At 33.7% G+C, this 228,009-nt stretch overlaps 6 protein-coding genes and 1 long non-coding RNA gene across 10 annotated transcripts; 4 read left to right on the top strand and 3 right to left on the bottom strand.

Annotated features, from left to right (window-relative positions):
• Positions 1-53,339: 53,339 nt before the first annotated feature.
• LOC149489900 (replication factor C subunit 4) lies at positions 53,340-64,971 on the bottom strand. Its single transcript, XM_089714678.1, has 6 exons — positions 64,712-64,971; positions 64,344-64,619; positions 63,918-64,136; positions 55,495-55,654; positions 54,690-54,772; positions 53,340-53,682 (listed from the first exon to the last, which is right to left on the bottom strand). The coding sequence occupies exons 1-6, from the start codon at positions 64,816-64,818 to the stop codon at positions 53,475-53,477; spliced, it is 1,053 nt and encodes a 350-aa protein (XP_089570804.1). The 5' UTR covers positions 64,819-64,971; the 3' UTR covers positions 53,340-53,474.
• A 4,243-nt stretch (positions 64,972-69,214) lies between these two features.
• On the top strand, positions 69,215-70,996 carry LOC149489899 (ribonuclease H2 subunit B). The gene is made up of 5 exons (XM_089714984.1): positions 69,215-69,427; positions 69,505-69,714; positions 69,835-69,962; positions 70,239-70,413; positions 70,620-70,996. Exons 1-5 carry the CDS (start codon positions 69,340-69,342, stop codon positions 70,940-70,942), a joined length of 924 nt encoding a protein of 307 aa, XP_089571110.1. The 5' UTR covers positions 69,215-69,339; the 3' UTR covers positions 70,943-70,996.
• Positions 70,997-79,236: 8,240 nt separating this feature from the next.
• On the top strand, positions 79,237-85,776 carry Ythdf (YTH domain-containing family protein). 3 transcript variants are annotated; one of them, XM_089714669.1, is made up of 6 exons: positions 79,237-79,476; positions 79,584-79,608; positions 82,439-82,570; positions 82,746-82,874; positions 83,113-84,653; positions 84,735-85,776. In XM_089714669.1, exons 1-6 carry the CDS (start codon positions 79,453-79,455, stop codon positions 84,774-84,776), a joined length of 1,893 nt encoding a protein of 630 aa, XP_089570795.1. In that variant the 5' UTR covers positions 79,237-79,452; the 3' UTR covers positions 84,777-85,776. The 3 variants fall into 3 exon arrangements, with proteins under 3 accessions (XP_089570795.1, XP_089570794.1, XP_089570796.1); XM_089714668.1 differs by having other exon boundaries at positions 82,746-82,877; XM_089714670.1 differs by lacking the exon at positions 82,746-82,874.
• A 2,252-nt stretch (positions 85,777-88,028) lies between these two features.
• Positions 88,029-187,605, top strand: Hs6st (heparan sulfate 6-O-sulfotransferase). Of its 2 annotated transcripts, none has more exons than XM_089714675.1 (8): positions 88,029-88,675; positions 101,806-102,042; positions 117,235-117,332; positions 175,197-175,322; positions 175,871-175,953; positions 178,452-178,696; positions 180,687-180,871; positions 186,297-187,605. In XM_089714675.1, the coding sequence occupies exons 1-8, from the start codon at positions 88,487-88,489 to the stop codon at positions 186,439-186,441; spliced, it is 1,308 nt and encodes a 435-aa protein (XP_089570801.1). In that variant the 5' UTR covers positions 88,029-88,486; the 3' UTR covers positions 186,442-187,605. The 2 variants fall into 2 exon arrangements, with proteins under 2 accessions (XP_089570801.1, XP_089570802.1); XM_089714676.1 differs by having other exon boundaries at positions 186,280-187,605.
• Positions 147,671-149,931, bottom strand: LOC149489897 (uncharacterized). Its single transcript, XM_089715031.1, has 4 exons — positions 149,895-149,931; positions 148,095-148,317; positions 147,907-147,968; positions 147,671-147,832 (listed from the first exon to the last, which is right to left on the bottom strand). Exons 1-4 carry the CDS (start codon positions 149,929-149,931, stop codon positions 147,792-147,794), a joined length of 363 nt encoding a protein of 120 aa, XP_089571157.1. The 3' UTR covers positions 147,671-147,791.
• Positions 183,752-185,489, top strand: LOC149489896 (uncharacterized). The gene is made up of 3 exons (XR_016318362.1): positions 183,752-184,338; positions 184,465-184,526; positions 184,601-185,489. It is a non-coding gene; the product is annotated as an uncharacterized LOC149489896 (long non-coding RNA).
• A 33,917-nt stretch (positions 187,606-221,522) lies between the features above and the next one.
• LOC149489894 (carboxylic ester hydrolase-like) lies at positions 221,523-225,290 on the bottom strand. Its single transcript, XM_089714667.1, has 3 exons — positions 225,083-225,290; positions 222,957-224,242; positions 221,523-221,837 (listed from the first exon to the last, which is right to left on the bottom strand). Exons 1-3 carry the CDS (start codon positions 225,260-225,262, stop codon positions 221,627-221,629), a joined length of 1,677 nt encoding a protein of 558 aa, XP_089570793.1. The 5' UTR covers positions 225,263-225,290; the 3' UTR covers positions 221,523-221,626.
• Positions 225,291-228,009: the final 2,719 nt, after the last annotated feature.

Below are 228,009 nucleotides of genomic sequence, written 5' to 3'. Positions count from 1 at the left end.
CAACACGCCTGGTATCTCGTGTTGATAAATCTGCTTTAAATTGCGATGGAATTTTTATTTCTAATAGGCTTGATGGGTTCTATACGATTCTTATAGTGATTAACTCTTTTATCGATACAAATAAATGTAGGTAGTAAATACCCTGTAAGTACCAATAGATATTTAAGAATTATATCATAAATTGTTGCAATAATAAGAGTTAATCGAAAACTAATAGGTACTTTACCTAGTTGTTCTGAAAGAAATTGGTTCAAACATTTTTCACACAATCTCCGTAATCGTATTCAACTTTGTTTTGTAACGGCACAAACTATTAAATTATTATTTTTTCTTTTCTATTTCTCAAGACTATTGTACCTTTTGACTTCTAACAAAGAATGCCACGCCTCCCCCTATACCCGTTCCTTTGTTACTTCCAGAAAGCAATAATTGTTTATCAAGATTGAGGTTTCATGTTTAAACATTAGAGCAAGCAAGGGGAAATTAGTTTTATGTTTATTTCTTTATAGTACTGTAGCTAACCTGGCCCGCGATCTACTCTATTTGCCTTATAAGGAGATGAAGTTTCGCAAAATTACTTATCTGAGATAACTTTTAAAATGATATACAATTTTGAACATCCCAAACCAGTTGTTTCATCTTTGTCTGTTATGTTCTTTAGACATTATCTAATAATTAAATACTTATGTATGTATTGTTAATTGTTATGCATACGCGCTTAATATATACATACTCGTACGTGGTACATACTTAACTACAAGAACTGAAAACAAAAAATCGATTGTGATGTTCTTTGTTTAATTTTAAAACCAGTCAATTCAAAGTCTTAGTAGGTATAACCTGAGAAATCTACACCAACTGGCAGAACCTTATGCTTAGCCGCTTACTATTTCCTTCACGTTTTTACTTATTTATGGCCGCGCGGTCTTCCCCGAGGCGGTATTAACGGTCCTTGTCTACAGACAACAATGCTGAGGATTGTCCATCATCCCAGATTTACTTCTTAATAAATGCGGGAACGGTATTGTAAGGTATGTAAACAGACTCGACAGTTTCCATCGCAAAGTCAGCTTTTACATAGGATATCTCTTTTATATAAAAATGAATCGCAAAATGTGTTGGCAAGCGCATAACTCGAGAACGGCTGAACCGATTTCGATAATTCTTTTTTTATTATATTCCTTGAAGTACGAGGATGGTTTTTATGTAGAGAAAACGTAAATATGTACCACGGGCGAAGCCGGGGCGGACCGCTAGTTATAGATTTATTTATTTTATTTATTTTATTTTTTATTTTTTATTTTGAATTTCCAACAAAGAATACATAGTTTGAAAACTCTTAATTCTAAAATTGCTTACGACAAAAATCATTTATGTATCTTTACTTACAGGAAATTACAACGATCATATTACAAATATTATTTGAACGGATGACAATATTATTTTAAGACATTATAGTGTAATAAGAAAAAGAAAAGATTGTATCTCTTATTATAATAAATTTCTCATAAGTACATGAACTTTTATAAATGTATATATAGTGAAAAAAATGAATAAATGACTAGTGTACGTCTTGCTGAAAATACATTAAAGAATTTGAAAGGTCGTATTTACTAATATGTATTCTAAACTAATATTGGGTTAGAACCTAGGTAGGTACTGATATAAGTTTATAATGTTTTAATTAACATATACTATTAAAATGATTGATAACAATACGTTTGAACACCGCAAGTGAATTGTGAAATATATCGATTTCACGTGACTTTGCTGCGATAACGTTGTATTCATGGGTAAGTCTAACCATTGGGGAATGTTTCCCTAAGTTTGTACGAAATGGAGGAGTTCTGAGTATAGCGCAGGGATAACGAGGGATCCTAGCGGGGACATTGATACATATTCTACTCAATAGTTCAGGAGAAACAATGCTGTGATTGAGTATTTTAAATAAGAAGACAACATCCAACACTGTACGACGAGATTTTAAACTCATTATCCTGAAATAATTGAGCCTGTCCAGGTAACTTGTGCAAGATTTAGCAATTCCAGCTTTGAATGCCGAACGCCGAACCAGTAATTTTTGCAGACGCTCGATACGATTTATATGCGTTTGATAGGTTGGGTTCCAGACTGTACAACAATACTCGAGACGACTACGAACAAAGCTGTTGTATAGCAAAAGTGTTGTGTTGGGATCTTTGAAGTCTTTGGAGCACCGTAGAATGAAGCCAAGCGATCGATATGCTGCAGCCAATATGTTATCGTAATGAGATGTAAAGCGTAATTGTGAATCAAGGTAAACTCCAAGATCTCGAACTACCTTAATTTCTTGCAACAACAATCCGTGAATATTGTACGAAGACTCTATGGTCTTGTGTTTGCGCGTAAATTTTATATGGTAGCATTTGTCACAATTCAGAAGCATCATGTTACAAGAACACCATTCATTTAATTTTTGCAGATCTTATTGGAGCAAATTTGCATCCGTCTCTGAACGAATTACGCGGATTAACTTGAGATCATCTGCAAAAAGGTATGGAATGGAGTGTTTGAATATATCCGGCAGATCGTTTATAAAAACATTAAAGAATAAAGGCCCTAAATTCGAGCCCTGTGGAATACCTGAGGTTGCGATATAACTTTCTGATTGACTACCATTGAGAACAACAGACGACGGCCTGGTATCCAAATATGATTTGCACCAATTCAAGACGGTGGCAGACACTCCGAACAACTCCAATTTCTGTATTAGAATTGAATGGTTTACCTTGTCAAAGGCCTTTGAGAAATCGGTATAAATTGCATCGACTTGGTGACCCTGATCAACTGCCTCGGTTAAATTACTTACATATGTTACAAGATTTGTATTAGTAGACTTTTTAGTCATAAAACCGTGTTGAGATTCAGAAAAATGACAGTAGACATGCTTGTGGAGTACTTCATAAACCATTGACTCAAAGACCTTTGACAAGGTAGAAAGGATGGAGATTGGGCGATAGTTTGATATAAGATCACGATTGCCACCCTTATATACGGGTACAATTCGAGCTTGTTTCCAAACTGATGGAAACAGACCATTATTAAGGGAAGTATTAAAAATTAGCGCCAGGGGAACGGACAGCATGCTTGCACAACGGGTAAGAAATATGGGCGGGACGTTGTCTGGACCTGGTCCTTTACTCAGGTCCAAGGCCAATAATGCCTTTTTAATTGTATGACTCGATATTGAAAATGCACTGAGCATAGGAGCTACGTTGGATACATTAGATAAAGCCATAGATTTGTAGTTCGAATCAACAATAGAAGGATTAAAGACAGAGGAGAAATACTTTGCAAATAAGTCGCAGATATCTTTTGGGTTGCTACAAGATTCATTACCAAGTGACATGGTAGAAGGATAAGAAATATTTCCCTTCCTCAAGTTTTTTACATGTGTCCAAAAATATTTGGGATTAATCTTTATCGAATTTTCAATATTTTTTAAATAATTAGCATAACACTGTTTCGTTAATAACATTGATTCTTTTCTCAAATATTTGAATTCAATAATATCCATAGGGTTATTGTATTTTTTTATTCTTTTATGTAAATTATGCTTTTTATTCAATAATTTGATAAGTCTGAATGAGTACCAAGAAGGATATTTATTTCCACAAGTCTTGACTTCAGGGACACATTGTTTAATTATACTGTGGATAATACTATAAAATTTATCTACCATGACATCGACGTCTTCCATCGGACAGAGCTCTGTATTCCAGTTTATATTTTTGAGCATTTCGATATACAATACATACAATTATCTTCCAAAAATGTTTGATGGTGTCGTAGAATGGTTTTAAAAATATTTTTGTATGTTGATACCAACCTCATAAATAAGCGAAAAAGACATAAAATCATGTTGTAGAGCGAACGGTTAGATACAATGGCAGAGCTACAGATAATATTATGTATAATAATATTATAGTAGGTCTGTAGGTAGAGCTCTATCTGACCGTTTATTCGTAGTCAGTGCACATACAAATATACTGAATGAGGAATTAAATACGTTATATGTATATACCTACACGTCAACGCAAACCCACAACATAATACATATAATAATATTCAAACATGGGAAACAGGCAATTCTATGAAATAAGGCCTCTCACTATGATTGATAGGTAACAACCACAGACATAGATAGACTACGCAAGTACCGCGATCTGTATGAAAACCAAGCGTGTGACCATGGGCGTAGCCACGGTGGGGCAGGGTGGGGCGCTTGCCCCACCCTGGCTCTGACCCGGAAGGTACCTAACCAAATCTAAAAAAAGTAATTATCTAGGTACTGACTACAAAACTTAATATCCGTTAAAAGATTCTCACGCGAAAGTTGTCATACGACACAAAAAATGCGATCTATACAAAAAGCTTACGCTTCTATGTTACATGATTTTAACCTCCTTTGGTGACAGAAAAAGTAGTGTATTGTTACCCCATTAAATAAAGCTGTTTTTATTTAGCTAAATTCGCACTTAATTTCCGATCCAATTTCACTTTTGTTTTAGGTTAAGGGTCACTTATTGACCATAAAAGCACAAAATGCTGACAGATCCAGGTGGAGCTTCGCTCGCAATCTTAAATAAAAGTTTTTGACCGATATCTCGGAAACTATCCACTTTAAGGCAAAAAATATTTGGAATTTTTTGTAGACTATAGAAAAATTTTACATCTTTTATACCTTTTAAACTTTTTTGTAAAACTTTCCGTTTACGATTTATGGCCTATTTAATGAGCCGGTTAATCGTTTTTGGCAAGTAACTCTTTAAATATTGAATTAATCAATGAAATGCATATATATCCAATATCCATTTTTAAAGATAACTTTATTTGAAACTTTTTTTCTAATGCTTTTTGAGTTATTTAACGTTAAATGTTGGATTACCGGACGAAAAATAGAAAATTTGAAGGAATGTATGTTTAGTATACAGGGTGTCCCGCTTTCGGTATACTAAGCGCGAAGGGACTTGTAGTTTTGCATACACTGATCAGTGATCACATAAAATATACTTAAATAACAAAATTACGCGAAAAATTTTTTGCTAAATTTTTCCTTAAAATCCATGTATTCGTCTCTAGCTTCGCGCAGCCGGCATATACCCCTTCGCTAATGTGAGTATTTTGTCTATGAAAACATAATCTTAAACGATAGCTCACATGCGGGTGGCAAAGTTGGGCGGTTTGCTTGTTGGGGGTGTACACATGGAATTTTAAGAATTCCTCTATTTTAAAAAAAAAAATGCGTCTGGAATTTTATAATTATTTTTTACGTACTCAGCGTATGCAAAACTACAAGTCCCTTTGCGCTTAGTATACCGAAAGTGGGACACCCTGTACATATATTTCGTACAAGTTTGAGTAGTTATTTTATATTCGGATGCAAGCATAAAATAAATGAAAATGAAAGGAAAATATTTCAAAAAATGTATAAAAAAATTTCTATAAGTAAAAAAAATTTGCCGTTTCGGAAACGGCGAAAATCCGCTTGCATTGGAAATTTCTTTTTCGTTTTCATTACATCCGTAAAAAAAACTTTTGGCCTGCCACGTCACCCGCCGACGTGGCGGCGGCATTTCTACATTATACCTAGAATAACTCAAAAAATATGGACACTAGAAAAAAAAAATTCAAATAAAAGTTGTAGAGAATAAAAGTGATCTAAAAACTACATACATGCATTTTATTGATTAATCCAAGATTTTACGAGTTATTAGCCAAAAACGATAAATCGGTTCATTAAATAGGCCATAAACCGTAAACAGTAAGTTTTACAAAAAAGTTTACAAAGTATAAAAGATGCGAAATTTTACTTTCTACAAAAAAGTCTTAGTAACTTTTGCCCTAAAGTGGACAGTTTTCGCGATATCGATCAAAAACTATAAGATTGCGAGCAAAGCTCCACCTGGGTCTATCATCATTTTGTGTTTTTATGGTCAATAAGTGACCCTTATTCTAAAACAAAAATGAAATTGGATCGGAAGTGCAAGGTTTTGCGTTATTTACTGAGTTATGTCTAGAATTTGAAATGGTTTATTTTTTCCATTTACATAGACATGTTTAGTACCTATATTTTATGGTAAAAAGGAATCATATTATTGTTTTAGAAAACTGTGAAAAATTCAATCTTATAAGCCAACGCAATCAAAATCGCAAATTTCGACATTCGCAAGGGAATCAAAACCTACATTGTACTTCCCGTGAACACAGTCTTGAAATTTGGTTAAAAGCAATGTCCTATAATAGCACAGATAAAGGAAAAATTGCTAAAACATACATTTTAGAGTTACAACATAATAAAAACTAGGTTTGTTCGGAGCCCTCAGTGCGCGACTCCGACTCGCACTTGGCCGGTTTTTTTTGCCCCACCCTGTGCCCATGGCTAGCTACGCCCATGAGCGTGTCATATTTTTTGTACTGACCTTGACGCGTTATGACGTCACGAGCGCTTTTTAGTGATGGTAATTTCATTTTACGCTAAATCGATTAGGACGCCACTCGCGCGGCGATTCTAGTATCGTCCTATCCCATCGAAGTAAATCGAAAGAAATCAGATCAAACTAGATCTATGTCTAAGAGGTAATTAAATAAATGAATCGTAATCGATTACTAAATCGATTCAAGACAGAAAAATGATAATTACCATAGACAGAGGAATGATAAAATAAATTTATAAACCTTTTAATATTCTAACAAGTAAACTAATGTGTTTTAGCTTTTTCTTACATATGCCCATTGAGTTACCGTGTACTACGTACTAGAGAGGCCATCGAAAGAAAGCAATGAAACTGTCAATCAATCAATCTTTATGTCCCGTTGCATCAATCCATTTTTCTTTTATGTTCGGGTTACTTGGAAAACTGAAAAAACAAACATAGTCTAAGCAATAAGGAGTTTTCTTAAAAAACTCCCAAGATGACACTTTAACTAATGGCGTCCATGTCATAATATTTATTTTTAGTACAGTTGTATTAAAATACTTAAAAGTTCTAGGTCAACTCGTATTAAATGATAAAAAAAATCTATGCCTTTTTTTCTGAAAAATTGCTCCTTCATTATATATAATTATCATTTTTCTGTTCGATTATAAAATCGATTAGAATCGAGAACTGTTGCATCAAATGAACATCACTAACCACAAAATTGGACAGAAAAATGAGAACAGAAAAATGAGAAGACGCTATTCATTGCTTGTTATCATACGACTCGATCTTTACCGTGCCAAGTAAAAGCCGCAATGTATTCCGAATCATTTCGTATGATTTGGTATCCGTGTTTGTCACGATCGTTTTCCACAGATATTCTTTATTTGATTTTAAAATAAATAGTGCATATTCTGATTAGAAAATTACTTACCGGTGGAAGGAAACATCTCTGCTAACTCGGCCACTCACAGCTGTGGAGTTTCTACAGTTTATAACGGCGTAATTCGGCATTTTACTTTATTCAGCTTCACGTCTTTCCTTGGCGAACTGCAAGCGCGGACTGAGTGTAGGCCAGCGTCAAGTAAGTTTCATAAACTTAGTTTGGACACGGGAAGTACATACACTCGCTTAGTCTATCTTGATACATGTCTGTGGTAACAACGTTATGGTGAAAATTTGAGCCATAAACAATTTCAGAGCGAACCCCTGAAGGAAATACAGATTACGGTACAAGTGCAAAGGTTAAAGTTCGCGACTTGTATCTAGTATATCTAACAGGGCTATTGTGCTTTCTCCTAGCCGACCGCACGCTCAGATATTGAGATTGTAATGGAGACCTCTTATCTTCCTTACAATCTGTTTTACTTACGTGAAGTTTAGCAGAAATATAAATAAATACCGTAACATTAGGAATAATTCGCTTTTCCAACTCAGTTGCCTGTAGAAACTAGAAACCTTTAATACCTGCTCAGTAGAGAACGGGCCATCGCCTGTAGTAATATTATATACAAATTTCATGATGTGTTAATTACTTATCATTGCTTTTGCTCTACATTGTCTTTCAATCTGTGTCTTTTTCTTTAATCTTTTCCGAGTTAATTTGAACAAAATAGACAAATAGGACATATAGGAACTCCAAAGTTTCAGACTACCTAGGTTATATTAAATCAGTTAAACGATTAACACGATTTCACCAGACCAAATTCAATAAAATATAGAAAATATAACAAAACAGACTTGTCTACCTATATCTGAATAAAACACGATCATGCTCTTTTCCTTGATAGGCAAAGTTTATAGTACCTAACTACTGCCCAAGCGCAATTATTGTGCCAGATATAATCTAGTTCTGAACATACAATTAAGCTGTCTTCGTAATCTTAGTATGGTATTATTTACTTCCATTCGAAGAAATATTCTTCTATATTCTTTATTTGTACCTACATATACTATTTACTATATTCTAAAGTTGTACATTATATACAATGCTTGAAGTGAGGCTCCATGATCAAAATGTAAATGTAATACAGGTGTTGTAAATGTATCACACTTATCATGATATATTACTATTATTATTGGATAGGGTTGTATTGATCAACTAAAAAGTAGTTAGGTACTTACTTATATTTCACTACAGATCAGAAATAAGCTAATTCAACTTTTGACGAGGTTAAATTTTTTCAGAGAGAAGACAAGCGAGATTCGTCCAACAGAGTTTAAAATGGTACCCTGGCCTAGGCATCAAAATACAGAATATGTATTAGAAAAAAATAGTTTTAATGGATGTTTTTATTCACTTAATCAGATTTCATGCTATTTTTATTCATTGTTGTTGTTTTAAATACCTCTTCAGAGACATGGCATATAAGTAAGTTATAAATAACTAGCAGTCCGCCCCGGCTTCGCCCGTGGTACATATTTCGCAATATAAGGTAGCCTATGTTCTTTCTCAGGGTCTAAAGGTTATCTGTGCCAAATTTCATCAAAATCGCTCCAGTAGTTTATGCGTGAAAACCATACATACATACATACATACAAACAAACCTTTCCTCTTTATAATATTAGTATAGATATGTCGTGATTTGTGTATTGAACCCGGAGGCACACCGCTGCAGGGTAATAAAAAATAAAAAGAATAATATAACCAAATTAAAATGATTACAGAGCCAACAAGTTATAATAGAAAATGACTGTTTCAATGGTTGTAATGATTTCTATTAGTCTGCGTCGAGTAAAACCGTTACGCTCGCGATGACGACGCAACGCCTCCTGCCTTCCGGCTTTTGTATCTAGAGGTAATTAAATATTGTGTATAAAGTGTTATTTTCTATGCTATTTCTGGGAACTTATGATTTATAGCGTAGATGCTGTTTGAACGGCATGAGAATCTTATAATTTCGAAATTTTCATCATGTTTGAAAAAGAGATGTTCAGAAACCATATTACGTATACATAAATAAGTTCTATTGGAACTAGTTTGACATAGGCAAAACTAGTTTTACCGGAAATCAGCTAATAAAAAATTATATTAAAGTTTGCCCCAGGTCTTGTATGCAGTATGTCTTACAATCTAGTTATTATTACAAATAAAATCATATTTTCAGTGACAAATTCAAATTTATCACCTATTAAGAATACTTCAATTTAAGAAAAAAATTCAATATTTGGAGGATATAAAAAAGATAAAGATTTTGGGGACCCGGAACTAATAGAGTATAGAATCTCAAGTCTTTAGAAAGATCTAGAGCCCTAGAGAATAAACGTGTTAAAAATAAGATGTTCAACGCTTATAATATGTAGCTATCACCCACCACAAGCTTGTATAATTTTAGGACTTTAAATAAAATAAAATGTGTACAGCCGTATAATATTATTTACCGATACATTCATAGTTCATACATCAACTGACGTAATCAAATATTATGAAATATTGTACGTTACGAATAGAATACTTATAATGAATATGACAAAGTTTCTTGTTACTATGCAGATAAAAATAAAAAATATATAAAAAAAAGGTTCCGGTCTTGAGAGAACGGGTATTGCTAGCGGCGCCTTTATAATATTTTAATTACGTTATGAACATTACAAGAATCTGTTACTTATAAAGATAATTATATTTTCGATGTTCTAGGTCACAGTAACGTACCCGCATACTACATATCCTGTTACAGTGAAACTTTTAATGTTTATGGTAGAAGTGAAATTTTTTACAGGGTATGAAACTTTTTTATTGCATAAATTTCTTCACTATCTATATCAATGTTAATAGAAATTTCCAATATTTTTACATTATAGCTACATGCACTTTTAAATATTTATATGTATCAGGTACATTATTTGTAAGGTTTTCGAATACAACGATGCGAAGATCTCTTGAAAAGCAAGCGCCAACACTACACTACTTGATAATCTCTTGGCTTTTTAAACTTCTTGACGAACATTTTAATTGATTTTCATACTTTTTGTCATATTACCTGACAGATAAGCTAAAGAACATAATATGCTGATTTATACAGGTTCAAACTGGATCCAAATATCCAGTTTGGACCTGTATACATATTTATTTTGTAAATAATAGTAGAACCTCTTTGGTTTGTAGGCAATTTATCTTCTGGTTATATTGGCACAGATTATATTCAATGCGAAATTATTGACCTTAAATCTTTAGCACACAAACAATACCGTTCCATATCTCTTAAGTAATAGATTGTCTTTGTGTAAAGGTCTTAGATAGGGCTTTAAATGACATTTCCTAATGGCTCGCTAGCCAGGTAAATATTTGTGGTACGCTTTAAATGCGGTAGGAAATAAATAAATTATATAAGTACGCTCATTTGTCATTATTATAAAATATATTCTACAGGGTCTAATTTAAACTCAATTCATACTCATACATAGGTACGTGTTTTATATTTTTTAAAGATATAAAATTATCAATATAAAATACGTCAAAATATTGCCCCATACTGGCCATACAGCAACAAGTAGCATTCAGTAATTACGTGTCAACTTTGAAAATAATCTGCATTCTCGTGTTACCCTTTAAGGTTCAAATTTTATCACATCCTTTTCGACACAAGTGATCTTTACTTGGCATTTGAATATTGTAGAAAACAATATGAATAATAATTGTTTTCATAGACTTTGACTAAACTATATAGGTACCTATCATATTATATACAATTACTCCATTTTTCTATAGTAATAGATATAACAATATGGAACACGATACAATGACGACAGTTTGTAGGAACCTACCCTTTATGTGTCATAGCAATTTCATGAAACTTTTTCTTTTTTTTCTATTCCTTTACTGTTATTTTTTTATTTTTTGGGTGTAAGGGTTAAACTTCCAACAAATGGCTTTTGGACACCTGAGCTAATTTTATTAATATTATATTAAAAATTCACCGAATTTCGTCGCAACTTGATACACGATTCCGGTGGTCGTGGACGTTTAGCGTGGATATTGTGAAATATCAGTGAAATCATTATTATTCATATATTTTTATGTTGAATAAATTAAAAATATCTAAATGAAAAAGCTTAATTACAAATGTAGAGTGATTTCGAACAATTCAATGAAGTTTTCAGAAAATCGTCTGATTACAAGTGTGGTTTAAATATAAAGGATTTATTTTTATAGCAATAATATTAATTATTATAACAATCATATAGACTGAATAAACCCATATCCACTTCGTTCGATTTAACATTATTGGATTTACCCGCCCTCCGTAAATGTGATTAAGCATCTTGATATTATGTGTACATCTTTGTACATATAAATTAAGAAAGATGTACACAAAATATATTTTTAAATAGCACTTTTGAAAAACAGCATGAAGTACGGTATTTTCGCCAGAAGATGGAGACAATATAATGTATGAAAATAAATAGAGAAGCAGTATAAATGAAAAATGAAAAATCTACGACGTTTGTACATAGGTACTAATAAAAATATGTAAGTATGTATATGCATTATATTTTTTTAACATTTATATTCACTTTCAAACCATTAAAAAAATGTAAATTTTTAAATTATTTTTGTAGGTAGGTAACTAATAATACCTAAAACCTATAATATTACATATTACTTAATTATTAAATTCTTCGTTCAACTCTATCATTCGTTTTTAATAATAAGGTAGATAATGTCTAACTCTAACCTATTTAATTTCATGATACCTACTTAATTAATTCTCACTTTATAAAGTGAAAATAACTTTCTTGTGTAAAGTTGAAGTAATAAAAACGCATAGCTTAAAGCTTATTATATTGTTATTTGTTACACTTCATCTTTAATTAAATAAACTCGTGTAGGAAAAGTTTAATGTTTTTAACAGCAGTTTTGTAATCGTAATTTTTTAAGTAGGTACCTAATTAGTTTTTGTTTACTTTTATATTTTGTTGAAAGTGAACGTGACTGTTGCAATTTAACCTACATTAATTGAGTTAAAAGCATTTTACTAATAAACGTAAAATAACATACTAATATGCTATACATGGAATAATACCCATCGATAAACCATGGTGCAATATATCTATTATAGGTAACAATTTGATAATCACTAAAGCCGAATATAAGAATGAGTTTAATTTTTTCTTAGCTAAATTTTGCCTTTGTCTGCATTGTTATGTTAAACCTGAAAAACTAGATACGACCATAGATTTTCAGAACCGTACATTTCTAATCGTGTTTACTACCGTTTTTAATAGAGCTTGAAATCCTGCGGACGTCGATAAATCTAATCCTCCAATTGCATTCCAATATTCGTCTAGACTCTAGAACATAGATAGTTTGTAACATAAAGCCAATTTAGACAGTTCAACATTTTGTTTCCATATTTAAATCCAACCATAAATAATTTTATATCCATTTAAAGCGCTCGCGTGTTGCTAGCAAGCTGTTGGACTGGCCAAGGAAATTTGAGCCCATCACTGGCGTCCATTCGATTCGTATTAACGCTCAAGTAATGTAACAAATAAAGGGGAGGTCGATGGCCGAAGCGAGGCAGGCACGAACACAGCAAAGTCTACTTCTCTCACAAAAGAAGTAGTTAATATTAGAGCTTGCTCCTCCACAAGTGTCATTAGTAGCGGCACAAATCTTCGGAGTCATTCCACGCTCCTTCTATTTGTCAGAAGCAAAAAGTGCCTTGTCCACAATAATTACGAGACCGGCTTTCGAGAGCGCTCATAATTCGTCATGTTCTGGTCGGCCGCGCGTTTCTGTACGCGTTCGTAATTTGACATTTCCCGCCTAGACAGAGCGCGGGAAGCGTTGTGTTTCCCAAATAATGGTTAAGGGTAAATTGCTTGACAATCACAAAGCTCCATTCGAAACCATTATGTAAGTACTGACAATACTTTATGTTTTGGCTACAGTTAAGTTCATTAATAACATCTAATGATCATAATAACTATTTAACACTATCCAACAAGACAAAAGTTTAAAACATTATCTTGGCTACGTAAATTAAAGTATTGACGAAGCGAAGCAAATGCAATGAAGGAGAAAATGTCAGTTCAATGACCACAGAAACATTATATAAAACGATTGATTGATACTTATTATTTCAATTCGACAAACGTTTAATTATAAACTGTGATTAGCTTGAGATAGATATTACCGCAACTTTTACTTTGCAACAACGCAAAATAGTTACTGGCCATTAAAATTTAATTTATGACTTTAAGAAGTGACAATTAATTATTATTGACGAAAACGCACTATCAGTTGGTTATGGACTCATTCGAGTTATATTATAAAGTATCACTACTTCTAGATAATATCTTCTGTATAGCTTTTTTGAAAACATGACAATATACGAAAGAAATGTTAAATTGGTTAAAGGCTAGCAGTAACTTTGTTAGTCAGTGAAAGTGGCCCATAATATTATTAACTGTTTGTATGCCTCATAAACCAACAAGATCCGATCTATCTGAGAGCATAATATGTTTCCTATAATGAACCCCTATAAAGTTAATATAAATAATGGGATAGATGGAGAACGACTTCTAAGGTAGGTACATATAATCAGACAATTTTAACCCTGTTCATTTCTATAATCCCGAATCCGCAGTGGTATATTTTTTTAACAAAATGTAAAATTCCGATTCAAAAAAAGCCTTCAACGTGCTATTTATAGATATCAACGTTCTATTAACTTATAACACTCACAGCAGATGCAGCATACGTTGCAAAACCAAGATCTACACACTATTTTTATCAGCGTGCCTTTTACGGAACGCGTGACTAATAATAGCAAAAAAAATGTGGGAAATCGCGTTTTAAATTAAAATAAGTGGAATCTGGACGTGTGAGAATATAGAATGATGAGGGTACTCGGCCTAATTGCATAGTTTAAGGGTTGATAAGCTAGTGAAATGAGCCCGCAGATCGTAGACCGCCACGTGCCGGGATGCGGGCCCACGCGCTCACTTGATTTAAAACCTTTTGGTTAAATAAAAACGTCAGCACACTGCCTCAACTCTGATTGAAACGTATTAATTTACTAGTGGCTTTTTATGGCGGTAATGATGCAATAGTGTACATAAATCAACTCATAGTTTATTATTACGTCGGAATTTGTAAACATCGATGTCTTAATTGATATAATGTGTTGACAATATTGTTTGGTTCAAAACCTAACGCACTAAGAACTAAATTTATTTATTTGATTGATCAGTTTACATTAATTGTACAATGTACTAACTAAAGCTAAATAATTATACGTGACGTACAAGCGTGGCGTAAAAAAGGAATCCCTCTATACCTACACTTTACAGTTTACACCCTCATCTGAGAAATATGAAGAGATAAGCAGCAAATAGCAATAGGAAACTGTTACATCAAATGTGTAGGTAATTACCAAAGTTCCTGAAGTACATCATACATAAGGCTCAGATTCAATCTAAATTCAAATAAACATAATATTAAGAATTACATATAGGTAGTTAGTTAAGTACTCAGATGTTATTTCATAAGAAAAATATTTTTATCACATCTTGCACAGATATTTAATATTCTTTAGCTATTCAATAAATGTATTAGTTCTTATAAAAATAACTTCTTATAAAAATAACGTCATACAGAAATTCTACAAATGCAGTTATACTTGTACACTAACAAAGCTCGTAGTTAAGTCCAGTTTTGTTTTATGAGCATAAATAATTATATCGGAATTGTCCATACCCAGTAAGGTGTAATAACTCTATGTTATATGAGTATGGCATTTGAAGACAGAATAAAAAATACCATTATTTATCTAGCGTCTTTGACACTGGATAATAGAACTTAGGAGTGAGTTAAAAATGACATCAACCAGTTTTTCCATTGAAGCGCGTAGGAAGGCCAAATCTCTGGCCAAACCAACAAACTTTCGTTATTTTTACGTATCCAAATTACTTACATTTAATAGATATCATACAATTAGATACTTAGGTACATTTTATTTATGGGTGAGTGTTTTCGCGTGGGTGAGTGTTTTCGCGTAAAACATACAAAATAAAATAAAATCGGTTACTTGCTAGGTTAATTACAAAAATTGCAAAAACGTTGGTTCATCGCAATCAATACCTAATTAAAATAGGTTAGTAAGTACTAGTATGAGTAGATATTGACTAAAATTATCTACTGAAAATGACCTTGTAAGTGACCGCCAGTTGTTATCCAATCAGTGTTAAAACACATGAACGACAAGCTCTCGTGCCCGTGAGATTGTAAAACGACTGAGTAGAACTCGTAAACCAATTTATGTATTTGTTTCTACGCTATTCTTACAAAGACATGACCATTTATTCGTGAACCTTGACAGAGAGCAATGTACGTCCACATTTATTAGCTTTAATGGAGTCGTAAGGATGGATCGAGGTCGATCCTGGATGGTTCGAAGCGAGGCAAAATAGACGAAGACGAACGATGCTATCTGCACGTGGAACGTGGTACAATTATCTAAGGAGTTGTTAAGTAGGTTATTTGCTTACAGGAATTTGGAGTTTATAGGTTTGTGATAGGAGTTGTTATTGTGTGTAATTTTAAGGTTTATGATGATTATCTAAGCGGTGCACGGTGCCTGAGGGCCACGCACGTTGAACCGGTTCTGTAGTAACCGGCGCGCGTAGGGCACTAGCCGCCTTACGTTGCTTTGCCATAGTTTCGAACGCACTTTTTATCGAGCATTGTGTTAGGTTCATTGACTAATGTCAATGTGAAAATTATAGAACCATTTAAACAGTCACGTTAGATCGTTAATACGTATGTACAGAAGTCCTCATAAATAATATCTAACAACATATATAAAATAGGAATATTCAAATCCTCCAACGGCTAGAATATTAATTTCAAGGTACCTTTTTTTTTATAGTGGAGAATGCATTTAGGCATACCCAGGGCACTCGGGGGAAGAGCCCTGGGTTATGTCGGACTCACCCTGCTGAGTGCAGGGTCCTACCGACTAAACTCCACTGTGTTCCGCCGTGGCCCGTGCCGCTTTATTGACGGGGCCGCGGGTATTCGGTAGAACCGCGTCCGCAGACAATTTCAAGGTACCTACCTAAAGGTGTTGTTTTAATATTTTCGAAAATGCAGTACCTTCATGTTTTTTAAAGAATTTCATGTGCGTTGGTGTTCATAAATGCTATCACTTTGACTATTTAACGTTTAGGTAAGTATTATTTTTTTAAATCAATAGTATCGATATAAAATGCAACACTAGCTAATGCGCGCTCCACATTCTCGGCAAAACTACACGAGACATAGCGAATACGAGAGTGTGGAGGACATATTCGGCAAGTCTCGCCTATGTTCGTGCAGTCTCCATCCCGTGTCGGTATTTCGTATCCGAATCAAAGGGCTCTCGTGTAGTTTCGCCGAAACAGAAAACACTCCCTCCACATTCCCACACAATATTTTCAAAAAAAAAAAATATTGGTCTCTAATAAATCTATATCGTAGATTTTTCATGTTTAATATAAAATAATGATTTTGGACATATTGATTAACTTCAATTAAATTACAGAAGTTACCTATAAAAATATTTTGTAAACTCTTGGTAAATTACGAAGAGCGCCGATTTCGTCGATTTTATTTCTCCATGATCCTGATTGAACTAGCATGTTGTTATTGTCGTATATCATATATGTCCAATGTCCATGGTAAGTACCTGGAGGTGTATAAACTTGAGACGAGGTTTTACTTTTTCATAAGTAGTTGTGCAATAGTATACATGTCATAGTAATAAGTGTAACTTTTACTGGACACAACTTTTTCTCGAATAAGCGTATAATTTTAGTAAGCCACAGCACATAATGCTCCAGCGACAGCTGTTTCCACGTCCATCTCGTTCGAGTACCGAGCGCACAAATGCGCGAGCGAGAATGTGGAGAGCTGCTCTCGTCTCGTCAATAGTTTTGGCGAGACCCGAGACAAAACCTCTCGTGGAGAATGTGGAGCGCGCTTAACACGACAGGTTATTCGTCCTTAAAACAAAAGAGCTAGCCGGCCGGGCAGAATCCGTCAAGTCACGCCTGCCTGCCCATCCGTCCAACTTTGTAACAACCAAAATCTAATCGAAAACACCCGGAACTAATCATTTTTAAATTATAAAAAATGCGGATAACTTTAAATTCCTCTCGGAATCGTGAATGAAGATTTTTACCATCCTCGGCGTCGTTTTGTGGTTGGTAAATGGGACTAAAATATCAACGCTTTACATTTGCATTATATAATAATGTTTTTATGTCATAATTTGAATAATAATGAGACCGTTAGAGCACGTAGCCGGTGCCTGCCCTGGTACCCGGATCTTTTCCCGCGTTTTTTTCGCGCTCTGTCGAAAACAGTATAATGATAATTTTATAAACATAAATTATTAATTTGCAGGGAGCTTGTTCACAAACTTTTACATATTTTAAGTTTATCATATACATTGTATCAAATTGCTTTTAGTCATGTGAATATTTAATGTTATTTAATGAATAATGAATATGTATTTAAAAACATTAACCAATGTTTAGTTATGCAAAAACAAAAAGAATCACCTAAAGTCTAAACTAAAAGAATTTTAGGTGATTCTTTTTGTTTATTTACACTTAGTTTATGGTACAAAAACTGTACATAATAAAATAAGATCTTATCCTCAAAGGCGGCGTACATAAACTAAAAACCCAAAGAGTACCAGGGTTCCTAAAACATTAATTCATTAAAATGATCATAACGTGCAGGCAACACAAATAAAACTGGTGTTGTTTATATATCGGGTATCGCGATGTACACATTCGAATGTGAGACCATGACGACCTATGTACATACGGAATCGTGTGAATTTCTTTAGCGATATCGACCGGGCCCACAGCATACGGCCCCACGGTTTATTTTATTGACCCCTGTAATTACTTGCGCTTACCATAACGACCATTATAGTTTTTAATGTATTCCCTTCCCAGAATATGTCAGTTAAATTGTGATGTGAGTCATTTTATTAATTCGCTCTTGATAAATCATGTAACTTGACATTTAATAGACCGCTTAGTTTAATAGTCATACTTACTTTTACTTCATACCACTAAATTCCTATTTCCTTTAATTATCCAAGTAAAGTAAAGTTGGCTTATGATTAATTACATACTAGATACATCACGAGTCACGACACACTTTTTTACATGATTACACTTTTTAATCATTGTCACTTGGCAGTGCAATAAAAAATATCAATTCTATCTATTGCAAAGTTTTTCCTTGTAGGTACCTACAAAGCCACTGTTTGCAAAACTATAAAAACTTCTTGAGTCTTGGACCTTACAGTCGTTCGATGTTATTACGTTTCTTGAATTTTAAATAAGCATATTGAAAATGTTTTTATGTTCTATCAAAATAATGACATAATTATATACTTCAAGTAGTAATAATCTTAATATATCTTAATATATAGTATAAATCTCGTGTCACAATGTTTGTCCTCAATGGACTCCTAAACCACTTAACCGATTACAATAAAATTCGCACACCATGGGCAGTTCGATCCAACTTGAGAGATAGGATAGGTTTTATCCCGGAAATCCCACGAGAAAGGGAACTATGCGGGGTTTTCTCTGAAAACGCGGGCGAAGCCGCGGGCGGAAAGATAGTATATTATATAATAGTACATATAATGTAGTTCATAATTACACAAATTCATCTATAAAGATCAAGTTATCGATCATCCTAAAAAGGGAACTTGACATATCTATCAATATTATGTAGGTACATACATGAAAATATTTTACATATCTTTTACATTACAATGATGAAACTAGGGTTTAGGGAGAGGGATAATAATCTCGTTAAAAATAATAATGTCTTACGCTGATAATAGTTGTAATTTTATAAAAAGATATTGATTAAATTTTCAAAAGAAAATCAATGCGAGCAAATAACCTCTACAAAAGATTTCAACGACTCTAGTCATACATAGTATACATATATGTACTTACAAATTAAAATCTATATATGATAAAATTATGAAGCTATGACTCTAAAGTTATGATAAATGAATTATGAAATATAAAATAAATACTTTATAATAATAATAATCAAATATTAGTGATAAAGAAGGCGTCTGTAAGCTTACTTACATTTAGACCTGCCGTAGAAGAAAGTTTGTAACATATAACATAATTCGTGAATTAATAGTAATGTAGATTATAAATAACATGAAACTTAAATACGTAACCATATTAAAATATAAAAATAATAATAAATAATATTTACATAGTACTTATACGATTATATTTTGAAAATAAAACTAGGTAGGTACCTACTTTACAAGTAAATATACTTACATAAAGACAAACAGGCAGTTATAAATAATGAATGTGAATGCAACGTTTCAAATATAATTTATTTAAATTAACAATTGTGCATTCTACTAACATATAACAAAAAATACATTAAATTTATAGAAATTATTCAATTTATTACGCTCTGACATGTACACGAACTTTTAACGGTCATTTTTAATAGCAAGTAAAAAAGCCTTTATGGTAAAACCCAACATGTGACATGCTGGATGTTATAACTTTTTTATTTATGGCTCTGTGCGAAATTGGTGAAGGACCGTGTTTGATTTAACATTTGACAATATCAATTAAAGTGATGTCTAAATAAAAACGGTGGAACATACAAAATTTGAAAAATATAGTAGAAACGCAAAGTAGCACAGTAAAACGTTTTTACTATTTTTTTTTAATACCTAAATGAAGTCCGAGTTATCACGATCGCTATCGGTGTAGCCGTTTGAATAGATGAACCGGATGAAACATATAGACAGACAAGTTACATTTAATATTTTTATGTAAATGTATGGAAAAATATACATTAATGATGGATTCGGAAACGTTTAAATGGCGTACTAAGTAATTTCATAAAATGTGCCTATGCAATAATGTAATATCTCATCATCAATAATGAAATAGTGACATTATTCTGTTTTCTAAGCCCTTATTACAAATAATACGTAACTCCTGCAAGCTTCTGTATGGAAGCGCTTCGCTTGACCACGACCGCGACGTCAAAATGAAATCGTAAATGTATTTTATTTTATTTCGTCTCATTACTATCGTGTTTTTATTCGTTTACAACGTATAATGATACACTGCTATAGCGAATATTCATACATAGTACATACTACATACTTAGTAATGGGACACGAACAAACATCCTGTTATTTTGAATTAGAATATAAACAATTATTGTTTTCTTCCGATACATGAGTCGAATGTTGTTTGTGTCTAGATGTGACTTAATAATAAAGAAATGAGAAGTTTGAAAATATTGACAATTGTATGCTTGAAAGTTGAAACTATTAATAATGTTTTTAACGAGTACCCATGGGCGTAGCTAGCCAAAGGCACAGGGTGGGGCAAAAAAAAACCGGCCAAGTGCGAGTCGGAGTCGCGCACCGAGGGCTCCGAACAAACCTACTTTTTATTATGTTGTAACTCTAAAATGAATGTTTTAGCAATTTTTCCTTTATCTGTGCTATAAGATATTGCTTTTAACCAAATTTCAAGACTCTGTGTTCACGAGAAGTACAATGTAGGTTTTGATTCCCTTGCGAATTTCGAATTTTGCGATAATTTGCAGCATAAAATGGCTGTATCTTTTGATTGCAATGGCTTATAAGTTTGATTTTTTCACAGCTTTAAGAAACCGTATACTTGAGTATTCGATATTTCAGCTTGATAACTTTACGCGTTCCTGAGGAAAAGTGTGTTGACAGACAAACCGACAGGCAGACTTTGTTGTGCGTCTGTCTGTCTATCTAAAAATAGGTACCTTTTTTTTCAAGAACGCGTGGCGGTATCAAGCTGAAATAATAATGAATAAATCAAAACAAACAAAATATACCTACAGCCGTTTATGTTGCAAATTTCATTCCTATATTATATAGTTTATCTGTATAACATACAATAATATGATTCCTTTTTACCATAAAACATAGGTCTATGTAAATAGAAAAATAAACCATTTTAAATAACTCAGTAAATAAAGCAAAACATTGCACTTCCGATTTCATGTTTGTTTTAGGTTAATGGTCACTTATTGACCATAAAAACACAAAATGCAGACAGATCCAGGTGGAGCTTTGCTCGCCATCCTATAGTTTTTGACCGATATCTCGAAAACTATCCACTTTAGGGCAAAAGTTGCTTAAACTTTTTTGTAGAAAGTAAAATTTCGCATATTTTATACCATGTAAAATTTTTTGTAAAACATACTATTTACGATGTATGGCCTATTTGATGAACCGGTTGATCGTTAAAATATTGGATTAATGAATAAAATGCATGTATGTAGGTACTTAGTTTTTAGGTCACTTTATTCTCTACAAGTTTTGTTTGAAATTTTTTTTCTAGTGCCCATATTTTTTGAGTTGTTCCACGTATAATGTAGAAATGCCGCCGCTCGGCGGGTGACGTGGCAGGCCAAAAGTTTTTTTACGGATGTAATAAAAACGAAGAAGAAATTTCCAATGCAAGTGGATTTTCACCGTTTCCGAAACGGCAAAATTTATGATTTTTTTTTACTTGTAGAAAATTTTTAATACCTTTTTTAAAATATTTTCCTTAATTTTATTTTTGCATCCGAATATAAAATAACTACTCAATATTATTTAGTTGTACGAAATATATACGAAACATACATAGGTACCTTGAAATTTACTATTTATCGCCAAACGTTAAATAACTCAAAAAGCATTAGAAAATAATTTGGAAAATCCAAAAGTGCACGCCTCATAATTTTTTTTTAATAATTATTTATTAATTATTATTTTTGTTTATTTAATAACAATTAAACCGCATCGAATCAGACCCTGAAAAATGAAAGGGTTCTATTCCTGAGCATACTCAAGCGTAAGAGAAAAAAAAAGACTCGTTTAGTAAAGTATTTCGGTCGCTATCGTGTTAACAAGAAAATCCTCCGCACATACAGACACACGGACGTCCAAGACAGAACTTTTTTAAACTGTTTTTTAACTAGTTTAAACAGCAAAAATGACATCAAAAATATCATGAATGTTAAAAATAGTGTTTTTTCTTAATATGTGTGTGTATGTATTATCTTACAAGTGCAATGTATGATACATAAAGACATTTTAAGTTTGAAAAATCAGATGTTTTGCGCGAAGTGACAGTAGTACCCACCTCAACGCTTCGCTTATGAGGCGTGCAAAAAAGTTTCAAATAAAGTAATCTTAATAAATGGATAATGCATATATGTATAATATATTAATGCCTATGCATTTCATTGATTAATCCAATATTTAAAGAGTTACTTGCCAAAGATGATTAACCGGCTCATTAAATAGGCCATAAATCGTAAACGGAAAGTTTTATAAAAAGTTTACAAGGTATAAAAGATGTAAAATTTTACTACCTACAAAAAATTCCCAATATTTTTTGCCTTAAAATGGATAGTTTCCGAGATATCGGCCAAAAACTTTTATGTAAGATTGCGAGCATAGCTCCACCTGGATCGTCAGCATTTTGTGCTTTTATGGTCAGTAACTTATCCTAAAACAAAAGTGAAATTGGATGGGAAATTTAGTGCGAATTTGGCTAAATAAAAACAGCTTTGAATGGGGTAACAGTAGGTACTACACTACTTTTTCTGGCACCAAAAGTGGTTTAAATCATGTAACATAGAAGCGCAAGCTTTTTGTTTAGATCGCATTTTTTTTGTGTCGCCTGACAACTTTCGAGTGAGAATTTTTTAACGGATATTAAGTTTTGTAGTCAGTACCTAGATAATTACGTTTTTAGGATTTGGTTAGGTACCTTCCAGGTCAGAGCCAGGGTGGGGCAAGTGCCCCACCCTGCCCCACCGTGGCTACGCCCATGCCGGAGTACCTATTCTTTTATACTACAGCCTACTTTGCCTACAGCTTCTTCAGTGGAAGTAAAGTTATTTCTCTTGTATAACAACGCTTAAAATTGGTTTACTTTAATTTTTAAATAGGACATAATTTAACACAAAATTGAACTTGACAAAAGAAACACGATGTAATAAAAGTCAAAAAGATTAAACATCACGTTGTATGTATTTTAGAAGAACAAATTGAAATCTTCAGTACAAGTTGATTAGAACTCATTTAACCTCATTCTATCAGAGTGCACATGACATTCATCAATATTTCGGACGATGACGCATATGGCATCTTCCGAGAAATGCTCAGTATACCAAATAGATACATTCTTTCACGTAAATCATCATATATCATGGCGAATATAAATGATTTCTTATTCTAATGAATACGTACTTATAATAATAGCTTCATGATTATGTTCGCTTATTGAGAACAGTGCATGAATAGTATCTATGGTTTTATATAATGTGTAATAATTTGGTCAAGACCTATTGGTTTATGTTAACAAAATAATGTTTCGTTATCTCGAAACTTTGTTGATTTTTTAATTAAGTAACATAATAAATAATAATTATTATTTATTAGTCATTCGGATGTATGGTGAATGCCGAATGGCAATAATATTATGTATCAGATAAAATTGGCTCAGGCGGTTTTACTCTATGTAAGTATATTATGTTCTACTTAGAAAGATACTTTAGATTACCTACTAAAAAAAACTACTACAGGCTACACTATAATCTACATAAATAATTTGTATTATTTATTATTTAACAGTCATCGTACGTTTAATGGGGCTTAGATTATGATGGAGCTACATAGCAATATTATAAATGGATGCCAAATTTCCTAGCCAAAAATAAAAATATAGGTAGTTACCTTTTTTTTTTATAGTGGGGAAATCTTCCAAAGATACCCACAGCCCCCGGGGAAGGAGCCGTGGGTTATGTCGGATTCTTACCGACTAAAACCCCACTGTGTTCCGTCGAGCCGCTTACCTACATAGAACCCACAGACATAGATAGACTACGCAAGTACCGCGATCTGTATGAAAACCAAGCGTGTCATATTTTTTGTACTGACCTTGACGCGTTATGACGTCACGAGCGCTTTTTAGTGATGGTAATTTCATTTTACGCTAAATCGATTAGGACGCCACTCGCGCGGCGATTCTAGTATCGTCCTATCCCATCGAAGTAAATCGAAAGAAATCAGATCAAACTAGATCTATGTCTAAGAGGTAATTAAATAAATGAATCGTAATCGATTACTAAATCGATTCAAGACAGAAAAATGATAATTACCATAGACAGAGGAATGATAAAATAAATTTATAAACCTTTTAATATTCTAACAAGTAAACTAATGTGTTTTAGCTTTTTCTTACATATGCCCATTGAGTTACCGTGTACTACGTACTAGAGAGGCCATCGAAAGAAAGTAATGAAACTGTCAATCAATCAATCTTTATGTCCCGTTGCATCAATCCATTTTTCTTTTATGTTCGGGTTACTTGGAAAACTGAAAAAACAAACATAGTCTAAGCAATAAGGAGTTTTCTTAAAAAACTCCCAAGATGACACTTTAACTAATGGCGTCCATGTCATAATATTTATTTTTAGTACCTTTGTATTAAAATACTTAAAAGTTCTAGGTCAAGTCGTATTAAATGACAAAAAAAATCTATGCCTTTTTTTCTGAAAAATTGCTCCTTCAAATTATCATTTTTCTGTTCGATTATAAAATCGATTAGAATCGAGAACTGTTGCATCAAATGAACATCACTAACCACAAAATTGGACAGAAAAATGAGAACAGAAAAATGAGAAGACGCTATTCATTGCTTGTTATCATACGACTCGATCTTTACCGTGCCAAGTAAAAGCCGCAATGTATTCCGAATCATTTCGTATGATTTGGTATCCGTGTTTGTCACGATCGTTTTCCACAGATATTCTTTATTTGATTTTAAAATAAATAGTGCATATTCTGATTAGAAAATTACTTACCGGTGGAAGGAAACATCTCTACTAACTCGGCCACTCACAGCTGTGGAGTTTCTACAGTTTATAACGGCGTAATTCGGCATTTTACTTTATTCAGCTTCACGTCTTTCCTTGGCGAACTGCAAGCGCGGACTGAGTGTAGGCCAGCGTCAAGTAAGTTTCATAATCTTAGTTTGGACACGGGAAGTACATACACTCGCTTAGTCTATCTTGATACATGTCTGTGATAGAACCTCTTTTTGAATTTTTAAAAACAAACCTCCATGTAGTTTATCGTAACATGTTCAAGTGAAACGATGTAGAAACTATTCCATTCCTTAGAATATTATTCTAAGTTCCATTCCTTATTTCGGCCCGTCATGGGCTCATGGCGCGGCCCGGGCGCAAAGCGATTCGTCAAGTTGTTAGCAGGCTTCTAAAAAGTTGAAGAGCAAGAGAAGGGCGGGAGGGAGGCGAGTGAACGTGGCTGTATTACCATTACGTGACGCTCAAGCTCAACGTAATATCGAGAGTATCTTCGTAGTAAATCGGCCGTAACCTAAGAAACCGGGCCGCCTCTCTACTACGAATCTTGAGCGACTATTCCTTACTAAACATTTATGGGTAGAAGGTTCATTAAAAAATAATATGTAAGTTAGTAGGTACTTACTTACTTTTCCACTTTACAGCATCTTTTCATACATATATACATAGATTGATACAGAATGGATAAATAAAGTACGGTAAGTGTCATATCATCACACAGCTCATTTTTCTGATGTCAGAACATACCCGTATAAAAAGTATCCAAAAAATGTAGGTAGCATCCGTATGTATTTTAAACACTTTCACATAATACAATAACATAATTATATTTTTTTATAATTACTTTACCTATTAAATACAAGGAACCAAGAGTTTTTCTTAAATTTATAAATTTTAAATAAATTATACAAAGGTGCTTACATAAAAAATAATCAAAATTAAAATATAACACGTTACATAATTTAACGAATTCGCCGTAGCAAGTTCCAACGATGAGTCACGCGATCGTTGACCCCCCGCCATCTCGCGATGCCTGCGCAGCCCTCGATCAAGTTTTACCATGTTTTACCCTGACCACGATTAAGCAACCCTTTTTTAACCTTGCATCACTTTCTAGAAATTATTTAAGAATCTCAAGACCGACGTTCTTTGAATACAATTTTGTTTGTCATTTTATCCGTTTTATCTTTTTAAAGAAATTGTGTAATTGTACCTATCTTTGTGCTGTGAGAAGGCTGTGAGTGATAAAATAAAATTAAAACCGGCAAACAATTTAAAATTTAATATTTCAGTAGTTAAAATTTCGTATTTCGTATATAGAAGGGACATAAATAATTATTTAATACATTTTGGTAATTTGTAATTCAATACATTATGTTTTTTGAGTAGAAATTATATATAATGTCCTGAATTGAATTCAATAAATATGAGGAAGATAATATAATAAGTGACTAACTGAAGACTTAATCAAAACATTCATTAAAATTGAAAAGAAGATAGGTAAGTAGGTACTTACCTAATACATAAAAAATATTTGAAATTTTGTGTTATTATCCAGTTCTAACAAAATTTAATCTATTATTAATATACAAACGTTACAACTTACAATGGTACCATCAACTTTACTGAAATGTCGATCATTTGCGGTTTACTCAAGTAATAATACTTGTTATAGCATCGTAAACAACAACTATTGTCCGATACAATTCATGGCCTGGGCTTCTATGACGTCACTAAACAATAAAACATGAATTGTATGTTCTTTGCGAGGTAATAACAAGAAAATGATATTATGTATTTGATGTTGGTTATATAGATTTGACAGTGTTGGGCTAATAACTAAAAATCAAATACTAGATTAAGGGCTGATTTTTCAATCCTCGGTTAAATCTTCCGTCCAATAAAGTATTAACACAATAATATACAGATGTCACCTAAATACTGTCAAAAAGTGGGCAAGTAACACATTTTTAAAATGGTTGTTTAATACGATATTCGTTGAATAAGTTTTAACTAAGGATTGAAAAATCGGCCCTTATTCTATTGAATTGGGTAGGAGAAATGTGCCATAATTTTCATAAAAATTTTAAATGAAATGTCTGAAAAAAAATTATTATTTCATAACAATTAATAATGATGGATCTAAAGTTCAGACATAATATTATATGTATGTAGTAAAAAGACGTAAGTTTTAACTTTCCACAAGCTAAAGAGAAGAATAGCTACTAGGTACATAGTGGTAACATACATGTACTTGGAGTTATACTTTTATCGAAAAAGTATATTATACATAATTATAAGTAGAATATTGACTATATACCTATAATTAATGAAATGTTTATTAAATTATACATGAAGATGATGATTATTATTGATTGTTATTCAACTTTAAATACCTAGTTGTAGTAGCAACGCTCGTCGCTCAAAAAAAATGAATTAATTATACTTTTCCTGGTAGGTAGCAATTATTTAATACACAGCTTGAATTCGAAACATATGCGGATAAAAATAACTTGAATGCACCTTGGTTAAATAATTTTATATTATTTACCTGATATTGTACAAATTAAGTTATATTTTATAATTATATTTAACTCATTATAACATGTCTTAGGTGTTTGGAAGTTACTAGATTGCATTATGTAGTTAGGACTTGAAACATAATTATTATGATTATTTCAATCAATCAATTATGATACCTAATAAACCTAATAAATATTAACATGTTTCGCGAAAAGAAGCCTTTTTATCTTTGACCTTTCAAAATATACATTTTTAAAGATAATCTAAATAATTTCACCATAATTTCACTTGAACGGGGGCGCTGTAAGCAAACGTTTGCGAATTATTTTACACAAAATTACGAAACCGTATTCATGCAATGAAGTGCCTTATATAGCAGTAACGAGTGTCAATAATGGCTGGGTTCCCATCGTCATGTTGCCCGTTCTTTCCCTGGAAGTACTAATGATCAACGTGTGGGAACAGCGGGGCTTCCGCGTTTGTGTCGTCCCTCCTCTTGTCTTACATACTTGCTTTACGCTTCTGTGCGCCTGGTAATCAAGAAATGAATGCAATCATAGCTGAGAGATATTTTCTGATATTCAATGAATGGCAAATGGATATTTACAACGGTAGTATGTATTTAAAACGGTTAAAATGCTTAATATTTACTAATTTGTAAATGATTTATGTATTGGGTCAAATATATTTAGAATTTAGATTATAGCCACTTTAATATTGTAAACCAATCAACTAAGCCAATCAATTAATATGGTTATTATTGATTGAATTGTGAATTGTTCATATCGTTAAAGATTTTCGTTTTCGTCTTTTCAAAATCAGACTTTAGATTGGTCCACAAAACTGTCATAAAAATACACACTGCAATATTTGTTATTGGTAAATAACATTATGATTAAAATGTTGCTATTTCTAAATAACCGACTGACACTTTAATTAAATTCTTCGCGGTATAAATTCTTCTTGGAACAGTTTACAGTACACACCTGTTGAGTGATGATTTGAGTAATATTTTTGCAATACATATTGGTCATTTTAAAGATTACATACCTGCATCATGTCATAACGTCCTTATAATTATAATATGATTTTTTTTACTTTGGAAATCTATCCAGATGCATTTTCCATAGTTTTTGCTGCGTCGTGAATTATGGCACACATTGAAATGATTGATTTATAGTGTTCTTTGTGATATGACTAGGTGCTAACTAGATGTTATAATAATAGCAGATAATAATGTCGTCTGAATAGTCGCATTATAAAATAAATAAGTAATGTGTTTCATATGAATTCTTCTTTGTTGGACAAATGCACTGCAACTTGAAAGTTCTTGTTGGGATCACCACTAACTACATTTCTTTTAAAGTTTGCTGAATTCATTGAATCAACGTAATGTAGTAACGATTGAGTATATTCTCTTAAATATGGAGGAATGACAAATATGTTAGTGGTAATAATTGTAAAATCAGCAAGTTCTTCTACCTTTCCTAATTACCTACCTAGTGTAGCCATTTGCGTTGAATACATTTTTCTGTTGGTAATTTTATATAAAATGGAAATCATCCACACTTCCTTCGAGATAAAATCAACATCATTTCACCTTTACTGTTCTTATAACTTTATAGTAAGTAATGGATACATGCCCTTCGTAAATCATGAATCTATGTAAATGAGTAAAAATAAATTATTCACAACACCAGTAGCGAGCGGGGCAGGGTTTATTATTTATAGTCAGCACGTCGCGGCGTCGCCCACTTAGCACCTTCGTATTACGATATAATAATATATTGCATTATTGAAGTATGTACTAGATTTCCGCCCGCGGCTTCGCCCGCGTTTTCAAAGGAAAACCCGCATAGTTCCCGTTCCCGTGGGTTTTCCGGGATAAAACCTATCCTATGTGTTAATCCAAGTTACCCTCTATATATGTGTGCTAAATTTCATTGTAATCGGTTCAGTAGTTTTTACGTGAAAGAGTAACAAACATCCATACATCCATACATCCATACATCCTTACAAACTTTCGCCTTTATAATATGTATAAGTATTAAGATTGCGGTTCAAGGGGGTATTGAGCCACCTATAACATCTTCCCGGTCCTGTGACTGTCCTACCCACTCTGGGTAGTCCATAATGAGGCAGGGAAGCCACGTAGTCTGGCATATAGCTGCGGGAGCTCTGGTGCGTTCTGCGAGAGATCCCGGAGTCCCCGCTATCATGCTTTGGGTTTGGCCGTCGAGGAGGTTTTAGTGGGTAAGAATCCCACATGCTCTCTTTTTCCCCCAAAAGGGAGTATCTTTTGAAGATTTCCTCCCCGTTACCAAAAAAAAAAAAAAGTATTAAGATTAAGATGTATAAAGGTTTTACTCGATTTAAATTACGTAGGTGCTTCAGAGAATATTATGTTGCCAGGAAAGTGTTAATTGAACTTATTCACAGCCAATACTAGAGAGAGAAAATGTATCTATTAAATACTTGTAGGTTAGATTCATACTACGATTTATATATTCTTAGGTTTTAATTTTATAGTCTTTTGACGCTACATTGAATAATATATGTATAGACAATTTAATCCATACTAATATTATAAATGCGAAAGTAACTCTGTCTGTCTGTCTGTTACTCAATCACGCCTAAACTACTGAACCAATTTGCATGAAATTTGATATGGAGATATTTTGATACCCGAGAAAGGACATAGGCTACCTTTTATTGCGAAATATGTACCACGGGCGAGCCGGGGCGGACCTCTAGTTTGATTATAATAATATCATTATGTACCTAAATTGTAAAATGAAACTCAATTAGGTAAACCTGCGCACAGCACGTTATTAAAATTAAAATTCTATACAAAATGTGTAGAATTTTAGCATGTGCTAGGACTTAGGAGGCTTATACACATTACCACAGTACATACCTATTACAATACTGTGACATTGCGCGCTGAAACCTCTGAAGCGATTTTTATGGAACTTGTAAGACGATTTTAATTTGTATTTTTTATGAGACTGAAGATTATTTAGCTAGTAGCAGCACTCTTTATTTCTTTATTCCAACAGAATTAGGATTTTGGTAAGTACCTACCTACATATACGAGAAAACCCGCGTCTTTCTCTTAGAATTTAGAAACTCACAAAGCCGCGGGCACAGCTAGTGAAAAGTAGTCTTACACAATACACATAACAATGACTATCAAAAACGATGACTATCTATTCCCATGAAAGGGTTTGTACCAGAGTAGTTATCAGCGAGTTTGAGCGGAATGTTCCGTCCCTAAATAGCCGGGTCGTTGACCCGAGTGGCCTTGCCCTTCACGCCGGAATCATTCTTCATACTTCAATCCAGTACGTAGCAAGAGATTTATCGGTTGCTAAGTTACAACTCGATTTTCGTGGCTTGGTTTCATTTAAAGGCCCCGTTTTGGAGTTTTATTATTTGCAGGTAGTAAATAGGTCTGTATATAGAATAGTTTTATTATATTTATCACACAACATTATTGTTTAGAAAAAAGTACCTAACTAGTAAGTGAGCACTTGCAGATGATAAAAAAACAGAGTTCAAAAATAATTCTGAAATAAAAATGCAAGAAATGTTTCTACGGATTAATTAGTAGTTAAGTAGGAGGTAAGTAGGTATATATTGATATTATAGATACGTTTTTATTTCGATTTTTATTTTTAAGTAGGTACCATTTAGTTAATGTATGTACTTATGTATCATTAGAGATGTAAATTTATAGAGAAAACACCAACGTAATAGGCGAGGTTTTATTTAATTTATATTACCTATATCATCTTAGTATAATATAATATATAATATATTATATCACACATACTTACCTATCACACCCATCACACCATAAATTTTACAATTAGAGGCTACTGTCGCTTGACCTTGACTTTTACCATATAGTAGCAATTATGTATTTAAGCAATTTGTGTTTAAATTATTATTCTTTACAAATTTATTTATTTTATAATATAATTACCGTATATTTTTCTATTCGTATTCTTTCTATTAGAATGAAAATTAAATTTTCTCTTGATAATTTACAAAAATTCCATACAAAATCATTAAACCTAAGTTAGTCCTAACCTAAGGATTGTAAAGAAAAAACAGGTCCAAGCGTTATTCTACTTAAACGTACGGTCTACCTCTGATATAATATTGTTATGTGGAATTTCACTACGTGATCTCAATGCGTAGTGACTCCATGGGAATTGTACCGAAAATGTTTATTGTCTCTCCTATTAAATTATAAAAGAGCACGACGAAGAATTCCTTACGACTATATTATTCTCGAAATTGTTTAAGTGCCTTAATTAGGATTACGAATTCGGATTTCGGAGGTTCGTGTCTCACGGTAAAATTTTTAAGACGTTATGCTGATTTAGGAGATGATTTTTTTATTATTTTTTGTGAATCCATTTATATTAAATATTTTTGAAATATTATAGGTCATTATGAAAACGTTAAGTAATCGGACCGAATAATTCCACGCTTATAATGTTAAATTGGGGTCTCTATGTCTCTAATATCCCTGAAGTACGAAATGTCACATTATTCATGTGTTATTCATTAGGTTAGAGTAATCATCATTAAGTAGGTAACTTTTTCGTTCACACGGTCTATTGTTGATTGTTACTTAATCATAATTCCAAGTATTTTTTATATTTAAAGCGGTTCACTGTTTTAATAATATTTATACACGACATAACATAATATCGTTAGTGTATATTATATTCTATGATAATATATGTATATAACTGCATACTTAAGTTAACAATAAATAATAAAGATTTTAAAGAAAAAAAAATGCTTATGAATTTAATAATTTAATAACAACGAAATTTTAATTCGTCTGGCTTGTAACTTGTAAGTCTGACTGCTCACAAAATTGGCGCTCAAGGAATCATTTTTTGAATTTCTTGGAAACAATTCCAGAATTATTTCTCTTAGGCGATACACCGCAGACTCAAAAATGTTCCAATTACTAAAGCGATTCGCCACTTATCATAATTACAATATTAAAATGGCTATTTCCTCGTCATCGTTAGTTCTTAGAGAACTGATTTTCTAACAAAATCTTTACGCTATATGTCTACTACACGACTTGATTCCGCAAGCCTCAAAAACAAAGCCGTATAAAGTCACAGAGGCTTGCACACATTACGCCGAGCCTCGGGGTACATGTATAGATTAGTGCGTGTATTCTAGCTTGACCGCTTCTTGTCTTATGATTCTCCACGCTAATGCGGTCGGATGACAGTTGCTACGCTGAGATATGATTGAAAATTCCCTTCCGAGAAATGTGAAATGGGAGGGTTGTGGCGCCGAGTGGCCGGCCGGCTACATTCTTTGTAACCACCGTGCAACCACACTCGCAACCCTATCTTTAGATACTCGCTGCGAGCGTCCGCAGATGGCTTTTTTATGCCAATAGGTAGGTACATGAAATTAATAACTTATCACAGTCGAACGAGAGATTACGATTTTATGATCTATAAACATTTTAAAGCAAAAATGTTTTAGACGCAGTAAAGGTCGGAGTTGTAAAATATTTTTATGTGGCACATGTCTTGGGAGGCTATCTAGATACTGATTTTTGTTGTAAGCTGTTTTTTGCGATTAATGCAAGAGTGATTTATTTGATCAAAACATTTTAGTCGAAAGGGAGAAAATTGATAAAATTGTCTGATTCTTTTTCGGTTGCCGAAATAAAAGACAAAGCATAACTCATCTAATTTCAGAGCAAATATGTGTCTGTGAAATTGAAAGATTGTGAGGATCTTTATTATCGACGATTATAGTTTTGGTACATCACACCATTTATATTGTGACTTGTGGCATAAACTAATTTTACCTGAGTCGGTAGCGGTACCTATTGAGCCAATGAAGCTGCGGACTCTGGCAAGATTATCATAGGTACTGAGACCTACGTCTCTTCATCAAACATCACAATTGCTATCTGACCATTCTGTAAATTATTTTTTATTATATAGATACAGTACTTTAAACAAAGCCATTCTAACCAGGTACTTATTCCGGATAGAACGGTACATAAATGATTAAATACAGATCACAACGGACTGATTACGTAGGACAATGCATAAATAAACGCTGTGCAGGAAACGACACACGCTATTACAATTAGAGAACAGTGACGAACAAGACACCGATAGCCACTGTAATTACTCGCATCACGCAACTTTAAGCGCAATAGATTAGCGGCCTAAATACTGCTTTTATCCAACCACTTGGACGAGTATGTGATGTTTACATGAAACAACTAAACTACGCTTTAATTGACGAAGGAACAACTCTGATGGGAACTACATTTTCCTTTACCTACAAGTTGAGAATACCTACATTTTGGATTTATGTATTAGAAATGTCAGTACAACCCCCTAGACAAGTGGCTTTCTATTAGCGTAAAGTTTAATAGAATTGATTATGAATGTATGAGATAGACGTTTGATTACGACGACGCGAGTGACGACGACGATTGATTACGTCAATCTCATACATTCATTATCTATTCTAATAAACTTTACCATAATAGAAAGCCACTTGTCTAGGGGGGGCTGTACATTACTTTATTTCACTACATACATATACATCGATGAATTCAGCAGCATTTTAAGAAGTACTTTGTTAATTATCAAATGTGGTATAAGCACCAAGTCTCGACATCAACTATGGTTTCGAATAGCTTCAATTTATTTAAAAGCTATATTAGGTATTTGTAATCTCAGCTATGAGCTATTATTCATGTCGTATTATTTTTACAACCTTACCTGTACCTACCACAATTTTAGTTTATCGTCTCCTCATTTGCATATATCGTATTTAAAATTTTTATTGCTCCATTTAATCCGTACAGCTGTCGCTTTGTTACTTTGTCGGATTATTATTGCAACACTGGCCAAGACCCTTCACCCTTGTTCCATTGACAATCCAAATTTTAAGTAATATTATCACCTCATAGTACGTATTTTAAAAAGAACAATGCTCCCCATTTATTAAAAAAAAATATACCGGGTGAATTGATAAACTCCTCCTTTTTTTTAAGTCGTTTAAAAATTAAATGAAAATGCTATTATAAAATATTGTTGTAATCGATTCAAATAGGTAAGAGATGATTGATTAAAAGTACTCTATAGTTACTTGAATGCTAAACTATGTGTATATTCACAGTAATAGCTAATAAATTCTTATGTAATATCTGCTGGAAATGCGCAATTATTGTTTTTCAATAACACAGCGGTTGTGTTCAATCGTATCTCGTGCGATTGATGTGTGAGGAATAAGCGTATGTATCATTTTAATGTTGTAATATTTAAATAGATACAGGTGACATAGGAACCTGCCGATTTCCGCGAAGGCTGTCATTAGTGGGTGGTGTGCGAGCAAGTGGCAATCATTGTGCGTGACGCGTCATACCTCACGGCCGCTGACTGCCCCCTAGGGTCGATGGACATGGGTCTCTGAACTACCAATGCTTTATTGCTTTGAGCAATGTTATGTCATGTTACCATGACAGGAATTGACAATAGCCTGGGAAAGTAATTGGACGATGAAAATTCAATTAGCGATAGCAAGGTACCCAGTTAAATTAGGTAAATAATACAACGTGCAACTCGTCACATTTTATTTATTACAACATATTACACAATTTTTTTTCTTAATTCAATATTAAGCATATTAGTTTTCCACGTGAAGCAGCATTCCGTGCACTGAGCAGTGTACCTACACATTATTTCTGTAAACACACATAGCCATTTCTGTAAAAATGTTAATACTTATGTAAAATAAACGAAGAAAAAGATGCCTAAATAGGTACAAATTACAATGTCACTCTCACTTTTGAATTTAATTTTTCATATCCAGAGCCAGCGAATGCCCTATAAAATTTACGATTAAAAATGTTATGGCAACCCTAACAACCAGCGGGGAAGTGAATGAAACATTGAAACAGCACTTTGATACGCCGACAACGGCGACACGCATCGTGCTTCGCAATTTGTTCCCCGGCCCACGGCCCCGCGGTTACGCAACGATGGAAATGTCGCATTACCCCATCTACGCAATATATTTCACGGCTGCCAGCTATCAAAATGGCTGCTAGAACGGTAAATACCACAGAGTTAGATTCGTGACGAGCAAAAATGACCATAGACAAGTATTGCCATTTTCCAAAATTTGGACATACCTAACCTAATATTTTTACTGTTAAATATTCATGTATAGAAAGTCCGCCCACCTGTTGCTTTGTGTTTAGTGTGGCCATAAATAAATTGACTTTACATACATTTAAAGCTATTTACAAATTTTTAAAGGACAATTTACGATTGTTAAAATTGCTACAATGCTAAGCTGATGATCTTGACTCCCCATTGTGAATATTATGGCTACCATTGAAAACTTAAACGACAGCTTTTGCCTAAATATTCTTGTCGGTATGTTCGTGGTAGGTTGGTAAGTATCGTCTTAGCTTAGCTAATGTTCAATATACAATGACATTATTACAATTGTGTTATTTGAATTCTACGTTGTTCATATTTCTTACTAGCTTTCCACCCGCAGCTTCGCCCGCGCAGTAAAAGAAAAACCCGCATAGTTCCCGTGGGATTTCCGGGATAAAACCTATCTTATTTCCCGGGGTAAAAAGTAGCCTATGTCCTTTCTTGGGAATCAAAATATCTCTATACCAAATTTCATGCAAATTGGTTCAGTAGTTAAGGCGTGATTGAGTAACACACAGACAGACAGAGTTACTTTCGCATTTGTATGGATTAAAATTATTCATAATTAGAAATAGAATATGATAGAATTTTATTATATTTGAAGGCAATAATATGCATTGATTAGAATAATAATATGTTATTAAGTAATTAAGAGCCCCTTGTACTGAAAGTTTAGGCATTTTAGGCACTGAGATGGCTCGCGCCCGCGTTGCGCAGGAGCCGGCGCGGCATGAACTCCGGTGACCTATGAAGGCGGGCGATTATGCCACAGTATAAATAAATCAGTAGTTCGATTTTATTTGCTATCGTAGGAATGTTGTTGATAAATAAATTTACTACTTATCCTATACCATTAAACGAGCAATATTTGCATATTTATATATTTGTTTGTATATATACAGTGTGGAAATTTTCGATGTGCCCTGAATGGAAAGTACTTGAAATACTAGGGATAGCAAATTTTTCTGAAAGGAAACATTCCTTTTTCAAATTTTATTTTATTATTCAAATCGATAGAAACAATATAAAAGATAATTTATTGTTAATTTCTCGTAAAAATTTTTTGGTCTATTTTATACATACATTTAAAGTTTAAAATGAAACTCTCGTTCTGGATACATTAATTTATTTTCTTCTGAAAATATTGGTAATAATAATTAAAAGTAAAACAAATAAAAAAGGCAAAATAATAATTGAATATAAGTATGTAATAAGTAAGTTAGTGTATTCAACCAACTTAAAAAAGTGTGACTATTTTACAACAATTTGAATAATAATCAATTAATGATTTGTATTATTGTATACAATATCGAAGCTTTTTAAGAAATGTATAAAATACTTTTTTATGAATTATTAATTATTATCATACATCATAATATTATGTTACCGGCAATATATTAAACCCTTCTTAGTAAATGTATGTTATTCCGAGAAACGGTCGGAATGAAATAAATTATATTCGTCACATTACCTATGATATCTTTAAATCTGAACTTTTCCTAAGTAGCAAATGTGGGTGGTTTATAGTTTTGACCTCATATTCGTTAATTGCTACCCCAAAAACCATGAAAATGACACCCATCACGAAAAAAGTCAAATTTTCGTCGGCGCCATCTTGGATTGTTGTTTCATAAAAATAATATTTGTCATACTCATTGAATACAGATCAACCAACATCATAATAGTCTTTCTACTAGTACTTCAAAACTTTGCCGCTATTCCTATTCAATAACCCATAAAAAAGAGGATCTCAGGCAAGGTAATTTTTAAAACATAATTTTAAATCACTACATAGTATAAAACAAAGTCGCTTTCACTGTCCCTATGTCCCTTTGTACGCTTAAATCTTTGAAACTACGCAACGGATTTTGATGCGGTTTTAATAGTTCTTTCGATTCCCGGTCGAAGAAAATGAATTTTTGAAAATCTTTGAATGCAGTTCTATTTCTTTTTAAAAATAAAGGATATTTGCTATCTCCAGTATTTCTAGTACTTTCACCCAGGGCCCATCGAAAATTTCCACACTGTATTTACAAACAAATATATTAATATGCAAATATTGTTCGTTTAATAGTATAGAATAAGAAGTTAATTTATATTTACAACAATAATCCTAGGATAACTAACAAAATCAAACTACTGATTTATTTATACCGTGACGTGCTCGCCGTTTTACTCGCCGCTCGGTTCTAATACGCGAGCGGCGACTGCAACGTGGTCGGGAGCAAAACTAGCACAGGTCCTCCTTCGATGACGTCCGGCTGGACTCTGGCGGCACTGACGTGGTGCGCGCGAGTCGCATTTTACGTATTATATTTTATATAGAAAAAAATAAGGGCTAAATTAAAAATCTATCCAAAAATTTCCCTGTAAAACCTGATTAGTAAATGAAATGTCAAATTTTCATAAACATAGCGTTACCCTAATTCTCATAAAACTGATTATGCTTTTAAAATCGATGTTACTTCTGATTTTTTTTTGATCGAGTCAAATGTTTAATATTGTGTTTTTATCCAAAAAAGTCACTAGATCAAACGTTTATCTGTGCTATATATTTTTTTAGGATTTTAAATATGATGATTTCTATCCAAAAACCATGATTTAGAAACATACATTTCGGAGCAGGGCCCCTTAATTATGAAACGAAAACCTAAAAGAGCAATTTCTTGTGATGAGACAATAAGTTGCTTTTACAATAATCGATCTCTTACCACTAGGTACAGTAAAAAGATGTGTGTGGGTGGATCGTGATTGTTTTTATTTGGTGACAATAGCAATATTTCGATAATAGTATATTAGTGCAATATTTCTAATCCTACATTTCTTAAAGCACCAATTGAAGAATCGTAGTTTCATTATTTTCTAAGCCTGCGTTTTAAATGATGAGGTATGTTTGTGAGAAAGCCTGCATTTCACCAAGCACTTATTAGAGAACATAAAATAGGTGCAAACGATTGGATAGTGCGGAATCTCTCATTGAAACCTTGAAAGGAAGCTGGACCAATAAAATTTTATTAGCATTTAAATAGACGTCTAACTAATTGTTAGTTTGTGAGTTATTATCAATCGGCGTAAATGTTTCCGCACCTGGATCTAGGCTGTAGGCACCGGCTAAGTACTAAGTTCAATCTAACGCAGGATTTCCGCTTCCAACCTGAATCTGTTTTATATTGAACCATAATCTATCACAACATCTATCTTGCAGATAATTTATGGTTACGACGTAGATAAAACGTTAAGTTCGACTACTGTTTATAATGCGCTTGTAATAAAATAAACCAGTTCATACTGGTTTTAATATAGGAGCAAAGTAAGGTAATCTTACACCTTGAATGGGAATAAGGTGGTGAATAAACTAATTTATGTTTAATAAAACAAATATTGCCCCCATATCTCCTTTGTATTATTACTTCTCTCCTTCGCTTTCACATGGTTCTGGACTCATCATTTAGGTCAACCTAATCTTAACATAGATACATAAATCTACTAATAAAAGTATAAAGATAATCGATATCCTAATGCTCTAAAAACATTTTTTAGAAATTTAACAAAAAGAAGACTGAATGCAGACTTAACATCCCAGCGCGACGGCCTGAAATTTGGCATGCAGATAGCCATGAAGTTTTATTTATATTTATAGAAATTAATATCAGTGGAATACACCTCTGAATAACTCACACGAGAAACTTTTATCTAAACAAACAGTATTAATAAACAATTCCATGGCGTGTACACAATACATGCGACCATGTAATAACTCTTGAAAGTTTTATTTTTCATTATTGTTTCACTGAGCTTCTTGAGCCATTAAAAACACATTAAATGCAACAAAATAAGCATTCGTGGGCATAGTTCCGAAGCGAATGTCACGATGGGTGGGAATGTACAGAAAACACTCGCATTTGCTTTGTTGCAGAAGAAAGAAAAATATCCACAAAAGGTATCATGATAGAATATAGATAGGGAAACATGCAATGTGTTTTTATTAGGACTACTTACCAGGAATTATCTATGACAGTAGGGGCTGATTTTTCAATCCTCGGTGAAAACTTAGGTATTCGTCGAATAATGTATATAAAACTACCATTTTAAAAACGTATTCTATTTGCCCGTATTTGACAGTTTACGTGACATTTTAATATTATCGTGTTTATACTTTATTGGACGGATAAGTTTTATCCAAGCATTGAAAAATCAGCCCTAAGTCTATCTAGAACTAATTTGTTGTAGATACTCTTATTATAGTGCTTATTTGTTGTTATTACCACTCACAATTTCAAACGTAATGATAATCATTTGAAATTGTCATGACAACTCATCAGGCTATTAATAATTTGTTAAAAAAAACATTTGATATTATTTGGAGCTACTACTAAACATAAGATACAATATAATATGCACATTGTACACACATACAAACTAACACTAACATAAATAAAATACGTGTAAAGAAAATTGTGCATGCTTGAATCTAAAATAATGCAATCGTCCTCATCGGTATCGGAACACGACAAGCGTGCATTTCTATGAACTGACCAATTAATCCGATCAATTGATTCTCTATTGGGTCAGTTTATACCTTACACGAGTCTTCGTCAATATTTTAAGAATAATATTCATAGCAGTATACTAATAATACAAATTTCTTTAGGTTCATATAGTTAATGAGGTTCTTGATTAGGCTGCATTTTTCCAATAATAATTAATTGATGACACTTCAAGTTCTTCTAATTTAAGGCCTCAAACTCTATAATATATAACTATTATAACTACCTATCAATATAAAATAGAAACTTAGTATTACAGTATGGTATTATGTTATCTGTGGTACCTATTGCATAACATACTTATGCCTAACGGTAATGACTAATGTTAGCAATTGATGCATTCGCGAAGCGCCGCCCGCACGTAGTCTTCACAGACCTTTGTAATTTACACCATGATATAGTTGGTATACGATATTTACTAGGCCTTCAACCTCGAGGCATGTTTTGCAATAAAGTTAGTTGCCATACAAAAAGCCAAGAGCTATAAATTATGTGATCTTTGAATATAGTAAGGTCCTCAATTCTATTGTGTTTGAGTGAACCAATTCTTCATATACATTTCGAAACACATCTGAGTCGGAGGTACCTACTACCTACTCCACGTCTCCTTCTTTTACCGATTCGACTTTGTCTTCACCGTTACTGGGATTAAAGGATAAAATTGGAATGAAAATGTGTTACGATGCAGATGATAAAGCATTTTATGTATATAGAATAAGTGTATCCGTATCCATGATTATGTCTTTCTAATTGTGTTTTCGAATATCTGAAAACAATCGGTTTTGGAAGTTACCTAGTTTACCAGTTTGCAGTTTACATTATTTATATGTGGTCAACCCGAGCATTGCCGGGGCAGCCAGCCAGTTCTACAATTCTCAAACAACTTTATGCAATAAATGTCAGCAAATCAGCAATGAATATGCAAACATAAGGCAGTTAGTTGCCAACTCAGTAACATAATGAAATTCCGCAATATTCATAATAACTTCATTGCTCATTATATCGTCAGTTAAGCTCGAATGGTCAGCTGTTGGTGATATGTCACAAATGGTCGATAGACCGGACAAAGATTAATGCGTATTGTCCTACTTAGCTACATTAATTAATTCCACTAGCGTCCTTCAGGTTCAATCCCACGGCACTAGATTTCATTTAGCTTCGATTGTAGTTAATTACACTTAGATATTTAACCTAATTCTTGCTCTTTTCCGTTGTGAATTTGGTTGAATACATGCAACTTTCAAAAATAGTTTATTTATTTCTGCATAGTTAGGTATATGGTCGCTGGAGTGAAAAAATGTTATTTGTCTATAAAATGTGTACAGCTACGTTAACGTGTAACTTAGATCTAATAAAATTAATTATTTAAAAAATCTAAATGTATTGTACGTTATCTCTACTGATTATTTTAAAACTGATGAAATTATGAACTCTTCATCATGTCATCTACAAAATTTCCTTATCTAAAACAATTTGAGTAAAGGTTTATAGTTTATGCTTCGACGCTCTCCTATCTATCTTAAACCGTTTCAAAGCCTTCTGTTTAATTCACCACTAATTTATCTTTCGTTAATCAATAGGCCCATTAATCATTGATCAAAAACACAATAGATAAATGTTTTATTGACAGCTATTAAATAACGATATCAACTAAAACGGTGTCTCGATACGGTCGCATTTAATTAAATGTTCTGAACGAATGTTTCTAGTTTCTGATAAAGTTTGGAGTAAATAGCTGAAATGTTAGATATCGAAACAACAAAATTGACAATCAAATGAAGGCTATACACTAATGAAGCAATATTATTTTATGGAGGCAGTTATATTGCAGTGTAAATTTCCATACCTACTCATTATCATCCGCTTCTATAATTATTATAAAATAGTTAGGTAAGTACTTAGGTATGTGTTTGATGTACCTTAGTATACGTAGATGTTTATTAGACTTTTATGGGTCGTTGAATGCATCCTCTTCCTCTAGGTCTTTATCTAAAAAAATAAAAATAGCTAACATTGATTGTTTTGCAAGAAAACTTTTTTTTCAAAGACTCCAGGTATAGGTACCTATTGTATTCCAAATTCCAACAAGATTGATCACAATTGAATTTTATATAGGTACAATTGGCTACCTCTATGTACACAGAAAAACGCTGTAATTATATTTCGTTTGCTTAGGTAACTAATTAAGTATAAAAAATATTTTACTTTGTATAAATTACAGCCTTTAGTATATTTTTAAGATGCCTATTGATTTATGTTCTGAAACATAATTATTTATCCGATAAATAGTATTTAAACAGAACTCCGGACAAGTTATTCTAAATTTGATTTGATTATGGCTGGTTCACACTTTGATTAGTGCGAGTGCAGGTGATTAGTGCAGGTGTTTAGTAACTACGTGTGGACAGTGACTGTTTAGTGCAAGTGTTTAGTAGGCTGTTTAGTAAAGTGAATAGAAGCGTGTTCTATTTTTTTGCGAGTGGACTGCGAGTAGCCACGTCCCGCGCGCCCTCCCTTCCCCCTCACTCGCAGTGTGCCTGCCTAAACATGTCTGGACACGAGTGTTTAGTGTTTAGTGTTTAGCGTAGTGTGTAGCGTCGCGAATTGCACCATTGAAGGCTGGTTCACACTTTGATTAGTGCGAGTGCAGGTGATTAGTGCGAGTGCAGGTGTGTAGTGCGAGTAGTGTCCAATTCAACTGCGAGTGCAGGTGATTAGTGCGAGTGCAGGTGAGTAGTGCGAGTAGTGTCCAATTCGCGACGCTACACACTACGCTAAACACTAAACACTAAACACTCCTGTCCAGACGTGTTTAGGCAGGCACACTGCGAGTGAGGGGGAAGGGAGGGCGCGCGGGACGTGGCTACTCGCAGTCCACTCGCAAAAAAATAGAACACGCTTCTATTCACTTTACTACACAGCCTACTAAACACTTGCACTAATGGCTGGTTCACACTTTGATTAGTGCGAGAGCAGGTGATTAGTGCAGGTGTTTAGTAACTACGTGTGGACAGCGACTGTTTAGTGCAAGTGTTTAGTAGGCTGTGTAGTAAAGTGAATAGAAGCGTGTTCTATTTTTTTGCGAGTGGACTGCGAGTAGCCACGTCCCGCGCGCCCTCCCTTCCCCCTCACTCGCAGTGTGCCTGCCTAAACACGTCTGGACACGAGTGTTTAGTGTTTAGTGTTTAGCGTAGTGTGTAGCGTCGCGAATTGCACCATTGACCTGCACTCGCACTAATCACCTGCACTCGCAGTTGAATTGGACACTACTCGCACTACACACCTGCACTCGCACTAATCACCTGCACTCACACTAATCAAAGTGTGAACCAGCCATTAGATATTAATATATTGTTGAGTGTGAAAACGAAATTAAATTCACAGGAAGGAAAAGCAACTAACAAGGTGAGTGATCTAATATGTCAGTTTAATCCTCCCAACTCGTTTCCTCTAAAGTTATAGCAATACCATTATACTTTATAGTACCTACCTACCTACTAGAAGGTAACATTTAATATTTATATAATAGATATATTTAATAATAAGTTTAACTTGCTTTTCTTTCATTATATATATGATATAGACGAAAGCTTTTAAAAAATAATAACTATCAAATTATTGATTTAAAAAATTGAAACAAAAGGCATTATTAGCAGTAGGAATCTGATTTCTGTTTCGACAAAGGCTATTAATATCATCCAGAGTGAAGTCGCGGCAAGCTGCTATAGTTTACATAGTTACAAAAATAGTATTGATATTTGGTTTCATAGCATTCAATTGCTTCATAAATGAACAAATTTTTTAAGAATAGAAAAAAGATCAATGCCTATGCGGGATTCGAACCCGCGTCCTTGTAGTCTATTGGGCCTAAAATAATATTGTGAAATAATAATTATTAAAACTGTCAGTCATATCAGTGGCACAGGATATATTTTTAAAGGTATTAAATAACACACACACGTATGCTTTAAATTAACTTTATTAGTAAAATATTTACAATTTATCCTGAAATCATTATCCTCATTAAATGAATATTACTTATACATAATTGACAATACATACTAAGCTTAGCTGTACTGGATACCTACATATATCTGTGTAACAAATTGATATTTAGAAATATTATGTGCATGGCTTATACACTAGTTACCTAGAGGCTATTTTTATTTACGCATACTGCGACTTGATAATCATGTATAAGTAACTATAAATGAAGAAATCATCAAGAAAGCTGTGCATTTCGGTGCCACTATAGTCTGTCCACTATAAGAATTGCTTTTTGACAGCTCGACGGGTGATACCAGAAGTGATGTTCAAAAGATTATCGATTGTGATACCATTTCAATTATAAATTCAAAATATTATCATAAATCGAATCAGGTACGTAAATAATAATTACAACGTAAACGTACTAATAAGATATGTAATAATAAGAACACATATCTATGCATTGTATGTTAAAACTAAACTAAACTAATATTTTATTATTTATTGGTTTCTATCTTACAATTTGGTTGTCTTTACGTTTAAATTATATAACATAATAGAAGAGTTTTTCTGTATCGGATATATTTTACAGAGTATTTCTATCGATTATTTTAATCTATCGACCCATCATTGAATAATTCTGTGTAGGCATCACTAAGTGGGCGGGACCTGTCCATGAAGTACGATAATTATTTGTATGACATTTTAACATAGACAATACAATTATACATAGGCGTGAAGCTGTCAAAAAGCAAATAATATAATGGACAGAGTATAGTTGATAGCACCGCGTTGGAATTACAAGGCTCTATCTATCGAGACTTTCTGACACCGCAATCGCTGTAATGACAGCTCCACCGTCATTACCTCTCATTACCCCGCAGTCACGTACCGCAGGCTGAAATGGATTTGTCTTTGCAAAAATAATGATTCTAGATTGCAGACCGCCTTCGGAGAAAATTAGATTCGTGTAAACAGGATCCAGGATAGATGTGGTCGTTGATCTTCGGGGACGGCGAAATGAAATGCTCAATGTTACCCACTTTTTATTCGCTTGTAAACATTTTATTGAAGCTATTAGACCACCGGCGTTGTTTCTTATGCAGGCTATCTAGAATAAATGTGGTAATGTAACAAGATTTTATGAAGCATTATCTCAAACTGCTCGAGTTTTATCGTCTCATTGCCTATCCTATACATAATTAATTGAAATCAGCAGGTTCTTTTTCAAGGTAACCATAAGCCTGAATCTTGGGAAACCTATTAAGTTTGCTAATTGTTACTTTGAATCTAATTAATGCTATTATTACTTTTAATGATTTTTCAACATTCTACATACTTACACATTTCATTTAAAACTTAACTACTAATAATAATAATATTAATTATTATTAATCAAATCGAAGTAAAATTCATTTTATAATCATTTAGGTACTAGTAACTACCTAATCTCACATTACTGATATTGCAAACATAAATTTAAATTTCAGAGACGTTCCATTGTATTAAAAAAACTCTTAAAAAGCATGAGGTGGATAATATCACTTCAAAATATATGTATATGTCGTGGGTTTTAATATAATCGAATAACTACAATATGACATTTTAAAGTGAATCATGTTTTGATATCCGAATTCCGAGTCGTACACGAGTCTAAATTTTAAGCTGATGGGAAAATTGTTGCAATATCGTCAGACTTACGAATTGCTGAAACATTATAATGAGACATGAGTCACGATTTTGCATAATTATATTACAACATCGATGTCATTGAATTGGGTGGTTATTGTGCTACAATTTACATGTTCATTTCACATGAGAATTACTATGAAAATATATGGTAGTCATGAATTAAATTGAAAGCGAAGATTACAATAGAGAACATACAGTTCTTGAATTACGTGTGCATGGATTTCACGCTATGGATTGCATTGAATGCGATTACGAGTAATGTTGTAATTCTGTAAGTTTTCTAAGTTACGACATGAAGTACAAGAACCAATCTTTTGTAGTCAGGCTTCATTGATTTCATCGCCAAACTTCTTGGTCGTAACTGTTCTCACTGGTTTCTGTTATAAAGATCTTAACTCGCCATTCGTTTTAATGTGTTGCGTTTTACTGTACTCAAAATTAATTAAATGTTTTGCGTTTGCTTTTTTGCACACTTTAATGAAATGGTTTAGGCACAGATTCTAGTTACCACCAATTTAATGCCTATCGTATGTAGGTACAGATTCTATGGGTGATAAGAAACATATTCAATACAAATATATTCAACGAAAGACCTGCCGCGTGCAAAAGCTTATATAGTTGGTATTATACATTGCAATAAATTGCATTTTTATCAACGTTCAACAGCACGAACCTTGAGCAAACAAACTTGTGAACTCGAATACGAATTTTTCTTATCATGAAGGACGCCGATATGAAGCTTTTATTGATAGCGTTCATTCATACTGGTGGTGTGGATGACCGATTGCATATTTGTATATTGGTTCTTATACTGTAAATATAAATAGTTACACATTTTATTAAAATTATTTTAAATAATATTATTTAGACAATTTAATGACATTTTGGAACAAGGACACGAGATTTGTGTCCTAATTATTTACAAATATAAATAATTGTTAAATAAACCACTTTATAAAAATGTTTGCCTACAACATATTTGTCAGCACGCAACCTGTGACCCAACGAAGTAAGTAGCCAAGTACTTAGGCTATTTTATAAATTGCATGTAGTCAGGCCTCCGTCACTCGCTCAAGGTCGCGCTATAAGCGCCTACCGCACAGTAGGTCGGTACCGACCCAAGCGGCAGTTGGTTGGCACACGCGAGACTGCGCACCCGCGTCACGTTTCCCGCCCTCGCTACCAAGATGCCCGGATTTTGCGATGTGGACGGGTGTCGGAGTTCAAGAGTGAATAACAAGGAATTGTCTTTTTTCCAATTGCCTAAACAGGAACAAACCTACCAGGCTACTTTTTATCCAGGAGACACATATAGCGGGTCTACGCGGGTGAAACCGAAGGAAACAACTACTATCAATAAGATTTCATTTTTTTATTGTATAATGTAACAAATATAATTAACAATAAAAAATTAAGTGTTTCAGCAACTCTGTGTTTAATTTACGCGCTCGGTACAACCCTAAAGTTTTCGTTTGATGACGCAATCACGCGGCGTGCGCGGGAAACTCGCTTCTCGATGCGTGTTCGTAGAGTACATTTCTTACTGCAGCCGAGTTGCGGCGCATTTTGTAGGTAAATATAGCGTAGGTATTTTAGCTTTTGTATGGGAGTGATGTATCTGTTACGAAGTAACTATTCTCTAATCTGTGATGTAGTGCTATAAAATAAATGCTATAAAAAGTATTTCATGCTCGATATTTGTAGAATTTAATGTAATGTTGAAAAGTATAATCTATGTACATGGCTAATTTTCTCAATACATACATTGTTTGTGATCTAACATGCAAACGTTAAATGAAATAAATTTCATTGATAGTTCAGAAACTACAGATATGCATGTAACATGAGGATGCCCGTAAGCAGCGGGATGCGAGTGGCACCGGGTATAAATACAATAAATAAAGGCATTGACCTTTTGTATTTCACACATAAATCTTTATGCACTAAGAGCTCATTAATAATTTGCCAACCATTAGATTTGTATTATTTTATAGAAATAATTATTAGTAAGTATTAAAGTAGGAAGTACTAATTCTTTAAATCTACCATGACAAGATGACAAAAATGGAATCTTAGTTAGGTATATTATTTACCGATAAAAACTTGAAATCAATTAATTACTAAGAATAGAATATGTACTTAGTAAATTCAGCATAGTATTAAGATATAAACCAGCAATGCTTTTTAAAAAGGTGTTTATCCATCAGAAGTTATATTCTCATCTTTTAAAAGAAAGAGTAAAGTCGATAAAGGTACACTTAGAAAATACATTTTATCGATTTTATCAAGATAATGGTTTACGAGTTACACACGCTCTTATAGCATACGAGTAGAATAACATACGAGCGTTGTTCACTGACAAATTACATCGCGATACAACGAGGGCCGTTATTACAACTAATTGGCGACAATCAAGCCGACTACTGCATTGTGGTGGAATATTCTCGTCTCGCTTTTTCGTATTTAACTTCAACTAAACGATGACTAGCAAAATGACCACGATAAAAATGGTAATAATATAGAAATTATAACCATTACAATACAAGGTAGCTCATACGTCATTTCCATGTCATTTCAAATAGATTTTGCAATAAAATCCGTCATAAAACCCTGTAGTTAACACAAAGGAGTCACATTAACAATCGAGCTGTAAACAGCGATTCACGACTCCCCTTTGTTTTGAAGTCGAATAGCGGTGCATTCACAGTGCAAGCATTAACGCGTTAAACAAAAGAAACTTACATTAGGTCTGTGCGTTCCCTTGACCCTACGTTCGCACGAACCTTGCGGAAATGATGTGAGAAATATGCACTATGTGCATAATATATCGTGTAAGAAATGACGACTTAGCTTTTTGTTACGTGATTCCAATGCATTAAGCTTACGAAAGGAAATAAGATGTTCATCCTTCAGCGAGTGAGGAATGTACTTACAATCCGTCGAGCTTAGATTTTTCCTTCTTCTTAACTCAATAGTTTTCCATAATTACAATCGACAGCTATGTTAACATGTAACATGTTTGATACGTATATTTAAAATGCACCTTTTAGTTTCATGAAACTTTATTAGTGAATGTACCTGTTATGATACCTACCTTGATAAGCATAAATAAGTTGTTCGAAAGATTCAGAAAAATTAAAATTTTATAATTATTACAATTACGGAATGAATGAAGTGTTCCCATTAATTACATAAAAAATTTAATTAGATCATTAAAATATTAAACGTTGTCTGTAGAGTGCTTTTAAAACTTTTCACATGACGAAAGCACTAGATAGTCACAGAATAAAGAGAAGATGGATTTAAAATATGTAATATTGAAATGAACTCGATTACAATATCTACTTATAATACGTTGAATTGAATAATCTTCTTGAGAATAATAAACTTCTATTCGATAATGATAGCTGGGACGTCGATAACTTACCTTTTACGATTGCTGACAGACTCCATCTGTTAGATGACTTCACCGATGGATATGCAGCTAACACCTTCGTATTGTTGTTATATATCTACCTACCTTATATCACGGCAATCTAAGATTTTATATTCAGCTAGAAATCTAGATAGAAGAAAGACATTTTAAGTTTATATCTCCCTTATAAAACTATAATAGTTTATTACATGTCGATTTAGAATGCAAAAATAAATCAAGCTTTTTCCTTCCTAATTGCACCATTTATTTTTATCAAAAGAATTAATAAAACTTGATATAGCATTGTAACAGAAACAGCTTTAGATAAGGAATCACTTATAAATAATAAACTAATAAGAATTACTTCATAAATAGGAATTTACTTTTAATCAGCTTTGTGATGAGAATAAAATTTGCAAGCGAGTCGTGTCAAAAAACATACAACGATCTTCCGGGAAGCTAGAATTTGTTTTATAAAAAGCCAATAGACTAGCATAAAGACTGTCTTGTCCTTGCCCATTGTATTTGCGACAGATATAAGTTATGAATAACCTTCGTATCTTGTGTAAATCTTGCTCGTGTCATAACGTTTCGAGGAAAAACTAAGTGCTATACGATTTGCGATTACATATTTCCTGTCACAAGGAAACATTTAATAAGGTCAAACCTCTTCCTCGTCCCATTCAAGCGATTTATTATTATAGCTTCAACTATATTCTATAGTTCAATACACTTTAATTACGTGCACTAATTAAGCACTACAAGCTATATACAATGCGTGTTTTAACGGTATAAAGTTGTTATGTATTCAAATTTGCCATTTGCCATTTGCTCATTCTTTGATTTCTCGTTGTATGGTAACTGGTAAGCCACGTATTTACGGGGCCATGCACTAGTTAATTGAGGAAATATAAAATGTATCACCTACTTTATGATTACAAACCACATAAGTACCGTACAAAAATCTCGTTCTTTTATACATAGGTAGTTATTATTTTGCACTTAGTCATACATATTTTGTAGGCTTTTTTGAAAGAATTAAAAAATATTGCAAGCAATATAACAGTTTAAACTTTAAAGTGTAATTACTAGAACAATATTTTAAAAATAATATTTTTATAATTTTAGATTGTTTAAAGTACTTATAGTTTAGGTTTCTCGTTTTATTTTGGAAAATTTCTAAGAAAATCCTACCAACCTAGGTAAGGTTGTGTCTATGTCTGGAAGATTAATGGGCCTCGAGAGATTTTGTTGTACCTATCTCCTGAAAATGTTCTATATAATATTTACAATAGTGTTTCTAAAGTAATAAAATTATAATATCTTTTATTAAAATTATCTCATATTATACTGGATGTCAAAAAGCCAGTTCTACTTCTTTTATTGAAAGAAAATTGTATGCAAGCCTATAAGATTTATTCATAAAAACCGGTTCTTAGCATTATAACCATAAAATAGAAGTGTTCTCTAAAGTAGAAAATTTCGCGGTAATAACAATTCAAATTTCGAAGAATCGTTTAATTTTTTCAACCATTTTAACGACTCGAGCATGTCAGAGCGTTAAAATCTACCAATGCAAAATTGGTCCTTCAAGTTTTTTTAACTCAAATTTTACCTGGTTTAGATACCTGCACTATTGACTAGTCACTACCCAAACGTTGACCGTAGTAGATTGGAATTCATGTAAAAAAAACAATTGCTAAACACAAATATTCGATTTTAACATAGGTAGATAAGAGCTATTGTGTAATAGTTTCAAATTACGTTCAGAGTTCCTACTCTGATATATTGAATTGTCTAACTACCTTTAAAATATATGAATAGTTAAACATTAGATTTTTAAGGTCGTAAGTAATAAACAAAATATTATAAAAAACCTACGCAGACTAAGCGGCCATTGCTTTTTATATTATTAACCTTTATTTACAATAAGCAAGGCTGTATAGACCATTGAGGTATAGACGCCAAGTATCTGTGAGCTCATGACGCGGGAAGTTTACAAATGGGAAAATCCCATGAAACTACGTTATGTGTAAACTGTTTGTAAGCATGAATAAATTTTATATTATACAATAATGCATTTATGGTATTTTATGAGTCAATAAAATGCAATCTTAAAAGTTATTAAGTTTTTCATATTTGAAAATATATTTGCTAAAGATTCGAATGCACAAAAGTAAATTCAACGAACTCGAATGTATAATTTATCACGACCATAAACATGCACAATAAAATGGAGATAAAAATATGATAAAATAACCCATATTTTATGTGTTAAAATTAATTTAAATTATATTTTGAACGTGCATTCCGTCGGATGTATATGGTAATTTGTACGCAATAGAGGGGTGAGGGGACGTTCGTCAGCGTCAGGTTGTCGGCCCCAACCCGTGACGTCAGCTCACTGACCACTGCGGGACCCGCCACAATAGCCTTTCTCAGAAGGAGCAGATGCGCTTGCGCCGCTATTAGCCGCGCCCTTTCCGCTCTTTTATAAACCCCCAAAATCAATTATAAAACTTCAAAAATCCTTCTTTATACAAAAGTAAAATAACACAATGCCTGCAATATAATGAACATTGTTAAATTTGAGAAAAAAAACACCACAAAAACTCACTTTGGGCAAGCAATAGTTAAAACGGGTCGTGTAACGACATTTCGGTTGCCGCGAGAAGCGCGCAGGTAGACGCCGATTACCTCCGCGAGTTGCGTACCTGCGCTCAACGTATCATTAAGTACGGCACCGGTAATGATAGCCGGCCATAATCACCCGCCATCGCGTTCGATCCTCGCCGAGTAGTACATCGCAACTTCCATGGATGAGTGTGGATCTAGTCATGATGTAAAGACATGCACTAAACCTCCACTCATCGAAAGAAATTGACCTTCGACCGGCGCGGCGATATCCCGGGTCAGGTACGTCGCACTGCACGCACTAATCGTTCTCGACGTCACGTCGCACCGAACCGAACAATAACGAGCACGTTGCCGTGTTTTTTAAACAATATTGAAATTTGAACGCGCGTATCCGGTGACGCAACACGACCGCCCGCTACGGACGCTCACCGCGAAATAAACGGTCGAGATTTGAAATCTAAAAATCTAGACGCTGCGCGTGAGGCGGGAAGGGCAGAGCGCCGGGCGCCGGCCAATCGGAGCCGAGCGCGCCGAGCGAGTGGGGGGCGCCGAGCCACCGCTACAGGCTACAGCTCTGCGAATGCCTGATATTATCTTTTCTCAAAGAACGTTATTTTCTTTCTTTCCTACGCCCGCTCGTGCGTTTAACCGACGGCGGAAGTGAAACGAACGTGCGCGTAAACTCAACGTGACGCTAGTACCTCGACCGTTGACGGCCATGTCGACGGCGTCGCAAACACCTGCCGTTTGTTGATCCAGATAGCACTAAAAAATCCATATAAATATTTATTTTACCGAACAAAAACCGCATGTAATTTCATTCAACAATGGAACGCGAGCGATAACTCTGTATACCGTTAGACTGCAAAAAATAAAACAACTGCATCGCAACAAATCGTTATATTACCGAAACAATAGCGCGGTTCTTAGAAAACGAAAAGAATAAGAACCTGACGGGCAAAACAATTTCAATGGCTTGACTCATGCATTTATACTTAGAAAATTGGGAAGGGGTGAGATTTAGGGGTTATTATTGGCCATTATGATAGTGCAGCCCAAGTCTGTGAGTTGCATGACTTCAGCGCCGCCATCTAGCAGCCTGTGGGAGCAAACCGCGAGCTTCTCGCTTATGGAGCACTTCTGTTTGTTCGTCAAATGGCCGCTGTTCACCACTGTCGCACTCAACTGCTCTAACAACTGAGATGCGGAATAGGCGTCCATTAGAAACCTACAACAGAAACACACATATTAATACATAATATTCTTAAAAAGCAGGTCTTTGGTAATTTTCCATTCTATAGAGAATGAAAAATTCCAAAATATCAAAGCAATTATGTAAATGAACACCAAAAAATGTTTATATTTAGTCAAAAAGCATTTTTTGACACGTCCCGTAAGAACAGCTTATCATTTTTTTGGGCAAAACTTGTTTGAGCTAGCACTAAGTCAGCATGTTGCATCCAAATCTGTGATTAATCAGAATTAAAATCCCTTGAATTTCCTAATATTGCACAAGAAAATGATTATGAAAGTTTCCATTATTATGTCTGTATAAAATATTATTTAGAAAAAACAAATTTATTTATATGTATGGTATGTACATAATAATAGTATTATGTAAATAATAATTTGAGTGTATTTTTAATTAAAATAATTGTATACAAAAAATAATGATTGAAATAGTTATATTTGAGCATTGGAATGTAGGAATTTTTCTTAGGACTTCATCATAGTTATATTTATTTTTTTTTGCTTTTTGTTTTTATTATTATTTTATTTATTCAAAAGATAACATTATAATGTGGTATGGTCGTATTTTACTCTGAAATTAGAGTATAAATACTCTAATTTCAGAGAAAGGCATTTGACAAGAATTTTTGATCTTATTTATAAAAATGATATTATGTGATAATGTTGTTGATAATAAATAAAATATACATGTTTATTATTAAAATTACTTAAATGATTCGCAAAACAGTTTGTATTGCAGAAAAATATACTGCAATGAACTTAAGTAGATTTCTTTTATTTACTTCATTGAAGTGAAAGATTAAAAACAATTTTTTTTAATTTAAATATGTAAATAACAAAAATATCGCAATATTTTGCAGAAATAACGTTATATGTAATGAAAAAAATATTCTTTATACCTAGCTAAATTTTTAAATGATGATTGAAGTCGTTGTTTGAGATACTTTATTAAAACAAAATAAAATAATAGTTTTTTTTACTTACTTTTCTACAAATTGCTCCAATTCACTATAGTTTTTGATACTGAGATATTCATTGACTAATTTATCTGGAACCAGCCCTGTCACCTAAAATTAAGAGAAATAGTTAAAAAAAAAACAGTTTTTATTCATAAAATAATAAATGACATGTTCTGAGAAAGCTATAAAATTTTGATATTGCGTATTTCTATGACAACTAGTAAGTATTGGCATAGGCAGCTAAGCATGTAAGAAGTACATGTTGAAATTTTATAATAAACACACATAGTACATGTTAGCATTTATTTAAATTTTTTAGCTTATTTTGTGTACCTTTTGTGTTCTGTTAGAAAGTGGCTTTTTATGCTTCCATCAAGCATCGAATTTAGGACTATGCAAGCTTTGCTTATTTCTTAAAACTTAAGGTATTAAGTACTTAATAATTTGTAAATGAAGAAAGCACTTAATATTGAGTTTTATAGCATTCGATCACAACGCGGGATTATTACCACTTATTATCTAGAAAGACGCAGGTTCGAATCGATTCCGCCTCGTAATTGACTTTTTTCTATTCTTTAGAAAAATCTTATATGAAAACATATTTTCCTTACATATTGTGTCAAATTACGAAACTCCAGATATCACAATGACTTCAGTCCTCAGAGCAAATCCATGTTTTTATTTAGTCAATAGAAAATACGATTCACACGCAAATGAGTTTTATCTATTAAAGTAGTGCCAGTATAAAATTTCACATCGTTGCATGCATTTAATTTTAAAGCTTTTTTTGTCGTTTTCCAGAGACAATACAAGCAAATCAAGCAATATACCTCAATAAGTCCTTCAGCAGTGATCTTGCCGAGCAGTCGCTGGCAGCACTGTAAAGCTGTGAGCGCACGACGAAGGTCCCCGTCACATGTGTCTACCGCCTGGTGTAGAACCTCACCCTCACCCACGTCTACTTCTTCAGAGTCGCATATTTCACGCAATCTATATAACAGACATAATCTATATACAGGGTGTCCCAAAAAGTATGGATGAACTGAAGCCAGGAGGTAGAGGACCTAGAGGGCTATCCGAATCACCCCCATGTATGTTATGCGATTTTTCGTAGTTTCGGAGTTATGACTCTTTTTTCAATTTTTCACTTATCGCCGAGTACGATGAGATTTTGACTCATGGTGACGTCAATTATTGCGGTAGATGCTTGATTTTTTTTGTGTGCTAAGCTGAAAGATAGGCCAATTCAGTATGGTAACATTTACTGTCGTAAGATCTTTGAATGGAATAAAAAAAAAGAATTAAATGCCAAGAAAGATAAAATCACCCAGTAAGTTCACAACTTCAAGGGCCCGTAAAAAATAAAATCACATAAAAAAAGTTTTCTGTTTGGCTTTTAAAAACTTGCTCTATCCATCAGGTAGCTACCCTAAAAATTTAATTTTATTATTCAGAAGGCTTCAATCGAAAAATTGAAATCTAAATGTGGTAAGTGTAAAAATTTAATTAACATGATGATTAATAAAAACAAATTAAAACCAATAACAAGGTGTTTAATTACCAGAATTGTTTAAAATAACCCCGCTGTTGGTCAATGCAAGTGCGATATCACCGTAAAAAGTGGTATTTAAAATGTCTGAATGCCCTTTTATCATTTTTAATGGTTTCTTTTGCTACTATGAATTTCGGGGTTATTTCGTCCAAATTGTGGCTTTCTCTCGTTTTTGTAGTATTCCCTCGGAAAAAAATCAATGGGATTTATGTCTGGCGACCGTGTAGGCCAGGCTAAAGAGCAAAGATACCCTGAAAGATGGATTGGTCGTTGCAGCCTGCGCATGCGTCGGTGACGCCTGCCTTAAAGCCTGGCCTACACGGTCCCCAGACATAAATCCCATAAATCCCATTGATTTTTTTCCGAGGGAATACTACAAAAACGAGAGAAAGCCACAATTTGGACGAAATAACCCCGAAATTCATAGTAGCAAAAGAAACCATTAAAAATGATAAAAGGGCATTCAGACATTTAAAATACCACTTTTTACGGTGATGTCGCACTTGCATTGACCAACAGCGGGGTTATTTTAAAAATTTCTGGTAATTAAACACCTTGTTATTGGTTTTAATTTGTTTTTATTAATCATCATGTTAATTAAATTTTTGCACTTATCACATTTAGATTTCAATTTTTCGATTGAAGCCTTCTGAATAATAAAATAAAATTTTTAGGGTAGCTACCTGATGGATAGAGCAAGTTTTTAAAAGCCAAACGGAAAACTTTTTTTATGTGATTTTATTTTTTTACGGGCCCTTGAAGTTGTGAACTTACTGGGTGATTTTATCTTTCTTGGCATTTAATTCTTTTTTTTATTCCATTCAAAGATCTTACGACAGTAAATGTTACCATACTGAATTGGCCTAGCTTTCAGCTTAGCACACAAAAAAAAATCAAGCATCTACCGCAATAAATGACGTCACCATGAGTCAAAATCTCATCGTACTCGGCGATAAGTGAAAAATTGAAAAAAGAGTCATAACTCCGAAACTACGAAAAATCGCATAACATACATGGGGGTGATTCGGATAGCCCTCTAGGTCCTCTACCTCCTGGCTTCAGTTCATCCATACTTTTTGGGACACCCTGTATATAAAATCTATATAATATACTAGTGGTCCGCCCCGGCTTCGCCCGTGGTACATGTTTACGTTTTCTCTACATAAGAACCATCCTCGTACTTCAAGGAATATAATAAAAAAAGAATTATCGAAATCGGTTCAGCCGTTCTCGAGTTATGCGCTTACCAACACATTTTGCGATTCATTTTTAGGGTTCCGTAGCCAAAATGGCAAAAACGGAACCCTTATAGTTTCGTCATGTCCGTCTGTCCGTCTGTCCGTCTGTCCGTCTGTCACAGCCGATTTACTCGGAAACTATAAGTACTACAGTGATGAAATTTGATGGGAATATGTGTTGTATGAACCGCTACAAAAATATGACACTAAATAGTAAAAAAAAGAATTGGGGGTGGGGCCCCCCATACATGTAACTGAGGGATGAAATTTTTTTTTTCGATGTACATACCCGTGTGGGGTATCAATGGAAAGGTCTTTTAAAATGATATAAAGTTTTCTAAAAAACATTTTTCTTAAAGTGAACGGTTTTTGAGATATCAGCTCTCAAAGTCGTAAAAAGTATGTCCCCCCCCCTCTATTTTTATAACTACGGGGTATAAAATTCTAAAAAAAATAGAGGTGATGCATGCTAATTAACTCTTTCAACGATTTTTGGTTTGATCAAAGTATCTCTTATAGTTTTTGAGATAGGTTGATTTAACTGTAATTTATTATATTTGCTGCTACGGAACCCTTTGTGCGCGAGCCCGACTCGCACTTGGCCGGTTTTATTATATTATGTACATAGAAGATAAAAGAAAGTCGTGTTAGTTACTCCACTTATAACTCAAGACTGGCTGAACCGATTTAGCTGAAAATTGGCAGGGAGGTAGTTTAGAGCCAGGAGAAGACCATAGGATACTAAATATGTAACACGGGCGAAGCCGCTGTATGTAATAGACATATGTTTAAAATAATTGTATGTGTGAAAAATGTTGTATCAGCATTGTTCTAGTAAATAAATATATAAAAATTTGCAAGTGTTTTTTTTAATTAAATCACTACATATAAAACTAAGTCGCTTTTTCTGTCCCTATGTCCCTTTGTATGCTTAAATCTTTAAAACTACACAATGGATTTGATGTGTTTTTTTTATAGATAGAGTGATTCAGAAGGTTTTAGTATATAATTTATTATGTTTTAGACAAAGCGGGCAAAGCCATGGGCGAAAAGATAGTTGCAGCATAAAATCAAAATAGAAAGATTAGAATGTAAGAATTAAATTTTATTATTACTAAGAATGTAGTTATATGCTTTTTACTTTTATTATAGTTGTATAGGTTTTATATTTATAATTAACAAATTAGAGACAATAATAATAATAGCATATAGCAATTATTTAAGGTTTTAAATTGTCTATTATTATACCCTAATTCATAATTCCCATCTATATTTTATTTTTCCTTCATTCATTTTTAAATGTATGTCAGTTCAATCCAATGAACTAGTATACCATAAAAATCTAGAATTTATTTGTACAAGGTACCTCCTTACTACTTGGATTAAAAATAAAATTTAAGAGTATTTATCTATACATATAATAAAATCGTAGGAAAGTCAAAACTGTACATTGAATATTTTTTTAAAAGAATACTTGATCCATGATCTATAATCGATATAGAAGCCAAAAATATAGTTTTTAGAATTTTTGTCTGTTTGTCGGTTTGTCTGTTTGTCTGTTTGTCTGTATGTATTTCCGGGCTAATCTCAGAAAGTACTGCATAGATTTACTTCAAATTTTGCATGAATATTCCTAAGAGGTCGGGTGAGGATAGTTTAAACATATTATCATGATATCACCTTCGCGGGAGGAGCTGTGAACCTTTATTTTTCTTACATATTCCGTGTACTACGACAGCGTACAATCTAAAGACTCATATGTTTAAATGTTGGTTTCGAGTAAGCCATGCTATTATCTAGCTTTACAAAATAAAAACTATGTCATTTACGTAATTTGGGCAGAGAAACAGTTTAATGAATTTAGTAGTATAAAGACAAATTTGAAACAGCGCCATCTATGAGATTTCGTAAAAATCAAATCAATTTACATGTTATCACTACTGAACAACTGTTGAAAATTAATAATTTAAATATAATCATGTTATTTATTTAACTCTTTAACCCATATCTTCCCTTCCCTATAAGGTGCGCTTATATTTCGTGTGAATATATGTACTACATTTTTAAAAGTGAGGGTAGATGTTTATTATTTCAAGTCAAACTAGACACCATTACAATTAATCTAATATTGATTGTGTTCATTGGTTACATTTTTAATCTTCGTGTTTTATAAATTTATAAAGAATAGAAAAAATTCGATCACGAGGCGGGACTCGAACCCACATAATTTCGTGATCGAATGTTTCTATTCTTTATAAGTTTATTATTTATAAATTTATATTTATAAAGCATTTGAATAAATAAATAAATAAAATTAAAATAAATGTCATAAAACCAAAAATATCAAATTCAATCTTCGTGTTTTGTGAATTTTCACCATGCGTTCCCACAAAAGGTAAGTTGTTACTTTTATAGGTATTTATTTTTATAATGATAGCAATTCATGTTTTTTATTGGTTTTATAATGGTTTTATATTACACTTTTAGAATGAAATAATAAAATGATGAATTCTTTTTGACTTTTACAAGATTTTGAGGTGCGTTGGGAACAGTAGTTTGTTGATAAAATTTTATATGTAAGTAGCTTTTTTTATTGATTTACAATTATTAACGTTTGATTTTTTATTTACAGATTCAATGTTCATAAAATTATATCGCCTTTGGAAGACTATTTCTGCTGACAATTTTACAACAACACTTGAAAATTGATGATTTGATGATGAAGATAGTGGCAGCAAGGATTAAGTGGAAATTAGTAATCATCCGCTTCGTCAATTTTTGACTGAAGTTAATGTCCAACGTATGGTTCAATCATTGGAAGTATCTCGGGTAATTTTGGAGGATATTTTTCAGGAAGGAGAGGAGGGGCAGCCAACCACATATCAAACTACTACGTTTTAGTACCGAAAAAAATGTTATTGCCAAATGAAACATAAATTTTGCACTCACAACTGTACAAGTTATGATTTTTATTCTGACTTTGCTGTTATCTGATTATAATATTTATCGTTATGGCTATCGAGGTACCGACCGTACTGGGATGAGAGTACATGATATTATACCTACTCATCATCCAGGATTGCTTAGAGCATTTTCACACTGAAAAAGATGTTTTCTTTGAATCGTAGTTGCTTCATTTATTTATTTTTAATCATTTTACATAATATGTTTTATATTTTCCCATTTTCATTATATTTTATAAATAAAATGGAACCAACATAACTTTGTTGTGTAGGTATCATTTCTCTATTAATAATCCGTAGGCATATTTTCCGAGCACCCCATTTAAGGTGCGGTCCTGAAATTATAAAAAGTTAATGTATACTTTTGCCTAATATAAGCTCAAGATCATTTTTAGATAAAAATAACAAAAAGAACTTATTTATTAAAATTTAGTAGATAAAAGAAATTATGTTACGATTTTATAAGAAAACACAGTATATTTATTAGGCGGCGGTGATCTCTTCCAGGCAAAAGATATTCATCAGCTCAATAAAATTGAATAGTTGTTGTTAGTTATTCTTTAAATTCACTGATTGTAATGAGCATTTCCGCATGCAAGTTGTATCGTAGTTTAGATATATCATAGTTTTGACACATTACAGTTCCAACAAAACCCTCAAATTTTTGAGCAGAGTTGAGCAAGATAATTTAAAAAATGTGCTGTGTTAAGTATTATAGAAAAGGTTAGTTCGTTGATAATTATCATTTCTTCATCATTTACATGGGTGTTGTTAAATGTTAGTAAAAATAAACTTTGACTGTTAATACTTTTGTTCAGTATTTACCTGTATGATTATTGCTTGGTAATTAATCCATCAGTCCTCGGAATCACAGACACAATAGAAAATCTATTGTGTCGCGCCCCGATCGGGGCTTACGGTGGTCAATGGGTTAATATGTATATTTTCATGTCGTATAGCTAATTATAAACATAAGTGTGATGTGAAACTAGCTGGATTTATTTTTACACACTCACAGCCATATATTTTATATTAAAATAGTGTAAATCATAATATTTTTTCACAATTAAAAATATTTCCTTTTTTCTGATGGTGTTGGCATCGAATTAAACCGCGCTGTCGTTTCGTTCACTAAAAGTGATGTTATGAGGACCGAATATGTAGCCGCCTCAACTTACGGAAACGAGAGTAACCTGCGTTTTCTGTTAGTTATTGTATAGTCGAATTTAACGTTACATGGAAATTGGAATCTAAATATATTATGTATACTTAGGTATATTAAATCTGTACATGAAATATATTTCCTAAATAACTATCACGGGGTGATTAGGGATCGACACTGATGCCAAAGAAGCAAACAGTAAAATTTTTGTCCGTATAACCGGTATAGAAACAAAAACTACTCGACGGATTTAAACGAAACTTGGTACAATTATTTTTCATATTCCTGAGCAGAGCAGTAACTCCATTTTTAAGCTTTCGTCGCGTGTGCAACCTTAATGGTTAAAGCTACACAGAAATCATGTATTCAGAAAGAAATGTTCTCCTTATTATATAAAAAATATCTCCCGACATCATAAATGTCTATCTTTTATGGTTGACTCACAATAACACGTGTAACTTCCGATAGCTTAGGAGTTCGAAGCTTTCTGATTATATTTGTCTATAACACTCTCAGTCCGTTTTAACTCAATTTTTATTTTCATGCATCAGTGCCACCTAAAAAATCTTTATCTCGAAATTCGAGCAAAGCTAAGAAAATGAGAAATAAGAGTTCTCAAGAATCGTTACAGGTATACTCTAGGCCGAAAACAACACGTGTTATGCCGAGAACCTGAAACCGCTTCACAACGAGAATTGCGGCTCACAGCTGACCGCGAACGGCATGTACTATCCCGTGAGACCGAAACCTTCACTGAGAGGGTATAACGTCTCACAGCTGATCACGGCCGTCACATTTTATCTCGAGAATCTGAAACTTTTACTCAATATGAAGACCGTTTGACAAATGATAGGGTGCACCATAATATTATTCGATCTCTTGAAGATGAACATGAGCATAAGCAATGACTAGAGTAGGGACGCGAATATTACAATTAATTGAGACAAAAACGATTATTAAGTTTGTTTAATGAAAGATTAAGAATTGAAACTATTCGGTCTCTGGAAACGGACGAATAGCGAGAGGCCCCTCTTACTGCAGACAGATTTCGCATAGTCTTAATGACTTAGAGGTAAACATAGAAGATCAATCTACGAATTCGGTGGTGGGGTCCGACAAATATAAAAGTGGGTTTTCTTATAACCTCACAATTGATTACAGATCATCTTCTGTATAGGCGATATTAACGTAGTATGTTATTTTTGTAATGCTTTAAAGTGGAGTAAGGAGTCGGCTTTCGTTTGAAGATACACCGGAACCTTTGAAATCACTACTTTTAGAGGAACATGACGTGCAATCTAAACAGTTCTTAGACAATATTCGCTCTTATAGTAGTGCGTTTCAAATGATCCTTTGGTGCTCAACAATTATCAGAAGGTCCTTTCATGCTTACTTTTAAGATACAAGGTCAAGTTTACCATTTGATAGGATCCCTTTTGCCTGAAGGCCAACCTAAGTTTCTTTAAATATATTTTGTATTCGACTACAACGAATAGTCGAATACAAGAATTATCAATATTTCTCGAATTTAAAACTGAACTCATTTCACAATTTTAGAACATGTTTCATCAGGTTAATTCGTATGTATGCAGTTTTAAATCGACATTAGAAGCTTTTCCTCAAGATGGTGATATTAATATAAGATTGTTATAAGTGTCTATCGGCACTCAGGAACTCCCTGGGCGTGTATAACGCCCAGGCCACAGTATAACAATTTTTCCTACAGCAGGGCGACGAATGTATTTTCGCATAGCAAAGGAGGGGAACTCGCGGGGGGTCAAGTGACGCGGGCCACGTACCATTAACATGCTTAGTTTGTGGTACCGAGCGCGAAAGAAAGTCATCGTGTTTTTGTTTTGTTACTATGTAAACTAACGTAATTTAATACTTAGGTACATATTCTATAACGGTGCGCTCAAACTGTTAATCTACATTTAAGTTAGATTATTATTTGAAATACTAAGTAATGTAGAATTTAAATCACATTCCTTCATGTTTTCCTCAGATTTTCAATTTTCTCCGATTTTAAGATTTTCAGAGTGTTCAATTTTAATGTAGTTAAATTTTATAAGAGACAATTAAGAACATTCAAAAATAAAGTGTCACGTATTTTTTTTAAACGACGAATGACCTAAAACGACGTAATCGCGGACGAAGTCGCGGGCAACAGCTAGTGTTAAAATAAAAGTACCTATTCTAATTTTTCTCCTAGAGAAAACCAAGAATTATAGTGTTATCTTAGTATTGAATTACAAACACTTGAAATATATTTTTTCATTTTACTATAAAGAATTAATTTTAGTAATAAAATTTTGCTATGTTTGTTAAGGTTGCTTACCTTTTGATCACATTTTCTCTGGCCAACGGCTTAAACCGGAACTTAGAGCATCTACTAGTAATTGGAGGTATAATTCTCGACACATAGTTGCAAATGAGACAGAATCGGGTTGTGCGAGTCTCTCTCTCCATTGTTCTACGGAGAGCTGCTTGTGCTGCGTTCGTCATTGAGTCTGCTTCATCGAGGATCACAAGTTTGTATGCTGGACATGGTCTTCCACTGTTGAAAAGATAGTTATATGAATAATAGGCTAGTCTTTATGGAACAATCAGGATAAACTTGCTTTATTGAATTTTTATTTTAATTCAGACTTGTTGATTGATATTGATATTTAAAGAAAAAAATAGATTACTAGAATATTTTTTGTTAAGTAATATAGTGTACTATTATAAGTTTTAAACAAATTAAATATAATTACATACTTACTCTGGTTTAGTGTTGCTAACAGTTAACTGAGCAAATGATTTCACTTTATCCCTGATAACTTGAATACCGCGTTCATCTGAAGCATTTAGTTCTAAAACACGGTCCCGAGTAATATCACCAAAGAGTTGTCGAGCTGCTGCTAATATCGCACTGGTTTTTCCTGTTCCGGGTGGTCCGTAAAACAAGAGGTGAGGCAAATCACTGCCAGATAAGCATTCCCTTAAAACTTGCACAACCTCTCCTTGATCCACAATATCGTCTATAGTTTTCGGGCGGCTATAAAAGTATAAGAATTCTTATTTACTATAATTGGTTCATTTAATTCGTATTGCGTATGATAAACTGTAATTAATGAAAAGATACTCAACTATTTTTCAACCCATGGTGCTGGAGGTTTCTTCTTAGTGGATTTTACACCCGAAGTGCTTGCTTTATCAGAAGCGGTGATTTTACCTGTCTTTAAAAATGCCTGCATATTTTCAAATTGATATTTTTGAGATGAAAATGTATAATCCTTGAAGTTGTAATTATCCAAAAAATCTAGTTTTTAAACTACAATGTTGAATGAACTTACGCGGCAAAACAATCAAAAACTTCAAAAAGAAAATTCAAGTTTGAACGACAGCGAACGTCTGTGACGATCGTCAATGTCTTTTACACCACAGATTAAACAAAGTACATTTTCTTATGGCGGAGCCACTTAAAATTCAACATTATAAAATCAATACGTATATTTGATATTAATATTATACACTCGTGAACATTAAAGGAGCAAAAAAGAGCTCTAATGCTTATGTGATGCATAATTATCAAGAAGCTTATATCTAATACACTGGAGATTGCACTATGACCATTAACTTGTCACAAGAAAATATAACCTTGAATGACGTCAGTGTTGTTTTTTGTCTCTTTCTATGGGTGACCACACTGGTTTGTATATTCAGGATTTTTCGAAATAAAAAAAACTAAAAATCATGGTCTATAAATAATAACGACATATATTTTTAACAGTATTTATATTATAATATTACTGGTCACCTTACATGAATAATTATCATCTTTATAGGTATAGGTAAACCAGAATCTGATGGCAAATTGGGAAATCAAAATTTTGAGTGTGCAACCCTAGGGAAAATGGACTGAACGATCTTGATACTGCTTATTTTTTATTTTGTCCTCAACATCATTAGGCACATTACATAAGTGAACAATACTGTACTTAATAATGAGATATTCACTTAATATTATGTAGGTACATACTTACATGTATAATATACATATTACTTTTATCTATGTAATACATATTATGTATTATTTACACATACCTATATTTGTATATTCATTATCATTATGCCATGTAAAAATATGGATGTAATGATAATGCAGATCAAAACTAGATTGCTAAAAATTTTTTATAAAATAAAATAAAAATAAAATAAAACTATGTTTATTTTCGTAAGTATTAAAGACACACACATTATAAAATTGACTTGGACAGCTTGGACTTGACGAATAGCCGTATTGGAAACTCCTGTAATAAGTTTTCATAAAATTATATTGTAATCAACAAACAATATTATAATAACCTACTTATAATATTTTTTATTTTAAGTATCAAAACGGGTAAGTCCAATTTACCAATAAAATATTCAAAATTGAAAATTATGATGTGTTTGACGCATCTGCATCGAATGTTTTTCTATACACATTATAAACAACACCTCTTGCTTGTGATCGCAGCGGCTTTTTCGACATTTTCGAAGATTTTTTAGACAAAATCCTAAAAATTATTCATCAATTGCAAAGAAGACAAATAATTTGACAACCAATTTGATAGTTGTCAAATAAAATTGCCATATGAAAATCTTTTATTTCGTAAATATAAATATGCCATCAGATTCTGGTAGACCTATACATACCATTTTAATTGGTAGAGAATGATAGTTTTAAATAACGCTTGATAACTTTTGATCTCATACTACGATTTTTTAATTAAAATGAGTGCTACATACATTAAAACATCGTTTTGGTTACTCAAGCTTCAGTCTAAAACTTTTCAATATTCCAAAGGGAGAGTTGCATCGCTAGTGTTGATGTGTGGTAACGATATTACAGTTCTCAGAAATTCGTATGTCTTTCAGGAGCTGTACTTACGGTTACTAATGGTTTCATGGTGGTTAATTATAATATGTATAATTAAAATTACTTTATCAGTTGAGACGCAGTAACAAGAATGTGGTAAATAAAAAGGTATAGCACTTTTCAAAAGGTATTTTTTTTCTGGACCGTAATCCTCAGGCTTAAAATGCAAACTGCATATTCTGGCATGTTGATAAATTTTACCCTTGATAGGCACTATGGACAGCCATTTATTTCTTTTTATTTCATTTTTGGAAAGCTGAAATACGTAAAACAAAAAAATGTTGTGTGGTTTTATGAAACCACGGTAAAAGTGAAACTGTTTGAACGGTTCCGAACACTGCTTTGTGTAGCGCATGTCGCGTGTCGGTCGGCTGCTGAGTAGGTATACCTACTCGGCAGCCGCGATACACGCGACATGCGCTACACAGACCAAAAAGTTTGAGACGATGTAATAAAAGTTTCACTTTAAAAATATTAGGTTAAAAAGTATAAATTTCAATGTAAAAAAGAACAAACCACAATATGTGAGTGCAATACCGATGTCGTGTGTTGTTTCATTACTAGTATAAAATTTTTTAAATGGTGTTCTAAATATTCATCATAATATTGTTTAGCAATATATTATCGTCGCTATCCGTAAAAACCCATCTTCATGGTTACCTTACTTGTTAAATTTGTTTGTTGAATACTTGTTGAAAAATGATGAAAGTATTAGGAAAAGAACTTATTTAACATGATTGCTTAGTAAAGTGATGATAAATTTGACGATTTTTGCCATTAAAATGATTCTAAACAGGTAAATGCATGAGTATTGAGGAATATTGTAAATAACGTAAATATACACTTGCCTGTGAAATTATAGGCCAGAATTTGGTGTCCAAAAACTTCTGCAATTTTTCACAATGCAATACATTATTAATATTCGGAAAATATTTATTGAATACGCAACAATATTAACTTAAATAATTTGGAAAATCCAAAAGTGCACGCCTCATAATTTTTTTTTAATAAATATTTATTAATTATTATTTTTGTTTATTTAATAACAATTAAACCACATCGAATCAGACCCTGAAAAATGAAAGGGTTCTATTCCTGAGCATACTCAAGCGTAAGAGAAAAAAAAAGACTCGATTAGTAAAGTATTTCGGTCGCTATCGTGTTATCAAGAAAAAGGATCCGCACATACAGACACACGGACGTCCAAGACAGAACTTTTTTAAACTGTTTTTTAACTAGTTTAAATAACAAAAATGACATCAAAAATATCATGAACGTTAAAAATAGTGTTTTTTCTTAATATGTGTGTGTATGTATTATCTTACAAGTGCAATGTATGATACATAAAGACATTTTAAGTTTGAAAAATCAGATGTTTTGCGCGAAGCGACAGTAGTACCCACCTCAACGCTTCGCTTAAGAGGCGTGCAATATTCGAAGCGACGCAATTTTTTTGACACTTATGTCATATTGTCAAAGTGAGAGTTGCTACAATTTTATTATGGTAACTACCCATAATCAGGGAATATCGCATTTTAATAATTGGTTCAGATACTTATTTTATTTAGCATAAATAATAATTGTCTCATTCAACAATGCTTCTGAATGACGTTGTTGGCAATTTATCAACAAACTCATGTACAAAAACTAACCTTTTGCACAGAATATTACAGCATACATAGTAGCCTTGGGAAAACTTCGTATTAACAGTGGCAATACCAAGTTAGGTGTGAAAGTGATAGAACACAACAATTTTCTTGTTACACGTCAAATGTTCATACCGAAATCTCCAGTGTATAAGATATAAGCTTCATAAGATTTAAGAAATAAAAGATTTTTATGTGGCAACTTATTTGACAACTATCAAATTGGATGTCAAATTATTTGTCTTTTTTGCATTTGATGAATAATTTTTAGGATTTTGTCTAAAAAATCTTCGACAATGGCGAAAAAGCCGCTGCGATCACAAGCAAGAGGTGTTGTTTATAATGTGTATAGAAAAACATTCGATGAAGAAGGGTCAAACACATCACAATTTTCAATTTTGAAGATTTTATTGGTAAATTGGACTTACCCGTTTTGATACTATAAATTAAAAAATATTATATGTAGGTAACTATAATATTGTTTGTTGATTAGAATATAATTTTATGAAAACTTATTACAGGAGTTTCCAATACGGCTATTCGTCAAGTCCAAGCTGTCCAAGTCAATTTTATACTTACGAAAATAAACATAATTTTATTTTATTTTTATTTTATTTTATAAAAAATTATAAGGAGTTTTGATCTACATTATCATTATATCGATATTTTCACATGGCATACTGGTAATGAATATATACAAATATAGGTATGTGTAAATAATAATACGTATTAGTTACCTGTATAAAAGTAATTTGTATAATTGTATATTATACATGTAAGTATGTTCCTACACAATATTAAGTGGATATCTCATTATTAAGTACAGTATTGTCCACTTATGTAATGTGAGTAATGATATTGAGGACAAAATAAAAAATAAGCAGTATCAAGATCGTTCAGTCCATTTTCCCTAGGGTTGCACACTCTAAATTTTGATTTCCCTAATTGCCATCAGATTCTGGTTTACCTATAATTATCATAGTCCATAAACCACCGTGAAAAACTGAAATTAAGATTATACTCTGTGGAAGTGACAGTTTTTATGGCGGGAAATTTTGACAGTAAATTCGTATTCGTTCAGTCAACTTCGAATAAACAAGAGTCAATTTTGTTGTTCTATATTTATATAGGATTTATTTAATTAAAGGAAGATACTATTACTTTTATTGTATGCAATATAAGGATTTATGAAAAATTAATATAAAATAATGACTAGACGGTCACAAAAGAACTCCTCACCCGCTACGGGTCCTATAACTAAACGCATAGAAAACTCCTGGGTTATGTTTATAAAAGGTGCACGATTTAATAACATTAAATTGTTTTATTGCTCGTGCCTACTTTGTTGTAATATTACCATTTTGAAATTCCAGATTCATTATTCAAAAACAACAGTTTTACGATGATATCACTCCCACACCCCGCACATGGAAGCCCTACGAGATATTGCCTGGATGAAGAAAATAAAAAAGTATACGAAATTGTAACATTCAATGAACCATACAGATCTTGGTTTATTGATGAGACGGTTAAGTCTGATGGAAGCATAATGCTAGTGACCCCTGTAAATCCTTTATTTTTAGGTAAGATAATAATAATAGAAATTTATATTTCATACATGTTTTGTTCATAATTTTGATTCATATGATAATAACAGTGTATTTTTACCTTTTCAATTGAGCTATACACAATTTTTTTTTCAGTATTGCCTAGGCTAAGGGACCAATGCAACAGCAGAGCTGTACCTTTAGAAGATTTATTATCAGAAAAGGGATTTGATAAATTAATAAACTTTATAGGTAATGTCTTGGATAATGTGGGTGATCTAAAGGTAAAAATATTAGAAATGCAACTAGTAAATGCTAAATAAAACAAGTGTGCACAAAATTAGTACCTAAAAAAGTAAAAAATATTTGTTTATGACTGACCAATGTAATCAATTAGGTGTACTGTTATAATTATACATCAACCATGAGAACAATTATTCTTGTTTGTTGTCTGGAAGTATCTTTTTTTCCTTAATATAAAATTTTTACTACAATTTTTCAATAGGATTAAACTAAGGTAAATTAATTCAATTCATAGCTTATATATATTGCAATTGTAGGGTTCCAGTGAAATGAAAGCCTACAAATACAATGAAGAAAAGACATTAAATTGGCTTAAAAGCAGAGTATTTAAATTATCTACTGTATTAAAGGAAAAAAATCTGCATGTTACATCTGGTGCAACATCTGCGACCTTTGTAGCTAGTACTCTTACAAATGACTCTATTGACGAAGGTGAGAACGATTAAATATATGTTTAAACAAAATTAAAAAATTGATTATAATCTGTCCTATGAGATTGCATACTGTAGAAAATTTTTGACCAAACCAGTTAAAATACAACACATAATTTATAATCTAATATTTTAAAATCTGTCTGTAGTAAAAAAACAAAACTCACAATCTTAGTGCTGTATCTAATTGATTAAACTTCTTTCCAGAATTTTATCTGAAATATGCACATGGGATCATATCAGAATATCTGCAAGACGATTTAGTAGAATTATTAGAGAAGCAATTTAACTTCAAGGCAGAACTAATTGAAACAATTGGGAAGAAAAGAAAATCTGATGCAAGTGAATTGATTCAATCACACAAAAAGATTAAATCTGAACCAAGTGAAGACATGGATGTAAAACCTAGTGATTTGAGCTTTAATGGCAGTGAAATTAAAAAACAAAAGCCACTAACGGCTAAAGAAAAAGCAAGGCAAAAGGCGGCAAGCGGAACAAAAACAATATCAGCGTTTTTTACAAAGAAATAATTTATCTGTATGTGCATTTTTAACATGAATATTATAAATAAAATATGTACTTAATGATTTTTTTTAATAGTGAACATTTTAAGTGTTGTACAAGAGTGTGATGTTGCACCTCTTTTAAAAAGAGATGTAAAATTAAAATAACCGCTTGTTACTAAATGCATGTTTTGTTTGTTTGTTCCGGCCAAGTTCTGGAATGGCTGGACTGATTTTGACGAGACTTTCACTGATAGATGGCCAATGTAAAAAAAACGTTTCATTCGATAAGTAGCTCAAATAATAGTAAAAGGCTAATATTGGAATATTTTATAAAGTGAATTTACACTATACTAGTTACTCCACAGGTTACTCGAAGAAAAATACGAGTTTCATCGCGGACTCGTGGACATTCAAATTCCCTCATTACGTTCGAATAAAGGAAAAACCGATACATACTAGCGAGTGCAATTTTTATATCCATGCAATGGATTTAAATTTTAAAGCATATGTTCGTTAATAGAGCGTTTTCACATTATCCGATCCGATATCGGATATCGGACACCGATAGCCGATATCCGATATCGGATAAAATTTTCCCTTTCACATTGTCCGATAAAATCCTTCCGATATCATCATGAGTGTTGCCAGAAATTTTTAGAGAAAACTACGAGAAAACTAAACTAAATTGCCAGTTGATAATAAAGGTATAATTAAAAAAAAATCAAATGATAGATCATAGTTGTACATACATTAAAAATAACTACGTAAAAAAAAAACAACTTCAAAAAAAGAAAAGTAAAATGTAAAAAGATTTGATATCATTAATTACTGCATATTATGTAGATGTGCTATATGGGGCATTTCACGCCAAGCGGACACAGATTTCAGGGTCAGGTTTCAGATTTCGGTTATATTTTAGTATGTTACACCTGTATATATCCTCGGTATGTATACGATAAATTTTTGCATTTAGAAGCTTAGTTTTCAGAATACAGGTCTTTGAAGATGTCAGTAAGCGCGAGGTATGGGGGACTTCGAATGTAATTATCAGTTCAAGAAAAGTAATTTTTAAATAAATTGATGACTGAATAATATACCCCATGAAATAAACTTTTTATGCTCATATTTCGAATTTTGAATTTATATTTAAATTCCTTAGAAAAATAAAAATATATTTTTCTTTGTCATTTTTTACAAACTTTGCGTATTTTTTATTTTTTTAAAGATCATTAAATAAATAGCTTATATTATGTTTGACCGCCTCCTCGCTACAGTGGTTGACGCGTGAGCGTAGAACCGAGGGGTCCTGGGTTCGATTCTCGGTGGAGACGAAAAAAAAAAAAATGTCTCGGTCTGGCAGGACACAGAAGGCTGATCACCTACTTGTCCCTAAAGAAAAATCGATCAGTGAAACAGATGTATGAATAATACATCTGCCCCCTACCCCACTACGGGGACACGGGACTTCACTTTATATTATGTTTAAACTTCATGCAAAGTTCTAGAGTGGTCATCGCAGAAGTTTAGAAGCTACATGTATTATAATGTCGAAGCGCGGCAATATCCCCATACTAGCGCCTAGCGCGACGCACTGCAATATTCATAGAAACGGGGACAAAAAATAAATTCTAGAAATTTGAATTAAATGAAGTGTCAACAGATAGGTCTTTAAAAATTGATTAGAGGTTTATAAATAGGTTTTATGCTAAAATAAATAATTGACGAGATATACGTATTCAAAGTCGTAAAAATGTCATATTACTTTACTGAATATTTTTTTTTAAGAAAACTAATGTAATATTTTCTTGCTTGTTATTTACCACTATAAAATCTCATTAAAACCTGAAACGGTGTTATTAACTAACTATAATGAGATAAATACTGCAGTACGGTGCGCTAACCAACTAAGCGCTAGTATGGGGATATTGCCGCGCTTCGCCATTATAATACATGTAGATTCTAAAGTCCTGCGATGACCACTCTAGAACTTTGCATGAAGTTTAAACATAATATAAGCTATTTATTTAATGATCTTTAAAAAAATTAAAAATACGCAAAGTTTGTAAAAAATGACAAAGAAAAATATATTTTTATTTTTCTAAGGAATTTAAATATAAATTCAAAATTCGAAATATGAGCATAAAAAGTTTATTTCATGGGGTATATTATTCAGTCATCAATTTATTTAAAAATTACTTTTCTTCAACTGATAATTACATTCGAAGTCCCCCATACCTCGCGCTTACTGACATCTTCAAAGACCTGTATTCTGAAAACTTTTTTTTTTTTTTTTTTTTTTTTGATATTACTGCGACCAGGCAATCTGTTAGGTAACAATTGGCCTTTATATTGTTTCGGAACTCCGTCCGGGAACATTGATATTGTTTCAAGGGGCTCGTCCAACGACTCCACCCTTGTAGTCCAGTGTTATATTTGTTTAATTTTTATTTATTTCAGAATCTTTTAGCAAGGTTTGTAATGTCCTGTCTTTTTAGCCTGATGTATTGTTGGCCTCCCTCTCCACTTAACGCTTGAGCAAGGTCGTTGGTGTGTACTGTTAGCCTTTCCTGATATTTCTGGCTGCTTTCGACAATTTGTTTTCGAACTGTGGCTATACCGAGATCAAGGTACATGTATTTATTTGCAATACATTTGGGGATACCAAGTATTGTTCTGAGAGCCTTAGTCTGGAATCTCTCTAGGATTTCAATGTTGCTATTGCTGGCAGAGCCCCAAAGCTGTATGCCATAGGTCCAGATTGGCTTTAAGATTGTCTTGTAAATTAGAATTTTACTATCGTCTTTCAATTTTGAGTGGTGACCTATCAGCCAATTTAAGCTACGCAGTTTTCCATCAAGTTGTTTTCTCTTTGTCCATATATGTTTTTGCCATGTCAGTCTTCTGTCTAAGTGCATACCCAAATATCGAGCACTATCTTCTTGGGGTATTTCTTTGTTGTTTAATGTTACCGGCGGGCACGTTTCCTTTCTGAGCGTAAATGTCACATGCGTGGACTTACTCTCATTTGCTTTTATCCTCCATCGTTTTAGCCATGTCTCAATTTCATTGAGGTGCTCTTGTATCATGAGAGATGCAGTTCCTGGATCCTTATGGATGGATATCACTGCGGTGTCATCGGCATAAGTCGCAATCATTGTTTTGCTGTTCGCGGGGATGTCAGCTGTATAGATAAGGTACAGTATCGGTCCTAGGATACTGCCCTGTGGGACACCAGCTTTTATCTCGTAGAGTTCGGAGAGATCTTCGTTGCATTTCACCTGGTAGCTTCTTTTGGTGAGGTAAGATTTGAGAGTTAAATAAAAGCAGTGAGGGAGCTTCTCTTTCAATTTATATAGAAGACCTTCATGCCACACCTTGTCAAATGCTTGACTTATATCCAAAAAGACAGCAGAGCAATACAATTTGTTTTCAAGACATTTACTTATTATGTCTACGATTCGGTGGACTTGCTCTATTGTTCCGTGGTTTTCACGAAATCCAAACTGATGGTCGGGCAGTACAGTGAGTAGGTGTTCCTTAATTCTGCTGAGTAGTATTCTCTCGAACAGTTTTCCAATAATTGGCAGCAAGCTAATGGGTCTATATGAGGTCGTCTGATGCGGTGGTTTACCTGGTTTAAGCACCATCACCACTTGTGCTATCTTCCATTGCCCTGGGAAATGTTCGAGTCTTAGAAGAGCGTTGAAGATGTTGACAATTTTCATTATTCCTTTAGGTGGAAGATGTTTTAACAAAGTAGCATCGACCATATCATATCCAGGTGCCTTACCTTCTTTGAGGTATCTGATTTCTCTAGCGACTTCCTTTGGACTAGTGCTTTTAAGAGGAAGACACATCTGTTTTGCCGAGCCTAGGTATGTATTCACCTTTGCCGTATGATCAGGATTACTCTCAGGGTGTGGTTGAAAAACAGTGTTTAAGTGTTTTGCAAATGTTTCAGCCTTTTCTTTGTCCGATCTAGCCCACCCTCCGTTGCTGTTGTGGAGAGGGGACATATGAGCTTTAGGGCGTTTTAGGGCTTTAGTTACTTTCCACAATGAATAATCTGTGTCAGCATTGGGGCTTAGATTTGTAATACGGTTTTGGATGTTTTCATTTTCTAGTTGGCTAATGTAAGTTTTCAATTCCTCCGAAAATTTGTTGAAAGCTGTTTTGTCGCTCGGATACCCGCTCCTGTGCCATATTTTTCTAAGTCTGCGGCGTTCTTTGATTTTCTCTTTGATTTCTAGTGGATAAGAGTTTTGTTTTGGAGGCTTACCTTTCTGTTTTGAAGTGGCAATATTTGCAGCATTATGAATAGTCATATTGAGTTTTTCTATTTCATTTTCTACTTCATCAGAGGTTTTAAGTTTGCATTTCAGATCCACCAGTGTGTTTATTATGTCTTGGTACTTACGCCAGTTCGTATTTTTGCGGTTGTATAACTTAGGTTGTGGTTGCAACAGAGTGATTGTTGAGCTTATGTTTAGGATGACAGGAGTGTGATCTGAAGTGAGGTCGATAGGTGATTCTATGGTGACGTAATTATTATCTATATTTTTTGTAACAAAGAAATCAAGCAAATCAGGTATCCTGTTTCTGTCATTTGGCCAATATGTAGGCTTGCCACCAGATAAGTATTCTAGACTCATTTTTTGTATTGTTTTCATAAGTTGTCTACCTCTTGGGTTATAGACTCTTGAACCCCAGTGAAGATGCTTTGAATTCCAGTCCCCTCCACAGACAAATCTTTTATTCAAAGTCGCAAAGTAGTTGTTGAAGTCTTGTTCAGATATTATATGTCTAGGCGGGCAATAGACGGCTGAAAGTACAGTTTCCAATTTATTGTCTTCGATTATTATAGAGGTTGCTTGAATTTTCTCTGTGGAATAGTTCTCAATTGGGTAGTGCTTAATATTATTTTTAACAATAATGGCACTTCCTCCATGGCTGTTTCCAGATGGGTGATTAGTTGCATACATTTTGTAATTGTCAAAAACGGTGTGCGATTTAGAAGTGAACCTTGTCTCAGATATAAGTGCTACGTCAATATATTCTGTTTTTAAAAATAATTCAAATTCTTGACGTCTCTCCGTCAAGCCGTTGGCGTTCCAAGTGACCACTCGGAGGTTTCGAGTCATTTTTTAACAAGGCTGCTGACTAGCTGGACCATGCGATCCATCATTTTGTCTACCATAGTTTCAACCATGGTCATTATTGTCTTTTGCTGTTTGTCAAGCATAGTTTCCATAAGTTTCATTATGTCGTTAAGGTCTGTTGTTTTTTCAAAATGTGTGTCTGTTAATTTTGACTTGGTAGCCTCTGCATATGTTTTATTGAGATTGGGTACTCTTGGGTACCTGTTATACAAAGTAGGTTGCATATATGTAGAAGTTACGTTTTGTGATGGTGGATTTACTTTTGGCTTTGGTGCACTCTTTAAGATCCGTTCTTTGTATTGCTTGTAGATGCTACAACCTTTGTAGCTAGCCGGGTGTTTCTCCTCACAATTCGCACAAGTAGCTTCGGTGTCTGGTTTTTTAGTACAAGATGAAGTAGGATGATCTTTACCACATTTAACGCAACGGAAAGGTCTATAGCATTGGTTCTTTGAATGGCCAAATCTCTGGCATCTTTTACATTGAAGTATTTCCTTTTTTTTATATGGCGCTTCAATTGTAATTTTCATGTTATTCAAGTATTTTACTTTGAATATATCTTTATTGTTGATTTTTGGTTCCAGGTCAACATAGAAGGTAGGTAGTGGCTCTTTTGTAGCCCGGTGCCTTACATTCACCACTTGTCTGACTTCATGTCCTATATTTGAAAGCTCTTTGGCTATCTGTGCAGTGTCTTCTGATGCATGTAGCCCGCGCACGACAACTCTATATGCTCTCTCGCACTTAAGCTGATAAGTATAGTGAGAGATATTGTTCGCTATAAATTTCTCTCTAATAGTTTTATATACCTGGATGTCTTTGGGCATGATTTTTATAATATGTCCAGATTTCAGGGTGGTCATAGTGTATGAACTATTGTCTACTATTTCATTTAAAACTTCCTTGAGAGATGTAATATTTAGGACACCTGTGACAAAGATAGGCTCAGGTTTAGGAATGTATTCTTTTTCTTCTTTCTTGTTGTCTTCTGAGGTATCTTCATTCAAGATTTCAAAACTATTTTGTGTGGGTACTGCAAAAACGGAAGTATTTTTCAGTTTTTTATTTGTGTCGTTTTGTATTGGACTAGTTTCTTTTCTTTTATTTCTTTTAGTAGGAATTTGGTCTCTTTGCCAGTCAACCTTATTGTTTATTATTTCTGAAAACTAAGCTTCTAAATGCAAAAATTTTTCGTATACATACCGAGGATATATACAGGTGTAACATACTAAAATATAACCGAAATCTGAAACCTGACCCTGAAATCTGTGTCCGCTTGGCGTGAAATGCCCCATTTACTAAATAGTTTTGATATCGGTCATTTGTATAGTATATTAAATAAATTTATATCAATACCTACTACAACCTAGTATTAGTTAATAATTTTAGTAATACATAATATTATGTATCAGTAAATACCTTTCAAAATCTATGAAATGTATTTTTAACAAGACGTACCTAGTCATTTAGTCATTTTTTCACTATATACATTTATAAAAGTTCATGTAGTACCTATGATAAATTTATTAAGTGATACAATCTTTGTTCACATTTTCTATTATTTTTCTTATTACACTGCAAATAATATTGTCACCCGTTCAAATATATATTGCACGCCTCATAAGCGAAGCGTTGAGGTGGGTACTACTGTCACTTCGCGCAAAACATCTGATTTTTCAAACTTAAAATGTCTTTATGTATCATACATTGCACTTGTAAGATAATACATACACACACATATTAAGAAAAAACACTATTTTTAACGTTCATGATATTTTAGATGTCATTTTTGTTATTTAAACTAGTTAAAAAACAGTTTAAAAAAGTTCTGTCTTGGACGTCCGTGTGTCTGTATGTGCGGATCCTTTTTCTTGTTAACACGATAGCGACCGAAATACTTTACTAATCGAGTCTTTTTTTTTCTCTTACGCTTGAGTATGCTCAGGAATAGAACCCTTTCATTTTTCAGGGTCTGATTCGATGTGGTTTAATTGTTATTAAATAAACAAAAATAATAATTAATAAATATTTATTAAAAAAAATTATGAGGCGTGCACTTTTGGATTTTCCAAATTATTTTATAATATGATTGTTGTCATTTCCTGTAAGTAAAGATACATAAATTATTTTATTGTCACAAGCAATTATTTTAGAATTAGGAGTTTTCAAATATTATTTAATCGGTGTGAAATCTCCTCCTTTTTTTGAAGTCAGTTTAAAACAAAGCACTCAATGACAACAATACAATAAACAGCACAACCACAGAGCACAACCAACATCCGAGTAGGAGGAGGAGCGAGGCAGAATGAGTTAAAATAAAGATGATAGACACTAATATTTTCGAAGATAGATATTTGAATTTAAGAACGCAATATATTAATTTTGTTTACTTCAGTTCAGTTCAGTTCAGCCAATTGCCGTATATTTTAATATGGCAATTAAATTAGCTGCCGTATAAATCGTATTTTTAATGCCTATAAATACTTAAATGTGTGTTTTCTTAATAAAAAAAGGTTTCTTTTAATAGAAAGGATTTTAGGTTAAAGCAAAGAATTTTTTTAAAGATTTAGCGCCCTATAAGACTGAAAATACACAAACTAGTGCTTTTTTGCTGTTGGTATACTGCCTTTTCGAAAATTGTGTTGGCAACACTGAACATTATCGTCCGATAGCTCACGGGTATATCGGTGTCGGCTCCGATATCCGATATCGGATCGGACAATGTGAAAGACAGGTACATATTTCATACATTTTACTTCCCTCCGATATCGGATATCGGCTATCGGCTTCCGATATCCGATATCGGATCGGATAATGTGAAAACGCTCTAAGTCTTTATAAATCGTTCTATCGCTATTTAATAATTTTATTTAATTCGTACGAATGTATTTTAATTAAATGCAATGTACAGGCTAGACAGTAGACGCTAGTTTCTATCACAGACTAATAATAATAAACTACGTTTTTATGATACGGTCCCAGTTTAAATTTATCGGCATGGATTCGCAATACCCGGTATAAATTCACGATTTATTTACGGATTTTCGTAAAAACATAGATATTGAAGCGAAAATAAAATAATAAATTCAAATTTTAAAATGTCGCGGTACAGAGGCAGAAATTTCGCGAATAATACTAATGGCAACATTGTGTAGGTCGCGGGTCGCCAATCGCCATTGGGCATTGCGACGTCCATATTCGTTCCTATTACTTTACGGACATTCTGCAAACATTTTTAAGAAATTGACTTTTTAGTTATTTTAGGTGGTTCTTGAACAATTAGGACATTGTGCAGTGAACTAATGTGATATTTATTTTATATCATTGTGATTAAAGACTTGTATAAGTGCATAATAAACAAAAAAATCGCGGCCAATGTCAGCAGGCGTGTCAGATCAGGTATTTCATATTTATGCAATTTTGCGAGTAACATTTGGGTGGTATTAGTGAGAAAACACTATAATTAACACGAACATTTTTTTGTTTCATGGTCCTGGTGCGTGAAGCGGATGAAAGGGCAAGGGAATCAAGGTAATGATGCCATTATGACGTTGCAGGTGTTTTCTCGATAGAAAGAGTAGTACCGGGCGGCTTATGTCCGGTATTTGTGAATGCGCTACACTTCGCTTGATTTTCTCTTTCAAGCTAATTACCCTTTTTATGTTTGTGAAATTCATACGTATTGGACACAGTGTTACTTGCACTTTCATTATGAACAGACAAATTGAGATATCTATCATGTTGTATATTATGTAGATGTAGATTATAGTCACAGATTGTTTATGAATATAATAAGTATTCAACTAACACCATTGGTTGTCAACTTACATAATAAACAGTGTTGCAATTTATAAGTTTGTAGTTAATTTTCCTAGGAAATGAAAACAATCAACTTATTATGCTATAAATACTTGTTATCACATAATGTATTAACAAAGTGAATTGTAGGTATGAAATGTGTTCAAAAACACACACATATATATCTTCCAAGAAGTATGCTTATACCTAATTATTATTATATAAAAAAGTAATATTACTAAATCTTACTTCAATTACATAACTTTCTATGTAACTCTGAATTGATTCATACATAAAAATAAGATACCTATATTAAAGTTAGCCTGATGTGTATCAACAATTTCTTGTGATGAACTTTTTTGCGAGTACACCCACACTTCAGAGTAAACATTGTTTTGGATTTATATAGAGTTGCTTGTTGCTTACCTTACAAATGATTCACAATAAATTGTACTAAGAAGAAATGTTAATTTAATATTTTAAGTGTCGAATAATTGATTTGTGACAGAATCATTCATTCTAGATTCTGTTGAAACACATGATATAATATGTATGACCAGGAATAGGGAAAACATACATAATAGAATAGAGCTATGGAACTGATTAAAGTGGAATATATCAGGTTTTGTGTGTTGGTGGTGTTTTGCACGCCTCATAAGCGAAGCGTTGAGGTGGGTACTACTGTCACTTCGCGCAAAACATCTGATTTTTCAAACTTAAAATGTCTTTATGTATCATACATTGCACTTGTAAGATAATACATACACACACATATTAAGAAAAAACACTATTTTTAACGTTCATGATATTTTTGATGTCATTTTTGTTATTTAAACTAGTTAAGGGGGCGCATAAAGCAAAATAACCAATCTTCTATTAGATGATACGTGTAATATGCAAGACCAAATCTAAAAAATAAAATATATATCAAACTAGATGATATGTTCAACGATTCTGTTTAATCAAAAACATAAAATATTAAAATTTACTCGATAAAAAAAAATCACCAAGTTAGCTCTAATTTTCACACTTTTACGTTTTCTACTTGACATGGTAATACTTATTATGATTTTTTTTTTCATAAACAATTATATTAAAACATTTGCAAGATATTTGTCAGAGCATTTTGTGTAATTACTTTTAGTTTTGGTTTTATCTGCGATAAACCACTTTTATCGTGACAAAATCAAACGTTTATCTCGAGAAAAAAAGAGCGCCAAAAGTGGTTTATCGCAGATAAAACCAAAACTAAAAGTAATTACACAAAATGCTCTGACAAATATCTTGCAAATGTTTTAATATAATTGTTTATGAAAAAAAAAATCATAATAAGTATTGCCATGTCAAGTAGAAAACGTAAAAGTGTGAAAATTAGAGCTAACTTGGTGATTTTTTTTTATCAAGTAAATTTTAATATTTTATGTTTTTGATTAAACAGAATCGTTGAACATATCATCTAGTTTGATACATATTTTATTTTTTAGATTTGGTCTTGCATATTACACGTATCATCTAATAGAAGATTGGTTATTTTGCTTTATGCGCCCCCTTAAAAAACAGTTTAAAAAAGTTCTGTCTTGGACGTCCGTGTGTCTGTATGTGCGGATCCTTTTTCTTGTTAACACGATAGCGACCGAAATACTTTACTAATCGAGTCTTTTTTTTTCTCTTACGCTTGAGTATGCTCAGGAATAGAACCCTTTCATTTTTCAGGGTCTGATTCGATGTGGTTTAATTGTTATTAAATAAACAAAAATAATAATTAATAAATATTTATTAAAAAAAAATTATGAGGCGTGCACTTTTGGATTTTCCAAATTATTTATATTTTATAGTTTGCGACATCATATAAAGTGGACACAACCATCTATAATCTTATGTTATCTGTAATTTGTCAAACTAAAAAGTACTTTTGTAAACAATCCAGTATATGGGGGTCTATTGGCAGTACTCTATAATCCACAGACATAATATCTAGTGTACAACCTTCATAAAAATGTGCCACTGCTACAATAATAATTGTGCTCTGCACAAATACATTGTTTTAATTCCAACTACTTAGTAACTTTCATTTGACTTCATATCTGAATGAAATTTATAATAAAGCATACACTCTCTATTGTGTTATTCAGTTAATTATATTCTACATATACAATGAGGTACAATGTGTACTTATTTCTGTGGCAGAACTACCTATAGCATCTTATCATTAGGTCTTTAATTTGTCGAACTATAATGTGATCATTCGTAAAAACACCCGCACCATAGGCAGCAATATAATAATATGTCAAATTTGTTCAATTCCATAAGTTAATATTTAATGCAATAATATGTGATTGATTATTATTGAAATGTTGCATTGCAGGCCTAGTCATTATTGAATAATTGATACCTAAATTTGACAATTTTAACTAATATTTAGTTTTTAACAACAGCTTTTTGGTATATCAGAACCTTATCATGATTGGCTATTCTATATTGCATGATAAGCTGAAACATTTACATGCTACTGTACTGAGAAAACATATATATGCATTTAATACTGAAACATGATTAATTCCAGTGACAAATGCACCTAAAGAGCATCAGTTAGAGAGTGGTGGTGACGAGTTGGCGGAGGTATCATGGCGTCACCAGCAGCAACCGTCGTACGCGCCACCCATCTCGTCAGCGACAGACCCGTACAGCGCAGCAGGTAGGTACATATGTTTTTGTACACTAATATATTGTAGTACACTAGAATACCATAATACATACTTAGTAAATATTTTTAATCAGAGAATATGCAAAATAAAACAGAGTGAAAACACACACAATTTTATCGCAATCTGCCTAGGACCATTAAGTAACTGTATATAATTTTGTTTCAGGTTATTACGGTACAACAGCAGTTCCTTATCAAGCCTTCGGAGTTGGGGATGGAACATGGTCCACCAATGGCACAGACCCAATGACTTTTCTAGGAGGATACAATCCTCACGATTCATATGGAATGGACGGTAGCTAGTATTTATTCCAGTTGGCAAAGTTTAAATAACATTGCTTGTAAACTTCTATGCCAAATTTGAATAAATAGGCTCTTACGTAGATTCACTGTTCAAGCTACCATTAAATAAAAAAGAAAAGAAAATTGTTGAGATAAATGTTCCATCCACCTGATCAAACTCATTACAATATTATGCTTTGTTTAAATCATCCTTATATACTTTACAAGTAATGTTTACAAATAAATTTCAGGTGTTTTTGGGCCGTCAACGACGCCTTTTTCAACCGCCGCATTCGGACAACCGGCATCAACATTTAATTATTTCCCTGGAAACGGTGATTACTCCACCTGGGGACAATTAGGTCGTGCGAAACAATATGACGATTACTATAGAGCCGATGGACTTTACGTGCCAGATGGGATCAAAGCAGTGGAAACGGGCGTCCAGGCACTATCGCTTGGCGACCACAAGCACGACAAAGATCGCGCCCCCGAACTTAAGGACGTATCGAGTGGATCGCAACCCAAAAAGATGACATGGGCATCTATAGCCAGCCAACCGGCAAAGCCGGCGCCCACCTCGCAGAGCGGCGGCCTAAAGAAGAAAGGTCCCGGCATGCCGCCGCCGCCGATAATACCCGGCAAACACAATATGGACATAAGTACTTGGGACGCTGGGAAGAGTGCGCCAGTAGTGACCGCTCCGCCGCCCCCGCCGCTGCAGCCGCCGCCGGTGCCGGCGCCGCTGCCGATGCCGCAGCCCGCGCCCGCCCCGGCGCCCATGCCGCGCGGGCCGCCGCCGCAGCACCAGCCGCCGCCGGCCTGGGCGCACGCCCCGCGCGCGCCGCCGCCGCTACAACCGCGGCCCCCCATGCCGGCTCCCCCAGCCCCGACTCTGCCTGTCCAACCAACCCCAGCTCCGGTTCCCCATCCGGTGCTCGACGAGCTGCGCGTTAAAAATGACTACAATCCTAAAGACTTTGATCTTACCGCGCCGCTGGCTCGATTCTTCGTCATAAAGTCCTACTCGGAAGACGATATTCATCGCAGTATCAAATACGAGATCTGGTGCAGTACTGAACACGGGAACAAACGTCTCGACTCGGCTTTTCGCGATCGTGAAAGGGAAGGCGGCTGTGTCTATCTGTTCTTCTCTGTTAATGGTAGTGGACATTTTTGTGGAATGGCTCGTATGACGAGTGCCGTAGATTACAACTCCAATTCTAATGTGTGGTCTCAGGACAAGTGGAAAGGACAGTTTCGCGTTAGGTGGATTTACGTCAAAGACGTTCCTAATGGGCAGCTTCGTCACATAAAATTGGAGAACAATGAAAATAAGCCAGTGACGAACTCGCGTGATACGCAGGAGGTGCCGCACGCTAAGGGTCTACAAGTGTTACGTATAATGCATAGTTACTGTCATTCTACGTCTATCTTTGACGATTTCATCCACTACGAACGTCGTCAGGAAGAGGAGGATTCGAGAAAAGTTCCCCATCCGGCTCCTCAGGACAATAATCGCGAAGAGCACGAGGGAGCAGGCCGTGGATACCGCAACTATCGTGATTTTCGTGACCACAGGGACGGGCGAGACGGTCGGGACCACCGGGACGGGAGAGAGCCGCGAGACCACCGCGACGGGCGCGAGCCACGCGACCCGCGGGACCCGCGTGATCCGCGTGATCCGCGCGACATGCGCGATTCACGCGACCATAGAGATGACAGGGACGGCCGCGATAACCGTGATCATGGATATCGCGACCGTGACTCTAACTACAGGCCTCATCATAAGGTATTATTTTTAAAATAAAACATTTCCGGACTTTTTCTTTCCGTTTTTATAATTATTTTAAAAATACTGTTACTTTTTCAGGATCGCGATGGTTCACGTGGACGTGGGCGACTTCGTAACTAAATTTTTACGATGTCGATGAGGACTGGCTTCTCTCCATAGAAAACTAGAGCTCAAGTCAATATTGGTACCGCATTGCAGCATATGTATGTATTTGTTGACATACATAAGTTGAGGAACCTAAAAGCCAATAACGTGATTCGCGTTGTTACGTTGAAACTTGAACAATTGCGTAAAAATAGTATATATATCTTGAACAGTGATTAATTAACTAAAAACATTCAACAAATTTAAAATGTGCTAAATGATATTATCTACTGGAAGAACATTGCTAAAACAAATGACTAGTGAACAGAACATTAATTGATAGTCATGTGTTGGTTTTCATCATACACAGAGAGTGTGGTATTGTGGACATTTTTTCAAATTTGTGGACTGAAACAACAAATATAGTAATTTTATAACTAGGAAAATCTGTGGTGAGAGGAGTTGATCCTCTTAGAGACTGGGTGAAGAATAAATTTAAAGTAATAAAAAACATCAAAATGTACACTGAGTGTAGTGTTAAAATCCATAATAAGTGTTTGAAAAAAATGGAAAATTCTGTTAAATATCAGTGGCTACTTGTATACCTTTTATATTTACATGTAATTGTATTCACATGTGTGGACATTTTATATACGATTTTTAAATCAACGAAATTCTCTCGTACATTGAAATCAGTTTTAATCATATATATTACCTTGAATGTACTATAAATTTGTTCATTGACAATATAAATGAACTAAAATTTCGACAAAACTGTTTTCACATAATATGTACAGAAGACTGTTTGTTGTTGTTTAAATGTGTACATAATAATTGTGTATTTTATAAAAAATGACAAAAATATTTACTTCTAAGTGAAACAACAGTGTAACGAGAGAAGATATTGAGTGTATATTTTAATTTTACTCTCCTTTTATTTTTTTAATTCCCCCACCTTATTTTTAAAGTGCCTTTTCATTTATTATGAATTAAAGTTTTTCAAATCAATATGATTTGTGTTATATGAGCCTCATCACATATTTGTTTTATTTGTCATCAAAAATTTTCATTAAGTACTTTTTAGTACATTTTTCCATTCCTATTTTTATTATTATTGGATGTTATAATAATTGTTGTATGCATCATACAATTGTGCAGTGTTGATTTTAAATAAAACTATGTGAATCATTGATACTGAATTAAAATCAGTCATAGACATTGTTCAGAATTATTTTTAACGTGATAACGTTTTTAAAATCGTTTTAGTCGGGTGACATGTTCAGGAACTTGTGTCACACCAAAACCTCACGAGCGCGATCGCAGGTATAACGAGAGAGAGACGGACCGATCTCCCGTCTCATCTCGAGCGCTGCCACCAATAAGACGTTATCACGTAAACATCTCGATCGTAAACCTACTTTACAAACAATCAATTTTTTTTATTGATGCCTTTAGAGCAACATAATACATTACCGGTTGCTATATTCTTTTATTTAAGTATATGTAATTTCATTGATGAGGAGTAATGATATTAATTTGGAATGCTCTTGTTTTAGCTTCATTATTATCCTCAATATTTCCAGTTATGAAGATGTGTATCAAAATTAAAAGCTTAAAATATTATAATTAATAGCATTTCCGTAAAAACAATTTAAACAAACGAAAATTATACATAAAACACTTAAATGGCTGGACACTGCTTTCGTGAAATTACTGCCCAACAACACAGGATAGTTTTAATCTTTCAGTAGGTATTGATTTATTAATTCTTTTTATAGTGGCTTTAATCAAAACAATTGAAGTGAAGCTACAAGATAATTCTTGATGTTTCAATGTAGGTAATATAGAAAACTTATTTTCAGTGTTACTACCAAAAATTCAACGAGCAAGAAACAGGTACTAGAATTCTACAGAGATAAGCAAGATAAGTACATATTCAAATCGTTAAAAGAAACTAAGAAGCTAGCATTTTCTTAGTAGTAGGGGAGCCCAAAAGGGTAGGTATTTGAGATTTATACTGGGAGTCCTTTATATAAATCTGCACTGCTCTGCCCCCTTAAAGAGACGGTACTTTGCCTTCAATAAAAAATCAAAGTACCTCCAGCCAGTATGAGCAGTTATTATTGGTGGTGCGTTTAGAGCACCCGCCGGAAAATTTGAAACATCCACGCTTAATTAGCGAAATTGGGACCTATATTCTCTTACCTCCCCCAAAGGTAAAGTACCGGGGGCTCCCCTACGACTAGACGACTAGTTTTTAAACAAAAATCCTTCAAAAGGTAAAGCGACTAGTGTATTATATTATTTGTGGTATTAGGTGCAGCCAGCAAACTTACAAAAGAATAGTCAATAATAATTATGCGATATATCTCGGTTAGAACATATCATTAAATTATACCTAACTCACCATAAAAATCATGATGCATGTAATTTACGTGCACTTAAAGCTGGTGGACGTCAGCTTAGTGTTTCGGTGCATACTGCATAATTATATACCTTAAATTTGCTAATAAATATCATATGAGTAGACATCGGATTATATGCACTAACAAAATGCCAAAATATGCATGCAAATATGCACTAAAAAAGGCCGAAATATGCACTAAAAACGACTGATTTGCCTAAAATATGCACAATACAAAATCGAAAAACCTTTATTATTTCTATATATTTTAATCAAAGATTGTACAAAAACAGCGAAATTTTCTTAAAATTAAATATAGTTTGTCACCCGCGAGCCCAGTGTTGTCACCTTAGACCATTACGGGCTAAATTTAGCCCTGTTTTGGAATTTAGCCCGTGTTTTAAATTTTAAGCCCCAAAAGGGTAATCTAGCCCTATTTTGATGGCTCAAAATTAACTTAAAATGGAGCCCATTTTGTAATTTTTTGCCATTTTACCATGCCAAAATAGGGTTTGTTTACTTGCTGAGCGTTCTGATTGGCTAATAAAGGTTAGTCAATCAATCAAAACTCCCGCTACTTAACGAAATATGCACGATTGGGGAAAAAGGCTAAAATATGCACTAACGCCGTAAATAGAGAGTTTTATGCATTTGCATATGCAAACATGCAAATGCATATAATCCGATGTCTACATATGAGGATTAATTTTTAATACATACAGTTAAAAATTGTCAAATTATTCACATAGATAGATTTATAGTATGTATCTAATTTAAATTAACATTATTCTTTGTTCTATGTATTCTGTATTTTTCACTGTACTTATATTTTTTACAGGCAACATAAAAATGTCACTAATGTCAATGTCACACGTCAAGTAATTGTATTTCTGAACGATAGTGCAGCGGTTTGTGTAAATTTTTGTTTATGTATTTTCGCAATGCATTTTTAAACAAATGTTTAAATAATTTTGATATATAAATTAATAATTAAGTGAATGCATGAGATTTAGTGACAAAGAAAAGGTTCCCTTAAGTAAGCATTTGGAATGGATGCAATGTTTATACCCAGTTGGAGCCCTGCGACTTGCTGTTCGGACTTCGGCCACAGTCTCTCGCAAGTCGCATTTTAGTTTTGGTCTCTGAGGTGACACTACGTCTTTCGCTATAATTTAACAAAACAATGTTATCGAATTCGTATCACAGTTTGATTTACGATGGACGATAATAAAATGATTTTGATACGATATCAGACTTTTCGTAAATACTCGACAGACAATAACTGCGATAGACAAATTGAGTGAGAGTGACCAGCTTTAAGATATATTTGTAAAAATGAGACATGCATTCGGTCGAAATGCAAAAAAGTGTATCAGTGCAAGTAAATAGTGATTTCGCGCTTTTCTTACCGAGCGGGGTGTACGAAATTACAAAAATGGAGCCAAGATCAAAACTTCGAAAAGTGATTTTGTTTTGCTTACTACTTTCACTTTTTGGGATGGTTGCATTTGGATATTTTTGCCCTGATCAGGTATGTGCTTTTAGTGTTTTAAATTTAATTATAATAAATATGAAATTAAGATCAGTTGATCGTAATATTTTATGTTATAATATTTTCTTTATTTAATTCAAATTGTTATCCTAAAATCTAATTAATTATATGAAGCAGAAATTAATAAACTTAATAATTTATATAAACTTTTATTGGAATTACCTTGATGCAAATTTATTTTCAAATCTTAACAACTTAATACAATACTCCAGAAAATAACTAACTAAATGTTAATGCATTTTCAATGTATAAATTAATATGCTTTCATAAATTTTGTTTTGGTAATTTCTATGATAAAAAAATATCCAAAAAGCATCACTTCAATTTTAAAATAAAATTTTAAATTTTAGGTAACATCATATAAGATAATTTTATTTAGAATAATTCTGAAATAAAACTTACATGCCTATCACATCTGAATAGCAGTTTGGAAATTTTCAGTAAATTTTATTTTTAAACATGGGTACTTCATATTTCTTATGTTCCGTTACATGTTTTACGAATGAAACTTAAATTCAATGCTTAAATTTACAAAGTATTTTTGCACATAAAGATATGAATATATAACGTATAGGTACATAATATTTCATTCTGCAATATTATAAATATTTTGCTTGAAAGGCAATATTATAATAATATATTGTAAAACATCATATCAGTGAAACAACTTTGAACTTCTGGATTTTCCCAAGAAGATACTGGGGCCTTAGACAAAGTAACAATTAAAAAACGATAACGAAGTGAGAAAAGGCAAAAATGTATGGGATTGACATATGTTAGATCACGTGGTCTATCTAATGTCAATCCCATACATTTTTCCTTTTCTAACTTCGTTATCGTTTTTTAATTGTTACTTTGTCTAAGGCCCCTGGTTGCTTATCTTAAAAGGTGGAATGGTTACTAGTACAAAAATATTAAAAACATTAATTTAATGTGTCTTCCCTAGCCTTTTATTTTAAACTTTTAAATTTGCATATTGTATTTCACATATAAAATTTTGAGCGAATAGAACTTTTATTTTTGTTATAATGTGGGGTACACTCCGTTTAATACAAATATGTATAAGAGAATACTGCATTGTTTTGAAAACTTAAGAAAGAATATAATATTATAATAATTTATACTAAAAATATTTACTATAAAATAAATATTTGAGTGATTGTAATAAAATTGAAGTACACAGTGAAAAAATCTTTTGATTATCAAGTAAAACGCACTGGATATACTACTTGTACAAGTTTTCAATTCATGTAAAGATCTAGTCCATTCTAATGAGATGTGGCAACACTAACAATGACTTCACTAATTAAAGAGGGTGGCAAGTTGTGTTCATTTGTTTAAGCTTAACTAACTGCCAGTGTGGGGATGAAAAGTACGAATAATAGTTATAAAGCTATGTGTAATTTACATCTGTGTTGAGTAGGGCATGCAGAACCGGATCCGGTTCCAAGTTTTTGAAACCCGGTTCCAAATCGAGCTCAGAACCGGGTAGAACCGGGTTACCCGGTTCTTTTATAATACTTCGGAAAAAATACGAAATTAAACAAAAGTAACTGTAAAAGTACCTGATAGGCCTTTATTTTACGCGGCTTGTGTCTTATTTTAAATAAAGAAACAAAATTTCAATACTTCTCTTTATTTATCAGTCTTATAAAAGTACCTTGGCCCTTAGTCAAACGTCAGTATCGCCGAGGAATAGAAATTGCTAACGCTTTATTGACATAAGCTCATGATATTTTGGTAATGGTTCGGTCACACTACCAACGACGATGACGACCACGACCAAAATTCAAATCTTGCCAAAATTTATTCAAAATAAAATATTTAAATCTCCCGTCATTACGGTACTCGGAAAAAATTAATTCGAAGTCAATTAATAAAAAAATAGTTTTTTTTGCGATATTCGCCGAGACGGTAAGTTTATCATACAATCACCTGGAACCAAAATTGTCCATCATAAAATTATCTATAAAAAAGGTTAAAAACATTTTTTTCTAGGAGCTATCGTTTCTACGAAAAACCTATTTTTTTATCCATTGATCTAGAAAAAATTTTTTTAATTGTGTTTTGCACAATTTATTTAATTTCGACTGTATGAAAATTTTGTTCGTGGTCGTCGTCGTAGTTGGTAGTGTGACCGAATCCTTAGGCAAAACATCATACGCTTATGTCAATTTGTATCGATAGCGTATTCTATTCCTTAGCGTTTTGACGGTTGTCTCGGCGCTCTTGTTATCATAATATCACATAAAAACATGAAAAGTACCCAGCTGTAGGTTTTGAGTCCCATGCGAATGTCGAAATTTTCGAAAATTTTCAGCATTTACGGCTGTATCTTTTGATGCGTTGGCTTGTGAGTTCGACTTTTTCACATAAAAGGGACCGAAGACTTGAATATTCGATATAAATTTCAGCTTGATACCAAAAACAAAAACATGACTGGATCATTAAATATGAATCAGTAAAATTAACAGCTTTTCAAATTCACGAGAAATCTAATAAAAATATTTCTGTAGCCTAATTTTTGTCATTTTCGACGCCTAATTTTTTTTGGTAATACAACCGGAGGAAACTTATAGCATCTCTGCCCCCCTAGTCAAGTGGCTTTCTGTTAGCGTAGCGTTCAATAGAATAGACTACGAATGTATGAGATTGACGTAGGCTGTAGATAAACGTATCTACAGCTTACGTCAATCTCATACATTCGTAGTCTATTCTATTGAACGCTACGCTAACAGAAAGCCACTTGGCTAGGGGGGCAGGTTAGACAACCAATCGGAGCCACGTTTGAGGCGTTGCACGAAAATTCGCGATGCACGTGAGTCTGACGTTGCCAGATACAATAAATTTGTTAAAATAATGCAGCAAAATATAAATAATACTTTATATTTTAATATTTTGGTCGGAACCGGGAGAACCGGGTTTCATACTATTCAGACCCGGTTCTCAAGATCATCAAAAAACCCGGGTTTACCCGGGTTTTTCGGAACCGGGTAAACCCGGGTGCATGCCCTAGTGTTGAGTTCTGTTTAGAACCTATTTGTTACAATGTTGTATACAAAATCTTATTGAAATTATTTTTTTTTTACTTAAGTATATACTATATGGAGGGGAAAGATTGTTTGTATAATTTTAGTGCCAAATGAGCTCCAAACATACTGGACTTATTCACCCACCTGGTGCTTTACCTTTCAATACATTTTATTATTACACGCTTTATATTAGCTTCACCTGTATGTTTGTAACCAACTTCTTTGGGCGCGATTTTGACCCACTTTAAACGGCCAGATTTCGTTCAAACTTTGTAGATTTATTGAGGACCGATGACAATACACTAATTTGATAAAATAAATAATAGTTAAAAAAAATAAAAAACACGCTTTTTATAGAAAACCGAACTAAAAGCGTGTTTTTTAGTTTTTTTAAACTATTATTTTTTTTATAATGAAAACGGAAAAAATAGTACAATTACAAACACATATATGATATTTAGCAATAGCATTTATGCTTCGGATAAAATATACGATATAATATAAAGTAGTACTTTATGGAAGTTCAGTGGAAATTGCTATATTTCAAACTAAAAACACTAGCATCCTTTTGAAAATTCGATTAATAAGAATCAAGAATATACTTCAACACCGTTAAGCACCTAATTGAATCTTAAATCGCGATGTTTTGTTGTCCTCGTCCACTAGGGAATAGGCCATATAAGGCAACCTGTCGCGCAACTTCCATATTGGTTTCAACGAGGTGCTGCCCATTAACGACAAACATCACGCCTCTGCCTGCAATCACTGTTTTAAATGTAAGCTCTCCACGCACTCTCCATGTTTTATGGAAATGAGCGATGTGCCTAAGTCGTAACTGGCTATGAGCTTTCAATATGCGCCGTTTGTTAGCGCTGTTGAAGTTTTAATTAAATTGCCGACATTTATTACCCCGTCGCTGTATCATAATAGACGCGGTTGCGAGCTAGCTCACGATACGTAGTCAAAAAGAAATTTAAAAAGTTACGTAACGGTTAGAGTGTTAAATTGAGTAAGTGTCGAGGAGTGCGACACATAAAGTGCAAGCCAGTAACTCGAGACGAGCAATGTTCCAACTTGAAATACCACTTCCAACTTCCCCATTTTGGTCACACGCTTAACATTCGAAATGCGAGACAAAGAATTAAATTGCATCTTATGCGAGTCGTTTGCGCGTATTGTCCAAGTGTTTGATATCCAAAAAAGGAGACAGTGGGCTGTTTTGCCCGTCCCATCGCAAGCAGGATTGCGCAGAGCATATTAATGGGCAGGATAACACCTGGTATATACTTACGCCGACGCATTAACGATATATATACCGTGTAATTAAATTGGCGAGCAATTAAATAATCTATGGTTATCGCAACAGTGATCGTATTCCGCTCGTGCTTTGCAACCCACTAATCTTAGTGTGCTTAAATGTCGATCATTAGATATAAATATACTCTGAAAGCAGTTGACCTTTCTACTAACATAAATCTCGGTAGAGTCGCATTAATTCTGAAAATTATAACACAATCTTTTTAAAAACAGAGTGTAATATAGTAATTTGCTGCAATACTCCAATTATGTATTTAGCTTGGTTGCGAGAGATATTATGCTGTACGATTCTGGTAAATACATAATGAGCGACTTGAGAGAAGTTTTCGTTCCTTACCGGTAAAGTTGAAGTTTTTGGAATTCTATAACGAAGTCGTAAATACTTTAAAATTGTGTGACTTGTGACATGTATTACATAAAAATAATATTAACTACTTAACTTTTTACTGTATGTATATCATTTAAGAGATATTTGAAATTGTTCATTCTACAAATTCCGTACACCCGTATTGCTTATGGTAGAGCTGCTAATAGCCACACTTTAAATAAAATTGGTACTACACCGATCCTTTTCCTGAACCATGTAGGTAATATGTAATACTCTTAGATCTATTAGGTCGATTATTTTGTAAATAAACGATCGTATAGTCTGCAATATTATGTGCTAAAATGAACATGCTACTATATAATTATCGACAGGCTCAATAAGAAATTCCAATAAAGAAAGTAAACACGCTTTCTATGACATATTTTGTGTAAATAGTTCTCAGTGGATTCATTACTTCCACGCAGATTGTATAATGTATTTTGTAGGCGCTAAAACAAATTCAATTGAATGTAACCTATCACGCCGTGGGCAGGTCAGCACCAGGTATTTCAATAAAGACCAGTGAATTAGTTAAATACACGCGAGCATAGCGTTTGCTTAGTTCATTGCCGATTGTAAATCTTGTTGTAACTTTGTTCTAATTAATGACATTATTTAAACGTACATGCACCAACATTACCAAGTTAAATGAAATGCTCGCCACATTACTTAGTAAGATATATTATTATGAGGTTACTTCAGCGAGTAATGTAACAAATTGCGGATCTTATTGAAATTGGGACGGAGTATCGTTGTTTATTAGGAGAGTTTTATTTATTAGGCTTACCTCATTTTGTTCTATGTTTTCTTTATACGTGCCTAATGCTCTTACTGATCTTTAAAATAGTGGTACAAAATATTGAGATCCAATATTTTTAATAATTTTCTCTTCGTACTTAATTGAAATATCTTCAAATTCTTCATACATTTGCTTAGCAATGTTTGTATGCAGTATGCGTTTAAAATTGCATTAAATGCAAGATGGGTGTGTTAAGTAAATACAGTCGGCGCCAGATCTTGTTTCTTCGTATAATATTGCATTGAAGCGGCTGTCGATGTATCTACGTTTGTAATCTGATACAAATAACCGCATGATATATGAACAGATGCGTTTTTACCCGTAAGCATTAATTCAATCGATAATGCAGTAGGTAACATAAATTCAAAAACTTTAAGCAAAATATATGATTACTTGATTTTTTCTTCTATTTGTACCACCCACTGCGTATGATCAAGTGGAACAGTATTTTACTTTATCAGAGGGGATTACTTATCGCTTTTTAAACTGTAAGAAACATATATTTGTTGTTTAACCTAATAAGCTTTTTATTACATTTATTTATAACTACATACATAGTTTTAAACATAATTCAAGTAGTTAAAAGATAGTCCCTAATCTCAAAAAATCTAATAATTAGGCTCTTTGTGTCTGGAGTCAAATGGCTAGAATATGTTAATTACTACAAACTATTGTACCTCACGATGTCACCAGTAAACAATGGGTAGATTGATGAGAGTTCAGGCAACGTCTCGACTAGTGCACTTTAGATTACAATAGAGCAATAATTTTCAAATTTTATTAAATATCCGTATCCGTATATATGAACGTTGGAGCTATTTAACTCGATGCGGACTGCGGTGTGCATTCCTCATTTCTTTTGTTAAAATATCTGATTAAGCTCACGACTCCTAAACGTGCTCCGAATTCTGTAACATTGTCAGGGATAAAACATACAATTTAACCTGGAATTTGAAAAGGATAGTAAAGTATTCTATAATTTAGACCGTATAGAAAAGACTGGATGAGATAGTGATCTCAATGAAATAGTTGTATAATGTATAAGTTACTGACCTTTTGATTGAATGAAACAAAACGCATGGATATTGGATACGTGAAGCGAAAACTCAATGCTGTTGACGGAGCGTTCCACGCGATACGTTGTATTGTATCATGTTAACAAATTAAAAAAAACACGCAATTAAATTGCACGAATTGAAATTACGGTTACGTAAAGGTATAAACGGCTGCATGGTATGGTAAAGTAAAGTAGAAGGAATTTTATCTATGCCAGGGGTCAGCTGAAAAAAGGCCCCCAGCATTGATATGGATATGTTTACATATTGTTGTTTTAAATATGAAATATTCCTTTTATTTATACACAACGGCTCTTAATTCTGAAGAACAAGATAATTGAAACATTTGAGATTTCCTTTATTTTCTTACTGTTAATAAGTTCTACTGCAAAAAACAAACTTTGAAACGTCAAACACATTTTAACTAATAGACCTACCTATTTACCCAATCTTCAATGTATTAAAAAATTCATTACATAAACTGTACAATGTGAGTAGTTTATTATTAGACATAGGTAATATAAAATAATGTCACAATAATTTATGTTTTGACGGAATCCAGCTGTAAAAGTACTCCCTGAAAATCCTTGACACGTTTTTTACGACACAAGCAAGGATAATAAACTTGCAAAGACCGTTCTGGGCAAGTTTACACAGGTCTCCTTAGCTGATATTGAACTTCAGGTGTTACATCAATATGTCACATTATTTTGTTGTAATATTTTACAAAAAAAAGTAGGCGTGGCATTGAAAATTTTAGTCTTCGTAATATATTTGGGTATATTTTTGTATTGTTCACATTAAAATGCTATAAAGGCTAGCAAGGATTTAAACATCATTCAAATTAATTTTAAGTCAGATTAGAATATGAATTATACTTCTGGAATCTGGCATCTCATAAAAAAGCCTCTCGAAAAGCGTTGTAAAAACCTCGAATGCATAGTAAAATGTTTACCAAACCGTGCCTGCGTATTTCTGGTACAGATGGTTAAGATAAAGGACACGTGTCTGGTTGATGGGACAGTAATAGCCTATTGTGGTGATAGGACGAAAATAAATAGCAAGAGTATTGTTCCCGGCCATTGCAGTAGAAATGGAAATAAAACTTTATGCTGTTGTAATTAGGTTTTAAAATGGTTATGAGCACATGTGTTGCTTTGGCCCGGAGCCGCATTGGTTCAACACGAATAGTACAAGGGCAACTTTTATTGCAAACTTGAATTTCATTTTTGATGCGGAAACAGAACAGATAAAATGCGGTTTGTTTTATATTATTTTATCTACATTTACCTATCCATTATCAGTGCGGATGTTTGAGGAATGCTTTCGTTTATTATTTCGACACTTCCGGTCCTTTCGTTTGTTAGGCGTTTTGTGTTTGAATAGTAAATGAGGTGATACATTGGACTTGAAAAATAAATGGAGCGTAAATATTTATAGGCATGTCTTTTTATCGAGCGTAGAAACATGTTATTTCTCAAAAAAATAAAGGATTTTTATTTATCTAATCAAGTCTATTACACAGTTTAAACAACATGAACATTGAAATAATGTCGTGATAAATTCTTTCTCATCTTATCAATAACTGATGCTAATGCAGAAGATTGAATCTTGACATTTTATAAAGCTTTTGTAAACGATAAAGTTTTTCCAGATGCATAAAACTATTACTTGAACATGTTCTGAGAAAACCTTGTTCTATAAAGATTTTTCGCTGAGTTAAGTTTTGATAAGAAACTATCGACCTTTAGCGACAAACTTCTTAACGTCATTAACATGAGGGTAGAAAATTGGGTCAAGGTCATCATAATTTATGGACTTGCGTTTCTCCAGAATAGACTGCGTTATGTTTGTACTTTATCTACTAGATTTACACAACATAAGAAAACAAAAGATGTTTAAAATTATAGTAAAACACAAAAAAATGTTTAAAAGAACATTATCAAATGTTTATGGTACGCCTTGTAGGTATACTATTTGTAAATATTTAAGATATTATCAAAATATTATATTTTTTCTTAACGATACATTAGGCTTACTGCCAACAGTACGTCCGCGTCAGTATCAAAATTCATTATTTTCTATATTCGTTGTGTAAGGCGCGGGACATATACAAGCGGCGCGGCGCGCATCGGGCGCGCTGTTGGCGTCCGAAAATGATATTTATATAGAGTGGTTAAATGCATTTTCTTCATGCATAATTTAGTAAAATTATGTTTTTTGTGCTAAAAGAGATTTGAAAGTAACGTTAATTTGAAAGTAACGATTTTGTTTTGATAATTCCTTGTAAGTAAATAGCGAGGATAACCCCACGATTGCAAATATATCTTTGTTGGAAATGTTGGAATTTACTTGGAAAATTTTATAGTACTTTTAAAGTAATTTTAAAGTAGTACTGGTGTAATGATGGAAGAAAAGAAGGTTAAAATAACACAAAATTTATATTGTACTAGCGGTCCGCCCCGGCTTCGCCCGTGGTACATATTTCGCAATAAAAGGTAGCCTATGTTCTTTCTCAGGGTCTAAAGATTATCTGTGCCAAATTTCATCAAAATCGGTCCAGTACCTAGTTTATGCGTGAAAACCATACATACATACATACATACATACATACATACATACAAACCTTTCCTCTTTATAATATTAGTATAGATAAAATATGGTTTTCAAACACAGGTTTACATTTAAACCATATAAATCTTATCATTAAAATCTCAGTTCAAAAGTATTTACAGTACTGATCATTCCACAATATTATTACAATTACAAATAAATAAAAAACACAATCAAAATCAGGATTATCTTTATTTCTGACATTGTAAATACATGGGAACTTTCATTATGCTCTTCTTCATTTTCACTTTCCCTACTGCCATCACCTGTGTAAATCATTTCATCGATTAATTCAATTCACCTTTAAAAACAAAACGAAGAAGGGTATGTAATAGCAGCTCTATATAATTCCACACAGAGAGAACACATTTTTGACTGACAGGCTACCGTCTCCTATAGACCGGGAGATACTGACACAAAATTTCGAGTCATTTGTAACAGGATGGCGGTTCTACAGGGGTCTTAGTACGCAATGACAAAAAGAAAAACGATGGTGTGAACGCTGGTACCGTCGGCTTAGTCGCGTGGGCGTTAGTCGAACTCGTCGGAAAAATAGCGAAGTCAAACGATTTGTAACACAAAAAATTTAGAATTTACCGATAGCCCATAAAAAAGAAGTAGGCGGTAGTGTCATGCCATACTTTTCCGGTGTGACTTACAGCCCGCTATACCGACGCGAATGTGTTGATTTAAAAAAAACAATTCAACCATTTGTACCAGGCTAACTTTTGCACAGGTAACCATCGTCGTGCAGCCATTTACGAAAATCGCCATGCCATACTTTTCGGACGATTCCAAATGGTCGCCATACCGCCGAAAATCTGCAAATTTTTTTTTGTAAAAATTGTAACAGACAAATGACTCGAAATTTTGTGTCAGTATCTCCCGGTCTACTACCACCCGATTTGTTTTTGATTGTGTATGACCGTGAATTGACCTCTATTTGGATGCGATGGGGGAAGCGCGCCTGCGGTAGAGCGGGGGCACACGATGCGTTGCGGCGCCGCACCGCAATGATTTCACCGTGTCAGTGGGCACACGAGCGGTGCGGCGCCGTAACGTTGTTATGTCGCAGCGGCGTCGTAGCAGGGTTGCACAGCGTGTCCTTCCTTGTGATGCAAAACAACTGAGCGGTGCCGTTCCGACGTCGCACCGCATTCACCCCTCCCCGCCTCGTCTTGGTGGTTGCAAGTCCGGTGCGGCGCCGGAGCGCATCGTGTGACATGCCACAGATATTTCTATGTTATACGACGCAGCGACACCGCTCCGGCGCCGCACCGCCGCCGCAACGCATCGTGTGCCCCCGCCCGTACGCCTGCGGTACGCCCGCGGCGCAACCGTGGCGTGCCGCCTCGTCGCCTTTCCAAAATTCTTTCATACAAAATGTATAAGAAGGACGTGGTGCAAAACAGATTCAAGAGGTGCGCTTATGGCACGCCCGCGCCCGCGCCGCTTGTGTTTGACCCGCGCCTAAGAGCGTATACGCACCATGCGGGTAGCCGCATTGCGGGTAGCCGTCCGGCTGACCGCAAGCACAATTATGTACGTAATATTCATTTCTATGCGCACTGCGATGCGGCTACCGCAGACCGCACAGTGCGCATAGAAATGAATATTACGTACATAATTGTGCTTGCGGTCAGCCGGACGGCTACCCGCAATGCGGCTACCCGCATAGTGCGTATACGCTCTAAGAGTGTAAGCTATACAGTGTACCTACACGGTTGAACAAAGATTTATGCGGAAAGAAAATCAGCAAATACGTAGCTAATGGATATTTACATTTTACAGCATTTGTATTCCTCTATATATTGAAAACCTGATACGATAATGACGTTCTGAATACAATTCTTATAAAGCAAGAAGGGTAGGAGAATAGTTTCAGTACAGTGAACCTATGTAGGAACCGTAATATACCATTGAAAAGCGTATTGGATATATAAAATAAACATAAAAGACAGGGGAAAGCTAACCCGGATTTGTCTTAAAGATAAACAGCACTGAGGGGTATTAATGAGAACAAAATATGAAAAACAATATAAAATCCTTCACGTATACGTGAGACAATCACGAATATTATATTATTATTTGTAAATATTATCAAGATAACGTTAATCTGATGATCGAAAAATCAACCCTCGAATAAATTGAATGAGACATTAATTCAATTGATACGTAATACATTTATTATGAAAAAGAATTCAATCATAATCCTCATCCAGTATTTGTATGGTAAAATGTCATTTATATGGCGTACCGCCACAGCCAAACTATATTATCCCGACCATCGGTTTATCGGAAATTTTATCTGATAAGCTATCGGTTATTATATCAGCTTAACGGTTATTAGTTTCAGGTCAACGCGTTATCGATGTTCTGTAAAACTTATCTGATTGAACCTGCCTCGCGAACTTTTGTTTGCTCGCATTCAGTGAAAGCACTGGATTGGTTTAATGTTGCACTATCTCGATTGGATGAAATTATTCGCATACCTGTTTCGGTATTTTTACATTTTAAAGCTACATGCAGAAGGAATACGGGATCAATCCATAAATTGCTTGCATTGGGGTAGTTTATCTGATATTAGTGATTTTTTATGCTTTATTTGTTGATTATATTATTTTGCGTATAAGACAAAGCATATAATACTTGAAGTTTTAATTACACGACGGATTAATATGTAGCATATTCCATTATCAGTTCTTTCCAATATACCTACACTGATATGGGAAATCCTACCCGTTGTTGGTACTTTAATTGTAAGTTAACAACAAACAAATCCGGGATAGTCACGCGTTGCGTATCCAATTAGTTCGGGTGTTACCAAAAACTGCGGCGGCGTGTTAATGTGAGCAACATTAGTATCAGCCGGGGTGCTGATTGCGACTATGTTAATGGTCTAAGGGCACTCGGCCCTCTTCATTAGCCGAGCAAACAAGTGGGGCGCTATTTTATCTCGTCACCCTCTTAACCTCCCACCGAGTTTTAACATTTGCCAAGATGAATATAAGGCGAGTTCGAGCTCAAGTTTTATTACGGTTTAATAGACAAATTGTGCTTGTTTATGGAAGTAGAATAAACCTCGTCCCGTAACTTTTTTAATTTTCTTCGCATCGTAAAGGGGAAATATCGTGTTAGGAAGAATGTCGTAAATTTCAACTTGCTGTTGTATATTTTCTAGATAAGTTCAGTTTATTCTACTAACGTAACATTCCTTGGCGTGAGCACGCTAAGTTGTTAACAAAGCTTAGTTTCCCAATAAAAAAAGGATTCACAAAATGCCATAGCGAAAATTAATCTCTTTGGCGAGGGCTATCCCTAACGCGCTAACCATTATTGTTAATATGCCATACAAAGACGATAAAACTGTTAATTAACTATTATTTCCATCGATGCAAATACGCATTATACAGTCTGCGTGCGTTATGCAGATAGTTAATTTGGTTTTGCAATCCATAATTATTTATTGTTATTGCGAAACTAAAATACGATTTGATTCATTATGACCTGCTGATTGTGCACAACGGAACTGTGAATGATTGAATTGTTCAAACTAATGTTTTATTGTAAATTGCTGATTTCAGCTCACGAATGATTTATTAAATTGCCGTTAGTGACAATGTTTTACTAGATTAAATTTATTGCAATGATTTATGGATATTATGAATGAACGTAACAATTTTATCACAAACGGGGAGTCGTAAATTAGAACAAAAAGTTAAGAACCGTAAAAGAAAAAACAGTAATTACTCTAAATAAACATTATAAGTGACCCGCCCGGCATAAATTCATTAAAACAAACGAATTCGCGAAACCTACGGACATAAATCAGACCTTTTCGTTGCAATGTTTAAAAATGATATAGCGCTTTATTACGCGGCTATATAAATGGTGATACAGCGATGACAGTAACAAATGACTTTCAGGTTTGCGTGGTGTCGCCCAGGGAGAGGGTGGCGGAGTCTCTCGCCCTCACGTACGCGGAGGCGCCGGGACGGCCGCTGCCCGACGCGATCGTGCAGCCGGGCCTCTCGTACGACGAGGTGCTACATGACGACTTCAGATTTGACCTCAACGCCCATGACGTTATGGTCTTCCTGCATATACAGAAGACTGGGGGCACGTCGTTCGGACGGCACCTCGTTATGGATCTCGATTTGAAGGTAAGTCCGTTACATCACAAAGTTTATGAAATGTCAGTAAAAAAGTAACAAACTAACTTGAGACTCACATTTATCTTCAATAAATCAACTAATAATGATCATGCAGTTCCATAAATTAGTGATATAACATTTTTTTTTATTACACACCTCATTAATAACTACATACTACCTAGTAACACTAGGTACTACAGGAGCTGTAGCTCGTTATACTCGTAAAATACATAGTTAAAAGGAAAAATGGAAATTTAATTTATACCCGTAGCTGCAAACATTAGCTCCAAATTAACCACATACCCATTACCTACCATTAATTTTCTTAGAGCGCAAAATGGTGAACAAAAACACCTAAATAAACAAAAATATCGCAGGTACAATACTAATGAGCTTTTTATTTAAATACTAGCGGTCCGCCCCGGCTTCGCCCGTGGTACCTACATGTTTAAACTATCCTATCTCTCAAGTTGGATCGAAGTACTACACATGGTGTGCGAATTTTATTTTTAGTCCGGGATCCATCGCCCATTTTTGCAAGTGATTACTATCAAGCTAATTTTTCGTGAGTAGCTTTATTTTGATGAGATGCCCAATAATTTCATGTACGAAACTCTCGATTGTGGTAGCTACCAGAGGAAACAAGGATAAAATATTTTGATTTGATGGTTCTCATTAATTACTAACTGAATGTTTTTTTTTGTTCAATCTCAAGATAATTATCTAAATTATTCGAAAAAATATTAGCCCTACAAAATCTATGGTTTGATCAAAGAGTCCCCCTTTCCAATGTGTATCGATAACGAAGTCATCATAAATGATTACTAACCAGCTGATTTTTTTATTTTCACTTATTTAATACTTATATAATTCAACAGACATATTGTCCTACAAATTGCGTAATAAATATTTGAGAACCGTCAAATCAAAAATTTTTATCCTTGTTACCTCTGGTAGCTACCACAATCGAGAGTTTCGTACATGAAATTATTGGGCATCTCATCAAAATAAAGCTACTCACGAAAAATTAGCTTATAGTAATCACTTGCAAAAATGGGCGATGGATCCCGGGCTATTATTATTTTATTATAATCGGTTAAGTGGTTTAGGAGTCCATTGAGGACAAACATTGTGACACGAGATTTATATATATTAAGATTTTTAACTGTTTTCTACTAGTAAGTAGGTACCTACTTCTACGGTATAATACCTTAAGGGGAAAAAAATAGATTGGATAGGAACTGGTCGATCAAACTTTTCTCTTGACAAGCTAAGCCAGCGATTTTTTGCCGAAATTAATCTTCTAGATTGATTACACCTATCACTTCTATATTATAATGAAGAATGTACTTAAGACATAGTTAACATACGCGTAAGTGCAGGAGTCCAACGAACATTTAATCGTATCAAATATGTACTACCCATCCATAATTAGTACCCAATCAACTAGAAAAATTTGTAATGAATATGTTATGTAACGCATGTTATGCGTGTGAGAACACAGGAAAACGTTTGTTCTAATACGAATATTAATGTATTGTGTTTCTGTAACAAGTCCGATCAACAGCACGTTAACTGCATATTATTAGTGTTTTCTGAATGCCGCTTCGTGAATAAACTTCGATCGCTCTAATATATTGCAGCGTTCACAATACACGAACATTTAGATTAAAATTTCATCCGACCGAACACAATTCAGCGTTTCGGCAGTTTGGCAACGGTACATTCGCGATTAGCATTCATTTGCCTATCTGTGCTGAACGTTCTTGAGCTATCTATGCTGATCGCGATTAATAAATTGTGCTGGTTCAAATTGTTCCTTTGTTTGCTAATGTTGCCAGGATTGTGTTTGCTTTTTTCAAATTTGGGGTCAGATTTCTGAGTGACACTTTTCGCGATAGTGTATGTGAAAAATTGGATGGTTTTGCGTATTATAATAGCTGGAACGTTTTTTTTTTGCGTCCTAGAGCGCTTTTCCAATTGAATTAAAGAATTTACGAATGAAAGTACGACTACTTTTTTATTATTGTGGTTAGCTCTAGTATTAATTGTGTTACTTATGTGTGGTCTCAGAGTTGATTTGCTATGGAGATAATAGTTAAAATAACTCGATCTTTTAGGGTATGATTAAGGGGATTGTGAAAAATTAATCAGTCAAAAAAGTTAATTTTATCTGATCCATGTCTCCTTGAAAGTAAAAATATACTTGCACTTCGATAAATCATAAGCACTGAATATAAATATCTATCGTACTAATTACTTAGTAAATTTACACGCTGTGATCAGAATACTCAAGTATTTCTATACGTACTAATGGAATTAGCTTGTTGAAAGCTGGACCGACTTAACTCATTGCTAAATATTGTGCGGTCAACCGTCTAAACTAGTATTATATAATGTTCAATATATGTATTATTGCCTATATATAATTTTAAAGGATTGATTTATCATGAATATAAAAAATATCGCCTTAAGTGGTTTTGCGAGTCTAGACTAGCCTTTATTTGTTACTCAAACAATATTGTAGACCGATCTTGTTAACTAAACATTAGCTTTTATAATACTAAAATCTTTGTAGAAATCCGACTAAATAAACTTGAAAATCGGTACTCCCGTTAGAAATATTCACCTTCTTATTTGGTTAAGTTATTCTTCATTTCCTATATGCATTCATATTATTATAGCTAGAATTTTGCCGTCCCGGCTTGAAAAATTGGAAGGAACATCGACAGTCATGTTGATGTTACCATAAAAGTGCTAATTTTGATATGAATGGTTGTTGAAATGAAATGAAATAAACTAAAATGTTCCATAAACTAAAATAAAAAAGGACAGATCAAATAATAGATACAATTATATCCCATCATAGTTAACAATGTATAAAAATTCGTCTTCCTCTTACTAAGGGCTCCCCCGACCTATGAATCAAACATTCGACTATGATTAGTACTATCTATGATTATTATATTCTCTTAGGAGAAGGCTATGTCCTACCTTTTTATATACCTGACGTTCTGAACACACCTTCCATAATATTCCGAAGAAATTCTCGTTGCAGTTTTGTTGGTTGATTCAGGCACACCCTGGAGACCAATGAGCTCAACGTCACAGGATTTGGCTTGAGTTACGAGTGTGTGCTAGTTCCTAATCTCCAACGTTACCTTTAGGCCGCTCCTTGATTTGTCGGTGAGGTATCTGTATGCGGTATTTATTGCCCAGAGTCAAGTGTTGTCATCCTCTTAGTTATTAGTGTATGCTTTGGGATTTAAAGTGCAGATAGTCCTTTGCTTAAGTAAAAGAATACCAACACGTTACCTTCGTTGCCCTAAATTGCTCGAGTGCCGCGTCTACCAGAAAGAATTCTTTGAATGTCGTTCAAAATTATTTATTCAAATAAATACATGCAGTAACGAATCGACTGTTGAATATATTATCATGAAGCAGTCTTGCCATCTCGATAACGTACACTTATAGATGTTCTGTACACTTAATTCTGTAAAAAAAAAAACTTCTATGCATTTTCTTTACCAATGAAAAGATATTATATTCTAACTGATTGACAGATTCATTATCACAGAGCCTCAACCACTGAAATTAAAACACTATTAGAAATTGAGCTCCCCTTCTGATGAGGGTCCGACTCAATTATTAAAGTCTTAAGACGTGCTGACAGTGTTAAAAGGTCCGCAGATTTAAAGGAAGCACTATTAAAATAACTATTGAGCATTTCAGTTAGTTTATGTGCTTTAACGTACAATAAATCTTAAGGGGATGTAAGAAGGTAGGAATTTTTTATACCAAAACATGAGATTTCATAGCATGCTTTTAATTAAATATGAGCTGTTTTACCTCATTGCTGATTTTTTATTTTATCTATACTAATATTATAAAGAGGAAAGGTTTGTATGTATGTATGTATGTATGTATGTATGTATGTATGTATGTATGTATGTATGTATGTATGGTTTTCACGCATAAACTACTGGACCGATTTTGATGAAATTTGGCACAGATAATCTTTAGACCCTGAGGAAGAACATAGGCTACCTTTTATTGCGAAATATGTACCACGGACGAAGCCGGGGCGGACCGCTAGTCTTTGATATTTGTTTTAGTGATAGATAAATATTTATTCCATTTGAAAAATAGTATTCCGTAGAGAAATAGATTTTAACTATTCGTATTCGTTGCAGTGTTACGCAATAGACACAACCATAAATAATCGTGAACTGTCATCGCCAATATTGCCTGCGAAGATAATAATCAGTGATGTATGGATGTCGGTGAGAGAACGTGATTTAAATTACCATGGTATCGGTTACCATGCTGACGGTGGCCGTGTGTGTGAATTGTATCGTAAATTCGTTAATCAGCATGCCATTCAAGTGATTGAGTGACGCCTAGCTGGCGCCTAGTTAATGTGCGGTTGGTTTTGAAGCGTTTCATTCGCACTCATAATTACCTATTAGGTAAGTGTTGAGCTAATTGGATGTGGATCCAAAATTTGCTGATGATTTGGGTTTTTTTTTGAGGTATTTTTAGCTGTTGATGTAATAATAGCTTGGTAATGGTAAATTTAACTAATGTCAGAACATGACAACAAAATAATCGTGGTGGAGTAAGTGGCGTAAGAATGATTGACTGCTGAAATCAAGTTAAAATAGTTTATTAGTAGTAGTTACTTTTAAATCAACGGATTACATGTGTAATCATACCTTTATACTGAAATAATACCTTTTTCATCGATATACTGAAATAATACTTTTTTTAAACATTTTACTCATTAAATTATAAGCCAACATCAGCAACCAAGCCTAGTATCAGCAAAATATTATTTTCGCTGGATAGTTACTGTGGAAATTCAGCTGAAAACTTTGTTGTAAATATCCGAGATTATTTTTTGCGAACGTTTTCCTTCGTGAAGTGGAGGAAAAATTTAACCATTTTCATATAATAAGTCGGAAAATATTTTTAGGTAAGGTTAAGCCGTGTTTTAGTAATGATATCTCACTGAACCCCTATCAAGAAGGATCAAAGGTGTCAGAAGGTAAATTTTACTCTATCAAATTTAAACGTGAAATTTTCTCGCGAAAAATGTGCTAAGACGCGACCTACATATAAAGTTGTGACTAGGAGCTGGCGAAAGTTCATTTAAATCCATCCTTAATTTCACGTTTGCATTGCTGGCTGTCTTTTCAAGGCTTATTATTCGTACAACAATTTTATAACGTTTTGTGCTTATTTTATTGGTACAGATAGTTGTCGTTTTCCAGTTTTGCGATATGATATTTGATTCACAATTTTGCGAGTCCAGATCCGCTTCGAAATATTTAAGTTAGTTTTTTTCTACCGCACAATATCGACTTGAGTTTTATACTATCTACCTTTAGAATTTGACTTAAGGCTGCAGTCTAGCGAAGTTGCGTTTTCAACAAGTTATTTGACAATTTTTTCCCGGCTAATGAAATGATAAACTGAATTTTTTTTTCTTGTTTATCAATTAGTGTTATATACGCAATGCGCGTGAATTTTTTCACATTTATAAAGTTACTTTATGTTACCTTAATCAGGCCTTCAAGATAAGTCTCTTTCCCCCAAAGACATTTCGAGCTAAGTTTGTGCACTCACTACGTTGCAACCGATTACAATTTACACAATCTGATCAGCGCATTATTATCCTTATATAGTCGTTATTAAAAACTGCTGAATAGAATTGCCGAAAAACTTATGATTTTCCTAATTAGAACGTTATAAATTCATTAAATTTCCCATTTTTTGCCTTACAAAATCTATTGATAAATACTGCTAAAAGTTATTTTTTCCATTAATTTATTCGAGTTGGTTGAAGACCAATGAGTATTAATCCTTTAAAAAAAATTTTTTTTGAATTTTGATAATTCTTTAAATATTAAAAAAATATTTAAAATAATTAGGAAAAATCCTAGCGAATTTCTTTAGTCGCGCTCCTTGGGCCGGAGCGTTCTGACGTGTGCTCTACGCTCGATTTTCCTTCATACCGAAGTGAAAGTTGCTCTACTTCATTAAATTTAATATTTTTGTTAATTGATTATTTTTATCTTAGTTTTGTCCAATATTCGTATTTTTAAACATTTGATTTCGATATGGAAAATAAACGAAAAAAATACGCGTGTAACTACTAGAAAAAAAATTATCTTCGAACATAAAGTTAATGAAACCAAATAGATTGCAAAGGTGATTGGCAACAATTTCTTTATTTTACGGAGTGTCAGTAAAGGGATGTATATTTCTTTAAAACTAAAGTAAGCTCATAAATTTTCTTATAATATAATTTTTTAAGTGAAACTTTTATTACATCGTCTCAAACTTTTTGGTCTGTGTAACGCATGTCGCGTGTATCGCGGCTGCCGAGTAGGTAGGTATACCTACTCGGCAGCCGACCGACACGCGACATGCGCTACACAAAGCAGTGTTCGGAACCGTTCGAACAGTTTCACTTTTACCGTGGTTTCATAAAACCACACAACATTTTTTCTTGAAGTTCCAAAAATGTTTATTTTTCGTTTGAGAAATACGAAATATAATATAAACTTGTATTGAGAACTTGAACTTCCCAAGTTCATCCGGGGAAATCCCCAAGGAAAATGATTTGTTTACTCCAAAATTATATGCCGAGGTGTTTTAATTTTTTCTTCTAGTCATTTTCAACGTAGCGGCATGTTGTTTGATTATTAAATTTGTAACTTAAATACAGGATGTTGGTTTTATATTCTGATCTTACAGACGCGCTGACAAATTTAGTCCGCCATTTCTAGTTTAGTCCACCAACTTTAAGTACCAATATTAAAACGAATAGATTATCATCACATCATCAAAACTCAGATGTAATGGAAGATCTCAATAACATAGAAAATTCAGTGGGTGTTGAGAACTAAACAAACACAAGTAACAGAGACGCGAAGAATAAAAAAAGAGGATGAAAACGATAATTCTTTGATGCTTTCCCTTTTCGACGTATTGTTAGGGTACATCACCAATCTGCAAAAAACAAAACTGATGATTCCCAATATACAAACAATAACAAATAATCGACAACAGTGGTGAAAATTTGCTGATCACAATGAAACATCCTTCAGTGGTAGCAGATTTACTCATTTAAAATGTATCGGTGAACAGCGTAAAGGAGAGGAGGACAGGAAAACATTATGAATGTGGATGGTGGATTGTATACAGGGTGTAATCGATAAGTATGTGCAGGCGATTATGACGTTATTATTGCAGGTATCAAAAAACTTAAAACTGATATCGAAATTACTTTACCTAATGAGCAAAATGACAATAATAACTTTTTAAAAGTATAACGAGAAATATCTAAAAAATTTACTTTATACACTCCCGTATCAAAAAGGGAAAATGCGACTAGTAGAAGTTAAATGTCTAATTCCGGCAAAAGACATGAATGCGGTAGATGCAGTTAAAAATAAAAAAATTAATATTTGAAATACAATGCAAAAAATAACACTTTTTTCATAGATAAGAATCATGACTATTTTTTCCAAATTCAGGGACAACTAAACGTTGCAGAAGCAGAAGTCTGCTTATTTGCTGTTTGGACTGGAGTGAATCATTCGTTAAAAATAGAATATATAAAAAAGTATGTAACGTTCAGGCAAAATAAAATGATGGACCATTATCAAGATTTTACATAAATTGCCTACTGTCAGAATTGATTGATTCGAGACTTCAGCATTCGATGCCCATCAAGGACCCATCCTATAACATTCAAGCGATTGAAAAAAAAAGAGATAAATCCAGTGCAACCGATAAAGCATCAGAATGCTAGCAAAAGATTTATTAGGTTTATCAATATAAATCTATATATTATACATAATATAATAAATCTGTAGAAGACGCGAAGACCGACATCCGCGCGGACGGAGTCGCGGGTGGAAGCTAGTCAGAAATAAATATCTTTTGTTTTCATTTGCGTATTTTTCTTTTTTATAATTTTTTAACACAAACATTACATTTTTTTATTATATACAAAATTTGTTTGTCCGTTTTATTAGTTAAACTGAACAACTTTCACTAAGAAACTTAGGTCGAAAAAAATGTATAGAGCTATGCATTTTGTATGGAAAGCTTATTTTTTTTATATTTCGTCCAAATTTCTTTGTAAAAGTTGATCAGTTATACAGGGTGTCCCAAAAAGTAGTGATGAACGGAAGCTGGGAGGTAGAGGACCTAGAGGGCTATCCGAATCACCCCCATGTATGTAATGCGATTTTTCGTATTTTCGGAGTTATGACGTTTTTTTCAATTTTGTCACCTATCGCCGAGTACGATGAGATTTTCACTCATGGTGACGTCAATTATTGCGGTAGATGCTTGATTTTTTTTGTGTGCTAAGCTGAAAGATAGGACAATTCAGTATGGTAACATTTATTATCGTTAGATCTTCGAATGGAATAAAAAAAAAGAATTAAATGCCAAGAAAGATAAAATTACCCAGTATGTTCACAACTTCAAGGGCCCATAAAAAAATAAAATCACATAAAAAAAGTTTTCCATTTGGCTTTTAAAAACTTGCTCTATCTATCAGGTAGCTACCCTAAAAATTTCATTTTATTATTCAGAAGGCTTCGATCGAAAAATTGAAATCTAAATTTGGTACGTGCAAAAGTTGAATTAACATTATGATTAATAAAAACAAATTAAAACCAATAAATAGGTGTTTAATTACCAGAATTTTTTTTAAATAACCCCGCTGTTGCTCAATGCAAGTGCGACATCACCGTAAAAAGTTGTCTTTTAAATGCTGAATGCCCTATTATCATTTTTAATGGTTTCTTCTGAATTTCCGGGTTATTTCGTCCAAATTGTGGCATTCTCTCAAGTAGCCGAGGTCTTTTTAGTATCCCCATTGAAACAAATCAATGGGGTTTAGGTCGAGGGACTATGGAGGCCAGGCTTTAAGGCAGGAGTCACCGGCGCATGCGCAGGCTGCAACAACCAATCCATCTTTCAGGGTATCTTTGCCCTTTAGCCTGGCCTCCACGGTCCTCGGACATAAACCCTATTGATTTTTTTCCGTGGGGATACTACAAAGACGAGAGACTGCCACAATTTGGACGAAATTACCCGGAAATTCATAGTAGCAGAAGAAACCATTAAAAATGATAAAAGGGCATTCAGACATTTAAAAGACAACTTTTTACGGTGATGTCGCACTTGCATTGAGCAACAGCGGGGTTATTTTAAAAATTTCTGGTAATTGAACACCTTGTTATTGGTTTTAATTTGTTTTTATTAATCATAATGTTAATTCAATTTTTGCACGTACCAAATTTAGATTTCAATTTTTCGATCGAAGCCTTCTGAATAATAAAATGAAATTTTCAGGGTAGCTACCTGATAGATAGAGCAAGTTTTTAAAAGCCAAAAAGAAAACTTTTTTTATGTGATTTTATTTTTTTACGGGCCCTTGAAGTGGTGAACATACTGGGTAATTTTATCTTTCTTGGCATTTAATTCTTTTTTTTATTCCATTCAAAGATCTAACGATAGTAAAAGTTACCATACTGAATTGGCCTATCTTTTAGCTTAGCACACAAAAAAAATCAAGCATCTACCGCAATAATTGACGTCACCATGAGTGAAAATCTCATCGTACTCGGCGATAGGTGAAAAATTGAAAAAAAACGTCATAACTCCGAAAATACGAAAAATCGCATAACATACATGGGGGTGATTCGGATAGCCCTCTAGGTCTTCTACCTCCCAGCTTCCGTATATCACTACTTTTTGGGACACCCTGTATAAACATGAAGTTGAAGATATCAATAGAAAGTATTCGCAAATTTTGTGTACTGATAAAAAAAAATCACCCGGTGTAATTTTCACGAAAATTGTTTCAAATTGTCATTTTTGGTACTTATTACGAATATTAAATTATGCATACGAATGATTTAATTTTTAAAAATTAAGTGGAGCAACTTTCCCTTAGTACATTTGTATTATTTACATATAGGATGACAGGATGCATTTGTTTGCACTACTAGACCAAGCCCTTAAATTATTATAAAAATTCAAATGTATCCCTTGACATATCCTTGCAAAATCTATATTATTAGATATTTTGTTAATTACCAGCAATTTTCCAAATGTTGTTACTTCATACTTTTTTCCACCCCGTGATGGCATGACATAAATCATTTTTATTTATATTGTTGGTTAGCTCTCAGAGCAATTTAGGTGTTGACTTTTATTAAAGGCCGTGCGTGCAATGACACTGCTAAAATGGAAATGGCTTCATTCTTCTAAGAAAATGTAACGTCATGCAATTTTTGAGTTGACCTTCTTGATTGGGGCGTTTGATATTTTTATTGGGGAATGATGGTACTGTACTATATATTTATAATGCTGTAGTGTCTTTGAAGGAAATGTTTTTCTAGCATATTTGTGTTTGTCTTCTGAAATATACCTACTGCCTTATACATTAATGGAATTCAAAGATCTGCCCTCATGATCCTGCTTATTTCGTTGTGTGTATGTAGTTTTTGGATGCGTAGTAGATAACCTAATATGCACTTAATAAATTATCCTCAAATCAAACGATATACATAATCTAATTAATTATGTGTTTAAAAATAGCAATAAAAGATAAAAAGAAACTTCTCGGTAGAGGTAATGAATAACGTCCTGTCCATTATCGAACAGTTGTAAGTTGTTGGATACAGATAATAAAACAAAAATATATTATATTACTATATTTTACTCTTATCATAATTATCGTGTTTTTCGCGATATACTATGTAATAATTATTCGCTTACGGGAACGGATACATTAATTGAATAATATCTCTTAATTACCGAAAAAAGTAAACATACCAGATTTGAAGTTCACGGGTCAATGTGAGAATCTTAAAACACTTATTTTCTTAAATAAATTCAAGAAGATGTTAGAAAACAACCGCCGTGAAGTAAAGTGTCCTTGGAGTAAACTTATTTGTCCACAAAGAGAAATCGATCAGTGAAATAGTCGCAGAAATACTGTATGTTCCACTAGGGACGGGTCACGGGACTTCTGTGAATTTTCTTACAATTGTAATCACGCTACAGGAGACAATTCTGTATAATATAATTTTTTAAGCATACGTATTTAGTAAATACAATGTGTGTGTTGTGGGTGGTGGTAAAACATCTTTTAAATACAATTCACTAAGAATATAGTTTTGAAGTTCGAAGTTCGAGAAGAAGAGTATTATACCGTGTATAAATATTCAATACTGAATAACTACAATAAAGAAGAGAGAGTATATAACATTTTAAATGAATAAAATAAACCAAAGTATAAATGGAAAGGTTAGATTACTAGCGATAGCAATTAATTGACTAACGTTCAATAAAATAGCTATCTCTGAAATGATTTTTCGCGCAAGCTGATAACATAAACCTAGAATATTTCCAATTAAATTAACTCCACAAATCAGATAGGGGAAAAAGGGTTTCGATCGCCCTTGAATTATTTCGCACATTGGTATTTTCGTTTCAACCGACTGTGATCCCGGTTTAAGTCTGGAAGAGTCTACCGCTCGCGAATCCATTTCCTTACATTACCATACATATGAACGCGAACAAATTGACCCATTTAAAGCTTACCGTAACTATTTATAAGCGTTTTCACACCTCGCTTATTTAAGGCATTAGTTCTGTGTTATTCGGGACGGGGCATGTTTTCGCCGTACTGTAAATATTTTAACGTAACCAGCTTCGGCAGCCGGCAATATGGGTCGCAGTTTCGAACTTGAGCATACAGGCGTATTCGCAATTACTAAGAGTACTCGGTCCACAAAATTTCAGATGTGTAATTACAGTTTAAGCGTTACGTTGCGCATTTTTAGATGATATTGTGTATTTCATAATTAGAGCAGTATTAATTGGTAAGCTCAATAAGTTCTTGAGAAGATCTTTATCTTAATGAGCAACTGACATTTGATGTTTCATTCCTATAGGCACTCTCGTACTCTAACAATTCCACGAAACCAACTACGACATTTTATGTAAAGCACCGATAGAGACACCGACAGCTCAATATTCCTTGAGTTCTGCAATACCGATGTACTATGTAAATTCGTAGCCGCGTACATCGACGGCGCTTTTGTTTCGATTCCTAGGAACACTAAGATTTGAATGTTAATGCCCTTTTCATGTGCCAGACACGTATGAAACTCTTCTAGCTAAAATATTAACAATGCTCCCACCTAGACACGAGTGGCTACAAGGTTTTTCGTGCACATCTTTTGGAAAAAATGTTTAGTAGTAGATATATTGGGCTTCATATACCAATACATGGGAAGAAATTTTAAACATGTTCGTTAAAGATTTTATTTCTTCGGAATAAGAAGTAGGGTGACGATTAGATACTAACATCTAATTATTTGTCGATTGATTCTTTATTCTACAAATTTACTCACATTTTTTTCCTTTTTTATTGTTCTTAATCAATCCACTTTCAATACATTAGGTTTGTAAGTTGACATAAGGACGCGATTCCTCCGTTGGCAGATAAACTAAAGAAACATAAAACGTCGTCTCAACAATGGCATAGATGTAGAAGATAAAGCATACCACAGGCATAGTAATGTTATAAATACAAAGATCGCTATTGTTATCTTATTTTACCCACGGGTAACATTTTTGTTTACTGATTTACAATCAGCTCAGGTGCAATGTTTGTCCCGATAAGATGTGTGATGGAAACGCATCCGCGTGTGATAAATGTTCGCCTTGAATTTTTATGTTTCTTGTGTAGTTTTTGCTAAATATAGATATTTAATTATGATTATGTATATATATACGGCTTGTCCTTGAATTCGTTGATATGAACATGTCGATTAAATCGACAATCCTTGCTACATATTATAAGGTTTTAGGGTTCATCCTGCGTTATGTGGTCAATGGCCATGTCCTTTTTGTAACAATGACTCGTTTTATACAACTCAAATGCCTTTGTCGCTTAAATATATAGAAAACTGCTTGTTCTGTGCATCGATTTTCAAATAATGCTTTTTACTGCAACTCAAAGCCAATTCAAAGAAAGAAAGGGTGCAAAGAGAGCAGTATTCGTTCTGCGGATGGCAGTGAAGATGCTACATTTTTTTGTTCAATAATATTCTTTGTACTTGTTGCTATAAAAGGACATCCGATTTCCTCTTTCAAATAATGATTTTTCCTTTAAAAACTGAATTTACGAAGAAGTCCTATATATGTATCTAATGAATTCTTGCTTTTAAACGTCGTGTACCCAAAAACGACGATGAACAGTTAGCGTTAGCGATTTATAAATGTAACCGTCTAGTTTAATTAAATTAGCTCCTTGTTAAAAAGAAAACAACTGTAACATTTTGCACCTGAGACGAATAAAACGTAAGAACCAGTGTTGTTTGTCTGACGCTACACAGCATACTAATTAACGGAACGCCGAAACGCGTTGTAATCTTCTTGTAATATGACGGTTTTATATCTTGGGGTGAACATTGGTCCTTTAATTTCGTATACATTCATGCGCACAAGCCGCACTTAACCGTGTCACGTTTTGTTTCTTAGCAAAACAATGTCCCATATCTATTGTTACATCCAGTTTACGCGAAACCTCGAATATTCCTCGCGTTATGGGACATTATGCCTCCATACTCAAATGTGAGTGCTCTCTAGAAGCTATTTAATGCGAACCCTTGGTATGTTCATGCTTTTTATTGTTGTTACGTGTAGGGACTCGGATTCTATAAAGCGTAAAAGAAAATGGCATTGTGTGTACAATAATATGTTACGGGTACTTAATTATGGAGGGCTTAAGTTTTTTTTTATATTGTGTTTTATTACAATGCTTGAGATGTTAGCAAACAAATGGTACAGCGTCTACATTATATCAACACGTTTTGTTATAACATCTGTATTCAATCTGTCTTAATTTTGATGACAATTATGTTGGATGAAAATGTGGTGATTATAGTTTATATACTATTAGAATAATCCGGAGTACATTCGGCTTGATAATCACAATAAAAATAATGAAGTAAGGTCTTCTGAACGTCACTTTCTATTGTAAGATGAACTCTTTACATAGGCTATATAGGTACCTATATGACATTTTCTTTATGTGACTATCTTGTGGCAATTGCTGCGGAAATAAGGACTTACGATAATGCTTGAGTGCAGATCTTAATGCCATGATTACTGTAGACCTTAAGTGATTCTCAAGACCATTAATGGGGTTTTATTGTAAAATTGCAGGACTTCTTTTCTTCTCTATTTAATTCGATTAAGTCTTAAATAGCATTTTATTAAATGATAATAGAGTATAACTGGTTCGAGAATCATGTAAACAAGGAAGCAATTACATATTGTATTTACCATTAAAGTAAAAACTAGTTTCTGTATTTGCTTAACAATTAAACCAGAGCAAATAAATTCTCATTAAATATTTTGAATACGAATTGAAAATCGTCAATCGTTAATTATCCAACAGTTCAAACATTCAGTAATCGTATTAATTAACTCTATTTATGTAATTGTCGCACAACTTTTCATTGAATAATATTTTCTGTATAAAATCAAACAGAAAAATTTAGAAATACTTACTTTAACACAAATTAAGATACAGTCGACGTTAAAAATGAAGTGCTTCAAGAATTCGATATTGAAAACTGCTTCACTGATGCCTTAGTTGGTCTCGGCTGTCACCGAGCAAAAGCTTTATTCGCTCCTTTAAATGAACATTTCTAAGTAAAATTCCTTCCAGAGATTCCTTTTTTAATTTTTCCAGCATCTCGTCCCTTTGTCCGCGGCGGACATCCTTTCCCCGCTTCGTAACTGATTTCACTAGTAATTTCCTTGCTCCCTCGAACGCGGCTCGAACCGCTGCCGTGGGGAAATAGAACTGTTTTGAATTTTAAATCGCGTGTGTGTGATTGGATTTTGTGATTTAATGTTCTCCACGATTTAATTAATTAATACCGCACATGCAGCCCCGGTTGTCGTTCTGTATGCTATTGTATGGCGACAACGAAATAATATATGGCATCGAGATTACGACGTCAAAATGTGAGCTTACGTGCTCACATTTTGACGTAGTAGTAGTACATATAATAATAACTTGCAGCTTTTCTGGGTTATTTTTAACCGCGTTTCCAAAGTATTTCATTGCATTTTCTTTTACAGAGGCCGTGTAACTGTCAACGAGCGCGAAAACGCTGCCATTGTTTCCGACCGCACAGCAACGAAATATGGCTGTTTTCGAGATACTCCACCGGCTGGAAGTGAGTATCTTTTGTCTGAAAATAACAAGAATTCTCACATGCAAGCATAATTATGACACACAACTAAAAACTATACGATTCAATTCTCACAGTATTTCTTGAAATTTTTTTGTTAACTCCTCGGGAAGCACAATACGCTTCGACCGCAACACGTGTCTCATATTAATCTCCTACGTGGGGTTACAGAGGACTGTAACCATGTTTAACGGCAATAAATTCATGTCAGGACGTAATTTGGGAGTTCAAAATTTTAATTTGAATGATCATTGTTAGAAGTGTCGGTGGCGATTACATCAGCTAGCCTCTCGACTGTGCCCTCGAAGCTGTCGACGAATCGGCTCGATTTGGGCATGCAAATGTGCCGAATATGAGTACTTAGTATACTAACCATGCAAATCACCTCTCCAGACTATTGTTCAGCGCCCTTGGAGATTAAACGACCATTCCATTATACACGAAGTGAATACTAAATCGTTAACAATTTCGGTTACGTTAGATGACTAGAATTTTCAATTTGTTTGTCTGGAAGGCAACAAATCACGGACCTTTTTGTATTTATCGCACTTCCGGGCACGAAGGATTTGACATTAAATTAACAACGGTTCGGTCGCAACGGCCCGGTTGCTCGGAACGTTGTATGTATATTGTATAGCTAAGTTTAATGTTATTTCTGCCGGATATTTTAATGCGCTGTTAGACAATGGCGTTGAATCGTAAGCTGTTGATTAGATTAGTCTCAATCTGCCGTTTGGCGTTTACACCTTATTGTTATTCCTGCAAATGGATGTACCATGAACATAAACTCTAAAATGAACTTTGTTCCAAGTGCCGTTGAGACCATTAAAATGTAATTTAGGAAATACGGGTAACCAAAATGACAATTTACTTAACTTTGTGTTATTATGAAGTTGAAGCGAAATATGATTAATGATTTTCTTTATACGAGGGAACTTGATTATGTCAAGTATTTGATAAAGGTTTAACACAATGTCGTTTGTTATAATAGTTTGTTTGGCCCCATTCCGACATTGCTTTTATTGTTCACCTAAAGAGAAATGTTTTCCTATTACCGTTCCTGTGTTATCTCGCTAGCAGTATTCAAATAATGCGATGCATTTAAGTGTTAGATGATTATTTCAATGAGTCGTTTGTTCGGCTACGAGGCTCATAATGTATCCTTTCCTAGCGTTACACTATTTGTTCGATATATCTGTCGACAGAGTGTACAAAGGGTCATCATTTATATCGCCAGAAGGGATGCGGCTAAAGTCAACATAACGAGCCATTCAATTCACATTCTTGTCACAATGATTTTATTCAGAGTTTATATATTTACATACATCCATCGTTTTAAATGAATACCTCATACAATTTGAAAAGAACATCATATCTATTGTATTGACAATGTTCTATTGTTTTGCCAGCTATAATTTTCGGTTCCTCAATCTGTAAGAATTCGAAAATTACAAGAAGACTGTTGTTTACATGGAGATATTTATTTTTATATCCCTCGGACAATAGTGTCGTTGAGCCTATAAATGTTCCTATTATAATATTTTGTATCGACGCCAATTTACAATCCCAAAGGGTACTATCGTTGATTAATATAATAATAATTCATTTATTGATAAGACATCATAGGTCCACTTGTTAGTAATTTCTTAATTACTATGTTAGTACATTACATTAATTATTTAAAAATTATCATTTAACAATTTACCACTTATATGTCACTTTATTTTTATTGATATAGGATGTGTGTACTTGCTCGCAATGGTGCAAGTACACACAATCATATCTGTCTGCGATCATTTTTAGAGCAGTGTTGGTACTGCCCCGCACCCGGCGCACCAGAGATGTACATCTCTTCCGTATTATACTATAAAAGCAATCTACCCGAGCTTCAGCAAACATCCCTGATGCGCTACAGTGGCGAGGCAGCCCCATCAGCGCTCTGAATGCGTTGTTATATTGAATACGCAGAGCATTGTATGCCCGACGACCATAGTTATACCAGAGGCTGCACGTGTAGAAATTAGAGCAATATGCTTTGAATAGTGTTAATTTCACTTCAGTGGAACAACGAGCAAACCTCCTGGCCACCATGTTCGCACGGACCGACAACGCTCTACGCTCCCTCTCTATGTCAGCATTATCCTTCAAGTCGGATGTCAGTATATGGCCAAGATATTTATATTCATTGACTCTTTTTAAAACAAGCCCATTCAGGGTGATTGGAGGCATTGACCGGGGTGATTTCCGGCCTGCCTCGAAAACCATAACCTCACTTTTACATGCGTTATAGAGCAAGCCATGACCATCGGCATACCTTTCACATATAGTAATCAACTTACGGAGCCCACATGCTGACGCGCTCAATAAGACCATATCATCTGCATAGCTAATATTATTGACACAAGTGTCATCAATATGACACCCAATATGAGTGTTGCTAAGTTCAACAATAAGTGCATTAATGTACAAGTTAAAGAGTGTTGGAGAAGTCAACCCTCCTTGTCTTACCCCACATTCAAGTTTAAATGTGTCCGAATGAGCACCAGCCCAACGAACTGTATTGGCCTGGTTACCATACCAAAACTGTAAAATCCTGATCAATTCAGGAGACAAGTGGTAATCTCTAAGCTTCCTCCATAAGACCTCATATGACACCCGGTCAAATGCCTTGGACAGGTCCAGAAAGCAGGCATAGATTGGGGTTTGCTTTGATGTATAGTACCTGATGACATGTTTTAAGCACAGGACAGCATTTTCAGTGCCTAGTCCGGCTCGAAAACCGAACTGGTTATCATGTAGATTTATAGAGGTTTTTAAAAGCGGTTCAAGCATCCCATCAAAGACCTTGGCAATCACCGTAGCCAGTGAAATGGGTCGGTAATTGCCCTTGTCTGTGAGATCGCCGGTTTTATTTTTTACAATTGGTACAACTACTGTCTTCATCATGTCATAAGGCAGGTAAGAATGACTGATACATAAATTGAACAGTAAAGCAAGTACACGCGACATGTGGGGTCCAGCATAGCGCAGATGCTCGATGCTGAGACCATCATGACCAGGTGATTTCCCTCGAGTTACGCAGTTTATTCTATTTTGAATATCTTTATCAGTGAACCGAATAGTAATATCATCGGAGGTCTCAGCATCCGGCACCTCTTCACATGAAGCCACTTGCAAAGGTTTTACAGAAAAATGACATTTAAAGATATGGGCAATTTCATGTGGATCACTACAACCTTCAATAGAAGCAGGAAGGCTTGGCTTTGCACTTAACTTATTTGTTGCCTTCCAAAAACTATGAAAATCTTTGTTAGTATTATGTGTTGCTAAAATATCCATTTTGATTTTTTCTTCATTATTTTGACACCATCTTAAACGTGATTTAAATATGCGTTTGGTTTCACGCATTTCATCATATATTCTACCAAATTGTGGTTGACCCATGTCTAACCAGATTTGCAAGGCAGACCTAGCCTTCCTATATGCTGGAGCCACATGTCGGTTCCACCCCACAACTACTATACTATACCATAGCGTGATGTGAATTGTTAAATAAAAAAGTGATATGTGAACAGTTTGATAAATCACATACCAATATCCAATGATGAGTATCATTATTTGACCACGTTAAGCCTCTCACGACGTGAGCATTGGTCGTGTAAGCTATTAATTTGGATGGTGTATAATTGATGGACCTCCCAAGTTGGCGCCCTACAGGCGGGCTCAGAACTCCTTATTTGACAATTCATACTCTCCAAAACCAATCCCTTGTAAATACGGAGCTAGCAATTGTCGCAGATATGTCTTATGATATAAATTAGACAATAGCCTGTTAATAGATAGTACGCATGACTGAGTAGCATTACCTACTTAAGGCAAGATTAGCTCTATTGTAATTTGTTTGTGCGACTTATTGGGCTCTGGTTAATGGTCTTTTAAAGTGGAACTTATGAAGTCGCATGTCAGTGAATAAGATCAAAATCTCGATTGATGATTGAGTGGACTGTTTTGCTTATCTTGGGTTTAATTAATCGGCTTATAGCTTTTTATGTGTTATTTTTTGTTAGCTTAGTGTGTTGCATAATGTTTTGTAAATTCAGGTTTAACGTAGCTTTAATCCGTTGTATTGTTTAAATTTAGACTGATTGCTTAGGTGTAATCAGTTTAAAGTCTTTTAAACTGTATCGTAACTTATTTATGGGACGGATTGAAATCACAGACCCTATTCCTATTGAAATTTATTTTATTGGGAAAGCGAACAAGTATTTTTCATCTAGGTTTTATAAAGCGTGACAAGCTTCAATGACTATTCCTTTACAGTCAAGAAAAGATTACGTCTGACCATTATTACCGGGACGATTCGCTGTAAATGCCGTGCCGTGACGTATCAAAAAGCATTAATCTAGTCGCCCTGTACCGAAACCGTACTTAATCTAACTTGGCCGCAGTATCATGCAGTTCTAACGAGTTTGCAGTTCTTATGTCAAACTGGAAGCCAGAAATAAATTTCACTTGCTCTGCCCAGTATAAAGTGAACGGATTTGGTTTGTGAAATGGTGTAAGATAAAATGATTACATGCTCTATTCAAAACCGTATTATTATTTTATAAATAACAACAATGTTTGAAGCGATTCGTGATAAATATTAATTTCAGTGACAATGCTTTTATCATGGTAGTTAGTGTTAAGAACTTAAGAAGTACTCACTGCAACTTTTTTTAATGTCACCGTTGATTAATCGAGCGTGTAATCTGTAGCGTCCGGGCTACATACAGTTATCTCCAGATCGTAAATTAAGTGAAATTATCCGTCGCACTCCACCGTTGGAAGCCATTACTTATAGTTTAAACAAGGGGTGCACATTTTGCTGCTTCGACGGGGTGTTTATGTGTTTCTATTTTTAGACGATGATCAGAAATCGAAATGCTCCCTGTATCCTTTTTGTTTTAGCGTTTAATTTTCGAAGTGTCTGTTTTTGTATGGCCTTCAAATGACAACGGTTAAGAGGATAGGAACGATTAGAAGCTTATTCTCGTATTATATTTCTTTGTGAATGTGAAACACATGATTATCATTTATCATTGATTCTCAGGGTATTAATATGGCGACGCGTTTTCACAATGTGTTTGTTTCTGGTTTGGATAATTTATGTTTTTAAATCATATTGAAATATTGACCTTCTTGAAGAATCTAATTATTGCAAAAACTTGTTATTCTCTCTATTTGTTAATTTAAAGGTTATGAGGTTGTTGATACTATAGACGCAATATTAAAAAACATATGCGCTTCGTCATCTGTTAAACTTTATAAGAATATAGCTACCTTTTCGTAGTTTATTTTTCCATGTGATATTCCTATTGTGAACTGAAAAATATAATATCTACTATTATACGTAAATTCAATGAAAATTTAAACACAACACGGCAACATAATTTCTCTTCTTTTTATCGGTACTTACAATGTTTGTTTTAAATTAAGCGTATCTACATAAATAAAAGAAAGAGGAAAAGTTTGTAAGTACACTAACGAATTCAGAAATGACGGGAGCAACTATCTCATTAAAATTAAAAGTTGTTACATTTTTAACTATACAAATAAGAGTGTCATTGGCTCAAAAAGAACCAGATAAGGAAGTTACAAAGTAACGCTTTTCATACTTTATAAAATTTGTACTAACTGATGTTGAACTATGCCCATTTTATTGCACCGCTTATCAGAGACCACCGTGCTCCTATCTAGTTTATGATTTATCTGTTTATATAATACTTTTTTTTATTAATATTTAGAGAACTTACAGTGATATAAATTATAATGTGAATGTTATCACAGAAATATTGGCTACATACTTGCTAACTTACATTGTTTCTGCTAAATATGCGACTAAAAATTATTCATATGAATGGTCACGATTTATTGGTTATAGATAAATTAGTTTTAAAAGCTTACATATCGTTTTATTTTTGTTGAATTTTCACTGTATCATCGTTGTTAGACTTACACGAATTAGAACCACGGCGGGTTTTTGCCCACGCGGTTGATCGCTGCACCAAGGAGACGTTATATAAGTTTATCTATATACTAGCGGTCCGCCCCGGCTTCGCCCGTGGTACATATGAAAAATAGATGTTGGCCGATTCTCAGACTTACCCGATATGCACAGAAAATTTCATGAGAATCGGTCCACCCGTTTCGGAGGAGTATGCAGACTAACATTGTGACACGAGAATTTTATATATAAGATATTAAGTTTAATAGAAGGTACTTATCGTAAAAAAATATAAAGGTAAAAATTTCATACATTTGAACGAATGTGTATCAATTCGATAACCTCAAAGAATACGTGACGTCACACTGCTATTGAAAAAAACCGAATGATTCGACATTTATTTCGATTAATTACCAATACAGTGATTAGGTTGACCGGCGCTGCACTGCCGGGTCGGCGACCGATTAATTCGCCACACAGTTCTAGTTCCTTTATCAAACTAATAAAGATATTGTGTTGAGCGCCTGTCGCGATGATGTAACCCCAAGCGAAATTATTATGACATTGGTGCGGCGGTGCATTTGCATCATTTATCTGTGATGATGTATTATTAGAAATTAATATGTGTTATTTATACGTGCTACTTCACGCGTAACTTGATAAGGTGGTGATTTAGAATTGATGTGGGTAATTGTTTGTTACGGTAGCTCGGAATATAGGATGAGGAGGAATGTTAGGATGTAGTGGAGTGTTTTAAATGCAAATATAAGCTGGAAAAATAATTGAAAAAAATTAATCAAATTTAAGTAAATAAATCTTTTGAATAATTAAATATACTAAGGTTGTTAGGTTCTGTATAGACACGACGACTTTCATTGAGATTGACTGACTTTTTATTGCATCAGACGAGTGAACCATTTTATTTAGTGCAGCATTCAATAAAATTTAGTACTGAAAGCTCCTTTTCTATTTACTGATATTCCAGGAAACGAGGATATAATAAAAAATAGTCTCTTTTGACACAAAATTACAAACTCGGGTAATTATTTCGCGTCTGAAAAAAACTATGTCAAGGGCCTCCAAGGTTGTTCAGCTCAAATGTCTTTAAAATAATGTCAATTAAAACTATTAGGGAAATAAAGATGAAATTAGTGGAAGGAATGTTTTAAATATTTTACGATATTTTCCTTATTGTAGGTACAATTACAACTTCAAGACATAGGAACAGTCAAATTGTTCCTAATTCCCTAGTAGCATAAGCGTAAGTCTATTAAATTTGTAGTTGCCATATGTAATACTAGATATGCGCCCCCATTGTTTCACTCCTTTTGGTCCACTTTCCACGATAAATGGGCTATCAAACACCTATGGTCATTTTCCTAATCAAACTCACTGAAATTAGCGCGTTCAACCAACCAACTTCAGCTTTATAATATTAGTATATTTGCCAGACTCACGTTGCCGAAGTACACATGACTATAGTACAATCGATATAGCCGATATATTGTACAATAACTTGAGATTGTTTAGAGGCGGAAGCGGCCAGCGATCACGTCTATTGGAAGGGCTCATTGCGACGCATTTGACGCTGCTAAAACTTCCTGTGCCCTAGTAAATATAGTGAGACGTTTATTGCAAGGAATTTTGTTTGGTTTGATTAGGTTAGAAATTATTCTGTGAATGTTTGGATGGAAGAATGGTTGTTACTCAATAACGCCATTGACTGCATAGATCCCTATGAATTAATTTTGACGTGACGTTCAATTGAGTACAGAGATATCGCAGAGGTAAGCTTTTTTACTCAAATAGTAAAGCCATAGAATAAATATTTCCAATGTTTAAATTAAAACTTGATTATACAAGGCGTATAGGCATATAAAAGCTTTTTGTAATTTGAAATAGGTACACGACAATACATTATAATTGAAGATCTATTTATATACTTACCTATTCATTTTCTTCAATATCCAAGATAACAAAATAACAAGAATAATAGGATTTACAAATGTATAAACCATTTATAAGGTAATCCGACCTTTTAGGTCAAGTTCTAACTACATTTAATTCTGTTGACAATAGTAGAACTTGTTTACACTAGTCTAGTATAAACGTGTAATTCAACAAATCAAATACAAGGCTTTGTCTATCAAAGAGTAATAATACGCTTAAAATAATTATGTGAGATGAAATTGAATGATTTATACACTATAATCCAGGCTTCCCGACGTTAAATTTGACATAGGGAAAATCCTATTAAAATGGAGCGCGGATTAAAACCTTACTTTTTAGGGTTCCGTAGCCAAAATGGCAAAAACGGAACCCTTATAGTTTCGTCATGTCCGTCTGTCCGTCTGTCCGTCTGTCCGTCTGTCACAGCCGATTTACTCGGAAACTATAAGTACTACAGTGATGAAATTTGATGGGAATATGTGTTGTATGAACCGCTACAAAAATATGACACTAAATAGTAAAAAAAAGAATTGGGGGTGGGGCCCCCCATACATGTAACTGAGGGATGAAATTTTTTTTTTCGATGTACATACCCGTGTGGGGTATCAATGGAAAGGTCTTTTAAAATGATATAAAGTTTTCTAAAAAACATTTTTCTTAAAGTGAACGGTTTTTGAGATATCAGCTCTCAAAGTCGTAAAAAGTATGTCCCCCCCCCTCTATTTTTATAACTACGGGGTATAAAATTCTAAAAAAAATAGAGGTGATGCATGCTAATTAACTCTTTCAACGATTTTTGGTTTGATCAAAGTATCTCTTATAGTTTTTGAGATAGGTTGATTTAACTGTAATTTATTATATTTGCTGCTACGGAACCCTTTGTGCGCGAGCCCGACTCGCACTTGGCCGGTTTTTATTGTTTTTATATTCGCGCATGGGTAACAGGCTCTAGCTTGATCTTCTTTGGAATTTATATCGCATAGAGCTGTGTGCGAATATATTTAACACCGTGAAAATTGTATGCAAAGTTAGATGAACTTTTTAAAGCCGAAAGCGAGCTCATTTTGACTTCATTCAGTTTAAATCCTTTTAGACAACATCGGTGACATTATTGAGAACGTTCATATTTTAATTTTCATTCTATGGGAAAGATAAAAGCGATTTTATGAAAACATTGGAAGTTAAATTGATAATGAATAACGCAAGATTGATTTTGATGTAGACTATTACATATTTAACCTTTCAGTAAATGGCAGTACGATTTTATGTTTAATCACTGAGAACACCTAGTAGCACAACAAAATAATTCAACAATGTGTACAAAATAGTGCACAGGAATTTGACTTTAATGTGTCTATTTAATGTGTGTATTTAGAGATGAATTTCGTATGTGTTCCATGAGCCAAGTTAGGAATATGGACGGTGTTATAAATGATTATGTGCAACGATGATAAATGGCTCGTCATTAGTTATAGTTAGCGTCATTCAATGACACACCTAGATCATTACCAGAGCACTAACAAGAACTAAATATCGGCTTTGATCTGTAGGCACAATGTCCGATGCTTTTTTCTGATGTCCATTGTTACAGTATTGTACATAAAAAGTTTATGCCCAAACAAATGATTACTTTCCTTGATTTAACTCAATATGCGCAAATAATATGCTCGTACAATCAGAAGTGGCGTTAAAAAGATAGTCATTCCGCCTTATAAATAAAAAATATTGTTCGATTGTTCTTCAGTCTTCTTATATAAAAAGAACTGAAAAGCAAAAACGATTACAATATAAAGTGATAAAATGTAAATCATTATTTCGAGTTCGAATTCAATACATTTTTAAAGCTATCTCAATTATTTGCTATGCCTCGTTATTATCCAGAAAAATCCAGATACAAGCTATTCGCGAATGTATTTAAACGGGCGGTCGTAAAAAAAGTTATAAAATAAATGAGCACTCGTTATTGTTACCACTTAATTATGAACATGCGTTAATCGCGAAGACTCCGCTGTGTGCTGAAATTAAGAAACTTCGAACGAAACCTTCGTAACATTTGTGATTTTAAACTCATTAATGAGTCTAGGACTAAAATGAACGTTATCGCAAGTCGTGATAGAAATAAAAGAAAACGTTTTTTTCATTAAGCAAGGCACGGACCTTCGCGTGGTAACAGCACTCGTTTAATTAACTTTTTTATTCATTATGAAGACAGGTGATGATTGAGTGGCGATATTATATTTATACTGCACGTAGCTTGTAGCTTAGGATATTATTTATCAGTCGTGGCCTGTTGGCTGTGGGCGCGGTCGAGTATAGATTGTTGTAAATGTATCTATTATTTTCTTCCTAGATACATTTATTTGTTGTTTTTCAAACAATTGTATGATCTCATTCTTTTTTAAACTTCATATATTTTACGTGGTTTGTCCTTTACGAGGTATAGTTTGATTTTCTTTTGATCATGTTACCAAGACATTGATTGTGAACGTAAAATATGTGATCTGAGTTATAAACATTCGAAAATATTTTATAATAATAAAATTTTACTCAATATTACTTTAAATAAACAATGAAATTATATTAAATGGAAGGGTAATGAACTCTGAACGAAAAAGCAGCGAGACTATAGCCTTTTCTTTGCATTTATTTTCGTTATTCAAATGTAATTAAGCCTTTCTAGACTTTTTTGTTTATATCTCGGTTTAGTTTTTGTAGCGGCAGCTGGAGACGTCGGTCGCAATTAATTTTCTACAAAAGCAGAATTTATACCGATCGCACCGGATCGTTCCAAATTAATTGCAACGATACTTACGCTCAAAGTGTTACGCCGTATCGCGAGAGCTATAAAATTTATTTATAATCATTGAACATTTTAAAGGGGCAGATATTTCAAAACATTAGAGTAATTGATTGAAAAATCGTCGTGGGCGAGTGTTTAGTGAAGATTTAGAGCTTGACGGGTAATGTTCAACCCTTGACGGATCGTCACGGTCCACGGATGGAGCACGCTAAAGCGTTGTTTGGGTGAAATTACTCGGATTCCTCCATTAATTGGCTCGGTGGAGATGTCACGTATTTGACAAATTAAAATAAATGTTTTACTTTGGAGATAAAACGCTGTTGGGTTATTTTGAGTGTCTTTGGTGTGTAGAGTAATAAGTAAAGACTCATTATTACAACGATCTTGTAGCGTCTAACGATATTATTTATGTAGTTATTTTTGTATTTATTTTATAATCTACATAATATATTTGAACTGTTTACTGAGTTGGTAACGAAGTTTTATTATGCCTAAAACGTTCACAGGCACGTAAATATATAATTCGTGAAAATTTGCACGCTCAGCGAAGTTTCATTTGTAAAAAGTGGAAATTTCTTTACACTGGGAAAATAGGACGCTTCCTGTAATATCGATTAGTATTCGAATCATGACAATCGGAATCGGCGGGCAGGGAAGGCGATGAATGATTTAGTTCGGCCATTTCCTCGCTTGCCGTTGACGCGGCACAACAATAAATTAACGACAATTGCACTAATTGTGCAGCTAATGGTCCAGCTAACTGACGTATTGTCTAGCTCTATACAAACATTAATTACAAGCGTTGTTTGTGCCGAACGTGAAAATGACGTTTTCGTATAGTAATTCTATTCCGTACGTATCGGATGGGCGGAGCTTCCCTTTTGTGTAGAACCTACGCACAATAAAGCTCGTACGTACAATATTCTGTTATCCTTTGTGATATGTTATCCTACAAATGACACTGCCGAAATATATGAAGATTGTACGCTCTCAATATTGGGCAAAATTTATTAGCAGATCCAATTTGAAGGTCAGATTTTAACTAAGATTTATAATAAAAATACATCGGATTATTTTGCGACCGAACATATACCGATATAAAGCACTAATGGCAGCATTCTAGCTGCTGCAAATATCTACGTAAATATTAAAACTATGATATTATTTTCTTATTGGATACGTGATGTGAATGTAACCCTCTGGCGAACGACACAAATCAATGATATTGTTCGCTATAATGCCCTCGCCAGGTGGAGAAATGAGGAAAATGAGTAACGTATTTATTCAGGAAGGACACAAGCACTGGGTGTTCTCGAAATTGTTGAAATAAGTATGTGGTTCGCGTGAGCGGTGCGCTACCAATCTACCCCCGATATGAATCTACAAATGTAGTCGGCTTTACAAATTGCAAAATAGTGGCTGTATACGTTATACAATCAATTTTGTGCCGTGTTACGTGAAAGGTTTTTATGCGATGTTTACTGGATAGTGTAGAAATATTGTACGGAATTAAAAGTATTTTCTTTAAGGCGCTTGCGAGTCACGGAGAGGAATTAGAAAATTCAATGTGACTGTGGTTTGTTTCGAAGAGTGCAGATGTCGAATATTCATTACCTTCCTACTCCTACGCGCCAGTCGGAACTAATTTCTTAAAGAGTCCCTTAGAAGTAAATGGATTTGGCATATAAATGTAACGCGAGGAAAACGTTAAACCTACACAATTTTGTAAATCATTTTGTGAATAGAAACATTTCACTTCTTGCGATATTTACTATCTCCGAACCTCCTATTTTGCAGTTGTTAATAAATCAGTAACGTATTTCGCCCTCCCACATGTAAACGGTGGCGCCGGACTAACAAGCGGAGACATTTCAACTATTTATCACGTCGGGCTTGAAGGATTTTTGTTTGGCATTCTTCTGTGACAATACGAAGCGCTAGCGGCGCGCCGTGCGGTTTTGTGCGCCCTTTGCGCCTTTTTGTCGCTCGACAGTCCACAGTGGCGGAGGAGAGACACGCGTTGACGTATAGCTACGCTAATGCAATGCTTGATTGCGTTTGGGTTATTATTTAGAGTGCTGGGCTTGAATATAGTTTTTTAGTTTATAAAACCGATTGGTTGGGAAATTCCTGATGTATGAAGAAATTATACGACTATAAAGGTTGGTAAAGCACCTGCGATACCGTCAGCGTTGATACTGTTTTGTTAAAAATGCTTAAGAAAAGCATATATAATTAAGAAGCTCATGAACAATGTCCACACGACTGTTAGCATCGCAATCTATTCAACATAGCGTCCAAGATACTTATCTATTAATTTTAATAGATAATATGTGATCAGTTGATGTATGATCCAATGATGTATGAAAACGAAATATTTCAATAAGTAAGAAATTATATTTACATTTTCACTGTTCAACACTAATTAAAATTTAAATCTCAATGGGCTTCACGTGGTTAATTACATTGAAATGATAATTTCCTATCACACTACAATGACCAGAGTCTCGGCGGAGTACCTGTCCTCAGAGACTTCCTGATATGGGAAGTTATGCATTTGTAATGGGTATTGAAAATTAAGCTTTATATGTTTGGTTCATAATTTTACGATGTTATTTTATGTGGGGCTAAATTGGAGATGTGTAGTTCGTATTAAAAATGTTTGTACCAATTAATTCGCTATACAAAAGTGAAAGCTCGGTTAAAATCGATACATTCAGTAACATGGATTAGTTTATATTATTATTAGTGTGATAGCAGTTATAGCCTGTATCCATATATCATGGAGACGTGACTACATTCTCTATAGATAAGATGACCCGTATGAGTCACGTATCATTTCTAGTCCATGGGGAATGAACGATAACAAATACCATCACATATAGCCGACGTCTCAATTTATCTACCCACTAGCTGGGCCCCGTGGTTTCGCCCGCGGATGTCAGAAATCAAGTATTTCTATAGCTCATGTATTGTATGACTATAGCTCATGTAGTATGACCTATATTACAGTTAAGTTTCATTCATATCCATCTACTAGTTTTTTAGTGAAATATAGTAACATACATACATTCATGCTCACAAACGTTCGTATTCATAATAGTAGTAGTATTGCACGGTTTGCCATTCTGTTTCTAAGGAACGTTTTCATTTTCAACAACGCTTTCAAGAGTAATACAATAAGCTTTTATTTTTATCGTCGTGCTCACGTTGTTTTCCTTTTAGCGAATGCATCCATTCAGCTAGAATCATAGATTATCTGAATGCAAGCTAATATGTCATGAATCAGATTCAATGAATGGCGCTGGTCGTGAACTTGTCTGCATCTTTTAACCTTTATTTATAAGTGAAGTCACATTGATTTACAAACTGTATGATAATCGTGAATCAATTATGCTGTATAGAAACATTTGCTTTCAAACTCGTTAAATATAAATCGGAATTAACCGACGTAAAAACGTTAATCTTGCGAGGAAAATATTTGATGAAATATCTATAAAACTGTTACAAGTAACTTTAATTTATCGTCTCCCAGTGGGATTGTCTTAAAAGTTTAAATCTTTTATAGTAAACTTTGCGTGACCCTTATTCCGCACTAATTTAAAGTTATTGGTCTCGATCAAAGAAACGCTAAGTGCAATTCGCAAGAAACTGACAATCGCTATCTCTATCCGTAGTTGGCGAGCGAAGTTTACGGAAAGCCCCAATCTAGTAGAAAAGCATTTATTACGTTCAGGATATAAGTGGTTAATTAATTCTCCAGTCCCGGGCACGGACGTCTCCGCACCACGCCATCTGTCTGGCTCAATACAACAGCCGAGGCGAGGCTAAATGAATTGGTTACGCTGTTGATTTCCACAATGGATTGCTCTTCCCGTGATTTAAGTACAATCGGAATCCATTCAACGCTTTTGAATATCGATGGAAATAAGGAAAAACGTATGAGCCGACGCCGCTTTTCGATACTTATTCGTAACGCACCGTTGGATTTTCCATTGAATTTTACACGAATTTCGTGTTTGCCCTGTTTATTTTCCGTTCACATTAGGCGGATGTATGATTTCCATATGCATTATTATTTTATTGCCTGCTTATAACGCTGCGCGATTCTTTTCTACCCTAATATTGAATGGGTTGAAAACCTTTCACAGCTGCATGTGTGCTCGAGCCAAATGCTTTTTGACTTGATTGGAGAATGTTTAAAAAAAGTTGCCTCTTTGTAGGACGCATACCAAAAGGCACGGGTGGGAGTGATCTAATTGTTTTGATACGAGCTTCGGACGCATATGGCGCGGACGACCGCCCGTTAGGGTTGGAACAGGCAATCCCTTATTAAATTAATTTTCTTTTCTCTATTTGCTTATTTATTATATAACCTATTTTTGTTTATTGTAAATCGTAATTTTAAAGTCACCACACTATAGGATTACGTCATACTTCTATAGAAAGAAATATGTTCCAAAACGCCAAAATGTAAATAGAAATACTAATGACTTTTCTGATTGAACCACCCACGGCAAACGAATGCGCTCCAAGTGCTTTTCATTTCGCAAACGTGAGAAAATCTATGAATCGTCAAAAGTCAAAACACAACCCTGAAAATGTTAAATGTTTGCTTTTCTAGGGCAACAGTTAGTATGAATCTGTTTGAGTTGAGTGCACGCGCAGTGAACACAGCCTGTTTCCCTCGGGTTTATTCCGACTCAAAGTAATCATTCGGAACGTGCATACACTTTTAACTTTCAAAGCTTTACAAAGAATTAGAAATTCAAAATGGCTCTAACAAACAAATGGGGTGAAATGAGGGCTCGGGGGACGATTTAATGGTGTCGCGTTTCCACTTCGCCCACTCGACGAATACTTATCTCCTTTAGCACATATCATCGACGTAAAAACGTCTTGACCCCGCGTTAATACATTATCGCATCGGCTCCGAAATGTCTCGTCAGCTGCGAACGTAATGAGGTTCAAGATAAAATCTCCACCGAGAATCAACAGCCGTAATCCGAGACCGTTTCGGATTAGTTTCTTTTAGCTTCTATCAAATCTCCCGGTGAACGTAAACGCTCAGTAGGTACTACTGTTTAGAAGTTTTGATTAAATGTTTTAAGTTTTAACCTTTTAAAATTTATGATCACCTTGGGTCTATCTTCAATTCTGATAAGGCAATAAACGAACACTTGTACGTATACGACTTACGATCAAGAGCTATTGACATTGTTGAAATAATATGCTAATTAACCAAGCAGAACTGCTGGAAATAAATGTAAAAGTTAATAATGAAGTGGAGAGAGTAATTTTCGCTGTACACCGTACACGAATCGAGGTAATATTTCAGATTGCTTCAAACGGACAATGTCTTTGTTTGACTGCGGATGCTGATTACGGGCGGCTCGGGAAATTCGGCATAAAAGCGCTGGACGGCACTTATCCGGTACCCATTGTGCCTAGCGCCACTGCCTTGACAATGTAGCCCACTTTATATTTTATTACGGCTATGTGTCACCTTCACTTCCACGCGTTTATTTAATGCGCTGTCGTTTTGACGGTTCACTGTGATTTTATGGTGACATACGCTTCTGGTAGTTACCGTAATGAGTGCAGTCAATCATCGTGATCATTATAGTTTTTGTCGGGGGAAAAATAATCAGCCGCGGTAATTTATTCTTTGCACGAACTTTCTCTGCTATACGGAGAGTATATTAATTAAATTTTACATGGAGCTATCTTTGATGTATTACAACCTCTTTTATTTCATTACATACTATAATATTATCTTACTTTAAACAAATTAAATAAACGAGTGAATATATACATATATTAAAGAGCACTAATTTAACTGTTTGCGTTGTAAATACGGCTATAAGCGAAGCAATTTTCAGGATTCCTTGTTTTACATTATAGCAATATGCAGTGACCATTAATACCCATCAAATGGATTTTATTGTACTCGTACCGCCTTATATTGGCTAAGGTAAATATAGATAGCACTGGGAACAAAAATAGCAATCCGGTCAGACAATAGGGGAGTCTGGGTCGTGGATTAACTCATATATTTCCGAGCCCCAGAGACTAATCGAAACATTCGGCGTGATTAATAGAGGATTCAAAGTTATAAGGGAAGAATGAAGACTTCATAGCGATCAAGGAAGAGCATCAATTTTCCAGTCTTGTATCTACTTAGTCTTCGCATGCACCATATTGAGTGAGTAATCATAATTTATGCGTCGTAGTATCGCTGGTGTGGAATGTTTATTTAGCAATTGTATTGAATGAAAACAAATGTGATTCATTACACGATACATTTCTATTAACTTGATTTTGTTCCATTGATCTTTATAAGTTTAATAAATATTCAATTAGAATACCTCGAAAGAATGAATGAAATAAGTTACTACGTTGTAACATGTTATAATGTTGTTACACACGTGTAGATAAACATAGTCAGTTATTCATAAGCAATGCATAAAGCATATCATAATAGCCAGGTATATGTAATGGAAATTATATGCTATTTGCATACAAGATTACTCCATTGGAGCAGTATTGAAGTGTTCGCTTATGGCTCTTATCAATCCTTGATGCACTTTCCTGATAGCGCGGGTATCGACGATGCTTTCAAGGATAATCTCCTTTGAAGAAATACTTGAAGGCTATTTTAAATTCAGTCTGTCATAAATATTTTATATTTTTTGCTACATATTCTGTGTATATTTAAATTTTAAACACGCGTATACCACATTATGATTCGCTCGTATACATTATCATTTTAGTGGTTGCCCATTTAGTTTTAGAAAGAAAGAAAGAAAGAAAGATCATTTATAGTTTTATATGCAGTATATTAACAAGTTTTGTATGGTTGATATTTTTGTGTAGTAAATCATGCATATATATATACATATATACATTTACGCTTCAGTCTGAAACCCATTTGAGGATTAAATTTCAAACATGAACGAAACTAATTATTAGTTATGCTGAACAAGAGTAGTCCATTAATTAATACATTAAATGGACTGAAAGATAAAAAAGGGAAGGCTTTTCCCAAAAGTAGGACGCAGGTGGGTCATAATAAAATGAAATGAATGTGTAAGGTCTGAGTATGTCATACTGACAGTTTTTCATAACTCGCAGATAAAAGGAAAATTTATACTTTTGATATAAATTTTTGAAGTATAGTCCTGTTTTACATTCTAAATAAGTTCGTTTCGTAATTAATGCATAAGATTTTAAGTTTATTAACGTTTACGGGCGGTCATGTGTTTAAAACTTAAGGCGTATCCTAAATATTAAGTAAATGTGATTTTAATTAAACGTTGTGAGAGGAAATTTAAAATAAGATTGTCATCTAGAAAACTTATTAAATTATCAATTTAATAGCAGATCGTGTTATGTTTTACGGAGTAAATATTTATTACCTATACGCCATAAATTCGTCGTCGAATATTTTGCGAGCGAATGTTTTTCTTACTTATTTTATGGCCCCGTTTATTTTTAGTTATAAATTTTATTTTATAGTAGATAGATTTATTTAGTTTAGAACACATAAATTTGCTCTAATCGTTGTTCATGCTGGTGCAATTAATAATAAATTTACGATCTTCCTCTATCAGAAGTGAATATGGTACTTATCCATACTAATATTATAAATGCGAAAGTAACTCTGTCTGTCTGTCTGTTACTCAATAACGCCTTAACTACTGAACCAATTTGCATGAAATTTGGTATAGAGATATTTTGATACCCAGGACATAGGATACTTTTTATCCCGGGAAATAGGATAGGTTTTATCCTGGAAATCCCACGGGAACGGGAACTATGCGGGTTTTTCTTTGACTGCGCGGGCGAAGCTGCGGGTGGAAAGCTAGTATTAGATAATATTAAACATATTTAATATGCTGATTATTCAAATTATGCAAAATTATATTATTTGTGAATTGACTTAAAATTTAAATAGCTTTATTAATTGAAATTTGATGCAAAAGTATAATAATTAGGAAGTAAATTATTTAGTTTTCGATTTATTAAACGTTAAAAATGGTTCGTGTCATTGTGTTGGAATATTTGGCCTTGAGTTTATGCAATCATTAAGCGCGTGACAGACGGTGAAGATACTATAATATTTTATCTTAAGATACTGTTATATTTTATATCACAGTATCTTAACGCATCCGGTATCAGCGTTCGGACCATCATTTTTCGTTTTGTCATTGCGTACTAAGACCCCTGTAGAACCGCCATCCTGTTACAAATGACGCGAAATTTTGTGGGTCATTTATAACAGGATGGCGGTTCTACAGGGGTCTTAGTACGCAATGACAAAAAGAAAAATGATGGTCCGAACGCTGATACCGGATGCGTTAAGATACTGTGATATAAAATATAACAGTATCTTAAGATAAAATATTATAGTATCTTCACCGTGTGTGACGCGCCTTATACTTTATTATATCGCTTTTATCATTATGGCTTGCTATTATTAAAAGTCAAAATATTTATTCAGAACACATAATTTTATAAGCCAATAGAAACTAGTTTTTTCCCAATTTATCTGATTTATTATTAACATTTTGGTCTTTTAATAAAAAATGTATTTGTCTTCCATAATTTTCATATCATTCATATTATATCAATATTTGGGTACTTGTGGAATTTAAAATATTTGTAATTTTACCGACAACAATTGATAAATGTAATTTAAACCTTAAAACAAAGTTAATATTTTCTCAGCTTTTATAAAGCAAATCGTGAAAACTAACGCGTGACGAAAGGGCTCCAACCGTGACCGACCACATTCGATCAGATTTCAAGTTGCATGAGGTCAAGGATTCATTGTACAGAGTATTTATATGTAACTAGCTGTGCCCTGTGGTTTTACTCGAAGTGCTCCGCTCCTGTTGGTATTAGCGTGATGATATATAGCCATATAGTCTTCCTCGAGAAATGGGCTATCTAACACCGAATAAATTTTTCAAATCGGACCAGTAGTTCCTGAGATTAGCGCGTTCAAACAAACAAACTCTTGAGCTTTATATAATACTAGAGGTCCGCCCCGGCTTCGCCCGTGGTACATATTTCGCAATAAAAGGTAGCCTATGTCCTTTCTCGGGTATCAAAATATCTCCATACCAAATTTCATGCAAATTGGTTCAGTAGTTAAGGCGTCAGTAACAGACAGACACTAGACAGAGTTACTTTCGCATTTATAATATTAGTATGGACTAGCTTTCTGCCCGCGGCTTCGCCCGCGTTTTCAAAGAAAAACCCGCATAGTTCCCGTTCCCATGGGATAAATCATATCCTATGTGTAATGTGTTAATCCAATTTACCCTCTATATGTGTGCTTGTAATCGGTTCAGTAGTATTTGCGTGAAAGAGTAACAAACACACACATCCTCACAAACTTTCTCATTTATAATATTAGTAGGATTAAGACGTATAGATTGAAATATTCTAATGAAATTTAAATGTACTTTTTTTTTTGTAAAACGAAACATTAATTTTCTGCTCTCTGTAAATTTTAAGTGTTGCACTTAATTAAGTATGCAAATGTTTTCTCACTGAGAAATGCTAATAAAACTAAATTTTATACTTGACAGGTGAATGTTATATTAAAACTACTTTAAAATTTAAGTTTTATGATATTTGTTATTATTTATTCACCGTGTTATTATGCAAAAAAAAAATAATTTTAATAGCTAACTTGCGCTAATACACCTTTTACACTACACTGACTGAAAGTTTCGATAACATGTTTGTGGAAGCTACAACACCTTATTTTACAATATACTGACTTTAAAAATGAATGAATAACATGTTGTAATAAATAAAAGAAAAAAATACATTGCAAATGAGAAACCTTCCGTTGTTTTTAGGAACTTTGCTTAACTACTCCTAGGACTGGTGGTGGGTAAAGTATATTAAATTTCCTTGGCTCTGTCGTGTCAATTTGCAAGCACTTTAAAACTTCTCTTGGTTTGGAAACTTTACATACATATTAGCATATATTAGCAATATATTATAGCTAACTATTACCCGCGGCGTCAACCGAATTTAGTGCACTAGTTGTCTAGAAACTAGCAAGGAGTTTATAGCAGGTATATTTATACGTGCCAATTTTTTAATAGAAGTAAAAAAAAGTGTGGTTAATAATTATCAATATGTATTTATGTTGGTAGTTTATAATCAAGAACAAATCCGCAATTAGAACGTAATATTATGACTGTAAAATGTCGTAACAAAAAAACAGCGCTTACACATTGAAGGCATTTTTAATTCATTCCTCTCTAAGTGTAATGAAGTTGTTTACTAAAGAACCTATCCATTCCTTACAAGTACTAACAATAATAAACGGCCGTTTAATATATTACAATCTAAATATGTATTAATTACTCGAACTCGAACGTAGTCTCGCAGCGATCGATCATCCGTGACGGATCTCAATTCCACTTTGCAATGTCGAAAACCATTTCGTTTATTGCTTCATAATATAATTTTGTGGCTTCTGCTATACATACATATATAATACATATGTAGCGAGATAAAATTGCGTTTGCTTCCATACCGAATTCAATATTCATTCGCAAAAATCAATGGTACTTTTTAATACGAACACAAAAGCCTTTTGGTGGAGCGTATAAATGATTCGTGGCTAAAAATCATTCGCAAAAGGATATGGAAAGTAATTTTAGCTTTTTTGTATTTGTTTTGTTTTTTATTTTAAAAGTTGTTGAAGATGGAAAGGATTCAAAACGATCTTTATGCATAATTTAATTTTTATGGTAATAAAATAAATATTATAAATGCGATATTTTGTATAATGACCGGATGTTTGTTTCTGAGTTCTTAAACAGATCTTACACCACAAATAGGTCGATGTTTTTAGAACTAATAATTTTTCTGTTAAGTCTAGCATAATTTTTATGAAAATTTAAAATTTTAAAGGAAAATAAGGGAATAACAAAAATGCTAGGTAATCTAAACCGTAGCTTAGGAGACGGATTAGCAACGTAAACCCTAGCTGATTTTTAGCGATTGTTATGACGCGGCCCGGGATTATAGCAAAAAGTTGAGTAAAAGGCTTCACCTTAAAGCTTACAAAATGTTCATGTTTTCTTTTATACAATGATATAACAGCTTAATTAAAAGAGGCTTTTGTAAACAGCTTATTTTTCGTAACAGACTGGGAACAAAAAGAACGCTGCCTCTTCAAAAATCGATTAACGAATTGTTTGCGCCAGGAGTAATAGCTATTTGATAAATACGCACACACGTACACGTACACTGTGTACACAATGAAGGTAACGAAGCGCCTTCCGTTTCCCATTAGTGTTGGTAAAGGGAAATAGCGGAGGATAGTTAAAAGTTGAGTTCCGATGTGTGTTGGTATGAGTGGCGTAAGAGATGGTGTGATTTGGCGCAGGATTATTTTTTTTTATTATAACTCTATCCAAATAGGAAACATAACTTCACAAACAAATAAATAGTAACAATTTTTAATTGGAAATATTTTAAAATCATGTATTTAAATTTACTGTACATAGTACATACTAGGTACTAATTAATAATCATCAATTTTGTTATTACATATTAATTCTAAAGGCAATCAATTGTCGTAAATAAGGCTAAAACTCAAAAAGGAAGGAGCTATTTTTTGTATGCATATATATTAATTAATAAGTTTTCGTCGAAACAAAAATAATTTTAAGTAAAATATTTAATGGGACATTTTAGTCCTAACACTTTCAAATTTATTTATTGCACGCCTCATAAGCGAAGCGTTGAGGTGGGTACTACTGTCACTTCGCGCAAAACATCTGATTTTTCAAACTTAAAATGTCTTTATGTATCATACATTGCACTTGTAAGATAATACATACACACACATATTAAGAAAAAACACTATTTTTAACGTTCATGATATTTTTGATGTCATTTTTGTTATTTAAACTAGTTAAAAAACAGTTTAAAAAAGTTCTGTCTTGGACGTCCGTGTGTCTGTATGTGCGGATCCTTTTTCTTGTTAACACGATAGCGACCGAAATACTTTACTAATCGAGTCTTTTTTTTTCTCCTACGCTTGAGTATGCTCAGGAATAGAACCCTTTCATTTTTCAGGGTCTGATTCGATGTGGTTTAATTGTTATTAAATAAACAAAAATAATAATTAATAAATATTTATTAAAAAAAAATTATGAGGCGTGCACTTTTGGATTTTCCAATTATTTGACTCTTACGCTACGAATACACAAGTACATTAACACATTAACCACTAAAAATAATTAAGTGAAAAATTCAGTGGGTCATTTTGGCCCTAACACTTTTTCATAGTATGTACCTATCTATTTGACTCTTACGCTACGTACACACAAGTACATTAACCACATTGTTTTCTCACGAGCGATTGAAAAAGAGACAGCACGTAGCTGATTATCATAACGAGCAATACTGTGAAACGCTAAACATAAATGCCTAGGCGTTTTACTGCTTTTAACGTCTTGATCGTCAGTTTAAAGTGTTAACTAAATCACCTAAACGCTGCTTTAAAAGTTTTCATAAGGCTTTCATAATTCGTTGGTGTGTCCGCCGGTCAGGTTTTAATCAATTTTGCGGATGCTTGCTTTGGCTTTTTGCTCTGTTTCAGCTGAATTAATGTATTAGTATATAGTTTGGATATGATTTTTCAGTTAAAATGTTAGTGGAAAGGTTTGTTTAAAAATTTAAAATTATCGTACCATAGATAATTAAGAACAATTCAAATGCCATCTTTGATCTTGTATCAAAATATGTTTTTCAAAGTGAAAACAAGATAATCTAAATTGTCATAATAACAATAAAAAATATTTTACGACGGGTTTTCAGGACGAATATGAGTAAATATATTTCATACGCAAGTTGCCAAAAACACAATAGGATTATAGCGGCTTATGTCACGTTTCTTTACCCAGAAATGATTTGTTCTTATGGACGGTTGAATTTTCACATTATATCCATAATATGATAAAAGTCAGCATTTAAATATCCGTAAGCAATACGTTCCTTTTTAATTCTATATAGAAACCATCCATAAACATACAATGGACCACCCGTCATTCACTTTTATCTATTGAAAGTGACATTCAAATATCCCGCCCCTCTTTAGCATTCCATATATTGAAGAAGTGTTATTCAAAACATCATATTATTGGTACTTCAGTACATTAAGATCATGACCATTTTGATAATTAGTGAATCTATAAACATCGACGACATATTGTATAGATTTTATTCGTCTGCTTCGAGTGGGTTGACTGCCACCGTACCCCATATACTCCTATTAGGCCAGTAGAAATCGACACTAAAAAACCCTAAATTCGCAAAGCACGATGTAGATTTGAATTTTTGGTATGTTGTCTGGATCAGTTAGGGTGATGTAAATCCCAATTTGCAACTTCGAAAAAGTTGTGCTCGCTGCGCACCACGTGATAAACTGCGAAAATTTTGGACTTTTTTCACTTTTTGCTCTAAAAGTCATAAACTATGCGTTTCCGACAAGTATGATTCAGTACATAAATTAAGGTTATTAAATTTGCAACAATTTAAGCCTAACCGCAGCTCTCTAAACCTTATAACGACTAAACTGTGGCCATTCGAAGATGGTTCATTTTTCCGGAAATATTGAAATTTTTAGTTTTGCTCCCGTTTGAAGCAAAATATTGGCAAAAACCGCTCGTTCTATGAGAAGTTCGTATAATAAAGTTGTAGTGCATTTAATTTTCTTTCATAAGAGCATAGAACAAAGTCTGTGAGACAAATAGTTCACTCACAATATCTGAAAAACAAAAAGAAGGTAGAAATAGATTTTTAAAGAATTGAAACTGAGGGCATATAAAATCATAAAAAGGATAATACTTTTTCATTTGCAGGATAGGTAATTAACAAAATTACAAAGATAATTAAATTTGCAACAATTTAAGCCTAACCGCAGCTCTCTAAACCTTATAACAACTAAGCTGTGGCCTTTCAAAGATAGTCAGTTTTTCCCGAAATTTTCAAATTTTTAGTCTTGCTCCCGTTTGAACCAAAATATTGGCAAAACCGCTCGTTCTATGAGAAGGTCATAAAATAAAGTTGTAGAAAATTTAATTTTGTTAATTACCTATCCTGCAAATGAAAAAGTATTATCCTTTTTATGATTTTATATGCCCTCAGTTTCAATTCTTTAAAAATCTATTTCTACCTTCTTTTTGTTTTTCAGATATTGTGAGTGAACTATTTGTCTCACAGACTTTGTTCTATGCTCTAATGAAAGAAAATTAAATGCACTACAACTTTATTATACGACTTTCTCATAGAACGAGCGGTTTTTGCCAATCTTTTGGTTCAAACGGGAGCAAAACTAAAAATTTGAAATTTTCGGGAAAAACTGACTATCTTTGAAAGGCCACAGCTTAGTTGTTATAAGGTTTAGAGAGCTGCGGTTTGGCTTAAATTGTTGCAAATTTAATTAGCTTTGTAATTTTGTTAATTACCTATACTGCAAATGAAAAAGTATTATCCTTTTTATGATTTTATATGCTCTCAGTTTCAATTCTTTAAAAATCTATTTCTACCTTCTTTTTGTTTTTCAGATATTGTGAGTGAACTATTTGTCTCACAGACTTTGTTCTATGCTCTAATGAAAGAAAATTAAATGCACTACAACTTTATTATACAACCTTCTCATAGAACGAGCGGTTTTTGCCAATATTTTGCTTCAAACGGGAGCAAAACTAAAAATTTCAATATTTCGGGAAAAATGAACCATCTTCGAATGGCCACAGTTTAGTCGCTATAAGATTTAGAGAGCTTTAATTAGGCTTAAATTGTTGCAAATTTAATAACCTTAATTTATGTATTGAATGATACTTGTCGGAAACGCATAGTTTATGACTTTTAGAGCAAAAAGTGAAAAAAGTCCAAAATTTTCGCAGTTTATTATTTGCGTATAATCTTTTTTCCTACTTTCCCAAATTTTGTAATTTTGTTAATTACCTATCCTGCAAATAAAAAAGTATTATTCTTTTTATGATTTTATATGCTCTCAGTTTCAATTCTTTAAAAATCTATTTCTACCTTCTTTTTGTTTTTCAGATATTGTGTGTGAAATATTTGTCTCACAGACTTTGTTCTATGCTCTTATGAAAGAAAATTAAATGCACTACAACTTTATTATAATAACTTCTCATAGAACGAGCGGTTTTTGCCAATATTTTGCTTCAAACGGGAGCAAAACTAAAAATTTCAATATTTCCGGAAAAATGAACCATCTTCGAATGGCCACAGTTTAGTCGTTATAAGGTTTAGAGAGCTGCGGTTAGGCTTAAATTGTTGCAAATTTAATAACCTTAATTTATGTACTGAATCATACTTGTCGGAAACGCATAGTTTATGACTTTTAGAGCAAAAAGTGAAAAAAGTCCAAAATTTTCGCAGTTTATCACGTGGTGCGCAGCGAGCACAACTTTTTCGAAGTTGCAAATTGGGATTTACATCACCCTAACTGATCCAAACAACATACCAAAAATTCAAATCTACATCGTGCTTTGCGAATTTAATGTTAATTTCCACTGGCCTATATAGAATCCATCAAAACCTGAGAAACTCACACGTTTCTAATTACTCAATCATTATAATTTATCTATCTATGTATTTTCTACATCATAAAGTGTATATCATAAATAATATACATATAACAAAATATAAAGCGCTATGTTTAGAAAGCTGTTCCAAGCATGCAGTTATTTGAATAAAATGTGTTTGTACCTTAACTTAATCTTGATGATATACTATAGTGCAATCTCGGAAACCCACGCTCGCTCGCAATTTTGTATACCTAGTTTACAAGTGAGATCAGATTGAATATGTATCGCGGAATCGAATCAAAATAAAAGGTGCTGTTGGGTAAAATATCTAATAATAGTTTTCTTTGTTTTACTTTATCTGTGGTGTAAAAAATATATCGAAGTATCAAGTAGTTTTTATATAGGGAAGGAGAATATAGATTAATGCTCTTTAGCGTCTTGATAGATTGATTTTATAGCCAGTAGTCTGAATGTTTCGTTGACTAATCTTTTTGACGAAAGGATATAAAAAACACACACAACTTTTACGGCGTGAACTCGTGTTACTGACATCGATGGGGTTTAACATCAACAATCCCCACGATATATAAAGAAACGCAATAAAACACCCGAAGCTCGTCTTACGGATTTCTTTCGATAAACGTTTATTACGTGGTGAGTGCGTTATCTGATTAAGTGCAATAACTAAATTAAGGTCAATGGTAAAGGCCAACGCGATAAAAGTCGGCCGGTCATAATACATGCACGTAAACTGAGCTTTATTGACACCAATCTGTGTTTCCATTTATATGGTGTTTTTGTTAGTTAATAGTTAGAAGTAACGTAAGTTGATAGAAAAAGTTAATAAATGAAGTGATAATATTGGTTCTTTACAAACACATCCCTTCCTACGCATCCTAGCACATCTCTGGTAGAAAAGCACTAGCCGAAATGTGTGAATATAATTAGTCCAAAAATAATTCCATTTGTTCGTGTTACATGTACTGTAATAAAAACATTATAATATTATTTATGATCCAAAATATTTTCGAAATGAACCCCTAGAACTGAATTTTCAACATTATACCAGAAATTAGAATAAAATATTATTATGTTGTTTAGTTAAAGCTGGTTTAACCCCAATTTATTAGTTAACTATATGAATATTAAAGCACTCACAATTATAAACTTATAATGGCGCAAATATCAAAACAATTTTTATGTCGTAACCACCCCATTTGTTGTGTCAAAACGTTGTTCCCCAACAATATAAAGTTCCCCTAAGTCAATACACAGCCCCATAATATTAAGACCCTTTCATTGAAAACAGGCGCAGTCAAAATTTGCAGTTAATGTCCTATATCCGAAGGAAATAGAAGGACAAATAGCGGGCTATTTACAGGTTGGTTTTCGTAAATGTGGCGCGAAGGGGAAAATTCGAAACTGTATGAAGCTTAAAGATAAGCGTTATTAAGGATTTCTCGAGTGTTCTATATTGAAAGTTATGTTTGTAGTTTGGATGAGAGGGTTGCTTGGTTACGGAGGCCTTTATTGTTTTAAAATTGGTGTTTATATATCTACGATGGAACATTATTGGCCTTATACACGAAACTATTCAACGGTTTTATAAAAGGGTTAAATTTCCATAAAGTTCAATAAATTTAATCTTAAATCAGAGTTTTCAGAAACCAGACCAAATTTGGTTGAATGAATAAACAAACACATTAATCGTTGAATATGAAATCGTTACGAGAATTTATATCATTGGAACGAATATAGAAAGCGGTGCTATCGTGTTAACAGTTTTTCCTAAACATAATGAATGAAAATTAATTTAATCGATCTAAACAGTAGAACTATTATCGCTCCCATATAGATTTATGTGATACGCGCGGTTCATTCCAGTTCAAATATCAAGTTCGAATCGTAAAGTTAAATGTGTCGTAAGCAATAAAAATTAAATAGTTTGAAGATAAGGTTAAACTATGAGATTTATGCGATGTACTTCGATATAACGAGCGTCTTTTCAACGATAATTAAATAATTTTACGACGCAAATGAAGCAAAGTTCCGTGAGCTCTATGATTTTACGATGCTTACTGTAAAGCCGGCTACTCACGTACCTGCCGCAGGGGCAATATTGGAACAATCTCGGTTGGTCGGCGGTCGGAGCAATTTCAGATGTTCTCTAAATTGCCCCTACTTGCCTATACACATCACAATTAGAGGCCAATTAAGGGTACAATTCCAAAATTGCCCCTGCTGCAGGTAGGTGAGTAGCCGGTTTAATTCCACTAAGTTTGTGTGATCATAATCAATTTTATGAACTCCCTGTTATACGTTTTGTTCGAAGATAACAATGGATTTATTCGAGCTTTGAATTACTTGTTACAAAGGTAATTAACCACACGCAGTTTGATCAAATTAATTTTGTTGTTTATATTTTCTATAATAACACAAAGGCATGGAAAGTAATTTGTATAAAATTAAACTTTTGCCAACTTTTTTTCATATTCAAAGCAGTAATATAATGATCAAAAGTAAAGTAATATTAACATTGTAATTTACGCTCATTGAAGGATAGAGCTTTTAAATGTATGTAACTAGTAACAATCGCTTATTACGTCGATTAATCACTATTGATATAAAAAGCATTTACGTTGCGTAGTCTACTTCATTATTCATTTATTAATGGGACCACAAATTGTTACATTAAGACGATACACAAAAAAAAATCTACTGCTTGGCGGGCGGAGTCTAATAGCTCGCTATCGCGAACGCGGGTGTGCGCGAAGTCATTCTTGCAAACTCGCCGCGCTGCCGCTGGCCGACTCGGGACAAACATGTATGGAGTCGTCATACAGTTATAATATTGTTATACATATATTTAATTGTTGATTTATTGGTTTTATTTTCTTGCTTATAAACAAATAATCTTCTTTTTAACAACTACTTAGACATTATTAATAATTATTATTATTTCGTAATGTTTACTTTATTACAAAATAATACAGGTTATAAATAATCTTTAAAATAACAAAAAATATTGTTACTCTGAAAAAATGAAATGGTACTCAATAACGCGGACTACTGAATGGATTTAGATAGAATTTGATGCTGACGTAGATATTACATCATGCCCAGAAATGAAAGGTAATATTTCTGAAAGAATTTATAAACCCTAATTCTTCTCAGTCAAAGTCAAGAGTGGAAGATATCACTAATACAGTAAAACTGATGCGAAACTTTGGATGTTAATTTGTATATTTTTTTGTTAGTTGTTACTTAATCACGTCAAGACTACATTACCTACCAATTTTGATAAAATATAGCTAATTGCCTGGATTTACACATAGGATACTTTTTATCCGAACTGAACACTTCTGTGGGATAAGACAGGATTCACGATATAATCTAATTCCACGCGGGCAAAGCCGCGGTCGGAATGATATTTTTTTAAATAAAAAAATTGTTTAAAAAAAACACAAAATATATTGACGCATGTATTTATTTTTTGCACTCTATTATAATTGTAATTATTCATTACAAATAATCAAAATAAAATAGCCAGAACAAAGTTAGGCCCTGGTAGGGTAGGTAGGCAGGTACAGCAATGTGAGACGAACACTGGCTTATTTATACCAATAATAATGTATTATAAACATTAAATTAAGTTTACTTTCTAACAACAAAAATACATAATATTAGCTAATGTGAAAGCGAATCAACCAATCACCCCACAAAAATGAAATGTGCACACAAATATTCATCCAAATCAGTTCATGTGATTAGGAGGAGTGACTGCAGCGCCATCCTCCGGGCCCAATTGTGTTTCCAGATCACCCAGGAACTCAATTTAATATACTTACACAAAATTTTTCGAAATGAAAACTCACATTACTATGTAAATATGAATATAAACCGGTTTTAGTACTAAGCAATTTCCCGCACAGATGTAGTAAGTATAAATGAAATAAATATCAACATCAAATTCTTTCTACAACATACTTATCTACCACCTACTAAGAAATTCTTGAAATCTTTTCGTATTTTTTTAAAATATAATACTACTCCAACGAGCTCCTGTTCCATAATTCCATATTACGTCCACCATACTTCCACTAAGTTCACCATGATTTTTTATTTCTTTGCACTTTGTTGCTTTTTGCTAAAAATGGAATCATGCGATAAAACCAGTAGAGCGTTGATAACATACATTTTTGACTGAATAAAGGTACTTACGAAGGAGTGGGTTCACATTGTGAACAATCAGTGGGTTTATTTTCCTTCTGGATTCCGGATTTCTGAAAAGATTATTTATGCTATAAATGAAAAAATCTTACACATTCGTTATGTACTTAAAACAGGGGTACATATCAAACATCGTCTATAATACAATTATCATCAAATTTAAAATAAAACCAACTTACTTCATTAATTTGTTCCAATTGTAAGCATTCTTTTTCCTCCAACCTTTATGTTTCTTCTTCTTATTTTCTTTATTGTCCCCATTTGTCTCATTTTGTCTTATCGTGTTGTCACCCTTTTTTACGATTGCGCAAGCGACACAAGTTCCCCGTGTGACGGCCGTAGCGGGAATGACTCGTGCAGCGATCGGGGTAGGAAGGTACAGGGCGGCTCTCGCTATATTGGCTGGTCAGGCGCTAATTTCAAGTATTTCTTGTTTATTTCAAAACCATCGCATATTTCAAAATTCTAACACGGTAGACGTATAGGTTGTATATTTTATAGTTAATATCCAAAAAGTCGTAACTTTACGTTTGTTATTTTGAAGATGCCAGAGATTAAAAAAAAATAACAATGAGAACTTTGTATTTTTTTTCTATCGAGAAAATATCATGGAATCATGTTTCTAAAACGGTAGACGTATTGTGTTACTATTGAACTTTCTTGTCAAGAATTTTCATCACGACAACTTTAATAATATAAAAATTACGAAGGTTTGAAAAGGGCCGTAAATGTTAGAAAAATTAATTCATCACCTTAACGAACTACAACTGTGTTATGTGGAAGCACTTCGATAAGCAATCTGTAAATTTATACTTATCTATACTTAATATTATAAAGCTGAAGAGTTTGTTCGTTAGTTTGAAAGCGCTAATCTCAAGAACTACGGGTCCGATTTGAAAAATTATTTCGGTGTTAGATAGCCCATTTATCGAGGAAGGCTATCACGCTAAGACCAACAGGAGCGGGGCAATTTGGGTAAAACCGCGGGGCTCAGCTAGTAAATAAATAAATACCTATATTCGTCGACGCAGACGTAAATTATGTAACGTCGAAAATAAATCACCGAGCGTTCAGTTAATTTAGTTTATTTTTCAAATTCCTAATTGATTTATTACGGACACTCGACTTAAAAATGCTGTGGACTATTTTTATTTATGCTCTATCGCGGTAGTCTGGCTAAAATCTTCTAGTATGAATTAATTTGTTATGATCTTGGTTTTTTGTTAATTTATGTTATATCTGTATTTGTATTATATCTTAATGGATAGAAATAATTCACGGATTATCTAATAATACATACTAAGATTTTTCGTAGAAGAATTAAATTAAGATTATGGACGATATTGCTTTTTTAAGATCGAGAGCTTTTGTGAAGATTGATTCCTATATTAACATAAAATTTTCTCAATATATGGTACAGTTAAGACATTTGAAGATTATAAAATTTCACAGCAAAACAATTAATTCCTGATTGTTTCATGACATTTCCAAAATTGTTGTTACGACTTACTAACTGGTTTACTAATTGGTTATCTATCACAACTATGTTTAAAACGTGAAAACTGTTTAACGATAAATACAAATAAAAACATGGGAAAAGGGACAGTGAAATGTTGATGGCTATCGATATTGCTATGTGGGAGTTTCCAATTAGATGGTTCACACGATATCTATGTAGATGCTAAGTTAATTTTGTAATTTTAATACATATATGTAATTGGTAGAATGTTTTCTGATTCGGCTCCGAATTTGGGTTATCTATCCGAATGTATTTAAAAATATTCAATTTTATCTGTAATTCTGTAATCACATCTCGGATCAGTGTTTAACAAATGTTTAGTTGATGTTATAAATACAGATTTTATTATGTGGGAGATAACGTTAGGCGTCGGTTCGGATTTTTCTAACAATTAAGATTGTCTTTAAAAGTAGCTTAGTATTTGATTATTTGATTATTTCTATAATATTATAGGTTTTACTATCTCGAGCTTTCATGAAGTATTTGTTGTTATACATTTCTTGTTTGTAAGTTAAAAAGTTAAATTATTCTAATTATAGTTATGCTGAGTTTAAATTTAAGATAAAATGCTAACAATAAAACGTATACAGCTGTCCTTGCACACGTAGCGGTCGCTAAAAACCTGTTTAGGTTTGAGCTTAGGCTAATGTTGTAAGTACATGGATAATCATTTATTATCTCGCGTAATAAAAATGCTAAAAACATTACAACTCAGGTTCCTGGAACAACAATCGATTTCGTTTTTTATTTGCCTTCGACGAGTTTGTCAATAGCTTTTTGTAATATATCAGAATTAATGAAAATGATTTCTAGATTGTATATATCTGTATTAATATGTCTGTATTGGTACTGGTGTATTGAATGTAATTTTGTTGTAACTATTAAAAGTTCTCAATAACTGGTAAATAATTATAATTAATTTTATACGAATAACAATAATGAGCGTATTTTCATTACTAAAATGATGCCTTTATTGAATCTTTTCCTCTTAGGTGAGGTTTTAATTGCGAGAAAAAAGCCATAGCAGGAACTTTTCCAATTACACTCTAGGTCCGGGGTTCGAATTCCAATGTACATATTTGTGTGACGGACACTTGTCCGTTCTCCCGTTTTGTTTGTAATGCTACGTGTGTCTGTCACAATGTAGCGCAGGAAATCCTGGCTTTGATATAGTAATAGGTTTGTAAAATATCTCGATGCAAATGATTGAATTATTATAATCAGAACTAGTGAGTGTGTAGTACAGAAGTAAGTCAAATTATTTTTTCTTAAAGTAAAAGCAAGCATATTGTACTGTGTTATCCTATCGTGCCCTAATGCTGAGCAAATGCATCGCCATCTTGTGCCAAGAAAAAGCAGTCATTTGTAAATTGGTCAAATTCATCCCGCCATCTTTTCTTCGACGTTTTCTAACTGTAAAAAAAAAGAACAAAATCATCTATATCTCAAAAATATTGACGAAATTGTAATATGCAATTGGTAAGCATGGAACTTTACATACCTAACGGTCGATTGGATGCGCTCAGCAGACGAGCGTCTTGCGAACCAGCGACCTGTTAGGCGCGGGTCAAACACAAGCGGCGCGGGCGCGGGCGTGCCATAAGCGCACCTCTTGAATCTGTTTTGCACCACGTCCTTCTTATACATTTTGTATGAAAGAATTTTGGAAAGGCGACGAGGCGGCACGCCACGGTTGCGCCGCGGGCGTACCGCAGGCGTACCGCAGGCGCGCTTCCCCCATCGCATCCAAATAGAGGTCAATTCACGGTCATACACAATCAAAAACAAATCGGGTGGTATAGACCGGGAGATACTGACACAAAATTTCGAGTCATTTGTAACAGGATGGCGGTTCTACGGGGGTCTTAGTACGCAATGACAAAAACGAAAATGATGGTGTGAACGCTGGTACCGGTGGCTTAGTCGCGTGGGCGTTAGTCGAACTCGTCGGAAAAATAGCGAAAGTCAAACGATTTGTAACACAAAAATTTTAGAATTTACCGATAGCCCATAAAAAAGAAGTAGGCGGTAGTCTCATGCCATACTTTTCCGGTGTGACTTACAGCCCGCCATACCGACGCGAATGTGTTGATTTAAATAAAACAATTATTCAACCATTTGTACCAGGCTAACTTTTGCACAGGTAACCATCGTCATGCAGCCATTTACGAAAATCGCCATGCCATACTTTTCGGACGATTCCAAATGGTCGCCATACCGCCGAAAATCTGCAAAAAAATTTATTTCGCCAAATTTTTTGTACCAGTATTGCATTTGGATTTTTGGAGAGTATTTAATAAAATGTGACCATTGTTATATTTGCCATACTTCTAGTAGGGGGAAAAAGTGCTGTCATACTTAAAAAAATAATTTATTATTAATTTATATAAGTGAAAATTTCCAACACCTAGATCTTTGAAATTTTATATTTATATTCGTTGATCCTCAAACTTACAGGAAAAATAAGTGCCATACTGTTACAAATCGTTTGACTTTCGCTATTTTCCGACGAGTTCGACTAACTCCCACGCGACTAAGCCACCGGTACCAGCGTTCACACCATCATTTTCCTTTTTGTCATTGCGTAGTAAGACCCCTGTAGAACCACCATCCTGTTACAAATGACTCGAAATTTTGTGTCAGTATCTCCCGGTCTATAGTAGGAGACGGTAGCCTGTCAGTCAAAAATGTGTTCTCTCTGTGTGGAATTATATAGAGCTGCTATTACATACCCTTCTTCGTTTTGTTTTTAAAGGTGAATTGAATTAATCGATGAAATGATTTACACAGGTGATGGCAGTAGGGAAAGTGAAAATGAAGAAGAGCATAATGAAAGTTCCCATGTATTTACAATGTCAGAAATAAAGATAATCCTGATTTTGATTGTGTTTTTTATTTATTTGTAATTGTAATAATATTGTGGAATGATCAGTACTGTAAATACTTTTGAACTGAGATTTTAATGATAAGATTTATATGGTTTAAATGTAAACCTGTGTTTGAAAACCATATTTTATCTATACTAATATTATAAAGAGGAAAGGTTTGTATGTATGTATGTATGTATGTATGTATGTATGTATGGTTTTCACGCATAAACTAGGTACTGGACCGATTTTGATGAAATTTGGCACAGATAATCTTTAGACCCTGAGAAAGAACATAGGCTACCTCTTATTGCGAAATATGTACCACGGGCGAAGCCGGGGCGGACCGCTAGTACAATATAAATTTTGTGTTATTTTAACCTTCTTTTCTTCCATCATTACACCAGTACTACTTTAAAATTACTTTAAAAGTACTATAAAATTTTCCAAGTAAATTCCAACATTTCCAACAAAGATATATTTGCAATCGTGGGGTTATCCTCGCTATTTACTTACAAGGAATTATCAAAACAAAATCGTTACTTTCAAATTAACGTTACTTTCAAATCTCTTTTAGCACAAAAAACATAATTTTACTAAATTATGCATGAAGAAAATGCATTTAACCTCTCTATATAAATATCATTTTCGGACGCCAACAGCGCGCCCGATGCGCGCCGGCAGCGCGCCCGAGGCGCGCCGGCAGCGCGCCCGAGGCGCGCCCGCGGTGCGCCCGATGCGCGCCGCGCCGCTTGTATATGTCCCGCGCCTTAGAATGCATATTGCGAAGCGTTTAATATTTTCCATATGGGACCACCAGTAGTCGTTTCCTATTATGTCAGCGTGTTATGTGAAATGCATATAGGGAGCCCTAAACGTTGCATCGGCATTCGGGTCACGTCTCACCTTCGAGTGCGTTTGAGAGACGTCACGCGTCGCTCTTCCGTTTATACGGGGTAATGATGTATGCCGTAGGCATTCTATGTATGTATGTATGTATGTATTAGTCCGGGATACATCGCCCATTTTTGCAAGTGATTACTATCAAGCTAATTTTTCGTGAGTAGCTTTATTTTGATGAGATGCCCAATAATTTCATGTACGAAACTCTCGATTGTGGTAGCTACCAGAGGAAACAAGGATAGAATATTTTGATTTGATGGTTCTCAAATATTAATTACTAACTGAATGTTTTTTTTTTGTTCAATCTCAAGATAATTATCTAAATTATTCGAAAAAATATTAGTCCTACAAAATCTATGGTTTGATCAAAGAGTCGCCCTTTCCAATGTGTATCGATAACGAAGTCATCATAAATGATTACTAACCAGCTGATTTTTTTATTTTCACTTATTTAATACTTATATAATTCAACAGACATATTGTCCTACAAATTGCGTAATAAATATTTGAGAACCGTCAAATCAAAAATTTTTATCCTTGTTACCTCTGTAAGCTACCACAATCGAGAGTTTCGTACATGAAATTATTGGGCATCTCATCAAAATAAAGCTACTCACGAAAAATTAGCTTGATAGTAATCACTTGCAAAAATGGGCGATGTATCCCGGACTATATGTAGAACCATACATTGTATGATGAATGTCTTTTTGCGTCTGAATGTTAAGTCGTTTAATGTGATACGGGAACTTTCTTGGTAGGAGTCTAAGTTATTTAATGCAATGGTTATATTATAAGTAAGATTCCTGTTAGGTTCTTATCTTTTATTTTATCAATTACAGTTTAATTTATAAGATGTAGGAAATAGGTATTATTGTTGTTTAAAATGGAATAACTAAATGGTAAATGTAAGGTATTCTCAGTTCGGTGCTCACCTTCATTGTTTCATAGTTTTAAACAAAGGGAAGATATTATATTAGATAAGGATTGGATTACGTGCCTTTGGTATCTTTGTCCCGTATCCCAATAGTCTAATAGCAAATCAACATAGATGGAAATTATTAGACCGTATCCGTTTACCTGCAGGCACAATCCACAGAACATTTAAAGAGTTTTTGTTTCATTTAATTCCTCCTGTAATCTATCAAATAAAACAATAATATTTTATTGCCTCCAATTTGTATTAACTGTAAAAAATGTATTGTAACAACTGAGCATTAAATGAAATAGCTGTTTCGCGCTACGGAATTTGTAATTCAGTTATACCGTGACATTAACGATAATCCTTGACCTTAGAGCAACGGGAACGGTAACAAATTGTTTGGACATAAATCTACTACATATATACGGATAAAATAACAAACGATCCAAAATAAGGAACAGTGGAGTTTGTTTATACTGTTTCGGCTGCAACCGCTCTCCGCTTTATCTGGTATTACGAGAAATCTTTGTATACGCTTATCTTCAACGCTTTGGAACATAGCATCGGTATCGCGTATAAAGTTTTGTTTCTAATTTCGTAGAGTAATTAACAAGTTTTACATTCCAAATTCGGAGTTGGTAATGTTCGGATTAAATTTGTTTTGTTTATTTATTTCAGGGATTTATTAAGATGCAGTTAGGTATATTTTAGAGAGTATATAAAAGGCAAGATACAATGAGGAATTTTCGAAATATAAAATTTTCTGCGAAAGTTATTTTAACATGCAAAGTTTACATCGGCACCGGGCATTTGAAGCTTCCATTGTTATTGGAACTTTTCAATCAGAGTTGCGATCGATTTCAAAACTTTACCCTTTTCTTGCATAATTATATTGCCTCAAGCCTATTTTATTGAATTGGTTTTGCATTGCATATAGATTTTGATTAGAAATCCATTTAAGGGCAGCATCGTAACATCAGCAAGGGTAGCCCTTTTGTATAAATTAATTAGATTGTAGTCACCATTCATTACACAAAAACGAATAGCATATAAATATTGAGCAATTTTTAGGTCATACTTAAATTAATGCCTTGTATGTATCAGCCATCAAGCTTAAAAAAGATAAAAGCTTGCGAATTATTTCTTAAAGATTAACAGATATATTTTTGGTCAACTTGAGATGATATCGGTTCATAATATTTATTAAGGTATTTCAATTTTGAAATGCTGTTTTATTATTAATCCCTGATAAAAATATCGAATGTCCTCCTTCAATACAATTAGAAATATATTGGGTTATTACATTTACTCGAACGTTGCATGGTTTCAATATATTTTTTTGTTGGAACACCCTACATCTGTTTGGCAATATTTCTTTATAATATCGCCGAGGGGAAGGGAAATTATATTCCTGGGAAAAATAATATTTTCTTTTCCTTCAATGTTGTCTTCTATTTCACCTTCATTATAGTCGAACATAAACATACTATCTATATTTTATGCTATGTACATTTTGGGATGTACATTACGTGGAATGATACTAATTTTTGGTATATTTGGATGTTTGACTAATTTCAAAGATGAAAGCTAATTGTCAGCAGATTAGATACGGACATTTTTTAGATTTGCACGGCCATAAATCTCTTAGGTACGGATAGAAAAAGTGGCGTTTTTCGTGCGATTAGTACAGCAATAGATCGTTGAGAGGCGCGTGACGAACAGACAAAGGGATGGCAGAGTACAGCCGACGAGGAGCGATAATGAACCACGCCCGAGGCGGGACACCCCATTGTCTGCGGACCTGGGGTTACATCTCTTACTTTGACGGGAATATTTCAATCAAGCTATTCAGCACCAAGATTAGACTCATCACAAAAGCACAGCCACTTTTCCATAAAACCTTTCTACGGAGGCGGTAACATTTTTCATGTTTATGACAACCCTATTTTCACTTTATAATAAGAATTTTTCTTCAGCAAACAATGTTGCCGATGCTGGTTCAACGAGCAGAAAATTAATTAAAATTTGCAAAAAGAAACGAAACGCCTCAAGAGGTTTTTTATCCGAGTGATTTGCTATGGGGTCGAGATATTAAACGGGAATATACAAAGTTAAATAGCAGTTATAGAGCAAACAAAATTTTAACTCGGAATGGAATTTGTAACTCGGTACGCTAGGTAATAAAATTCACAGAAAGAGTTTTACTAGTGTCGTATAAACAGAATTCATTAGAAATTTTACAGTGAGATCTTTGGCTATCGTTGGGAAGTTTATCTTGAAAATTCACCAGCAATAAAATAGTGGTCGGGTTACGAAACTACGAGCCATGCGTCTTTCAACCGTCGAAACTTATTCCGGCGACTTTCATTATGGCGCGAACTTTCTTTTAGATTAGCTAAGATGGATAGCTTAAAATTTAAATTTTAGAACTAAATAATACGTCGTCCATTTGTTCCGAGATTTAAAAGCTAAAAATTTGTGGGTGAAAATAGAAATGAAAAATAGAAATCTTTCAAATGTTTTAGTGATTTGAAATTGGATTTTATTTGTGAAAAGGCACTTGAGATTCTCTTGTCTGCTATCGATACACGATCCGACCTTGACCCGGCGCTGAGTCTGAAAGCCGTCACAAAGGGCAGAACTTCCACACGACCGGCTACTAATTAACTCCGTTCATTCGGAACTTTTTGTAACACATACCTTTTCAGATCTAAACTTTTTGCTCTCATTCGTTTCGAGAGTGCCTGAATTAATTTAACCGAAACGGTACGTTCGGTGTTAGCGTTTGATTTGAAACTTTTCGCCAATTATAAATGGCTTTTCCCTGTTAGATTAATTATCTGTTAAGAGTTATATACTCGTGTTGTTTTGTTTGAAAAACTTATCGTGGCTATCTACATCGTATACATAGATGCGTCGACATCATGTAATGTGTTAATGAAACGATTATAAAAGGGAAATAAGGCCTTGTTATGTTAACTGAATTCTATTGTGTTGGAGACAGTCACGCAATGCATGCTATTGTCGCTATAATTCCTGTAATAAATGCACTGCGCATTTCATAAATAGAAGGTCGTTACAATGCTACTATGTACGCCTTTCCAATCCAAAAGTACATTATGAAATAAGTACCTACATAATATCGAGTAATGAATTTGATAGTACAAACGTTCTACAGAATCTATACTAATATTATAAAGCTGAAGAGTTTGTTTGTTTGTTTGTTTGTTTGAACGCGCTAATCTCGGGAACTACTGGTCCGATTTGAAAAACTCTTTCGGTGATAGATAGCCCATTTATCGAGGAAGGCTATAGGCTATATATCATCACGCTAAGACCAACAGGAGCGGAGCAATGCAGGTGAAACCGCGGGGAACAGCTAGTTGATAATAGAGTATGGGTGAGCATTTTGTGTATCGAAGCTTTGAAACAAAGAAAAAAAATTGGTTGTCTGTAAAGTCGGTTTACTGACGATAGTTGATCGTGACAACGTCCGATTGTGCTTCTTTGTCGTTCGTTCCGCGCTCTCGTTCGCACTTCAAGCCTTACATGGAACGCCGCAGAGCGAGGTAACGCCGCATGAGTCATGTTTTTTCGTGCGTGCAGGTGGCTCTATCGAATTATAAGACGTTGTCACGTCAAAAAGTTAAAAAAATGCACTATGATAAAATTTGATTTAAGATTTGTCTAAAATATTTGCGCAAACTAAACAGTACCTAGAGTGATGTAAATTGAACATTATACACACTACGTTATGATGTACAAGTTCACCAGAGCGGCAGCGATAAATATTACGCTAATAATACTTCCTAGGCATTAACAAGACTTATCGTCATGCTGCAAGATAAATTAACTGCGATAATTAATCGGTAATTTGTATACGCGACGGGTGGCCGAACATAGCGCTAGGCGCTTGCTTCTTGTTGTGGCGATTATACGGCTGACTCGTCCTAAAATACATGGGTACAACGTGGGTACATCACACCCGTGTATATTTCCGTCACAAGTCTATCGACAGGTATTCGGTGCACACCTCGAACGGACAACGACTTTTAAATGCGTCTTATTTTTATTGTCGTTGGCGCGTGGCGGGGTGGCGCTATCCGTACACCAAACTTGTGTGTGAATTGACTGATGTAATGTCCTGAAAATATATGATTAAGTAAGATTTTGATGTGTCAAATGTGTAAAGGCGTGTCTGCTTGTTCTTGTGTGTCAAGTTTTCATAAATATAGGAAAATTATTTTCTATTTTGATATACAATAATCGATCACTTGAATCAATACTACATTTGTAGTTGAAAAAGTTAACGAATTGACAAGAAACTACTTGTATAAAATTTTGGCAAACATCCATATTTTAAAATGAGGGTCAGATACAAAATGTCATTGCTTTGATAAAGAATAAAGCTGTTCACATTGTTGAAATAAATTTATAAAATCTCCCGTGACAGTAATCTGTTGGAAGAAAAATGGCGACGATAATGGGATCGCCATCAAAAGACACGAAAAATGGTTGTAGTATAGACAATCCCGCCTGTAAGTTATTTAAGTAGTAGTATTCAGCATTCAGCATTCAGCATTTGTTATTTTAAGATGAAATGTTCATTTCAAAAGAAATCTGCCTTACGATTATGATTTGATGAAATTGTCAATAACCTCAGGGATAAAAATAAGTAGTAAAATGCTAAATCAAATAAGGAAGAGGACAAGAAAACTACACTAATACACGTAGGTACAATTACACAGAATAGAAATAGGGTGAATAGGGATTTCTAAGGAATGTAAGGAAAAGGGACATGCGGACCAGATAAAATGAAATAACAAGATTAGATTGGGAATTTTGTAGTAAACCCATTAATTAATCCTTTGAATGTCCACGTAATTATTTGAGCATCAAAACGGGAAGTATAAACTGCAAATAAATAGAGGCGCATTGAAATGAATCAAGGTCTGTGCCACTGTTTTACATTATATTCACAGTAAAGCCTATACAAGTGAAACAGGCGGCGAGCGAGTCCGGATAAGCCGGATAATGTTATTAAGCCCCGGGTGATACTTCGCATTTCTCTGAGAAACCTCGCTGAATCAAATTAAATATAAATTATATCAAAATTTTAACGACGTCCTTTCAATTGGTATTTTAATGCAAATTAATGAAATGTTTGAATAAGGATTGAATAGACGAACCGGCATTTATTTATATTGCACTGAATAACTAATGGTCTTTAGAGATAAGCTGACATTTATCATTTGGCCTCACAGCGGCAATTTTATATAATTACCGACCTTAAATATGAAGCAAAATCAATTATCGTTCAGAAACTACAAATAGACGTGCTTAACGGCTTCGAAAGTCCCTGAAATTAACAGGATATCCCTCTTTATTACATTGAGAGATCTCCGCGTAGAGTCCCTTAAGTCCATTGTAGCTGAGAGGTCGTAAAACAATAAGGGCGAGTTGGGAGACAGAGCGCAAGTTAATTTTAATTTTATTACTGTGATGTCGCTAGCGAAGTTGTCGGGAAAGGGTCAACAGCTTAATACAATGTCCTTTAGATGCACTCGTGATGAATGAATAAATTGTTCGCAGACTTATTTACTCACTAGACTGCTGAGCTTATCGTTTGTGCTACTGGGTTTGTTTATGCGCTCGCTTTATATCCCATTTCTTAATTAATTTCATCACGCTTTGTCGGTAAGATATAAATTGTGCGCAGCAAAAATGGTAAATCATTTCTTGTACCTAAGGATTTCGTCCAGAGTCTTTATGAAGAGGGTCGTTTCGATAACTTTTAAGTACTTTACGCACTCTTTTGAAATGGAATAAAACATTTAACTTACGCAACAAAAACGGTAGTGTGGATCGCTTTGATAAAGGTTTTCATTAGACTATAAAAGGAAGGAATAAAAGAGACGTAATTCCGTTCTCGTGTTGAGGTCGCGTTAATACGGTAAGGGTCGAAATTCTTTGTGGTACCGGCATTAGGAGGCCCTGCGAAACTTCTGAAAGGACGGCAATAATCCAAGATAATAACCCACCGCCAAGTATTCACTCGTGTTTGCCGGTTATAGATTTATTTTCAGGAATCCACTAATTGTTTGGGAATTCGTGCACGTTTCACATCATCTGGTTAAGATCAATCAATTAGTGTTTATGACGGCTCGTGGCTTGTGTTATGAGTTCAAATTATAAAATAGACTGTACGGAAATTCGTAATTCTGTGTAACGTAGCATCATTAAATGCCTAATGAATATATGTGCCTTCAGTGGTGTATAGGTGGAACGTTGAATCTATTTCACTGAGGTTTTATTCGTTTCTAAATTGGCATTCGCTCAAGTCTGTCGTGCCGCGTAAATACCGTATTTCAACATTGAAATTTCCAGTAGTGGAACGTTCATTAAACAGTTTCATGGCAATAATATACAGAGACTTTACATTGTACATAACAAACAGCTCGGAGCGATTGAATTACGGACACAAAGCTACGTAAGTCAACCGCTTAAGTCTGCTTTAGGAGAAGTTACACGAAACTATGAACGCCGACGATGGTCGTCGGCGTTCATAGTTTCGGTGGTATGACCTATATATATTATTCAGGCGGCACCACCGCACGTATAAGGAGCTATTTTCTACGTCGGTGCGGGAGAAAATAAAATGGAACGTCCTTTGTTGCGTCATGTTTCGGATCCGTTTAGTTCAGCCGGAAGCGAGTGCCATTTTTCATCGTCGCCCGTCAATTTGACGCGCAGGACACGGCGGATTTTGACACGATAATTATATCACCCAATCAATGTTTTTACTTTAAGTTATAAATCTCTGTCTGGGCGCTAATGGCTTCGATGTACATAGCTTTTTATGTGTTGAAAGTAATGACGACGGAGACCCCGGTGTGATGTAAAAATTTGTACGCATTTTGAAACATAAGATTCTTCTATTGCGACGATGACGACGCTATTAACGAATAGCTAGTAAATTATAAAGATTACAATAGTTAATATAAGTATAATATCTTTTACAATAGTTTCTTGGAATTGCGATTTATGCGTGGGTTAAGCTTTCTAGAGCCACTGTAAACAGTAACAGAAAAAATTTCAATGCTTTCCCACCATGTTTTGTTTCTAATGATACTACATGTACCCAAAAAAAAAAATTCAAAACGAATATTTCGTTTCATGGGGATAAATAAATAACTAGTGAATTGTTTTTCACAAACAGTTTGTTATTTCAACGTATTTTGAACTCGTATATCTGAGTGCAAGCAAACGGTAGCACACGGTCTCATGTAGGCTTACTGAGGATGAAGCCTCTACACTCTTGCACTGCTTCCATGCGAGGGATTGTGTTCTCTCAATCCCATAAGGTGCTTATCTTTTACACTTTCTTCACGTTGTATTTTAGCTATTTTTTCCGGCTACTTACTTACTTTCCGGCTAATGTATAAGAATATAAAGCACTGTTATATGTCTTCGAGTGATGACAAGTTTTCTATAACAATACTAATTGTATAACCACAGTATTACATTATGAAGTCTAGACTAGATATAACGATAATACGTTCTCTAAATTTACAGCATCGAGAGACGTATTTTTCAAATAAAAATAAATTTGGCATCGCTGCATCATAAGTAGTTCGCTAAATATTGACTCTATGAGATGTGAATATCTTTAGACTGCTTATTCAACTGATTTATTTATCTAAATCCGTCGCACATTAGAATAGGTCTTTCACCCGATAGACTACATAAAAACCATTTTATTTTAGAAGATATTGTGTAAGATCGTCTCTTCAGCTATTGGCAATGGCATTACGATTTTAAGCCGTATTCCAATGTATTTACTCATTGTTTTTCTTTCTATATGATTGGAACGATGCGTCGCCCTCCAACGGTTTATGCGACAGTGAATACAATCACGGCTTATTGAATTGAGAGCATAATGTGCCATATCTAATAATGAATGTAATAAAGAACCTGTCTAAGCGGTGCGAGCCTTCGAGACAATATTAATACGACGGCTATCGCCTCGGTAGTCTATTGTGGAGGTTTGATAGATCTTATCGAAGATATTGGTCATCTAATCTTTGTATACAAAGCCATAAGCTAAGCTCCGGCGTACGACAGGGCAATAAGTAAGAATTATTCCAGCGAGACGCTCGGTTGATGATTCAGGTGGATTCGTTTTGACAGATTATTAGCTGTTTATTTAAGAAATGTTCATGTATGTGTGTATAATTCACTATGAACCTAACAAAGGTCTTGTCTTAAATTTCGAAAACTAACAAGCTTTCGAAAGTTTTAATATATATGTATGGCTGGCTTTGTCGGTCTTGATTATTGTAGTCAGTCTTCAAGTAGTCTTGACACTCTGTCGGCACGAACTTACATGTTGCATGAGTTTTATCGCATACATAATTAGAATAACGGTGCAAACTTATTTTGAAAAAAATCCATAAAAAATACATACATTTCGTGTCGTGTTAACGTTAGATGTAATTCCATTGGCGATTGGGGGCCGGAATTCATAAATATGATACAAAAAGTGGGAACCTTTTACCGGCTGACATTTTTCGGCAATCTATCGATCAGCCAATGGTAGGTCTTATTCGATGATCATTATCGTGGACATTTAATTTCCTCGTCACGTAAGAAGAACATTCCGTTAATTTTATATTTATTTTTCAATGTAACAGAAGTAAAGAAAGATGTCATGTAGCGTTTGCCCAATTTATGTTGTTAATATTTTTTTTCTGTGTGACTTTGGTTGGTCATTTTTATTGTAATGTAAACTTGAAAACTTTTTGGGCATAAAAAAACATGAGTTAAAATATTTTTTGTTGATAGTAAATTTATGTTCTGAAAACCATGCATATCGGAAAAAATAAAACTGTTTTCACTGTAACATTGCGGAAATGAAATTTACAATGGCGTGGAAGGTTCTAGATAATAATCAAATGATGGTAAAATGTGACCTCGCGGTAAATTGTATTCGCGGGCGTGGGGAATTGGTTTCTCCAAAGATCAAGACTGAGATAACGAATGCAAAAAGTTTGGAACAGACATTAGCCGATCTAGATTGGTAAATGGCGTGCTGGGACCGGTGAATGAACCTCGACGAGATCTGTAGGCCGGTGTGGCGGCGTGCCAGCGGCTTGGACGTCTTCCGAATGTATTGTTGCTTGATAACAACAATAACTCTAGCAATTTCTGTCCAGAACACTCTTTTCAAGCCAACTGCATTCAAACTCTTTGACAAAAAAGAAGCGGCGCGTTAGTGACGGTATAGGCGTTTAAGTGATTGTAATCATAGCCACAGATTAGATACTAGTCATAGCTGTGTCAGAAGGCAACAATGTCTGACAAGAAGTAGATGTTTTTCTTTTGCATGAAAGACTTTTTGTGTCAGAAGGCAACAAAGTCTGACAATAAGTTCTTTTTTTGCATGAAAGACTTTTTGTGTAAGAAGGCAACAAAGTCTGACAATAAGTTCTTTTTTAGCATGAAAGACTTTTACACTTTTATAAGTGAGGATTACCTAAATGTTGTTATTGTTAGCGTTTATTCTTACGTTTGGTCAAATGCGTCTGCGATCTTTACGTAAACGTTTCTATCGAGCTTAATGGGGTCGTAACGAAGTGTGGGCGATAGGTTGTTATTCTATTAATTGTCTAGAGAATTAAAATATATTTTTATTTGTAAATCATATCACTTAAAAACATTTTGCTTTAATTATAAGCGAACATACACATCAATATTGTGCATTTGTATAATTAATGGGCGACCACAATTTAAAATTTCCAGCTTCATTTAAAACCTTTTATTGTCGTCAGCAGGATGTTGGTCAGCAACTCACCACTGACCACATATTGTATTGATTTAAATGTTTTGTATTGTTTGTATCATAAAATATTACGAACATTTCAGTTATATGTGTTAGAAGTTAACATATATCAATAGATATTACTAAATACATGATTCAGTTTCGGTTTTCTTTAACTTAATGTACCTTTTTTAAATCTTCAACTTTAATACGTATTTCCGTGCACTTCCATGTTTTTTTATTTATTTAATGAGCTTAATCTTCTTCGGAATCGGTTAAACGTTTATATGGAAACTGCATTTTAATACTTGTTACTTGAACGAAAAATGTTTACCGAAAGAACTGCAGAGCAAATATGGATCAAATGTCATTCCTATTGGATACATTTCTCTAAAAGCTCGTGTAAATTTAGACTTCAAATTTATTCTATCGCGCAACATAATACCTTGCAATATGTAGTTTCACTAATGAAAATATCCCTCTATTTATATTTCTGGTCTAGTTCAACATAAAATGAAACGCTCAAAATATTTGGGCATGTTGCCTTTTTTCAGTGTAATAGCTATTTACATTTGTGATTGCAAAGGCTATTTCCATGTATGGATGTTGTTCTTTTGAATGGAGCTTTTTGAAATAAACGAGTGTGTTATTTTAGTTATAATATGGCGTATGTAGTTGCAATATATATAATTAATGGAGTAATCAACTTAATGATTCAGGCCGCGGCTCTAATGAGGGCTGAAGTCTTCTGTGGCTAGCGCCTTCATGGCGTTACTAATGAAGGGTCGTAAGTGTATTTAAATGTAAAATTTATAGCCTACATACCAGAAAATATTTTATTTAGATAAATAGATGTATAATGTTGGTGGAATTTATTCTGCCAACTTGTTTATAGCCACGTAGAGTAGGTTGCAAATAGCAATCGTTTAACGAATATTCACCATATTATTGCATTTAAATTAATTGACTACTTTATACGAAAAATCGGTTACACTAAAGTTAAATTGTCTGGTATAAAGTATATTCCAACGATAAAATGTACCTACATTTATTTAACCAATTGATAAAGTTGCTACATTATGTTTTTAATATACTTTCTAACTTGAAATAATGTTAAAGAATTGACACTATACGGGGACATTGACAAATCCAATAAAGTTGCATCCACGTGCCGTGCCGCGGAACATTCCGCGCAAATGCATTATTCCGCCCATAAAGGAAACGTAGACGAGATCGGAACTAACATAAACAATTCCATATCTTTTGAAAACTCCGTCGGCAACTACTTGAAAATTTGCTCAGCGCTATTGTACAAGTTGCTCGAAAGAACCGCAAAGAAGTGTATGGCTGGGTTTCCGATATGGCCGTGTGCCAGCTGCCTCGCGGTATCTTATAACGTATCACACTATTTCACGAATAATGTTGGACACAATGCTATCCTTGCGTTTTATCATCTATCGGGGAAGGAGTTGTTTGCGCCGTTATGATTCCACGGGACATTATTTTCAGCTCAAATGGTGTGTAAATTCGGGCTTAATTTATGAGGTTGCGTCGGTCGGGACAAATGAATATTCGAAGATTGTTCTTCGGTAATTTCGTTAATAGTGCTGTTATATTTTATGGATACTTATGTTATTTTTGAAAAAAAAAAAATATTATGATTTTAAATGTTAGAGGTTTATTTAAATGTTAGAGGTATTTTATGTGTAAAAGTTTTTATAGGAACTCAATTTTGTTTCAACTACGCAAAAACTTTGTTTATAAACAAACTGGCAAATAGCTTTTACCTCGAAGGTCGAAACAGGATAAAATATGTGTTATGACATAACATTATAAAATATTTATGGAGTACTTAGTTGCGGGTTTTGAAAATTAATAATTGGCGATAAGTTTGAACATATTCCGCGGTGAAGAAATAAATACTAACACAAAAATATATGAGTTGTACAAATTTTATTTCGAAATTATAATGACGATCAAATGAAAGTGCATACTCATTAATTACTAGACACTTCCCGTGACGTAAGTATGGCACAGATTTAGATCTGGCACGACCACTGGAGAAAAGGCAGGTCAAGTTGAAGTCTTAATACCCACGCGGTAAATGAAAAGTGCATTTTGTTTGCCTTACAGTGAAATGTGTTTATCCTGCAAGCGACAAGTGTACTTTCACACTTATTAGTAGCTCGTTTTCTGATATTTTAATTCGTATATGTGGATATGTCTTATTTATTTACTATTGAGCCGTCTTCTTTGTAGACTCGTTTTCTGAAATTTTAATTCGTATAATATGTGGATACTGGATATGTCTTATTTATTTACTTTTGAGCTGTCTTCTTTGTAGATAGTTAAAGTAGCAGAACGTGGAATATTATATTCTTTGTACAGACATTAAGACACTATCAAGGTATTTTATTTGAATAGAGATAATTTTACTATAAGTCTTCTTAGTACAACTCTTTAGCTTAGTTATTTAAATCCCTTTAGAGTTTAAAGAATTAGACGGGGAGCTCTATTCCAATTACTGTTTAAGTGAAACACGAGAAAGTTCACTAATAGACAGCTTTTGTATTCAAAATGCATTCTGGCTACATGAAAAATAAAATATTTTACATATTGAGTACTGATACTTTGGCATCGAGCCAAAGGTATAAGGAGACTGTATGGAGCCCGTCAAAGGCTTAAAAGGAACGGTATATTATTAAGAATTCTTGTGGAGTATGAAACTGCCCTAATTTTCATAATGTTACTGTAACATTGACATAACAGTGGCTAATAACAATAGCAGAGTACTTTTATTAGCAACTAGCTTTCCGCCCGCGGCTTCGCCCGCGTTTTCAAAGAAAAACCCGTTCCCGTAGGATTTCCGGGATAAAACCTATCCTATGTCCTTTCTCGGGTATCAAAATATCTCTATACCAAATTTCATGCAAATTGGTTCAGTAGTTAAGGCGTGATTGAGTAACAGACAGACAGACAGAGTTACTTTCGCATTTATAATATTAGTATGGATTAGGACTAAGACGGATCATAAAAGTTGTCCCTTTCGTGTTTGCGCTATAATAATAGTTCAACGTGCTTTTTTAACATGTGTCTAAAAAGCACTACGCAAGTTTTTAACACAATTAATATGAATTTCCACATCATTAAATTTTATGGGCACGTGGGTTTCAAATTACACCTCCCCCATTCAGGGGATCAGAATTATAATGGGGAAGCTATTGTTGCGGGTAAATAGTCACGCACGCAATTTGTAATTTAAGACTGATGAGATATTAAAACGATAGAATATGTTGGTGGTACTCGTATTACTTTCCCTCGTAATGTAGTGTATGCGTATGGCAACTCGCCAACCGCGGGATTCCATTGTAGTCCATTGAATAAAAAGTTCTAGAGTGCGTGAGTTAGTAACGTAAGATGTTTCTTCGGAAACATGTCAAGAGTCCCTAGGTAATAAACATACTAAAACCCCGGGCCACTAGGAGGAGCCCCGGAGTGGGGGGAGGGGGAAAATGGGTCCATTTTTTCATTTTTCGCTTAAATCTCAAAAACGGTACATGTTAGAGAAAAACTTTCAAGGAAAAGTTGAAAGGCCATAAAATTATCTACAAGTTGTACCTGAATCATTTTTTCCTATATCCTACCGTTTCTGAGTTATACGCAGTAAAACATGATTTTGGCTCAAACAATTTCCACATCAATCGATCAAAAAATATTTCTTTCTTCCAAAAAACTCAAAAGTGCAACTTGTGACCGGTACTGATAGATTGCTCTTAATTAGGTCTATAATTGGTAAAATAAACACATTCCTCCATGGAAGCCTTTAGGAGGAATCGATTGTCAAAATATTATATTATGGTAGTTTGAGTTACTGAACTTGATCTTTTTATTTTTTTCTTCCAAAAAACTCATAAGTGCAACTTGTGACCGGTACAGATAGATTGCTCATAATTGGGTCTATCATTGATAAAAATACCAGATTCCAACACGGAGGCGTTTACGGGGAATTGAATTTTATTAGGGTAGTTACGATACTTGAACTTTTTATTTTTTTTCTCCAAAAAAACTCAAAAGTGCAACTTGTGACCGATACTGATAGATTGCTCTTAATTAGGTCTATAATTAGTAAAATAAACACATTCCTCCATGGAAGCCTTTAGGAGGAATCGATTTTCAAAATACTATATTAGGGTAGTTTGAGTTACTGAACTTGATCTTTTTATTTTTTTCTTCCAAAAAACTCAAAAGTGCAACTTGTGACTGGTACTGTTAGATTGCTCTTAATTAGGTCTATAATTGGTAAAATAAACACATTCCTCCATGGAAGCCTTTAGGAGGAATCGATTGTCAAAATACTATATTAGGGTAGTTTGAGTTACTGAACTTGATCTTTTTATTTTTTTCTTCCAAAAAACTCAAAAGTGCAACTTTTGACCGGTACAGATAGATTGCTCATAATTAGGTCTATCATTGATAAAAATACTAGATTCCACCATGGAGGCGTTTACGGGGAATTGAATTTTATTAGGGTAGATACGATACTTGAACTTTTTATTTTTTTTCTTCCAAAAAAACTCAAAAGTGCAACTTGTGACCGGTACCGATAGATTGCTCATAATTAGGTCTATCATTGATAAAAAAACCAGATTCCACCATGGAGGCCTTTAGGAGGTATTGAATTTTATTAGGGTAGTTACGATACATGAACTTTTTAACTAACTACCCTAATAAAATTCAATTCCCCGTAAACGCCTCCATGGTGGAATCTGGTATTTTTATCAATGATAGACCTAATTATGAGCAATCTATCTGTACCGGTCACAAGTTGCACTTTTGAGCTTTTTGGAAGAAAAAAATAAAAAGTTCATGTATCGTAACTACCCTGATAAAATTCAATTCCCCGTAAACGCCTCCGTGGTGGAATCTGGTATTTTTAGCAATGATAGACCTAATTATGAGCAATCTATCTGTACCGGTTACAAGTTGCACTTTTGAGTTTTTTGGAAGAAAAAAATAAAAAGATCAAGTTCAGTAACTCAAACTGCCCTAATATAATATTTTGACAATCGATTCCTCCTAAAGGCTTCCATGGAGGAATGTGTTTATTTTACCAATTATAGAACTAATTAAGAGCAATCTATCAGTACTGGTCACAAGTTGCACATTTGAGTTTTTTGGAAGAAAGAAATATTTTTTGATCGATTGATGTTGAAATTGTTTGAGCCAAAATCATGTTTTACTGCGTATAACTCAGAAACGGTAGGATATAGGAAAAAATGATTCAGGTACAACTTGTAGATAATTTTATGGCCTTTCAATTTTTCCTTGAAAGTTTTTCTCTAACATGTACCATTTTTGAGATTTAAGCGAAAAATTAAAAAAATGGACCCATTTCCCCCCTCCCCCCACTCCGGGGCTCCTCCTAGTGGCCCGGGGTTTTAGTATGTTTATTACCTAGGGACTCTTGACATGTTTCCGAAGAAACATCTTACGTTACTAACTCACGCACTCTAGACCCCCCTTGGAGGGACTCATTCAATGGACTATTGTGGAACGGTGAAAACATTTGTTTTGATGTACTCCAGAGTATTGTAAGAATGTAGGCTTTAAAGTGGAGATTGCTTTTCTTAGGAAATTGTTTCGTACGTACATTGAGAGCTCGTGTTGCATGCTCGCTATGTTGCAGAATGCTTCATCAACCGACGTAGTTAAAAAATAATTAAACACTCTTCATGCAGTAAGTTTTCTTCCAAAGCTTTATACTTGCACAGACACTATTCTTCTATATTATCACATTAAAATGTGAAAATTTAGAAATGGTTAGCTCCGTTACTGTATAGTACTCGTAGTAGCATTTTATGTTTATCTCATTTAGTATTATGACTTAAAATAAACAATTGGCCATTCTCGCACATCTAAAGGCAATCGGTTGTAGGCGGTGCTTCTCTGTCTCGACAGACAATACTGCCAATTTGTCTCTCAAGGTATTATTAGAAACAGCCGTACAAATTTGAAAAGCGTATTTAAAGAAAATTGAATGATATTTGATTTGATTCTGTCAGATTTTAGAGAGTGGGTATGTGAAGTTATTCCTTAAAACTCCGTGGAATCAAATTATTAATAGTAATTCGTAAACTTGGAACACTTTGAAGGTACTATGTTCCATTTATAGAATCATATTAATTTAATCTAAAATTGATGCTCTAACTATAGAAGGCAGACAGATATTAATTTATGCCATGGATAATTTTGATTAAATTGAATGATCATAATTAGAATATCCCTAATGGAAATTTCACATTCCACTGAGGACATTTTTGATTTTACGAATGATATATTGATTGCATACTTTTCAAGTGGCGAAGTCTTGCCTAAGATGGGTATCTTCTCTGCTCACTGCTAACTGCTCCCGAGGTAGGATGTTAAGCCGGTACCTGATTATCGGATATTGATTGCATAACGTTACGTATTTAAAACGTTACAAAAGATTACTGTTTAATGAGTGATGAGCAATCTTATCTACCCACGCGTCGCGACGCCGTGCAGTCTGAAGGTGAACCTGTCGCACGTAGGCATGCACTAGCGGGGTAAGCGAAGCGATAGCGATGTTATGATAGCATGAGCGTATTGTAATAAAATATAGAATACTGTTTGTTAAAGGTTTGGAAAGTTATAGAGAGATTCGAATTTCTAGGGAGAATTGATTTTTTTTTAATTTTTCATTTTATTCGTTGTATTTTTAAGATTTTTGCCTATTAAATTGTGATTAAGGTACATCTACAGACATTTTATTGCATTAAGAAAAAAAAACATTTTTAACAAGTTGTGTTTGTTATAATTATGTAATTTATAATCCGCTATTCGCTGTGTTGTAAAACCATGTCTAGGGGCAATCTATAAACGGTACATACTTGTTGTTGCTACCGTACTTTTATATGGTAAGTAGAAAAAAGTAATCTAACTGCAGTTCTGTGTTTCTTCTGCGTTTGAATACAGTAAGATTGCTTAAAGGAACAGTATCTTGAACGATTTCTTGAAATTCTAAGGCTGGTTTGAAGCTTAGCTTAGATTAATGTATTGATTGCTATAGAGGTAATTAATGGATATAATTAAAATAAATCTAAAAACTGAACCATTTAATCGTCGACACATTCTTTCTATGAACCATGACTGTCTTAGTATGAAATATTCCTTGTTTTAGGTCCACGAACCTTAGTTTTTGCTCTGTCATCTTATGATGTTTTTATGAGTGACACTGTCACTTTTATATCGAGGTCCTTTCTCTCGAATGTACCTACCTTGGTACCTACGTTAAGTTAAGTTAAGTTGACAGTAATATCGTAAGTTGCATTAGTTTCCTACTTTTTCCTCTTGCTAGTAATGGTTCTTCATCAACTGAATAAGGTACTTAGTTGAAAGTGTTGTATTGACAAAAATTCAAAGCTTTTTGATACGATTTAAAAACTTAAGTAACTTGGAAACTTAAGTGGATCACTGAAGTATTTCGAGAATGTATACAATTCTCAAAGAATTTTAAAAAGCTCCGTATTATTTCGTTTCTTTATCCAAAACGAAACAAGGAAATCATTATACGTAGCATGTTTATAAAATACTTATGTAAATGATATTCATATAATGTTATATGTTCCATTTAGAACTCGTTTAAAAATTGCAAATTTATAACAAGCACTGCGATTTAACGATATGCCAAGATTCCATTGAATATACATACATATTTGATATTACATACAAAATACAACAAACGCATATTATATACAAATTATACCACTCCTTAACATTTTACATAAATATTTGTTATATGATGCAAGCGGAGTGAATAAACTAGGTAATAGAGATGATAAACGAAGTCATATTGGTTTTTCTTTTAGGAATGATTTTACCGCAAAATTTTACATTTGAGCTTTACTAATTAAACTTCATAATTTAAAATTATCTATATATAAGTAGTAGTATATCTATAATAAGTAGTAATTTAACAATTTTGGTTTTAAAACTCTTATTTATATTTGAAAGTATTATTCTAGGAAACACATCTTATCGTCCAGTATACAATCGATCGGTAAAACAGTTTTTACCTACACTACATTAGCCCAAAACGAACTCTAAAAGCATTACATTAGCTTCTTTATTTACGTCTCAAAGGCATAAATACTGGAGCATCACATGACGCCAGGATGCACTCGGGCATTCGGGCCAGACGTGTTGTTTTCGATTATGCAATAACGTCAAACGTTATGACGTCGTTGGGCCAATGTGTCCATTGTACGGTTTGACTAGAGGTTAAGGGTGGTTTTCCACCAATAATGTGCGAGGATGTCTAGCGAGAAATGTCTTTTTAAAGGACCAATATAGTATGGCTTCATTTAACTCGCTTCGCTCAGCATAGCTATGGTGGAAGGCTCAGCGGTGCTAGGTGCACATACAAAACAAGCGAGGGATGTGTCCGAGTTATATTTATTAGTTCTATAATTTTGAGCAATAGAAGACATTTGATCACTTCGCAACGCATCCTCGCACAACACTTTTTCACACCTAGCACTAGTGGAAAAGCACCCTAATCCTTCATGGATTTGGGTTCAACATTTTGTGATTAGTAATTAATATGTCAAACAGAGTTAATTGCGTCTTGGCTGCGCTGTCGACACTGGATAATTATATCGGGATGTTGACGATGATGAGATGACATAGCAAACAAAGGTGCACTATTGAGGGCTATTGGCAATATAATTTAATGATCGCTTTAATTCAATCATTTTATTAACATTTTACGTTTTTTAAATAAGATTAGAATGTACTTAATTGTAAAGATAAATGTGTTTATTTGTAAATAATTAAAGTAAAGGAAGTAGGTAAGTAAGTTATTTAACACAGCATTAATAAAACCTGCCTCGTTTTACCTATCAAAATCTCCATTCAAAGATTAATATTTTTTTGTAATCTAGATCACTCTTTGATGGTGAAAACCATACCATACCATACTACCATACCGTAGTCTATAGTTCTTTATGCAGACGTATTATCTCCCATCATTATTTATTGCTCTAATCCCCGATCCAATATTGCAGTATACGAAATTTATAATTAGGTACATAATTAAAGTGCGGATGGCATCTTTCGCTTACCTTCGACGCGAATTGGGTCACGTCACTAAAATAGATCTAAAGAGCAGTACAAAACGTATGTAACATTAATTACATTGCAGCATTAAGAATATGCAACGTTCGATTGCTTTTAACAGAGCGAATTAGATATTCAATCTTATTAACTCTAACAAGGCAGAAATAAATCTTTATACGAATGCTTGTTTATATGCCACGTTGAACACACAACTTGCCCTCTTATGACGTTAAAACGTTCGCCAAAAAGCGGATCCTGCTCACTATCACTAAAAGCATTTTCCGGGTCGACAGATAGCAATAATTACATCCAAAACACTCGTTAAATACGAAGAATGATTTGTGCGAACTTAAAGTGGGCACCATTGATTACAAGCAGGGGATATTTGATCACGAAATGGATCTATCGAACCAATTAAGAAGACATAGGATACACAAGGGCTGTGTGTGTGAATCGAGAGTAGAAGATAGGAATGAAATAAATGACTTTCATTGATTAAAAATTTTGAACGTGAGAACGTTATATTTAGAGGGTCTTCGTGATGCTTTGATTCTAATCATATAAAAACTGTTGAACAAAAAATTATTTCTTTGCACACCAGTACAAGCAATATTTAACTAGGTTTGGAATTATCAGTTTATTAATACCGAATTTCAGTTTTTACAAATATAATAAAGAACCGAACCGAATTCTTGCAGTACAAAACTATCAGAATCACCTGTTAATATATCTCAACGAAACTACTCGTAAAAAGAATAATACTAGATTTTCTACAAATTCAAATATGCACTTGAAAGGGTATGATAGGAATCCAGTTATCCAAGATATATTTAATTCAATTAGTCCTATATCAGAGCAGAACGAGGAAATTAGTTTAAGCGATTAATCGACTAGTCAAATTGATTTAGAGTTCCACTCGATTTGCGTTAAATTAATGCCATTCATTGCATTACTGAAGCTAAAACGTTCGATTCTAATGCTTGCGGTATTGATAGTGAATGTGTAAGAGGAAAGCGGAAAGAATTTATTGCATGTAATTCCCAATCATTACTGCAGCTGTGAAACAGAGAACGGATATTAGGATCCTAGAATTATCACTTCAATATCGACATAAGAAATAGGGAGTGTTAGTATCTTAAATTGCGATTTCAAATTGACATTATAATTGTACTAAGTTAAAGATATAGACAAACTTGAGACAAACAAATGATAGATATAGTATTTGAGATATTTGAAAACAACATCAATCATAGTCTCGTAATATTTCAAAAGAGACAGTAACAGCGAATCTTGTACAATTTCGAAATTTTCGTTATCAAAGTACAGATGTAGCACAAATAAATAATGATGTGTCTGTTATTTGTCAGTGAGCAGAGTTCCCCCAAGTGATAATAAAGATTGATGGTGGATGCGGTTTTAAATTTGCTAATTGGCTCGTGCAAGAGTCAGAGTCGGAAACCATTCTGCTCATTACAAATTTATAGGGGAAAGGAAACTAAATCTTTCATTACATTTACAGTTATGAGATTAATTTAGTGGCTTCTGAAAGGGACCTTATAATCCTACCCAATAAATAATATAACTTGGTTTAAGTATTCCGCATCAAATGTCAAGTATAAACAATATTGGTAACATAGGATCGAGCGGTAAAACAGCAGATGTATTGTGTAGCGTGCATTGTGCCAAACTATCTGGGGTTTACGCTTGACTGGACACGCGACAAAGTAAAGCGTGTTCTCAGCTCTCACCGTCGGATTTATTTATTATACGATCGTGTGGGATTTGGAAGTGCAGTTCGGTGAGGGAATACTGAAAGTCGTTCGATTGTATGAAACTCAAATATCTATTGAGCTTTAATTTAATGCCGTCTGAGATATTTCCCAGACCTTATTTACGGTTTTGGTTTACGTTCAAAAATTCTAACAATCGCGATTTACGTGTTTGATTTTGATCATCTTCTAGGCGTGCTATTTTACTTTGTTAGTCTTGTATTCTGGATCAATGATTAATTCTTAAATTGTTTTCTTATTTCTAATTATTTTTTATTTGCATCCTAGGAATAATTATTAGTTAATTTAAAAATAATTTACTAAATGACTTTTCTTTTGTTCCCAGGTGTGGCCTGCACGCCGACTTCACGGAATTGACAGCGTGTGTAGGGGGAGAGTTGGATAGGCACGAAGGTTCAGCAGTACATAGAAGATACTTCTATATAACACTTCTTAGAGAACCTGTGTCAAGGTACAGTATACGATTTAGTATATTCCTGTATTTCGTTATAGGCGAAATTTTATTGACTTAAAAAAAAGAAGAGTCCCTCAACTCAGCCGGTATATTAAGCAAATTAAAATTCATTTAATATTTAAATATATTTATGTCTGGTGACTGGGTCTTATACTTTAATAGAACATAGTGTTATGAAGCACACAAATATATTATTTAGGGATCCATATTTGTTCTGTTTCATGTCCCATTATTGGGAAAATGTTTCGTTCGAAACTACCTTTGAATATAATATTAGATATTGCATATTTCATCAATTATGAGCAATGAATATTAATTAATAGTAGTTTTAGTTTATGTTATAAAATTCTTTTAATATTTAATTGCAATATTTATATGTTGTAACAAATAGTTGCAAAACTGGTTTTATTTTGCATAAAAATGCATTTTGCTTATTATATACATACTATTGCAATTTGAAGATTCCACAAGTAAATGCCAATACAATTTAATTTGCTTATAGTCAGTATAAACTATAAAGTTAATACGTTTGTTTGTTTTCATAGGTACTTATCGGAGTACAGGCACGTGAAGCGAGGAGCAACATGGAAGGGCTCAAGACACTGGTGTCAAGGACGAACTGCTACTGGTAAGATTTTATTTAATTTTTAGTATATTAAGCTATTGCATAGCTTCTATCACGGGCCTTGAGCGCGGGGACCGAATCGAGAAATTCCGTAACGAAAAAACCTCACGCTCCCCACTCCGACGGGCTCGGAGGCGTGGGGGTCTTTGTGGTAATCTAGACTGTACCTAAATCTATCCCTAGATCTAATTTATACAGATAGATACTATTAGCTGTTACGGCTTAAAAGCTTTTCTCTATCCTTTCATACCTACATTTACATATTAAGTTTATGAGGACATAAACTTTTACATATCTAAACTTCTTTACGAATAATATTAAGCTGAAGAGTTTGTTTGAACGAGCTAATATCAGGAACTACTAGATAGGTTTCAAAAATTCTTAGACCTTTCTATATGTACGTGATCTCTGAGTGCTTGAGGCTGTAGGTATATGGGCGAAACCTAGGCAGACCGCTACTTTGTAATAAAAGTAAGATAGGATTACACAAGCCTGTCAATATTAAAAGTAATAAAGTCATGAAAGCATGTTTTGTTTATATTACGGAACGAAACACGTGTTCTAAATTTTTGGTAAATATTTATCTATTAAACAATGTTGTACAAATTTCATTGTTTGAATTAAAGCTGGTAATTTTAAAACAAACATCTTATTTGCTGGTGTTTACGAAGCGTGATGATACCTCTTGCGTGATTGAGATTTCTGTACATCTACCTTTATCCTTAACAAATTGTACATTTCACTAGGTACTTAGTAAATTATATTTTGAACTATACACATGGTTAAATTTGTTTTCGTACTTTAAAATTTAATTATAGTGGTTTGTTATATCTATAATGGCCTGGTCGTTATTAAGTTGAACCACAATGCCTAGGTTTAAAAATATTTTTAATTTATAAATTTCATAACTAAAAGTGTACCCCTTCTATAACTGTATGCCAAGATATAACATGAATTCCTTGTCGCAAAACACGCGTAATCGTTTTAGAACATGAAATTATTAGGTTTTTTTTAATAAAGTGTGACGGCGACGAGAAAGCGCCGCACAATATTACTTATTCATTCGATGTTTATACAACGAACGGGCTCATTACAATGCGTTTATTGCAGGAAGCCGTTTGATATTGTTTGTTTTAGACTTGAGTAACGTCTCCGCTCGATATAATTCTTTTATTTGATAGATATGGTAATCATAGCGCGTCCTTTTTTGGATGATATTGGTGGGAGATTAGATTGTAATGTTTATAATTGTGTGTAGATGGTTTTTAAGTGTTCAGTTCAACAGTTACTCATGTATTGAACTGCGTTTCAGTGTTCTGCTTGTGCTCTGTATTTGTCTTCACAACCTTAATGTAGGACAGTTTATTATTGATGAATATAGTATGTTCTGTTACTCGAGCGAGCACATAAGGCAGTCCAGAATTTGTATAATACAAGTTCTATTTTATTATAAACTATTATTTAATTCGAAATAAATTATTATTTCGGTGTTTGTATTAAATCATTAAAATTTGGGCTACAATTCTTTATATCTAATTATAGAGTCACGAGATTTTATCATTGTACCAAATTAATTTAAATACTTATATAAAAATTCCTACCATTATTTCAGTCAACTTGGCCCTTTAAATTCTTAATCACGCACATAATAAGTTGAACCTAGTAAGGTTAGGTTCAACGAAATTTTAATGAATAGAACACATGAAATTTTCTGTAAAACAATATGAGAATTATCCAAAAAATGTTACAGTTTTGTAAACTAGAAGAAAGTTTAGAAATTAAATACTTCAAGGGATTTTAGTTTTATCGCGATAAATTCCTCACATTCATTCGAAATTTTTAGACTACAGGCCCATGTTGAAAAAATTATGGGTCATTTGACCCACCACCTGACCTATCTAGAATGATATAAGAGCATAAAATAATAAGATTCAGCACTATGACGTCACTCGTAAGCTGTCCACCTGAGTGCAGGTGAGAATTCGAAAGTTCAGGTAGAGATTTTCTCCCCTTGTCTCCATGATTTTTGTACGGCGTTGCGGAATAATGGCTTAAAAGCAGTATAGAAATAGTATGACACAGATGCCGTACAAAAATGGTGGTCCACAAAGTCGGAATTTATTTTTATTTTTCGACAGTTGCCGGGGTAAATTTGGTCATTTGATTTTGTACGGCATCTGTGTCATTTTCTATACTACTTTTAATCAATTATTCCGCAACGCCGTACAAAAATCATGGAAACAAGGGGAGAAAATCTCTACCTGAACTTTCGAATTCTCACCTGCACTCAGGTGGACAGCTTACGAGTGACGTCATAGTGCTGAATCTTATTATTTTATGCTCTTATATCATTCTAGATAGGTCAGGTGGTGGGTCAAATGACCCATAATTTTTTCAACACGGGCCTGTAGTCTATTTTATCTAAAACAGCAGACGAAGTATCCTTACGCATTTTAAACTTAGTTTATTTCTTATATTCATTGATTTTCTTTCTAACACAGCGGCAGAAGTGCCCTCATGTTACACGGGTGAATCATGGCGAGGGGTGACGCTCGAAGAATTCACTGGTTGTCAGTGGAACTTGGCCAACAATCGGCAAACCCGGATGTTGGCGGACTTGGCGCTCGTCGGCTGCTACAACGGCACGCTGCGGCACCGCAACAGCGAAACAGATAGGGTGCTGCTGGCTTCAGCCAAGCGAAACTTGGCGGCCATGTCGTACTTTGGACTCACTGAGTTTCAGAAGGTAAGTGTTTGGTAAAGCACAAGAAGTTGATAGTGGAACTTAGCCAACAACCAGTAGTCGAGAGTCTTGGCGGTTTTGGCATATTTTGTCGGCTGCTATAATGGCACGCTGTAAAAGTGAGAAGGAATACAATTTTTTATGATAAAAATAAACGGATAATCATATTTAATTCATACCGTCCAAATGATAATGATTTTTTGACAATCTTACTCGATAGAATCACAAAATAAGATTGATGGAGGCAAACGCAATTTACAACTACCGCCGTATAAATTCTCCGTAACACATTTAGTTTACCTCAGCAACTGTTTATCCTCATACATTATACATCAGTCAGGTTATAAATACCTGAAGTCCGAGTTGGAAAACAAAATGTGCAAAAGTCGCATCTATCACAGTTCTGCGACGTTTTCCTTGGTAATGTGCGCGAGTTATGTAAGTGGGTCGGCTAATGTCTAAAAGCCATTCGAGTCCAGTGACCCTGACAGGAGATAAGTGCCATTATTTGCACTTAACTCATTGTTCCTATCTGTACGTGCATTTGTCGCTAGCCACCAGCACGACTTTGCTCTATGAATTCTTGGTATGAATATTAGAGCTCATTGTGTTTAATGCTTTTCTACGATGTGATAGAGGAATTTAATTACTGTTTTGAGATAATAAGAACAATTTTTTGAAGGTGGTCTAATGCTGTTAAGATAATACTGATCAATGTTACCAAGAACTTTCAATAACATTCAGTAGACAAAATAAGCTCACAATATGATCAAAGGTATTATTACCTATATTTATTACTGCATTATGTTAGGTGCACTACTTTCAATTCATTCATTACTACAATTTGAACTAAAACAGTTCACTTCATTCGATATTGCACGCATTATTCTGAGCATTTAGTAAAATATTTATCATTGCTGGAGTAGAATTGTGCCGGTTTAATTTTCATTGAGTGGAACTTATTATGTTTGCAAATATGTTCAAATTAATATCCGCTTCAAAGCAACTTATTTTATTACTGATAAGTGGTTTTGCGTATTCATAAAATTATTCATGTACATTGTAAATGCCAACGATTAACATGCGCTATTGTTACGTAAGAGGATGCTATTTTTGTTAGAGAAATTTTAGCCAGACCTGCTCTAGAATTCAGTTATGAATTATTAATGTGGGAATAGAGTTGGTAATTCTTATTGAAGGTTAAAGGAAAATGTACACGTGTACAGGGAAACCTTAAGCATCTTCCAAAGACTGGTAATTAATGCTCCTGTGTTATGGCAGTAATTCTGAAACCTTTTTTATTTCATGGCACAGAGTACGTCGTTATATCGTCATCAAATTGCTTTTAGCTTCCTAAAAATGGCACTCTTTTTTTATAGTATACTCACACAATGCATAAAAAAAGTAGTTTTGTCCAATTCCATCTATATCTGGGGTATCAAAAGATGCATTTTGCCACCATCAATTTTTCGGTCATAAGCCTAGTCTGTCTTCCAATGATCTATTATAAAACTAAATCTATTTAGTGGTTCGGATGTAACATAGAGACTACGTTAGTTTAGAATTAATAATATTTCTATCGATGGTTAAAGTGATAAGTACACTGTTTTATAGTTAGTTTCAAAAGACACATAATTAATACATTTTATACCATTAGCATATACATTTCGTATTATAAGTCCAGTCCAATCCAGTGTAAAGCGCGTCACACACGGTGAAGATACTATAATATTTTATGTTAAGATTCTCTAATATAAAATATTACAGTATCTTAAGGTATCCGGTATCAGCGTTCTGACCATCATTTTTCTTTTTGTCATTGCGTACTAAGACCCCTGTAGAACCGCCGCGCCATCCTGTTACAAATGACCCGAAACACTGACACAAAATTTCGGGTCATTCAACGGAATCTTCACCGTGTGTGACGCGCTTTAAGTAACTAGTAAAGGTAATTCACTCATTGCCATGCTGAAAATTACTCAATTTCCAACAGATATCCCAATACGTGTTCGAGGAGACGTTCAACCTCCGCTTCGCTGTGCCGTTCACACAGCACAACGCGACCGTGTCGGGCGCGACGCTCGCGGCGCTGTCGCCCGCGCAGGTCGCGCACATCAAGCGGCTCAACTCGCTCGACCTCGAGCTGTACGAGTTCGCCAAGGGGCTCATGTTCAAGAGGTGAGTGTGTGTGTGTGACTCAGCACAACGCGACCATGTCGGGCGCGACGCTCGCGCAAGTCGAATTCAAATTCAAATTCGCGTGAATTGCGTATGTGGGTGTGTTCGCGTGTGTATTTGCGTGTGCGTGTGAGTGGTGCGTGTAGTGTGTGATATATTTTATGGAAGTTTGTAATTTTATAGAACAAGTCATAAATAGATTCATTTTTTCATAATAAAGGCAAAGGGTACGAGCTGTTGAACTGTTTATTTAGAAATATCGAACCTCACCCAATCTCGCTCCAAATAATTTGTTTCGTCCTAAGCAGCTAGTAATTATTCACAATGCGTGGGCTTTATGAAAAATTGCCCTATTTATAACTTCATGACATATACGTGCTAAATTCATTAATTTAATTAATAAGTAACAGAAATGAATAGAGTAAAATATAGCAGACATTAATATAGAGCATGATCGAAATAATGTTTCTATTTCGAAGTATTTTATCTTATCGATAGTTAAAATCACTATCTACGATCACGTAATACTACGGTAGTATCCGCTTTTGTAATAGTAGATTTAAAGGCGAACTTTATCTTTCTTTGACTCTAAGCAAAGGATTGATTTCCAAAGGCAACCGTAATAATGATATTTTAGAGATATCGTTAGGAGCATAGAAATAAAAATCACTGTCATAAATATTGTTGAAGTAATTTGTTGAATAATAACTTTTAACTCGTTTTGATACTGTAATATTTTCGGTTATTCCAAGTTTATTAAAGTCAAGTCAATTTATTACGGAGTAGCAAATAATGAAAATATCTTGCTAAATTGATTAAGGCCTTTCAAAATATGGCGTTTTGTTTCATCTCTCTCGAATGCAATGATGATGAATGACACGTCAAGTCTAAGTAGAGATCAGCCATAGAAACATCAGCTTTTCATTTCCCTAAGGTACTTTCGTACTCCAAGTAATTTCATGTGTACTTTTCTGTGATTTTTATAAAAAAGAGTGTGTGTCACACTGAGCACTCGTGTCAGAAGTGAAACTTCTTTGGCAAGATTGAAAGATAACAAATTCATCGCCTTACTCCACGACGTGACGGTATTGCCATGACGAGACCATGAAATTTTCTCTCATCGCGCCTAAAGAAGTTTCACTTCAAAAAACACGTAAACTAGATTCACGAAGACATAATTAACGAGTAATATAATATACCTACTAGCTTCCGCCCACGACTTTGTACGTGCATCCCCGTTTTTCCCCGTTCCCGCAAGAATTTCGGGAAATCCTTTCTTAGCGGATGCCTACGTCCTAACATCTACCTGCATGCCAAATTTCAGCCCGATACGTCCAGTGGTTTGGGCTGTGCGTTGATAGATCACTATATCAGTCACCTTTGGGTTTTATATATATAGAATATTTAATTATAGGAACTACAATCACTATCGTTGTGATATAATTACACTCTTGTTAGCTTTTAATTTAAGCGTTTAATTGCTCTTCAATGTTATCACGCTTAGATTCAAACGGGTTTATATCTGGGTAAAGGTAACTTTGTGTTAGTTTATACTGTTAACGTTAAAGTTCCCATTTGTTATCTATTTTTCTTCCCTATGCAAAGCAATGAAAAAGCGAATACATTATGCCAAATTTGCCAAAGTAAAAGATTCTTCTAATAGATGCAAATATATTTTTATTGCATTATCATACACATAAATTATTCTGACACTTTGATTTTTATGATGGAATATATTAGCAAATTAATTTGTACGATACCGTTGAAGAAGCCTAAAAAATAAAGAAATAATTTTGTTCTATAACCTAGCCACTATAAATTCTAAGTCTTGGAAGTACAAGAACGGATAGCAAGTTTCTTAGAAAATGTAAATTAGACTTAACTACAGAAAATTGGATAGAATTTCCATCCTGAAACTATGGGAAAATATCAGGGCAGTTCATATAATCTTGTATAGTTCTTGGAATATTGGAAACCCTACCTCCGTGCCCGGGTTTCTTACTGAGAAAGCACTTGACTTAATTATGACAGGCTCTAATATGCTTTCCATTAGCAATGTTAGTCACACTAACATGAACTTCTTTGACGTTCAAATGTACAGCAGTACAATGCGAAGACACGTTTCGAGTCGCACAAATTGTAATTGCATTCCCCATTATAAGATTCTTTGACGAGCGCTTAATTAACAGAAAGAAAGTCCCTTCACCAATAACACAGCTAATTGCAACAAAAGCTTCATTCATTTCGATTAAAGTCAGTTTTATCTTAATCAAAAGAGCGTTTAACTGCACTCGGAGCGGTTATCTCGAACAAAGCTCGTTTAGTGGCGATATAATCACAAGCGGCCAGCTTCAAGGAACCCAACGCTTTATCCTGCTGCTGCGGTCTTCAATTAGTCGTGAGCCGTGTCGCTAATGCGCGTTTAATATAAATTTGATACGATCATTTGCTACTTTCAGTTTTATTCTGTTGGAATTACAATTAGGTTGCATTTGGTTGAGGTTTTGTATGCAAACGTTTTAGAAGCTAGAGATGGTACGGAGACACTGTCTAAACTAGGTCACTGGGGTCATAATTCAATTGCACTTGGATAGAAACTGTATGTTTTGGTATTCCTTTATACCCGAATTATTGTGTCATAAGTTTGAGAATTTAGTACTTAGTGATGTTATTCAATTGCTGCCAGTTTTGTTTAATATCGGCCAACTTTTATTTTCTAGCTTTGATATGACGGATATATTCAAATATTTTTATGCACCGTCCGTATATTTTCTTCTAAAGAGAAAATATTCCTCTTGACAATTGAAGCAGATGCTGTTGATATTATGTCCTTCGTGTCTTATATGAAAAAATGTACATGCTTTGCCCTTGCTTGTCAATATTTCTGTATTAAGGTGATGAATTAATTTTTCTAACATTTACGGCCCTTTTTAAACCTTCGTAATTTTTATATTATTAAAGTTGTCGTGATGAAAATTCTTGACAAGAAAGTTCAATAGTAACACAATACGTCTACCGTTTTAGAAACATGATTCCATGATATTTTCTCGATAGAAAAAAAATACAAAGTTCTCATTGTTATTTTTTTATAATCTCTGGCATCTTCAAAATAACAAACGTAAAGTTACGACTTTTTGGATATTAACTATAAAATATACAACCTATACGTCTACCGATTTAGAATTTTGAAATATGCGATGGTTTTGAAATAAACAAGAAATACTTGAAATTAGCGCGCGACCAGCCAATATAGCGAGAGCCGCCCTGTACCTTCCTACCCCGATCGCTGCACGAGTCATTCCCGCTACGGCCGTCACACGGGGAACTTGTGTCGCTCGCGCAATCGTAAAAAAGGGTGACAACACGATAAGACAAAATGAGACAAATGGGGACAATAAAGAAAATAAGAAGAAGAAACATAAAGGTTGGAGGAAAAAGAATGCTTACAATTGGAACAAATTAATGAAGTAAGTTGGTTTTATTTTAAATTTGATGATAATTGTATTATAGACGATGTTTGATATGTACCCCTGTTTTAAGTACATAACGAATGTGTAAGATTTTTTCATTTATAGCATAGATAATCTTTTCAGAAATCCGGAATCCAGAAGGAAAATAAACCCACTGATTGTTCACAATGTGAACCCACTCCTTCGTAAGTACCTTTATTCAGTCAAAAATGTATGTTATCAACGTTCTACTGGTTTTATCGCATGATTCCATTTTTAGCAAAAAGCAACAAAGTGCAAAGAAATAAAAAATCATGGTGAACTTAGTGGAAGTATGGCGGACATAATATGGAACAGGAGCTCATTGGAGTAGTATTATATTTAAAAAAATACGAAATAATTTCAAGAATTACATTTCTTAGAAGGTGGTAGATAAGTATGTTGTATAAAGAATGTGATGTTGATATTTATTTCATTTATACTTACTACACCTGTGCGGGAAATTGCTTAGTAATAAAACAGGTTTATATTCATATTTACATAGTAATGTGAGTTTTCATTTCGAAAAATTTTGTGTAAGTATATTAAATTGAGTTCCTGGGTGATCTGGAAACACAATTGGGCCCGGAAGATGGCGCTGCAGTCACTCCTCCTAATGACATGAACCGATTTGGATGAATATTTGTGTGCACATTTCATTTTTGTGGGATGATTGGTTGATTCGCTTTCACATTAGCTAATATTATGTATTTTTGTTGTTAGAAAGTAAACTTAATTTAATGTTTATAATACATTATTATTGGTATAAATAAGCCAGTGTTCGTCTCACATTGCTGTACCTGCCTACCTACCCTACCAGGGCCTAACTTTGTTCTGGCTATTTTATTTTGATTATTTGTAATGAATAATTACAATTATAATAGAGTGCAAAAAGTAAATACATGCGTCAATATATTTTGTGTTTTTTTTTAAACAATTTTTTTATTTAAAAAAATATCATTCCGACCGCGGCTTTGCCCGCGTGGAATTAGGTTATATCGTGAATCCTGTTTTATCCCACAGAAGTGTTCAGTTCGGATAAAAAGTATCCTATGTGTAAATCCAGGCAATTAGCTATATTTTATCAAAATTGGTAATGTAGTCTTGACGTGATTAAGTAACAACTAACAAAAAAATATACAAATTAACATCCAAAGTTTCGCATCAGTTTTACTGTATTAGTGATATCTTCCACTCTTGACTTTGACTGAGAAGAATTAGGGTTTATAACTTCTTTCAGAAATAGTACCTTTCATTTCTGGGCATGATGTAATATCTACGTCAGCATCAAATTCTATCTAAATCAATTCAGTAGTCCGCGTTATTGAGTACCATTTCATTTTTTCAGAGTAACAATATTTTTTGTTATTTTAAAGATTATTTATAACCTGTATTATTTTGTAATAAAGTAAACATTACGAAATAATAATAATTATTAATAATGTCTAAGTAGTTGTTGGAAAGAAGATTATTTGTTTATAAGCAAGAAAATAAAACCAATAAATCAACAATTGAATAAATGTATAACAATATTATAACTGTATGACGACTCCATACATGTTTGTCCCGAGTCGGCCAGCGGCAGCGCGGCGAGTTTGCAATGAATGACTTCGCGCACACCGGCGTTCGCGATAGCGAGCTATTAGACTCCGCCCGCCAAGCAGTGGATTTTTTTTTGTGTATCGTCTTAAGGCTTTATCATTAGCGTTCTTGACAATTAGTAATTATATCAGTCCATTTAGTTGGTGTCAACTTTATTATTGGAAAATAGTGTTCTATAAATGTTTGTGCTTTTATTTTCTTTAAAATTCAGGATAATATCTACTATAACAGGAGCCATACATAATTAAAGTACCAACAAATAGTTGCGAAAATCACTCAAAAATTTTGCCCAATTACGGTTTTAATTTCGATTTAAAGGATCTCCTTTTCCACAGATTCGAAGCGCTAAAGAAACGAGACAGTGACTTCGAGTTCCGATGGCGGCACCTCGGTGAAGTCGCGCCAAGGAACGGCGTCACAGAGTTTGACTGGGACAGCAATATAGAAGACGCTACCACTGAGAAGAACAAAGGCAAGTAATGCCGCTTGCTCTAGAGGGGGTAATGCCGCCGTTGATCTAGTACGGGGGGGTAATGCCGCCGTTGATCTAGTACGGGGGGTAATGCCGCCGTTTTTATAGAAGAGTGGTGATGCCGCCGTTACTCCAAATGGGGTAGTAATGCCGCCGTTCTTCTGGAACGGGGGTAATTCCGCCGATCTTCTGGAACGGGGGTAATGCCGCCGTTCTTCTGGAACGGGGGTAATGCCGCCGTTGTTCTAGAACAGTGGTAATGCCGCCGCTGCTTTTCAAATAGAGGAAGGGAATAGCAACAAAAAAGGGAAATTCGCGTCTTCTAGGATGTGTGGGTGGGGTTCAAAACTCCGCCTGGATATGTCGATAGCAATTAGAAATTATTTGTAAATTGTTCTGTGATGGTAAAAAATCGTGTGTAATATAGTCTCAATTGAAAATAATGTCAATAAAATTATCAAATTCACACAAAAAGTTATGAAATATAATCAATTCTATAAACATAAATGACCCTTTTTCAACTATTGCACAATTAAAAATGTATAGTCACACGATTTTTCACCAAATGCAATGACATCAAAAATATATGTCGGTGACGTCACACAGGTGGCATAGATAAGTTATTGATTAAAAGTTATATTCGTCGAGTGCATTCGCTAGTCATTCGATAAATAATAATCACCCATCGTGAACAAGTTGTATACATTCGTTAGCATTTAATTTTTATATATAACTTCTACGGCAGTTGTGAAAAATAACCTGTAAAATATACCTGAAAATGAAACCTGACAGCTAGCTTTTATTATTATTTAATTTCAATATGGCAATCTCAACATTCGTAATTTAGTGCAATGTACATATTTGTTTTAAGGCATTTATTTTTAAATTTTTTATCTGTCCTTTTGTGACACTGTTTATTCTATTAGTGTAGATAGATAATGTTAATTTTTGATCAAAATTATTAAATTTCGCATTTAATTTTGTCGAGTGAGCTTTATTTTTAAGTGCAGTCCCAATGAAAGGTTGTTGAATCATAGAATTGCTATTATATAGTGGATAAAAATTAGAGCCTTTTCAGACGAAAACGCTATTGTAAATTTTTAGCTCAACTATGAAGGATTAAGTTTGAAATGTATGAAACTCTGCACGTCTGGAAAGGCTTTACTAAGGTTGCTATACAGGGTGTAATCGTTAAGTGTGCACAAGCGATTATTCCGTAACTATTGCAGATATCAAAAAACTTTAAACTGATATCGAAAGTACTTAACCTAATGAGTAAAATGGCCATAATAAATTTTTTAAAATAAAACGAGAAATAACCAAAAATGTTACATTAAACGCTCCCATACAATTTATTTCCCATACATTTTGTATTCATAGTAGATTTTCGAAGTGACGTCCTTATTGTGCAATACAATGAGGAGGTCTATTTACAGTTTCTAAATGAACTTCCCTCCAAATTTGCGAAGTAATTAAAGCAGAAAACCAAAAAAACAACAAAAAAGCTAAAATCTTTCATATTAAATGTATAGGTTGATCCAAAAGTAATGATAATTGGGTATTTCCTGTGCACATAAAAATATAAAATAAATGTTTTATGCTTGCTCATGTAATCACTAAGTTATCACAAAAAAATTATATCTACAGGCCACGTTTCCAAGTATTAACATTAATTTTAATGTGAACAGTGCGAGCCAGAATGTTTCCCGACGAAAAGAAGAAACAACGATTCGACATTTAGAGGGTGAATTTCTAAATTTTTAATGAGATCAGGATAATTTTTTGTCACGATTTGTGACCATGGGCGTTACCTGGGTTCACCATGTTTATGCTGAAACCAAGAAACAATCAATGGCCTGGATGCGAGCTTCCAAAGTGACGGTGAAGATTTTCAAAGTGAAAATTAGTGGGATAGATTAAAGCCGTAGTTTTTTGGGACGCTGAAGAAATGTGGAATATTTTAAGAAGGTAGCCACTACTACACAGGGCTCTTACTACACAGACCAAATTAAAAGATTGCGGGTAGGTTAGTAAGAAAAAGAGACATGGCAAACTTCGGTCTTGAATGTTGGTTCACCAAGACAACGCACCAGATCACAAAGCGTCAGTTGCGATGGCTGCCAATCAAAAATCGGCATTGAAAATGCTTGAACACCCACCCTGTTTGTAAGATCTAGCTCCTAGTTAATTCTATCTCTTACCTTGGCACAAGAAACCACCTTGCACCGTCGATACAAGAAATTTTAAGACGACAGCGAAGTGATGGCCGATTTTGAGGGGTTTTTGTAGATGAAGTCAAAGTTTTTTTTTCTAAGTTAAGGAAAAAAAATATCGAGGTATATTATCTAGTTAGAAGACTATCTAGAGAAATACATAATTATTTTAACTGTAATGACCTTATTTAATATTGATTATCATTACTTTTGGATCAACCCATGTACATGGGATATTCATATCTCATACTAAATGTATGGGAGGGTTTAAAGTTAATTTTTTAGATATTTCTCGTATTATTTTTTAAAATTTATTATGGCCATTTTACTCATTAGGTTAAGTACTTTCGATATCAGTTTAAAGTTTTTTGATATCTGTAATAGTTACGGAATAATCGCCTGTGCACACATAACGATTACACCCTGTATATCGTTGTTGTGTAGCTTATGGTGTCGGCTATAACTATGTAATAGTAAAACTGTGTGTATGAATGTTGACGAATGGTAACAGGGTATGGTCTGTGTCTACAAAACCCAACGAAATGTGTTTTTTTTTTATTTAGTTTATCCCGTTTGTCCAGTGTGCTGTGAATAAAAAAATATAAAAAAATAAAAAATACCTTATCGGTATTAATCGGGTACTAAGAATCGTAATCGATATCTTATTGTCTATAATATTATCTTTATACTAATTTTTGCACAGCGGTTTTCCCTGTTGTATTATTAAAAATAGGATTTTTATCGTTAATTTAATAAGGCTTATCAGAAATTATCTAATATGAATTATGAATTGATACAGATTTATTAATAAAAACTAAAAATGATTTTTTTTTCATTACACTTTGGGAGTGTCTTTTAAAAGGAAAAACAAAGAAAAACATAATAGACTACAAGCCCGCATATGAAAAAAATATGGGTCAAATGAACCACCACGGGACATATCTAGTACGAAAGAAGAGCAAAAAATAATAAGATTCATCACTATGCCGTCACTTGTAAGCTGTCCAACTGAGTGCAGATGAGAATTGAAAAGTACAGGTAGACTCGGTAAATTTTGGTCATATATTTTTGTACGGCATTCTTAACCATCGATAGATCCATTAAAAATAATAAGAAACCGCTCAGTGCCGTACAAAAATGTTGGTCCACCAAGTCGGAATTTTTATTTAATTTCCGAGAGTTACCGGGGGTAAATTTGGTCATTTGACCATGTACGGCATCTGTGTCATACTATTGCTATACTGCTTTTAATCCTTTATTCCGCAACGCCGTACAAAAATCATGGGGACAAGGGGAAAAAATCGAGAGTTGTAATCCCCTCTCTTTCCCCACTCCAGGGGGTCATTTGACTAAGTACGGCTTCGGTTCCAAAACATTATCTAGCACTCAAAAGTACTATTAAAAGCAATGCCGTCAAAAAATAATTGTTCTTTTAAATGTATACCAATAATCATCTTAATTTGCCTATGTCACTCAGAAATGATGTAGCTTTCCAACAGTGAAAGAATTTTTTAAATCTGCCAAGTAGTTTCGGAGCCTATTCAATTCATACAAACAAACAAACAAACAAAAAATCAAACCTTTCCTCTTTATAATATTTGTATAGATGTATAGATGTAGAAAGGAATTTTCTGAGTTCTTTTATTTATTTTTTCATACAACATTTTATTTCTTGTGTACAGATTATTATTATTAAATATAAAAATAAATACTTACGAAACAAAAAAAAAGTATTTTAATGCGTTTAATAAAGTACTTATATTTTAATTCGATAATGGAAATATCTTTAGGATAAACAATGAACCAAATCATATACCTAGAGTAAAAAATACTCACAGATAAAATAACGTGTTTCATTCACTAAATATTTTTTTTTATTTGGAATTTGGATACCTTTTTTTTAAGTGGGGAAATCTTGCATAGTTGCCCACGGACCTCGGGGAAGGAGCCGTGGGTTATGTCATATTCTTACCGACGGAATTTGGATACCTATCATATTTTACTGTATGACCTTTCACGCTTCATGCAACAATTGATCAAATTACGAAGAAACGGCAGATTTTTTCAATAACAATGAAATAATTGTGTCATATCACTTTCATTCACAGCTCACTGGTCTAACGTGGAATTGCGATATTCCTTCAAGCTTTGTACATAGTTATATTAGATAGGCGTAAATATATAAGGCGCTTAAGTATGCGTTGTACAGAAATTAATTCTCAGTGTGTAACCAAAGAACAAAATTGTGTGCTATAGAATCAGATTTGATTGGGACAGAATTATTTAATTATTGTTAAGTTTGACGTATGTTTACAGCATTGCATTCTATAATCTATGTGTTTCTGACAGCTCGTTCACTATGTGTTCAATATCGTTTACCAATTTGTAAAATTATAAATGTATTTACTATTTAAGTTGTGTAAGTTAATCGTCTATTTGAGATACTGTATATTTTCACAATAGAACAATTTTTGGAGTAATTATAATTTTTTGTGAATTCTTTAATAAATATTTTATTCTTATTTATGAAATGAACGTATCAAAATATTATCGTTTAATTCGGGAGTGCATCTAGTGATATATTTTGTAAATAAAATAATTATGTCAAGTATAATCGTTCGAAAATTGTAACTCATAAAAATATTGTATGCATGAATAAAGAATAAGACAATATATGCAGTATTAATGAATACTTTGCGATAAAATGCAGCTATGTATTATAAAAAAATAATACGTGACATTTACATGACTTGAATTAAGGATTCTTCGAGAAATTTCATTTAATTTAAATTTTACAATAATAAAAAAGGCTTTGCGTTGTCAAGTTAGTGTGAGAATGGAACAAATCGACGCCCCCCGCGAATAATCCGGTAATCGTAAAAGTGTAAATGTTCAGGAAAAATAAAAAACCATTTTTCCTTAATAACTCCATTAAACAACAAGTATCAGAGACTTTTAATATCGCATATGGAAGCTAATTTTTTCAGCTATCTGGTTATTTCAACAAAATTTAAGTAGTCCCAAGGGCTTCGTTATAATTTAGCTGGATTCATTTTACTATACTAGTGTAGGTCAAGCTCTGGTCAGTAATGTCACTTACGATATTGTTCGTGTAAATTTATATTTTCGACGGCAACAGTAAAATCTTGTTGCGCTAATATTCGTGTTATTTGTTTTGTATACTGAACATTTGTAATAATCTATTATTTGGTTATTCGATTGTTTAACAGTAACGTACATTTTATTGTTATAACTATTACTGTTTATTCGAATAGTTTACTTAAGTATTATTTGATGATTATTATAGTATGTTTTATGAAATACAGGACATTTTAGTAAATGAAACAACTTTGGATTGTTTCAGAAAACACGAGTTATTATTATCATAGAAAATAGACACTGCACTGAAAACACGACTATTACACATGATTACACAATCATGAAAATTATACTATGGTCCTATTACAGTTAAAATTTAATCAGAATCCTCATCAGAACCTCACAGAAGGCGAATCCGCCGTGACTAGTCAGTACTTGTGTGGTGTGGTGTGTGATGACTTTTTCGCGACTACCTTGTATACAGCAGCAGCGCTTGGGAAAAAGGGCTTCGTGACTCCGGCCGTTCCTCCTACATCGTATCTCCTATCCCATTCGCTGATCGTATCCTGTCTCAAAATAAGCTTGACGAATGAAACAGGACACAGATCGTAATCCGGTTTCCGGAAAGGGCGGCTCCGACTCGACGGCCGCAATCTTGCTGCCGTTCCTATAGACCCTGAAGACGTGGCTATTAACCACGTCGGCATAGGCATCTATCAAGCCAAACCCCAGCTCTACCTGCTCTGCCGTATGTGGGTCCGTATCGCGGGTGCCATTCGTTCCATCTCCCTGTCCCTCAACACCGCCGGGTGCGACACACTCCTCTTGATCTCATAAAGCCTCGAAACTTCGAGTATCCTGAGGTCAAGAGGGAGAATCCCAGCCAACAGCATCGCAGAGTTCAGAGACAGTCCGATATGCTCTGCAGATCTTCTGGGCAAAACCCCGTTGAACGGTGTTAAGCCTCTTTTGGACCCCCATCTTTTCCGCTTTGGGTGCCCACGCTGCTGATGCATACAATATAGTCGGTTGTATAACTGCGATATGTATAGTTTTAACTACTTGGGGGTTAAGCCCCCAACTTACTTTAGCTGCTCTTGCTAATAGCTTATAACGGGCGATTGCCTTTTTGCAAACGCTCCCGACATGGGCGTCAGGCCGCCATCAATATAGTAAGGCCCAGTATCTTAATACTTTCGAAATATTGGATGTCCACACTCCCCATTACAAGTCGTGGCCTGTCAAATTTTAATTTTCGTGTCGAGAGCAGGGCACATGTCTTGTGTGGCGCGAATTTTAGTTTATTTCTGACACCCCATTCGTCAATTTTCCTCTATGTGCAGTTTGCCTTCGTCTCTACTTCTAAAGCAGTATCTCCATCAAACACTAGCACAATATCGTCGGCAAAAGCCTGACCAGCCTGACCACCAGGCGCTGTCGAAGGCTCCCTCTATGTCTAGAGATACTACAACAGAAATCTTCTTCTCCTCCCTCTTATTTCTGATGTGGCTCACTAGTCTATAGAGGGCGTCGTCGGTGCTCCTCTGTGACATGAAGCCATACTGATGGGGGCTTATTTTGGCCAGCAGGTAGAACCTGAGTCGGACGACCAGCATCTAATGAAGATGAAGATGAAGGTTTCGATGTGGTCTATTCTGATGCCTGCCTCGTTTATCTATCAAACTTTCATCTCTTTTAATTTTTTCTAAGGCTGTGTAAATCATTTGCTCAGTAATAGAAAGAGTGTTTAAAAAAATACCTTGCATACTTGCACTCCATAATGAAAGTAGCGGGAAATCGATTTCTTAATAAAACCCCGAATAAGCCTGTACTAGCACTTAATTAAATAATGTAGAAAACTTTTTACCTGAATAATATCGTAACAACGTTTACTGTCAAATCATATTGATATTATTTTTCGTAAAGATCTAAAACCATATTATTCGTTTCAAATACATTTTAATGTTATTTTATGGAATAAACGCGTAGTTTTTTATATCTTCGTAAATAAAGATAGAAAAATTCTGAAAAAAATTTACATGGTGTATTTTAACTTCTAGATGCCGAAAAACGCATAACATGAAGAACCCCGTAATAGGTCATTACCGGATTATTCGCGGGGGACGTCGAAATATATTGTCGACAATAAGTATAGATGTGGTTATTTTGAAATAAATTCATGTATTTTTATTCTCTTAATCTTAAGTAATAATTAACACTAACTGGCAACTTTATGAAAAACAAAAGCACATCTTGCAATAAATTCATTAGAATTAGGGCTGTGTTACACGAACATTTTTCATGAGTTTTTTTTTCGGTTGATATTAAAAACATCTTCTATAAGATCAAATACTTCACATAAGAACGGGTGCGTATTAACAGGTTCGTCTTTTCCCGCGCATTTTGTTTCGCGCCGAACCGTTTTTTATTCATAAAACATCGACTGTTTTTTATTTCGTGTAACACGGTCCTAATTTTTTTTCAAAATTAAAAGAATTATTATCTCAATAAAATGATTCGCACGTAAATAACACAAAATTGATACCCTGTGATAAGCTCAGTAACATTTCTCTTGATTGCATGTTAGCGGTTTGTAACAAGCTGTAAAATGTATATTGTAAATATATTTGAATGAGCCATATATGAATTAGCCATTAATGTCGTGAAGGTTGATAGAATTGTAATCGTCTGTTATTGTAAGCGTAACTGATTTATTGAAAAAAACAATAATATTTTAAAAATATTTCGGTTAATATATTATTTCGAAAAATAAATCGCTGTTTTTTATCATTTAGATACAGATGAAGAACAGATGATATTTCATGATTTTTAATTGTTCATTTTATACAATTTTAATAAATGTCTATTTCGCTTGTATTTGAATTCTAAGTAAGTTAATTTATTGAGATAATAAAAAATTTTCTCAGTAAAAGTTAAAATAAGCCAATATCAATTTTCTCAAATAATCCAAGGCTTTGTACAATATTATGTTCGTAGTAAATTGACTGTCGCTTAATTAATTTTGGCAGTTATTTTAACATTAAATTTATTTTTAATTTAATCAGTTACGCTTATAAATGTCATATAAATAATAATCAGATGTGCGCCGTTGGTGCGTTTAGTTATTTGTACCAAAACCTAGTATTTAGTTTTTTAAGTTCCCGACTGAACCAAAATATAGTTGGTATTGTTGTGTTTATGAACACCGAAGTAATAAATAAAGCAAACTTATATTTCGTTTTATTTCTATCCTATGAATTTTTATGTTGAATTATTTAGAACATAAGGGTGTGTTATGAAATAATATATTATAGTAATAACGAAAACTGTTCTATAACAAAAAGCTCGTAAAGTTTCATACTGGATAAAAATATCAGTACATATCTAAGATAATAATTATCTTATATATCTGCCAGCATAGTTATAGTTGCCATTAAAAAAAAACAAGATTTATGCGATAGAGTTATTGAGTTTTTTAAGTGAATATGAAGACCCGTATACTAAGAAGTCACATTTGTATGTAGGTATGTGGGATATGGGGCAGATGCATTTTACATCTGTTTTACTGATTGATTTTCAAGGTGTTATACTATTTTTTGTTTGTTATTGTAGCTGACAATCGGCTCCTGTGGTCCTTTGGGAAATTACAAAATGACTAAATTTTACAAATTTCCTGTAACATGTAACTACACTTGAACTATTAAAGGAACACCATAATGTTAAGTAAACAAATCATTCTGAAAAAGCTTTAGCCAAAAAAATAACTTCTTATTACTTTATAATTGAAACTCATTATCAATTCCCCTTATCATTCTTATACTATAATAAATGATGAAAGATAACAGACAAGAGACATAGTTCCTACGGGCGAATTAAAAAAAAGTTCTATTACTTTCAACAAATTACTTGTGTATTAGTGTTTTATTGTTCACAAATCAATATAGGCTAGTATGTAGTTAGTAGCATAATCATTTATACATTTGGAAAATATCTAGTCTCCCAGATAAAGGGCTAACAAATATAATATAAGAATACTTTATAATTGAAATCAAATGCAAATTAGGAAAGCTGGCCACTTTTTTTAATGCTCACAAACCCAAACGGACACAATTGTCGTGCGGTAGGTATTGTCACTTACCAAACGTTTTTGGGCGTTCCCTTATAAAGAATACCAGATACAGCTTTAAATGCCCTAAAACTGATACTTTATTTCCATTCTGGTTTCCTTACTGAATAATTGAGAGAATAAATAATTATCTTATTCAATGAAACATTATCTTTACTGGTCATGCCCAATTAGAATAAATCATTGGTTTATGAAATGAAACAATCTTTGCACTACTGGTCATGCCCAATTTTAGACGTAAACTTTTAAGCCTGCTTCTAGCTTATTATATAAATCTTTAGGCTATCTAATTTGGCCTCGAATAAACTAGGTGTGTTAGGACACTAACGCTATATGACATTTTCACTAAATGAAAATAACTTGATAATAACCAAGTTGTTTAGCAGAAAATTACGTAGTTCATACGAAAGCGACGAAAGGTTTTTACCGAGAACTTTTTAATCATGTCGATAACCAGTAATACTTCTCAATAATACACATAAATAGTTGTCTACACCAATTAAGCACCCAATTAACGTTGAAAATAATCCGAAGAAAAATGTATGAAGGAAATGACAAAATCGCAATTAGAGGGCAAAACTGGCACAAAAACGCTCATTCGTTAGGCTTCGATCTTCTATACATGGAAATAGTTAGAATATTGATAATTAAATACATAATTCAAAAACACACTTAGTGGAGCGTAAAAGAAAATGTTTTTAAAATTATCGAGTGGTCGTTGATAATTTCACACGGTCTGGACGGCGCTTTCACAACGGTATTCCACTTTTGAAATATCACATATAATTGGCGCAACCATTTTGTACCGGTCTTCGGGAGTGAGATTAAAAAATAATATTTCATGAATTTCAATATCACTTTATTTATGATTGGCACTAGAATGAAATCAGCCAATATCGAAACTGCATGAGGCAGACTTCGACACGAAAAATAAATAATAAATCGACACCAATAGTTTTAGATTTTTATAAATTAGCTGCTAACTTTTGAGAACGAGCTATTTTATCAAGCGGCAATATCTGAAATTACTGATGCAGAGAAAACTTTTTGCTATTCAGACGTCCCGGATGAAAATAGGTTATCTGGAAATCAGTATCTACATTAGCTACGTCAGGTTATCTGAAAATCAGTAAATTAGTAATAAACGGTCGATGCAGTTCGTTTAGCTTTCGAAGTACAAATTTGAATGATATTTTTGACTCTTTTCGCAGACTTTGAGAAAAGTACTCAAGAAAAGTTTAAAAGTTTATTTAAGCAAGACTTGGCAAAAGCACCAAAAGGTTCGCACCCTGGCAGTGACCTGACACAGAAACAGCTTTTAAAATGCGGGTACGTACTCTTGGTGTACTACATATTATGTACCTACTTCTTCGCAACTCTTCAGAAAACTCCAGTATAATAAGCATGGCAACTATATTTCTAGTTATGAATGATACCATAGACTAAAAATTACACAAACTTGGTGTAGGTACAACACTAGATTTAGACAACCACGAAGTAAATATTAGAATAGAATACATTTAAACACCTTACGAAACAGTGATTACGGTTAAAATCCCGGCACGGCAGGAAGCTCGAATAGTCGAATTTGCATTCATGCCATTAGGGGGCATCCGTCGAAGGGAACGCTGCACCCCGCGGCCCGCGGTTATCGCTGCATCCGATTGATGTCACTGACACATCGCTTCGGGTCGCCATCTATTCGTGTGTTGCTATGTAATACTACACAATTTAGGAACTGTTATGTCATAGGTTGTAGTCTGTGGTGTCATTTTGGGAATTATTTTAGCAATTATCGTTTGCACCTTTGCACATTTTATAATACTTAACACTAGTTGACCCGGTAACATTTTAAAATCAGCTAAAACAGCCCACCCGTTCTTGAGTTTTAGCGAGCCTAACAAACAGCAATTGTTTTCCATATATGTACATTTATAGATTATGATTAATAAAAATAAGTACTTAAGCACAGAACAGTACTATAGGCACAGCTATAGGTATGAATCAAGTATGAATATACCTAATCAAATTACGATGACATCTTTATGAGAGGTATTTCTTGAGTTATTATATCCTTACTAAGCAATAATGGTAATGCATAATTCACTATAAATAAATCGACATTAAAAAAGTAATTTTTACGTAGTAAAGTCCGAGTATAGAATGCTAATATTATGACATTTTTTATAATCAAGGTGAAGCAAGGCTTCCGCTGCAAGACGTGGCCGTGGGGTAAAAAATACCTTAGATAATATAAACATACTTGAGACTTTTTACGTGTTCTGTGTCGCTACTTTTAAGGAATTCATTAAAATGTCGAAAAAAGGAATATAAGCCGAACTTTGTTAAGCAAAAAACAGCAGGTACTGAAAACATCAACCAGATTTTTGGCTTATTATGGTAGGTTGTCGCCGCCGCAGATTTTCGATGGATAACATAAGTTATTAAGCGCCAGGTTGTTTTTGTGGGTCTACTTCAGAAAAAACACTGTGTGAATTAGCTACTGAATTTATAACAGGGCATAGCTTAAATTACTTCAAGATTGAGTTGACATTTATTTTGTTTTTTATTTCAAAAGCTTGAATTAAACGTTTTAACATCAAACAATTTATATTGCTACAAAAAGGCAAAGAAATCTTGTGTACAAAATCTTCATACATTTATTGCCGTCATGATTTTTCATATCCCAACTTATCGAGTGTACAATATCGAATATCGCTATCCCAAGATCAAACGATCACCGTTTGTAGGCTACTAAATAATGCTTTTTTCCGACGTTCCTATAAAGCTATCAGAAATTAATCGGATTCCCAAGCAATGATTTATATAAGAACCTCAGTTGAAAGCCTTCTTGTTACGGATAACAGTCGAGGCGAAAAATTAGTTTCCTATCTGGTCGAAACGTGTAATCGCTCTGCAGATACGTCTGTCACGGACCGTAATGGGTTTCTTTTTATTTATTGAACGACATTTTGTAAGACACTACCAGTGATTCATTCAAATGCAAGCGACGAAGTAAAAGTTCTCACGGTGTATGGTCTTGTTAGATTTATTAAATAGCGATACGGGTATGCGTGTTAGTTGTACCTATATCATCATCAAGTAGGAATCTTATGAAATCTTATTAATTAGTAGAAGTATGTTTTAGTTTGGAGCTTTCATTTTTTTGGTGTCTCTCCTTCACGCGGATACGTGAAATCGCGCTTCTGAAATAGTTTTTGCGATTCTTGTATTGTCAATTTCTCAGCGAATTTGCGTTCATATACTTTTGTACCATGTCACATAAAAGGTACCTGAAAACGTTCTCAAGTATTCGTTATTTTTTATCTACTTCCATTTACATAAATAATATAGGAAATAATTATTTATAAGGAATTGTATTAAGATCAATATTTCATTCTGATATAATGGATTAATTATTTCTTAATTTAAGATCCATTACAATAAATCGTGCCTTAATCTCACATCTTATACAAGTATGATTGAAAAACGGATATAATCGAGTGATCAAATTACCCATTAAGACTGACTTCATACATCAATAAGTTACCGCTTGATTCGGCATTGATAGACGTATGTGTCGAGAAAGCCTGTTCAATTAATAGCACACATTACCATACCATCATCGTATAAGTAGGCAATTAATTACATAGCTATACTCGATATGATTTAATAGGAAACATGATACATACGAAAACGTATGGTATAGAGTTACCGTGATTCTGTCACATGTCAGACTCGTTGGATTAATTGGAATGATATCAATTACATTATTCGCGAGGAATTCGCGGTCAAGTTGATTTAAGAGTGAAATGACATTGATTTCAGTTCCAGATAACAACGTCCTTTATTTATAAGATATACATACCTACTATAATATATGGTTTCCCAGGGAAATTGTATTGATTAGTTACATATTCCTCGTTACTTTTTATCCTTCTATGAATAGTATTTTCTTTGGCTATTTACTATTCCCCAGTGAGCATATATATAAGTACCTATGCTATTACTTACCTAAAAGAGATTTTCAATAGTAAGTAGTAAGTATCCTTTTTATATTAGGCTTTGAGAAATATTATGTTTATGGATATTATGTGACCTAGTTACAAACATCAAAATGTAGATGACTAAGATAGATTTTCGTATCTTTTTCCCAATAGAATAATATTTTCGATCTCAATTTTACTTTATTCAGTGAATGGACTAATCGCCAAAGACCGCTATTCAAACATCCATCATTTATCTTGCACACAGAAGCTTCATAATGAGATTCAAGCTAGGTCTATCGATAATATAGACATTATATTGAATGTAAGTACCATATATTTACCCAATAAGTAATCCTATATTATATGAAACGAGAGACGTACAAGGTGACCAAACGACGTTTGTCCGTTCCATAATTTTTTTCATAATTTTTTGTAATAAGTAGATATTTTAAGATATTTTTCTTTTGGAGCGTAGACAAAGCCGAAAAATCAAAAATAATAGACATGGATTCAGACAATTTTGCGTTACAATTTGTGAAATCAACCCGTCACAAAAACAATCGTCTTAATAACCGCTTTATGAAATCAAATGCTTCTAAATCTGTTATAAAATAATTGGTACTTTTGGAAATAGGCGTAATGTACCTATAACTTTGACTTATCCATACTAATATTATAAATGCGAAAGTAACTCTGTCTGTCTGTCTGTTACTCAATCACGCCTAAACTACTGAACCAATTTGCATGAAATTTGGTATGGAGATATTTTGATACCCGAGAAAGGACATAGGCTACCTTTTATTGCGAAATATGTACCACGGGCGAAGCCGGGGCGGACCTCTAGTATTCCATAAGTGTTAACTGCGTAATAAGTAATAACAGTAACTCGCGATCATAATAAAGTGATATTATCATAAAGCTTAGACTGTTATTATTTAATGTCTAGAAAGTTATGAGCTTAACAATTACTTAATATGATAAATCGATCAAGAGTTAATTGAATTGCGATCGTATGACGCAGTTGAAATTGGGACATGAATATTGAATACACATCATGTGCCTATGTGTGTTATGTATGTATGTGTGTGTGTATGTGCAGCTCAACGATCAAAAAGGGGTTATATCAATCTCTTATTGAACAATTGGGACAATCAAGTAGACGCATTCATTGTTGTCGGAACAATTCGTCGTTATTGAATTAATATTCATATGATAAAGATTATGGACGAGCATTGTTGCTAACCCTCTTTTAAATATTATCATGAAGAAATTCAGTGCAGTTTTAATTCTTTGATTGATTAATGCAACGTTTTTCTCCTTAAATAATAAAATTCACTTTTCTGATACCAATATAAATTAAAAAAATCATTTAATTGACACGTGTGTCACTAAACTAAAAGTATGAAAGCAGCAGTCGCCATTTAACCAAACTCTAGTAAAAGACTTTTGAGTTTTGAACATTACATTTTTTACATCCATAGAGAAGTTTGGCTCATAACAGAAATCACAATGTGATTGCAAGATTGAAGTAGGTACCTAACTAAACAAAAAAGTAACCTAACAAAAAGGCAATTTTTATAATAGAAGAGAAGAGCTTTCAAAACCGGACCATTGCATTGGTTCGACTAGACACTATCTCGCAAATGCCTTGCAAACTTCAGCTCTTTATAACTTTAATGTAGATCGAGTAGGGAATATGGATATCATCATGCTGTCGACCGTATCGACGTGAATTTGTGTAGCTGTGCCTGAGAGGACTAGATAAGGAAACTGGAAAGGGAAGATCGCCGAATTTATTATTTATATACGATCGACCTTCTGTGGTCTAAATAACCTTTACTTATGCGTCGTACATTGACTGAATGTACGCTTTTTTATACTTGTAAACTAGAAAACGTGAGACTGTACAATGTACATCCCATGTGACTTGTGAGGGAAGGTATCTTGTTTTTAAAACTAAGAAAGAATAAAAACAATTTGGTCGTGAGGCGGGATTCGAAGTCGTTGTTTTGCTGTAGCGAATCTACCCAAGTGATCGAAACTTTTTACGATTTTTTTTGACTATTTATTAGTTGCATATACATTCAACAATACAGAAGAAATAAAATGTAACGTTATTTCAGTTGTTGTATCGAACTATTGTATTTATATCTATCGTGTTGAAACTTTCATCACTGGTCCAATGGGTATATGTTATACCTAGAGAATACTGGCTACTTCTGTTTCAATGCATGTATGTATATGCATTTTGAAAATGGAGATTTGACGTGTACAATTTCGGTCAAGCCAATATCAACGGTTCATATTGATTATTTTGTTGTAGTAAGGATTATAATATTGTGAATGTCATAGGAGTACATAACATGTACCTATATTAATTTACATTACCTATATTAATTTTAATAGATGATTTTGGGTTTATTACATTAATTATTGTATTAAGAAATACTCATGTTATTAGAGAGAATTTCACATTAGATATAGTGTATTCTCACAGTTTACGTAAATAATGAGGTTGAATACCTCTCATATACGAATGCAATAAACCCTATTTCTTTAAAATAATACAGGTACAATCATATATGATATCAGACCGATCCTAATAAAATAGGAATAAAAAGTCTCAGCTGCAGCTGCGGTGATTTACGATGCTCTAATACTTCACCACCTATACCTACAGCTATCATTATAACTTTCTCATCAAGCGCGGATCCAGGGGGGGGGTCACGGGGTCATGACCCCCCCCTGGGCTAGGTCCACGACCTAAGTGGACCACTAATTTAATATTAACTTTTTTAAATTAACAAATTAATACTCTTCAATATGAAGTTTTTATTGAATTTCGAGACATAAAAGTAATATAGAACAATGAAATCAATTACAAACGGTAACGGAAGAGAATATAACAAAAATTATAGAAAAAATTAATTAGGGTCGACCTGTGGTGTGGTTGTAATTTAAGGACAAATAACAGGTTTTTCGATTTAAAAAAAAAACTATAACTGCGGAATTAAGTGTAATGGTAAAGTTGTATGTAATTAATTTTTTTTTCTACAACTTTTGCTGTTACAATTTTCACACAAAACCTCAAATATCGAAATATCCCAGTTCGTGGATAAGACATAAAATAGCAAATTTTTTTTTCAAATGAACACTATAAAATACAGTCAAATTACAACAAAAAATCGGCCAAGTGCGCGTCGGACTCGCGCACCGAGGACTCCGAGCAAACATATTTTTTCATTATGTTGTATCTTACAATTTTGTTTAAAGGATTTTTTTTCTTTATCTGTCCTTGTAAGTGCTTAAGTCGTTGCTTTTAACCAAATTTCAAGACTGTGTTCACGGGAAGTACCTTGTAGGTATTGATTGATGATTCCCTTGCAAGTAGTTGCGAATTACAGAATATGCGGCTCTAATTGCTTTTTCTTCAGATTGCGTTGACATAGAATTTGAATTAAATAACAGATTTAAGTTATTATAGACCTGAGTTCTGATGTGAATAACAATTAAATACATGTAGAAGTTCATGAGTAAAGGGATTGTAAGTTTATAATTATTTAAAAATATATTATTATTTAATTTAATTAAATAATTAGGGTTTTCGCAGTTATTACTACATCTGTGCTATAACACGATACTTTTTACTCAATTTCAAGACTGCGTTTACGGGACAGGGTGCTCCCTGCAGGTGTTGATTCCCTTGCTAATGTCGAAATCCTACGGTCCCTTGATGCTGTGAAAAATTCAAACGTTTTAGCCAACGCAATCAAAAGATGCAGCTGTAATTGCTGAAATTTTTCGACACTCCCTAAGAAATCAAAACCTACAGGGTAGTTCCCGAGTACACAGAGTCATGAAATTTAGTACAATCAAACGACTTATAACGCAGACTAGCTTACCGCCCCCGGCTTCGCCCGCTTTCTCTAAAACCTTATAAATTATATACTATTCCTCTTAAATCACTCTATCTTTTAAAAAAACTGCATCGAAATTCGTTGCGTAGTTTTAAAGATTTAATCATACATAGGGACATAGGCACAGAGACAACGACTTTGTTTACTAATTGCGAAAAGCATGAATTTTTCCTTAGATTATAAGATAAAAAAATATTTTTAAAAGTTTTTAACTTACAACCCTGTTACTCATGAACGCTGACATGTATTAACTTGATATTCATACCAAAAACTCAAGTCTAAAATACCTTTACGCTATAATAAAATCAAACTTCTATGTCAACGAATCAGAAGATACAGCCGTAAATGCCGAAAAATTTCGCAAATTTCGACATTCGCAAGGGAATCAAAACTCAAAACCTACAGGGTACTTTCCGTAAACTCAGAATCTTGAAATTCGGTACAAAGCAACATCTTATAGTACAGATACAGGAATAATTGCAAAAAATATATATTTTTCAAGTTTGTCTGCCTGTGAAGACCCTTTTTCTCAGGAACGCGTGGAGGTATCAATCTGAAATTCATACCGATTACTCAAATCAACGGTTCCTTATAGCTGTGAAAAAAATCAAACTTATAAGCCAACGCAATCACTTAGCTGTATCTTTATACAGCCATTTATGCCGTAAATTATCGCAAATTTCGACATTATCGCAAGGGAATCAAAATCAATAGGTGTTGTACTACTCCCTGTGAACACAGAGTTCTGAAATTTGGTTAAAAGCAATGTCAGCACAGATGGAGGAAAAATTGCTAAAACATACATTTCATGCTTATCAACATTCGCAAGTGTTGCCAGGAATCAAAACCTACCGGGTACTTCCCGTGAACACAGAATCTTGATATTTAATCTTTATTTAATAGAAACTTACGTCTTATAGCACAGATAAAGGAAAAATCGCAAAAAGCATAAATTTAATATTAAAACATATAAAAATGTTTGTACGGAAATCTTGGTTCGCCAATCCGACTCGCACTTGACCATTTTTTTTTAAATCTACGTATCAATTAAATTAAAAAAATATAGCTTTTGAAAATTGACTACGTCTATATGACCCCCCCCTGGCACTAAAGCTGGATCCGCCCTTGTTTCTCATAAGTTGACACGTTTCGTTTAAAAAATGTCACGTCAACATTTAATTACGTATTTAAAAACCGTTCGCATCGCACCATGGGAACTGTGAACTGTCACCCGAATACAGAATTTAAAAGAAATCACCTTAAAATCACACATTCGTTCCATCTTTGCCCGTAGAGGCACATCGGGCATAATAAAACGATCGAATTTCCAGTAAGTGACTATAATGCATTAGCATGCTCCCGGGATAGTAGGCCCATCTCCTGTTACCCAAATCAGCGGCTTCCGTAGAATTATATTCGGAAATAAACATATATTTCTAGTTATAATGAATAGACAGTTTTCTTGAGAAAAACGCTATGCGTCAGTTCCTGAGATATGAGCTATTTTTGTGCATTTTACAATTTTTCTCTTACGTTTATTACCTACTGTTGACAGGTTTTCCTGTTTCTGTAATGAAATGTAATTGGCTTTTTATTTAATCAAAATGATTTTTGTCTTTTATACGTTTTTAAAATTAAGAAGATACACAATAAATTTTATTAAGAAAAAATATCTATGTGGTAATAAGAAAGCCTAATTACCCCATGGATCGTAATTAAGGAAATCATTGCTTGGGATTAAAGCAATAGTATATTTAAAATAAAGACTTCGAACGAATGGGTCTTGGAGAGACGCTTACTGTTTTAAGCGTTTGAAGTTTTACAAAGGATCGCAACCTTCAGGCTCCGTCTGAAAGCTTTCAGAACTCCCATTTTCAGAATCCGCGTTCTTTGTCTTGTGTTGTGTTTCTTGTAATCGCTATTGTGCCCTTATCGCCCTTTCTGCTGCCTGTCGATTAGGTACTTATGCGGGTTGTGAGCCAAATTTTATACGCGATAAGGAATTCTCCAACGTCTAACAAATTTTAAGTGATCAATTTGTAAAGGTAGTTAAATAGAGACAACTGACTGAAGAATAAAACCGAACAGAACTTGTGTTGAAAATTTGCTCTTTATTTTAGAGAAACTAATTACTGCGCTAAATGCTCCGTACTAAAGACTCCTTATTCATACCTGCGAGACATTCCATTAAGCTATAAGCACATTGTCTCCACGTATTGTAATACGTACAATACCTTTGAAATGCAGATCAGTGAGCTGAGGAAAGATTTCACTCATTACCTTCTAACGTCAAGTGGTCGCAGAATCCCGTTGACAAGTATGCTTAGACACACTCACCTGTCCTTTGTATGGAGATCCGGTCTACGAACTTTGTCATTTTGGAAGAAAGAATTTTAAAAACATTATATTCTGAGGGTATTTAAACATCTATATTATGTTCGTATAACTCGCAGCGGTACTTTGTCAATTTATTAGTATCGATTTCTGATTAAACAATTTCAGTTAAAACAGGGGTAGATTGAAGGGCGTTAATGCAATTTTGAACCTTCAATATGTTATAGGTTCGTAATTGTTTATGAGTCACCCCCAATCAAACATTATTATCACACACAAGTTAATTCAAACGGAACATAAGAGTTCATCGGTTTTATGTTCACTGTTCCCATTGATATGTTGCCTGTCCTGTCCTTGGAATATAAAGAAGCATGTGTCATAAAAATTAATATTCATATAAGGATAAATAATTGCATGGCATAGCTTCGCATTCGATGTTCATACACGAGGACTGCAAGTCATAAACTATTGGTACATATATATTTATTCATGCAAATTCAAATTGCCTATATTATTTAATAGATATAATAGCTGCTTTACATACTGGCAAGTCTTCGTATTTAAGTCAATATAATGGTTATGCTAATGATTAATGGTGATTGATTGTTTTTAAACAGAATTTATATAGACATGCTGCGGTATAGGTAATTTAAATTGTAAACGTTTGCAGATTATAATATTTTTATTTCATTAAGTTTATTTTTTACTGCTCCGTTTTATATATTTTATATTGTTTAGATAAGTAACATTCTTATGTTTTTTATGTAAATATAATCGTAAAAATGTGATGGAGCCATATAAAGACAAATCGCACGGTGGGACATCCTCTCGATTGATAATATATTCCAATAATTTGCATAAGTGCTATGTTTAGATATTTTGTAATATAGATACAGCATGTTAAGTATTACTTTTGAGTTGTGTCGTCGTATTTCTTCCTATAGGTGATTCACATAAAAATAGAATAACAGAAGCTCATGAATTTGCAAGAATAAAAAAATACGTGTGGCACTCGAAGACTGCCGCGGTAAAGCTATTGGATAGCATCGCATCGCTGTGCCGTTTGGAGTAGGGGGCGTTAGGTTTTTTCGTTACGGAATTTTTACATTCGGTCGCCGCGCTCAAGGCCCACGATAGAAGCTATGCAATAGCTTAAAAGCTTTAGTGAACTTAAACTGTTATGCTCTAAAGCTCTTTGCCTTTCGTTTGGAAACGATAATTCCTAATTATTTTAGCAAATAAAGCCGTTACGGCCTCTATTTAATTAACTAATAGTAATAGGAAATCATTTTGAAACCCACACTGCGTTAAGTTCAATTAAACAAAGATAAATAAGTTGGGAAATAAGATACGCAATAAAAACACTTAATTACATGTCAATCGGATCAAATACTATGCAATAAAAATACTTCGATTATTATCTGCTTAGAAAGTATCAATTTTATATCAGAGAAGAACATTAGGTCGTAAAGAGTGTCGAACAAAACGGTGTCTTATTTCGTATACCGTATAAAGAGTTGTAGGAATAACCTGACCTTTTGACTCTACTGAATTCGATTGAACTGGAACTTTAGGGCATTTATATTCTAAGATAATAAAACTGATGCTGTATGCACAACAAAATCGAAGGTTAAGGTACCTACTTGGAAATTGTAATTTTAAATGAGGTAGTACATAGCAGATTATGTCTTTATTTGCGGAGCAAACATTTTTTCTTATTTTTATCAAAAGCTCTGGAAGAATAATATTAAAATGTTTAAAAAACCTTCTTTATTATACAAGGTATGTATTTTTATATATATTTATACTAAAAATAAAAAAAGAATAAACGAAATTAATCGAATTATTTATAAAACAAGAGCTGTTGCCAAGATTTAAAAGTTACATCAATTTTATCTTACAATTAGAACACATACATTACTAAAATTTAAAGTTAAACAGTGAAACACAAATATAATATAATACTACGGAAACTCAATACAATTAATCGAACTTATTTCGCCATGATTGCAAACCAGTTTCAGTCTGAATGAAATCAATTGTACATTGCGGCCTCCTCGCAAACTTCGTTTGACTTATCAATTATACCTGTTGAAACCGACTCGGCTTCGATATCTGATACATTTTTAATCTACACGAATCACGAAGTATTGTTTGAGAATTGAGATACATTTAACGCAAAAACAAAAAATACTTCTTACATCTTTGTATTTTTTCTTTTTGCGGCAATAAATAAAGCTTTGATTTTTTAAGGTTTTCTATGAATGGTTAAAATATCTCCAAAGGTTTGTATAACAACAAGATAACTGAATATTTTATATATTGTTTTAATTTTAAATATTATACAGGGAGGAGGTATAACATTTTGCAGGCTTTTAAAGCTTCATTTATCTGTACGACAATTATTTAAGGTACCATTTTAAAATACTTTAAAGTGACAAAAACGATAACAAAAATAATTGCGGCAAAATAACAAAAGGCGCTTCAGAATTTGCAATATTCTCTTATTTTAAAGCTCTTGAACGTAAATAATAATACTATAATCAGAATAATTCAGAAATGTTTATTGAATTCGAGCTTTCTATTTTTGTCTTTTCTTTTTATTTTAAAGTGCTTTTGAGGATTTTGGGTTAAGTATACAAGTCGACAAAAATACCGTAATACAATACAATATAACTTTAATTGAACGGAATTTTCTGAACCTTTGTTAACAATACTTATAATTTAAAATATTAAAATAATTATACTGAGCCATTAAATGCTAACTTAGCTAGTTAGATTATCTGTAAGTTGTAAAAAAGCGTTATTACTTATTTATTAAAAGTTTCTGTGCGTTGTTTTAAAAGCGTTGTTTATCAAAGTGTTGATTACACTTGTTTTATTGTATCCTTAACAAACGGATGTTATTAATCAATCTCAAGGAGATACAATATCTATTTAGTGTAAATATTTCTGTATATACTATATTTCTAGATCGCCCACGGACGCCCACCTTGCGTTGCGTTGTGGAATACAAATTGCAAGGATATTCGTAATATAAGTAGGCAGTATATTTACGGATAAATTACTATCCATCTCATATATTTAAAGCGAAGGAATAAATAAATCGTCTACTTTCATTTTCATATTGAACCTTTAAATAATATTTAGGTAGATTGCTTATGTATCGATGTATGAGATATGAATGTTTGTGACTCAATAGCGCCTGTATCACGCAAATAAAGTAGAGGGCTCTAGGATAGGTAAAATGTTTTTAAATAGGTAGTCCCTTCTTTTAAGTTTAATAACTTTACTCGACTTTACGTTTTAGTTGCCAACATATTTTGTATAATTTATGCTAGCTCATTGCTATACTGAAAATATCATTGTTTGCAATAAAATGTAGCATGTAGTATATCTTCAAATGCAAATAAACATAACTCATAACAATTATTGGTATGCGGAATAGTATTCGAGAGTTAAACACAGACAAGTAACAAGACATTACGACCCTTGAGGACCATTTCACTGAATAATCTTGTAACTTGGGAAGCTGTGTTTAGTTCCGGTTTATTCCATAGAGTAATGTTATTTAGATATCAAGATTCAGACAATCGAACTGCAAGTTTATGCAAGAAATGCAGGGAAAAGAAAACTTTGTTGCAAAGAGACAAAACATTATATAAACTCCCTTGCCATTGTCCGCGATTAGTTTGGACTGTTAGTTTGGATTGTGAACTTTCTTTATGTATGCTTTTCAATTCACTCCGTTTATTTGAATTTCAAAAACACCGTTTATTAGGTTTGCTTTTCAGTAGGTAGCAGGTAAGATTATCCACTAAAATATCCGCAAAATGAGACGTTGTGTATTTTTAATCTATTTGTCTTCGTTTTTGTATCTCAATAATATCATTGGTACATTCTGGATCTGGAATAATAAGCTGTCAATCTTCATCGAGGGGTTCAATTGACCAATTATTTCTTAATAAACTTATTCTTTCTACTTTTACGAATTTGATGTTTTGACATATGTATATTTATAATGACAAAGCTTATAATGACAAAGGCGTCGAGCCTGAAGTCCCTTTAAATTTTAGTCGTATTGTTGCATCTTTGTATGACTTGGTTCAATGTAGTTTTACGACTCGACCACAAAATGCAAGCGAAGACAGTAATGGGCATTAACCATCGACAGCACAGCACAGCCCATATCGTGGACTAGATTGTGGTTAGTAATGACTCTATTTAAGTCGTACTTAAGTTAGTCATAGCGCAGCGGTGGTTAACCCAAGAATTTACAGCTGATCGTATCGGTCACTCGTTCGAATGGTTCCTGCTATAGAGCGAATGTTGGTAAGATTCCTCCGCAACTGGATGCCTCTGCAACTAAAAGAAAATCATAGATTTATTAGCTTTTTACCTGTGCTTCAACAGCGTAGTCAAAAATAAATACTCTTTCGCATTTAAAATATAACTAGCTTTCCACCGCGTCTTCGACAGCTTTTACTATTTTATTGGACTAGGGTAAGTACTTCTTTTCATCTGCGTTTTCATAAGGCTATTTTATGAAGACTAAATACTTTATGTGACACAAAATTTAATTCATAATACTTTCAATTAAATAAAATACTATAAACTTCAAGATTCTCATTATGATGCATGAGAAGTGAGGAATCGGCCTATATATTTTTTTAAAGATGAAATACTCTTTTATTTCTCCACTAAGTCTCCACTAAACTTAACAAAATATAAATTTATAACCCAGTAAATCCTCTAGAATAAATCCTTTAAATTGTGTTTCAAGTCGTAACTGTGTGGTATGTAGTTTCACTACAAATCTTAATTTCTTAGACTGCAGGATATTTCTTACACATTTTCGAGTGGCTGATTTAAAATTACTTTTATTTTTATTAGTTTATATTTTTATTTTTCTTAGAGAAGGTTTATAAGCACTCGCATAATTTATATATTTCTTTATTAAAAATCATTGAAGTATTTTTAGCGGGTTTTATAATGTCTGTTATAAGTAATGGTTTTATTATATAGAAAATTAGAAATATGTATCCAAAAAGTGTGCAGAATTTTTAGACACTCCTTTAAAATAAAAATAAAACTTGAAAGTATCTTAAGTAGTATAGTATAGTAATATATCCTAAAATATATCTTAGCTACCTAAATAAATATAATTAATACTATAAATGTTAGTATAGAAAGGATAAGGTGTACTTATAAAAAATGGCGCGTGCACACGAACATTTTTTCTATAAATTAAAATGCAACCGTCACGCGAGGTGCATAAACGATCACAGAGGTGCTTATTAAAGTAATTTACAAGAGCCCTTAATCAAGATAGAATGGCATGTTCAGTAAAAATAAATCTTGGCAGGCCGCAGGAGACCGGATTTTCCAATGACTAAAATTCTTTAGGTAGTAACTATCTTTTTTATTCAATACTAGCGGTCCGCCCCAGCTTCGCCCGTGGTACATATTTCGCAGTAAAAGGTAGCCTATGTTATTTCTCAGGGTCTAAAGATTGTCTGTGCCAAATTTCATCAAAATCGGTCCAGTAGTTTATGCGTGAAAACCATACATACATACATACATAATTACAAACCTTTCCTCTTTATAATATTAGTATAGATTAGCATAGGTATAAAATTCTCATTTCACAATATTTGTAATCAAATTCCTCCGAAACGGTTGGTATTAAAAATTTTATGCATTTTCGACTACCTACCTCTAGGATGGTGCTCTCAGCTCTGGCAGAGTAAATAATTATCTACCAAAACTTTGATATTTCGTTTGATTTGTTACAGATTTTTATTATATGTATAATTAAATAAGTGAGCTGGTGTAATAAGCGTGAACATTTTTAATTTGTACCTACTTAGTAGTTGCAGTGATTAGGCAGATCAGCCCCCCTAGACAAGTGGCTTTCTATTAGCGTAAAGTTCAATAGAATAGAATATGAATGTATGAGATTGACGTTTGATCACGACGACGACGACGATTGATTACGTCAATCTCATACATTCATAATCTATTCTATTGAACTTTACGCTAATAGAAAGCCACTTGTCTAGGGGGGCTGATGGTTTATTGCACAAGTATGAAAATATGTATTTCCTATATATTAAAATTATTGTTTTCTTTAGTGAACGTTCCTTTGATTCTTATCACTAATAACTTGTAAGCTCACTACACATATGAAAATGCCTTGCATGGTGTTCCCCTTGTACTTGTATTCCCTTTTATTATTTGCATACACATTAAACGTTTTTATGCACATTTTACGACGCATTGCGTGTCCCATAAACACATGAACAATGGCGGCAATCTTTTTTAAGATAATTTTTTTACCTTATATTTTTTTACATACGAGGATCACCTGCTTGCTCAAATTTTACCTCATAATTCTGACGTCTTTTACCTGCGTTCTATTCCATGTGTAGCGATGAGACATAATCATTAAGATATTCCAAAAAATATACTATTGTACGAAAACAACGTTATAGGTAATACTAATCCTACCTATCATCGTGATATTATTAGATATGTAAGATGTAAACGTAATAAAGTAAAGTATGTAAGTAATTGCCCTACTTTTCAAACTGCGATTTTTCTTGCTATTTTATTTGCTAAAGTAAATATGTAGAAAGAAACCATCAAAATAATACTCCTAACTAGACCATGTTTTCAAAACAATCGAGCATAACCATCAAAACTTTTTGAGTAATAGACGGAATACTTCCGAATACTTTGTAGGTTCATTTGTCTTTGAAAACGCAATGTGATAACACAACGATTTATAAGCTAAAGTTTAATATGAAAAACTATATTTAATTTAGAACACCGTGAATATTATTATAATGTCTGGTGTAATATGAGTACATGTTCTTGAAAGCTCGTTAGCGCAACGCGAAGCGGTAATCGCATTTAAGAGTATCATGCACGCTTGCCTCAAACGTCGCTTTGCTATAAAATACACTTCAAACCATTACGTAAGTGTAACTGCTGTTAAGACTCAGCTCTACACACGTACGTGTAATTACTCTGGGTTAGAAATAATCATTTAATGGGCAATTTTCTAAGGATTACATATTTTCAACAACATAACAGCTAAGGAAGTAAGGACATAATAATATAGAAATCGATATTAGATGCGCGGAATCAAAGCATTAAGAATTTATTGGACAGGATGATTTAAATTTTCAATATCACTTTTCGAGGTTTCCTTACTGTTTACTGAAATAATATCCAATACTTAGTTATTTTTACTGCATTGTTAATTTTCTATAGAACAAATCACAGCAGTTATACCTTATATATCGTAATTCGTAACCTATAAAGAGTTATGTTACATTATATTGCTTATTGATTTTTCTCTTTTATATGATATACGGATTTGGCTAAAACTTTATCTATAGGTACATATAATAAATCTGTAGAAGGGTCAATTCTGTACATTGAAAATATTGAAAAAATAAATAGCAGGGGGTGTTACTGGATCGATACCGAACCCAAATATGTGATTAAAAAAATTTTTGTCTGTCTGTCTGTCTGTCTGTATGTGAAGGCATCACGTGAAAACTAACGGTTCGATTTCGATGAAACTTGGTATAATTATACCTTATTATCCTGGGCGTAAAATAGGATACTTTTTATCCTGGAAAAATACGTAGAAAAAAAATTAATCTTAATTTTTCAGTTTTATCCATAGACGTTGTTCTGTAGAACCGCGAACATACGTTGCGTATACATATACAATAGATATTTAATGTCATTGTCAGAATTACTCAAAATGGAGAAATCAACCATCCACGCGAAGACCGACATCCGCGCGGACGGAGTCGCGGGCGGAAGCTAGTCTATACATATACGGTCTTACTTATAAAATGTTACCCATTCGCTATGCAATGGATTAGTTATTGCAATAACCTGTCTTGTTTTTATGATTGACGTTTCATGTGAGCAAGAGCAGGACAAAGCTATATTAGAAAATGGTAGAAATTTATCCATTGTTTAACTTTTTATAAGTAAGGCCGATAATAAATCTGTAGAAGGGTCAATTCTGTACATTGAAAATATTTAAAAAATAAATAGCAGGGGGTGTTACTGGATCGATACCGAACCCAAATATGTGATTAAAAAAATTTTTGTCTGTCTGTCTGTCTGTCTGTCTGTATGTGAAGGCATCACGTGAAAACTAACGGTTCGATTTCGATGAAACTTGGTATAATTATACCTTATTATCCTGGGCGTAAAATAGGATACTTTTTATCCTGGAAAAATACGTAGAAAAAAAATTAATCTTAATTTTTCAGTTTTATCCATAGACGTTGTTCTGTAGAACCGCGAATATACGTTGCGTATACATATACAATATATATTTAATGTCATTGTCAGAATTACTCAAAATGGAGAAATCAACCATCCACGCGAAGACCGACATCCGCGCGGACGGAGTCGCGGGCGGAAGCTAGTATTGAATAATATTAATAGTCCTTATAATAGTCATTCCATTTTTAATGCACAGTAATCTTAACAGTAATACCATGTAATACATAATACCTACCTGAAAATTAAACCTTGACATGATATTTATGACGGTATTAAAATAAAATAAAACGAGCAAATATTAAATTGTACACAGAGAGGTTTATGGTTAAAAGCAGCACGTCCTTATAACCGAAGAAACTGCTTAAAACAAAGGAACGTGCCTCGGTTAAGAGCTTCCAAGACACTCCACATAGATGATATAATTGTAGCAGCAACAACTATTCAGCCATATATTCATTAAAGTTTCGTAGAGAATGACATTTTGTATAACTACATTTAAATTTGTGGGAAACGGTCGTGTCTACAATCTTCATGCCCCTAAACTCACACTAGAGACCTATGTTTAGATTTAAAATGGGATTAACCCTCAACAATATCAATTAAGATTAATTTTATTTGAAAGTTAGTAAATAGGTATGTATGTACCTAACTACGAAACCTCGAAGTCATTGTAATTATTATGCAATGAAGTCTAGTTATGTAAATTCATACATAATACCTACTTCAATGAAAACCAATTTAATGGTTAATGGAATTTATACCTTATAAAAACTACACAAAAGGATATTTACTACAACAACCTGTATTGTAAGAATAAAATGCAAATAAGCTGTCTATTATGAAATCTATGCCACGTTGCAGCGCTGATGCAAAAATTTTAATGACGCTGTGCTTTGCCTAACAAAAGCACACGGGCGGACGCATCACTTTAAATACACGCAACAAAGCACAGAAAACAATTAGGTCTTTCTAATCTACCCTTAGCTACAACACAATATGGACCATTTTTCCGTGTATAGGTTTCGAATATTGATGCGTGATTGTGGCGGTATCCTTTCTTTATGAGGGTTGTCAACGCATCATTGTCTGCTCGTTGTGAGCGCTTTATTGCAGAATTAAGAACAGATTAGGGTTCATTTATTATAAACACGTGTACAGCGTTGTTTCCGCTACTGCGAATGATTAATAGCTAGTCTATCGGCGTTAATTTAAATGGCGCTAATTTATTTTGTATACGACGTATTTTGCATGATGAAAGTGTACACTGGAAATGTTTTATGTGATGAGTATATTCATAGAAAGGTAACTCTTTTATTCGAATTTCGAACTCGATTCATGTTTTATGGCTAACAAATAATTTTACAATTCGGGGCGTGGGATAGATAGATTAATTAATTTCGTTCTAACGTGAGGATCGTTTGATATCTTGCACCTATTTTTATCAACCGACTTCAAAAAGAGGAGGAGGTTCTAATTTCTCAATTCAACTATAAAATCATATCATAACAAAATATTAACTCTACGATGTTTAACATACTATAAAAACTAGAGTTTACTAGGACAATAAATAATAAAAGTCTTTTTATTTTTTTGCCTTCGCACAGGTTCTTAATTTCTGTAATCCACTTAAATGTTTATTTTCGTCATGATTATGAAATACATAGCTTACAAATAAGAAAATGTTTTGAAAGGAAAGTTTTCGAGGGAACAATAACAAGATCCGAAAGAAAAAAACATGAATAATCCATGTTTGAAATCTAAAAGAAAAATCAACAATCCGTGTCCCTGTAAGTTAACTTTTTAAAATTGGCTTGTGGGTGAAAAAAAAAGAAATACTTAAGAATTTTTGAGGCATAAAAGTCCATTCTCAATGGTCCATTTTAGGCTTAATTTTCTCAGACTAATAATCTGTACCTAAATAAAGATGTCGATAGCTTTGTACAAACTTTACTTAGTTGATTTCAAACGATGATTTAGAAAACATAAGAAATTGCAAAGCCGCGAAGTACGTCCTAGGTAGTTGAAGTTATCGTGGATAAGCAAGCAATAAGTGACTAAAATTATTTGGAAGATTTTCTAATTTTTAATAATTATAAATGAGTATCCAAATCCAAAACCGAGATAACATACTTATTTAGTTATTTATTTCTTCGTAATCATACAGCATTACAATAAATAATATTTCTTAATACATATGTAGGTATATTGATACAAAACAAATGAACTTAAACAAAACTAAGAGCCAATTAAACAGAATTAAATATACACAAATCATCACACACCGTGCTGCAGCCAGTGTAGAGTTCGACTATCTATGAGTTCGACTTTTTGTTTTCGATTGTAACCGTATGATATACCTACATACATTTTCTGTTATAGATATCATAAATAAAATTATTAGTATTTATATAGACGTTCTGACATGGTCGGACGTAACAGATTAACTCGTGTCATCGGAATATTACATCTTGATATATTGCCTCGTGGCTTCCCGTGAGACCCAGCGTTTACATATGAATAATGCTTTCTAAATTAAGCACAAATAATATGATATGTTTCATTAGTTAATGTTATTGATTAATGTTTTTGAATGGATCAATAATTGTTACATAACGTCTATTGTGGTATGTTGCATCTTATAAATAGTTGCTTGAGAAAGGTGTAAGTAAGGGACCAAATATTATAAAAATTAACAAAATTTGTTCAATTTTAGTAAATAATTTAAAAAAGAACATGTAAATATGACATTAAGACAATTTGCGCTACAATGTGAAAAGGGGCTTAAGAATTTTATTACAAAGTAATCGTAAAACAAAAAGAGACGTATACACACGTGACGTCGAAAACAACGTTCAAGTCAACATGTCCCTTCTCCCGATAAAACAAACTTCATTTCAGAAAACGGTAAACGCAGTTGCATCCCCCGAGTAAGGTTTTATCACACCCACTAAAGTACGACAGTATTGTCTCTACAGTCTACAAGAAGTAAGCACCGAAGCGTTATTTGTTGAAAGAAAAACAACAGCGAACATTCTAGTAACTTGAAAGCTTCCACGTTATAACATTTTCCTTAGCGAGGGCAACAATAACATTTGCGGAGCGAAAACATTGTTATAGCCAGTTCCATTGACGACTAATTTAGCTTGTATTTTTATCACGTTACACAATTCAGTTGATGAAACTTGTCCTCGTTAAGTAAATGTATTTTATTATAAAATACGCAAACAATATTGCCATATTTATCAATAGCCCATAATATAAGTTCTCACTCCTGGGGTTCAGGTCATAGTCCACCTAAAATATACGATCCGGTTCAGCCACTGTTTATTAAAATTAAGAGTTTATTGGAAACTAGCCCATCCTAGTTGGAATTGGTGGAAGTGGCATAAAAAATAGAATTCTGTCTACTAATGTGAGCTAGTTGCCAGGGATTTCCACAAATCTGGGGGCATGGCCGCGGCAGTGCCCCCCACCAAGTCGAGCAAATAAGTGGCACGGCTGACCATCCTTTTCTCGAAGCAATTCAGGCCATTTTCGACCCCCTATATCTTTAATCTTTATCACTACAAAAACAAATCTTTATCAAACTAAAAACTTTATATGAAAATAAAGTAAGTTCCATATTTTATAGAGTTCGATTTTTAAGATGTGCTTTGTTCATAAGAAAAACGACTCAACTTTGTTTCCCCTTTCACTGTAAAATCATAATAGGATTTAAGATGCTCGTACCTACGATAATGCAATTAAAAAGCTTGTTTAAACCTTTAAAAGGCTTCGGCGAGGACTTATTGATTTTAATACGCTAAGACGTGATATTTAGTACCTGTACACTCAGTGTGTCATTTTTATGGGTCTCATATTTTCCGGAACATAAATTGCTGTTTATACGAACGTGTCACATGTGGCGAAAGAGTTTTTCGTAGCATTTTTATCCTTTTCAATAACGATCCATCGATAATCATGAGCACAGGTGGAAATTTCGAAGTGCTCTCTGTCGCTACACTATTTTTTTTCAATAACAGGTAAATGATTGATGGAAAAAATAGGGAATTTTATAAGAGAAGTGAGCAGTGGTGGCTCAGTGGTGAGACCTCGGACTTCGAATCGATAAGTCCGGGGTTCGAGACCGGGCGAGCGCGCAGGAAATAAATTGATTTTTCAATTTATCTGCGCATGTTGTAACATCACCACTGCTCGAACGGTGAAGGAAAACATCGTGAGGAAACCGACATGTCGAAGAATCAAAAGTTCGACGATATGTGTCATCCGCCAACCCGCACTTGGCCAGCGTGGTGGATTATGGCCTGTACCCTCATAGGAGGCCCGTGTCCCAGCAGTGGGAACATATATGGGCTGATGATGATAAGAGAAGTCCCTTTCTCCGTTGTTATTACTTATGAAAACAGCACAGGAAAACAGTTACAGTCTTTTCTTGTTCTATTATAGGAGGCATTATTTACATGCATAAAGTTTCTTTGAAAAGTCCGTATGATTTAGTGTGGTTGGTACGCCAGATGTATGAGCCAAGTGCATTTCACTTTTGTTACAGTCATACATATTAGTACATACTAGTAAGTAGTATGTGACCTATCCACTTCTAAAAATATTATCATGTCCAACTTACCAAGAAGTCAATACAACTATACCAGACGATTTTTTACTTTACAACTATTTAAACTACTGAATAAACCAAGAACTCTATCCGAACAAAACAAAACAAAAACCAATCTCGAAAATACCCACAACAAGAGTGGACGGGTTAATACAGTAATGCGACACGCAGGATCCCTAAGATTTATTGTAAAACTCGATAGCTATCCAGCGGGAGCGATAAATAGCGAAAAGTGGATAACAATGAAAGCAATACTTGCAGACGATAAAATATGAGCAGGAGTTTCGCAATAACAATATTTGTCAAACGCCTCCGTAATGAATAAAGAGCATTCGAATTATTTACGCGTTTAAGCCCCTAAGCGTTTGGAATAAATATAGTTTTATAATTGCGCTATTCAGAATTTGTGGACGTTATACCTACCTATACTTTTCAGGTTCAAAATTAAGATGTTAAATATTTAACATAATGAAAATGACACCTACTTAGATATTTCGTTTCAATTTTCATACATCATAAATTGTATGAAAATTATAAGTAGGTAACTAGTTATTATGATTTCTTTTGCATGCAAATAAAATTAAACATACCTACAAATTTTAATTACGCAAGTTAGATAACGTATTTGCTAGATAAAATGTTATTTGAAGAATAATATTTAACTCATGAAATCGTCACGCAAAATAAGTTAACAGAACCCTCCAGAATTAAAAATACAAAAATTTTCCAGATAACATCACAAACAACGGTTGCCTTTGTTTTAGTTATCGACGTGATAAATCAGGTGCCGTATGGGATCCCGAAATGTGGAATGTTCAGCTTGCCCTAGCTTAAGTTCCGTTCTAATAGTTTACTTTTGTACTATTTTTAGTCATTTGAAATTTTTATAAACAGTTCAGCTCTTAATTTCATCAATTGATTGCCAAACAATTTTTAATAGCAGTCCTGTTTTTGGTAGAGTAAATAATGCTAAATAAATCGTTTTCTGAAAACAAAAATTATATTTACCTACGGTGGACAAGTTATTGAACATTGATATTAATTATGGAGTCATTATGAAATATAAAAAAAAGTTTTTGGTATAGTTTATCATTGTTTTGTCATTTAAATAATCTTTTTTCTTCTAAACATCGTGATCTTTCCAGGACTTTTGTTGTAGTAGGTATCTATTCAAGAGATAAATCGCTTCTCAAATCTTTTTCAGTTAAGGCAAGCTCTCGCCGAAGGCTTATCTCTAAGTTAATTATTGTGAAACCTTCGAAAGTTAATTAAGTCACTTTATCTTGGAGAAGTTCATTGTTGGAATACATTCAGTTCATCGGAGAGACCCTTTAATAATGTTGTTTATTCTATAGAATTAATCACACATTTTGGTAGAACTGTAATTAAATATTCAAGCGAACACAAAATGAGTTGCTTGTTTATTATAAATAAAAATCATATGAATGAATGAGTGAACAGGTACCTTCTATAGAAGCGCGCTCCATCTTAGACCACATCTCAGCTTACCATCAGGCGAGATCGTGGCCAAGCGCTTCCCTTTCATCCAATAAAAAAATGATACATTTTATATACGACTAGCTGCTCCGCGCGGTTTCACCCCCGTGGCTCCACTCCTGTTGCCCGTAGCGTGATGAAATATAGCCTATATAACCTTCCTCGATAAATGGGCTATCTAACACCGAAATAATTTTTCAAATCGGATCAGTAGTTCCCGAGATTAGTGCGTTCAAACAAACAAACAAACAAACAAACAAACAAACAAACTCTTCAGCTTTATAATATTAGTATAGATATAGGTATTTTAACAGTTTTATTCATTAGGTACAACTAATCTACTTATTATTTTAACAACGCGGTAATAGGAGAAAACTCTATTAGTCATATTAATTTTATACCAGTGTCTAGACCATATTTATTTCCAAAGCGCAAAATGTGTAGCGGCACAGGGCTCTAACATTATGTAGATCTAGCCTCTAGGTATCTAAATACATGTGTCTATTCCCTCAGCAAATATTTAGAGAAAAAATAACATCAATTTGTATAGTACTACTACTACAGACTACTACTACTTCTACTATACGAGTTACCATAATAATAATTAACCAAAACATCAAAATAAATGATTAAGAAGAACCATTTATGTATATGGTGTAATTCCATTTTATAATATTTACCAAACACTTTTGTTTATCATATTTTATGCCGTCTATATTCTATAGTTTAATAAATCCTTGAAAAATTAAATTTGCTGAATCTCATCATGACAACGAAAAATAAAGACAAACAACATTATCTATCCGACTGGGTACCTACTTATTTACGTCTTGACCTAATTATTTAATAGTCTATTAGATAATCACGATTGTTGGAAAGATATTATATTTTTTTAATCTATTTTAAAATCTTTCATTTTATCAAGTTTGTTTTTTAAATTGAGCACAATAGTAATGATTAGATATATTTGTAAATTATAAGGATTCAAAATTCATTATTTTTATTATTTATATAATATATTCTATTCACTCTATATTCCTAATAGGTATATATTATATCACGAGGAATCACAATTTTTACAACATTTTTAAAGCTCAGTACGCCGCGGCAGTTGAGGTGGTGTTGGCGGAGGTGATGGTTGTCGGTAATGTTTGTCATAAATCTCTTCCCAAAACTGAGCCCTCTCCTTTAACAATGACCCTCCGAGCTTCATGGGGTTGTTAAGAATCATATAAGGAGACCAATCCTTGCCGACCGGCGGCCAAGCTGGTAAGTCTGACCCTTCAGGAACAGGCTTTCTGAAAATACAAAATATGTGAGCAATGATTTTATCAATTAAATCGTTGCATGAACAGTTTTGCATACTACAAACGTAAAATATGGTGTAGTTTGCACTTTCTTGACAAATTAATTAAATTCTGAACATAATTAGTGTGCAAAACAGCGTATTTACAAACTATACAAGGCCAGCACGCAACGGTGTGAAACTAATCACGTATAGTTTGGAAATAACTTTTTCACAAAGTTCTTCCAATCTATACAACAGCAGTACGCAAATACTCGCGTATACTTTGTAGTGAAGTAAGTAAGAATAGCGTTCCAAAACATACAGCGCCAGTACGCATACGGACTAATCGTGTATGTTTCGGAGTAAGCGCGGCGTTTTTCCATTGCTCGCGTTTATATTATTGTATTGCCTTTTTTAAATCTATTATTACTATGCATACACGAATGTTGCGTACTGATCGTGTTTAGTTTGTATCGTGGATGCTTGCGTCTTCGTTCCCGACTATACTACACGACTTACTTACAATTGACAATAGTGCTAAAAGTAAAAATCTAATAAGTCCAGAAGAAGACGATTACGAGGCGACGGAGCCCCGCTTTGCGGGGCTCCTATTTTTGTGTAGTTAAAAAAAACACGAACCTAACCTAACCCACATTATCTGTTACCTACCCCTTATCTGTTACCTATTTATTTGCCTAAGCTTACATAATAATATTTTTATTCCATATTTTACTGAATCAAAAATAATCAAGGAGAATAAAAGTAGATAGATATAGCTGTACAAATATATGAATACCTGTTTATTTATTATTTCGTTCAAGTGTAAGTAGTGTAGTATATTTGCGTACTGATCGTGTATAGTTTGGAACGAAGACGCAAGCATCCGCGTTACAAAGTATACGCGATCAGTACGCAAAATGCGTGTATATATTGTAATCACAGACTTAAAAACAGCATTACAATATATACACGAGCAGTTTCCTATGGTTGCGTTCTGGCTATGTATAGTTTGGAAAGACGCTGCAAAACATTTAGAAAAGCCTTTTAGAATTTTTTTTAACGTAGAGGTTGTTTAGTCTGCTTACACTGTTAGCGTCAAGAGATAAAACTAAAAGAGTTAGGTACATACCCTGTTGTTGCAAAGTTATACCACAGATCGCGAAGTAAATTTTTCATTTCTCTATGTTCTTTAGTCATGACATTTTCATTAGAATTAGTAAAGTTGCCATCAGCTATGTCCTCTGATTGCGCACAATGTGCAGCACCACGGACGTTCGTGTGAGAAATAACAGGTGTATGTTCATCGACAAAAGTATATTCATACAGGTATATTCTATCATTACCGGCCTCAACGTGAAATTTCACAGACCTCAATGTACTGTACGTAAAAAGTAAGTCTGAAAAAAAGTCGATATAATTCAAAACTTTATCATCATTAACTTGACCATCCTCGAAATAAAATTTCTTTATTTTATTTATCACATTATTCCTGTCCTCTTCATTTTCAAATTGTAGATCTGGTGGCAAGAAATCACCAAAGTCATTGTTCATTTTTTCTTTCCACTCCGTGAATGAAATTTCACGTAATAAGCCTTCCATGTTTGCAAAACCATAGAGCATGGGTAACTTCACATAGTTACCATTTTTTAGAATATTTACAGGAGAATCAACAAGAAATTCTTCTCCATCTGTATCTCTTTCAACACATGGACTGAACAAAAATGTCGAATCTGTTCGGTCAAAAGTTATTTTTGATGACAATATTTCATATGAAATAGTTTTGTAAAATTCTTCAAGAGCATAAAAGTCATCAACGTTTGCAAAATTGAGGGACCTGGCGTAATCTTTAGCAATGGCAATGGGATCTGTTTGAACACTCCAAGGGGCCGTATTAGCTCCACTTTCCGGAATAACTTTCGTAAATAATCCTTTAGTCATTTTTGACAACATGAGTAAATCAACGGACGAAGAACCAGCGCTGTAGCCAGCAATCGTTACATCGTCAGGATTACCTCCAAAATTCTTTATATTTTTCTGAACCCAACGCAACAAAGCTACTTGGTCTTTCATACCAGCGTTTCCAGGGACATCTTCTGTTCCCATGCACAAAAATCCGTGAACTCCAAGACGATAGTTAAAGTTGACTACAATTACTTCTTTGTTTTTGACCAAATTCTTATGAGCGAAAAAATTTCCAAAACCCATTATATAAGCTCCTCCGTGAACGTAAACAATGACTGGCAGATTCTCCTTCGTTGTGTCTGGTACAAATATATTAGCAATCAAACAATCTTCTGTTATTACAAGAGGTCGCTGAAGCATCGGTAATATAGAGGTAATATCTACTTGAGGGCATATTATATCTTTATCTACTGCCTCAAATATTCCTGACCGGGCTATCGCAGGTAATGGAGGCTGGAAACAAACAAAATTGTGAGTTCTAGTTATAAAATGAAATAACCAATAAAAATTATCTAAAATTATCAGTTACAAATCACAAACAAATAAATTTCCATGACTTGCATACTTCTTGTATTGTCATGGCCATTATAGCAGGTATATTATTTCTAGTCTGTGATAATACCTATAATCTTCCTATAATACTATCCACGTAATGTTGTTGTTTATAAAATCCATACTAATATTATAAATGCGAAAGAAACTCTGTCTGTCTGTCTGTTACTCAATCACGCCTAAACTACTGAACCAATTTGCTTGAAATTTGGTATGGAGATATTTTGATAGGTACCCGAGAAAGGACATAGGCTACCTTTTATTGCGAAATATGTACCACGGGCGAAGCCGGGGCAGACCTCTAGTAACATATATAATCTATAGGTTATTTAAAGACAAAAGTTTTTTTGAATGTATAATTTATTTGTGGCAATGTACTTTAATAATATCTATACAACTATTTGTAAATAATTTATTATTAAGTAGATTATTGATTTTTAGCTGATATTAAACATCTTATTAACACTTGAATATTATAATTAAATCACTACGAATATAATATAATTTATTTAATTGTCGATCTTAAAAGTAATTGAAATTTTCGAATAGATAGAATTTATAGAGCACTTCACCGTGGTGTAGGTACCTTCATCTAATTAAACTGTAAGAACAACATGGGTTTCTCATGAAAAAAAGTCTATAAAAGTACTGCACAGATTACCTAATTAATTAAATTCAAACCTATCACAAAATATCTCTTTGAATATTGCACATTAATAATTATCGTGTTACTATTTGTACCTTAAATCTCTGCCTGCCAGTAGGAGCTTTCGCGTACGGGATGCTATAGAATGCAAAAATCCCAGTATCAGAATCCCTGTATCCTTTCACAGGACCCTGCTCAGTATCCACAATACGCGATTCAAGGCCATGGCTTATTGAAACGGCCGTGAAAAATAAAGTAATCAAATATCTCCACATTACTACACGCTTCAAGGGTCGAAGTAACACTGGTTGACTGGTAAGATTAGAATATAAATTGCGTATCATAATACGATTAATGTACTAGATAGGTCATTGAGATGCTATTACTACGCCTGGAGACGACACCGCCTACATCACCTATGTTTCGCTCAACATAGGTCAAATGGCCTCACTGCACTCAATCGCTTTAGCGCGATGGTCGCGTTCATGTCTTGTTTGTTTTAAATAGCAAAAAAACAAGAAAATCATCAAATATTCCCTCGAGTGTGTTGCAATATTACACAAATTATTCAAGTAATGCGGCAAAGTGCAAAGAAATAACTTTTCATCGGTAATTCATTAGATAATCATTTTAAAACTTAGTTCGAGCAAAATTTTTGGCGGACGCCATTTTGCGTCATTTGTCATAGACTAAAATAATTTGGAAAATCCAAAAGTGCACGCCTCATAATTTTTTTTTAATAAATATTTATTAATTATTATTTTTGTTTATTTAATAACAATTAAACCACATCGAATCAGACCCTGAAAAATGAAAGGGTTCTATTCCTGAGCATACTCAAGCGTAAGAGAAAAAAAAAGACTCGATTAGTAAAGTATTTCGGTCGCTATCGTGTTAACAAGAAAAAGGATCCGCACATACAGACACACGGACGTCCAAGACAGAACTTTTTTAAACTGTTTTTTAACTAGTTTAAATAACAAAAATGACATCAAAAATATCATGAACGTTAAAAATAGTGTTTTTTCTTAATATGTGTGTGTATGTATTATCTTACAAGTGCAATGTATGATACATAAAGACATTTTAAGTTTGAAAAATCAGATGTTTTGCGCGAAGTGACAGTAGTACCCACCTCAACGCTTCGCTTATGAGGCGTGCAATATTAGATGACGTAAATTTTTATAGTGGAAAATAATAATTTTACACATTTATAAATAAAATGTGCTATGGATATTATTTGAAAAAAGATTAAATCATGAAAGATGAATATAAATTACCTACGTATCAATTTTTTTGTTACATTGTTTGGTTTTAATTGATAAGTTTACTAATAATTTATTTATTAGATTAATTATATTTTTTTTATTACATTGATTGTTCTTAATTGATAAGTACATATTAGACAAAATATTTACAAAGTTTCGCCTCTATAGCGGTGAGTCGATGACATCGCTTAATCTATGACTCACAAGCCGCCGCGCCACTGCGCTTGCAGCACAGATTTTGTTCGTGGTGTCTCCTCTATACGTAGTAACAATAGCTCAATGAGATAGGTTTATAAAGTTTTCATTCAGACGTCAACATTAAGATAAGATATTTTTGCTCGTCTGGTTATTATTATTTTTTAGAAATACATGCTGTGATCTAAACGTATTTTTGGTAGGATTTTCTATAACAATATAATAATTTCTACCTCCTATAAAGGACTATGCAGAAAAAGTTGTAGAGACCTCATTACATTATAAATTTATATGATACAAATCAAATTAGTTTAAGAGATGCTCTTTTCAACGAAATGTATAAATTGATATTATTACAATACATTATTAGGTCTCAACTGTTTTATAGCTTCTACATTTTTCCCTCGTAAAATGTTTCAAATAGCAGAATTGTTTTTAAAAATAGTTAATTAACTTTCTAGCCGTTAATGTATTTTTAATTTTTCACGAAAAGAGCGGTTAAGCTCCGGAGTGTATCAGTGAAAAATTGTATTTGTGTTTGTGCAATAATTACTTTGCACAAATAGAAACCTTATAACTTGAGTAGCGTTGTATGCGAGATACAATTTGTAACTGGTTTGTAATCGTAATTACTGATTAGTTCAGTCATTTTTGAGTAGCTCCATGAGCGAAGGGCCTTAAATAACATACAAATCTCTCTGTTGAATAGTTATAGTTGTTATAGTAAAACAGTTTCTACTTTCTATGAACCAGACATTTTTAAAATAATTCAATTTATACATTATGCTAACATAGCTACATATTCATTTACTAAAAGGGAACGTTATATTTTATTTACATATTTGTATAGTATTTGTAGTACTTCTATAGCAAAAATGAATAATCTTAGACCTGTAACGGTTGAAACTCAAAATCAAATTAAAAACCAATCAAAAGTAAATTCAATACACTTCATTAAAGAAGCTTTATCTTTTAAAGTTGCTGGACTCATGGATTCCCCATTCACTGAAGTTTTCGCTAAGCGACAAGAATTTATCGCCAAAGCAAGCTTAGGTTAAAACAGCGTTTTGATGAGGGGTTTCCATCTCCCGAGAATTATTTTGCTAAAGTCGCAAATAATTTTTGTTGCAAACGTCTTAGCCCCAGAGGGTCACAGGAGTACTGAATCAGCAAAACCTATTTGCGACATAGGTACCTTTTTAATGACTGGATTAAATTTGAAATTATATTTTCACTGTAAATTTTTTTATTTTTTTTTTGCTGTTGCGTAGTTTATATTTCTTGTTTAATTGCATTTGTAGTAATATAAAATCTACATAATTATATCTACTGACTTGATAATGATTTCTGCAATGTGTTAATTGACCATTGTGGTCGCCGAAATAAAAAAAGAAAAAGAAAAGGAAGGAAGGTAGAAAGCCTGATTAGTAATTATTATATAAATGTTCATATTCAAAACATATTTTTGGGCAAGTAGTCGTCAATACTACTCTGTATTGATGTGTCTCGTTATGATAATCTAACATTACACTTAGGTAGGTATGTGCAGATTCGTCAAA

The sequence above is a fragment of the Colias philodice genome, chromosome 3 (assembly GCF_061535455.1).
Source record: "Colias philodice isolate Cphi_HAF_F1 chromosome 3, ilColPhil1 Martin Lab GWU primary, whole genome shotgun sequence".
In the NCBI taxonomy this organism is placed as follows: Eukaryota; Metazoa; Arthropoda; class Insecta; order Lepidoptera; family Pieridae; genus Colias; species Colias philodice.
This window is presented reverse-complemented; position numbering and strand designations above follow the sequence as displayed.

What these genes read in the sequence shown, in the direction of transcription:
- LOC149489900 (XM_089714678.1), bottom strand. Translation starts at nt 64,818, where the DNA reads ATGCAGGCATTTTTAAAGACAGGTAAAATCACCGCTTCTGATAAAGCA. An exon ending in GTTAGCAACACTAAACCAGA is followed by an intron (nt 64,137 to 64,343) that starts GTAAGTATGTAA and finishes TCTTTTCAACAG; the next exon opens with TGGAAGACCATGTCCAGCAT. An exon ending in CTGCTGAAGGACTTATTGAG is followed by an intron (nt 54,773 to 55,494) that starts GTATATTGCTTG and finishes TCTTAATTTTAG; the next exon opens with GTGACAGGGCTGGTTCCAGA.
- LOC149489899 (XM_089714984.1), top strand. Translation starts at nt 69,340, where the DNA reads ATGACTAGACGGTCACAAAAGAACTCCTCACCCGCTACGGGTCCTATA. An exon ending in CTGGGTTATGTTTATAAAAG is followed by an intron (nt 69,428 to 69,504) that starts GTGCACGATTTA and finishes TTGAAATTCCAG; the next exon opens with ATTCATTATTCAAAAACAAC. An exon ending in AAATGACTCTATTGACGAAG is followed by an intron (nt 70,414 to 70,619) that starts GTGAGAACGATT and finishes ACTTCTTTCCAG; the next exon opens with AATTTTATCTGAAATATGCA.
- Ythdf (XM_089714668.1), top strand. Translation starts at nt 79,453, where the DNA reads ATGTCAGCAGGCGTGTCAGATCAG. An exon ending in CAGCAGGCGTGTCAGATCAG is followed by an intron (nt 79,477 to 79,583) that starts GTATTTCATATT and finishes TGGTGCGTGAAG; the next exon opens with CGGATGAAAGGGCAAGGGAA. An exon ending in ACTACAGGCCTCATCATAAG is followed by an intron (nt 84,654 to 84,734) that starts GTATTATTTTTA and finishes TTACTTTTTCAG; the next exon opens with GATCGCGATGGTTCACGTGG.
- Hs6st (XM_089714675.1), top strand. Translation starts at nt 88,487, where the DNA reads ATGCATTCGGTCGAAATGCAAAAAAGTGTATCAGTGCAAGTAAATAGT. An exon ending in GATATTTTTGCCCTGATCAG is followed by an intron (nt 88,676 to 101,805) that starts GTATGTGCTTTT and finishes AATGACTTTCAG; the next exon opens with GTTTGCGTGGTGTCGCCCAG. An exon ending in CTTAGAGAACCTGTGTCAAG is followed by an intron (nt 175,323 to 175,870) that starts GTACAGTATACG and finishes TTGTTTTCATAG; the next exon opens with GTACTTATCGGAGTACAGGC.
- LOC149489897 (XM_089715031.1), bottom strand. Translation starts at nt 149,931, where the DNA reads ATGTATAACAACAAATACTTCATGAAAGCTCGAGATA. An exon ending in CTTCATGAAAGCTCGAGATA is followed by an intron (nt 148,318 to 149,894) that starts GTAAAACCTATA and finishes GCGCCTGACCAG; the next exon opens with CCAATATAGCGAGAGCCGCC. An exon ending in CAATGTGAACCCACTCCTTC is followed by an intron (nt 147,833 to 147,906) that starts GTAAGTACCTTT and finishes TTCCATTTTTAG; the next exon opens with CAAAAAGCAACAAAGTGCAA.
- LOC149489894 (XM_089714667.1), bottom strand. Translation starts at nt 225,262, where the DNA reads ATGTGGAGATATTTGATTACTTTATTTTTCACGGCCGTTTCAATAAGC. An exon ending in CTGGCAGGCAGAGATTTAAG is followed by an intron (nt 224,243 to 225,082) that starts GTACAAATAGTA and finishes GTTTGTTTCCAG; the next exon opens with CCTCCATTACCTGCGATAGC. An exon ending in TATAACTTTGCAACAACAGG is followed by an intron (nt 221,838 to 222,956) that starts GTATGTACCTAA and finishes TTGTATTTTCAG; the next exon opens with AAAGCCTGTTCCTGAAGGGT.